The sequence below is a fragment of the Phyllostomus hastatus genome, unplaced genomic scaffold, assembly GCF_019186645.2.
Source record: "Phyllostomus hastatus isolate PE091 unplaced genomic scaffold, TTU_PhHast_1.1 phas_contig_41, whole genome shotgun sequence".
NCBI lineage: Eukaryota > Metazoa > Chordata > Mammalia > Chiroptera > Phyllostomidae > Phyllostomus > Phyllostomus hastatus.
The window spans coordinates 2128200-2416557 of NW_025333876.1; the positions used below are offsets into that span (position 1 = coordinate 2128200).

Sequence of the window (288358 nt, forward strand, 5' to 3'; positions counted from 1 at the left end):
CAATGACATTTAGCAATGGCAATTTGACAGGTCCTTCATATCTGTAAATTGCATATCTTTGATGATATTACAAAACCAGTTTTAACTTTCAAACAAAAAGAAACTTTCAAGACAGTTAGCTACGTCATTCTGGGGTCCAATACTGAGCATTGTGATTTTCCTTGAATGACAATTTTTCTCCTTAAGATCACCCTCACTGTTATTAAAGGGACTACTTTGAGTTTAGTTTTTTATTTTGACTGTTCGTTTGCATAAACACACCAAGAGCAGCCTGGATCACTTACGATCTTTAATTCCGCTTTGCTGGAACTCACACAGGGAACCTTTAGAATGACTTCTCAGTCCACCCCTCGGGGCACAGAAGCAGAGCCACACATCTGCCATCTGGCTTCGCCTGTACTAGTTGTTTCACTCAAATCCTTGAGGCTTCCATTGTGCCTACAGGTTCCTTTTTGGCCATCTTTCAGGGAAGCAAACTTCGTTCCTTCTCTGGAAAGACTGCCATGAACCACACAACCAACCAAAGTACCAGGCTTTTCTCATGGGCTTACACTAGCTTTGCAAGTCAACCCCAGTTCCTCAGGGCTTTCTGGTGACGACCAGAACCCATATGTGCCTCCTTCAGGCGTGACATTCCAGTCAAAGTCTTGGTTAACAAAACCACTATTAACAACTAGCATTATTGGTTTTATGCAAAGAAACCTTATGTCTTCACTCACTCCTTCAGAATGCTAAATTCTGGAGGGATCAGATAGGGAGAAAAATACAAAGTGTGAAGGAAAATCTTTTCCCTTCTGATATCTACCAGGCTTTTCAAAGCTTTTACTTCCACAGGCTTTCTGAAACATTCACAAACCTTCTATTTTTTCTTTCATAGAGCTTCTGATATCCACCAAGATTGCATCTCCATGCCTTATACCTTCTATTATTAACTAACACTATGTAATCCCTTCCTAAAACTTTTACTTTTCCATTTATTTTTGCAGTTTCTCACAGACCTTCTTCATTTATATATATATTATATTTTTATTTACTTTCCTACAGAATGTGAAGTTTCAACCTTCTCTGGAATCCTTAATTTCCTTTTTAGAACAGATACAGAGCAAAATCCAAAACACAGAGTTACAGAACAATACACAGGTAGGGGCATTCTCTTGCACCAATGCGTCCATCGGTGCCTCACAGAGACATGCTCCTTCAGAACCGGTCTTTTGGCAGAGACATGCCCCTTTGCCTCTGGCTGAAGCACTCATTAGCCCCAAATGACCCTTCCTGGGTCCCGAGTGGCAAAGGCATGCTCCCCAACCGGTTACAGGTGACCTTTCTTAGGTCTTACAGGTGACCTTAAACAGGTGTTCAAGTACAGAGGGTTTCTGATCAGAAACGACACCAATGTTAGAAATTTGCTCTTTTTCCACAAAACCAGAAAACAAATAGTTGAGGTTTCTTTTACTCCAGGTTTAAAACTACATTCTTTATACACAATTTTACTCATTCAGATTTAACCATCATTCTCTTTTAATCCTGGTTCCTTTCCCACTCTGGGAAGGACTATACTTAAACTCAGCATGTGGCAGCCAAAAGTCCCTGGCACTGCAGGTACCTTCCACTAAAATTCCCTAGATTTGCAGGGACATCCTGCAGTTTTCTGAAGCTCAGACCCTGCAAACACCCTATAGGTTAGATGTTCACCCTTGGACCTCAGTTCATGTCCTTCAGAACCAGAGCCATTCTTATCAGAACCAGTTACACAGAGAACCAGACTGATGCAGTGCCCACACAGCAGCAGCACACAGCCCATGATCTGAAGAGAACGCTTAGCCCACCACCTTGCCCAGTTCCAAGATGGTGGCAACCATGCCTGCTGGGTCATCCAAGATGGCGACATCCATACACGCTCAGTCCTCCATGGTGGGGCACTCACGTGGCTCATCCTCCATTTTACCCAAAATGGCGGTGTACCCACATGGCTTGCTGTCCAATCTCCAACATACATGCAATATAGTGCTGTGGCAGAAACCTCCCCCCGCCCCATGATGAATTCTCCCGATCGGTGCAGACAAGCAAAGGAAAAGGGGACCTTTTGCACGCCCACCTGGCCTGTGACCGACCCAGGAACCACAGGTGAGGGCCCAATCAGACTCCATAAGCCTGGCTGGCTCGTGGAGTCACAGATACATTCACACACACAGTCACACAGAGTTTACAACTTTTCCTCCCTCGAGTAGGAGTCCGATGGTTTGAGCCTTGGCTCAGACTCCTGAATTTTTCTGGTTGAGAGGTGATCAGCCTCTCTCTGGTCTCGGGGCTGGTCCCCAGGGCACTTACCAATTCTGATTTGGCGCCTCAGACAGTTCGTGGTTCATCTCTCCCCCTCTGCCCGGGTCTTAGAGCGGCCAGGTACGCAGCACGGGAGTCTCCGCCCCGGGAAGCCCGAAACCACCGGGGCATGTGCTCCTTCCCCTGTGGGAGGGCTCCCCCGCCGAGTCCCCGGTCGTCTTCACCTGAGGCAAAATGCCTGCTCGCGTGAGTCGTTTCCCAGTCAGGGAACCAAAATGATGCAGAAAAATAACTCACACTCAGGAGAGATGGTGGAGCATGATCCTTTATTACACGCGTGGGCTCAGAGGAGAAACCCCAAATTCTGAGCCCCGAACTCTGAACTCCCGGGGTTTAAATAGCCCCGGGCTTCCTACCTACGTGGCAAGCGAGGTTACAGAAGCTAAATGGTTGCAGAAGCTAAGTTAGGTCTAGCGACCTTATATGGGAAACAATGGCACAAAGCATGGGGCTTAACATGGAAGACAGGAACTCCACACGGCGGTTGCCCATTACACTAGCACTTAACAGAGTGCCTGGGTGTGTGACAGTACGCACCCAACAAATACACCTGTAATAAAATAATGAGTGTTAGAAGCGGCATAGGGATGGAAGCAGCCGACTCAGATTTGAACCTTAGCTCCAAGGACTTTGAGTGAGGCTCTGGGCTTTCCTGGGTTTTAGTTTCTTCACCTGCACCAGGGCCAATCGTATCAATCTTGCAGGCTTGTTGGGAGAAAGAGGAGACTCAAGCAGAGCATGGTGCTGAGGCAGGAGAGAGTCAGGAAGGAAACTCCAGAGGCCCCTCAGGGCTAAGATAAAAGACATCCATACATGACAAAGACCCCCTAAGACCGGTTGTTCCTGTTTTCTGGAATAACTGAATCACGATGGCTCAAAGAATGCACCTGCACACTACCCCTGATTCATTATAATAGCATTATAATGAATTAACATTGTGGGACTTTCTTCCCCAGTAGCCAATCAAGAAAATCATGGGAGACCACACATGTGCAGTAGCTTTGAAATGCAACTCCTTGAACATGCACAATAGAAGCCCACCAAAGACTAGCCAGGAAGCTTCTGCCCTATAAGAATAGAATCCCTCCAGCCCACAAGATCAATCTCTGCTCAGAGTTGGCTCGCTCCCATGTTCTGTGGAGTGTACTATTGCTTAATAAATCTTCCCTCTTTCTTTATGCTATAAACTGTGTGTTTGGTTCAATTCTTTGTCCTCGATCACTAAGAACCTGGTTATCTGTGCCCACCTATGACAGTTTTTGGCGAGTCAGCCTGGAGAAGACGCCGGAGTGGTAAGTCCCCTTTTGCTGCTCTGACACCCAGGATGCCCTTTTCCATTGCCACCTATTTCGGTGAGTCTGATGTTCCCTGATGGAAGGTCTGCTGCTAAATCCAGGGCATAGGTTGGGCAGTTAAAAGCCACAAGGGCGCCCGCCGCTTGAAGACTCCTGTGATAGGATAACTGGGGGGCAGAAAAGGGGTTAGCCTTAGTCCCCGCCAGGTACAAGAAAATGTCTACGCAATGGTCAGGCACACTGTGAAAAGCACAAAACACTGCCCCACCCTGTGGCCACTCCCCCAATAGGCATAGTTGGACCTTCCATGCAGGATATCAGTCACCACCTCACCTGCGCTGTGACTTCCTTTTGCAGTTTCCTCATAAGGCTCACAGATAGTCTTTTATGCTCGTCCTCCCCAACTGACTTTTGGCCTTTATTCTTTCACTCATACCCTACTTGCCTTTTGTGTACAAAGGGTTCCTACTGTCTTTGTACCCAGAATATTTACCTTGGGGTCACTAATAGTCCCATCACTAAGTACAGTTGCAGGAATGAGCCACTCCCATCTTTGGCATGTGTGTACTATCATTGTAAGCAACAACATTGCCCAGAAACACTTAACAGGCGCCTGTTGGTCATTTGTTACTAGAATGGTCGTGTGGAGCCACTCTTACCTAATTAGTTGAATTTGGAATTCTAAGGTGGTTTACTTGCCCTGTAATGGTATTTTAATTTCCCCTCTCAGTCCATTGTCCCTCTGTGAGATCCACCTCCAGTATGAAGGGTGGTGGTTTAGACATCTCTTGAGGTCCCTTCTGGGAAATTTCAGACGCAGGTACAATTTCTGAAAGCTCTGGAAAATTAGATAGAATATTTAAGGGTCTTCTTTGTGATCTGGAAAAGAGTCATTTTATAATAAGATCATCTTGGTGCTCCTTTTAATGGTTTACAGGGCCAGAAACTATTTTTCTAGTAAGACACTTCCTTTGCCCCAGATCTGAAAGCTTACAGGAAAATGAGAGTCTCCATAAATGGAGAATACAGAAATGGAAATGTACTTGGGCCACAAGGGTAGAGTCTGGGATTGTTAGGATTATAGGCAATTGCTCAAGAATGCTGGACTGGTTCCTTCCCAACAGTTCTTTGCAGCCTGGACACTCAGTATAGGACTATGAATCCTGCAAATGGTGTCCAGGGAACTCAAAATCTCTGAATTAAAGAGAAAGAAACAGAAGTAGACTGTGGTGATCCTCTCAAATCTTTTAGATTTCTATCAGCCGATACTCACTAGAATCTCTTTCTCCAGAGACGTCTGGTAGTTCGGTGGGATCCCAGGAGACACCCATGGCCCACTAGGAAACCTCCTGAAGCAAGCAAAAAGGGACGCCTCTATGCCTCTAATTTGCAAAGGAGTATCTTTGTGTTTCTTTTCCTTCTTTAGGATCACCGCAGTCGAGATGGGAACTACACCTTCCATCCCTTCCAAATTACCATTGGGTTGCATTCTTAGTAACTGGGATAAATTTGACTCAAAAAATTTTAAAAAGAAGAGATTAGTTTTCTTTTGTAACACTGTTTGGCCTCAATATAAATTAGAGGATGGAGAGATATAGCCTGAGAATGGGAGTGGGAATTATAATACTATACTACAGGTAGATCTATTCTGCCGGAGGGAAGGCAAATGGTCTGAAATTCCTTACTTGCAGGCATTTATGGCTCTGTATCAAGATTCCTCGTTTTGCTCCAGCCCCACCTTGACAAAACCTACAAGCCCAAGTGTTGATCAATTAGAAGATACCCTCCTTAGCGCCCCACCTGTCTCTCAAGGGAGATTAAGGGAACCCCAGAGTTCTGGAATCTCTGCCCCTGCCTTAGAGGGAGCGACCTCTCCACCACCTTATGCTATGGACAACCTAAAGCCACCAGCTAAGGAAAAACTCAGCCCCACAGGACATACTTAAATGGAAAGGTGAAAGTTTTGGAAAGAATTTATGTGGTGTTAGTAATGGAAAGTATAAGGCATAGAGGTGCATCTTGGTGGATATCAGAAGGAAAAGGGCTTTCCTTCACGCTTTGTATTTTTCTCCCTAACTGATCCCTCCAGAATTTGGCATTCTGAAGGAGTGAGTAATGATGTAGGGTTTCTTTGCATAAATCCAATAAGACCAGTCGTTAATAGTGGTTTTGTTAACCAAGACTTTGACTGGAATGTCACGTCTGAAGGAGGCATGTCTGGGTTCTGGTTGTCACTAGAAAACCCTGAGGAACTGGGATTGACTTGTGAAGCTAGCAAAAGCCCATGAGAAATGCCTGGTACTTTGGTTGGTTGTGTGGTTCGTGGCAGTCTTTCCAGGGAAGGAAGGAAGGTTGCTTTCCTGACAGATGGCCAAAAAGGAACCTGTAGGCACAATGGAAGCCTCAAGGATCTGAGTGAAACAACTGGTACAGGCAAAGCCAGATGGTGGATGTGTGGCTCTGCTTCTGTGCTCTGAGGGGTGGACTGAAAAGTTAATCTAAAGGTCCCCTGTGTGAGTTCCAACAAAGTAGACTCAAGGATCATAAGTGATCCAGGCTGCTCTAGGTGTGTTTATGCAAATGAACAGGCAAAATTAAAAGCTGGACTCAATGTAGTCCCTTCCATGACAATGAGGGTGATCTTAGGGAGAAAAATTGTGGTTCAAGGAAGATCACAATGCTCAGTATTGGATATCAGAATGGCATGGCTAACTGACTTGAAAGTTTGTTTTCATTTAGAAGTTGAAACTGGATTTGTAGTATCACCAAAGATGTTCAATTTACAGGCACTAGGGACCTGATGAATTGCCACTATTAGATGTCATTGCAGCAAAGGCCTTGCAACTGGATGTCTTCCCAAAGGACAGTCTCACAGGCACAGAGACTGGCTTTGGGATTGTTGTGTAAATTGACGTGTGTGTTCTTCCATCTGTTTTCATAGGGCATATGCCTATGACCTCATTACCTGAGTGATTGCTTGCAATATAAACCTCACTCAAGGAGCCCATCTTTATCATCGCCCCTTGAGACTCAACAGTTTGACCGAACTAAGTGGTTGGGTTGGTGAAAGTTTGGGGCAGTCTGTAGGCTTCACCTTGAACTGATTTTCCCTTTTCTGTCCTAATGGCTTGGACAGAAAGGGCCCAGAAATCTGAAAGGAGGGAAATCCTAAAATATTTCCCTCAGCCTGAGCTAAGTATAGTGGGCCACAAGGGGTTTGAATAGGTATAGCATGCCTTGTACACCTTCCTCCAGATAAGCCTTTTTTTTTAACCTAAGTCCCTGCCTTTGTCATTTAGTGGTCATGATTTAATTGTGCCCTCCAACTCTCTTGCCAAATCTGTCACCTTCAGAATACGATAAGGATGCCAACTGTCCAGCAATGCCAGCCTTTGGATATAGAGCCTGCAAGTTCCTGGTGACAGCCCAATGACCTGGATTCTGTAAGGTCCTTCCCCTCACAGGGACACCCTCTATGCTGCACCCCCCAACTTTTTCAGGGAACCCCTGACCCAAGAGTAGGTAGGACAACATCCATGTCCAGCTGAAAGTAGCTACAAAAAGATGAGACCTTCGCCCATTGTCCCTGGATACGATTATAAAGTTGTATATCTGAAAGAGGAGATTTGTAGGAGGGTGCAGCCAGGGAGCCCCTAAAAGAAGGATTTGTAATGGGGTCTAGAACTCAAGGTGTCCAGGAAATATTAAAAAGATATATGGGATGTCCTCACCCTGCACCACAGGTGTGAGTTGGGGGAAGGGACACATGGAGCAGGGCCATTGAGAGCTGTTTTGCATAGCAATAGCTTTGCAGCTAACCTCTGGCCTGGTCATTTAGCATATCTATAACCTTTAACTGGTTGCATAGATATGTTAAAAAGCTGTGGCCATGCTCTGAGCCAGGGGGATGGAAGGAACTTCCCCCCAAGATGTAACTGGGAGGCAACTCCCCCTAGTTACAGCACCTGCGTGGGAGCTTGGAGATGACTGGCTCCACAACATGGGGCCACCCCTGTGCAGACTCATGGATGGCAGCCCAGTAAAGCTGGAAGGATATTTAAACCCAGACTCGGCAGCCATTGAAAAGGGAGCCACACGGCTGTAGCCATGTAAGGAAGGGAATATGCAGCTGTGGCAGTGAGGTGAACCATGTGGCTTTGGCCAGAGTGGGGGGACGGACACCCCCCCTCCGCCGCAGCCATGAGAAGAATCACCATGTGGCTTTAGCAGAGAACCACCATGCAGTTTTAGCTGGAGATCCCGGCAACACAGCTGATGGTGCCGGGAACCGAGGAAGGCCTACCAGCCGAGACGGATTACTGGGAAGAACAGGGAGCTGCCTGAGCCACGGACTTCTATTTCTTTCCCTGAGATATGGTACCCCAGACTGGGCAAAGGGGGGAAGGAAGGACTGTGTGTGTTTGTGGGTGTTTTAAGGGACTTTGGGATTTTGACAAAGACATTAAGTCATTACTTTTAGTCTGTATAACTTGAATAAGTAATTCCTTCCCTTTTTACCAATCTCTAACATGGAGAGCTATAATTCTCTGGCGATGGGCAAGGCGAACTTAGTATAGGGGGACTCCAGGAGAAACGGGGGTCAATTCAGTAGCATTGTGGGACCCTCTTCCCTGGTTGTCAATCAGGGAAAATCATGGGAGACCACATGTGCAGTAGCTTTAAAGTAATACAACTACTTGTACATGCACAGTAAAAGCCCACCAAAACTAGCCAGGAAGGATCCGCCCTATAAGAATAAAGTCCCTCCAGCCCATGAGGTCAATCTCTGCTTGGAGTTGGCCTGCTCCCATGTTCTCTGCTATGAACTCTGGGTGTTCGGTTCAATTCTTTGTCCCAATCACCAAGAACCTGGTTACCTGTGCCCATCTGTGACGGAGCCTCCCACATAATTGGAGCTCAGCAATGGCACTGCCCTTCTCTCTTAGCACCGATCCAGCCTGATGAGGGCTAAGGCTATGAATGTGTTTGTTCCTATAAATGCTCCGAATTGCACTACTCACATGTGAGGGGGCATGCTCCCTGGAGAGAAGGAAGATTGGATAGGTTATGAGGCTCTGGGAACCTCACGAGGCCCAGAGACCCTCTTTGCAAGTCCTGAACCTCCTACCTTGTCTCCGTCAGCAATTCTACTGCCTGACCTTATTCTGAGCCATAGACACTGATGTCAGTGGGGATAGGGCAAAGGTGCAGAGGGTGGAGGGGTAGCTGGAAATCCTTTCCAGAATTCAGTAACTTGGCCACTGAAGTCTCCCATCAGGAGGAAGACTCAGTATGATTGTGTAAAATAACCAGTGGTTGGGGACATGTTTTTCTTTTGTCCCTGTGCTGTTCTCAGCAGGCTGAGCTGGGGCCTGTAGCATTAGCCTGCTCAGAGAGCATTCCCCTGGGGTGGTCCTGGGCATCACTAGAGAAAACATTAGTGCCAACACACAGTTGATGGCAGAGTGATCGCTCCCACTGGAAACGCTGGAATGGAGCCCAGCAAGCATTGGCCAGGTGAGAGGAAAACTATAAACTTGTTTTTCTAGATTCAGACACTCCTTTTCAGATTCAGCACTGAAAATGGCCCTTCCATTATGTGGGACATCTCCCCCAGGATTTCCTCTTCAAATATCAGCTGGGTCAGGTTCCATCTATGCAAATCATTTTCAGCATTTATTCTGCTTTTCATTAACATAATGTCTCATGGGCCTTCACCCTAGCCTCTCTCTGAAACATTTCACAGGCAAGAGAAAGAAGCTCAATGGGGGATGGGGAATGCCTGCCTCTTTGTGAAAGAGGAAGAGTTTCATTCTCCTCTCCTCTGGCCACGCTATCACTGTATGCACTAGCCACATCTCAGAAGCTTTATTTTTCAATTAAGAACAAGGTAAAGCTGAGATTAACTACTCCTGGATTGAGAAGCCCCAGAATTTCAAGGGAGTTCTGAATTCCCCCTGTAGCACCCTCTCCACAGTGCTATTGCTGTTATCTAGGAAAAGGCCCCCAAACGCCACTTTTTCAGTTTGTCACTCGATTTGCGTACACACATGGATCACCCTTGGATTCTGCGTGGGGTACTCTCAGCTAGCCTGTCTCCCAATCCACCCTTTCTTTGTATCACCACCATCCCAGCACTTGGTAGTGTGAACCCTGAGAGAAAAAAAAAGACATCTACTAACAATGGCTCTTGGTGACTAACTGGACTCAAATTTAAAAACAACAACAACAAAAAACAGAGGCCACCAAACAAACAAACAAACCAAACCAAACCAGAGGTTACCAGCCATTTCTGCACAGGGGCCTCTCACTCAAACCACACTTCACCGAGAAGCCAGCACTCAGCTACAGGCCTCTGCACGGTGTTCCTGCTAGCTGAGCAAGTCCTTATAAAGCAGTTCCTGGAATTCTATTACAACCAATAGGACTGAAACTTTCCCCATCCAATCATAGCTGTGCAGTGCTACCCAATCAAAGCGGCTCTATTCAGACCAGTCAGGACAGTGTCTTTTGGACCAATCAAATGGCAAAAATTTGGAGTCCTCATTTGCATGAGGATGAACCAATCGGGGACCAGGAGTGGGGACTCCTGTCCATATAAGCCAGCTCCCCTCTGGCTCCAGAGCACACTTTTCTTTATGTTGAAGATGGAGGACTTTCCCCTTGGCTGGGCTGAAACACTTAGGATGTTTCAGGGAAGCAGAGGAGAACTGTGTAGCTGCAGAGGGGCTTAATGCCAGGGTCTCCTGGCCAAAGAGCTGTGGCACAGCCATGCTGGTTTTCACAGCTGTGCTGTTCCACAACTGAGTTGTTTTGCCCTGGATAAAGTTTCCTTCTTCACTGAACTTCAAATTGGAGATTCCTGTTGGCTTTGAATGGACGCCAAACACCTTTGGAGCACACAGGGAACACTCAACCAACACTTGGGAAGTTGAATTAATGTCATGTTGTGGGTGGGAGGTGGGATCCTGGCTTTGAGGTGCATTTGTGTCTGAAGTGGTAAAAGCAAGTGTATAGAACCACGTAATGGAATATAATCTCAAGACCATACACACATGCAAGAGAAAAAAGAAAAGACTGTATACTCTCACCATAGCGTCCAAAGAGGTTATTTCTGGATAGTGGGATTTATAATTGGTTTTCAGTTTTTATGTTTTTTCAAAACATCTATAGGAGCCTATATTACTTTTTTAATTAGAAAAAATAAGCATTTTATTTTCTTATAAAAGTACCCTTGAAACTGGTTAATTCTTCAGTACTCATCGGGCAACAATTTCAGAGGAATTAATGAATAGCTAGCTCAGAGCAAGGCCTTGGAGAGATGAGCTCGATGTCCACATCTGTGAAGAAGAAAGGGCCGTGGTGCCTCAGGACAGCATCCCCGACATCACAGCTCTCCTGCTGACGGTTTTCTGAGCCTTTCATGCGCAGTCTTCTGCTACGGCCAAGGTCTGACACTGAGAACTCTGGGCAGCCCAGCAGCTGGAAAAGCTCCATTCCTAAGCTTTAAGGTGACAATCAAACCTGTGTTATCAGTCAAGATTCAGTCAGGAAAAGGGAAACATCTCCAAGGATTGAAAGCGCAGGAAACTGGTTTCACTGGCGTGAGGCCAGTAGGGGACTGTGACGCTGCAGAGAGAGTAGCCCCTGCAGGAAGCCGCCAGCACCTCTAGGCAGGCAGCAGGGACAAAGGGAGTGGACAGTGGGTGACCCCGTGGGGGCTGGGCCTTCCTGGTGAGCCCAGAACTGTGGAGGAGTGTGGAGGACAGGGGAGGAACAGTCAGGCTTCTTCCTTCCTCCCTGTGTTCCATCTAGTCTCCCACCAGCACTTCCTGTGCCAAACCTTGCTGGAAACCCTTGGTGACTGGAGGGCACACAGGCTGCAGGACAGCACACCTCCCTCCCTTGGGCCAAAGGAGCTGTGCTGCCAGCCCATTCACTTCCCTCCCTCTTCTCTTCCCCTCGTGCTAGCAGGACGTACTTGAAGCATCCAGATAGTTTTTTTCTAGTCTACAAACCTGCCTAATTGCAAAATGGAAACATTAGGTTAGTTTAATTGGGACTCCTGGGTATGTTCATACATGAGGGCACTGTGGTTTCAGGATGGGAGTCACTCACGGCCCTGATCCCAAGCTCCACCCCATGGAAAACGGCGGCCGTGGGGCCCAGGATCAGAGGATGAGCTTAGTGACAGTGGAGCTGGCTTGAAAATCAGTCCTCACCTGGACAAAATGCGAGCTTTCTCCTCCCTTTCCCCAGATCCCAAACTCAGCGTCCTGACTGAGCAGCAGGCGAAGAAGCAGGGGGACGGCAGGCCTCCAGCTCAGACAGGGGTGCGTGAGGGCAGAAAACCAAGACAAAGAGGACACCTCTCCCTCACTCCAGGCAAACATGCGAGAGAGGAAGACTGGGGCCTGGTTTTGTTCAGCGGCACAGGGACTTTACCCCCCCTGCCGATAAGGGTCTCACCAATCTGATTTTTACTTGTTCTTTATGGGAGGGAAGACAAGGGTGGTACATAGATCTTACCTTATGAGCCAGGGCAGGAATTAAAGAAAAGAAAGAGAAGGGAGGTCTCCTGCACCTCCATCCCAAATCGTGCAGCCCCAGCCTTGGAGTTGAAGCCACAGGTGAAAAGAAAGCTAAGGTATCTATTGTCTTGAGTACACTGAGTGGGAGAACATAAAATCACCCACATCTCTGCAACTGAGATATAACCTCTAATTAACTTTTTGTTTACATTTATTTCCAGTTCCTCATATGGTCTTATTTTTGATAAATATAATAAAATGATCATGCATATGTACAGTTTTATATTATTTTATTAAACTAACACTGTATCATAAACATTTTTATTCTTTTTAAAAAAGATTTTACTTATTTATTTTTAGAGAGAGTGGAAGGGAGGGAGAAAAAGAGAGAGGAGAAAGATTGATGTGAGAGAGAAACATCAATCAGTTGCCTCTTGTATGCGCACCAACCAGGGACCTCGTTCACAACCTAGTCAGGTACCCTGACCTGGAATCAAACCATCAACTTTTTGCTTTGCAAGATGATGCCCAACCAACTAAGCCACACTGGTCAGGGCAATATTTTTACTTTTTAAGTGTTCCTTTAAAACCTTATATTAATAGATTCATAGCAGTTCATTTAATGGTTGTTCAAAAATGTAGATGAAATTGTGTTTCTCTACACTGTAAAAATAGTCACATGTCTTCTATTTTTTTTTTACTAACTGACAAAGCACCATAGTCCCTTCGAGCAGAAAGTCCATTTTGTCCCTTCAAGATTCCCTGCCTGCCCACCTTTCACTCAAGTTCTCCAAGGACACACAATCCTTTTTTATCCCAAAAGAACTCTATATACCAAGCCAACAAAACTGGAGACGCAGCTGCACGGCACTGCAGTTTCCTCGGATGGCCACAAGGTGTCACTGTTGAAGAGTAGTCCTGTTCACTCCACCAGGCAGTAACTGTCCATCTATGCTGGGAGGTCCTTGCTGGTCCAGCCCCTTGTAGCTCACCTTTCCACTCCCAGGCACTGCTCTCTAAAGACATAGCCACTGGCAAAGACTTGTGGTGTCTTGAGGCACCTCTAAGGTCAGCCACGCACTGTTCCAAAATCGATTCCACTACCAGTTAGGCCCCTGCTGTGAGCTTGCAACATGAACCCTGACTCTCCTTTCCTCAGGATAACTGTATTTCAGGCTCTTGCTTATTTCCTTGCCACTAGATTTGAGCTCCCCTTGTGTGCCTGATACACCTTTCTAAATTCAAATTTGGGGTGGGGCAGTGGATGGACCGTCAACCCTGGGTTTCTTAGGCAAACCAGTCTAGTTCCTCTCCAGTGAACAACCCTGCAAATCAAGAGCTATGTTAGCTTTTGCTAAACCATTCAGGAGAACAACATGATTTGTGTCTTCTTTTCTTTGGGAAAGTAGGTGCCTCCCTGCCCTGTGTGTGTAGGAAACCACTGACACTTTTTTCCCCAGGCTGATGATCTGCTTCAGTATGATCTATACTTGTCTTGAAATCTTACTAAGTTCAAGTCTCACCTCCAAGCTACTCTGTGACCTAATCGTCACCCTATTGCTGGACTTTAGGTTGTTGACATCTTTTAAATACTGTAATAAGTAATGTTGACTTGGGTTAAAAGATGGAAAATTGTCATTGTTTATCTCCACTCTCTCCAGATGTGTTATTGGAAAAAAAAAAGAAAGAAAAGAAAACAATAAGGAAAAACGTAGATACTGGGGAAATGTACCATCCACAGAGAAGAAATGTTGAGACATTCTGCCATGATGATAATAATAGCAATGTGGCTTTCCTATGTGCCCAGCATGGTGCAATGCTTCCCCACGCAGCATGACATGCAATATGGCGCACATAGTAACCCTGTGAGTGGGCCAGGGAAGCTGTGAAATGGAGGGAACTGGATGATGGGAAAGTCGAGCTGCACTTAGCTTCCTGTTTCACACAAGGGGAGAGGAGGAGGCTCTGCTAATAAATCACTGGATGCAATTCCCCAACCGAGTCTAAGCTCAGGCTGGTGACTGGACAGTGGTGAGGGTGAGGTGAGGGGTTGAAGGGCACCACTTCCAGGCAAGGCAGCCTTCTGCTGTGGGTGATGCACTCAGAGGCAGAGTCAGGGAGCTGTGGAGGCCCCCACTGAAACTGACTTCAGTTCCTCAAACCCTGAGGGTTCAGCATCTCCAGAGCTCCTTCTGGAGGGAGCTGAGGGGAGAAGGGGATGCAGACCCTGCCCCATCCAGCCCCGACTGCAGCAGGGCAGGGGCTGGACAAGGGAGCTGGTGGGGAAGAGCGAGCATTGCTGTGTTGTTTGCCGGGGTTCTCCCTTGGGGTGACTCTCAGAGCCCACTCCACCCTCCAGAGGCACCGGGACCTATTGCCACACCATTTTCCTTGCCCATGTCAGGGGAACCCCTCTGGAGTGGGTTTCTCTTTTTTCCCTATGAGTATTACTGGGGTGAAAAATTTCAGGATTCCCTAGACCAGTCTAAGGATCTTCATGATTTTTGTTTTTATTGATTCTTTATCTTCAGTCCAGAGCAATATTACCCACAGCTGGCCATACCCGTGCTGGCTCAGCCATCTGCTGGAGACAGAGCGCCCTTTACACAAGATTCTGGTAGCCCGCCTGCTAGAGCTGGCCCCAAAGAGTAGCTGGCAACTAAATGACCTCCTCAAAGTGGGCAGTGGTGAGGTCTGGCCATTGCTCTAGTGCCCAGTTGGGGCAGCTCTTGTGGACAAATGCCTTTTTGTTCTTTAGAAGGGTCCTTATGCAGTTGGCTGGTGATACTTTTAATCAGAAACTTTATAATCATCACGTGCAATTTATCTGCTTGAAAGAGGCATACATAAACCTTGGCATAATATATTTGTTAGTTATTGTTATTTAGTTTTATCTCCATGCAAAGAAGAGGGAAAATTCTTAGTTTGATGATGGGTAGAGGGATTTCAGGCTTACAAATAGGAGCTTCCTGAGCACAATGAATGGTACATACCAGGCAAAACCAGCCCTCTGCCACCTGCAGCCACACACAACCCAGTTGTTGGGGGACGGTGTCCAAGATGTTTGCCAAATGTAAGCTCACAAAAACAACAAACCATTACTGAGTATTTGTGGAGAATTAACACCTTGAAGAAAGGAAAGCATCCCAAGCAATCAAAGCAGACGCCTGCCTCCATCTAGAACGGAACAAAGACAGCTAGTGCTTCTTCTGTCTTTGAACACCTGCCCATAGGAAGTGCTCAGTAAAGAGAATCGTGCCGCTGTTATGTACTAAATTATTTCACATGCTTGGGTCTGTCTTTAGGCTTTCTAGTCTCTTATTCTTTTATCATACCGCTTTGATGTAGTTAATTTTATACTTTATGAAAAAAATCAGTGTCAGTTTTTAAAAATAACTTTGCTATAAATGCTGAACAGTGGCTCATTTGAATAATGTTGTAAATAGCATCATCTTTGCTTTAGTATTTGTCAAGGTAGAAAATCTGGTTCATGTGGAAGCCACCCCACCTTCCTTTTGTGCTCCAAACACATACCAACAATAGACAAAACACCTTTTTAAAACAGTTGAAATGCATAACTATCTCAAAGTCAAGGTAAACATGTTCTCAAACTGGAATCAGATACAAACATAAAGATATTATCATATGAAACCACAGGTCTCCGGGGCTCTGGGTCTAGAAACTGGCAAAATTGGCCACGGGACTGCCCAGTAGCACCACTGTGGTCAGTCACATTGTGGTCTGTGTACGTGGCCCCCCTGGGGGAGTGCTCCCACGGGGCCAGGAGGCCATTGCCTGCAGAAGGAGGTGGGATCTGGAGCAGTGGACAGAAACAGAAACAGAGAGAATGCTGCTCTGCACTGTGGTCAGCATTAAGCTGCCTGTGTGCTGGACTAAGCATTTGTCATTTGTGGCTGCTTAATATTTTGACTATCTTCCTCACAGGGTGACAATTGTGTTGCTTTTCGAAAGTGGAAGCCAGAAAATCTGCTTTCCTGGGATTCCTGGAGGTCAGACTCCAAGCACGCATCCTCGTTTCTGCTGGGTGGATGAACTCCCTGAGGGCTTGCACGTGATAGTGAGCAAGGGGCTGTGACCCCAACGGCCAAAATCTGTAGGGTGGAACCCTGACCCCTAATGTGACCTGTTGGGAAACAGGGACTTCAGACAGGAAATTAAGGTTAAATGAGGTCATAAGGTGAGATCTTAATCCAATAGGACTGATGTCCTTACAAGGAGAAGAAAGGCCATCTGCGGGTCACGGGGCAGGCCCCAGGAGGAACCGGCTCTGCTGACACCCTGACCTTAGATGCCCAGAGCCAGAACTGTGAGAAACACGTTTCTGTTGAGTCGGGCCTTGGTCTGGGTTGGTAGTTTGGATGACAGCCTGCGCAGACACATACCCAAGGTGAGGCAGTGTCCCCCGTGCTGGCAGAGGCATCTGTTTCTTTGGGAGGTGGCAGTGGTCATGAGGGAAGCACTGGAGGTGGCGGCGTGGTGGGACCCAACCAGGGACCACAGGGCCGGGTTCCTGCTTGTCTGGTGCTGGAGCTGCAGCCCAGCCCTGCAGAACTCAGGGGATAACCAGCACCGTAAATAAATATCTCTTCTGTTTCAACACCTTATTTGCCACTGATAACCCAAACCAATATAGTGGTTTTTCTAGAGAAGACCGTATTGAAGAAAACCAGACGACAGGGACTCAAACGGGGGGAACATTTGTCAGGCACCAGGTGGTGGGAGACGGGTGGCCGAAGGCCCGACCTGGGACAAACGCGGCCGAAGGGCCCAGCCGGGAGAAGTGCAGCTGGGTGCACGTGTGTGGACTGTGTGCATGGGTGTGCATGGGTGCATTTCGGTGGCCTGTGCATGGGTGCATCTGTGGACTGTGTGTGCAGGTGCATGTGTGTGCGTGGACCGGGCACCAGCTCGAATGTAGTTTGGAAACATTCAGATACTGTCAGGTTTGAAATCCTTCCCAGGCCACTACATGTACGGATAGGCCGTGATGGGCCTCATGAAACGCAGGTAGCAGGTGTCTCAGAAACGCCTCCCTGCAGCCAGCACTGTGACTCGGGAATGGGAGGAATGGAGGTATGGACGTGGCACGTGGTTCAGGTACAGCTGGAATGCTCAGTCCAGTTGGGAAGGTGTGAAAATTGCTTTCTCGGGCCAGCCAAGCCGGCACGTTAACATGCTGGCTGGGGCTGAGCCGGCCTGGTAGGGAGAGTTTTATCTTCCAATGATGCAGGGATGGGCTGAGGAAGGACATGGTCTTAAGCTTGTCCTTGGAGGAAGACACACAGCATCACACAGGAAGAGGGAGGAAACCTGTGGAATGTGTGTGTGGGTGCACATGTGGACTGTGTGTGGGTATGTGTGTGGACTGTGTGTATGGGTGCATGCATGTGCGTGGGTGCACATGTGTGGACTGTATGTGGGTGCTTGTGTATGGACTGTGCATGGGTGCATGTGTGTGGGTGCTTGTGTGTGCGTGGGTGCACGCATGTGGACTGTGCGTGGGCGCGTGTGGACTGTGTGCGTGGGTGCATGTTTGTGCGTGGGTGAACATGTGTTGACTGTGTGTGGGTATGTGTGGACTGTGTGTGGGTGGTTGAGTGGGTGAGTGGCTGAGTGAGGGGGTGAATGGGAGAGTGGACAAGTGGGTGGGTGGGTGAGCGATTCAGTGAGAAGGTGGATAGGTGACCCACTCACCCACTCACCCTCTCATTCATGTACCCATTCAGTCTCCCACTCACCCACCTACTCACCCACTCAACCACTCACTTATCCCCTCAGTCACTCACCCACTCACCCACTCACTCACCCACTCAGTCAGCAACTCACTCATCCACTCCATGTCTTAGGGAGACTTGACGTTTCTGCTGAAAGAATTCATCGGGGGCATCCATACTCTAGAAATTCATTGTCACTCAAAGATTCCATTGTATTATGCTACCGTTCACTCTCATGCTGACAGAAAATCCTTTCACTAGCTCCTCGCTGTCAAACACGCCACGGAATTCTTATTTCAGAGACGTACTTCAACAGAAGGCTGAAAACAGCTTGTACTGACACTCCACTCACTTCATTTTCAACGGCAGTGACTACAGTGATGACGTGTTCCCCAGTGAACATGGCTCTGGTGGAAAACTGGCCTTGACAACTCTCTCGTTCCCATGGTATTTAGAGGAGTGCCAGCCCTTCACCAGTGCATTGTCAGAGTGGAATTTACGTGGAGCACCGAAAGTGTGCATTTAGCGTGATATTCACTTGGAGCTTCACAAACGTGTGTAGCGTACAAGTTACCCCCTCCTGTCTGTATACACGTCTTAAGTTACACTTGTCTTGTAGAGAAAATACGTTGGAGAGAACTGTGATATAGGAACTAACGATATTTCACAGATGATACACTCCTAGGTTCTCTCTCATTCACATATGTGATGTTGGAAAATAGATTTTGGAAGCCCTTGTGCTGACTTTGCAGGAAAGCAAAATTTCACAGGTACTTCAAGAGAGGTGTGAAAAACGGTACACATGACCGCAGGCAGCATGCATTTCATCGAGTCGTTGAATGAGTGCTTTGAGTTGGGGTTATGAACACTGCAGAAGGTGTTTTCTTGAAACACGCATCACGTGAGCCTTTGTCCTTCCCCGGGGATGTGCAAGAACTCAAACCATTGGGTACTGTGTTTTCCCGAGAGAAATGCCGGTGGTGAGCAAAGGGAACAGTGAGTTTGTATTCATTTCTACATTCACAAAACTGTGTTGTTCACCTCACATAGTCGGCTTTACTGGCACGTCTTAGGGAGGAGACTAGACGTTTCTGCTGAAAAAGTTCATCGGGGACATCTATACTCTAGTAATTCATTGTCACTCAAGGATTCCAGCGCGATATGCTACTGTCCACTCTCCTGCTGATGGAAAATCCTGAGAAAGGCGGCCAGAGGCCCAGGCCAGTAGAATCATGGCCGGAGGGCCGAGGTGGGAGAAGGGCGGCCCGAGGGCCAGCTCCGGAGAACCAGGCCTGAGATCTGGGCCCCAGAGCCGAGCAGGGACAAGAGCAGCCGGATTGCCTCGCCTGGAGAACCGCGGCCGGAGGCCCGAGCCCGGAGAAGGGCAGTCAGAGGCCCGAGCCGGGAGAACCGCGGCAGTAGGGCTGAGGCGGGAGCAGGGAGGCCGGAGGGACAGACGGCCGAGCTGGGAGAAGGGAGGAGAGAGGGCCGAGGCAGCAGAAGGGCACCGGCGTCTTGTGGACAGCCGGCCCTGCTCTGCTCCCCTGAGTGTGTGCCTTTGTTCTCGATGCCATCGGGCGCCTTCCTCTTCTTCCCTGTCAGGGGCCAGCAGACTTTTCCTGGCGGGCCAGAGAGCGGCGCGCGGGCCCTGCGGCTGGTCCCCGCTGCGGACGGCCACCTCTGCAGACACAGAAGCAGACACACGCGCTCGTGAACACACGGGCACACCTGTGCTCCAGGAAAACCTCACTTACAGACCTTGGCAGCAGGTGTCTCCTGTTCTCCCATGCCCTGTTCTACTCACGCACTTCAGAAAGGAGGAAGAAGGGCAAGATCTCGCACCGGATGAGGTGAGCTTTTGGCCTATCCGCCATAGCTGGGCAATGGGACTGCCCCTAGCCTCAGAGGCAGGTGGATGATGGGGCATTTTTAGCATTACAGCCTTCAGAGCATGGCTTACCAAACCTTTTTATGATACCATCTGTGTAGCATACAGGGGCACACGATGCTCCTTACTGTGCAACAATGGGCCCAGGGGCAGCATTAGCCCCAAGGCCCCCCTGGCTGCCTCAGGGCTGGCTGGAGCAACCTCTCAGGCACCCCGGTAGCCCATCAGCATACCATGGTTGTAACACTCTGGAGAAATGTGGGCAGGAACGCTGCAGGACCCAGCAGATGCCACCATGTGCACAGAGACTCCGGGGCTGTATCTACAATGATTTGCAAGATGAAACTGCCAACTAGAATAGGAAAGCTGGTTTTGAGCAAATTCATATTTTAAATTTCGATCACAAATATCTTCACAAATAGGACAACCTTAAAACGTTTCATGGCATGGTGCGATGCTTATTCTGGTGCTTAGCAGGAAGCAGAACTGACACTAAATTGCAGTTTATTCACCAGAAATAAGGACTTCTTTTGCATCCCATGAGTGGCTGTGACATGGTGACAAAACACCCCAGCACTGGCCAAAACCACAAAGCTCCATATTTTTGGACCAGTGTGGATATTTTCAAAATAACTCCAAACCTTAAAAGTCTTCCCTCTGCCCACGCCCAGCTCCAGTTTTCTGTGGTCCCTTCAGGTCCTCTTCGCCCTCTTGTACTCAGGCCCGTGGCTCTGTTTGTCCTCGGCTTCCTCCTTGTAAGTGAGACACAGCATGGTGTGTCCAGAGCCGCCTTTGCTGTGACTAGAGCACAGGTGGCAAACACAAGGTCGACGGGATGAATCCGGCCGTCCACCTTGTTTTGTCCAGCCTGGCACCTTGTTTCTACCCGATGATAGCACCGAGCTCTCAACTTAAGTGTTAAGAAGTAGTTACATTTGTACAGTCCTAAAATTACATTCGGCTCTTTGAAGGCATCTGGGAGGCCTATGCGGCCCCCGGTGAAAAGAAGTTTGACACCCCTGCACTAGAGGGATGCTTCCTAATGCACCTGTGAACAATTCCACACACCTGGCTCGTATTTGTGGTTGGCTGCAGATGATAGAGTGTTGGCTAAATGGTTCTTAAACCAGAAAGATAAGCTCTGTTTAGTTAACAAGAAGTCGGGAGGTGGGCAGCATGGGGGTTGGTTTGGCAACACAAGGATGTCACCGAGGACCAGACTCTTTTCCGCCATCCTCAGCGGGACAGACGTGTTTTTCTGTGTGGACACGGCATTGGCTTCTCATTACAACATCCAAAGCGTGGAGGAGGAGGGGTCAGAGGTTTTTTCTCCCTCCCACTGTGTTTTCCCATCGCACAGACAGCCTTGGGCCATGTGCACAACCTTGGATTAAACAATGCGGGGAGGAGAGTGGTTCTTAGACGGATCACAACTCACCCCCAGGACTGAGCATGCCATCAACCAGACAGAGTGGAGTTCCGTGAGCGAGAAAAAGAGGGACAGTTCATGGTCAGGTAACCAACAGTGTCTGTCCTCTCCCCTTCGGCACCCTGAGTTGCCTTCCTAATGCCTTTTCTGTGCAGGTGGACTGCGCTTCCTGGTGGCAGTGGAGGTCCTGCCTCCTGTGTCCTTATGGTCCCCTCCCAGAGGCCACTAGAGGGGCCTGTCCAAAGGGAGACTAAGTAGAAGTTTTTAAAAATGTGTGTTCAGCCCTGGCTGGTGTGACTCAGTAGATTGACCGCTGGCCTATGAACTGAAGGGTTGTAGGTTCGGTTCCCAGTCAGGGCACATGCCTGGGTTGTGGGCCAGGTCCCCAGCTGGGGATGTGTGAGGGGAAACTGATTGATGTGTCTCTCACACATCCATGTTTCTCTCCCTCATTCTCTCTAAAAAATAAATTAAGAAAACCTTTAAAAACAAATAAATAAAATAAAAATGTGTGTTCATTTTGGAACACTATCTAGCAATATAAAAGTTACAGATATTGTAACAACATGAATGAATGCCACAGATAATCAGATAATGTTACATTGAGTGAAAGAACCCAGGCACCAAAGGTACACCCTGCATTATCCCACTTACAGGAAGATCCAGAACCAGGGAAGAAATTTGATGGTGAAAAAGGTCAGAACAGTGATTACCACTGAGGAGTGTGGGGATACCTGAGAGGGGTGAAGGGAAATGTCCTATTCTGTGGTAAGTTGTGGACTGTAAGAGCACATCATTTGTCCAAAGTGTACTAGAAGCTGGGCTCACTCCAGCAAGTGCACGTTTGACCTGAGTAACTGCATAGGGGCAGCTGGGGACAGAGATGACACGGGACAGCAGAATGCTGCTCATTGTGGGAGCTGGGTGACGGGAACATGAGGTTCACTATCTTTATTCTGTCTGTTTTACATGCTGGGTTTTTAAAAATTAAAAATGTTCAGTATTTTCTCCTATCTCCTTCATTCGAACTTGACCTTTAGTTTGCATCTCCTCTCTCTGAGCCTTTTCTCCAGAAGGGGCCTGGTCAGCAGCCCCTCGCTGCCTCTGGCATCAGGGAAGGAGCCTGTGGCTCTAACTGAGCAGATCGAGTGGCTGGGCAGAGGCCCAGGGACAGGCTCTGCCTCCACCATTTCACGGACCCTGTCTTTGCAACGTGTGTGCTTTGGGCTCCTCACAGTGAAGACGGTCACTGGCCGGTGTGCCCAGCCCCTAGAACAAAGCCCTGCTGAGAGTGGGTGCTCGCCAAAGGTTTCATGAGTGAACAAATTAACAGGAGAGCTAACCCAGTAAATTGTTGTCACAATAGGCTGTGAACTGTTTAAATAAGTGTACTGTAGGCAGAACTCAGTGTATAGATGGACTCTACTCCAGAGATTCGTTAACTGGACTTTTTTTTTCTTGAGGTGTAATTGACATGAAACATTCTATTAGTTTCAGGTGTACAAGGTAATGATTTGATATCTGTATACACCACAGTAAGTGTAGTTACCACCTGCCACCATGCAAAGTTACCGACTTTTTGGCAGTTCTCGATGAACTTTTCCTGAGTGGTGAAGTTTTCAGACCAGCCACAAAGATGGTGGCCTACTTCCAATCATAACGCACAACACTGTTACCATGTAAAATGCTTCTTGGGTGCCCTGTACTTCTCAACACTAAGGGTGGTTCCAGAACGTCTATTCAGAAGAAGGCTTGAAGGTCTTAGTTAGAAGCAGTGTTAGTTTTTACTGAGATTGCAAGGTAAGTAGTTCGTGTTGGGTGTCGAATGAGCACACCGATGTCTGGGAGCAAGGCAGCCGAGCGTGGTGCGTATGCGGGTCTGCAGGTGCTTCTAGACCCAGCAGGACACCCCTGGCCATGGCCGGCTGGGCTGGACACTGTGCAGGAGCAAGGGAGGCTTGTCCCAAGGGTAGTAAAAGAAAGTTCTCACAAACTGGAAGCAGGGCCTATTGCTAGCTGAATGCTCACCACGTGCTTGCTCTGTCCCAGAGGCTTGATGTACAGTACATCATCTCATTTTACTCTCACAAATTTTGCAAGTGAGAATGACAAAAGTATTTCCTTTTACAGAGGGGGAGACAGAGGCTTGCAGTGTGGTTTTGCTCGGAGATATACAGTGTACTCACTCCCTGAAGATACCTAATACCCAGTGGCTCAGGCCCTCAGCACCGCTGGCCTAGCAGAGTCCCTCCTGTGCCCAAGCCCAGCCACTGCCACACTGCAGTTTCTGCTGCAGGTGCTGAAACCCCACCCCACAGCCCAGCTCTGAGAGTGCCTTCCACACATGTGAGGGGCCGGGCATGGCTCTGTCACTGTCCTCTTGTGGAGGGAGGCCCAGTGGATTCATGGCCTATGGCTGCTGTGACAAATTAACACAAACCAAGTGTTTTAAAACAACACATTTTCTTCTGTGACAATTCTAGAGGCCAGAATCCATAAATCTGTGTCCTTGGGCTAAAATCAAGGTGCTGGGCTACATTCTTTCTGGAGGCTCCAGGGGGGCATCCATTTCCTTGCCTTTCAAGCTCCTGGGGGGTCGCTTCCCCCCCATCATCCTACCCCCTCTCTGTTGTAGCATCTCTCACTGCCGATCGTGACCTTCCTGCCTCCCTTGTAGGACACTTGTGATTACATGTAGGGCCCGGTCGGATCATTCAGGGTGGCCTTCTTATCTCGAGATCTTCACCTCAGTCCCATCTGCAAAGCCGCTTTTGCTAATGTAAGGTGACTATTGCAGGTTTCAGGGATTAGGCAGCAGACACCTCCAGGGGCCATCATCCAGCCGACCCCACCCAGGATCCACCCAAGGATCCAGGGCCCAGGGTCAGCGTCAATAGGCCAGGTAGATAATTCACGTGGAAATGTAAACTTCAAATATCATTTTAACACTACGGAAGAGACAAACCATCTATCTCTCTGCCACTTCAACAAATCAACCTTTGCCCTGGCTGGTGTGGCTCAGTGGATTGAGCCCTGACCTGTGAACCAAAGGGTCACGGTTCAATTCCCAGTCAGGGCACATGCCTGGGTTGCAAGTCAGGTCCCCAGCAAGGGGCACTTGAGAGGCAACAACGCACTGATGTTTCCCCCACTCTCTTTCTCCTTCCCTTCCCCTCTCTCTAAAAATAAATAAATAAAATCTTAAAAAAAAAAAACAACAAATCAACCTTTGATTTTTTACTGTTTTCCCTCCTGTTCTTGGCCCATTGAAGACATGGTTTTATGTAATTGCAGTATTGGATGAATATCATCATTAAAGGTGATAAACTATTTGTAACCATAACTGAGAATCTATTTTAAATTATTTTTAATGTAAGGAGTGTATGAGACTTCTTTAAAACACCAAGGACCACTGAGATCAACAGGGTGCAGTAAGAGTGCACCCCAGTGTTCTGATAGGATCTCTACTACCATTTCTCCTCCAAAGTCAACAGTAGGACCCCAGCCCCAGCCCCCAACACCCTGCCCCCAGGACAGTGTAAGATGCTTTAAATAGAAAGCTTTAGAAGTATGCCTAATTTTTCTAAAGAGGACATAGTGATGGCCAATAGACATATGAAAAGATGCTCAATGTCACTAGTCATCAGAGAAATGCAAATTGAAACCACAATGAGATACCACCTCATACTTGTCAGAATGGCCATCATCAGTAAATCAACAAACAACAGGTGCTGGCAAGGATGTGGGAAAGGAGAACTTTTTACACTGTTGGTGGGAATGCAGACTGGTGCAGCCACTATGGAAAACAGTATGCAGTTTCCTCAAAAAATTAAAAATGAATATATCTTTTGACCCAGCAATCCCACTTCTGGGAATTTATCCAAAGAAACCTGAAACTAATTCAAAAGAATATATGAGCCCCTATGTTCATTGAAGCATTGTTTACAATAGCCAAGATATGGAAGCAGCCCAAGTGTCCATCAGTAGATGAGTGAGTAAAACAACTATGGGATATTTACACAGTGGAATACTACTCAGCTGTTAAAAAGAAAAAAAAATTTACCATTGCAACAGTGTGGATGGACTTGGAGAACATTACACTAAGTGAAATAAGCCAGTCAGAGAAGGACAAATCCCATATGATTTCACTTACGTGTGGAATCTAAAAGACAAAATAAATGAGCAAAGAAATCAGAAAGAAGCACATGGATACAGAGAACAAACTGAAGCTTCCCAGGTCGGAGGAGGGGGTTTGGGGGTGTGGGAGGACAAGGTGAAAGGGATTGAGAAGTACAAGCTGCCAGTCATAAAAGCGAATGCAAAGTGCAGCACAGGGAATGCAGTCGACAACATTGTAACATCTCCATATGGTGCCAGGTGTGTACTAGACTTATTGGGGGTCACACCATAAGTTATATAAATATCCAATCACTATGCTGTACACCAAAACTAATATAACATTGCATACCAACTGTCATTGAAAATAAAATTTTAACGAAGAAATGTGTCTAACCCTTTCATGTCGTTGGTAATGCTTTTGCCTTCTGCTGGATGAAAGGATATGTAGGAGCCACATGCCTGGTGGGGGAGAGAAGAGGAAGTCACTGCAGTAGAGGAAGCACTGAGCAGACACTAGCCTGTGTGAGTCAATGTATTTCCAAGCTCATTCTGGCCCAGCAGCTGAGCCTGGAGAAGGCTACAGTGCTGGCCTGCTCTCTGGGCCTCTCATACTTGAAGTATTTCTTGCTGAAACAGCAGCTGCATGTGCCTCCCACTGAGAAGGAAAGTGCTGGCTTGAAAAGTGCCTTGAGAGTTTACTCAGTTCTTGCAACCAAAGGTTATTCTGAAGCTGCCATTTTCTCATTTTAAATCCTATACAGGTAAAGCAGGAGCAAATTTTACTGCAATAGGGGAAAAAAAAAACACAAACAACCCAAACCTTGGGCCTGTGGTTTCAGTAATTAGCTCAATGTGCTAATGAGAGTCTTCAGGGAGAACAGCAATAATTAATGGGTGAATTTCACTTTAATAAATGTATAAGCAATTTTCTAAATGCAGGTGGTCGAGTCCGCCCTGATGGTTCCACCTAGAGCCACTCAATATGGTAAGTGTCTGAGGAAAGTGGTTAATTTGTAAAATGCTCTATGATCCTGATTAGAAGGGAAATAATGCTTATGTTTGCTTTCCAATGTATTATTCATCTCACAGCCTGAGAACTCCATCCCCACCCCCATAGTGTCCCAAGGCTTTTTGTTGCTCTATTGTCCTAAATGGGAAGATACCACTCTCCCTCCTGGGAGGGGTGTTGGGCTCCCCCACCTGTAGTAATCTTTCTTTCGAGGTTTCTAATCCCAAGGCCAGGGCCAGCCCAAGGTCTTTATCACTGTTTTCTGAAACCCTAAGGGGCCAGAATGTACTCCCAGCGAGATCACAGATCACGGGCACTGTGTCAGAGAAGGTGTGTCCAGGAAACAGGTCACTGCACGGTCATGCTTTCTTTAAGAAATAACTTGCTAACAGTGAGTTATAGATGTTTAAATACACCAGTGATGCCAGGGAGCCAAGAGAAGTGAATTCCTATCATCTTTTGACCAACCTGTGGGTTATGTGTGTTTTCCCAGTTCCAGGTGAGCCTGGGCTCTGAGGGAGTCGAGGTTTCTGGCCTTCAGAGCTGCTCTCTGGTGGACCGAGGACCTTCCTGCACACACCCGGTGGGAAGTCACAGCTACAGAGCAATTGAACGGGTGGGACCAATGAACCTGAAAAATTACAAGAAGTCATAATCCACAATAACCCTTACCTCGACGCTAAAATCTCCATTTAACAAATCTCCTATTAGCTGAACTAAAACTAACCACGAAGTCCAGTTAAATGGAAATGCCTTGTCCGGGATTTGCCATTTTAAGAATTAAAGTGGGAGCCCTGACCTGTGGGGCGCAGTTGGCTGGAGCATCCTTCAGCAACAAAAGCGTTGCGGGTGGAATTCCCCGACAGGGCATGAGCCTGGGTTGCAGGTTCCATGCTCCGCTGGGGCGCATACGATCCCCGGACGAGGACAGGAGGTGACTGACTGATGTTTCTCTCTCTTCCTTCTTCCCTGTTCCTCTCCCACTTCCACTGTCTCTAAAGAAGCAATGAAAAAAATACACACAGGTGAGGATTAAAAAACAAAGAATCAAAACAGGAAAGTGCTCCTGCTTGTTGCCATCGCTTAGAAAAAAGAGGTGAACCACAAGACTGTCTGTACCTGGAGCAAACTCCTCCCTCACTGGGCGGTTCCCACACCCACCGGAGCCCAGGGGCCCACGCCCCCTGCGCTGATCTTCAGGGGAGGATTGGGAGACTGCAAGTGCCCCGAATGGCCCCACCTCACGTGTCTTCGTGTCTTCGTCTGACTCTCCTGGAGGGGAGGCAAAGTGTCACCTTCTAGGGACACTTTTATGTACGTGAGATGGGTATTTTTCCCCCTCAATACATAATGAGTAGCAAACTAAGTGAATTAGATGTTATGATCCGATAAATAGATTCTGAATCCAGCCCACATATCGAGTACAGCTGCAGAATCTGTGCGGCCATAGAGTCACAGGGCTAAGCTAAGACCAGAGTGGAATGTGGACCATCGAGTCTTTATAACCCAGATGAGAGGGGCTCAGGGGACTGGCTCAGAGCGCCTGGATGAAACAGAGCCAGCTGCCCACCTGCAGACAGTGCACTGCATGGCCCAGGGAAAGCCGAGATCCGCTGCTGGCTTTGCCTTGCCCACCTCCAGTGTGCAGCCCCTGGAACTGGGCTGTCGTCGCTGTGGGCTTGGCTGCATTCCTGTCTGGGGAGTAAACAGGCTGTTAAAAGTGGACAAGTGCATCAGATGTAGTGAAGTGAGGTGGCCAGTGTGGCCATGTCAGCACACACAGCAGCTCTACTTAGATGTGACTTTTAGGTCCACTGGAGCGGCCCTCCTGATGCATGGATCCTGGGAAGGAGAAGGGAGAAGCGATCCATGTCTTACTGTATAAGTGAGCAAAGAAGAGAAATTCAGGCCTGATTCTCTCCCATGACATTAATTATTGGGGATCAGGTAATTTAAAAAGCTCTTAGAAAATTCCTGCTAAGAGTTAGAAGAAAGAGTGTGTAATGGGCCAGGAGCACACCCACCACCACCCCCACCCCCGCCCTGGTCAGATTTCCTACTGGAGCCAGCTGAGCCCATCTTCTGTTCCGAGAAAGTGAGGGCCACTGACAGTCGGCCTCCACCGACGGGACTGTGTCAGGTGCGTCACGGTCTAGTCCGAGAAGCCCTCGGGCCCATGTGCCGTTGAGACAGAGACCACTTACTAAGCTTCTTCTGGGGCAGTGTTCAAAGACACTAGGGGAATCTCGTAGGCTCTGCACACCCTCCACTGGGTGTGCCCAATTGGAGGTGTTCATCTCTTCAGTGATTCAATCATTTATTCAGCAAATGTTTAATTGCCCACCTCCTTTCTGCCAGGCAGTGGTGTTGGGAGTCAAACAGTGAGAAGAGGGGATTCAGGTCCTGTCCGCGTGGAGGGCACAGAGGGGTGGTGGAGAGCAGGCGACACAGGAATTGACTGACACAGTAAATCAGAGGAGTCACTGAGGTCTCTGAGGTCCAGCCGAGGCCAGGACCAGTGAGGTACAGGGTCTGGACGGCAGAGAGACCTAACAGAGTCAGAACGCCCAGAGTACTGTCCTGTCCCAGTCACTCTCCAGCTGTGTGACTTCAGGCGAGTACACAGAGCATGCTTGCACCTGTCTCCTCAGCTGCAGAATCGGTTATAAATCTGCCTCGTGGGGCTGCTGTGGGCCTGCAGTGAGTGTGCAGCGTGCAGTGCCCATGGTAGCTGTCGGCTGGCCAAGAGTTCTTGGCCAGGAATTCATTTGTCGAGGGCAATTCAGTTTATTTGATGAACAATAACACCCATCTAAGCTGCAAAGAGGGTTTGGGTGTCTGTCATGGACATTTGGTAGCAGAGTTCAAAAGTAAGGCTGCTCTCAGGCAGGAAGGTCCTACAGGTCAGTGGGTGGTGGTCCCTGCTCCCAGGCCTGACCCCAAAGCTCTGTTTTCATTTCCTGAGACAGCGAGCGAGGTGGGGACTTCCTGGGGTATCAAGAGAGACAGTCCTGTGCTGAAAGCTATTATAAGTTCTGAAATCAGAAAGCTTTCCTAACTTTTCCTTCTCTTTCACCTCTATGCAGAATGAGCTCAATCCAGGTCACATTCACGTCTGTTTCTGAGCCCTACTATTCAGAGGAACACAGGGCCATACACATTTTTCTTCTATGTTAATTCTCACTGGAAGCATAAGAAGTGAGGACGCCTATCCTGTGCATGTCTGTAAGAGAGTTTAAGTTCATAGTTTAGGTTTTAAAAGTGCAATCTGAGCCCATTAGAGAGAGATTGGGCTCCTGACATACACAGGAAAACAGTGCATTAGCCTATTTCCTTCCCGTAAAGACCTGTAAAAGCCAGTGTGATTTGTGCGGAATGAGGTGGTGCAGCCAGCCATCGGCTCAGGGAGCCCCAGCCACCCTGAAATAACCAGATGGGATCAAAGGGCTGGGGGTGGGCAGGTGGGGGAGTGAGACCCTGTGCCTGGTATGGAATGTGAACTATTTTATTTTACTATTCAGTCATCAGATAGGGTTGCCATGATCCCCATTTTATGGATGAGGAAGCTGAGGCTCGGGCCAATTACAGAGCCAGAGGAGAAGGTGGTGGAGCCCCATTTCTGCTGACTCCCACTATGAGTGGGGCAGCCTCAGAGGGGAAAAGTCCTGGCGAGAGCACAAGGCCTCTCCAGCAGACGCACCTGGCTGCGAATCCTGCCTCTGCACCCACTAGTAGTCTGGGGCACAGTTCTGGAACATTGTTCTCCACTCGTGTGACCTGTTTTCTCATGTAGGTAACTTTGCTTCACAGGGCTGTGGGGAAAATGAAAACAGAAAATGCAATAACATGCTCACCCCAGTGCTTGTGTCGTGGCCTCACTAAAGGAAAGGAGAAAACAAACAAACAAACAAACAAACAAGCAAACACAAGGGCCCCAGAGCCTTCCCCAGCTGCCCTGACGGCCTCTGTGGGGAAGCTTCAGTCTGCTCAGCACAGGTCCAGGCAGGCGGGTGGGAAAACTCATGAAGCAGCAGCTTCCTGCTCATTCCCTGGACTTTTGCCTTTGGATCCCGGCCTTCCTCATCTGGGAACAGAAGTTGTGAAGTGGCCCACCCTTTAGAGTGCTCTGAACTCTCAGGGTTAGGGCTGATCATGATGATCGGCATCGTTGGGACCCGGGGTATAATGAACTCACCATGTATTTTGCCCAGGAACCATGCCTTTGAAAACCACTATTTGTAATTTTACAAATTGGTTGGCCCCAGTTGGTCAGCAGCCAGCTAGGAGACTTTCAAAGGAAGGCCAGGAGGGCCCTGGACCATGAAGACTCTGAGCACCCCAAAAGTGGAGTGGGGACAAACCACCTCCTTGAGGGTCCTTTGCTTCTGAGTCAGTGAATGTCATAGGAATACAGACTCCGGGATTGAAATAGCTCTTCCTAAGCTGTTGAGAGCTGGTTGGTAACTGCCTTCTCTCTTTCTCATCCAGTTCCATGACCCCACTACATGTTACCTCTTCCCACCCCACTGAAGTCAGAAAGCTCGCCTGGATGCTCTTTGAAAGAACATTTATTTATCAAATGCTAACTCTGTTCTAGGTGCTGTGGAAGACAGAAAAGAGGTTATACCTTCTCTGCTGACCAGAGAGTCGAAGACGGCTGTTTGCTCAGGAGAAAGAAGCAGGCCATTTGAGCTGGGAGGTGGGAGAACAGGAGGGAGGGAAGAAGAGAGGGGAACTGTGCTGACTATGGCATGGATTTGAGGAGGCTGCTGAGGACCTCCTGCCTTCTTTCAGGGGCTCAGTGGCCCCAGGAGGCAGGAGGCATGAATTTTTGTAAAGGAGCTCCAGTTTTGTAGTCCCAGTGCCCAACTGGTCTACCAGTAACTGGTTTGCAGCTGGTGGATGTAGGAGAGCAGGGATGCCCACAGGGAAAGGAGTGGGGGCCACCTGTGCATGCACACACACCGTGTGGTTGCCTGCACTGGTGCATGGGGGCAAAGCAGTCCACAGGTGAGGGGCCTAAGACACCAGCAATGGGTTCTCACCTCTGCCATTGGCCTCTACTCCTCTGCTGGCCATAGGAAGGTCCCTTCTGGCTGATTCTGTATTCTGCGTACCTTGCAGATATCACATGATGAACCTGGTGCAAATTGAGAGTCATTGTCATGTGGATCAGAAGATGCCTGCAGTGTTGCTATGCATCCTGCATCTGTTCCCATTCAAGTCCTCTTTTTGGCCTCTTTTTAGTAGTTTCATTGTTGCCTGAACTTCTTACAGGCTCTGTGTTCTTTAGAGATCCAACAGATGTGCTGGTGTCTCCTAACTGCAGAGAGTCCGGGGCCTTCCTGAGGTAGAACTGAAGCCAGCACCTAGAGGGGAAAGGGTAGGACTGGCCGACAGGCAGTCTCTGAGTGGTGTCCACAGAGCGGTCTGCTCACAGGCCCTGTGTTGGACTGCAGCATGGCCTTGGAGCCCCGTGGGCTACCTCATGAGGCCTCACGAAGCACCCACCTGATTGTTCACTCAACACACACAGCTTCCCACTGGGCTGCTGCTTGAGGTGAAGTTTTCAACTTACCTCCTGTCATGAGGAAGCTCTAGGGAGCACAGTGTGGGACTCTTTTTTCTTAAAGAGTCACTCGCTGCGTTGTGAGGGACGATTATGTCATCAATACCTGATTTGGGAGAAGTAGAAGACCTCTGCTATGGACAGTCTCTGTGTAATCTGGTCCTCAAACAGTGGCCCAGGAGCAAACACGAGCAAACCCCTGTGAGGGAGGTGGCGTTTCCACGAGGTGGCTTTGAGTAACACAGAACTCATGGACCCACGTGGTGGACGAATTTTCAGGTTCAGACCCGGAAGGTAATCTGAGCACCTCTCGAGGGCGCTTCTCGAAGCCCAGTGGTGCTGAAGAAGATTCCCCTAGCGTGGTGCCCCCGGGGGGAACCAGCACACTCCAGCGCTGTCCAGTTGGTGATCGTCCAGCAAATTCGAGGCTATTCTCTGCAGAAGCTTTTCACCTGTGGGGCTTATTATCCTGTTTGGAGCTCCTTTAAATTAAGACAATCCATGCCAGCATCGTACTCTCATTGTTGCCTCTGGTCTGTTTACTCCCAGCTCTCTTTAGGGAGGAAAACGCCGTAAACTGCATCCTGATGGCCCAATTAGTCCTAATGCTGCGTAGTGTTGACTGTTTAGTTACCACCGTATTGTGTACAGAACTAATTGTGGTGAAAGCAAATGAATGGTCAGGAAACAAACAGGCTACTAGAAAATAATTACTTGGAGTGTCTCTCTTTAGTACCTGTGCAGCGGATTTCATTATAGTCAACAGCCTCTAAGCTACTCGAAATAGTGGTATTTGTCATTTTCATAGAAACTTGATAATGACATTAATTTATCTTAATGGCCTGTTCTATTGTTATAAATAGTAAAATTAGCTTAAATTGTCTTGCTTTTGCTGGTTTTGGATGGCTGCGGAGGGCCTGCAGCAGCAGATGAGTAGATAATTTGGTGTGCTTGACAGATTTCCAATAATTTGTTATGTGGAGCATGAGTAATGCTAGTACCATTAATGTTCATTTTCCTCTAAATTCATTACTGCCCTTTTCCCTTTTATCTTTTTTAATGTCTGGGCCATTTTTCTATATTTCAAGTGGAGCCACAGAACCTATTCATATTCAGCTGGCTATTAACATTCTGCACATAGCAAACCTCCCACAGAAACGACTCCTCAGGAAATGATGAGCCCGGTCGCGGTTTCGGACAGAAAAACAGGAAAAATGGGGGCCTTCCTGGTCTCAGGGCCTGGATATAATTAAGTCAAACATAATTTTAAAGAAATCTAAATGTTTTTCATTTTGCGGCAAAGGTAAAACATACTCAAGGCAGAGTCAAAGAAGGCGCGGATGCATTAGTAACACGCAGGCCGCCCTGCCAGTCGCTCCGGCTCCGCACCACGTGGCACTTCATCAAAGGTGAGCCGGCAGCATTTCCTGTCCATCAGACTCTAATTAATCCCTGAGAAGTGTTACGACTAGTTTCATTTGTCTAAGCAGGTATGTTGACAGATTACCTGGAACAAATGTGAAGACTGTTTGTCACCAGAGAAACTGCTAGAATGGAGTGTATTCACTCTCAGTTCCAAGTCTTTGTCTGCATAGGTTGGAAAAGACCACGGAATGAGTTGCTTCCATCTCTCAGCATTTTTCCAAAAGTCTTCATTTTTTTTCATGTCATGATATGAAGGCTACCGAGTGCTGAATAGGCTGATTAGAACTTTTTGTCATTTCAGTAGTGTGCAGGTTTGGCCGACAAATGTGAAAAACAGCATGTGCACCCCCTGGACAAGGGAAAGGCCCCTGGGGCTCAAAGCCATTTTTCCCCCAACTTGGGCAGAAAGGATGTGAACGGTCAGTGCTTATAGATGCGAATTCTTAGCCTGACAGCCACAAGCCACCTCTACCCCTGGTTAAAATGCCTCTCGAGGGGCACAGTGAAAATATAAGCATGATTAGCGAGAAACAGGCTTTTATAATATAAACTGTGTCTTTTTGAAAAGTAAATGTAACAAAAAAGAAAGATTGACTTTCTTATGGTATTTTGTTCTCAAGATGAGGGTGATGCTCCTTTCTGCAACTGTGTAGAACTTGTCCCCCTGGCCCCAGTGGAGTGGCGGGGGCCGGGGGGAGGGGTGCTAAGGAAGGAAGGGGCGTTGAGTTTTTTTAAATGAGTCCCTGGACATTTCTGTCAGACCAAAAACCCCCAGATGCCGACTTTCACACTGAAATAGCAAATAATCATTTAAATAACTTTTTCTGTTCATGAGACAAAATGATTTCTTTTTTCCACAGATACAAACAGATTTTAAAAGCAGCCTGTTCAATCAGATCACCCAAATGCACTCTCAAGTGCATGCCCAGGCCCTTCAAACCTTGGGGAGAAATGAAAGATAATGTACCAATAATGTGATGTATCAGAGGGGCAATTCATAAAATATTTACCCTAAAGCAGAAAATGTGGCTGTCTGCCTTGTTCATTTATAAAATAATAGTTTAGGGGAATTAGGTACCAGCTAAACCCCTTAGTCCATGGGGTTGGCTTCACCGAGAGTCCATTAGACTGGGTTATGCATCTGCTGGGAAGACGCAGCCTGTCAGAGGCACATAATGCATCATGGAAGATGAATGGAATTAGGCAATTGAATAATTAGAGTAGTGCCCACCAGCACGGCTCTCAGTAAAGGGTGCAGGAACTTCCATTAGAAACCTCCATTTCAATGGTTAGAAATCCAATGGGGAAAATTTGGCTGGTGTTGGAAGTTAGTGCCCATTGGGGAACTAAGAGGAAAGAATCTCTCCGGGGGTATCCTGCTACCCAAAACCAATGTTGGGTGGTTTAGGAGCCATGACACTAGAAGGACTTGAGCTCTACTCCCCTACGCTCACCGAAGTCAGTCTCCCAGCACCAGATTTGATGGAACCAAACGTTTCCCCGGAGAGGAGGCAGTCTGATCGCCTGCTCTGCCCTCAGGCTTCGGGCACTTGGAAGTACCTCAGGCAAAGGCTGTGCTGGAGTGCTGTGGCCAGGGACTGTGCCATGTGCAGCCTGCACCCTGCACGGGTGTGCTCAGCTGCCCCTGACCGCCACAGCTCCAGCACTTAGCACAGTGCCTGGCACACGGGGCTGCTCAACAGTATCCGATCGGCGAACAAAGGAATGACTACGATGTTCACTGAATTCAACGGGAAACAAGAAAATGCAAATTGCAAACAAAGTGGCCTGCCACTTCTGACAACGTTAGACAAGACAACCTGACAGCCTTCGACAGGACAAGGTTAGAAGAGCAGCCGCAGCTTTCTACACATCCATTTTGAGAAGAAAGTAAAGTTTCTGCGGCTGCATTCTTTACTCAAAAAGTATTTTTTTGAGTAGCTACGATGTGCCAGGCTGTGCTAATGATAGGAATACAAAGATGAGCCACAAGAGCCTGTCTGGAGGAGCTTCGTGTGTGCTGGGCGCACTGTGCTGGGCTAGAGGGCTGTCCTCACAGAAAGTACTGGGAGCAGTGCCCTCAGGGTGTCTGGGTGCCCGCTGAGTCTAAGGCATTTGTATGTGGTAAAATTTGCATAAACATTCAACTGTCTGTTTTAATTCAACAGCATCTCATTCTATTCTGAAAACTATTACTGGGGAAAAAAAAGGTTGTTATTACAGATATGCATACATAGCCCTGGCTGGTGTGGCTCAGTGGATTGAGTGCTAGCATGCCAACCAAAAGGTCACTGCTGGATTCTCAGTCAGGGCACAGGCCCAGGTTGCCAGCCAGGTCCCCAGTAGTGAGTACATGAGAGGCAACCATACACTGATGTTTCTTTCCCTTTCTTTCTCCCTTCCTTTCTTTAAAAATAAATAAATACCATTTTTTTAAAGATATGCCTATGTAGAGAGGAAAATGCAAAATTACTTGACCCTGGGCTTAGGCAAATCAGAATTCCTGGAGCTGACACCTCACAGAGAACACCTCACGGGGTTCCAGGGATTAAGTGAGAGGCGGGAACTCCTGCCTGTGCTGTGAACTGTAAATGTACACATTCTAGATGGGGCTCTCACTCTGTACTGGAAGTTCAAACAAGCCCGTGCAACTTTCATTCATGAAACACACATGTATATATCTTATTGTACACCACACACATTTGAATTAGGTCATATTGGCCTATTTCATAGAGGAGAGTGAGACTTCATTTAAGAAGACTCAGGTATTGTATTTGCTCTAATTCAATGGCTGTAACTAATGACACGGCAGGGCTCAAAGTCAGGTCCGCCCTGCACAGAGGCCCTTGGGCAGCAGGCTCTGTGTGGCCCACACAGAGGGAGGCCCTGCACAACAGGGAGTGTGCTGGCTGTGTGTGTGCAGACAGACCCCACGTGCAAATCCCTGTAGAGGTGCACTGAGGGACAAATGCCTCAGAGGAGATGCTGCTGGGGCCACTGTGTGACAAACTGTCTTCAGAGGGCAAGCCCTGCTCTCAGTTCCCTAGGAGGTCCAGATGGCCCCATTGCTGGGTATTTGCTTTATTGATAACTTTGCCCAGTCTCTCCCAAATAGTTCAATAGCCCTTAAGGTCCTGTTCAGTATAGAGACATGCTGACATCTCAAGTTACCTTCACCTTTGGTTTCCTTGCCCCCTCCCTGCTTCTTCTCTGAGCCTTCCTGACCAGGTGCCTGGGCTCACTCTGTCCTGCCACCTTCAGATCCTTGTACCATCACCATTTCTGACTTCTCTATTGCCAACCATCTCATATGCAGCTCCTTCAAGTCAGCTCACAGACATGTTCAGTCTACTCAACCCCAAAAATAAATTCCTCAAAAAACAATCTGTCAATCATTCTGTTATGTTCCCATGTACTGCCTTAACTTTCTTACCTCTCAACTCCATTGCCTTTCCTGAGAGAATCCACTATTGTTCTTCCACCCTAGACATACCCACCACTAGGCAGCACCCACTTCTGCTGGAGTCACTGACTACCTGCTCCCTCAGGTTCACTGTCTGCCCCCACCTTCGCAGTGGTGGATGTTGTTGCTCTGGTCCTCCCTTAATGCTTTCTTCTCCCTCAGCCTCCCCACCCTGCTCTCTTGGTTCTCCTGCAGGAGACTGTCTATATCTACACTGATTCCTACTCCAGCCCTTGATGACGTGGTATCCCCAGGACTTTGTCCTGTGGCCGCAACACTATATGCTCATCATGGGCCATATTGTCCACTCCAGCTGTCATCTGTCTGCTGATGGCCTCCAGATCTATGAATGGATCCCATTTCTCTCAGTCTCTCCCTTCTAGCATTTTCTTCCTTCCCTTCTTCCAACATTTTCCAGTGTCTGTCATGTGTCCAGTCCTGTGCTTGGCCCTGGACACAACGAAGGACGAAAGGAGAGGCCATTCTAGTTCCAGACCTGAGTGTTCCTTGCTGTCTGCTGTCACCTCCTTGCGATGTCCCTCCCATAAGTGCCTCAAAAGCAGTACATCACCCAGGCAACGCAGCCTGAAACTTTGGAAAGCTCACTTTCTACCTCTCTCTCATACTCCACATCACCCAGCCCCATTCAACCTCACTTCATACACGTGCATTCTCCCCACCGTCTTCTTCCTCCCACTGTCGACGCCTGCTCCACGCCCTCACATTCCCATGGGCGGGGCTCCTGCAGGAGTCCGCCTCCCACCCGACTTCTCGGCTCCAGCCCACCCTCTTCTCCACATTGTTTTCCAAACATTCTTGCCTACTGCAAAAAAAGATGCTGCACGTCTTACTGATGTCTTTTGGGGATATATGTACTTATTTCTTCTGTGTATAGGCCTTACAGTTGAATTGCTGGGTCACATTGTCCGTGTATGTACAGCTTTAGTAAGTAGTGCCAAACAGTTTCTCAACGTGGTTGAATAAATTTTCACTCTTATCAAACAATTCCTATTCTCACCAACACTTGATATTGTCAGGCTTTCGATTTCAATTATTCTATTGACTGAGCACAGCTTTTTCATGATATTTTATGTAGTTTCAAAATTTTTGTAGCAAAAATTTCATTTGTATACTGATACTTTGAAAGTTATTCATCATGGTAATTTCTTCTATGTATTAAATGTCAACATATGTAGCCCCTTGTATATTTGAGATAGTTAAACACTTTTTTAAAGTTGCTTTTAGCAGGGCTTTAAAAGCACAACTATTTAAGCATTGGGGTTGAGGCTCTGCCCTCTATGTGTCCTGAGGGGAAAAGCAGCAGGGGGCCTTGGGTGGGGCCTTGGGTGGGGCCTGGCCAGCCTGGGGGCCAGGCGAGGGTACATCCTGCTGTGCCACTGAAGCTGCTGTGCAGCTGGGGGCAAGTTTACCAAGGCTCTTTGTAACTCAGTTTCCTCAACCATAAAATTGGGATAACAGTAGAACAGCCCTCATTAAGTTGTTGGTAGGATTAAATAAGTTATTGTACATAGAGTAATCCCTGACATAGTTAATACTCATTCAATATTAGGTACTATTGTCACTGAATTCTTCAATGTATTTAAAGTTGCTTCCTTTCCATTGTTTTCCTATTCCAGGTTCTTCCTAGTAATAGCTCTGATAAGGTTAAGTACATATCTGGAATCCATGCTTTATTTTATTGCTTATTTTTTTCTGTTCTTAAGCCAAACATGCAGCCTTATTGATTGTCATTTGATAATACATTTTATAATAATCTGGGAAGTGAATCTCCTGATTCTGCTTTTACTGCCTTTCCCCAGTGCAATACTCTTGCCTACTTATTTTTCCAGATGAATTTTTAGTGTAATTCCTGTGGAAACTTTAATTAGTTTTTTAACTCTATCTATAATTAGCTGCAGAAGTTTTTTGATCTTCGCAGTTTCAAATCTTCCTAGCCTGAAACAGGACCCCACACCCAACTTTTCAAAACTCCCTTTATTTCTCCCACAAGAATTTTATAATTTTCTTTAAACAGACCTTGAAATGATCATACTAGGTTAATTGCCCAGTGTATTCTTTAAAACTTTTGTGAATGGTATTTCCTCATTCACTGTTTTCTGTTTATCCCACGTACATTAGAAAATGATTGGCTTTTGCAGATTTGTTACAGCACATCGCTTTTGGGAAGCCACTGATGATCCCCAGTAGCTTCCTGGTTGGTGAGAGAGGTAGAAAATCACAGAGAGAAGGACACGTCTTTGGAGCAGATGGGTCAGCCCATAAACACACCTTCCCCTCTCAGGACCTGTGAGACTTAGGGGAAGTTTCCATTCTCTCTAAGCTGCAGGGTCTTCAGGAGTGATGAAGGTAGTAATGCCTGGGGAGGACTTGTGCTGGAACTCCAGACCTTCTTTCTTTCTTACAGACTGTGTAAGTCACTGGGTATGTGCCCAAAGGAATGGAAAGAAGAATCTCAAATACGTATTTGTACACCAGCATTCATAACATCATTATTCACAATAATCAAGAGGTGGAAGCAATTCAGGTGTCCACGAATGAATGGCTAAACGAAGTGTGGTTTATACATACAATGGAATGTTATTCAGCCTTAAAAAGGAAGGACATTTGGACAGGGGCTACAGCATGGATAAACCTTAAAGACATTATGCTAAATGAAATAAGTCAGTCACAAAAACACAGATGCTGTGTGATTCCACTTACATGAGGTACGTAAAGTAGTCAGCTTCCTAGAGACATAAAGTAGAAGAATCATGATGGCCAGAGGCTTGGGGAAGAGGAATGGGGAGTTGTTTTATGGGGTCAGAGTTTCTGATTTACAAAATGAAAATCATTCTGGAGATGGATGGTGATACTTAATGCCATGGCACTGCATACGTAAAAATGATCAAGATGGTAAATTTTGTTATGTGTATTTTACTACAATTAAAATAATAATAACTTTAAAAAAATCACACAAGCTGGAGTTGGCATTCTGGAAGTACATCCTTAACAGACAGGAGCTCTCGGTAGAACAAAACATACGCTATGCATCACAAAATGTAGTGCACAAAGCCATGAACAATTTTTTTTAATTATACACATTTTGTAGCTTTTGATGTGCAGGGAATCATATTTTCTTAATTTAGCAAGTTGGAGAAAACATCAATTTTTCCACAATCTATAGTGGGGTGGGGGTGAGCGAAAGGAGGGCACAACACTACAAGTGCACTATAATCTTCTTTATAACAGTAACAACAAAATCAACAGGTGGTATTTATTGAGTTTGTGTGCTGAAAATTTTGTAATCATTATTTTACTTAATATTAATAGCAACCACTGAGGTAAGAATTATAGCGAAAAACCTGAGGTTTAGGGAGGGGGTCAGTGAGAGAGAGAGAGGGAGATGCACCAGTATATTTTATAGTTTCTGAAAATAGGCTTCTTCACTCTGCAGGGTACCTGGGGTGGTACTCTTTCTTAGTGAATCTTCACAGTTTTCCAATTGAAGAGGAGAGAATGGGTTATTCTCTCCCACATTCAGTTCGACAGATCCCATCAAAGAAGACTGATGGGCCTGGCTTGAGTCACGTGCCCTTTCCAGAAGCCATCACTATAGTCAAGGGAGGTGGAATAATATAACTGGCCCAGAGAGAGATGGGCCCTTAAATCAAACAAACACCCTTGTCTAGTACCTCATTTTAAGGGAGATGCATCTGACCTATCACCATTAAAATGCACCAGTGACAAAAGGAAAATAGATAAATTGAACTTTATCACAGTTTAAAAGCTTTGGAGCTTCATTACAAAGAAAATAAAAAGACAACCCACAGAAAAGTGGAGACAAATATTTGTTCATAAGACATCTGACAAGAGACTTTATCCAGGAAATATGAAGAACTCTTACAACTTAACAAGCAAAAGTTAACCCAAAGGATTCAAATACACATTTCTCTGAAAGATACAGATAGCCAAAAACATGAGAAAAGATGATTGACTTCATTAGTCATTGAAGTAATGCAAGTCAGAACCACAATGAGATCCACATCACACCCACTATGATGGCTATAATAAAAGACAGACAATAATAAATGTTGACAAGGACATGGAAAAATTGAACTCTTATATATTGCTAGTGGGAATATAAAAGGGTGTAGCTGTTTTGGAGAACAATTTGACAGTTCCTCCAAAAGTTAAACATGGAGTTACACAGGACCCAGCAATTCCACTCTTAGGTGTATACCCAATAGAATTGAAAACATAAATTCACACAAAAATTTGTATGTGAAGGTTCATAGCAGCATTATCATAACAACCAAAAAATGGAAACAACCCGAATGCTCATCAACTGATGAATCAACAAAATGTGGGATATACACACAATGGAATATTGTTCAGCCATAAAAAAGGGACGATGTGCTGATGATACATGCCACAGCATAGGTGAAGCTTAAAAATATAATGCTAAGTGCAAGAAGCCAGTCACAGGAGACTACGTAGTGTATAACTATATAATGCACAGAAACGTTTAATTTTTCTTTTTAGCAGTTTTTCATGAGTTATATATAAGATTACTTTATTCCCTCATTTTCTCAACTGTTTCTCCTTAAATTTTCCCTCTTTATTTTCTCTTGACAAGATTTGGGTTTGTGTTCCAGGACCTTTTTGCAGTCTTTGTCCAGTATAATTTAGTGGTTCCTGCCTTGCTAGAGTGAGTGCCACCTGGACACTTGTGTCGCTAGCCTTCCTCTCCTCATTCATTGTAAATGACATGTTTCTTCCTGTAAACATGGGCTACTTTGTCAGTGTGCTGACCTTTGTAATGTCCTTGCACAACCTGAACTTCATCATCCTTTTGGGTAGGTATGGCTAGAACCCTGTACTGCTGTCTGAGCTCTTTGGAAAGAGGAGAAGGCATGATCTTCCCGCGATTTTGGCAAAGGGCACTGAACTGACTTTCGTGGCTCTCGCTGTGGTCAGAAGTCACAAAGGGACTGATCCATTTTGGCTGCTGATGCATCAGTGATGACTACAAAAGAGAAGACCTGACACATACAAAAAAAAAAAACCACCCTAAAATGTTCACTAAAGTTCATGGATAGAAAATGCTGGTATTGTAAGTATGTCAGTCCTCTCTGAATGATCTCAATGCAATTCCAGCCAAAATGCCAAAAGCTTTTTCAAGAAGCTTAGCAAACTGAATCTAATATTACGTAAAAGTAAAGGACCAAGAGCTGACAAGTAATTCCTGAAGGAGGAAAAAGCAAAGGGACTCTTATATTAAATATAAAGTCTTATTATACAGCTGTTATTATTGGGGGAAAATGAAATTGAATCTGTGTGAGACACCATGCACAAAGACCAATTTTGATGGAAGAAATATTTAAATGTGAAAGGCAAAACCTAAATATAGGAGAGTACCATAATGACATAGGCATAAGGAAGAATTTCTTTTTTTAAAATTAAATTTATCAGGGTGACGTTGGTTAATGAGATTATATAGGTTTCGATTGTATATAATCTGTATGTTGCATTGTGTACTCAACACTCCAAGTCAAATCTTCTTCCATCAATGTGCATTTCATCCCCTTTACCCTTTACTCCCCTGCCCCCTTCTCTCTGGTAACCACCTCACTGTTGTCTGTGTCTGTGAGTTTTTGTTTGTCTTCTGGTTTGTTCATTTGCTGCTCTCAGTTTTATATCTCACATATGATTGAAATCATATGGTTCTTAATTTTTTCTATCTGATTTACTTCTCTTAGCATGATGTTCTCAAGGTCCATCCATGTTGTCACAAATGGCAGTGTTCCAACTTTTCTTATGGCTGAGTAGTATTCCATTGTATATATGGATCACATCCTCATCTAAGCAACTAGTGAAGGACACTTTGGTTGTCTCCATGTCTTGGACACCATGAATAATGCTGCAATGAACAGAAGGGTGCATATATCTTGTTTTAAATACACACCAGAGGATATGTTTATTGATTTTAAAGAAAAAGGAAGGAAGGAGCAGAGAGAGAGAAAGAAAGAGAGAAAAATATCAGTGTCACAGAGAAATATCAATGAGAGAGAGAAATATTGATTGGTTGCCTCCCATACGCACCCTGATCAGGGATGGAAATTGCAACCCAGGGATGTGCCCTGACCAGGAATCGGACCCACAACCTTTTGGTGTATGTGATGATGCTCCAACCAACTGAGCCACCTGGCCAGGGAAGGGGTGCATATATCTTTGTGAATAAACGTTTTCAAATTTGGGGGTAGATATCCAGAGAAGGGGTTTCTGGGTCATACAGTAACTCTACTCCTAATTTTTTTAGGAGCCTCCATACTGTTTTGCATAGTGGCTGTACCAGTCTACATTCCTACCAGCAGTGAATGAGGGTTCCTTTTTCTGCACAACCCCTCTAACACTTGTTATTACTTATCTTGTTGATAGTAGCCATTCTAACAGATGTGCAGTGGCATCTCACTATAGTTTTGACTTGCATATCTCTAATAGATAATGAAGTTGAACATTTTTTGGTATATTTGTTGGCCATTTATATGTCTTCTTGGGAACAGTGTCTGTTCAGGTCCTCTGCCCATTTTTAAAATGAGTTGTTGGTTTGGTGTTGAGTTGTATTAGTTTTTAATATATTTTGGATATTAACCCCTTGTTGGAGCTTTTGGTTGCAGATATCATCTCCCATTTGATTGGTTGCCTTTTTCTTTTGTTGGCAATTTTTTGTTTTGTTTTGGTTTTAGTCTGCAGAAGATTTTTAGTTTGTAATAGTCCCAATTCATTTATTTTTGCTTTTACTTCCCTTGCCTTCGGGGTCAAATTCATAAAAGTTTATCTAAGATCAAGGCCCATAAGTTTAGACCTATATTTTCTTCAATGTAATTTATTGTTTCAGGTCTTATATATAGATCTTTGATCCATTTGGAGTTAATTTTTGTGTTTGAGAGGAAGCAGTAGTCTCATTTCATTCTTTTGCATGTAGTTTTCCAATTTTCCCAGCACCATTTATTGAAGAGGCTTTCTTTTCTCCATTTTATGTTTTTGGCTTCTTTATCAAAAATTATTTGCCAGTATAGATGTGGGTTTATTTCTGGCCTCTCCGTTGTGTTCTATTGGTCTGTGTGTCTGTTTTTTTTTCTACTAATACCATGCTGTTTTGATGATTGTCACTTTGTAGTATAATTTGAAGCCAGGGAGTGTGATACTTCTGGTTTTATTCTTTTTTCTCAGGACTGTTTTGGCTATTTGGGGTCTTTTGTGGTTCCATACAAATCTGATGATTTTTTTTGTTCTGTTTCTTTAAAAAATGTCATTGGAAGTTTGATAGGAATTGCATTAAATCTGTATTTTGCTTTGGGTAATACGGACATTTTAACTATGTTGATTCTTTCAATCCATGAACACAGAAGATTTTTCCATTTCACTGTGTCTTTTTGTTTTTTAAACTTTTAAAATTTTTGTTTATTCTATTACAGTTGTCCCAATTTCCACCCCCCCCTTGCTCTCCTCTGTCCTGCCCCACCCCCCACTCCCACGGTCCAACCCCACACCGTTGTTCATGTCCATGGGTCATTCATACATGTTCTTTGACTACTCCCTTCTCTTCTTTCCACCATTCCCTCCTCCCCCCACTTTCCTCTGGCAGCTGTCAGTCTGTTCAATGTTTCCACATCTCTGGTTCCGTTTTGCTCATTAGTTTATTTTGCTCATTAGATTCCTCTTATAAGTGAGATCATATGGTATTTGTCTTTATCTGACTGGTTTATTTCACTTAGCATAGTAGCCTCCAGTTCTGTCCATGATGTCACAAAGCGTAGGAATTCCTTTCACTATGTTTTTTTCAATCTTTTAATAATGCTTTGTAGTTTTCAGTATATGGGTCCTTCACATCCTTTGTTAAGTTTATTACTAGGTATTTTATTCTTTTTGTTGTAATTGCAAAAGGAATTGTTTTTTCCATTTCTTTTTCTGAAATGTTTTTGTTGGTATATAGGAATGCAGTAGACTTTTGTACATTGGTTTTATATCTTGCCACTGTACTAGATTGGCTTATTGTTTCTGATAGTTTTTTGGTGGAGTCTTCAGCATTTTCTATTTAAAAAATCATGTCACCTGCAAAAAGTGACAGTTTTACTTCTTGATTCCCAGTTTGGTTGCTTATTTTTCCCTTCTCTTCCCTAATTGCTCTGGCTAGGACTTCCAGTACTATATTGAATAAGAGTGGTGAGAGTGTGTGTCTTTGTCTTTAATTTTTCACCATTGAGTGTGATATTAGATGAGGGTTTGTCATATATGGCTTCTATTATGTTAACTACTTTCTTTCCATACTCATAAAAGGATGTTTTACCTTATCAAATGCTTTCTTTGCATCTATTGATATAATCATATTATTTTTATCCTTTAATTTGCTAATGTGGTGCATTACATCGATCATTCCTAGTCCACCCTAGTGAATTTCTTGCTATTTGAATTTCTTGCCTCTACTTACCTCTCTGTCTGTTTCTGTGTCTCCGCCCCTCCTACCAGTCTGGATTAATGTGGATTCTCTAAGCACTTTTTTTGTTGGAATTCCATGCAGTTTGATTTTCTGACAGTTCTGGGTGTTGTTTTGAGGTTTAGTTGTAACTCTCTCTGTGGTTGTGCAAGGAGGTGAAGCGTGTCTACTACACCTCCATCTTGACCAGAAGTCCTCTGTCTCTATATATGTTTTGATCTCACCATTTATTTCTTCTTGACCCATTCATTTTAAATAGAATTTTATTAAATCTTCACATATTTGTTTGTAGGGTGTTTACTTCTTTTTTGCTGTTGATTTCTGAATTCAAGGCATTGTGATCAGAGAATATACTTGGTGTGATTTCAATAAGGAAGAATTTTTTAATTTCTTCATAGTACTAGTTATAAATAAAAAGATAGGCATATGCAAAACTACATTAAAATTGAGAACTCCATTCATCAAAGATGATATAAAGAGAATTAAAAGGCAATTCCCATGAAATGCACAGTGTTATCCCAAGTTTGCTCTTAAAACAGCAAAAGGACATTGCTGGAAACACAGATGAAATTCATATGAAGTCTGGAGTTTAGTTAATAGTCACATACCTATACCAATATTGGTTTATTTGTTATGGCAGATGCACCTTGGTAATGTAAGATGTGAACATTAGAGGAAATTGAGTGAGAAGTAGATAGAAGTTTCTTTACTGCCTTTACAACATCTGTAAATCTAAAATTATTCCAAAATTTTAAAAACTATTTTATAATTTGGGAATCAATTTTTATCATGTATGTAATCAATAAAGGATTACTTTTAAAGAACTACACAATAGCAAAAAGAAAAAGTCATATTACCCCCAAAAATGGGCCAAAGTAATGAACAGACATTTTTCAGAAGAGAAGTAAACAGCAAATAAACTTAAGGCAAGATGACAATCTTATCTTAATAAGCAGACAACTGTAAATTAATGCAGCAGAGCCATCTCATCCCAATCAACCCTCTTTTGAATTGCTGATAGGAACATAAAGTGTTTCATCCACCCAGGAAAAAATATGGAGGCCAAACAATTCCTTTTCTAGGTACATGCCCTAGAGTCGCTGTTACTCTTGCACCTGGGTGCCAAGAAGCATCTATAAAAATGTTCACAGCAGCACTGCTCTTTATAGACAAAAACTGGAAGTGACTGAAATGTCCATCAATAGGAGAATGGATAAGGACATCATGGCATGATCATACGATGGAATATTATACAGCAGTAAAAAGGGGGTGGCTATCAGCAATATGCAAAATAAGGGTGAATCTTGGGAACAATATTGAATAAAAAAATTTCGGAAGAGCCAACATATAGCATAATATTTTATGAAGTTCAAAATCAAGCAAAATTCAACTTGATATTATAAAATTGTAACTAAAAAAAAGAAAAGGAGTTCAGAAACAGAAAATTTAGGATAGTGGTTGCCCCAGGGTTCAGGATGAGGCAGAGGGATGGGTGCAAGGAGGGAAACTCAACTGCTTTTAATGACGTTGGGGACTTCGTAGTTTTCAGGTCAGGTGGTGGGTTCATGTTTCTTTTTTTGTTTTAATTATGCCTTATCTTTTTAAAAAAATATTTTATTGATAATGCTATTATGGCTGTCCCATTTTTTTCTCCCCTTTATCCCCCTCTTTCCTGTACCCCCCACCATCATTCCCCACCCCCCTTAGTTCATGCCCATGGGTCATACATACAAGTTCTTTGGCTTCTCCATTTCCCATACTATTCTTAACCTCCCCCTGTCTATTTTTGCCTACCATCTATGCTTCTTATTCCCTGTACCTTTCTCCTCATTCTCTTTCCCCTTCCACACTGATAACCTTCCATGTGATCTCTGTTTCTGTGAATCTGTTCCTGTTCTAGTTGTTTGCTTAGTTGGTTTTGTTTTTTTAGGTTCATTTGTTGATAGGTGTGAGTTTGTTTTCATTTTACTGTTCATATTTTTTATCTTCTTTTTCTTAGATAAGTCCCTTTAACATTTCATATAATAAAGTGTTGGTGATGAAAGTGCTTCCCAGATAAGGTAAAGTTAATTATGCCTTATCATATGAATTATTTTGTATCTATTAAATGTTACAAAATTAAAAAATTTTAAACATAGGTTTGAAAAGACAAGCAATGGACAGTGCACGTTTCCAAAATTTATGATGACAGGGTTTTCGTTTGTTAGTTTGTTCTTTTAAACTCCAGCATTTCTAGAGGAAAATGGAAACCATTCAAGTCTTCAAGAGAACATGGAAGCATCCACATGCCTTCTCAGCTGGAATTTATGTCCAGAATGTAGAAGAGACTGATGATCTCAGTCACTTTATGAAGAGGGAATGGTGGGTGGGGTATGCAAGTGCCATTCGGCTCTCACCAAACCTTAACCACGAATGGTGAATGCTCCCACTACTGGTGCTCTGGGGAACACTGAGATGGGTGGGAAATGGCTTTGTCCGCAGGGGTCTGCACATGCAACCTTCTGGAGGCCCCGCTGCACACTGAAATGCCTGGGATTGTCAAGAAGTGCCTCCACACTCTGAGCTCTGACCTGCGTCCCTACAACTTCCAACTCAGCCCTCGCTCAGCCCCATGTGGAGCTGTCTGCCTCTTCCACACAGCTGCTTTGCAAACTGATGAGGACCGCAGGTGTGTGCCTTGGGCGATCCCAGGATAAACATGCTATTTCCTAACGCATGTGACAAAGACTCTAGAGCTCCTTTCTGGACACAATCCAGATTCCCATGTCAACCTTTAGGAGCACCCACAGGAAGTGGATGTCACATGCTCACAGAAAAGGACAATGGGGCCACCCCCTCCCTTCCTGTACATGTTCCACTGAAATGTGTTAATATAATTGAAATCTGCACTAGCAACCAGGTTCACACTGAATTTGGGGCTGCCAAGAATTTCTAACTTTTCCCTCATCTTGTACTTATGCAACTATTTATTTGAACTTAAATGAGACACTCTGCCTTTTAAAAGCTCATTATTTTAGTTTCACCTTACTAAGATTTTTTTGAATCCTGATATTTGGCCATATAACCTTTTAGCTCTCCTGCCTAGCTTTGTGCTTTTTTGAGGTAAAAAGTCACCTAAGAGGACCCTAAGGACAGAACTGTGATCTGTGACATTAGTCTCTTCTCAGTTGCCTCGACTCAAAGTGCAACCATGTTGTTGCAAATGACAAGATTTCACTCTTTTTTATGGCTGAATGTATTCAGTATTCCTGTGTGTGTGTGTGTGTGTGTGTGTGTGTGTGTGTGTTTTCTTTATCCATTCATCCTCAGATGGACACTTAGGTTGTTTCCATATCTTAGCTATTGTACATAATGCTGCAGTGAACATGGAAGTACAGAGACCTTTTCAAGTTAGTATTTTCAAGGAGCCTCCATGTTCTTTTCCTTCTCAGCAGCAACAATTTGCATTCCCACCAACCATGCACAAAAGCTACCGCATCCTCCTCGCCAGCACTTGTTATCACTTGTCTTTTTGGTGACAGCTATTCTGACAGATGTGAGGTGATATCTCATTGTGATTTTAATCTGCATTTCCCTCCCTGATGACCAGTGATATTGAGCATCTTTTCAGGTACCTGTTGGCCATCTGTCAAGAGTGTTATTCTTACTAAAGTGTCTGCACTGAGCCAAATGCCCACTACAGTCTAACCTTGGGAAGTCCATAACAGCTTCTCACTGATTTCCCTGGAATCTTCTACTATGTTCCAGGTGCAATATTTCTATGTCACTCACCCTCTTCCTGATGTGCATGGGAGAGTGAAATAAGGAGTGAATGTATGTGAAAAGATGTAGCCTCAAATGACACCAGGAACGTGCCTGACACAATTGAGTTTCCAAATGAGGAGAGGCTGGGCAACTTTTCTCCTCTTATGCTGCCATCTTAACATTATCTTAAAACTCTTTTAATCTCTACCCCTCTTAGGTTCTTTTCACCACCAGCACCTATCTAGACTACTTTTAAAATTTCTCCCTGATATCCAGATCCTATAAAGGTAAAGTTTCCCAAAAGCAGGTGATTTGGATTTGGGGGGGAAAGAGTGAAAATGGCATGTCCTGAGCCAAAGTATTCCTAAAGTCCCCTCCCAGCAAGGGGATAGGACACAGGACTTGGGAGTGGCACTGAGAGGTGCCAACTGATGCAGAAAGAGTGGAGACCCCCCCAATATGAGTCAGTAATTCCCACTCCAGGTGTCTCTTACCAGGAGAGGCCAAGGAGATGCACTGTGCAAGTTACTTTACTTAATTTGTACACTGATAAAGTGAAAATGATAATGCTTACTTTGTAGGGTTTGCTTTGCTCTGGGTCAGTAGACAGGATTCTGCTTTTATCTCTGTCCCTTGCCAGACTTAGTGTCTGTAGCAAATGCTCCACCTCTCTGAACTTGAATTTCTTCATTGGCAGTAAGGAGGTCCATCTATACCTCCTCTAAGGACCCTTGCAGGGCTGAATACCAGGAGTTGGGTAACTTACCAAAGTTCAGTTTTTTATCTGAGTAACATGCAGAGGGAGGTATGGCTAACTGTTTGTTAAATAGCTGAGTTTTTATTTTGAAGAAACACCTACTGCACATTGTGTGTAGGAGGCAGGTTTGCATTGTAAGAATTATTTTCCCATTTGAAACCCAGAATCTTGCTCAAATGGCTTTCCAACCCACATTGTACTGAAGTGCCTTGTTTGTTCCATTAACTATTCACAGAGTCAACTGGGGAACCGTTGTTATTAATTTCAATGGAAAGCTAAAATGCAGTTCATTTTCTATAATTGCAGGCCCACAGTCTAAAGAGCCAGCAAAAGCTTTTAATCTGAGGCATTTTTAGAGGAGTATGATCAGAATTACATTGAACATCTTTTGAAGGTACATAATTATGAAAACCTCAATAACAGTGACACTTGAAGAGCTCTACACCATAGATGCTATAAAGTCACATGCAGTGAACAAGCCAAATTGCTGTCTTAGTTACTCAGGATGGAGAAATACCCACGTGAAGGTGGGCAATGTTTGCACACCCAGCTTTTCTACTTTATACCAATGATGTGAGCTCTTCATACGTGGGAGGGCATCCATCCACTCCCTTCATACATGTAGGATTTGTGTAGCCTCAGAGAGCCTGCACTCCTGCTTGGGCCTGCCTCCCTTGCACCTGCTTCCCGGGACAGGGGGCTAACCCTGGGGAGCACGAGAGGGTGGGCACATCCTTCGGCCACCAGAGGGCGCGAGAATGCGTCCAGCTCTCACTTCCCCCACCCCACCTCACAAGCACTCGCGGGAGGTGCCCAGCTTCTGGATTTCTGATGCCCTGGCCACTGCAGTGGCCCAGAAAAAAACGACTGCTACCTTCCAGGCTACTCCTGAGCAGCAAGCATGTAGCTCAGGGCTGGCATTCGTGGTCACAGTTGGATGGGACGGAGTCCCAAAGGGGGAAGGGCAGGAACAGAGGGAAGGGGAGTGATAACGGGGGACCTCAGGGAGCGACCTGGCCCCCCAGGCACAGTTAACGTCGTCGTCAGCTCCAGGACTCCAAAAGAAGGCTCGGAGATGGTGAGAAACCATGTGCAGGAGAGAACATGCCTATTTTAATTAAACAATGCAAGCCATTTCAAAAACACACCCAGCAGACAGCTGCTCAGCAAGGGGAATGCAGAGACAGCAAGGCATCAGCCTTACCCCAATTCAGCATCAACACCTGGACACCTGGATCCCGGATGGAGGGATGATTGGCGTGCTGTGGGGCAGAGATGAGGGAGTCATTCATTCTGAAGGGGACAGTCGGAAAAGGCTGCAGGGAGGCAGTGAGCAGGGAACCGGCTTTGGCAGATAGAGGTCTAGGGTGGAGGGCACTGAGGCGTGGGGAGGGGTTGAGAGCAGCAGCAGCAGCAGCAGCAGATGCAGAGGAACAGGGACAAATCCTCGGCGGAGCTTGGAGGGTAGTGTGAGGCCCCCAAGGCAGGTTGGGCCAGTGAGTGATGGGTCCCCTGTAGATATAAATCCTACAAAAGAATCTGAACTTTATTCTGCGGCCATAATGAGCCAGCAGTGGTTTTAGAGGTCAGATGTGCAATTTACCTGGTCCACCCTGGGCCTTTGTGGTATCCATAGCCAGATGGGTAGGAGAAGGAAGTTTTACCTCATTGGGGCTGGGAGACGGTGAAGCAAATACACACCCCACCTGTGCTCCCTACTCCCAGGTGGTTCCTGGGGGGCAGAGGGCGGTGGGGGGGGGAGGTGCATCCTTCTTAGTGTCTTTGGGTGGCAGAAAGAAAGTATTAGAATTCTATTTATTTTTCCCCAAAACTGAAAAAATTAAACTTTACAAATAGTTAAAATACAGATTGATGCTGGCATCCACACTCACTCTGAATGTCAAAGTTACACATCATGCAGTATACCAGATGGACCATTAAAAAGAGACATGGTCCTCAAAGGGGTATCAGGGGGACCCTTATAGCTCCATTCATTTTCAACATGTGACTTAGTGCATTTGTATGCATCCAGTGAAGTGGATTTTAGTATTTTATTATTTAGTGTTAACTAAATTGAACTTTGAAAATGGATGGGGGCATCCCTAAAAAAATGATGACTGCAAAGAAATGGCGGATGGGCAGTGGTGGTGATGAAGGCACATGTGAGCACAGAGGAAAGGACTGAGCCGAGACCTCGGCCCCTCCCGGGAAGAACCCTTCATCAGCCTCACTGCACCAAAGAACAGGGAGGGTCTAATTGGACCTGACGGTCTTAGGCCACCAGCACTTATCTTGGGAAAGCCAACAAGCCCATAGTTGAAGGAAAAGATGCTTTAACAATAAGTGAGAATGTAGTTGTGTGTGTGTGTGTGTGTGTGTGTGTGTTTTTCCAGAGGAAATGTGTGCTATTGGGAAAGCATTTTGAAAAAGGAAAGTTTGGGGAAATACATCTGCACCCAAAGACAAAACACAATTTTCTAATTATATGGAATTCTACTAAATTTCCTTACAGTGTTTTGAAACCATTTGTCCAAAATGTAAAATTGCAAGACCTTTGGAATAGCATGCAAAAATGGACAGATATCAGAAAAGATGAAAACTTGCTAACAATAAGCTTTGTGCAATTGGTGGTTGGACACAGAAGGGAGTGCGTATGCCTTGCCAATGAAGTCCTTCTTCCACAGGAATCAACCAGTCTCAGAGAGGTGGCTTCTTAGTCTGTGGCAGCCAAGTGCCAATGTAAACTAAGTCCTAGAACCAGTCCTTCCAGATTCTGTATCACAAAATGCAAAATTCAGGTTTAAAAAAGAAAGAATGATGTGTATCTAATCAGATTGCTTCAACTAAAAGTTATTAATGGAGAGAAAATTTTTTTACACTTTTAATAAAACCATTAGAAACATTATTTCATCTTTTACTTTTCTTATTTTCATATTTTATTTTATAATGAGCCTATTATTTATTAATAGAATCATATATACTTAATAATTAATATTCATATGTTTTAGGGCAGGAGTGGGTGAGTGCTCTTAATTCTTTACTGAGGAGGGAGTACACAATCTTAAAAGTCTGAAGAAACCTGCTTGGACGAACATAGTTCGTGCCATTCTGAGCTCCCCTCGGGGCACTCCTGCCTGGCCCCCAGTGCCACTCTGCCCAGGCAGCAGGAACCCTTCATGGAACAGCTGATTGAGGTTCAGGGGTGGGTCCCTGGGGCACTGTCTCCATCTTCCCCTTGTTTCCTGGCCACATCAGATGGGGACAGTAGTATTGTGACCACAGGGAGGCAAATGTCAGACAGGAAGACAAAGGCAAAGGCAGGTAGATTTCTGAGCCTCGGTCAGGGCTCATAAGCAAAGTCAAAGGGATGGAGCCCTTATCTGGTGTGGAATCTTGCCTGGCCCTGGCAGGAATGTGGGACAGAATGTAGCATAGTGAGTTTACAGCCCCAGAAGCTAACCTCTGTGTGCCTCAGTGTCCTCTCCTTGCAGAATTGGCATAATTGCAGTATTTAGCCTGGGGGCTTTTGAGGAGCAAGTGGATAAATGCATGTGAACACTGCCCAGCACTTAGTCAACTTCCAATAGCTGTTAATAGTTGTAATTTCTCTTAACCACAGAAACCAAATAATTTGTTTTCAGGTTGAGATGTGGCATTTTTGGAGTTCTTCAAATCTTTTACTGAATTTCAATGTCAAGTTCTTAACCCATGCAGTGTCTGAATCCCAAAGTGTCCTTGAGAATTTCTGCAAAGATATGTAACGGCAGTGTCAAGAGCAGGAATTGACAAGACCTCCCGCAAAGTTCCCCTGTTTAGGAATTAAAGTGGAAAATTGGAAAGTAAATAGCTCAGGTAGAAAGGATGAGCTGAAATAAGCTAGTTTGACATGATGAACCAAGAGTGCCAATCTTTTTCAGTCAAGGATAAGAGTCAATCAGAACATAGATTTCTCTGTTTGTAACCTAGAAAAATTCCTACTCAGTAAAACTTTAACTTCTGACCTCTCCAAAGGTCTGGCAGAATAATACATATTATTTATTCTCCATCTGACTTGGCTACTTGCACTGTAAATGTCCCAGATGGCAGGGCCGTGCTACTTGTGTTCATGTTTGTTGCATGAGCGCTGGCTGTGCTGGCCGAGGGAGGGCGGGCATGAGAAGAGTTGGAAAGCATTTCTCTCCTGCGTTTCCAGGGTGTGCGGTGTGGCCAGGTGGCTGAAGTGCAGCGAGGTGGAGGCTTGCTATGGGCAGCGGGGTTGGAAGAATAGGTGGGCGTTCTGGTTCCTGGTACGTTTTCTATTTGCCAGTTATGTGCAATAAGTTGCTTACACTCAGTTTTCTTCATTTATCAAATGTGACTACTTATGCCAAACACACATCATATTGTAAGAAACCAGTGAAAAGTTTGTGATGAATGCAAAAAGTGTGACAGCACCTGTTGACTATACTGCTGTAGGCGAATGCAGGGGTCATTGTGTCAGACAGCTGCCAGTTGTGCTTCTTGAACATGCAGAGCAGATAAACGCTAGCAAATTTCCCTCAAAATGAAGCCAAAATAGGTCAACAAAACTAAATAAATGACTTTCTTGTGTTTCATTGTACTAATTTCAAACTACAGAGGTTTGGCTAACAATGGCCATTTTTCTCACTTGCAAGCTTTTTTGAGGGTTTACTGCTATTGTGCTATTTCTATGATGGAAATTTTCAAACACTCCCTTACTCCCTCTATTCCCTTATCTCTTTTTTCTTCTTGGTTTGCTGGAGTGTTCAAAAGCAGATACTAAACACATGTTTTTTCATCAACAAACACTTGCACATTCTGCCCAACTTCTTGCAACAGCAGCCTGCAAATGCCTCAGCTGCCTCGGCCTCCACTCCTTAACCCTTCACCATGGGTCTTCCTCGCTCAACTTTTCTGTGCAATCTGTTCCCTTAAAAGTCACCAAGGGTGTAATACAGAGACTGTTTCTCAATTTTCATCCTCAGCTTCTCTGAAGCCTCTACTGAATTTAAATCAGCAACACTGCACGAACACCCTGTGCTGAGTCTGGGTGGCTATGTACCCAGACCTTGGAGGAGCTCTGGGCCACTGAGGGTAGCCACACAGGCTGCTGCCAGTGCCGGGGTACAGGATGCATGCACAGAGGAGGGGCTGTGGGGGAGCGGGTGAAGGATTTGGAGGAGTGGTGCTGGGACCCTGGTTGCAACTGGCATTTGAGCTGGGCTTGGAAGGATCAGAAGGGCTTGACAGGCTGCATGAGATGTTCCTGGGGGTGTGGGTGGAACAGCATGAATAAATTAGGACCGTGTCTGGGGAAGGGTGACTCACTTCTGTGATTAAAGTGCATGGGACAACCTGCTGATTAGCGTGTGCTGTTGAGCACAATGTTTACACAATATTGGAGTAAACAAAAGTTCAGAGTTCAGAGAAACTGTAAAGGTAGATAACTCACTTTTAGCATGATTCTTGATAATTTCCAGGGATGAGTAGGTGTAGCCCAGGCCTTTTAGGCTAGGAAGTGGCAGTCCAGGCCTAGGCCTGCCTGTCCCTATGCACTGTGCCACACAGCTGGCCTCCATCTAAATCAGTATCACGGGACCCTGGCCAGGTGGCTCGGTTAGCTGGAGCATGGCCCCAAGCACCAAAATGTTGTAGATTCTAGTCCAAGTCAGAGTACATACCTAGGTTGCTGGTTCAGTCTCTGGTTGGGGTGCTTACAGGCACAACCCCTCCACATTTCTCTCCCACATCAATGTTTCTCTCTCTCTCTAAAATGAACATAGACTTGGGTGAGGAGTAAAAAAGTAAGTAAAATAAAACAGTATCATGTGAGTAGCAGCATCCATCAGTGCTTTTGCTACAGAGCAGAAGGGAAAGAGCTGGTGTGCTGTTACCAAGAGCTCACTGCCGACACGCATAAAACCAATGCTATCACACTGGCTTTGGAGAAAAAAGCTTTCTTGAGAAATCAACTGTCAAGGAGACAAGGCTCAAATCTGTCTCCCCAATCCAGGGTTTCAGCACCGGGTCCTCCAGAGGAACAGACCCTTGGCTTCTGAGTGGGTGCTGGCACTCAGGCTCTGGTCATGACCCAGCCCTCTGGTTCTGTCAGTGTGAGGGACTTTGGCCCTGGTGTATTTTGCAACATTTTTCCTTCTGCCAATGCCCTGACTGCTTGACTGGCAGTTTTGTTCTCTTGGCTCTGAAAAACACTCAGTATCTTGTAAGAAACAAGACAGGGCCAGTCTGAGCTGGTTGGCAATTACAGTGCCGTGAGCCCAGCGCCCATCGTGTTGGCATGGCCGCCCTGGAGTGATGGGCTCCGGATGGGAGAGAAGCTTCCGATAACCACTCAGCAATCATGATTTTCAGCCCCACGTGCCACTGACCTTGTGGTGCCTCCTCAGAGAGGCCACACCTGAGCACCTCTTGCACAGGTTCTCCGCCCAACCTCTGTTCACTTTCTCTGTAGGGTCATTTAAAATTATATCACGTGTTGCTTGTTATTCTCCTCTTCAGACTGCCAGGTCAGGGGCCGCCAGTAACTTGGGCTTGTTAACTGATGGATTCTGGGTGCCTAGAACAGGACTTGGTACGTAGTAAATGCTAAATATTTATGGGGTGAATGGAAAAGGTTAATCAGTGTTTTGTGCTTGCCTAATATTCATTTAAATATTAAAACAAACAAGAGATAGTTTTGCTCTTTTCACAGCTGGAAAGAGGGACACATACGAACTCTTTCTAAAAAAGCAATGACATACAATTAGACTCGCCCCAGAGTGAAAAAAACTGAAATGAAGTAGTGAGGCCCCAGTCATTGAAGCATTCAAGCAGAAGCTAGGGGGCCATGTTATAGAAGTGATTCTTATACTAGAAACATAGATAAGGACCTTCCAATTCTAAGGGTCTATGATCTCAGGTCAATGAGGAAAAGACTGTGGGGACTAGGAGCACATGAGGATATCATCTCCTTTGGAATGACTTCTGAATAAGAGGAGACAAGAACTCATTTTCTTTAAACCAGCGGTGTCAAACTCATTTTCACCAGGGGCCACATGAGCCTCGCAGTTGCCTTCAAAGGGCTGAATGTAATTTTAGGGCTGTACAAATGTAACTACTTAACTAGGGGCAAGGAGCTTGGCGTTGCCTTTGGGTACAAACAAGGTGCCAGGCCGGATAAAACATGGTGGAGGGCTGAATTTGGCCCACGGGCCTGGTATTTGCCACCTGTGCTTTAAACATTTACTAATTATCCACAGAATAAGCTTTGCTACCATGAGTACCCACCAGTCTCCACAGGTGCCCACCTAACCCTGCACAGGCTGGGACCCTGGGAGCAGGAGTCTAGCCCACACTGCCAAGAGGCCAGGTGAGGAGCAGGATTCTGACCCCAAAGGCCTGCGGCACTGAGACAGGAAACAGGCAGAGAAGGGGCAACTACACAACTGAGGTGTCACTTCCCCGGGAGGAGAGTGGGCGTGGCAGGTTCGCAGGTGTGGGTGTGCTCAACACCTCCTGGGACCTACGGCATTCTTAGATTGGTTCTAGAGTTAGTGGGTGAGAGAAGACTTTTTGATAAAATCTAGACAAAGTAAAGAAAAACTTTATTTTTAACAGCTGCCTTTGCCTTCAGAACCTTGATACTGGACACTTGCTGCTTCTTATCCATCAGATCCTCACGACAGCTCTTTCTAGCCTCACCTCTCTTGAGGTCACGTCTGCAGGCAATCCAAGCAGGAGCTGTGGTTGGGTTCACCTGAAACTGAACACTGCTCAGGAAACAAGGCGAGTACTCACAGAGGCTGGTCAAAGAGCCCGACTTCAAAGCGGTACTTGCAGGTGAGTGAACAGAGCACAGATGGAAATCTCTAAGTGCCTGGCACGCAGCCGCTGGGCGCCGCCGCCTTCTCCTGTGGGAGGCAGGCACACTGCCCTGCACAGGGTGCCAGGGTGCCGACAGGTTTCCAAGGCCGGTCTGCTCCTGTGTGGGGTTACATTCAGCCTCTTCTACTTCAGGCCCATCGCAACCAGCACGCACTGTGCTGACTTGTACAGCTTTACTTCTAAAGAGCTTCTGTGTTGCCATAGCAATGAACTGGTAGCTTAGCTAAAGGAATAGATTTGCACTGTGAAATGGCAAAAGAGCTTTCGATAAGAACCCTGAGGAGCTGAGGCCCTTCCTTCAGAAGCAGAGGAGATTGAAGGGGGAAAGCTCGATCGTGAATTCCTAACCAGGGACCAGGCTGGTGTAATCTCTACGGCTTATTGCCAAATGTGGACAAATGGAAGAAAGTCTAAATTACGGAGGATAAAGTTCAGTGTTTTAAAGAAGTGGTCCAGAGCCCATTGATGCACTGTGCACATAGTGTGCATACAGTAGGTGCTGATTAAATTCTTGTTTAAATGACTACGTGGGAAAGAAACATATCAATCAGTTGAACATGTGTGGGTATTCTTCAAGTCCTTAAGGCAACCTGAAGATGGTACACTTCTACATGTAGTGTAAATATCCCACCCTCTACTCATTGATTCTTCTTTTTAAAAAAAAATCTTCACCCAAAGATATAGTTATTGGTTTTAGAGAGAGAGGGAGGGGGGAAGTGGGGAGAGAGAGAGAGATGTAAGAAATAAATATTGATCGTTTGCTTCCCACTGTGACTGGGAATCAAACCTACAGCTTAGATCTGTGCCCTGGTGGGGATCGAACCTGTAACATTTTGGTGCACAGAATGATGCCCTGACCAACTGAGCCACCCAGCCAGGGTGTCAATTCTTACATAACATGCCAAGTTAACCTCCACTCTGTCTAAGCCCTCAAGTTCCCATTGAGTTAAGTCTGAATCAATGGGGCTCTGCTATACTGTAACATGGCAACTTCAGGCATGATGAACTGGGTGACATACCCTTTACAGCTGAAATGCAGGTTTGTTCATTTCAAATGTAATTTTAACCATCCATTTACCTGACTAAAGCTTCAAGTATCGGAGGAACCACAAAGCAATGGTCCACTTTAATACACAAAAGGATGGATATCAAGTCTGGAAGTTGTAGCAATGGGGTTTGCAGCTCCATGGTCTTTCCGTGAGGAGAGTGTAGCAGCTCGGAGGGAGCACACGGACCCTCGCTATCTGAAAGCTGCGAGTTCTGTGCTGTATGTATCTTGAGAAAATGAACCCTCTAAGTCTCCCTTCCAGCTTTTCCTATCAACATGTCTTTGGATTTGTGACACAAGTTGCATTTGCTCTAGAAAACCCGTGACAGTAATCTTTCTTGGGCTGCCTTTTCCCTCCACCCTCCAGCCCCTCAAACGAGAAATTGCTTTAGCGGCCCAGCTTGGAAATAGGCAACATGATGGTGATGATGTTGCTGCATCCCAGGCTTTTATGAAATCTCCCCTTACATTTGTACTTCAACTTGATTGTGCAGGTCAACATGTTGCCATGAATCCCCTCTGGGCTTGTGCCTGCATGTTCTTTGTGGGATGTTACTGTAATGTTATGAACTATCACAAACTGCTTATTTCAGTGTTTCTGTATTTTACATAGTTCAAAAACTAAACAAATCTTGACTATTTAAAAAATGAAAATGACTAGTTGCGGGGGAAAAGACAAGGAGGAAGGCCCTAGCCAGTGTGGCTCAGTGGGTTGGTCATCAACTTGCAAAGCTAAAAGTCACTGGATCAATTCCTGGTCAGGGCGCATACCTGGGTTGCAGGTTTGGTTCCTATCAGGGTGTGTGAGAGAAGCAACCAATTGATATTTCTCTCCCTCTCTTTCTTCCCCTCTGTCAATAAATAAATATTAAAAAACATGTTAAGACTGTAGGGTACCTGGAGACTAAGTCCCCTGCATGGCACAGGGGGAGGACAAAGCTATTGACCAACTCAAGACTTCATGTTAGGTATGCACAAAGAAAAACTGGGGGTAACCACTAAACAAACAGAAGCAGATTTATAATTCAGTGGAAGGAAACAAAGCACAGAGAGTAAAGTACGGTGAAGGAAAAAATAAAACATAGGCAGACAAAAGAAAAAACTGGCAGGAGAAATTTCAAAATCAGATAAAAAAGAATTTATGTATATATTTGCCTACATTATAATGATAAACTTCAGTAAATTACATCGTTACAAAATTGAAAAGAAGAGTCACAAATCACAAGAAGATATTTGCACCACAGATTATCCACTCAGTATTAATATCCTGAGTAAAAAAAATTCTAAATAAATAAGAAAAATGCAAACAGCCTGTTAGAAAATGGTCAAACAGGACTTCTGGCCAAGATGGAGGCGTAGGTAAACACACTGTGCCTCCTTGCATAACCAAAAGAAGGACAACAAATTTTAAAACAAAAAACCAGAACTGACAGAAAATCGAATTGTATGGAAGTCCAACAGCCAAGGAATTAAGAGAAACATTCATCTAGACTGGTAGGAGGGGTGGAGACAGGCAGCTGCGGGGAGAGGACTTGAGACAAGGCGACAGCTGGCAGACCTGGTGAGGTGGCAGATTGTGGACCAGGTGGTCCCACATTCGCATGCAGATAAACAGGGAGAAACAACTGGAGAGTGAGACAGACTGCTCAACACAGACTTTCAGGGCAGGGGAACGGAGCCTAAACCTCTGAATGAAAACACCTGTGGGGTTTGAGGTGGTGGGAAAAACTCCCCGCCTCATAGGAGAGTTTGTTGCAGAGACCCACAGGGTCCTAGAAAGTACAAACCCACCCACCTGGGAATCAGCACCAGAAGGGCTCAATTTGATTGTGGGTAGTGGGGGAAGTGACTGAAAACCAGCAGAAAGTGGAACAAGCAGCATTGTTCCCTCAGACCCTCCCCCACAGACAGCATCACAAAGCAGCCATGTGGGTTGTCAGGCCCTGGTGAACACCTAAGGCTCTGCCCCTTACTATGTAACAGGAGGGCCCATACCAAAAAATAAAAGGCCCAAATGAAAGAACAGTTCAAAGCTCTAGAAAAAGTACAACTAAGCAACAAAGAGATAGCCAACCTGTCTGATACACAGTTCAAAACACTGGTTATCAGGATGCTCCAAGAACTTACTGGGTACTTCAACAGCATAAAAAAGACCCAGGCAGCAATGAAGGTTGCATTGTGTGAAATAAAGAAAAATCTTCAGGGAAGCAACAATGATGGGAAGGAAACTGGGACTCAAATCAATGGTTTGGACCAGAAGGAAGAAAGAAACATTCAAACAAAACAGAATAAAGAAACAAGAATTCAAAGAAATGAGGAGAGTCTTAGGAACCTCCAGGTCATCTTTAAATGTTCCAACATCCAGATCATAGGGGTGCCAGAAGGGGAAGAGGAAGAGCAACAAGTGGAAAAGTTATTTGAACAAATAATAAAGGAGAACTTCCCCAATCTGGCAAAGGAAATAGACTTCCAGGAAGTCCAGGAAGCTCAGAGAGTCCCAAAGAAGTTAGATCCAAGGAGGAACACACCAAGGCACATCATAATTATATTAGCCAAGATTAAAATGAAGGAGAGAATCCTAGAAGCAGTAAGAGATAAAGAGACAGTTACCTACAAAGGAGTTCTCATCAGACTGTCAGCTGATTGCTCAAAAGAGACCTTACAGGCAAGAAGGGGCTGGAAAGAAGTATTCCAAGTCATGAAAGGCAAGGACCTACATCCAAGATTGTTTTATCCAGCAAAGCTTTCATTTAGAATAGAAGGGCAGACAAAGTGCTTCTCAGATAAGGTCAAGTTAAAGGAGTTCATCATCACCAAGCCCTTATTTTATGAAATGTTAAATGGACTTATCTAAGAAAAGAAGATAAAAAAACATGTATAGTAAAAGGACAGCAAACTTATAATTATTAACCACCACACCTAAAGCAAAAACAAAAACAAACTAAGCAAACAACTAGAACAGGAACAGAATCACACAAATGGAGATCACATGGAGTGTTATCAGTGTGGGAGGGGGAGAGAGGGGGGAAGGTACAGAGAATAAGTAGCATAAATGGTAGAAAATAGACAGGGGGAGGGTAAGAATAGTATGGGAAATGTAAAAGCCAAAGAACTTATATATATGACCCATGGACATGAACTAAAGGGGGGAAAATGGGACAACTGTAATAGCATAATTGGTAAAATATATATAAAAAATAAAACAACCAAAAAAGAAAATCTGAAACTAGTTATTCACCAAAGAGGACAGTGGAATGGCTGCTAAACATGTGAGAAGATACTGGATTTCACCAGTAATCAGGAAAATGACTTTTGGTTGGCCAAAATGAGTTGCATTTCAGCTCCATCATTCTGATGGGTTCTTCTGTGGAGCTAGTACTGCCAGGGAGTAACTCTCCCAGGGGCACACGGAGGCTTATTTCTGAGTGGTCACAGCAACACTGTCAGCGATGGCAAAAAAAAGTAAATGAAATAAATGTCCATCAACTAAAGAATAAGTATAAAATTGTCACTCGTTGAATATAAAGCCATGAAAATGAACTACATATGACAAACATGAATGAATCCTACTGAGGCAAAAGCAGTTAGCTGCCAAACAGCATATAAGCATGGTGTCACTTCTATAAAAGCAGGCACAAAGAAACTGCATTTGAAGGCTACACAGGTCGTCTGAGTATGAAGAGACACATGGGGAATCAGAAAGAAAGGAGTCCGAATGGGAAAGGGGCTTTAACAGCAGTGTCTGTTTTCCTTCGCTATGTGGTAGGTACACAAGTGTTCATTGTGATTTTCACAACTTTTTGTGTTGGAAAAAGTGTTATAAATTTTAAAATAAAGAGTGAAAAAAAACAGAAAATGGAGACATCTATTCCAAGAATTTTACTATGAAATAGCAGAGTCGAGGGAGGGTTTTAGGAAAGAAATAAGCTCCTGATATTATTAGCCAAGGGTTCCGCTTCCTCACCGGTGCTCCCCCACTTTCCTGACAGTTCAAAAATGAAAGGGGGGGAGCAGAACTCCCCATTCCTTGAATCCTTGAATGTGGGCTGTACATAGTGACTTCTATCCAAAGAGTACAGTACTGGGGGGAGGGGGAGAGGGAAGAGTGACTCTACTGTGGAGAATCCTGACAGGCACAACTTAGGGCGGGACCAAGGTCAACACTGAATCCACAGTCACAGATTCTGTCGGGTACACACACTTGATACAACACAAGGAAAATGGCATTTCACTGCGATCTTCCTTCCCCAAACCAGTAAACACAGTCCAAGCATGAGAAAAACCAGCAAATTCCAGCAGAGGGCCTTCTACAACATCCCCGACCGGTGCCGCCTCCGAGATCTTCACCCGTCGGGGAAGTCTGACAAAATGGCACAGCCGCGGGACCCCAGGGAGCCAGGACAACCAGATGTAATGTGGGGTCCTGGGCGGGATCCTAGTATGGGAAACGGATGCTGGCCTAGATTCTTCCTCTGAAATACCTCGGGCTCCTCAGAAGGTATAGAATCTCTGATATTTCATGTCTTAAAAACTGCTACTGACAGTGGCCATCAAGCACCCACCTGATAAGTTTGTTTTCTTCCTCCTAGTGCACACCCATGAGTAAAAACATACTTTAACAAAATCTTTTAAGACAAAAAAAAATGCTCGCCCTAAGAAGTTGGTAGAGATTTCGACTTGCCTGAGCCAAGTAGGCCCCTGTGGACACAGGAGGGCAGGGGTGTGAGGGGCATGGGTGGTGGTTTGGATCTGAGACAAGGAGGGTGGAAGGTACAGGTAAAGAACAGGCAGGGGTCACACCAGGAGCCTTCTATGCCATGCCAAGCCCTTTGACCTCCTCCTGCACAGTGGAGAACCTCAGACAAATTGTAAACAGTGCAAGGATATCATGAAAGTGATGCTCAAGGATAGTGTTTAGAAAAGTTACTCTATAAGAGTTTAGATTGAAAGACGGGAGAGAAAGTTGGCCAGTGTTTGAGGATCCAGTGTTAGTTTGGGGAAGTAGGATGAGGTACCTTAAAGCAATAGGATATTCAGACTACAAACTACGGGAGCTACAGACTTAGGGCTTCAGTGGTTTCCAAAATTGCTAATACAGTGACAGTAATTAGGTAGGTGTCAGAGCCACAATACATATGAAGGGAGACCCCCTAAAATGAAATTTATTTGTAAAAAGTTGTGTACTTATTCTTACACATTTAAACTTCAGTCACCTTCAAAATATTCTCCATCTGATGCAATGCACCTATAGAGATGTTTTTTCCACTGCTCAAAGCAGTTTTTGAACTTGTCAATTTTGATGTCTTTTAGTGCTTTGGATGTTTTTTATTTCACCTCTTCCATATAGCAAAACATTTCCCTTGAGAACTTTTTTTCATCTGGGGAATCAACAAAAAAAAGTTGCTCAGGGTAAGATTGGGTGAATAGGGACAGTGGGGCATGGGGGTCATGCTGCTTTTGGTCAAAAACTGCTGAACACTCACTCAGTGCTCAGAAATCACCCATCATGAAATGGGCAAATGTGTTAAAAGAAAAAAAAAATCACTGAAGTCAAACGCAGCCTCTCACAATGCCAGCTGGTGCACTGATACAAATGGGCTCCTAGGACACTCACCTAGCAAGGATAGCCCGTACTACAAGGGGCCTGCCCTCCAGAAGATAGTCCTGGTTTCTTGCACAACTATGAAGGCTGGCTGAGGTCCCATCACAAGGAGGATAATTCTCTTGAAAGTGGAAGTGGAGGTAAGAGCGAGCTACGACGGGGCTGTGTTCAGGCTACAGCTCTAAATGCGGGCCCCTGTGAGAGGCACAGAGGGAGGGCACTGCGGGAAGTGGCAGAGGGAACTCTGTAAGAGCGTGTATGGGGGCAGCATGCGGGCGTGGGCTGGGGTACCGGGGGTTAAATGAGACTGCAGAGTTGTCTGGAAAACCAGATTAGGAGTCAGACACAGTGGTCTTGCTTTGAACGTAATTTACTAAAAAGCCAGGGACAACTTTCTTTCTTTTAATGAAATAATTTTTTAATGCAGGGAATGATCAAAGCTCCAGAAGAGGAGGAGCCATGTCAGGACTGCCTGGTTGGTAGTGCTGTGCCGGTGAAAGGGCGAGGGTGAGAGAAATGCTGGGCAAGCCGCACGTGTCCCTCACAGTCTTCTGGTAACCACGTTTTAAAAAGTAAAAATAGATGGGTGAAATTAACTTTAATAATATACGTTGTATAATTCAATATATCCAAGGTATTTTCATTTCAACATAAGTACTAGTCACATTTCAGGTTGGTACTCGGCAGGCACACGCCTAGAGGTTCTGCACAGGCGAAAGGAGCAGGAGTCAGCAGGGTCACGTGTGTGCTGCCTATGGGAACGACGACTAGAAGATGGCCTTGCGACCCCGAGATTTCAAGCTGGGGGTTTGTAATGATGATGGTGGTGCCACAAACGAAAACAAGCATCACACACTGAATCAACATCTGCTGTTCCAGAAAAGATACAGTGTTGCTATTATGGAAACGATGACTTTTATTTCCATCAAGAAAGATTATCACACCATTATTTAAACTTATCTGAAAAAAATCCTGAAATAATTTAAACTGAAGGCACAGAACAAATTGAAATATTTAACTACTTAAGCTTTAAGTGAAAAAATTCAAATTCAAATGTTTCAACAGTAACAATAAATTATGGAAACATTTCCATCACCAAATATCATTCTGACCAAAAGCTATAGTCTTTTGTAATAAAACCAAATTAGCTTAAGTTGATTTCAAGATTTCCATGATAAAAATACTGAATAATATTGAAAAAATTTCTTTCAAAATACTTATTATATCATTGGGTTCAATAAAAGTATTTTATATATAACAAAGTAGCAGTCTGGATATTTGGTGATGGATGACCACTCCCCAAGAAATAACACATTCTTACAAAATGTTTAAAAACATAGCAAAGTGGGTTACAAAATTCTACTTGGAGATCAGGAAAAAAACTTGTTCTGTGTCAATTAGGATATCAAAGCACTTCAATATCAAATTGCCTCCAAAGTCAATCACGATGCGACAGTAATGTACTGCATGGGGCCTTCCACTGCGCCTCCGTCATCTGCAGGCTGCAGTGTGGCTAAGGGGTCGAACAAGTTGGCAACGATTATTGCCAACAACATCTTAGGTATTCAAAAGAGATATATTTTTAAAAATCATTATAAAACTAATGGGAATAATCAGTGACATGCTAGAATACAATGAGCCCCAGCAACGCAGCTGCTAGGTTTGACACGAAGTGGCCACGCTGCACCACACACTGCGGTGCTCACACACACGCTCTCTGACCATCGACGCCACGTGAGACAGAGGTCACTTGTAAATTAGCTCAGATTCTGAACTCGGTTTCTAATGAAACTTTTTTCAAGTATGCATAATATTAATATGGTAGGAATATTTTCCTCTTAATTTACTCCTTTATGTGTTCAAAGGACAACCATACTGAATAAAGGACAAACAAAATGGGCTGGTCACAGTTTTCAAAAACATCTCAAAAACTATGAAATAGCCTAGTGACCAAAAACTGATCGAAAGATATTCACATCTAAAACCTACTATTTCAGATTAAAAAAGAGAGCTTTTTACTTTTTCTTAAAAATAATTAAGTTCATAAGTAAAGAAATAATGGGGAAAAATAAGAGCTTCTAAAACACTCAGGAATCTAACCAGAATAAGATAAAAAAGGTCTAGCTTCTCCTACTTAGCTGTGATACATATGTACTGAATAGCAATATGGTTTTAGCTTTATCATCTAATCTAACTGCATAAATCACTGAAATGTTTCCAGCTAAGTTTGCTGATAGAAGGATAATACAAACTCTAGAAAATTATTCTTAGCAAAAACTGCTTCAAAATTTTCCTATATAAAACATTCCTTTGGAAGGGAATCTTTAATGCTTTTGGACTGTTCAAGTAAACACAGCTTTTAACCATCTCCAGCAGTAAACTATAATTATCGCCCAAATTCCCGTCTCTGAGTAAAGTTATCTTTCATTCTCTACTATTCTAATAATGGTATGTTATTTTTTTATAAATCTCTTTTGTGGTGTTAAACTTATATTTTCAACATCTATGAACACTGAGAGACTGAAGAAGAAATAAGCCAGAAAAATCACTTTATAAGCAGCCCGAAGTTGTGAAATGTTGGCACCTACGGACAATGGGAGACAGTTACCATCGGCATTTAGGATGTACCCATTCATGGCACTGGCATACCAGCAAGAGCAAATGCTACTCCTAGTCTCTTCACCGACACCGGTCTTGGGCATGAGTAGCTCCTTTTGTGACTCAGTCAGTGAAAATAAAGAGCCACCAAAAGTCTTCTAATCTAGCCAGCCGGGTCACGGTTTGGGCAGACTTCATTATTATTGGTCACATTTTGAAAATATGAACTCACAGGATTAGTGGAAGACTGTTTTCAAGCTCAAAGAAATGTGGCTCACTTGAGGAAAACCACTTAAATAACAACAGAAGGACAACGTTAGTGGTTTTGGGCCCTGTAAATACCAGCTGTGTCAGTGGCTCTGAACAACTAGAAACACAATAAAACTAAAGGGTTTTCTTTCCAAAACCTAGGAAAAGAAAGATGTTTAACACAGAATTAATTTCAAAATCTACACCAGGCTGCCAGGCCAGCAAATCACGGTCAGAGTGACTTTGTTCCTCTGCTCCTTCAGCATGGGGACCAGCGCAGAATGGCTCATGCCCACAGTTGACAGGCCATTCACGGCCACAATCATATCTCCGCATCTAGAAACAGACAGACACAGACAGAAACAGAAACAGAAACAGGCTGTCATGATTTCCGTAGTATTAAAACCATTACTCTGAGATTTGTTTAGCATGAAAATCCCAGTTTCACTTAACGATTAACCGTCAACAACTAAGGTATGTTATCTACTCTGAGAAATGTCTGGCGTGATCTTTTAAGCCCATGTTAGTTTTCCATGGCCAACCAAGGACGCCCCTGCGCCAGCCTCTGCTGTAACTGGTGGGTGATTTCAAGGGCAAGAAGGCAACTTTCATATAAGCATAAACAAAATATAACTCGTTGAATAAATCTTTTATGATGTTTTATCTTTAGTTTGAAATGTGAATATGCTATTTTACTGTTAGCTGTTGGGAACCGCCCTGACTGGTATCAGAAGCTGAAACCCCCGCCTAGGCTAAGGCTAAGGCTAAGGCTAAGGGAACACCCTTGGAACTGTAAGCCAGCAAGGAGACAAAAGCTTATCTTCCTGGCAGGAATGCTGCTTCTGCTGCTTTATTCATGACTGAACCCCAAAAAGCTTGGTCGGTTAGCCAAAGACGGGTAAGATTCCCCAAGGGGGGAACGACCTAAGACAGGCACGATCACTTTGGGAGGCCCCCCAAAAGAAGGACTTGGGGGGCTGCAGCAAAAGGGGGTGATGGACCCTCACTCCTTGGCTTTGACATAGCCTGAGTTCTCAGCGTCTGGGATAAAACCTCCTTGTCTCCCAGTTGCCTTAGTTCCCTTGCTCCACCTAAGCCTGAAACAATGACAGGGTGGTGCAGCTCTGTCCTGAGAAGTGCCGATTCCCCGGGGTGATCAGGCCTAAGAAAGAACATGTAAATTACTGTGAAACCTTCTTTGTTTAGAATGCTCTCAGTTGAATGAGAAGGGTCTTAGGAGGAAGTTATTTTGTTCCTCAGTCTTACAGCTCTTTGACCCCCAACTCAATAGACCGGCAGAGTTCCTTGTTTTCTATGGTTCCTTACTTCCCCCTAATCAGTACTGTACTTTACCTGAATTATTATGCAAAATGAGCCTAATAAAAGCAGGTATGGACGGTAAATCGGCGCGCTCCCCACTAGGGGGGGTGGCCATTTCGTCCCTACTTCCCCACAGAAACTAGTTTGTCTCTGTGCATGTGTTGTTTTTTCTCGCGTGTTTATTGTCGAGCCATCCACAGCGTTTCATGGTCACTGCTGGCCGGTGACCCACGCGCAACAGTTAGCTATCTCAATTTCCTTTTGGAAGTAGGTGGAATGCAAATTACGAACTAATTAACCAAAACCCAAACTGGTTAATTTAACTAAGACAGTGGTTAATTCATTTTCTCCTACGCTTTCCTCATAAAATAATGCTTTTTCCATTTTATAAAATAATCTGATAAAGGATTGATCTGGGGCACATCAACTCTGATCGACTTTTCACAACATTATTTTGATGTCACTTGCTGTTTGCAAACACTGTAAATTCTCCAGTTGTACAGCATTTGATGTCACCATTTACTTTTGACAACTGGTTTCTTCACCAAAAACTAGGCACTAAGAACTTACAACCACCCACCTCCTCTCTTGACGCAACACCTCATTCTTCTCCCAGCACCTGAGCTTTGAAAAAAGAAAAGCGGCTGCATGTGGACCAGCACGTCCTTTCTGTCCAGTGGTGACAACTGGCAGAGGGGTTAACGGGAAGGGCTCTGGAGCCAGGCAGTCCTGGGTTTGAACCGCCATCAAACATGTTCAGCCATTTGACTGTGGGCAAGTTTCTTAACCCTTCTAAGCCTTAGTTATGTATTTATAAACCAGGACTAAACAACACTGCTTACAAACACCTCAGAGGGTTATTAAGGGGTTGCAGTAATACGTACAATCTATCACAAGCATGGGACTGTGCCTGGCACATTGCCAACTATCAAACATTTGTTCATCAAATATTTATTGAGTCCTGGCCGGGTGGCTCCGTTGGTTGGAGCTTCATCCCGTGCACCAAAAGGCTGTGAGTTCAAATACCAGTCAGGGGGTGCACGAGAGGCAACTGATTGGTGTTTGTCACATCGATGTTTCTCTGTTTCTCTCTCTCTCTCCCTCTCTCAAATCAATGAAGCATATCCTCAGGTGAGGATTTTAAAAAACAATAAATATTTCATGTGACCTTAGTATGTATGTAAGGCACTATTCTAGGTGCCAGGGACGTAACAATAAATGTAATAAAATCCCTTCCCCTTCGCTGAGGGGAGCTTGCATAAATACATCCTTAGGCAGACCCAAGCACTGTGGAGAAAAACAAAGCAAAGCCATCTAGCGACAGGACCGGACCTGAGTGGGCTGCGGGGCAAGGCTGCTCCGCACTAGTCAGTCCCACCACAGTGTGTGTGGGGCGGTGACTCAGGTGCAGCCATGCCACGAGATGAGCGGAAGGAGCTATGAGTGGCCAGACGGTGCAGGCAGTGCTTCACCCTGCATCTGAGCTGGAAGATTTTTTCTGCCGAGGGCCAGGCGGCAAACACACGTTTTAGCCTTTGCAATCACATGGTCTCTGTCACAGCGGACTCAGCTCTGCCACTGCAGCTCAGGAGCAGTGGCAGACAACATGTAATGAGTGAACGTGGCCACGTTCCAGTAAAACTCGAAGTGCAAGAACAGACAGCTGCCTTTGGAGCTGGCCCCTGGTCTGGACTGTGTCTATCATGTCAGCAATACAACAAGACTCACTTCAGTCTTCCATCATAATAAGCAGGCGTTCCCAAGACAATGGTTTTAATGAAGAAAGGCTGATTGGTGTGGTTCTCTTCGTATCCACCAACAATGCTGAAGCCCCAACTTCCCAAGTAGCTCCGTCGTAAAACTACATCATGGCAGCTGTGAAGGGAACTGCAACCAAACACAAACACCAGGAAACAATTCATCTTTGTTAGAGCTCTGCACCGGCTCATACTCCCACCAACAGAAAAGGGAAAGGGCTGCTTCATTTCCTTCTGAAGGCATCGTTTTGACCACCCATTTTCCAACACAGATGCTGTCCTAGGTAGACTGAAATTTCTTTCACTTTTTTCAGTCTTTTCTTTCCAAGTGAACACACACACACACACACACACACACACACACACACACACACAGAGGGTTTAAATAAACTGGGTCATGAGTTACACCTCAGAAATTTGTGTGAGATGGTTCTGAGCCTGTGTTTGCTCCCTGCACTGCCAACAGGTATTCCGACCTGATGCCCATCTGTATCTTCAAAATCTGCCTCTACTGGAAGGCGGTGTGCAGGGTCCAGCCCCGCTGACCTCAGCGCTCGGATGAAAGAAATGAGCAGCGAAGCAAATTCCCCCCAAATGTAAGATCCCTATTTTTAATCTACACAAGGAATTAAAAGTTGTGGCTTTTTTCCTCCGTCACCTAAAATGCTTTCATTTTAAGAGTGACTCTAACTGATAAAATAGGAAAATCAATCTGGGAAATAGTAACAAAAAATCTATTTTGGTTTTGCTGCACAGAATAAACAGATATGAAGTAGTTAAAACATCTTTGTCATAGAAAAATCCCCACAAGGTCCACATGCAAGGTCCCTACAAGTCCCTGAGACATGAATTCTACTACAATTTTAGGCCTCTTTGTTTTTTTTTAACCAAGAAGACAAGTCAGCAAGTTAGATTATGAACAAATAATTTAATAATCCAAATGGATAATCCAATACTATGGAATAATCCAATAATATCTTTGCTTCTTTGTTGTTCTTTCTGTGAAACTGCTTTATAAACCTCAGAGCACTATACAAATTCTAGTTATTACAAATTTATTCCAAATAAAGCTAGGTAGCCCAGAAATTGGCACATTTTTATTCTTTATTTTTATTTTAAATGAGTAATTTTCATACTTTGTTAAGAGTCAAAATGTTTCATCATCACTCAGGTTCAGGATTCTTTTATATGCTAAGAATCTAAACCTATTTGAAAACAAAGAGGGTGACATGCAGTCTCCCTGTCTCAATAGCAAACTACGCAACAAGCACCTGGAGGCTCCAGGTGCTTTGGTGACCAGACACTGCTCCCAGTGCCTTGGCTGGTCAGTCGCAAAGTAGTGAATTCTTCACAACTGTGGTCAGCAGCAGCTACTCTCGATCGCCAATGACTGGGCTTAAGATTATGTCCAATAAAAACTGAGTTTACACCCTGCTATTTTAGGAGAGTTAAAAGCATTAGGAACATAGGGCTTTTAGAAAGACTTCTGGGATGGGACAAGGCCCCGCGCTCCGACCCCGTGCTCTGACCCCATGCACAGGAGGGCCGGGAGTGGGTCAGAGCGAACACCAACACGGACCGCGCTCCTGAGCAGGAGACGGAGTGTCTATCTCATGGCTGCCCACTTGCCAGCCTTAACAGAAACTGGACAGATGGCTTTATTCATTTTTAAAAATAGTTATGTCTTTTAGCTTAGTTCTTATTATTTAATTTATCTTTTAAATATAAGCACCTAGGAAAAATTACCATTCTCTTTTGTAACTTGATGTGACGTTGGTACTTTTATCTAACTGAAGCCTTTTCCACCCCCTAAGTGAGTGAATTTACTGGGTTCCATACTAATAAAGGTTGTCATTATGGTTATTTCATAAAACAACAGAAAAGCTGCCAGTACCTTGGAAGCCCAAGCCACATGACCCAGGATGGGGACCAGCTGGCGTCATACTCGTTTTCACTGAATGTGCTTGGTGGCTCGTCCACGGCCTGCGTGGCCTCCTCGACAACTTGCACCTCAAGCGCTTTCAGGGCAACAGTGGGGGATGCAGCACTGGCTTTCAGCATAGCAACAGCCTCACTGTGACTTAAATTGGTCAAATCAATTCCATTGATATTCAATAATATATCACCTATTGAAAGGATGAGACAAAAAAAATGCACTGAGCTACCACGTGATTATTTTCCTGCAAATTCTACTGGTAAACTAATCAACAAAAGCTGGTTTCAATGTCTCAGATGAGATAAGGTAAAGGACCATTTTTTACTTTATGATTTTTATAATACTGAAAAAAAATCCAATTCATGAAAAACACTCCACAACAATTTAAAAACTTAAAATAATTTCATAGCATATAGGAAGGAGTGTGGCTCAAGGCACTGAGACTCACCCAGAAGTCCACACCCTGAGCCCTGGCACGTCACTGGGTTAGCTGGGCACAGCCCTGGCCCGTGCATTTCTCTTCTCTGAGATTCTATGATTTCTGCTGTTCTTCCCAACTCAAAAATTACTTGATACTTTGCATTTAGAAATGAATATTTATATTCTCTTTTAGGTTATATTTATACAGCCTTATACACAAAGACAGCCCTACATAGTTCACTCAGTGCAAACATATCACACTATGTAAAGAGGATATCCTTGGGCCTACATGAAGAAACAAAACTTGTGGTGTGCACATCTTGTCTTGCTTGAGAAAGAAAAAAAGTGTTTGTTCCTCTGTCATGGTATATAAGAAAAAGGGCAGTGAGGATTAAATAAAAGGTTGGGGAGGGAAGGACTCCTCCTCTGGGAAGCACGCTTTGTACCAAGAGAGACTCAGAAAACCCTCCTCTCCTGAAACATCATTTATTTTTCAGATTATTAAAGTAAAGCATTCTCATTGTAGAAAATTTAGAAAACACAGTAAATAACAAGAAGGAAATAAAACTGCTCCCAATTCCATTACTAGACAAATAACTTTAAAAAAATAGCAGCCTTATTAAGATATTATTCAATTCATTCATTTAAAGTTACAGCTTTATGGTTTTTAGTATAGTCACAGAGTTGTACAACCACCACACGTCATTTTAAGATGAACCCCAGAAAACAGGTACAACTCAGCAGTCACTTCCCTTCTACCAGCCCTAAGTAATCACTACTCTAGTTCTCTCTATAGACCCGCCCATTCTGGGCAGGTCACATAAATGGAGCCAACACATGGTCTTTTGTGACTGACTGGCTTTTTTCCGTAGGCATAATGTTTTCCTGTATTGTAGCCTGTGTCAATACTTCATTCCTTTGTACAGCCAAATAATATCCCATCGTATTACCATGCTGTATTAATCCATTTACTAGCTAGACATGTGGGTTGTTTCCACTTTTTGGCTATTATGGGAAACACTGCTATGAAAGTTCACAAACAAGTTTATGTGCCGCCACATTTTCATTTCTTTGGGAACAGAACTGTTAGATCATACAGTATCACTATGTTTCACTTTTTGAGGAACTACTGAACTGTTTTCCAAAACAAGTGTACCATTTTACATTCCTGCTGGCAATTGTATGAAGGTTCCAATTTTTCTGCATCCTTGCTGATGTTTGTTACTGCCTGCCTTTTTTATTATATTTACCCTTGTGGGTGTGAAGTGTTTTTGATATGCATTTCCCTAATAACCAATGATACTAGGATTATTGGCCATTTGAGAAACGCCTATTCAGATCCTTTGCCCAGTTTTCAACTGGGCTATTTGCCTTTATATTTATTGAGCTGTAAGAGTTCTTCATGTTCTGCTAAAACACCAATACAAAAGAACCTTTGCACCCCGATGTTCATAACAGCACAATTTACAATAGCTAGGTGCTGGAAGCAACCTAGATGCCCATCAGTAAATGAATGGATCAAAAAACTATGGTACATTTACACAATGGAATTCTATGCAGCAGAAAGAAAGAAGGAGCTCCTACCCTTTGCAACAGCGTGGATGGAGCTGGAAAGCATTATGCTAAGCGAGACAAGCCAGGCAGTGAAAGACAAATACCATATGATCTCACCTTTAACAGGAACCTAAACAACAAAACAAAGAAACAAGCAAAATATGACCAAAGACACTGAAATAGGGGACAGACTGACAGTGACCAGAGGGGAGAGAAGAGGGAATTTCAGGGGAGAATGGGAAGGGTTTACAGGAACAAATTTAAAGGACACATGGACAAAAGCTGGGGGGGGAGTGGTAATGGGAGGGAAGTGGGGAGGGATGGGTGGTTGGGCTGGAATGGGAGTAAAAGGGAGAAAACTGTACTTGAACAATGATTAAAATAAAGTTAAAAAAAAAGAGTTCTTCATGTTCTCTAGATACAAGTCCTTCATCAGACACATGATTAACAAATATTTTCTCCCATTGCTTTTACTTTCTTGGTGGTGTGTGTCTTTCATCAAATTTGTAATTCTGATGAAGTCCAGTTTATCTGTTCTGTTGCTGCTTGCATCTTTAGTGTTATGTCTAAGAAAACCATTCCCTAACTCAAGGTCATGAATATTTACACTTATGGTTTTCAATACTTATCTGAAGATCTTATATTTAGGTCTGAGACCCATAGTCAGTTAATTCTCACGTGTGTTGTGAGGCAGGAATCCAACCTCGCTCTTCGAAAAATAGCTTTTAAGACTGCCTTTCTACATGAACAAACCAAGTGTATGAGGAATGCTGTCTTTACCACTCCCACCCCCACTATACAAATTATATAGTATTGATGCACAGTGTGAACTTGTAAATGCACTGCTAATACCTAAACCCACTACCTTTTATTGTTTTTTTTAATTTTATTTTTATTTTTTAAAGATTCGATTTATTTATTTTTAGAGAGAGGGGAATGGAAGGAGAAAGAAAGGGAGAGAAACATCAATGTGTGGTTGCCTCTTGTGTGCCCCCACTAGGGAGCCAGCCCGCAACACAAACACCTGCCCGGAAGGGAATCAAACCAGTAACCCTTTGGTTCACAGGCCGGCACTCAATCCACTGAGGCACAGCAGCCAGGGCCCCACAACCTTTTAAAGTTTGTGTTCTGCCCCACCTCCTCTGTGAGCCCCTCCCAGTTTATTGTGAGTAACATTTGTATTTTGGACATGGTTGTAGGCTACCACAACATGGGCAACAGAAATTTCTTAAGAGTCTTTTCCAATGTAAAACAATCCAACACTTTGAATAACTGTTAGAAAACGCTAAGCTTCAACATTAGGCATTTTTCTAACCTTATAGAGGCTTTTTGTCTGCATATGCAAAGGACATTTTAAAGGGAAAAAAAGTCATGTCCATATGTACAAAGCTGAATTCAGGGAGAAGATGTGGTGAAATTGTTGAAGAGCCTATCTTACCTCTCTTGATTCTGCCATCACGCGCGAGGCAGCCATGAGGCGGCACGCTGGTCACGAAGATGGGCAGCTCACCACTCTTACTGCCTCTGCCCCCGGCCACGGTCATTCCCAGGGACTCATGCGGCTCCTTCTTTACAGTGATGTGTTTTTCTTGGCACGTAACACACTGGGTAAGATCCTAATTCATGAGAGAAAAAATTCATTGAATATATTCATTGGAATAAATAATACACAGCAAAGAGGACAGCTTAAACTAATGTAAAAACTTGTGTGGCAACTATGAGTCATTTTATTTATCACTTACTATAGAACTGAAAGTAATACACAATTCCTCGTAAGTATGAACACTACAACGATCACTGTTGATCACCATGTCAAACTTAGGACTAGCATATTTTCCTATGAGGATTTATGAAACTGAAGCAACTCAGGACTGTTGACATGTGGAGGTTAAAGTAAAATAGGCACATCGTTTGTATAGTTACCTTAAACTCCAATATATGGTCAATTCTATAAAAATAATGCATTTGAGTTTTAAGATTCTTAAGATGAGCCAATTAATTTTTCTTCCATCTTTCTCCCATATTCTTTGAAAGAAAAGTTGACAGATTAGTACAAAAGTAAAATGTTTTGCCAACTGCCAGAAACAAGCTACAGATTTATCTTGATTCTTACTGATGAGGATTATCAGAATAATCTGTCATGAAGTGGCTGCAAATCCACCTTCAAAACCTTCATGAAAAGCTAAAAGGATATGAAATAACTGAATTTTTAAAGAAGTTATTGACAGGGAAATAAATTCCCAACAAACTACATCCTTAAGGTAAAGCTATTTTTTGTGAAATTTGTTATTGCTACTTATCACTGTGACACCCCTGGAAGAAAAGACTAATACATCACTTTTATTTCTGAATTAGAATCCAATAGAAAACAAGGAATGCATATGCGATATTAATATTAAAATAACAATAGCTAGCTTTTACTGAGGGTTTACTCTGTGCAAAGCTAACGGCTCTACATGCATTATTTCACTTCCTTCTCCCACTGTCCCCCGTCCCCCTTTACAGACAGGGAAATAACCTTAGAAAGGTCATGGAAGTTGCCCCAAATCATACAGGTGACTGCACTGGAATTTGAACGGATGTGAGTTTTAAAAAATATATATTAGTACAGGGTTTGTATGTATTCATATAGTATGGTGCACTATGTATGTCTATTGTTTATAGACACCCACAGCACACAGGCACTATCCCACTAAATGTTAATAGTACAAGGTAAGGTCTCGAAAGGTTTCTAACAATTACCAACTATAAGAGAATGTTAGAGATGATGAAATAATTATATTAATGTTATTAACAATGTTAGCAATGGAAATATATGAATTTTATATTTACAGAACTGTAACATTTCCTTCAACGGCATAAAGTCAGAGTTGACAACCACAGATCTGTTAACCAGGTCCTGGAATTCTAGGCCAGTGCCCTTCTCTGGTCCTGAAATCCCTGCAGTCCTGAAATTTTATCAAGCGAACTGTCTGTGGTACAGCAGAGCATTCCTGGAGAATGTTATGACCTAGTAGAACACTTGTAAATGTCTTAAGTGGTGTCCTATATGGAAGTATCAAATCTGTTAGTATGCTCCGAAACCGGGCAAAACCATTTCATTATGAAGACAAGTCATGTGAACTCAGCCTTGAGTGCATTTACTGAAGCATTTCCCCTCTCAGGTGTGTCACCATTTAAGGGTGGCAGTTTTATTCCTGAGGGCTGACATGAATGCATTGTTTTCCTCAGAACCAAACCTAACTTCAGCGATCACACTCAGTGAGCTTCAAGGAAAGGTCTCAGGATTCAGCACTGTATGAATGTGTCCAAGCAGCTACTAAGAAGCTTAGTAGTAGACCGAGGTATACTTTATTTTTTAATGATTCTAGTCACATGAATAGGTTGTTTTGGTGAACTTTATGTTTGCTTCCCTAAGAGACTTTTATTTTTCCAAATCAGGAGTTCACATAACAAGTGCAAGAGTAAATATCTAAATTAACACTTAAAGTACATTTTACATGACTGTTCTACCTAACTAGGTTTGCAGAGTACCTAGACTAAGAATAAATTCAGCATTGCTATTTAAAACACCATCACATAAAATTAAAGAGAATAAGAATTAGCAGAGTTAAAAGAGAAAAATATATGTACCCCAAACAAAATGAAGTAAGCAGTTATCTATATGAATGTTAAAATGATTGAGTTTTTAAAATTGTCTTATGCCTTAAAACTATAATGTCAGACATCGATATCTCAAATTATTATAGAATTCAATGACAGAAAAGATCCAATAATCAACTTACGGCTTATACAATCACTCCTTGGAATATATATCTTGTAAAGCAAGGACAAGCTATCTGAAACTACTCCTATCAAAAATTTCTATTCAAAACACTAACTCCTTTATCATAGTCTCCATTATGAACGCAAAATTATAGGTTTCCTTCATACATTTTGGTTTTTCTTCAGAAATGAGAACAAAGTCTGTGGTTGTAATTTCACATAAGTATTAACTAAACCAAAGGCCAGTGAGTGACAAGTCTGCACTGAAGCTCAGAAAACCAGATAAACCTGATGGCTCAAAAATACCCCCATCTTTGAGCAATGCTTTCCTAGGGTGCCTGTGACATTCCAAATGTAATTACTTTCTCAAATACTGAACTTAACATTAAAAAGCCATCTTGGCACATAGGGAATTTCTATGGTTTTTAAGCAGACTAATGGATAACTTTTTGTTTGGTAACATAATTTAATTTTACTCAAGGAAAGTGACTTTCCTTGGAAGCTCACATTTAGCCTGTATGTTCAAATGGTTGGGTGAACATCATGGTTGAAGAAATCCCGGCCTACCAGAAACTGAGTTTAAGTGAAGGATCAAATAAAGAACATAATATCAAAAATGCAGTAGAGTACCACCCTTTTTTGATTTTTGCAACTAAAGTTAGAGTATCAAAATTCTCAGTACAGATAAACATGTCCTAGGAATATAATACCAGTGAAATATTAAAGAAGCTGTAAAAATGCTCAATATATGGGAATTTTAAATAATTCCCATATAAGGTAAAATATAAAAAGAAATGTGCTATACTAATACCTATCAAAATGTATGATTTATATGTTTAATAATCATATGTCTAATTCTGTTGTTGTAGGCAGCCTGCTCAATTGCTAAGTATAGACCTGTCCATCACTGTCTTCATTTTGTTTTTTCAATTTGATAACTGTTACATTAAATGAGCAACCCAAGACAAAGCCCACTTTCAAGCAGGACTAAACACATATAAAACTTTTTCTGGAAGATCAAATACTTCTTGTCAATCACCTGGCAGAGGGACCCTCTTCACTAAGAAATTGTCCCCACTGACTGAGGACCTGAAACAATACAGTTACTCTCCAAGGCAGCAAAACATCCACATCTCACATCCTCAACACTCATGCTCGCCTTCTCCAACAGAATAACAGCCCTCATTTAAATTTTACCAGCTTGTAACAATGATCCTTTGCGCGCGGATAAATTACAACACACACACACACAGAACACCTCACCTTATGTGAGCTGGGTCTGCTGTAATACAGCGCCTGTGCATGGTGCTGGCTGCTGCTCGGAGCTCCTGCTTCTCGGACAGCGTTACCCGGCTGGGCTTTCCCTGGTCTAGCAATCGTTAAATTCACCCTCTCTCCACTAGCCTGGAGAAAACACACAGACATTACCACCTGTCATTAGTGACACTTCTCATTGTAAAAATTATAGGCAGCATAATTTCCAATGCACTACCATTATAGCAGAGCCTCGGCTGGGTAGTGACTGCAAGTACCCAGTGGTGGGGAGGTCGGGGGTTTGTCTAATGGGTTAATATGTGAAAACTTCTGCAGTTGAGTATCACACACACACAGCTCTTAGACATGCCCTCCCCAACCCCACCTCCAAAATAACCAAGCAAAGCAGTAAAACTGCCTGTGTTCTCATCTCCCCTTGTTTTCTTGATTTAAAAAAAATACTTCCCTTTCAATATTGGCCTTGGCATTGAGAGGGGGATGACAAAGGAGAGAACACAGAAAGGAAGAACTAATTCAAAACTTGATTAAAATCCCTTGTGACTTTTGAAATCAATCTCATGGTGGCTACTTTGGAAGTAATAATCAGCAAAACAACACAAAGCTTTGTTTCTGCTTGTGATAGATCTGAATCAAAATAGGACATCAGTTTACACCAGGGGTGTCCAACTCATTTCCACCGGGGGCCACACCAGCCAGTTGCCTTCAACGGGCCCAATGTCATTTTAGGACTGTACAAATGTAACTACTCCTTGACTAGGGACTAGGAGCTTGGCACGGCCGCTGGTAAAAACAAGGTGGAGGGCCGGATTTCAGCCCCAGGGCCTTGTGTTTGCCACCTGTGGCTTAAACAGTCCTGAAAAGGATTATAGAGATCCTGTATGACAAGGTATGTATGTCTTATCACACATATACACACTGTATTGCATATGACACACCCATACACATGTCCTCAAGTATTACTGTACATTACTTTAGAGGTTCATGACTATTATTTTAAATTTAGAGGTCTATTATCTATATATTTACATTTTAAACATAGATTCATATCTAGTATATTTTTAAAATGTTACTTAATATTTATTTAAAATTATGTTATCTTTGCATTTAATGTACAGGCCTAATTTATTTAATGCTGATTCTTGATCATAACCGCAATTCCCAATTTTATTATTATTATTCCTATGGGAAAATATAATAGCCTACCTTCAAGGAATTATGGCAGAAAGAGGGGAACTTCCCCATAACTACAGTCAATAAGGTTAAGAAATTACTCTATTTTTAGTTCTTAAATTGGAAAATCAGTGATAACTAACTTTAGGGCCTCAATGAAAATCACTTTCCTATCCAAGCATTTTATTAAACTAAACAGTTTCAGACAAAGTTCTTTAGAATAACTGAAAGTTAGCATAGCCAGACATCCAAAGCAGAGTGTAGGGACTTGATCTAGAGGATAAATAACAAAACAGAATACTTCCAATCCTGATATTTACAATTCAGATTATTTAGATCATACAGTGTGGAGTGGTGAGATGCTCCCCTTTGTGACTTCATTTCAATGAATAGGACTATTTTCATTCTGCTTAATACCTGATAACTACCAAATACTTTATAATCAGTATTTCAACTTCAGTGGAAAACTCCTGTTTACACAAACTTTAAACGAAAATAAATCACTGACCTTCCCAGACTGCTTAAAAGATAAAATTCTTTGCACATCATGGAAGTGGGCATTTATGCTTTAAATGCTGAACCAACATTTGCATTTAAACTAAATTTATTATTATTTTTAGTCCGTATTTTTTAATTGTTGTTCAAGTATAGTTGTCTCCAATTCCTGCTCCCATACTCCCCCCAACCCAGCCATCCCCACCTCACACCCTCGATTCTCCCCGTCTTTGGCTTTGTCCCTGTGTCCTTTATACATGTTCCTGAAAACCCTTCCTGCTTCCCTCCCCATTACCCCCTCCCAACCTCCCCTCTGGTTTCTGTCAGTTTGTTCTTACTTCTAATGTCTCTTGGTTATATTTTGCTTGCCTATTTGTTTTGTTGATTAGGTTCCACTTATAGGTGAGATGACCTAAGTGCCCATCAGTAAATGAGTGGATCAAAAAACTATGGTACATTTACACAATGGAATACTATGCAGCAGGAAGAAAGAGCTCTTACTCTTTGTAACAGCATGGATGGAACTGGAAAGCATTATGCTAAGTGAAATGAGTCAGGCGGTGAAAGATAAACTAAATTTAAATAGGCTGTACATCAAATACTCCAGGGTTTCAAACACAGCAAAAGAGATGGGTTGAAGACAAAATTTTTTTTTTAAATGCAGAATGCCTAAATGACAACTCCCATAATTCATAAATAGCATGCCTTGTTGTTGGGAGTATAAATTGGTATGATCTTTCTGAAGGGAAGTTAAGCAAAACATCTTAAACTTTAAAACAAAATGTAAGTTATAGAACACAACACACCAATTACACAGCTATTACAAATCATGATGTAAATCTATACTTATTGTCATGATTAGTCTACAACATACTGTTGACATAAAGAAAAAGTTAAAGCCCTGGCTGGTATAGCTCAGTGGACTGAGCACGGGCTGTGAACCAAAAGGTAGAGGTTCAATTCCCAGTCAGGGTACATGCCTGGGTTGTGGGCCAGGTCCCCAGTAGGGGGCTTTCCAGAGGCAGCCACACATTGATGTTTCTCTCTCTCTTTTTCCTTCCCTCCCCCCATCTCTAAAAATAAATAAATAAAACCTTAAAAGAAAAAGTTGAAACTCAGAATTTACAAGGTGGGTGCATGTGTTAAGTATTTGTGAAAACATGTACCTATTTATCTGTGGACATATACACAAAAAGTGTTCGTAACGATGTTCTCCAAAACATTGATGCTGACATCTTGCGGTGTTACATTGAATGTGATTTTAACTTCCTTCTCTATTTTCCGTATTTTGTCTTTATGATTCTCTTTTTGAGACATCGAGTACATATTTTTATAGTCCCCAAAACATTAAGACATTTTTTTTTCCCATGAAGAAACTGAAATGGAGCAAATTCAGTTTTCTACAGTTTGGGAGACATGATACAACTATTTAACTATTTGGATTATAAACATACAAATATACAACATGTTATCATGAAAATTTTTAATGTATTTTCTACCTGTGCATCTATATTTTTCATGTTTTAGTTAGAAATGAATGAGGACCATCTATTTAGGAATTAGAGTATTTTAACACTGCCTGAAATATATAAAGTCAATCTATTTCTTTGTATCTTACTGATCTGACTTCTCACTTTATAAAGCCAACTCAGCGCTCCTGTTTCCTTTAATAAGTCCCATAACTGGATTAACTTTCTTCTTTTTTCCCAACCCTGATCCTTCCATGATGGAATTGTCTTCACTGGACAGCAGCTGGCGGGTATCCAGATGAAGGTCCAAATGCCACCTCTGATTTCAAGAAATTTCAAGGCATGCAATTTCTTAAAATCTCAAGTCTATCAACTAAGACCAATAACTGAATCTCCTCTCAATGCAATAAGCTGTGTGTGTGTTTCTGTTACGACTGCATCGAACCAAAAAGTTAAAAAAAAGAGCAAGTTAAAGAGGATTGAGACTTGGGTTTTCTGTACAGTCTTAAATTTTCATTGTTATTTAATTCTATGTCGTATGCACATTTTTAGTGACTATCAACCTACTTAATTCCTGATGCTCAAATACATTAATGCTTGATTTCCTTTGTAGTGTTTTGTTATGCTTTAAAAAAAAGACATTTTTTGTTCCACCTTGATCTCTGTAGGCGGTACCCACATCGGGCTGAATTCCATAGCAGGTTACAGAATGTAAAATCTTCTCTGGATGGTTTCTAATTTATCTATTTCAATGTTCTTATGACAATATGGTTTTTCTATAATAATAACTATCTTCACTTTCTCCACAGGGATACAATGAGGAGAAATGTTATAATGTGTTTGAAATGCTTTAAATTCCTTAAAATTATAAAAAGGCATTATAGACATGAGTTATTCTTAATAAAAAAAGACTTTCCCTCTATTTTTATGGATCCTGAAGTAAAGAAGGAAAATTAAGAGACAAGGTAAGTCAGAACCTTAGTGATCAAAGCTCCTTTGAGCCTGTCTTTTCTCACCTGTTAAATGTGGACAACACCATCTGTTATGTCCAGTACTAGATGGAGCCAAGGGAGCAAACAAGAAATGCATGTGAAACTTTAGAGACTTTATAAATATCCAGCCTGAAAGTTCAGGGAACACCGTATTTAGAAAACATTCTATCTATAGTGAAGTTATACTACTGTGGATTTTGAAGAATTTAGATACCCATGCTTGATTTGTCCAATGAAATATAAAATATGCCCTAGATTCTTATGTTATTGGCCAATGAAACAATAATTCACCAAGCCAGGTGCTTGGTGAAGGCCAAGCACCTGGCAAGCATGTCTCAAGTTTACCTGAATGATCTGGGCGGCCAGCTCAGGAGTCCCATGCTTCAGGTCGTGCCCGTTGATGGCAAGCACGCGATCATTGCTGCTGAGCCTCCCATCCTGTGCAGCAAGCCCCCCTTCCAATAGGTCAAGAATAAAAACTCCTGGCTCATCTGTCCTTCGTACGAGTTTGATGCCGAGCTGTTCACCAGAGTCCCGTTTATGAAGAACCACATGGAAAATCTCTTCTCGTGGAGAGTTCCCATCAGAATGGTTATATGCTCGGTTACCAAAGCGTCTCTCTCGAAGCACAGTGAGCTGCAGGGTGCTGCAGGGCTGTGAAAGGACAGCTCTGGCATAATTGTGGGACACATTGCTAATATCATAGTTGTTGACCTAAAAAAAAAGGAATTATGATCAAAATTTGGCAATCTTTTTTCCCCAATCTGCAGAAATAACATTTCCCAAAGAAACTAACATTGTGACATGTTATACAATCATTATTTACAAAGAAATCCACTCCAAAAACATCCTAAAATTAACTTACAATGATTAGCATTAAGTAGAGAATAACAGGATCACAGGGCTAATGACAGTCCAGAGTTAGCATCCTTGGTTCTGCCATGTAACTCGTTTGAGTGTGCTTCCCCATGTGTGCAATGTGTTACACAAGTGGGAGCGAGATTAGGTAGGAAGAAAAAACACACTCCTGTATATGGGGACACAGGAGACACGGCAAAATCCCAACCTGCTTTACATATAAAAACCACAAAACGTATCTTTATATAATTCAGGTTCCACAGTATCACAATGTTCTAAGTTTTAAATTTAGGAATATTCCCCAGCTGGTGTGGCTCAGTGGATTGAGTGCTGGCCTGTGACCCAAAGGGTCATCAGTTTGATCCCCAGCCAGGGCACATGCCTGGGCTGCAGGCCAGGTCCCCAGTAAGGGACACATGAAAGGAAACCACAACGTTGACATTTCTCTCCCTCTCTTTCTCTCTCCCTTCTCCTTTCTAAAAATAAACAAATAAGTAAATAAATACAATCTTTAAAATAAAAAAAGTATGTGAAAAAAATAACTTATGAGTAAGAACAAAAAGGTGCAAATTAACAGAATTAAAATTGGTACCTGAAGAATCTGGTCTCCAGCAAGGAGTCTTCCATCTCTGGCGATTATCCCATCCCGATAGACTTCCTGAATAACAATGTTAATCAGTGGTGTTTCATTGCCACCCACAATGCTAATCCCTAACTGAATATAAGGGTTAGAACGGTGAATTTCAATCGTGGTGATTTCGCCTTCTGGTAAACCAGGTGGCTGTTGTGTGGCTGCCAAGTTAAAAATGAGAGAGAAAAATAGATGGAAAGAAAATAAATGTTTTATATTTTGATGTTCTCCTGGTAAATAAGTTATCTTCTGTTAACAGATGATTAATAACTGATAATACCACTGGATAAGAAAAACAGAATGACAAAAATATCTATGTTAAGATCATTTAAACATTTCCTCTTCTGAAGGTGATCAATATATAACCAACAAATAGCTACTATGTATCAGATCACTAGGGAAGACACAATGATCTGATAAAAAATATTAAGAGAATGTCATCTTGTCCTAACTGATAAGAGAAAGTCTGAACCATGAAACAACTGGAAACCGTGCAAAGCAGTATAAAGAAAAGACTGACTCTGTGGTATGTAATCACCATGGATGTTGAGAGAGTCATCACGTCAGCTCTAAGAAGAGGTGGGTCTTGAGCCTTAGGAGATGGAAAAGAATTATAGCAGTGGCAGGGAAAATGGGATATGTTCAGTAAAATCTGGACTTTTATAAGAAACAATCAAATTTAAAACCCAGTTACCGAGATATGCCCAAGATCTAGGACCACGGGCTTTCTGCTCATTCCTGGTGGGCTGTGCAGTCAGACTAGTGGCTGCCACCAGGGGACTGTAGCAGTCACAGGCAAGGCCTCAAAGACGGACAGGTACCCAGCCATTTCTAAGCAGTATGAGCTTGACTAATTAATCTCTCAAGACTCAGTTTTCCCACCATTGAAAAACAAAGTTCATAATATTATTACAAGAATTTAATCACTAAATTTATGTAAAGTGCTTGGTACTGAGCCCAACACAGAGCAAGCACTTAATCTGAGGTATTATTTTTGTCACGTGTGATGTTATTGACTTCTTAGTCAAGAAGTGACAAACTTCTGAACACATGAGCTGACAAGAAGCATGTTAATGTCTACTGAATTCACGGACTACAACAGAAGAGGGGTGGGAAGGAGCACCTTCTTCCAGGGTAAGGTTCATGTTCTGTTTCTAAAATGCCAACTGTTAGTTAGACTTACAGACAGACTTAAAGGGTGATTTTTGTGGTATGTGAATTATATCTCAATAAAGTTATTCTTTAAAGAGGAAAAATGCACATTGAAAAAATCATAGGGAACAGAAGGAAAGAAGCGAATGTCTGATTTGAAAACATGAGAAACAAAAAGAAAGAGGTAAATGGCACGTACTGTCAGCAATGGCACTCTCCTCAAAGGCAGGGTTGTCCAGGCCAGGCTCCTCAGTCCACGCAGGAAGAGAGGCTGAGGTCAGGTTCCGCTCAACGGGCACTGCGCCTGTCCCTGAGCAGTCTGTTTCGGGTGATAGGGTACCTGGGAGATCTAGTATAGTGGTTCCATTCTCATTCTCAGTCTCTGTCTGAGTTTTACTCGTTTTTCTTCTCTCTAGGGCAACTCTCCAATGAGAAGCTCCTGGACATCTAGAAAGAGAGCATCAGATGGTTTCCACACACAAGCACCAAGAGGTCCCCACAGCAGTCCATAATGCCACTTGAACTAAGTTCTTACCACTCCACACAGCCAGCTTAAGACAAGGCATTGGCATAAACAGGGTTTGGCATATATCTCAAAGAACACTTCAATTAAAAAATTGTATTCAGGTATATGCTAGTACCAGAAACACAGAGTATACAGTATGGTTGACTCTATACTGCAGGACTTACTCTGAAAAATCTGATTACAACCCTTTTTTATAGGTTGAATGGCTTAACCACAGGAGTGGAAACCAGCAGTTTTCTTCCTTAACAAGCCCTTAAATGCTTAGACCTTAAGTGCCAATATACCTCTACACTCTCACAGCCAATGTTACACATCTACTCATTAGTGGATAGTAGTGCATGTGAAGCTTTACCACTTGCAAGAAAGCACAGCAAAGGCCCAAATAACTTTATTATAGACATGGAAGGAAGTAAAAAATTTATATATCTCCTAGTTTGTAAAATTAGAATTGCAATAGTAGAAGTCAGATATGCTATGTAGGTTAATAATACATTCCAAGTACTTAGGAAACTTACATAAGCACCAAGAAATAAGAACTGTTAACTTGCTTGTTTTTACTTATTTAAGCAAACAAAAGGGCAGATAGGTGCTTGCTTAAATATTTAAATAAAACTCTACACAGACTAGAAATGTCTTTTCCATTTGACCCTTTCACTGGACAACATGCTGCCGCCCAGTCTGAAGGGTGGGGGAAGGAGAGGGGATTAGTGAAGGGGAACCAGACACACATTCCCACAGCCCAACATGACTGACACCTCGTACTTCCATGTTGGGACAAGAAGCTACAGAAAGGCAACAGTTTTATGTCTAGGATTGTAGATCTTCATTCACTGACAATATTTTTAAAAATGTAAAATTTTGATAAAAATTGAGTATGGGATTAAATTCAATTAAAATGGAAAGCTATCCCTTAACTATAATAAGAATAAATTTTTCCTCATGAACCGAAGATTTAAGTTCTGGATTTCAAGTTCTTGAAAAGGATCATCATGAAGTTTCTTTATTCAACTTTCTCTCACGGCTTATCTTCTCTTCCCCATGTCAGGAAGGGGACGACTGACTTTGCTCACTGCACTGCAGTGCAGCACTCCAGGGGATGTTCCTACAAGGATGTGATGAATAATTTTGAAAGTTGTATCACCAAAAAAGTTATTTTTGTAAGTAGATTTAATTAGAAATGCCTTTTAAAAATATTTTATTCAATACACAATTTGAGGCAAAAACTGTATCATAAAAATATTTGTGACTAAACAAAGATTTAATTCCCCAAATATATGAGTATATCATACACAAATATATATATGGGAAATAGCTAGTCTTCAATGGGAAACATGAACTAGGAACAGGAAATACAAAAACAGAATCTAAACACCTGGGAATTAGCCTAGCTAATAAAAAAATCCTACAAACTAAATAACTACAAAACCTAACTTATAGTTGTTAAACATGCAAAAATAAATAAAAAAAAAAAACCCCTAAAGTTGTTAGATAAAGAAACAGGTATACTTAAATTCCCAATGAGACAGCAAATTGGAACTAAATAAATACACTTTAAAATGATATCATATGCCCTGGCTGGCATAGCTGAGTGGACTGCGCGTGGGCTGCCACCAAAGCATAGCAGGTTTGATTCCCAATCAGGGCATATGCCTGGGTTGCAGGCCACAGCCCCCAGCAACCGCACATTGATGTTTCTCTCTCTCTCTCTTTCTCCCTCCCTTCCCTCTCTAAAAATAAATAAAAATAAAATCTTTAAAAAAATGATATATAAAAATATGAAAGAATGATCTTGACCAGCATTGTAGGAAATTATAGAGAAAACCTTTGGGAATACCCATATTTCAGTAAGATGCCTCAGATCAGTAGACTGAGATAGAAGAACAAGACAAGAGGAGACTAATGGAGAAAGACTTCAAGGCAATCAAGGGAGAGAGGAGTGCCACCAAAGAAAAAGTGATTGATAACGCAAATGCCACACAAGGAGCAAATAAGAGAAGGACCAAAAAACATTACTTTGATTAAACAATGAAAAGGTCACAGACAAAACACTTAGAAAAAACACTTTCGGTGATGAGGACAAAAGCCCAAACTATGATACCAGCATTTCTGCTACCGCAATACAATCATCTACAAAAACTACACAGTAAGAATAACAGTGCTTAATGAATAAGAGGATTGGGAAAGACCATTCAAAACCTGTGCATCTGGGAGGGGAATGGCTGCTATCAGGGATGAGGTTTCTTTGGGGGATGTTGGAAATGTTCTAAAAATTAAAATTGTGATGACGGCTGCATACTCAGGTAGGGGCTGGCTGAGAAAACCCAGGGAAAGGCAGCAGACCCTGCCAATGGGGGTGGCTGAATGGGAAATTGAGACTCAGAGTTGACTGTGGGCTACGGTGGGGGTTGCCACAGTGGAAGAAACTCCTAGTATCACATGAGAGTTTGTTGGAAAGTAGGGCTAGAGATCAGCAAGCCAGCCGCATTGTTCCCTCTTTGACCCCTCCCCCACAGACAGAGCTACAATGCAGCAAAGAGGGTTGCCCTGCCCTGGTGAATACCTAAGGCTCCGCCCCCTTACAGCTTAACAGGTGCACCAAGATAAAGACATATGGCCCCAAATGAAAGAACAGAGCAAAACACCAAAAAAGACCTAAGCCATACGGAGATAGCCAATCTATCTGAAAGAGAGTTCAAAACCCTGGTAATCAAGATGCTCACAGAACTGATTGAACTCAGTTGCAAAATGAAGGAAGAAATGAACGCTATACAAAGTGAAATAAAGGAAAATGTAGAGGGAACCAACAGTGAAGGGAAGGAAACCGGAACTCAAATCAACAATTTGGAACAAAAGGGAAAAATAAACATCCAACTGAAACAGAATGAAGAAACAAGAATTCAAAAAAAATGAAGAAAGGCTTAGGAACCTCTGGAACAACTTTAAACATTCCAATATCTGAATTATAGGGATGCTGGAAGAAGAAGAACAAGAGCAAGAAATGGAAAACTTATTTGAACAAATAATGAAGGAAAACTTCCCCAATCTGGCAAAGGAAATAGACTTTTCTAGGAAGCCCAGGAAGCTCAGAGAGTCCCAAAGAAGTTGGACCCAAAGAGGAACACATCATCATTAAGTTACCCAAGATTAAAGACAAAGAGAGAATCTTAAAAGAAGCAAGAGGGAAGGAGAGAGTTACCTACAAAGGAGTGCCTATTAGACTATCAGCTGATTTCTCAAAAGAAATCTTGCAGGCAAGAAGGGGCTGGAAAGAAGTATTCCAAGTCATGAAATACAAGGACCTATATCCAAGATCACTCTATCCAGCAAAGCTCTCATTTAGAATGGAAGGGCAGATGAAGTGCTTCCCAGATAAGGTTTAGTTAAAGGAGTTCATCATCATCAAACCCTTATTAAATGAAGTGTTAAAGGGACTTATGTAATTGAAGAAGATCAAAAATTATAAACAGGAAAATGACAACAAACTCACAACTATCAACAACTGAACCTAAAAACCAAACAAACACACACCAAATACTAAGCAAATAGAACAGGAACAGAATCAGAGAAATAGACATCACATGGAGGGTTTTCAGTAGGGGAAGGGGAGGGGAAGGATGGCGGGGGAAAGGTACAGGGAATAAGAATCATAAGTGATAGTCATAAAATAGACAGGGGGAAGTTAAGAATACTATAGGAAACAGAGAAGTCAAAGAACTTACATGTACAGCCCATGGATATGAACTAAGGAGCAGGGGATGCTGAAGGGTTGGGGGGTAAAGGGTAGAAAGGGGATAAAGGGTGAAAAGTTGAGAAAACTGTAATAGCTTAATCAATAAAATATACATAAAAAACAAAATTACAAACAACTAAAACCCATGTAACTTATTAAATGGAATATTTAACAATAATAACACAAACTGCAATTGGCACTAGGGAATATAATTTGGATTATTCAAGCAGGTAACTCAGTGTAGCAGGAGGCTAGTGTACAGGATATTACCAATGAATAAAAACAATAGAGAAGAAATGCATGCAACATTTAATCAGATCAGGGTAGGCATGTGCTCACACATACAGATGGCAGTGGAGCTCTGGGGTGGTGGGCCACTGGAGGCAGTATGAACTGCCACAGGCTAGGCAGGCAGTGCACCTTCCTCGGGAGAGAGATCAATTGCAGGTGTGTTTTTAAATTTTCTTAAATAAAATCAAAAGGTTCTTGCAGCAACCTGAGCCAAACTGAGGGACTTTTCCTTTCCTGCTGAAGGCTATACTTCCATTCCCATTAGTCTCTCTCTCCTTATGGAGGAAAAATTACATAAAACTTATGATATAGTGGCATCATTCCCCGATACAACAACGATTCACATTAGGACACATACAGTGTAACAGAATGTACTATATTATGAGTGGCAGTATTGGTGGCAGTGGTGGGCTACAGTAGCATAAGTAAAATAAAATGATGCATGGTTAGAAGTAAAATAAAAAAAAATGCATAGTAAGTGCCAGCACAATGAGAAGTACTTAATGAAATTGAAAGAATATGAGCATCCTAAAAATAAGACAAATGGTAAAAAATAGTTATGGATTAAAATATGCAAAAATCAATTCAAGTGACATCAGTGAAAATGGTGGATTAAGGGTATCTGAAGACTCTCCTCCATAAAGCAATGTGAAAAAATTTTCAAACACAACTGTTTCTTAGCTTTTGAAATTAGCCAAAGTTCTATAGCAATCCAGAGCACATTTATTCAAGAAAAATGGCTGAATCTCAGTAAAAACAGTGAGCTTTATGGCATTTGAACTTGCCCTGTCTCCATCCCCCTCTCCCTACCTCCACAAAAGCCTGGAAAAAGCATTCACCCACAGTCACAGTGTGTCAGGGGTTTGGGAGCCATTGGAGGGGTCGATTGGCATGCCTTCAAAGCCTCATTCCTAGAGAACTGTCATTAACTGACCTTTTGGTTACATGAAGACCCCACTCACAAGGCTGTCTTTAACTAACTTGACTTGGAGCTCACCCAGTACAAACAGCCTTTCCACTGGGGGAACTTGTTGAAAAAAAAATTAGAGGCAATTGTTTAAGATTGTGGCTGTCTGAGGGGGTCAAAAAAAAAGGCTAATCAAAAAGCTTAAAACAAAAAAAGCTGGGGAAAGAAATGTCCACAGGGATGCTGGTATGTCCAGGCTGTGTGCAAGCATAGGAAACTGACAAGAAGGCACTAAGCTCTAACTTCTGGCTAGCGCTGGCACTCTATGAAAGCCAAACTGAAGGCTAAGGAGGAACTATTGCCTGAGTGTTGAAGGTGTGCCCACCATGAACACAGAATCCTGCATGAAGACTGGAAAATTTATTGGTTGCAGGCATTTAAGGAATCCTCTGTCCTACTTATTAGCTGAGCAGAAATTGTGCAATATTATTTTAAAAATGTTAGTGAACAAACAACAATATATAGCAAAACCAAATCCTGAAGAGAAAGAAGAATATGATTCCCAGAATTTCTACATTATATTATTTAAAATGCCCAGTGTTCAATAAAAATTTTAAAAACATGCAAAAAAACAATGAGTATAGCCCATACACAGGAAAAACAGCAGTCAACAGAAACTGTCCTTGAAGAAGCCCAGACATTGACCTTAGCACCAGACAATGACTTAAATAGAATATAAATGAGTTCAAAGAACAAAGGAACCATGTCTAAAGAACTACAGAAAAATATGAGAATGTATCACCAAATAAAAACATCAATAAATATAAAATAAATTATAAAAATTATTGTTTATAAAATAAATAATAAAAAATCAAATAGAAATTCTGGATTTAAAAAATACAATGAAATGAAGAACTCACAGCAGATATGCACAGGCAGAAGAAAGATCAATGAACTTGAATTAGGTCAATTGAGATTATCAGTCTGGGAACAGAAAGAAAAAATAATAATAATAAATGGATAGAGCCTCAAGAACCTGTGGGACACTATTAAGAATATTAGATAAATGTAATGGTAGTCCCAAAAGGAGTCAGAGAGAGAGGTAGAAAGGATTTTTGAATTCTTTAGTCACAAAATGACCATAATCTTCCCAATGTTGATGAATCTTGAAAACAGCAAGAGAGAAATATCTCATCACATAGCAATGACCCTAAATAAGACTGGCAGCTGATTGTTCTTCAGAAACCATGGAAGCCAGAAGACCATGGATGACCCATTCAAACTGAAAAAAAAAAAGACTCTCTACCAAGAAGTCTATATCCAGCAAAACTATCATTCATGATCACAACTGAAGATATTCCCAGATAAACAAAAACAAAGAGTTTGTTGCTAGCAGACCTAGTGTACAAGATATACTAAAGTCTTCCAGGCTGGTATGAAAGGACTTTAGACAGTAACTAAACCCATATGAAGAAATAAAGAGCACTAGTAAAAGCCACTATATAGATAAATATTTTAAAAAACAGCATAGAAGTATTTTTTGGTTTATAGATTTTCTTTTGCCCTATCTGATTTAAAAGACAACCACATAAAGTAATAATTATAATTCTGTTTTGACAGCTATATAATACATAAAGATGTAATTTCTATAACAGCACAAGGGAGGGAAGAAGGAATGGAACTATCTACAAGTTGTTTTTGTATACCAGTGAAATCAAACTAGTATTAATGTGAACTAGATTGTTAAAAATTACAATGTTAACTGTAATCCCCAACACAACCACTAAAAAATAATTTAAAAAATAACAAATAACAAAGGAATTAAGATGACATACTAAAAAATATCTGTTTAACACAAAAAAGGAAGAAATGGAGGAATAGATAAACAAATGAGATAAAGAAACAAATAGCAAAATGGCAGACATAAATCTTACCTGATCAGTAATTATATCAAATATAAATGAATTAAACAATCCAATCATAAGTCAGTGTTGGCAGAACAGATTAAAAAGGAAACACAATCAACTGTATGCTGTTTATAAGACATACACTTTTGATTCAAAGACACAAATAGGTTAAAATTAAAAGGAAAGAAAAGATATGCCATGCAAATAGTACCTTAAAGAGAGCCAGGTGAGTATATTAATTTTAGATACAATAGATTTAAAGACAAAAATGGTTTCTAGTGACGAGAACATTTTACAATGATGAAAATTTCAATTTATCAAGAAGTTATGATTTTACAAACATAAACACAGCAGACCCTCAAATACATGAAGGAAAAATTATAGAATTAAAGGGAAAAATAGACAATTCAATAACAGAAGTCTAAGACTGCAATACTCTACTTTCAATAACAGACACAAAAACTAGGCATACAAACAACAAAAAAGAGATTTTAACATCACTCTAAGTCAGGGGTGTCAAACTCATTTTCACCGGGGGCCACATCAGCTTTGCAGTTGCCTTCAAAAGGTCGAATGTAATTTTAGGACTGTATAAATGTGACTGCTCCTTAACAGTTAAGTGAGAGCTTGTCACTGCTGCTGGGTAGAAACAAGGTGCCAGGCTGGATAAAACAAGGTGGAGGGCCGGATTCCACCCGCAGGCCTTGTGTTTGCCACCTGTGCTCTAAATCAACAGATGTAGAAGGTACCTATAGCAGTGGTCCCCAACCTTTGGCACTGGAGTCCAGTTTGCTGGAAGACAATTTTTCCATGGACTGGTTGGGAGGGGTGGGGTAGGGGAACAGGAGGCAGAGCTCAGGTGTTAATGCCAGTGAAGCTTTGCTTGCTCCCCCGCCACTCACCTCCTGCTGTGTGGCCCAGTTCCTAACAGGCCATGGACCAAAACTGGTCCACAGCCTGGAGGTTGGGGACCCTTGACTAAGAGAACACTCCATCCATCAAGAGCAAAATACACATTCTTCTGAGTACACATGAAGCATTTTCCAGAATAGACTACATGTGCTAGGCTATAAAAATAAGCACCCCCCCAAATTGAAAAAACTGAGTCATACATAGTATGTTCTCCAATCACAATTAATTCAGAATGGATCAAAGACCCAAATGTAAGAGCTAAACCTATGAAAGTCTTAAAGAAAACATAGGTATGAATCTTTGAAACCTTGGAGTAGACAATGGTGGTTTTCTAAAAAAATTGATTTGAGAGAGAGAGAGAGAAACATCAATTTGTTGTTCTACTTATTTGTGCATTCATTGGTTGATTCTTGTATGTGCCCTGACCAGGAACTGAACCCACAACCTTGGCATGTTGAGATGACTTTCTAATCAACTGAGCTACCTGGCCAGGGCCAGCAATGGTTTCTTAGGTATGACACCAAAAGCATACACAAACAAAGGGAAAAAACAGATTAAACTGAGCTTCATACAAATTAAACTTGTTTGTCCTTGAAAGGACATAAGAAAGTGAAAATAAAACTGATAGAACAAGAGAAAATATTTGCAAATTGTATATTTAATATGGGTCTATAACCAGAATATACACAGAATGCTTACAACTTACAAAAACACAACAATCCATTATAAAAACGGACTAATAATTTTGAGCATCTGTTCATGTTCTTACTGGCCATTCAAATATCACCTTTGCAAAATATCTATTCAAATACTTTGCCCTCTTAAAATTGAATGGCTTCACTTTTTTCTTGTTTGTTTTTCAGGAGCTTTATTTATTTTTTATTTTAATTATTTTTGTTGTTCAAATACAGTGGTCTCCAATTTCCCCTCACCACCTCCCTCTGGCCCCACCCATCTCCACCTCCCACCGATCCCCCTTCGGCTTTGTCCATGGCTCCTTTATACATGCTCCTTGATGACCCTTCCCCTTCTTTCCCCCGTTATTCCTTTCCCCCCTCCCCTCTGTTTACTGTCAGTTTGTTCTTTATTTCAATTTTCTGGTTATGTTTTGCTTGCTTATTTGTTTTGTTGATTAGGTTCCACTTATGGGTGAGCTCATATGGCATTTAAGAATTCTGTACATATTCTGGATACTAAACTCTGATCGTGTGTGTGTATGTGTGTGTGTGTGTGTACTTTTCACATTATATATGAGAAAAGAATGTGGAAAGAATGTGCCAAATTCAAACTTTCCTCCAAGCTAAAATGTGAGTTTAAAAGGACAATCTTGCCTCAGACTACCCTGACCCATTAAGGCTTCATGACCATTTGATGATCTAGGAAAGATCTTAGCATGAAAAAAAACTGCTTTAAAGGTTTCCTCTATAGTGTACACACTTTTTTTAGCACACTGTTAAAATGTAGGTTTTTTCAGAGAAAAAAATGGTTCTGAACCCTGTCATAAACTGGAACACAATTCTTAATTTAAGAACAAAAAAAACCATTTAAAATTCCCATAAGCTGTAAATGCTAACTTGTCGAGGGTGAGGCAGGGATGGGGGGGGAGAAGGGCTGTTTTATGGTTGATGGTACTTGGCAGAATTTCACAAAGTAATTACAAAAATGTTACATGTTTAGTATACAATATACAGAATATTTCTTAAAAGCTTTAATTCTCTTTTCAAAGATGGGCACTTTCCCATATCTTTTAAAATTCCTCATGGTTTTACCAACATATAATCAGTTAATAACTAGTAATTTTATTTAAAGACACATTCATCTTTCATGAATAGTTTACTTTTAGCTGCAGCCAAAAATGTCAGCTGTTCTCAAAGTGAGGATTTCTTAAGGATAGAATTTCATTCAAACAGTAAAGGTAATTTTAAACACAAAATTACCAGATTTATGCAAACCACTTCTAATGCTATATATTTACTAATAATTAAGAGATTTCCAAATCATAAAAATTCAAGAAAAAAGACACATGATAGTAGTATAACTTTTATAGAAGAATCGTTGTTGGTACTGAAGTTTTATGCATTTCAACAAAAATTACCAATTCCTAAAAAATGAGTGAAATTGTGTACAGAGAGACACATTCATAATCATATTCTGTGCCTCATGACATCACTCTTTTTGCTAGTTCATGTTGGTTTTAAAACATGGCTGCAAATATTTTTATCTCCTCCCATCACAAATTGAAGCCTATGCCCCCTCTCCTTATACCTAGTGGACAGCTTCAAACAGAATAACAGCATAAGGGATGCTATGTGACATCAAGGCCAAATCATACAAGGCCATGCAGCTTCTGCTTATTCATTAGAACACTGATTGTCATGTAAGAACTTGAAATACCCTGAGGCCACCAAGCAGGAGAAGCTACCTATAGGCTCTCCAGCTGACAAGTCCTAGCTGAACCCATTCCTCTAGTTACCTCCATTGAGGTGCCAGACGTGTGAATCAAGAAGCCATCTTGGAAGTAGCTTTTCCAGTTCCAACTGTTGCAGTTCCCTGTCTTTTAGTTCTTCCCAACTGTGGCCCAGATATAAGGTAACAAAGGCAAGCAAGCCATGGCTGGTGTACCCTGTCTGCCTCCATGACTCACAGATGCATGAACAGAATCAAATGCTTGTTTCATGTCACTACATTTGGGGTGGTTAGGTTCTCAGCAATGGAGAACCAGAACACAGGTTAACAATGTAACTGAACAAACATTAAGTGAGTGTCAACTCTGGACAAGGGAATTCAAAGACTGGTAAAAACAAGGTCCTTGCCCTGCAGGAATTTACAACTCAGCAGTAGACTCTGACCTGCTATCTATCAGTTTACAGAGACTGCTTAACAACTAGAACAGTATCTGGCACATAGTACATAATAAGTATTTGCTGAATGGTCAAATGAAGTACATATTATTTAGTAGTAAGTGTTGGATAATAACCATTTGTATCTGAATTTCCACACTTTTAGCTGCGAAACTAGAGAAAGGTCAGGCCATTAAATATACATCTATTCAATGAGATATAAAAATTCTACTTTATAATTTACCTTTTTATTTGCAATAATCAATAGTTAGTCTTAGGTGTTTTATATCAATCAAGTCACCCATATTTTCAAATAATTCACATTTTTCAATGTATCTTTCACAATACAGGCCTAAGACACTTTGGAAATGGTTAAATTAGTGGCTCAAATATTAATAAGCAAACTTGGAAAATGGAACTTTCAACTAGGCATAATTGCTTAGCTTTTATCAGCCTATAACTGAAAGAACAGTTTGCAATTCCTGAATTTTTACATCACCAACATAGATAGCTTGATGGAGAATACTAATGATACCTCAACTACACACTGGCAGACCTCAGAAATACTATGGGCTTGGTTCCAGGCCACCACAATAAAGCAAGTCTCACAATAAAGCCAGCTACATCTTTCTGCTGGTGGAGTGTCTTGCCTTCATTTTGTAAAACAAAACAAAACAAAACAAAACAATAAAAAAAAACCCTCACAACATTTTTAAAGTACAATAAAGCAAAGCACAATAAAATGACGTATGTCTGTATTAAACTCTTGTATACATTTTAGTTAAGAGAATATTCCTAAAAATTTATGAAATTTTTATCGCTGTTATCAAAATAATTGGTAACTGAATTGAGACTCTGCTTCATTTCCTTTAACATCATATGAGTGATGTTCATGAAAGACTCACAAAAGAACCTACCCCAAAAAGAGAACTGTTCTTCTGAGAAAAATAAGAAAAGCCTAAAATACTCTTTAACCTCAGCTGCATTTAGGCCTGACCCAGATTAGCATATTCCAAAGTCTGGTGTCCATTTCTGGAAGGTCTGTAGATGGGATTCTCTGCCTGCTGGTGACTGACGATAAACAAAAAACTAAGCCTACATACATTTCAAACTTTTTCTTAGCTTATTTTAGAATATACAGCTTAGATTTAAGCTATGTCTGTACATCTTCCTGTTTCTGAAAAATTTTTTTTAAAGATTTTATTTATTTATTTTTAGAGAGGGAAGGAAGGGAGATATATAGAGAGAAACATCAATGTGCGGTTGCTGGGGGTCATGGCCTGCAACCTAGGCATGTGCCCTGACTGGGAATCGAACCTGCGACACTTTAGTTCGCAGCCCGCGCTCAATCCACTGAGCTATGCCAGCCAGTGAAATTTTTAATAACATCTCATTCTTTCTCACATTTCAATTCTTTTTAAAGAGTAAGTTCACTTTATAACACTGATATTTAGGAACAGAGTAAACGTGTATACTCCTGTGAGTATGAAACTTTTTACTACCATGTAGCAGTAGAAAACATGATTCAATCTGTGGAAAAGTCAGCATAGTGTATCAGAATGATAAAGAACATTGAAGTTTAAGTCTAATTACATCATTAACTAACTATCTCTAAAAGTCTTTGTGACTCAGTTTCCTGACTTGTAAATTGAGGGGATTACATTAGATAGTCTTCAATTCTGTGATATTATGTATGAGTATAATGACAAGTTATTCTATACCAAACTTACACTGTTATTTGTAAACTTAATATACAGGGTGAGGCAAAAGTAGGTTTACAGTTGTGAACACACAAGACACAGTTTATTCTTGTATTATTATTTATTAGTTATTGTATTATTTTCCATATGAACCATAAACCTATTTTTGCCCCACCCTATATAATACTACTATGCATTGTTTTCACAAAACTGAAAATAACCACAGTTTTACACTGTCAAGTGGCTTAACTTTGAAATTCATAAATCAATACATTTATTTCTGTCACGTCATGTGATTCTACCTACTTAAGACATGCAATGTATTTTAATCCTTCCTAGGGGTTTAAATAATTATCAAGAATTTTACCAAAGTTAAATTATAAAACTTACTCAATAATCGGCTAACTAAAGTACTTAACCTTTTAAAAAGTTTTTATTAGTAGAACAAAAATAATCATTAACTGTTTTAAAGTTTCTTGTTCAGACTAGTTCCTGAACACAAAATCTTTATAAGATCTTAGGTAAATAAAATATGTACCCATTTTTCATGTTACAACAAAATTATCATTTTTTTGCCTGCATAATATCCTATTAAGCCCTGGCTGTTATGGCTCAGTGGATTGAGTGCTGGCCTGAGAACCAAAAGGTCACAGGTTCAAATCCCAGTCAGGGGACATGCTGGGGTTGCAGGCCAGGTCCCCAGTTGGGAGTGTCCCATCAATGTATCTCTCATACATTGATGTTTATTTCCCCCTCTTTTTCCCTCCTTTCCCCCTCTCTAAAAATAAAAGTAATTAAAATCTTAAAGAAAATACCCCATTGAGTTGATGTAGTATCATACTTCTACCTCCTCCTCTTCTGTTAAGTAAGTCAGCTTCAATTTACTGAACTATGCACAATGTTGCAATGAACATCCTTAAATACAATTTTTCCTTCTTTTGCATTATTTTCTTAGAATAATAAGCTAGATAAAAGGATGATTATATTTATTCTAAAGAAATTGCTAAACTCTTATAAAAATGAGTATATCATTATATCCTGTTACCCATGTAAATATCAGTTTCATATTATACTAGCAAAAATATTAATAGGTATAAAATGGTACTTCCTCACTGTAGTTTTTATATTCATGTTTTTGATAAATACTAATGTTATATACAGTTCCATACAACTTATTTATTTATTCTATCTCTTATATTCTATTTGTCCATTTATTGATGCCTTGGCATTTTTTAATCAAGTTTTTGTTTGACCAACCTTTTAATAAAACCTAGAATTACTTCTCACTCTTGCTTATTTTTTCACTTACCTGTTTTTAAGATGTGCCTCCAGATCACAGCGTTGCATTACATCTTGGCACACGGAAGAAAATGGACATGACACTAATAATTTGTCCAGGAGTTTATGAACTAGAATACTAGACTTCTTACACAGCTTAAAGTGAAGTCTTTTGCGATCCAATGGGCAGAAATCTTTCTCTTGTAAGAAGTTTCTGAGGCACTTGCAGCAGAATGTGTGTCCACAGGGGGTATCTAGTGGCTGGAGTAGAGGCTGAAGGCAAATATGGCAGACGAGGTCATCATCCACTTCATTCTGGTAATTGTACAAGTGATTCTCTCTTGTCCAATGCTGCTGGCCACATTCAAAACACAGAGGATTGAAGGAGGAGGAGCAGGTGTGTTCCACAGACACCATCTCATCACTTGTTGTTCCCATTTTGAATCAACCAAAGTAGTTTCTGTGTCTTCATTTGTTAGATTTCCACTTCCACTTCAGGTATGGCTTCCTTTAACAGATGATATTTGACTAAAACCAAGGGTTCCTAAGTAAACAAAACAAACCAAAAAAAGTAATGAATATCTATTAGGATGGGCTAAAAGTATCAATAGAATATTACTAGTCAACTTCTGTTTCAGTAAAAAAATAAATAAAATTTAGGTCATGTTGGATTTACAGTAAAGATGATAAAGTAGAATATTAACTGTAATTGAAAAAAATTATAAAAGTTTTCAAAAATTAAAGCAAAAACCAAATCAATGAAATTTAGAACAGGTAATAAATTAGTCATAAAATGTAAAAATGAAATTAATTTACTAGTTGGCTAAGAATGACTTACACTGCCAAGTTCTCAGTGAAAACAAAATTGTGATTAAAAGCAAAGATGCCATATATTACATGATGTAACATAAGAAACAATTTGCTTTACTAACTGAAATCCCCAAATATATCACAGTTCAATAACTTTTTTACATTTTATTGATTATGCTATTACAGTTGTCCCATTTTTTCTTCCCTTTATTCCCCTCCTCCCTGAACCCCCCCCCCACATCATTCCCCTACCTTAGTTCATGTCCATGGGTCATACATGTAAGTTCTTTGGCTTCTCTATTTCCCATACTATTCTTAACCCCCCTGTCCATTTTGTACTCATTTATGCTCATTTCCTGTACCTTTTCCCCAATTCACCCCCTCCCTCTCCTCTCTGATAACCCTCCACGTGATTTCTATTTCTGTGAATCTGTTCCTGTTCTAGTTGTTTCCTTAGTTCATTTTTGTTTTTTTTAGGTTTGGTTGTTGATAGTTGTAAGTTTGTTGTCATTTTACTGTTCATATTTTTGATCTTCTCTTTCTTAAATAAGTCCCTTTAACATTTCATATAGTAAAGGCTTGGTGATGATGAATTCCTTTAACTTGGCTTTATCTGAGAAGCACTTTATCTGCCCTTCCATTCTAAATAGCTTTGCTGGATGAGTAATCTTGGATGTAGGTACTTGCCTTTCATGACTTGGAACATTTCTGTCCAGTCTCTTCTTGTCTGCAAGGTTTCTTTTGAGAAATCAGCTGATAGTCTTATGGGAACTCCTTGGTAGGTAACTGTCTCCTTTTCTCTTGCTGCTTTTAAGATTCTCTCCTTATCTTTAATCTTGGGTAATATAATCATGATGTGCATTGGTGTCTGTTTCCTTGAGTCCAACTTCTTTGGGACTCTCTGAGCTTCCTGGACTTCCTGAAAGTCTATTTCCTTTGCCAAATTAGGGAAGTTCTCCTTCATTATTTTTCCAAATAAGTTTTCAATTTCTTGATCTTTCTCTTCTCCTGGTACCTCTATGATTCGGATGTTGGGACATTTCAAGTTGTCCCAGAGGTTCCTAAGCCTCTCCTCATTTTTTTCAATTATTGTTTCTACATTCTGTTCTGGTTGAATGTTTATTTCTTCCTTCTGGTCCAAACTGCTGATTTGAGTCCTGGTTTCCTCCCCTTCACTGTTGGTTCCCTGTATATTCTCCTTCATTTCTCTTTTCATAGACTTCACTTTTTCCTCTATTTTTTGACCATACTCAACCATTTCTATGAGCATCCTGATTACCAGTCGTTTGAACTGTGCCTGTGATAGGCTGGTTGTCTCTTTGTTGCTTAGTTGTATTTTTTCTGTAGCTTTGCTTTGATCTCTCATTTGGGCCATTTTTTTTGGTCTTGGTGCGCCTGTTACATAGCAAGGGGAGGAGCCCTTGGTGTTCGTCAGGGCGGGGCAACCCACCTAGCTGTGCTGTGGCACTGTCTGTGGGGGAGGGGGCTGAGAGGGAACAGTGCCACTTGCTCTGTTCTCTTCACACTTTCAGTCACTTCCCCTGCTACCCACAAGCCCTTCTGGGCCCTTCTGGTGCTGATTCCCAAGTGGGTGGTTTTGCCTACTTCTAGGACTCTGCTAGTCTCTGCAACAAACTCTCCTGTGAGGCTGGGACTTTCTCCTGCCACCTCAATCTCCAAAGGCTTTTTCAGTCAGAGGTTTGAGGCTTTATTTCCCCACATGGGAACCCTGGGTCACACGGTTTATCTCACTCTCCAGTTGTTTCTTCCAGTTTATCCACAAGCAAATGTGCAACCTACCGGTGTGTGTGTGAGCTGCCATCTTGCCGTGAGTCCTCTCTGCCCCAGCTGCCCGTCTCCACCCCTCCTACCAGTCTGGGTGAATGTTTCCTCTTCAACTCCTTGGTTGTTGGACTTCTACACAGTTTAATTTTCTGTCTGTTCTGGTTATTTTTTGTTTTTAAATTTGTTATCCTTCTTTTGCTTGTGAGAGGAGGCAAAGTGTATCTGCCTATGCCTCCATCTTGGCTGGAAGTTTCTAGACCTCAATGATTGTCTTAAAGCCAATTAATCTACATAGTATGCTAATAATGTAATTTGAGGTATATAGCATGTAATACATTTGCACTGGCAATCCCAGTCATGGTTCTTTGCTTCTGACTGATTTTATGCATTTATAAGACTAAAGACTGTTCCTTCAAAATGTAGTCTCAAACACAATTCAGTGTATGTTAAAAAAAATGACCTTTGCTCTGCTCTGCACTATAAATGGGGATAAATGCATTTCAAAATATATATGATTTTAATATTCTCTCCATGTAAGATAGATTATAGAAAGATAAATCTGCATAGTGTATAAAAACAACATCTATGCAAACTTCATAAAACATGAGTATTTAATACCACTAAAAGAAAAACCTGCTGTAATCCAACAGATATGTTATAAATTTCATTTCTACCTCGTATTACTCCACATTTCCATTTGTTGAGGGTTACTAAGAGCAGCAGTATGTTGTGTGTTTGTGTGTGTGCACAAATGCACATGCATGTATGTGTCCCCTCTCCAACCCAGGACACTTACAACAGCCTACCCTAGTTTAATGCAGGCCTAGCTAGGAATGCTCTCCTCAGGTAAGGGTTTCTAGATTCCTGCTGCTGCAGCACCAGGGGTTAGAAGGTCAACTCTAAAGGCAGCAACTCTCTCTATTCATTCTTTTGTAAATATTTACAGTGTCTAGTATGTGCTAAACATTGAAAAAGGGCAGAGAAGTAGGGAGAAAATGGTTAAGGAAAACTGCTATTAAAATGAGATGTACTGTACTTTGCTGTGTATAATGTACTCCTATGTATAATGCACATCCACATTTTTGGCCCAAACTTTCAGGAAAAAAAACTTTTGTTTTAATTTTTAAATTCAATTTATTATTTATTTCTATTTAGAAACAAAACTGATTGTTATATTCCAAGGTATTATTTTGCATACAGGTATCATTATGGCTTTCTAGAGTTGCAGTTTTAATGCATAAATGTAAGTAAAAGAATTGAAAACATTTATACAGATATGGAATTACTACTACCCATGTATAATGCACATCCTTATTTTTCCCTCAAAGATTTAGGCAAAAAGTATGCATTATGCATGGCAAAATACAGTAATAAGAACTCTGAGGAAGTTATGCACAGGATGCTATGAGGATACAGAGAAAGATGGGGAGAACTGGCATCTAAGTTTGGCTTATGGCTGGAAAAACTTTCAAATGAGGAAAAAATATGAACTGCTGACTTGTGACAGGAATGGACCAGGGCATCTCAATGCTAAGTCACAGGAGCTTGAGAGTGCACATACATTCAGGGAATATGGAGCAAATCAAGACCTCTGAAGCAAAGAAAATGTACTTGGGCAGAGTAATTATAAAACTCAGTGTTCCTGTTTCAAGGACAACAAGGCTAGAACACCATGTTAACACCACTAGTATTTGTTTTAATAATAAAACTCTCCTCCAATCACATATATGTATTTGCTATTTTATTTATTTGGCATATTTATTGAAAAACAGCATAACATCTTAACAGATTAAACAAGAACTGTTATGAATTATGACAAGGTGAGAGAAGATTCAGATGGGATGGCTGACTTTGGATAAATTGTATGTTTTTAAAAACTACTTAGTATAATGACAATAAGAGCAGCCTGTGATCAAGACTCCTACCACTGCCAACAGTAAGAGAGCAGACACTCCTTGTATTTTGTAACTTATGGGGGTTCTTTACCCTCTGAGCATCATTAGCTTTTTAAACATCAGGGAAAGGTATGTGAAATTAAAGAAAGAAATATTATTTATCTCAGGTATTTAACACAGAATGTTTACAGACCCTTTTCTACTTGATTTGCAAGAAAATTTATATATCCTTTGGTCTTCTTTGTTTGTGAGAGTGGTTATTCTAATTATTCCTCTCCTCAAGAAAATGTACTGCAATTCTAGCCTCCCACATAATGACTAAGAAAGCATTTCTCTTTAGACTATTATGTTTTAGCTATTTTCTAAATCTCTAAATAACTTAGCTCTTTAATATATTCATTTTATCACAAAATCTTTTCAAGAGGATAAAGAACTTGCATGTTCCCACTTCAAATACCAAATAACAACTGCATGATCTCCAGCCTGAAATACCTCTATCACCTCAAAACAAACATTAAATGAAAAATTATCATGGGTAGACCACTAGCATGTGTATAGGAATATTGATTAAAGACCTGTGAGGCCATATAGCATAAGGATTAAGAGAATACCCTGGTGGCTCAGGCAATCTGTGAGGATTCAAATCCTCCCTCTGTCAATTACTAGTTTTGTGACCTTACTAAATGTTACTGTTTCATCTGTGAAATGGCAGTAATAATAAATATATGTGTGTGTGCGCCAGACACATAATAGTGCTATGTAAGTGTTGGCTATTATTACTATTATTAATGAGTTTAAATAGATTTTGATTTGCCACAAGCCTTATAATGTAAAACAATATACTAAGAGAAAACCAAAGGTAAATCCAGTCCTTTCTCGCTTCAAAATAACCCAATAGTAAATTAGATAATTACAGAAATGAGGTAAAGTATTTCATGAACACCTTATGTGAGTTTGTCAAGGACAAAAGTGGCCTGACCCTGGCTTTCCTTCCAACCCCCAATCCTACCCTCTATTCCCAATCCAGGCAGATGGTTTTATTTCTACCTTGTGTGCAAGTCCTCTGCAATACCCTACACTACTTCTCACACTGTAGCCCCCACTTTAGTCCCTCTTTAAGAGCTGGCATCCCATATGGGAGAAGCTTAATAAATGCAGAATGACCAAGTGGGTGACAATATGTTTGCTCACTCTTGGTAAGTTCAGGTGACCAGAAATACATCTGTGTAAATTGAAGGATATGCCCATGTTTATATAATTTTGATTTCAGATATTCTATGAGCACAATTAGAAATATTAAAATACAAGTAAATAATAGTCTTAAATATTTTCCAAAATGTAAAATGTAGCTTAGTGTGTATCTTTACAAAGTACATTATTTGTTTAGCTAATATTATAGGGATAGTAAAGACATGGAAATTATTAAGTTGGCTGGGAATATTACAACACATTTTAAATAATACCTTGAAATAGAGCCAGTACAATGAAAAGGGAGTTATAAAACATGGTTTACTACCTAATCTAGTTATGAGTAACATGCTTGCTCTTCCTGGATTATTGTATAAGAAGATCTGGGTACATCACAGACTCTAAGAAAGAAGTATGGTTTTCACTGTTAATTTGCCCACTCCAAATCTATATACCATTCAGATCATTTCTCTTAATGTTATTTTTGATTCAGAGTGAAAGAGTCATCACTGGCCCTAACCTGAGAGATCCAGGCCAGGATAAAAGACAATGAGTCAAGTATTACTACCAAAGTATAGTTAGATGGGAAACATCCTTTGATTTCCCCGATGCCAAGAGTCTAAGAATACCCTTGGCTCTGGTGCTCCTCCTGATAAACTTCTATTCACCTCCACCTGCTCTGTCCAACCTCCACCTGCTCTGTCCAATCCTATCTGCCTCCTTCCTACTCTTGGGTCCATCCCCCTTATCTCTGTAGTCTCCTGCTGTTTTTATACATACCTGCATGTCTGCAACCACTACATTTGTATGCTCCCTTACTGTCTTCTCACCTCTTTGAGGGTAAAGACAAAAGTGTCTATTTTATTTCTTCTGTTCCCAGTTCTTAGCACATGTTATAATGCTTAAGCATAAAAAAAAATTGTTCTCAGGCTCATACTTGAGCCTAAAATGTAGATTAGTTCTGAAATATACAACTATATGGGGGGGCAAAAATAGGCTTACAGTTGTGAGTATACGAAAGTTTATTCTTGTATTACTATCTATTAACTATTGTATTATTTTCCATACAGACAACTATAAACCTACTTTCGCCCCACCCTATATAAATATATAAGAGAACACATTTAGAAGCACATTTATTTGTGGCACTGCAAAACAGTCAACATATTGGACCCTGCCCTGTGATTACAAAGTATGACCTACCACTCCCTTTAATCTTCAAATATCTGAGAAAAAATACTTGATATTAACACAAGAAAATGTTATCATGTTATGTTCATGCCAGCTTTGATAGCTCCCTTTGCATAAAGCAGCGGTTGTCAAACTTTTAAACCTAAGGGTTCCTTTATTCACCCTAGACAAGCTCAACAGTTTCTTTTTGCTTTCTTTTTTAATTTTTAATACTTACCCAAGGACAGTTTTTCATGGCTTCTAAAGAGAGAGAAAGGAAAAGAGAGGCACATCGATGCTAAGGAGAAGCACCAATCAGTTGCCTCCCATACGTGCCCAGACCTGGGATGGAACCTGAAACCTAGGCGTATGCCCTGACTGGGAATTGAACTTACAACCTTTTAAGGTTACAGGACAATGCTTCAACCAACTGTGCCATACCAGTCAGGGTAAGCTTGGTAGTTTCTTAAAAAAACTAACATGCAACTATAACACAATTCAGCAACCAAGCTCCTGAATATTTATCCTACAGAAATGAAAATTTATATTCGCACAAAAACCTCTACAGCTATAGTTGTAATGTCAAAAACTAAAAACAATCCAGATGTCCTTCAACAGTTGATGTTTACAAAACTATGGTACATCCATATTATGAAATATTACTCAGCAATAAAAAGGAACAAACTGGATACTCATAAAAACCTGCATGAATGAATCTCCAGAAAATTATGTTGAGTGAAAAACCCAGTTCTAAAAGGTTGCATGCTATAATTTTTCCATTTATATAACATTCTTGAAATGACAATGCAATTAATTAAATTAAATATTTAAATATTCATTTGTTAATTAAACAATAAATCCATGTTCACATGTTTTATGAAAAATAACTTTTCAAAATAAACATAGTTAGGAGAGAGCTGTTGTTTTACATTTTTGCAAATCTGAAGTCTTAAATCTGTTTTTGTTTTCAGTCTGTTTTGAGATCACATGTCAGGTACCCTCTAAAAAACTCTACAGGATGAGAATGAGAGTGAAAAAGGCAGACAATGCCTTAGGAAAATAGTTTTGACCTTGCAGTTGGGAGACAGTTCTGACCTTGTGAACCCAATGAAAGAGAAGAGGGGGTCCTGGGACACACTTTGAGAACCTGTACAGAGCACTAAAAAGTAACAAAATAACCAACACTATTTTCAAAAAAGACAAAACAGAAAAAGGCAAAATATTGAGATGAGCCCATACTGGAGGAGTCTGTCCCTCTTGGAATAAAGTTCTCCTCCCGGAATCTTTTCCTGCTGGAAGAAGAGTATCTGGATATTTCACTGTGTAGAAATATTTATCATATTATATGAGAGCCTTACATAAATTCTATTCTTATATGAATCAAAACTATTTCCTACTGCCTGTCACTTGGAAAACTATCAAATATCAGTTTCCAAGGATTCCATATTTATAATCTATAGTTCTCTCATTTTCCACATAAAATTATAATTGAGCATACTTAGCTATTTATCTCCTACTCCATTTTAGCAAGTGAAAATATTTGAAAAACCATTTTAAAATTCTTAAGATGCTACTTGTGGTAAGATGTACCCTATTTAATAATCAAGGAAATTGTAAGTTAAGCAAAAAATGCTAGAAGCTATGAGACTTAGGCTGTAAGCTCTATGCCAATTGGACAACTGGGTCACTACAGCTCATTCTTTCACCACATGTTTATCCAATGTGTTCTATGCACTGGTATTTTATATATACATATATTATTTTCTGGTGCCTTAGCTACCTGTCTATACTCTACCAGCTATCCTTAAATAGTAACTGACCATACGCACACACACACAGTTTAAATCTAGCTCTACAATTCTTATAATTCTGTACCTTTTTGCATACAATAAAATACTTACTGCAGAATATTTACATTATTTTTTTCAGATTTTATTTATTTATTTTTAGAGAATGGAAGGGAGGGAGAAGGACAGGGAGAGAAACACCAATGTGTGGTTGCCTTTCACACACCCCCAAATGGGGGACCTGGCCTGCAACCCAGGCATGTGCCCTAACTGGGAATCAAACCAGTAACCTTTTGGTTCACAGGCCAGCACTCAATCCACTGAACCATACCAGCCAGGGCATGTATATTTACTTTCTAATCTCAACTTCTGTTAGGTATTGTTTTGGAGAACTTTTATAATCTCTTAAATATTCTATTAAAAAGGAGGTTAAGTTGTGGCTAGTAGAGACTTATAAATTTCAAGTGTCCTACCTTTAGTTCTTCTAATTTTGAACCATGAAATTATGGTGAAAAACTTTTTTAAAAAATATTTTATTTATTTATTTTTAGAGACTGGAAGGGAGGGAGAAAGAGAGAGAAACATCAATGTGTGGTTGCCTCTCATGTGGCCCTCACTGGGGACCTGGCCCGCAACCCAGGCATGTGCCCTGACTGGGAAGCGAACCTGGTTTGCAGCCCGCGCTCAATCCACTGAGCTACACCAGCTAGGGCAAAAAAACTTTTTTTTTATGCAAAAAGATAAAGGCAAAGACTAAACTGGATTTCCTGCCCAATTCCTGTAGGCTGAGATAGTTATACTAAAGTTATATATTTTTAATTATACTAAATTATGTTACTTAAGAATAATTTAAAAACAACTGATATAAAACTATTTCAAAAAGGAAATATACCATATGAAATACCAAACATTTCCATACAGCTGACTATTCAGCCATACCTCTGCCAATAAGGGAAGACCTCTGTGAAAAGAACTGTATTCCAGGAAAGACATTCCTATAGCAATGTGGGCTCTTCTCAGCAGCATTCCTCATCAGCCACCTGAGTTGGGGCAATTTCAATGTCTTAGAGAATGTCACATATCACATGTGTTTTACAATATGTAAAAGATACAATGTGAGTCATGAGGGAAACTAGTTTTTGCTGATTTGGTTTTGTTGCATGTGAAGTTTATCTGCTAGATTCAGATGCAAGGGTTCTGATTTTAATAAATTGAAGCAAAAAGGAGTCTATTTTCTTCTAAAAGATAAAATCTTTCAAACTTAAAAAACACTTGTTTTTTAAATTTCCACAGTAAATTTAGAAAACATGTTTTCCAGTGATTGATAAATGCTTATTTTCAAGGTCTTTTCACTCTCTAATTTCTACAACTGTGAGTCATAATTCCTCAATTAACTCTTAATTACCCAAGGGAGTAAAGGACCTCAAGAAAGCACTGATTGTGCAGTAAGAGACCTGAGTTCAAAATCTGCCTCTACCACTCACTCGCTAGCAATGTGACATCATAATGTGTCATAGCATGCAAATATTTATAAATCTCAACTTTCTCATGTATAAAAGAGAAAGGGTAGAATTACTGTGAAGCTAAAGATGTTACGCTGCCAGAAAAAACCTTTTATAAGCCACAAACCCTCACAACACAATTTAAGATTAGATTAATGATGGTAAGGGATGATACAGATAAGAATGAACAAACTGGATTGTTGGGCAGACCCCTCCCACTAGACTGGTTATTAGGAGTCCTGGATTAGATTCTGAGCTCTGCAACCAACAGCCAGGCCATGCAGCTCAGCACTCCACCTCTTTAGCCTTCCACTGTCTTAAACTATATATTAGTGGACAATACTAGATCAACTCGAAAGTTACTTACAGACCCCAAATTACATAATTCTTCCCCTCACCCCAAAATAAAACAAACATTGTTTTCCTTTATTGGTACCCAGCATTATGATTACTATAAAAATGACCTAAATGCAAAGCTTATCAGGAGGGGTTTTCTGTGAGCATTTCTCTTTCGCTCTCTCTTTTTTTTTTTTTTTTGTCTGTTTGATCTTCAAAGTACTGGACACTTTAAATATCCTGACCTGAAACTTTTTATTTTCACAGACAAGTGTATGTAGAAGAGAGTAGTGCTAGATAAATTGTTGAACATCTAATTTTTATTACAGTATTATGACATAAGATAACACAATGCTGTAAGACAAAAATAACTTTCTTTCCTGGTTCCCAGTAAGATGCTATTCAGGAGATGCTGCTGCCTTGTTCTAAGGGACTAATACGGCTGGTTGGTTTTCTTTTTCTTTTTTTTTAAGATGAGCACAATAATTGTTAGTAGTATAAATAGATGGTTTTAGATGGCAGATTTTGCTCCAGAGTCAATCTTATATTTTTCCATAAAAACCCTATAGCTACAGAAAAGTAACAAACTTTTCAGCCATATTTCTGTCAATAAATGCAAAGATATCAGCAAGACATTGCTATTCTGTGATCAAACCTACACAGTAAAATAAATGAAATGGAACCCAGAGTCAGGATAGGCTTTATGATGGTGGTATCACTAATAATTAAGATTCAAGGACTTCATTATCTTAACTATGGGAAAGATATAGGAAATTTAAATGCTGCAGTTTTCCAAGCTAATCAGTGACAACACAAATACCTAAAACATGTATTAAGATGCTAAGTTTGTTCCAGTTATAACAATATATATGTATATTATCAGATCAAAAATTACTTTGGGCCAGACTTCAAAAGATCATCACTGAGTGGACCCAATCTCTGCTTTCTCAAGATTAACCTAAGCAGACACTGGCATCATGGGAAGGAACCAAAGCCTTGGTAGCCTCGGTATTTATCCAGAATGATTCTCTTGTGTTGCCAGAGGTCCTTCTAATTTATTAAAATGACTTTTCTGAGTTATGTGCATTGTAGGTCTAATACTGAGGAAAATTAAAAGAAAATCCTTACTATACTGTTACTCATCACCCAGATTCAGATATAACACAAATAAAATAGCCCTTCAAAAATATAAATACCTAATGTTACACAACTAGAAAAAAAATTTGTATTGTAAAGCAAGAAATATAAAGAGGCTGTATTACATTAAATCACTAGGATGATTAACAATGCACTGCAAATTATATTACTTTCCCATGTTTTACAAACTGATTCAAACAAAATCTCAGGTTTTACATGTTATGTAGTTATTAGCTGCCTTTTTGACCTATCCATTAGGAAACTTTTACAAACAAAATATATTCAAAATTAAGCTAACTATTCTGCTTCCTAACCTTCATACCTGAACTCCAATTCATCCATCCATCCATCCATCCATGCATGTGTCTGCTGTCCATATGCTTCTCCATCCACCCTCCCCCTTCTTCCTATCCATTCATCCAACCATCCATTCACTCAGGTTGTTAAGAATCTCCTATGTGCCAGGCACTGTTCTAGAGCTGGGAGTTCAGCACTGAGCAAGGACAAAAATCCTGGCCTTCATGAAGCTTACATTTTGAGTGGGGGTGGGAGTCTCTAGAGGATAAATAACACACAAGAAAATGAAATGAAATAGGTAGTATTTTATGTGGTGAAATGTGCTACAAAGAAAAAGAAAGCAAGAAAGGGAAGACAGCAGTGGGAGAAGGATAGCTTTTCAAATAGGATGATCAGGGAAAAACTAACCTAGAAGGTGGCACTTGAGTTAAAACAAAAAAGAAGAAAGTAGAAAGCCACACAGGTATCTGGTGTAAAAATGTCTGTTACAGACAAATGAAATAAGTGTAAAGGCCCTGAGGTGAAAATATGGCTGGTGTGTTCAACAAACAGTAAGGAAGCCAGTGTGGATGAAATCAACAAAGCAGAGAGAACAGGTCAGAATGGTACCTGGGCCTTACTAAATCTTGCAGGGCTCCAAAGAACTTTGGCTTCTACTCTGCAAATCTTAACAGGGTTTCTCTGGCTGCTATGTTGACATTAATCTGAAGGGGCTAAAAGTAGAAGCATTTAGAAGCCTACTGAAATATTCCAAGCAGATGGTGATGATGGTAGATTGAACCAGGGTGGACAGAGTTGAGATACTGACAAGTGAGTCAATTCTGGGACAATAAGATATCTATATTTCTTTCTCTCTCTATCTCTAGATCTATATCTATATGACAGACCAATATGATTTGTTGATGAATAAGTGGTATGCATGGTTTGATGGTGGGGAGAGAAGTCAGGTATGGCTCCAAGGTGTTTGGTCTGATTAGAAAGATAGAATTAACATAATTGAGATGTGTGAGTCTGTAAGAGAGTAGGCTGAGTGAGCATGCTCAAATCTGAACATACTAAATTTGGAATGCCTATTAGACCTCCATGTAGAGACACTGAGTAGGCATAAATATGCAGGTGCATGTCAAGGGAAAGGACTGGCTGATGATATGAATTTAGGAAGCACTGGTGTACAGACAGTATGGAAAACCACTAGCTCATCAAAGCCATTAGTATAGAGTGGATGAGTGTAAGTGGAAAAGAGAAGGGGTCTGAGGATGGAGCCTTAGGACATTACAACATTCTGAGCCCGGGGTATGGGGAGGAACCAAGCTAAGGAGAAGGAGTCATTGTGGCTAGGAGGAAAATTAGGAGAGTATGTTGCAGAGAAACCAAATAAAATGTTTTAAGCAGGGGGAGTAATTGTGTCAATCCTGTAGGCAAGGAAAATAAGATTAGGCCTGAGAATTAAACATTGGATTTAGTAACATGGAATTCACCAGTGACCTTACCACAGAGTTTTGGTGAAATGGAAGAACCAAACCTTCCTGGAAAGAGTTTAAGACAGAACTGGAAGAGAGGAATTAAAGCAAAGACAATTTTTGTGAAATTATGCTGTATGGGAAGAGAGAAATTTGTATTCTAAGAGGAATTGAGACTATCAGAGGTGACAGTCCCCCTCACACATTTAACAAAACAAAATACTTTTCACCTCCATCAGTAAGTATAAGTTAACTATTTGTATCTATACACATTCTTAATTTCTTTCTTCTTCCATCAGACCTCTCCCTCTCCTGTCTGAAGGCTAATTTCTCTTCCACCTGGACTCAATATCCAATGCCACTTACCTGATCTTTCTTCAACTTTCTCCAACTTTCCCCCTTCACATAAAAAAGTTCACATTTCAACAATTTTAAAAATGAAAACAAAATATCCTTCTACATTTATTACCATTTGCCCCACTTTCATTTCACCTCCAATAGTTTTAAAATACAAGACAATGCTTGCAGTCTCCAATTTCTGAAGGTTAGAAACCTCCATCAGCCACTGAGACTGGTTCTATTGTGGTCATAAATGTCTAGCTGCCCAATCGAATAGTCACTTCTCAGTTCCAAATTCTGTTTTACCTCTCTGTAATATCACTGACCGCTCTCCTTGAAACTCTGATCCCTCAGCTTACACTATACCACTCTCCTCTAGTTCTCACCCTACTTACCATGCTGTCCAATTACTTCCTTTTGGCAAATACTAAAAAAGTTAAATTGTTGGACCAAAGTGAGAGGAAGGCTTTTGATTTTACTACTTTACTAAACTGCCCTCCGAAATGGTGAATAAAATTGTGACACCTACCAGTAATGGATAAGTACGCCCACACCCCCAAAGTTGTTCTAATCCTGGTTAATTTTATTCTTTTTGTTACTTATAAGTCTGACAGTTCACAATACAAAAGTAACACATCACCTTTCTTTCAATTTTTGATTCTAAGTTAAATATATAATTATTATCCTTATTTCTCTTATGAAGTGCTTCTATAACCCGGCCCCATTTTTTCTATTGAATTATAGTTTTTTTTTAATTGACATGAGTTTAATATATTAAGAAAGGAACCCTTTATCACATTAGTATAATTACTTTTCCCAAGTCTCCTGTTTGTCTATTAGTTGTTTACTGGCATAAAGAAGTTGTCAATTTTCATATCATTGAAGGCATTCATGTTTCCCTGTAAAAATTCTACAGTTCAATGGTGGGAGCATGACATGGGTACAGAATAAAGATCTTCATGATCTCTTGGCATGAATATTTCCCTCATATGCCAGATAGAAAGTATCTATATTAAACTGATAGATTTCAGTAACATAGCCTGTGAAATGTTACAAGGGGATTTATTAGACCAAGAAGATTCCAGAGGAGGGAATCAAAGAAAACAGGAACTTTCTATTATAGGAAATTCCCTATCTCCAAAAATGATTTGTCCAGAAGTCACATACTCAGAGAACACCACCCCAATATAGCAAGAATGTGAATCTGACTAGACCTTATCCCTCCATACCTTCCCAGGAAAAATAGCTGTGGGGGTCTAGAATTAGGCCAAACACCTAAGATGACTGCAAAAAGAGTTCATTCGATTGTATCTAATCTTGTTACATGAAAGGGACTCACAAGCCTGTGGACTTCCACCTGTGAAGAAGTCCCCAAGACTGAAGGGTCCTATTTTGACCCTACTCATCCTAACAAAGACCCTAATAGTCAAGAGAACTTCTCTGATCAACTCAAAATGGTTGAAAACAGAGTGTTCTCAGAAGAGATGAAGCACCATATATGAGTGCAGGCATAGGGTGGATGAACAGAGAGAGGGTCTTAGGAATGGACTGACTGTATGGTATAGACAGGAGGCTAGAGGGATTGGCTAAGCCACTAGAGTTCTTTGTTCTTTTAAAAATATATTTCATTGGTTGTACTATTACAGTTATCCCAATTTTTCCTCTTTTGCCCCCCTCTGCCCAGTACCCCCATTCCCTCCAGCAATCTGCCCCCCCCCACCTTAGTTCATGTCCATCGGTCTTGCATGTAAGTTCTATGACTTCTCAATTTCCTATACTGTTCATAACATACCCCTGTCTATTTTGTATCTGCCTATTATGCTTCTTAATCCCTGTACCTTTTTAGTCATCTCCCGACTCCCTCTCCCAGCTATTTAGAGTTCTGAGTGAAGGGTATGGCAATAATGAAGAAAGGCAAAACAGGAAGTCATTGCAGTGGTCAAGATGAATGGCAATGAGAACTTTAAGGTGATGACTAGGAAAAGTCAAAGGAGGGGTAGGTTTGAGCAACATTTTAGGATGCAGAAGCTTTCTAAAAAGAGAAACAAGAGGATAACAGAAGGGGTTAGCATACCAAAACAGGCATGGACATAGCAGAGAAACAAAAATTGTAAGTGAACTTTCCTCATATTTCCCATCAAAATGCACCTACATTCCCTGTAATTCAAGATTAGTTTCTCCATTATAAATATAAGAATTTCCTGATATCTCCCAAGCCAAAGTTTAATAGTTCATTTAATACTTTACTCTGTGAATTATACTCTGTTGAGAAATAAAGTGTCTTTCGAGACTTACAAAAAATGTTCACCATCTTTGGACTTGCAGTCTCAGGCCCCAACTTTCCACTTTGAACAACTAGGGCACTGGGCTAACTGAGCTAGAGAATCTGTAAAGCTTCTTCCAGCTGAAACATTCCAGCACAATGGGGTGGAGGGAAGTCTCACCATGGTTTAAAATAAAAAGACAATGTCCAATAACATAAATACACAGTATAACCGGGAAAAGACTGAGAGGTAGACAATGAAAATGAGAGCAAATGAAACAAGAAGCACCTGGGACAAGGACAAAAACATGAGGGTTTTTGTTGTCAGACAAAAGGGGATAGGACTGATGTCAAAAAGAAATGTTAGTCTAAACTAAACAGGGATGTACTCCTGAGGGCAATTTTGACATCTAAAGGGAATGGATTAGAGGAGATAATTGTAATAGCTAATATTTATTTACTGAGTTCTTACTATATGTCAGGCAAAGTATTAACTGAGATGGGGAATTAACAGATTTAGTCCTCACAATAGCCCTGAGTTTGATATTATCATCATCAGCATCATCCCCATTTTTCAGATGAGGAAATTGAAGGAAATTACACTAAGTAACTTGTCCAAGATCCCAAAGCTAGTAATTCATGGAACCATTATTCAAATTAGGCAGTCTGATTGTAGAGCTATACTTTTTAAAATACATATTTTACTTAAATACATAAAGTAAATATGTAGAGGTTACACAGAGTCAAAATATGTACATACCCACATACATATATATGTTCACATAAATAAATGGACAGACACAGGGGAATTATTTATTCTGTTTTTAGCATCAGGGAGGCTAACGTCCAGAAGAAAACACATACTGCTATTTATATATGGGCCAAAATGCTAGATGGACCTCATTTCTTAGTCTAACAGAACTTCCATAATTTGTATTTCATTTTTTACTTTTAGTGTGATAAAAAGAAGCCTTCAAAATTGACACTCCTAATCACATCCACAAAATTCAAATAACTTTGCACTCCTCCACTCAGATACCAAAATCTATTTGAATGGACATAAAACTGTAGAGCATCTCAATTTTTGAGCTATCCATCATGCTCTCTAAAAGCTTCTTGGAAAACATTCACTTATGTTTGCCATAGGACACAAAATTTTTACAAAGCTGCGAATGCAATCTTCATATATAAACGTGTATATGTATAAAGAAATGTTTAACCATGTGTAAGGCTTTCTTCCTAAGCTTTTAAGGTGCAACAAAACACCACCATCATTTAAGGTCATCTGCTACTTCTCTGTAAAGTAAGGTCTTGAGAACTAAGGTCTTGAAATCCCACCTGTTTTTTTCTTGTCAATAGCTCTGGGTTATAAAAATCATTTTCGGTATAATTGCCTCTATCCATCTAGCATCCTCAGTGCAATTTGAATTTGTGATTCCTAGTAAGAGAAGTTCACTTATATTACAGACAATTATGTTTTAACAATGTGAATGTCAATTAGTAACATTTATTCACAAAGCACTCATGAGGAAAGAAAATAAATGACAGACAATACAAATGAAAACAAACAACAAAAGTATCTAGTAGAAAGAGAACAGCACGCTTGCTTTAGCAACTCTTTTGCTCTCCAACAAATTATTTCAGTGGAAAGAAAGAACTTACAAAGTGTACTGGAAACAAGTGAATATTTAACAAGTTTTCCTCAAATTAAACTTTCACACTTTGGATTTCAAACTCAAGAAACATGTATCTAAACATCTACATCTCTGGGTCTTGGTTAACAATGGAGTAAATATCACCCAGCAAGCATTACTGTAATGGTGACAATCTTTTGGTTGCTGTGTCCATGGAAACAGTCTAAATAAGCACACCTTACAGTAAAACAACATGTTTAAAAAAAATTTTATCATTTCTCCAGTCAGTCAACCAACGCACCAGAAAATTCAGGATTCATTCAAAACATTTGTATCGATCATATACAGTACTGTATAACAGGCACTGTGCTAGGGGGCAGGGTTACTGTGGAGAGCTGAACAGTAAGAGCTTAGTCCATGCCCTCAAAAAGCTTAGTCTGTGCAGACATATTAGTCAATGACACAAATATACCTAAAACAGCAAGAGTACATAGTACATTATTAGAATAGCATAACAAGGAGGTTCAAAGTAAGCTTTCCTGAGAATGTGATATTTTAGCTGAGATTTGAGGAAGGTCAGGGAAACAAAGACAGTTCACCAGAGAACATGAGAAAATGCTGGGAAGTCTACAGAGATAGATTAATTCACAATCACATTTAAAATGGCAACAAAAAGAAATAAGGTACCTAGGAATAAATTTAACCAAGGAAGTAAAAGATCCATACTTGAAAAATTATAAGATACCAAAGAAAGAAATTGAGAAATGTACAAAGTAGAAACATATACTGTGTTCATGAATAGGAAAAATTAACATCATTAAACTAACCATAATACCCAAAACAATCTATAGACTCAATGCAATTCTTATTAAAATACTAATGGCATCTCTCACAGGTCTAAAACAAATATTCCAAAAAGTTATGTGGAAACACAAAAGACCCCAAATAGCATCAACAACCTTGAGAAAGAAAAACAAAGTTGGAGGTATCACACTACCTGATATCAAACTATACTACAAAGCCACAGTAATCAAAACAGCATGGTACTGGCATAAGAGCAGGCATATAGATCAATGAAACAGAATAGAGAATACAGAAACAAACCCAAGCTGATATAGTCAATATTTGACAAAGGAGGCAAGAACATGCAATGGGGTAAAGACAGTCTCTTCAATAAATGGTGTTGGGAAAAGTGGATAGATATGTGCAAAAAAAAAAATCAAAATAGACCACCAACTTACACCATACAGAAGAATAAGCTCGAAATGTATTAAACACTTAAATGTAAGTCATGAAACCATAAAAATTCAAGAGGAAAACACAGGCAGTAAAATTTCATATATTTCTTGTGGCAATATTTTTGCAGATATATCTCCTCAGGCAAGGGAAACAAAGAAAAAATAAACAAATGGGACTACATCTAACTAAAAAACTTTTGCACAGCAAAGGAAACTATCAACAAAATGAAAAGAGAATCCACTGAATAGGAGGACATATTTGCCAATGATACATCTGGCAAGGGGTTATTTCCAAAATATATAAAGAACTTAAAACTACTCAACACCAAGAAGACAAAACAATTAAAAAATGTACCAAGGGCCCTGGCTGGCGTAGCTTAGTGGATTGAGCGCGGGCTGCAAACCAAAGCATCGCAGGTTCGATTCCCAGTCAGGGCACATGCCTGGGTTGCAGGCCATGGCCCCCAGCAACCGCACATTGATGTTTCTCTCTCTTTCTCCCTCCCTTCCCTCTCTAAAAATAAATAAATAAAATCTTAAAAAAAATACCAAGGACCCAAATAGACACTCCTCCAAAGAGGACATAGAGATGGCAAATAGACAGATGAAAAGATGCTTAACATCACTGATCATCAGAGAGATGCAAATTAAAACCTGTCAAGAATGGCTATCATCAATAAATCCACAAAAAAGTGCTGGCGAAGATGTGGAGAAAAGCAACTCTAGTGCACTGTTAGTGGGAATGCAGACTGGTGCAGCCATTGTGGAAAACAGTATGGAGTTATCTCAAAAACTAAAAAATAGATCTGCCTTTTGGAGCAGGGATTCCACTTCTGGGAATATATTCAAAGAAACTCAAAATGCTTATTCAAAAGAATATATGCACTCCTATGTTCACTGCATTGTTGTTTATAATTCCCCAAATCTGGAAACAATCCAAGGGCCCATTAGTAGATGAGTAGATAAAAAAGCTGTGGAATACTATTTGGCCATAAAACAGAAAAATAAAATCTTACCTTTTGCAACAGCATGGATGGACCTGGAGATATTTTGGCAAGTGAAATAAGCCAGTCAGAGAAAGACAAATACCGTATGAGCCCACATATATGTGTAATCTAATGAACAACATAAACTGATGAACAAAAGAGAAGAAGGCATGAATACACAGAACAGACTGACGGCTGTCAGAGGAGAAGGAGGTCAGGGGCTGGATGAAAGAAGGTGAAAGGATTATGCAAAAAAAGATATAAATGCATAAAATACACAGATGCAGACAATACTGTGGTGATAGCCAGAGGGAAAGTGGGTAGGTGGAGGTGGGCAAAGGGAGAGAAAACAGGGACAGAAAGAAACTTTGCTCAGAGCAATGGACCCACAATGCAGTGTGCAGATGGTGTTTTGTTGAGTTGTACACTTAAAACCTGTATGACTTTGTGAACTAATGTAACCTCAATAAATTCAATTAAAAAAAAAAGGTTAATTCACAAAGTGCCATGGGCAATTGTAAGGATTTGGGTCTTTCTTCTATAAACAAACAAAAAATTCCTATAGGAGGATTTAAAGGAGAATGACAAGATGAGATCTGTATTTCAAAACTTTTCTGGATATAATGTAAAAGAAGAATTAAGAGAAGTTTGAAGGAATTGGGGGAAGTCCAGTTAAAAAGCTATTAGAGTGGTCCAAAGCAAAACTAACTCAAACTAGGACAGTAGCAGTGTGCAGAGAAGGAGTTGAGTGAGATTTCAAAGGTTAGGTAGATGAATTAGATATTGGGTAAGTGAGGGTGGCACAGAAAGGCTCCTCAGGCACTTGGCTTATAAAATAGTCAATAGTGCCCTTCACTAGGGATTGGTGACACAGAGATCAAGAGTTGGACTTTGGACACATTGAATGTGATGTGCCTGTCAGAGATGTTTATCTAAATAGCGATATCCAAATCTGGTGATGCAAGGACAGGTCTGAACTAGGGATATGCGTCTGGGAGTTAGTAATATAAGAAGGCAATTGAGGATATGAAAAGTAGGTATGAGGTCATCTAGGAAAATACTACAGAGTGAGAAAAGGGATAAAGACCAGCAAATGTTAATACTTATCCATTTCGGCTTCTGAATTGTATTTTTGTAACAATAAAGATTCAATGTGGATTTTCAGATATAACAAGATTAACATATAATACAATTTATCTTGATCTTAAACTTGTCAACCTAAATCTTTTCCCAAAGAAGCAGGATCAGAATGATTATTAGGCAGATAAGGACCAAAGAGGTTCCTAAATTATAGTAACAAGATTGAGGTAATATGAAAGTCCCACAAATGTAAAACTATTTGTGGGGAGGGGGTCTTCCTTCAAAGCTTGATAAAGCAAAACATACATCTCATTGTTTCAAAGATACCATTAACACTTCCAAAATCAAAGCCAAGATCATTGCCACCCAAACATGGTCCTCCTTCAGTGAATGGAATCACTAGCACACGCCACAGAGGCACGAAGCCAGGAACTCAGAAGCAATCTTTGATACTGCCTTCCCGACCACCTTCTAATCCATGAAGTAGTCTTACCAATTTTACTCTGCATCATTTTGTTCTGACTTAACTCTTTAACTTTTATTTCTTACCACCATCCTCATGATTTTACTTCTCTTCTCCACAGATTTTCTATTGGTTCCTTGAAAGAGCCATGCTCTGTTTTGATTCAAGACCTTTGCAAATATTCCATCTTCCTGGAATACCTTTCTCACTATCCTCTCCCAGGCAACTCTTTCTCATCTTTCCAATCCCGGTTTCTTCAAAAAATGAAACAAAACAAAAACCTTTGACAATAGCACCCAAGACTAGGACTGGTCCCCTCTTATATGGTCTTATGGCACTCTATGTGTTTCATTCTTAGTACTTATCACAATAATTACTTACATGATTATTTAATATCTGTCTCCCCCAATAGACTGGAATCTCTGTAAGCGCTGGGCCTGCACTCTACTCAGCATTATAATCTTAGCACCAAGCACACTGCCTAGCATGTATGGGATGGCAGATAATAGTTTAAAGTAAATCCTTAATTCTAAATTACTAACAAAGTACTCAGCATACCTAAAGGAGAGAAAGAACTTAGGCCAGGTCTCTGACTTTAAGCACTGAGTTCACAAGCCCTATGTCACAGAGACTGCCTCTTTAGGGGGAGACAGGAAGGGCCTGGTTGACAAGACAGAAAAAAAGAAGGGATAGAGGGTGCAATGGAACTATAATGTGCAGGATCTAGAAACCACATTAAGAAAAAAGAAACAGGTAATATTAATTTTACATTACTAATATAAGATTAGTAATATATTTTATTTAATCAAATATTCCAAAATTATTATATCACCATGTAATTAATATTTTAAAAGTTATGAATGGGGTATCTCACATTCTGATTTAAGTCTTTGAAACCAGTATTTTATACTTGCAGAACACCTCAGCTGGGATGAGCCACATGCCAAATGCTCAAAACCACATAAGGCCAGTGGCTACTATAATGGACAACACATATATCAGTATCTATATTTATGAGGAGGAAAAGTATATTTAACAGGAGTAAGATAGCCCCTCCCCTCAAAGAATTTACAATCTAACCAGCAGATATAATGACTATTATATAAGCGAAGTATACATGACACAGAGACATACCAACCCAACCTTAGAATCACCCAGGAAGTAAAAAAGTACTCAAACAATGCTACTCATAGATGCATACGGGTGAGCACCTTTGTGTAGGATCCCTCTTGCAAATGATAGGAAGTCTGACTAAAACTGGTTTAAGTGAAAAACTTAGGATAGGTGTGACTGGACTCAGGGCTTTTTCACCGAGCTCTGCTTCCTCTGGATTGGGCTCATACTCAGGCTATACGTGGCAGCCAGTTCCCAGCAGTTTTAGGGTCACACAGTCATAGGCCTTAGCCAGCATCCACATTATACCAACAAGAGCCCCAGAATTACAACTTGCTATCTCTCATGGTTTGATTTTGGTCAGGTATGCATCGTTAACCAATCGCTGTAACCAGGGACACAAGATGCCTTAATGGGCCAGACCTGGGTTAGTTGAGTCGACTGCCCCAGAAGCACACAGACTGAAGTAGAGAAAAAGTAGATCCCCAGAAAGGGAAATGAGAAGCTGGAAGTAAGCCAAGAATGGATGTTATATGCCTCCCCTGCCCCAAAAGTCTACTACTTTAACTTCTCCTGCCCAAACACCACTCTAAACATTAAACCATTTTCACATTGGTCATTTTATAGCAGCTGATGGATCCAATATCTTTAGTAAGGAATCCACAGATGTCCCTGGTCCTAAAAGTTCATTCAGAGTCAATCATACTTGTGGATTATTTTCATCTCAGCATATCACCTTACTGCTTTACCTCTTCCTCAAATAAACTGGAAGAGTCGTAGAGTTCATTTCCAAGCATTTAACTATTCTCTCCTAGTTCTGTTTATCCACTGTTACTATATGCCAGACATCGCATTTACTGTTTTACTTAATGTCAAAGGTTAAGCATTATTTCATTTAACCTTTGCATGAAACCCTATGAACTAGTTAAAAATCGCAATTTTATAGATGAGGAAAATGAGGCTCACAGGGTTTTAAAACAAGTAGGCTATTAGTAACCAAGATGGGAGTCAAACGCTGGGCTACCTACTCTCAAAATCCACGTTTCATGGTACCCGAAATTGGGAAATTTCTAACATTCTCTCCCCTTCCCCATCAATAAAGAAAAACAATAACAACAACAAAACACATTATAAGCAACATGCAACACAATCCCAGACAAACCAAACGATTTTTAATAATATTTCTGAAGGCATTACCATTCAGTCCTACTCTTTGTTTAAGAAAAACAAGTGAAGGACTCCTGGCCAAGATGGAGAAATAGGTGGACACACTGTGCCTCCTCCCACAACCAAAATAAGGACAACAACAATGTAGAAATAAAATAACAAGCAAACTGACAGAAAATTGAACTGTATGGAAGTCCGACAACCAAGGAGTTAAAGAAGACACATTCATTCAGACCGGTAGGAAAGGCAGACTCAGGCAGCTGGGCAGAGAGGACTTGTAACAAGGCAGTGGCTGGCGGACCTGGCAGCCCCACATTCCAGCACAGATAAACCAGGAGAAACAACTGGGGAGCAGGATGGACTGCACAATGCAGGGTACCAGTTCTGGGAAATAAAGCCTCAAACCTCTGACTGAAAACACTTGTGGGGGTTGAGGCGGCAGCAGAAGAAACTCCCGGCCTCACAGGAGAGTTCACTGGAGAGACCCACAGGGTCCTAGAACATACACAAGCCCACCCACCTGGGAATCAGCACCAAAAGGACCCCATTTGATTGTGGGTAGTGGAGAAAGTGAATGAAAACCAGCAGAGAAAGAAGCAAGCGCCATTGTTCCCTCTCAGACCCCTCCCCCACATCCAGTGAGACTGCCAGCCTTGTGGGTTGCCCCACCCTAGTGAACGCGTAAAGCTCCTCCCCTCACTACTTAACAGGTGCATAAAGACAAAAAAAAAGGTCCAAATTAAAGAACATATAGAACATATCAAAGCTCCAGAAAAAATACAACTAAGCGACAAAAAGATAGCCAACCTATCAGGTGCACAGTTCAGAACACTGGTAATCAGGATGCTCACAGAATTGGTTGAATTTGGTCACAAATTAGATGAAAAAATGAAGGATACACTAAATGAAAGACAGGAAAATGTACAGGAAATCAATAGCGATGGGAAAGAAACTGGGACTCAATTCAACAGTGTGGACAAAAACGAAGAAAGAAACATTCAACCAGAAAAGAATGAAGCAACAAGGATTCAAAAAAATGAGGAGAGGCTTAGGAACCTCCAGGAAATCTTTAAACATTCCAACATCCAAATTATAGGGGTACCAGAAGGAGAAGAAGAGCAACAAGTGGAAAAGTTATTTGAACAAATAATAAAGGAGAACTTCCCCAATCTGGCAAAGGAAATAGACTTCCAGGAAGTCCAGGAAACTCAGAGTCCCAAAGAACTTGGACCCAAGGAGGAACGCACCAAGGCACATCATAATTACATTAGCTAAAATTAAAATGAAGGAGAGAATCCTAGGAGCAGCAAGAGATAAAGAGACAGTGACCTACAAAGGAGTTCTCATCAAACTGTTTCAGCTGATTGCTCAAAAGAGACTTGCAGGCAAGAAGGGGCTGGAAAGAAGTATTCCAAGTCATGAAAGGCAAGGACCTATACATCCAAGATTGTTCTATCCAGCAAAGCTTTCATTTAGAATGGAACGGCAGATAATGTGCTTTTCAGACAAAGCCAAGTTAAAGGAGTTCATCATCACCAAGCCCTTATTTTATGAAATGTTTAAAGGATTTATCTAAGAAAAAGAAGATAAAAATATGTACAGTAAAATCACAGGAAACTCACAATTATTAATAACCACACCTAAAACAAAAACAAACTAAGCAAACAACAAGAACAGGAACAGAACCACAGAAATGGAGATCACATGGAGGGTTATCAACAGGGGAGTGGGAGGGGGAGAGAGGGGGCAAAGGTACAGAAAATAAGTAGCATAGATGGTAGGGAGAAAATAGACAGGGGGAGGGTAAGGATAGTATAGGAAAAGTAGAATCCAAAGAACTGATATGTATGACACATGAACATGAATTAAAGGAGGGGAATGTTTGGGAGGGGGTGTGCAGGGTGGAGAGGAATAAAGGGGGGGAAATAAGACAACTGTAATAGCATAATCAATAAAATATATTTTTAAAATAAACAAGCATCTGCATGGCTATAGAAAACAGCATTAAAATGAAAAGAGAGCCAACTGTATGGGAAAACATATTTGCCAATGACACCTGGGACAATGACTGGATCTCCAAAATATATAAAAAACTCACATGAGTCCACTCCAGGAAGACAAGCAACCCAATTAAAAAATGAGCAAAAGATCTGAACAGACACTTCTCCAAGGAGGACATACAGAGGGCCCAGAGACACATGAAAAGATGCTCAGGATCACTAAACATCAGAGAGATGCAAATTAAAACCACAATGAGATATCACTTCACACCAGTCAGAATGGCCAACATAAACAAATCAACAAACAAATGTTGGAGAGGATGCAGAGAAAAGGGAACCCTAGTGCACTGTTGGTGGGAATGCAGGCTGGTGCAGCCACTGTGGAAAACAATACGGAATTTCCTCAAAAACAAAAAATGGAGCTGCCTTTTGACCCAGCAATTCCACTGCTGGGATTATACCCTAAGAGCCCTGAAACACCAATTCAAAAGAACCTATGCACCCCAATGTTCATAGCAGCACAATTACAAAAGCCAAGTGCTGGGAGCAACCTAAGTGCCCATCAACAAATGAGTGGATCAAAAAACTATGGTACATTTACACAATGGAATTCTACGCAGCAGAAAGAAGGAGCTTATACCCTTTGCAACAGCATGGATGGCAATGGAGAGCATTATAATAAATGAAATAAGCCAGGCAGTGAGGGACAAATACTATATGATCTCACCTTTAACTGGAACATAATTAACAAAGATAAAAGCAAACAAAATATAACCAGAGACATTGAAATTAAGGACAATCTAACAATAGCCAGAGGGGAGGGGGAGGGGACAGTGGGGAGAAGGGTTTTCAGGAACTAGTATAAAGGACACAAGGACAAAACCAAGGGGGAGGGTGGAAGCAGGGGAGGGAGATGGGTTTGGAAGGGATGGGGGGAGGGGGAGGGAGAAAATAAAGACAACTGTAATTGAACAACAATAAATTTAAAAAAGAAATAAAAAGGAAGAAAGAAAAAAAGATTCTCTTTGTCTTTAATTTTGGGTAATTTAATGATGATGTGCCTTGGTGTGTCCCTCTTTGAGTTCAACTTCTTTTAGACTCTCGAGGCTTCCCGGACTTCCTGGAAGTCTATTTCCTTCCCCAGATTGGGGAAGTTTTCCTTCATTATTTATTAAAATAAGTTTTCAATTTCTTGCTGTTGTTCTTCTCCTTCTGGCACCCCTATAATGTGGATATTGAAATATTTCAGGTTGTCCCAGAGGTTCCAAAGCTTCTCTTTATTCTTTGGAATTCTTGTTTCTTTATTCTGTTCCAGTTGTTTATTTTTTCCTTTTGTTGCAAATTGTTGCTCTGAGTCCTGGTTTCCATCCTGTCATTGTTGGTTCCCTGAATATTTTGCTTTATTTCATTTTGGATATCTTTCATTTGTTTTTTCATTTTTTTGACCAAGCTCAATCAGATCTGTGACCATTTTGATTATCAGGGCTTTAAACTGTCCATCAGATAGGTTGGCTATCTCCGCATCTCTTAGCTCTCTTTCTGAAGTTTTGCTCTGTTCTTTCATTTTGGCCCTATTTCTTTGTTTGGGTCACCTGTTAAGTTGTAAAAGGGTGGGGCCTTCAGTATTCACCAGGGCAGGGCAACCCTCCATGCTGTGCTACAGCACTGCTTGTGAGGGAGGGGCCAGAGAGGGAACAATGCAGCTCACCTGCTGGTCTCTAGCCCACATTCCAATAAACTCTCATGTGAGGCTGGGAGTTTCTCCCACTGCAGCAACTGCTGTAGTCCACAGCCAGCTCCTAGTATGTTTTCCCTTAAGTCAGCACCGCCCACGCAGCCCACAGCCTTGCCACAACCAGCCCCGCACACATGGTCTTCCACCTAGCTGCCATTTCTCAGCCAGTCCTGCCTGAACAGACCACTGCCTTACCACGGGTTCTCTCCATCTGTGGCCTTACCGGTCTGGTTGTTCTGCTTGACTGTTTAATTCCGTGGTTGTCAGGGTTCCATGCAGTTTGATTTTCTGGCACTTCTGGTTTATTGATTTTAGATTGGTTGTTATCCTCTTTTTGGTTGTGTGAAGAAGCAAAGGGTTTCTACCTGTGCCTCCATCTTGGCTGGAAGTGTCATTAACATTTTATATACTTGCTTTATCATATATTTACCCATCTTTCCCTCCATTTTGTCTTTTCATACACTTCAAAGTATACTGCACAGGTCAGTACACTTCTTTTTAAATATTATAGTATGCATATCATTAACTGAATTCAATGTTTATTTACATTTCTCTTTGATGTAAAATCCAAATACAAAAAACTTAACAAATTTTACGTGTATATGTGTTGAGTTTCTGACAAATGCATACACACCCATTTAACACAAATCTCTATTAAAATACAGAACATAATCATCACTCCAGAAAGTTCCCTCCTATCCCCTCTAACCACTATTCTGATTTTTTTCCATCATAGATTAGTTTCGCCTATTCTCGAATATCATACAAATGGAAGCAAAGAGTATGTTACTCTTGGATAAGGCTTCTTTTATTTAGTATGTTTTGAGATTCACCCATGCTATGGTATATACTAGCAGTTTGTTTCAACTGCACTGCAGTATCTCACTGTATCATGCTACTTACTGATGGACAACTGGGCTGTTTTCAGCTTTTGGGGATTATGAATAAAAGTTTATATAGATATTCTTGTACAAGCCTTTCAATAAACATGTTTTCATTTCTCTTAAGTAAATACCTAAAAGTGGAAAGGTTGGGCCACAGATCAGGTATATGCTTAATTGGTTTGGTAAAAAACTACCAGACCTTTCCCAAAGCAGTTGTATCACTTTATGTTCCCACAAAGAATATGTGAGTTCTGGGTGCTCTACATTCTTGCAAACATTTAATGTTGTCAGCCTTTTAAATTTTAGCCAATATGTTATACGTAATCAATGAACATTTTAATTATTTGTGAATTACAACTATTTATAAGAAGATTATTATAGCACAAGAATAACTGAGCTATAGAAAATATAGGGCCTTAAGAAAAAATACATTATAAGTAAATTTTACATATAATTTTTAAATAAATTTTTTCTACTTTCTAGAAGTCACATGATTGATACTATACTTTCATTTAATGTCTTATGAAATAATTATGCTGTCAAATTATTAGCATAGTTACTTGGAAAATTGGTGTCAAAGTACTAACTTCTTTCTAGTCATTTCTTACTACTTGATAACATCAATAATTTATGGCTTACTTAACCATATATAATTTAAGATCAATAATATGAACTGAAAGATATTTGTTTAACAGAATATTATCAAATCTCCCTTTAAAATATAATTTCTGTTTTCTACACTAAAAGAGTTTCATCGCCTTTCCCTACATTAACTACAATGCTACCCTTACATTTTGGAATTGTAGTTAAGGTCTTTCAGTTAAGTTCTGGGGGAACAAGAACAGCCAATGATGCCACCACTTAAAATTAAAAAACAAAAACAAAAAACAAAAAACCACACATCTTCGTACAATTGCAACATTTGAATTAGCTTGTAAAAGCAGCATAACCATCCTAGAAATCACTGCTTGAATATATTATGACCATTTCCAATAGGGTATGCCTATTACAGTTGACAGTCAATATGTTTTTTACATTCTTAAAACTTTTATTGTATTTTTCCCATTGCCATCAATATTATTTTACATTAGTTTCAGGCACACAGCATAGTGTTTAGACATGTACATAATTTCTGAAGTGATCCCCCAGATAAATCTAGCACCCACCTGGCACGACACACAGTTATTACAATATTATTGCCTATATTCCCTAAGTGCTACTTTAAATCTTCATGACTATTTTTTAACTACCAGTTGTACTTCTTATACTCTTCACATTTTTTTTTTACCCAGCTCCTATGCCCTCCCATCTGCAACCATTAGTTTGTCCTCTATCTATCTATCTGTCTGTTTCTGGTTGCTTTGGTTTTTTTTTTTGTTGTTGTTCATTTATATTGTTGTTTAGATTCCATATAAAAGGAAAATCATATGGTACTTGTCTTTCTGTCTGACTTATTTTACTTAGCATAATACCCTCCAGGTCCATCCATGTTGTTGTAAATGATAAGATTTCATTCTTTCTAAGGCCCAGTAACATTCCATTATGTATATGTACTTTTTCTTTATCCAGTTGTCTATTGGTGAGAACTTAGGTTGCTTCCATATCTTGTCTACTGTAAATAATGCTATAATGAACAGGGATGCACATATCTTTTCCAATTAGTATTTTAGATTTCTTCAGATAAATACCCAGGTAGTTCTATTTTTAATTTTTTGAGGCACCTCCATAATATTTTCCATAGTAGCTGCATCAATCTGCAATCCTACCAACAGTGCACAAGGCTTCCCTTTTCTCCACATTCTTGCCAAAACTTGGTGTGAATTTATGCAGGATACCCATTCTGACAGGTGTGAGATGACAGCTCATTGTGGCTTTAATTTGTATCACTCTGAAGATTAGTGACACTGAGCATCTTTTCATACACCCATTGCCCATCTGTATATTAGGTCCTCTGGCATAATTTGTTTTGGTGTTGCCTTAAATGCATTGTTGCCAAAATTTGAATATTAACCCCTTACTGGATGTGTGATTGGTGACTATCTTCCCCCAAGTGATTGGTTGTCTTTTCATTTTGTTGATGATTTCCTTTGCTGTGCAAAAACTTTTCAATTTGATGTAGCCCTATTTATCTTTTATTCCCCTCACCCAAGGAGATAAATGAACAAAAATATTACTAAGAGTAATGTCAAAGAGTTTACTGCCTATGTTTTCTTCTAGGAGTTTCATACTTTCAAGCCTTACACATAAGTCTTTAATCCATTTTGAGTTTATACTTACACTGTATATGTGCAAGGAAAGTGGTCTAGTTTCATTTCTTGCATTATCTGTCCAGTTTTCCCAACACCATTTTTTGGATAGACATCTTTACCCTTTGTACAGGGTGGGCAAAAGTAGGCTTATAGTTGTTTGGGAAAAGACTTGCAGGTTACAATTATTCCAATAGCTTTAATAACTCAAAAGAATGGCACAGTGTACTTAGGTACAATCTCGTAAGTACTCAAATTGCTTGCCTTCACTACTGACACATTCTTGTAATCTACTTGCTATAGTTAAGAACACTTTGATAGAGTTCTTACCTACTTTACCCAACAGGGTATGTTCTGGCCTCCTAGGTCATAAATTAGTTGACCATATAAGTGTAGGTTTATTTCTGGGCGCTCTATTTTGTTCCATTGATCTGCATGTGTTTTCATGACATTTTAAATACTATACACTCAAAGAATAGTTTGATATCAGGTAATGTGATACCTCCAATTTTGTTCTTCTTGCTAAAGATTGACTGCTTTGGCTATTCTGGGTCTTTTATGGTTCCATAAAAATTTTAGGATTATTTGTTCTAGTTTTGTGAAAAATGCCATCAGTATTTTATAGGGATTGCATTGAGTCTATAGATTACTTTGGGTAGTACAAACATTAAACAATTTTCATTCTTATCCATAGACAGGGCATATGATTCCATTTATTTGTATCTTAATTTCTTTAATATCTTATAATTTTCCAAGCATAGGTCTTGTATCAACTTGATTAAATTTATTTCTGGATATTTTTTGATCAATTGTTTATGGGATTATTTTCTTAATTTCTCTTTCTGCTAGTACATTAGTAGTATGTAAAAATGCAACCAATTTGTATATATTAGTTTTATGTTCTGCTATTTTACTGATTCATTTATCAGTCCTAGTACTTTTTAGAGGAAACTTTAGGATTCTCTCTATGTAGTATCATGTCATTGGCAAATTAGTTTTACTTCTTCCTTCTCAATTTGAATGCTATTATCTTTTTCTTGTCTGATTGCTATGGCTAAAACTTCCAACACTATGCTGAATAAAAGTGGTGTAAACAGATATCCTTGTCTTGTTTCTTAATGAAAATTCTTTTAGCTTTTCCTTATTGAGTATGAGGTTAGCTGTGGGTTTGTCATAAGTGGCCTTTAGAGTCAAACCTTGGTTCTTGAACGTCTTCCAACTTGAACAACTTGGTTCTCCACCAAAGTTTTCATGGAAAAATGTCTTGGTCGTTGATCAAAACTTAGGTTCCTGACCTGACAACCCTCAATCAAACATCTCTCAGGTGACAAAGGAGAGTACCACTAAACCTCCTGTTAACATCTCAAGAAATTGTGCTATAAATATTTTTGTGTTTTTCTGCTTTTGTTGCTGCTTATTATTAAATATGTACAGTAAGTTACTATGGATCCTACGAAAGTTAGTGATAGCAGCAAAGTGAAAAGGAAAGTTGTGAGACCAATGATAGAGCTTTAAAAAGAAACAATTACAAAGCATGACACAGGTGTTTGCCTGTCTGATCTGGCTACCAAGTATGAAAAGGCAAAATTAATGATTGGCACCATTTTAAAACATAAAGAGGCCATCAAGAATGCTGATGTTGTTAAGGATGTGAAAGTGCTCACGAAACAACAGTCACAAGCAATTGAAAGACAGAATAATTGTTGTTGTTCTGAATAAACAAAATGCAGTTAGTTGGTGATAGCACTTTTGAAGCAATGATATGTGAAAAAGTGAAGATGCTTCATGCTGACCTCCTAAAAGACACCCCTGGAATGAGTGCTGAAAGTGATTCATTTAAGGCTAGTAGGGGGTGGTTTGATAAATATAAGAAAAGTGGCACTCACAGTATAGTGAAGCATGGGGAGGCTGCCAGTTCTAACAAAGTAGCTGCTAATAATTTTGTGACAAAATTTCAAGAATACATGAAGGCCGAGGGATCTGTTCCTCAGGAAGTGTTCAATTAAAATGAGATAGGTCTCTTCTGGAAGAAAATGCCAAAGAGGACCTACATCACACAGGAGGAGAAATCACTGCCAGGACACAAGCCAGTGAAGGATAGACTGATGTTATCGTTGTGTGGGAATGTGAGTGGGGGCTTTAAATTGAAACTTCTACTCATCTACCATTCTGAAAATCCACGAGTTTCCAAGAAAAATAAAGTCATGAAAAACAAGATGAATGTGATGTGGAGGGCTAATAGCAAAGCTTGGGTAACCAATTTTTTTTTATTCAGTGGATTCATGAAGTGTTTGCCCCAAGTGTGAAGAAATACCTCCAGGAAAAACAACTGCCACTCAGGACACTTCTTGTAATGTACAACGCTACTGCTCACCCTCCAGGCTTGGAGGCCAAGTTGGTGGACTAGTACAGCTTCATCACTGTTAGGTTCTGCCATCTAACACAACTCCTCTTGGCCAGCCCATGGACCAATAGGCCATTTCTAATTTTAAGAAACTCTACACAAAGGCACTGTTTCAGGTGTTTTAAGGTGACCCCTGAAACTAATTTAACCCTTAGGGAGCTCTGGAAGGAACATTTTAATATCCTCACTTACTTGAGGCTCATAGACATAGCATGGGGGGAAGTACCTTCCAGGACCATGCAATCAGCGTGGAAGAAATTGTGGCCTGAGTCTGCTGCTGAAAGAGACTTTGAGGATGAGCCTATGTCTATGGTGGAGGATACTGTCTCTGGGCAAGTCCATGGGCTTGGAGGTGGACGATGATGATGTGGAGAGGTTGGTGGAGGAACTCCCAGACCTTCAGAGGGAACAGCAACAGATGGCAGCTGAGGAGCTTTCTTCAGAGGAGGGAAGGGAGGATGTTCCTATTTCACTAATCAAGAAAAAGCTTAAGAAATGGGGGGAAATGCTAAGTTTTATTGAAAAATATCACCCTGACAACTAAATAGCAAACTGTGTAATAAGCTTGTTCATTGACAATGCAGTACTTCATTTGAGGCAACAGTTAAAACCCAGGCAAAAACAAACATCATTGGATAGGCTTTAAGTGAGACAGAGGCTTAGTGAGCCTGAAGCAAGTTCTAATGGAACAGAGACAAAAGAAAGAACCCAGAACAGCTACCTGATGTTTTTTTATGGAAGGGGAGATCCCTTCCAAACTACAATATCCCTCCATCTCTCTTTTCCATATTCACTTATCAACAGCTCTCAACATTAAAGGTAAGTTCTGGTGTGTATATAAATTTTCCCATTTTTACCATACATTTCCTTTTTGTTAAATTTTCATTTACATTTTATCTCCTTTTTGTTTTAGAAGTGTTTATTTATAGGTTAAACAGTACATTAGACGTGCACTGTATGTAAGAAAGGTTAAAAAGGAATCATTTGGGGATCTGGAATAGATTAATTAAACTTACATTATTTCTAATGGGAATAATAATTCAGATTTTGAACAAATCATTTCTGGAACAGCCTTCTAGAATGAATTAAGTTAAAAAACCAAGGTTTCACTGTACTGTTGAGGTACGTTCCCTCTATTATACTTTGCTGAGAGTCTTTATCATAAATGGGTGTTGGATTTTTTCCAAATGCTTTTTCTGCATCTATTTATATGATAACATGATTTTCATCTTATTTTGTTTATGTGGTACATCACTTTAACTAGTTTGTAGATATTGAACCAACTTTGCATCACAAGAATAAATCTCACTTGATCATGGTGTATGATCTTTTTAATTTATTGCTGAATTTGGTTTGCTAATATTTCATTGAGGATATTTGCATCTATGTTCATTAGGGATACTGGCCCATAATTTTATTTTTCTGTAATGTCTTTGTCTGATTTCAGAATCAGGATACTCTTCCACAGGAAGCTTACATGCTGCCGCCACCATGTCTCAAGTGATTCCTGAGAAGTCGGAGCACATTTTGTGAGTACTCAACAGCAATGTCAACAGCCAGTGGAAAACAGCATTTACCATTCCTGCAATTAAAGGTATGGGGCAAAGATATGCTCAAGTGGTGTTGAAAAAGGCAGACACCAATGTCACCAAGAGGACAGGAGAGCTCACAGAGGATGAAGTGGAACATGTGATCACCATTATGAAAAATCCATGACAATACAAAATTCCAAACTGGTTCTTGAACAGACAGAAGGATATAAAGGATAAAAATACAGCCTGGTCCTGGCCAAAGGTTTGGATAACAAGCTTCATGAAGACCTGGAGCAGCTGAAGAAAATGTGGATCCACAGAAGACTGTGCCACTTCTGAGGTCTTCAAGTTCAAGGTCAGCACACCAAGACCACCGGCCACTAAGGCTGCACCAGAGTTGTGTCCAAGAGAAAATAAACCCGTAGGCTTTTTATGTTAATAAACAGTTTATGTATCTAAAAAAAAAAAGATTAGGGTAATAGTGTCCTCATAAAATGACTTTGGGAACTTCCCTCCTCATGAATTTTTACATAGTTTGAGATACACAGGTATTAATTCTTCATAGAATGTTTGGTAAAATTCATCTGTAAAGCCATCTGGTCCAGAACTTCTGTTTGCTGGGAGTTTTTGATTACTGATACAATATCATTAGTAATTATTGTTCTATTCAGATTTTCTGTTTCTTCTTGATTCAGTCTTAGAAGATTGTACAATATGTTTCTAAGAATTTATCCATTTCTTCCAGAGTGTTCAATTTGTTGGCAAACAGTTGTTCATAGTATTTTTTTATGATCCTTTGTATTTGTGATGTCAGTAGTCATGTCTCCTCTTTCATTTCTGATCTCATTTGAGTCCTCTCTCTCTTTTTTTCTCAATGAGTCTGAATAAAGGTTAATTTTGTTTAATCTTTACAAAGACCAGTTCTTAGTTTCATTGATCTTCTGTATTTTTTTAGATTCTGTTTTGCTTATTCCCACTGATATTTATTATTTCCTTCCTTCTACTCACTTTCGGCTTTATTTGTTATTCTTTTGCTAGTTTGTTCAGGTATAAAGTTGGATTGTTTGAGATTTATTTTTGTTTCTTGAGGTAGGCCTGTAATGCTATGAATTTTGCTCTTCATAGAACTGTTTTCACTTGTGTCCCATAGATTTTGGGTCATGTTTTCATTTTTATTTCTCTCAAGGTATCTTTTGATTTCTTCCTTGATTTCACTGTTAATCCACTCATTATTTAGCAGCATGTTATTTAGCGGCTAAGTACCTATGTGTTTTTCAGTTTTCTTCTTGTAATTAATTTCTAGTTTCATACTGTTGTGCTTAGAGAAGATTCTGATATGACTTCAATTGTCTTAAATTTATGGACACTTGTTTTGTTGTCTATCCTCAAAAATGTTCCATATATACTTAAAATGAATGCATATTCTGCTGCTTTGGGAAGAAATGCTCTAAAAATATCAATTAAGTAAATCTGGTCCAATGTCATTTAAGGCTGCTGTTTCCTTGTTGATTTCTGTCTAAATGCTCTAACCATTGATGTCAATGGGGTGTTAAAGTCCCCAACAATTACCATATTACTGTCAATATATTTCTTTATATCCATCAATATTTGCTTTATGAATTTAGGTGCTCCTAGGTTGGGTACATAAATGTTTATAAGGGTTATATCCTCTTGTTGGGTTCATCCCTTTACCATCACATAGTACTGTCTCTTGTTATAGCCTTTGTTTTAAAGTCTATTTTGCCTGAGATAAGTATTGCTACACTACCTTTTTTTGTTTCACTTGCATGAAATATCTTTTTCCTTTACTTTCAGTCTGTGTCTTCGGATTTGGAATGGGTCTCTTGTAGACAGCATATGTATGGATCTTGTTTTCTTATCCATTCAATCACTCTGTCTTTTGATTGGAACATTTAACCCATTACATTTAAAGTGATTATTGATAGGTTATGTAGTTATTGTCATTATATTAAGTCATATTTATATATTTTCTTCTTAAAAAATTCTCTTTAACATTTTTTTGTAATACTGTTTTGGTGCTGATGAACTCCTTTGGCTTTTATTTGTCTGGGAAGCACTTTATCTCATCTTCAGTTTTAAATCCTTGCTGAGTAGAGTAATCTTGGTTGTTGGTCCTTGATTTTCATCACTTTGAGTACTTCATGTCAATCCCTTCTGGCCTGCAAAGTTTCTGTTGAGAAATCAGCTGACAGTCTTACAGGAACTCCCTTGTAGGTAACTAACTGCTTCTCTCTTGCTGCTTTTAAGATTCTCCCTTTGTCTTAATCTTTGGCATTTTCATTATGATGTGGCTTGATGTGGGCCTCTTTGGGTTTATCTTATTTGGAATTCTGTGCTTCCTGGGATGTATTTTCTTATACATTCCATGTGTCTAATTCCTTTACCAGGTTAGGGGAGTTTTCAGTCATTATTTCATTAAATAGATTTCAATCCCTTACCATCTCTCCTCTCCTTCTTCTACTCAAATGTTGACATGCTTGATGTTATCCCAGAGGCCCCTTAAACTACTTTCATTTTTTTAAATTCATTTTTCTACTACCTTGCCTTCCAAATCACTGATTCAATCCTTTGCTTTATTGATTCTACTGTTGATTCTTTCTAGTATATTCATTTCTGATTGGTTCTTTTTGATGGTTTCTATGTCCTTATGCTTACTATCTCTTTGCTGAAGTTCTTTCTCTACATTCTTTGAGCATCCTTATAACCAGTGTTTTAAACTCCGTATCTAGTAGATTGCTTGCCTCTATTTTGTTTAATTTTTTCTGGAGTTTCCTCCTGTTCCTTCATTTGTTACATGGTTCTTTGTCTCCTCATTTTGGCTGCTCCTCTGTGTGTGTTTGTTTGTATGTATTGTATTAGGTAGATCTGCTATGTCTCCCAGTCTTGGTAAGATGGCCTTATGTAGTAGACGTCCTGTTGGACCCAATGGTACAGTCTTTCTAGTCACCTGAACTGGGTGCTCCAGAAGTGTCCCTTGTATGGATTATGTATGCCTTCCTATTACAGTTGAGCCTTGATAGCTATTTTCTCATCATGGGTGGAGTTGACCCTCAGGCTAACTGGCTGTGAAGACTGGCCGCAACCATAGCATGAGGTAACCCCACAGAGTGGGATTCACCCCAGAGGGTCTCTGGTGCCTGCCAAGACCACTCTTTGGGTGTGCTGTTTGTGGAGATAATCAGGCTCTATTATAATCTGAGACTGGACACCAGTATGTTGGTTTTGGGGCCTCTTAGGAGGGAACCTGGTGCAGGCTGAGGTCATTTGCTGCCTGTACTTGGCCCAGCACCACCTGGTAAAAACTACAAAGTGATCCACTGTTGGTAGCTGCCTGTGCTGGGTCCAGAAGTGCATGGAAGAAGCCAAACGGCAACCAAAGGCTGGCCACTACCTGCACCCAACTTGGGGCCACTCAGCAAAAGGCACAGGGCACACTGAGACAAGCTGCACCTGCCCAGGAGTTGTAGACCTTGGTGAGCTTATAAGAAAGCCTGCAGTACAGTCCAAGGCTGTCTGTGAGGCACAGCCTCTGCAAAGAGGCAAGGGCAGTGTGTGAGTTGGACAGAGTGGTGTCTCAGGGAGTTACTTGGGTGGGATGAGTGGTGTTCAACAGGTTAATACAGATTCAGATATGGCACCTACCACCCCTATAGGCTTTCTTGAGGAAAGGCTCAACATAGGGACAATGGTGGCCTTCACCCTGAAGCCACACAATTCAGTTTCTCTCTGTATGTCTCTGGTGTCTTTTAAGCTGCTTTCCTTTTGCTGGATCCCAAGGTGAATTCCTGTGAGTTAGTCTGTGAATGGGCCCTTTAATAGGAAACCTGGGATTCCAGTAGTCCTGTCTCAATGGGACAGAATCCCCACAGATTTTCACATTCAGCTGTCAGCACTGGAGCCCCGTGATAGGGAGCCTGGTGTGGAGCTGCAAACCCTTGCTCCTCAGAGGAGAACCTCTGTAGCCAAGATATCCCTCCTGATTCCCAACTGCTACTCATCAGTATGGGACCAGCCTATTTCACATCTCCACCCTTCTACCAGTCTCAAAGTGGCCTCTGCTTTACATCCTTAGGTATAGGAATTCTGGTTAGCTAGTCTTCAGGTGGTTCTCCAGACTGAGTGCTCTATAATTCAGTTGTATTTTTGATGTAGTTATGGGAGAAGGCAAGCACAGCACTTACCTACTCCACCATGTTGACAGGAACCCCAAGAAACAATTTACTCTTAAACCCCTTTACCCTTTTAAACATTGCACCACTTAAGCTCTAAGACCACTAGCCAAAATTAAACAAGAAAGAAGTTGAAGCATTGTATTAAAAATACAACTATTCTTCAGGTTTAACAGGGAGACAGATAGTAGACGGTCATATGATAGGCAGACAGGAAGAAAGACAGATACGGAAAGCAATCAGCTTTCCCCTTTAGACTTTATGATTTAAAACCACAATTTCTATAGGAAACAGTAAGGTGGTACCTCATAAAAATAAGAATAGAGTTATCATGTGACCTAGTAACCCCTGTTCTTGGCATCTACCTAAAAAAATCAAAAACATTTATTCAAAGATATATGCACCCCTATGTCATTGTAGCACTATGTACAGAGGCTAAGACATAGAAACAATCAAAGTATGCCTCGACAGAGGACTGGATAAAGAAGATGTGGTACATATATACAATGGAATAGTACTCAGACATAAAAAATTATGAAATACTGCCATTTGTGACAACACAGATGGATCTTGAGAATATTATACTATGCACAATAAGTTAATTAGGAAAAGGTAGGAACCATATGAATTCACTCATATGTGGGATATAAGACTGAAACTCATAGACATAGACAGACAGCATGGTGGTTAGCAGAGGGAAGAGGGTAAGGGGGTGGAAAAGGGTAAAGGGGGCCAAATATATAATGACAGAACATGATTTGACTGTGGCTGGTGGGCACACAATGCAATATACAGATCATATATCATAGAAATGAACACCTGAAACCTATATGACCCCATGAACCAATGTCACCCCAAAAAATTTAATTTAAAAAGGGAATGTCTTAGGGCAGAAAGAGAAAAAAAGAGCAAAAAAAAATCATGGATAGTTATGATAAATGTAGCAGTCTTAAATGAGTCTCTAAAAACAAACATGATTCATACACAGCAATGTCCCTACAGAAATGTATGCCCTAAATTAATCCTGAAAGGTGTAAGGAGACCAGGCTAAATGAAAAATCAGAATAAAATTAATAAAACCATCAGTTCTATAAAATCATTCAACTGCGTTATCACAAAATAATCCCACTGACTTTTTGTTTGTTTGTTTTGAAAACCCATCTTACTGTGAGTCCTAGAAAAGAACTGCCTTTACTTGAGGAACCTGCCTCTTTGTTGGTCAACTCTACAGTTTAAACTAAAATGACCTTTAAAGTCCTTTTCAGGAAGAAGGAAAACAATTAAGACACTATCAGAACTTTATCTTTTCAGAGAAACCACTCTAAAGAGTAATGACTTTTAGATCAAATAGGTCTGACTTTTTATCATAGGTGGCTACTGTACCTTGTCCAAATTGTTTATTCCTGAAATGTAAAATACTGACCTTGTAGAATTACTGTGACAATATACGGCTGAATGAAACCTACAGCTACTACCAGAGTGAAGCCACAGAGAAATCACTCAAATGGCAGTTACTACAGTGATTAATATTAGTAGTTCTGTAATTCTGCCATCTACATTTCACAACCAAAAGGAAGGCAGTGTATAACAGTGAAAATATGAAATCCTTCTAAGGTGATACTCATAAATTACTGAAAACAATTTACCTTTTTTCCCTCTCCACATCTAACATCATATTCTCAATGGATTCAAGGAAAAAAACTGCCTTTCCCCTGCTCCCTTTTGGAATAAAAGGTATGTGCTCAAAATTTCTCAAAATGAAAGGTATTCTAAAAGTGCCCAGTGCAAACAATACTGAACGGGTACAATCTGCAGAATTTATGAATACTGTAAAATGTACCAAGACACTTTCAGTTAGCAAGCAGACTTGTTAATCAAGTAATTTTTAATTCAGCATAATTTGTAACATAATATTTCCTAATAACCAAGCCTTTTAGCAAAATTTAAAATTTCCAAACAGATATTTTCCCATGGCTGTACTATATTTGCTAGATCCAAGAAACCTAGTAAATGTTCCATTTTCTCTTATCATAAAAATGACTAAATTAATTTTTGTCATGTTTAACATTCCCTTTGGAAAGAAGACACATTAGGGTCATGATTCATAGGGTTGTTTTTTTTTTTTTTTATTCATTTTTTTATTTTTAGAGAGGGAAGGGAGGGAGAAAGAGAGAGAGACATCAATGTGTGGTTGCTGGGGGTCATGACCTGCAACCCAGGCATGTACCCTGAATGGGAATTGAACCTGCGACACTTTGGTTCACAGCCCGCGCTCAATCCACTGAGCTATGCCAGCCAGGGCTTGATTTATAGGTTTAAAAAAAGTTCAAATAATATAATCATGGTCTTCAGAGAAAACCTCCACAAAGTATGTTCATGAGTTCTTTAAGGGATAAATATTTTTTAAGGTAATGTAGTTCAGTGAGATCAGCAAACAAATGAAAGGTGACTAAGTCAAATTTCAAAAAGACTAACAAATTAAATAAATTTTAAGCTAATTTAAGTCAAGGTACAGAACAGTATGTGTTTCAAAATATCTGTCGAAATGAATACATATGAGCTCATATGCACAAAATATGCCCAGAAGGAAATATAAAAACTCCTAAGAGCAGTTGACTCTGGAGGCATTGAATGGCTAAGGGTAAAGGAGTGGGAGTGAGACTTATTTTTCATTAGGTATCTATCCATTTGTACAGACTGACTTGTGTGTGTATGAGATTATACCATGGCGGGATCATGGACAAAAGGAAATAAAGTAAGAAGTAGAAAGCAGCCAAGCTTAGTTCCTATATAAGTAATTAGAAGCAAAGCAAATAAACAAGAAGTCCACATCAAAAACAAAAACAATTTTATGAAGCACTAAAAATCACGTAGTATGCCCAAAACAATACTTTTCTTCATTGCTTCATCTTTGTTTCAAAACTAAATAAATCACAAGTCTAAATATTTTATTTATCTACAAAGTGACTTCATACCATAAAAAATGGGAGAAATGCTGCACAATTAGTATCTTTTTGCAAGAAATACACAGTTTATACCTATTCTATTCAAATGCATTGGAATGTCCAATGTTGTAACACATTTCCAAGAATCAATTTAACATACAGCTTTAATAACATCAGGACAGAAAAAAATTTGTGTTTTCTTGTATTTGTTTACACTACTCCTGTGTAAGGGCAATCTGCTATCACGTTTTTTGTTTCTAAAAGTGTACCACAACATCAGCTGATGAGTCATGGGTCACGGGTCACACTCCAAATTCTTATCTACTGAAGAAAGCAGGGCACAAGTCTTATACATCAGTTGTAAAGCCTGGTGAATCAGCTAAGCTACAAATCAGGATTCTTTTTTTTAAAGTATATTTTATTGATTATGCTATGACAGTTTTCCAAAATTTTTCCTCTCCTTTATTCTCCCTTTACCCTCACCCCCCAGAATCTCCAGCCTTCCCCCAACCTTAGTTCATGTCTTTATAAGTTGACAGATGGTATTTTTTTGAAGACATGTGAGAAACTTCCCAAAACCCTGCAAATTCCATAAGGATTGATAAAATTGTTTCCCCTTGGTCCCTCTCCTAATATCTGATAGGGTTTTATTTTTCTTAATTCAGAACATATGAACAGTACGTACTTTTGGGATACTGACAGATATAAACTCAACCAACTCCCAGCTTCATGAAAAGCCAAAAGGATTTTCCATATGCTTTACTTCTCTTGATCCCTGCCTACTTTGCTATTTAGCTGTTTCACTGAGTAAGAAATCTCCAGGAGACAGTACAAAAGGGCAAGAAACAAAAAGGACAGTGGGTGTTTCTTTTTGGCAGTATTAGTTAAAAGGTACCCTAGTGAAGAAGACAAATGGCTGAAAGGAACTCTGGTGTTGACCAGCTGTAGATTTAATCCCCAGTACTGCAGACTTGAGATCTGCCTGTATTTGTCCTATTTTCTTTCAGGCATTGGTCATCAGACTCTTCATTAATTTGCTTACATGTTTATTGTTTATCGCTCCTCCTGACCCCTAGCATGCAAACTTCCTGAGAACAGAGATCCCTCTCATCTAATTCACTGGTTCATTTTCAGCATCGAAACAGTATGTGGTACATTATAGAAAATCAATAAATATCCAATGGGGAAAAAAGATACATAATCATGCACCTATCTGCCTCAGGACCTGCACAATTGCGAAAGTGCTGAAATTTGTTTTTACTTGAGACTATTCTTTACCTATAATTTACAGTAATAAGCTTTTGCCTTGCTGCAAGACTCTCCATGCTTGAGTTCTATCATTTAAATATCATATTTGTATTGAAATATAGCAATTGTAATGAAACTGGAATCTCACTAGTCTCAATTTCTGAAACCAAGAATTTCTATAAGTCACTTTCATATCCCAAATATCTAGAATGATATACAGTACAGAGTAGTCAAATATTTGTTGAATATATTATTTTAAAAGAATTTTAATTGGTGGAATTATTTGTAATTTTTATTTTCTTTACATAGTTTAGGATTTACTAAATTTCTATATTTAGCATGTATTAACTTCCATAATTTTAAAAAAAACAATGTTATAAAAAAATCATATGTACCCTTATGCCCTTGTGTACTTGATAATGTACGGAACAAAGAAAATCAAATAGTTCTGTTACTTGCTGCCCAGGAATTATAAAACAGAAAAATATTATTTAAACTAGAGATTTAATTATTTTAAAAACATTAAGTTTTGTCCTCCAGAAATATATCCTTCCATAAATCCTAGTACACAGAGAATAATTCTTTGTTTTTTAATAACAGAACAATTTTCTTTCAAAAGGTTCAAGTAACCAAAAAAAGGATAATTCTTTACAGCAAAGATATAAAGAATACTGCATTGTGAATAAGCATTTGAAGAACTACTTTTAATAGTCCATTTTGCTTTCTTCCAGTACCAGGTTTGATTTACTGCTTCTGAAGAGCCTATAAATAACAAAAATTCGGTCACATCATCACATTTAGACTAAAATCATACTGAGCAACTTTATAACATATAAACTTTTCAATAAGAAAAAGTGTTAATACAATATATATTAGTTGAAAGTCGACTTGTTTGAGCCAACTTGATGTTTAAGAATATAGACTTTATCATCTGTATCCTGCAAAATGGATTTATTAAAACATTTTTTTAGCCCTTTCTGTAAATAGCTACAATAAAAAAAAATCCAGACTCAGAGAACAAATCCTGAAAAGTGTCTCAATATTATCGATTATATACCATCAAAGGTAGAAAAATTCAAATGTGCTGATAAATGTCCTCTATGTACCTGGAAAAGAATAGGTCAGAGAACCAGAAAAATTACATCTATTTTTAACAAACTCTGAAAATAGTCTACTGACGTATCAATTATCTCATCAATAATGAAAGCATAAAACCTAAAATAAGGGAAATTAATGAGGTTAATAAATATTTCATGTGAGCTCTAATTGCTATGGATACTTTGAAAATCTTATTAAATGTCGCTGGCAGAATGGTCTTCAAAGAGATGCCCAGCAACTATTGACCACGTGCATTATATATTTAGTAGCAGAGGCAGGGGATGCAATTGCATGCACATCACATATACCTGGCTTCTTCCCAATCATTTTACTTTTTAGTTCCAGCTAGCCCTAGACTATTGATTGCTTCCATATTGGTGTCTCATGACTACAAGAAACAAAAAAGGACACAGAAATTTACACTAGAATAAACTATTAAGCACCATTTGAGAACTATTTCCTAGCCTAATCACTACCCTCAATCCTTACAAATTAAAACTGTTCTACATATTTCAGATCTTTCTGTCTTATTTCCACAAGCAAGATGTCAGAAGTATGTTCAAAATATTTTGTTTGCCCTGGCTGGTGTGGCTCATTTGGATGGAGTGTTGTCTCGTATACCAGAAGGTTGCTGGTTTGATTCCGTTAAGGTACATGCCTAAGTTGTAGGTTCAATCCCTGGCCAGGGTGCATGCAGGATGCAACTGGTCAATGTTTCTCTCACACATCAAAGTTTCTTTCTCTCTGTCTCCATTTCCCTCTCTTTTGAATGAGAATGAAAAATAAACCTTTAAAAAAGATATACTTGGTTAGTTCCTACTTTATACCATATTAAAAAACTGACCCAAAATGGATTAAAGACCTCAACACAAGACATGAAACTACAAAACTCCTAGAAGAAAAGATGGGGGAAAGCTTTATGACATTGAATTTAGCAAGGTTATTACACTAAAAGCACAAGTAACAAAAGCAAAAATAGATAATTGGACTGTATCAAACTTAAACTTCACATCCAAGGACACAATCAACAAAGTGCAAAGGGGACCTACAGAATGGGAAAAAACATTTGTAAATAACAAATCTGATAAGGGATTCATATCTAGAATATATAAAGAACTTCTACAAATCAACAACAAAAATCAAATAACCTAATTTCAAAGTAGACCAACAACTTAAACAGACATTCTCCAAAGATGACAGACAAATGGCTCACAAGCATGATGAGAAGGTGCTTAGTGCAAATTAAAACTATGTAAATTAAATGCACATGCAAATTAAATGATATTACCTCATACCTATTAAGATGGCTACTGTAAAAAAAACAACAGAAGAAAATTACAAGGTTTTGTAAGAATGCAGAGAAATTGGAACTCTTATGCACTGTTAGTGAGACTATAAAATAGTGCAGCTGCTGTGGACAACAGTAGAGAGGTTCTCAAGAAATTAAAGAAAAAACTACCATGTGATCCAGCAATCCCACTTCCTGATATATAATGGAAAGAATTTAAAGCAGGGTCTCAAAGAAATTTCCACACCCATGTTCATAGCAGCACTATTCACAACAGCCATGAGGTGAAAGCAACCCAAATGTTCATGGAGGGGTAAATGGATAAGCAAAATGTATATTCCAATATATAAATACAATGGAACATTATGCAGCCTTGAAAAGGAAAAAATCCTGCCACAACATGGATAAACCTTGAGACTATCATACTAAATGAAATACGCCAGACATAAAAAAAGACAAATACTATATGATTTCACTTATATGTCTAAAGTAATCAAATCCACAGAAATAGAAAATGGAAGGGCAATTACCAGGGTTAAGTGGAGGGGAAATGAGGAGTTGTGTTTAATGGGTACAGTTTTGCAAGATGAAAACATTGTGAAGATTTGTTGCACAACAATGTGAATACATTTAACACTACTGAACAATACACTTAAAAATGGTTAAGATGGTACATTTTGTTACATGTTTTTTACCACCACTACCACAAAAAAACTGAAGCACGTAAAATATTTTTGTTAAATTATTTTGATAAGATTCCTTCTACTTTATCCACTGAAAATTTAGCATCTGCACTGAGATATGCTGTAAGTATAAAAATAAACAGATTTCAAATACTTAATATAAAGACATCAAATATCTTATTAATAATTTTATAATGACTACATTGAATACATTTTGAATACATTGCTTTAAATAAAATGTTTTGTTATGCTTCAAGAACAGTAGCTTGAGAGGAATGTGAGGTTGATGGAGCTTTGTTTTATAAGGTTTGAGACTAGAGCATATTTATAGGCTGGAGTGAAAAGGCCAGCAGGGAGAAAAAGGTTAAATACAGAAGGGAGTTCATTAATAAAGTCTTTCCTTCCAAAGCCCAAGAGACTTTGAAGGATCAGATCAAGGTCACATGTGGAAACTTAGCCTTCAACAGATCGGAGGCTGATAAAGTTGAGGAGGGGAGGGAGAGAAATCTGAAACATCAAACCAGATCATCATGAAGTGACCAGATTATCTGCAGACTGTAGAAGTGGGGGTTGGGTAAAGGGTCTGTAAATAATGAAAGTTTGGAATAATACATGAGTGATGAAAAACATCCTTATTAGAGCCAAGAAGGCCCATATGATCCGGCCCTGTCTACCTCTCGACCTCATCCCTGGCCAATCTCTCCAAGCTCTCTCACCAGTTTCTCACTCCCCCTCAAAGCGCCATCCATCTCTGACTGCCTCCTCGGAGGAGGGCCTGCCTGTTCAACACCTACTCAGCCAGATACATCTGTTCAAAGACAATCTTCTCAGGGAAGGCTTCAGTGACACCCTGCTCCTCAGACAGCACCCTATGCCAGCACTGTCCAAGAGAAATAGAATGTGAGCCCCATGTCATTTTAAATGTTCTAGTAGCCATATTTTTAAAATAAAACTACTGAATGAGTTTCAATATTTTATTTAACCTAATATATTATCATTTCATATACAAACATATTGAGTGTTTTACCTTTGGGGGGTATCATGTCTTCAAAATCTCATGTGTATTTTTGACTTACAGCACATGGCAGTTAGGACGAGCCACATTTCAGCAGCCACATGGGCTAGTGAGTTGTACTGGACAATATGACCCCACACTATTTCCTCAAAGCACTTACCATATTAATTTGTAACTATAATCTATACTAATATTTGATGAGCGTCCATCTCCTCTAGATCGTAAGCTCTACAAGGATGCTCCCATCACTCTTAGTTGACTGAGGGGAATGGAGGAAGGGTTGTCTGAGAATTACTTGCACTGAAAAGGGTCCCACCTTTTAATGGCGCTACCAAAGCAACTCAGGGAGAAAAGCAGTTAACCAGAGAAGTTTTCCGGCAGGCACAGCACAAAAACAAGCTCAAGACAGGCAAAGGTACCAGTGAAAGTGCTTAGCAAAGTGCTTTCCAAACTGGACAGGGAAGACCTCAAGGCCATTAAATGTCAATATGTAACATTAACAGGACAGGTAACAGGAAGTGAGATGGAACAAAGGACTGGCAAAATGTCTCTATCAACTGGAAGGGTGCTGTTATATAAAGGGTGCGTATGAGAGATCTGGAAGGATAGGAGGCTGTGGTCAGAGAACAAGATATATCATTAGGATATATAATTAAAGATTTCTATTGTGGAAATTTGAGGGAATGTTAAAATACAGTAGAAGTGAAAGTCACTAGAGTTGAGGAGATAAGATATTAAAAGTCAATTGTATTAGTCACCCTACGGCAAATGCTTAACTCTTTGACTGAATGTCTTTTAAGATTTTAAGTTTCACAGGGGCAAAGACAGTCTTTTGTGTTCCAAACAGCCCAGTGCTGATGGCATTGTGGTTGCTTAGGTATTCCTTGAATATAATTACATTGGAAGTCAAAGCTCAAACATTAAAATCATGTTTATTGTGGCCATGGTCACAATAAAATAATGGAATAAGTAAGATATATGTGAAGGACTCCAACTGATTTGTTCAATAATTATTTATGCACTTTAATGGAACAGTAGTAAGAATTCTGATAAAGGATTAATTTTTCAGATTGGTGACTAAATCTCAATACTTCCTAGGCTGACTTTACTTTTATCTATAAATAAAGTAATGGCCAACAGAGACTTTGAAAGCTTTGTTATAGCCAAGCATACCTTGTTTTACATAAGATATAGGTCCTCATAAATTGGTTGTAAAAATTCTTTACAGTGACCCTTTTACATACTTTAGGTAATTTGTTATTTAAAAGAACTCTAAGATTGTGCTTTTAATAAAGAAAAAATATTGTGCTCCCAGCTAACATGCAGCTGTAGGTAGAAACCCTTCGCTTCCTCAAACAACCAAAAGGAGGATACCAACCAATGTAAAATCGATAAACAACCAAAAGTGCCAGAAAATCAGACTGCATAGAACTCTAACAACCAAGGAATTAAATAAACAGCTGAGCCCAAACAGACCAGTAAGGAAGCAGAATGTGTGGGCCAGCTCAGAAAAACCAAGGCGGATGGCAGACCAGGCTAGCGAGGCTGGCTGCAGGGAGGCAGCAGGCTGTGTGGGGTGGGCAGCCCAGGGCAGGCTGCGCAGGCGAGGCTGACTTAAGGGGAAACTGAGACTTAGAGCTGACTGTGGATTATGGAGGTTGCCAGTAGGAGAAACTTCCAGTTTCACATGAGAGTCCACTGGAAAGTGGGTAAAGCCAAGCAGGGGAGCTGCACTGTCCCCTCTCTGGCCCCTCTCCCACAGGCAGTGCCCCAGTGCAGCAAGAAGGGTTGCCCTGACCTGGTGAATACCTAAGGCCCTGCACCCCCCCACAACTTATCAGGTGCGCCAAGACAAAGAAATTTGGCCCAAATGAAAGAACAGAGCAAAACCTCACAAAGAGACCTAAGCGGTGAGATAGCCAATCTATCTGATGGAGAGTTTAAAGCCCTGGTAGTCAAAATGCTGACAGAACGGACTGAGCTTGGTTGAAAAATGAAAAAACAAATGAAGGATACCTAAAATGAAATAAAGCAAAATATTCAGGGAACCAATACTGCCAGGCAGGAAACTAGGACTCAAAGCAACAATTTGGAACAAAAGAAAAAATAAACATCCAACCGGAACAAAATGAAGAAACAAGAATTCAAAAAAGTTAAGAGGGTCTTACAAACCTCTGGGACAACCCGAAACATTCCAATATCCACATTATAGGGGTGCCAGAAGGAGAAGAACAGCAGCAAGAAATTGAAAATTTATGTGCAAAAATAATGAAGGAGAACTTCCCCAATCTGGCAAAGGAAAAAGACTTCCAGGAAGCCCAGAGAGTCCCAAAAAAGTTGGACCCAAAAGGAACACACTGAGGCACATAATCATTAAGTTACTCAAATTTAAATATAAAGAGAGAATCCTAAAACAAGCAAGAGAAAAGGAGAGAGCTACCTACAAAGGAATCCCCATAGGGCTATCAGCTGATTTCTCAAAAGAAATCTTACAGGCAAGAAGGGGCTGGAAAGAAGTATTCCAAGTCATGAAAGGCAAGGACCTACATCCAAGATTATTCTATCCAGCAAAGCTTTCACTTAGAATGGAAGGGAAGATAAAGTGCTTCCCAGAGAAGGTCAAGTTAAAGGAGTTTATCATCACCAAGCCATTACTATGTGAAATGTTAAAGGAACTTATGTAAGAAAAAGAAGATAAAAATATGAACAGTAAAATGACAACAAACTCACAACTATCAACAAATGATCCTAAAAGACAAACAAAGCAAACAAAAACTAAGTAAACAACTAGAACAGGAACAGAATCAGAGAAATGGACATCACATGGAGGAATTTCATTGGGGAGAGGGAAGGGAGGACTAGGGGGGAAAAGGTACAGGGAAAAAGAAGCATAATTAGTAGGCATAAAATAGACAGGGAGAGATAAAAATGGTATAGGAAACAGAGGATCAGAGAACTTATATGTATAACTCATGGACATGAACTAAGGGAGGGGAAATGCTGGAGGATTGGAGGGGATAAAGGGGGAAAAAATTGGGAAACTAATAGCATAATCTATAAAAAATACTTAAAAATAAAAAAATCTCAAAAAAAGGAAAAAAGAAAACTTCATTTGTTTTACATATGACAGTGGTTATGTTTTCAGGTGGACACCCCTGTTTACAGTACACTTATATACATATATAAGGACATATGTATACTACATATTACACTTGTATATGTAGTGTATATAGTTATACTTTCACTTGTCTGTTACCTATGTTCTGCATTTGTTTCTATTTCTCATATCTCTTACCCAGTCCAATTTTGAGTGAAAAATCATTTTCCACCACATAATTTCTCCACTGATGGATTGTAACTGTCAGAAATAATAGTCCTAAATCTTGAGCCTGGAAAGATAAAGGTGTGAGATATGCTTAAGCCTCTCTGCCACAATACTTCTGCTCCTTTCTTTTCAGCTTTTCTTAGCAAGACTTCAGAGAATCCACTCTGGAGTATTGCTAATACCCAAGAGAGGACAAAGGTTTGATGCAGGTATTGTCAGTTCCACTTTGCAGGAAGCAATGTCCCTATACAAATCTGTTCCTCCTTACCACCCCATGATATACATATATAGTTGTACATGTAAACATATATACATACATGTTACACACACACACACACACTTCTTTTTTCAATCAACACTGCTTCCTAAGTAGAGTGGAACCTATGAAATAAGACCTATGATTCTTCTAGAAACCTTATTGGATTTCAATATAGAAAGATGGGGCTGGAGTGAACTTTCACCCCATATGCAGGGAAAAGTTACCATAAATGGCTCTGCATAATAAAATTTAAAAAATGATCTGGATGGGGAGGGGCACGCAAAATGGAGAGAAGGAGGAAAGGGGGAAAGGCACAGAAGCAATGAGATTATATGAGCCTGGAGTTCCCTGTGATGGTGACAAAAATGCATTTAAAGATAGAGATGCCTAATATTCAACATCAACACTCCTGGCACTGCTATAGCATAAACCTCACCTCTGCCTCCTCTTACCCCAAAACCTCCATAAAATTTACCACATTCACAAATACTTGTAAACTATTTAATAGTTCACCTAGGTTTAGGTGAACTATTTTTTTTTCTTTCCATTCTTTCCTAGTTCCTGTTGCACATATCTATCCAACAACTTCATCACAGACATCTCAATCATCCATTAGCATCTTACTGGGTAGGTCCAAAGCTAGTTTATCTTCCCTTCCTGGCTCCTACCATCAACTGTTTTTAACTACTCCTTTTCATATCTTCTAACATTCCATTAGCTCACTAATGTCATCACTAAAGGAACAACTAATATTTATTGAGCACTCGTCATGTGCTGGGTACTCTGCCAAAAGCATTACATGCATAATTTCACTTGATCCTCAAACCCTACTAGACAGGTTCTATGCTTACTTCCTAAACATTAGGAAACAAAATCTCAGTCAGGATAGTAATTCTAAGGGTAAGTGACAGAAGTTAACCCCTGTTCTGATTCCACAGAAAGCTTAACCAGTACACTCTAATACCTCTAGTCATATCGAGTAACTTATCTAGCCCAACCAATTATACCTCCTAAATGCCCCATCATTTGTACTTCTACTGCCTTCACACAGGATAACAACTTGTATCTATCAGTTCCTTACCATGTGCCAAGTGTTATTCTATGTATACATGTTTTTCCAAGTTTCATCCCCCAAACCCTCTGAAATGAAGAACCTAAGGAAAAAAGAGGTTACACAGGGAGTGAGAGGGCCAGATTCAAACCCAGACATTGTGCACTGAAAATCCCTGAGCACATACCACCTATAGCTAACAGTGCCTACTTTAGTCTCCGCACCTCCCACCTGGACGCCACCATCCTCCAGACTGCTGTAGAAACGTTTTTGGAACACAGATGACATCATAACATTCTCCTGATTAAAATAAAGTCCAATTTTCTTAATTTGGCAGACAAAATCCTTCATGTTTCTGTTCAAGTCACTTCAACAAATATTTAAGTGCCTACTATAAGCAAGATAAAGTGCTAAGTGCTCTGAAATGAGTGATACTCCAGCCCCCAACAACTACTCCAACCCCGGACACTGTGTGCTTTAGCCGGAGTAAACATATGCAGATCTCAATGCAATACCCTACCATGTTAGTCCCTCTGCTCCAAATGCACCTGGCAAAACCCCACCCCAATATGAAGAGTCAGTGCCTATGTGAAGCCTTCCCTAACAAACTCCAGGCAGAAATGCTCCCTCTCTTAAGTTCCCACAGCACTTGGCTCAAATTACTTTCAGAGAGCCAGTGGAATAGAAGTTATGGATCAGCTTCCAAATGAGACTATAACAACTTAGGTAAAAGCTACTCCTGCCATCAATGTCTGGCATGCAGCAGGCACTCTACCATTTGCTGAATGAATAAATAATGAAAAATACCTAACTTGATGAGGAAAGGAGAGAAACAAGATACAGAATTAGGAATGTTAATGCACAAGTGGGTCAAATTAAAAGTAGTGTTTTTCTACTTTAGTTCTGATTTGGCCTACATTTTACCCCTAGGGAAAAACTCACATATGTGACTTGGACAAACTAAAAAGGCAAAACTTTGTTATTCATTGCCTAACAAAGCTTTGACAGACCAAAAAGGATATTGGATCAAAGTCCATTTTCAAAAGGAATATGGAGATGAGAATCAAAACTATCAAAATAAATAAAATTAAATGACTGAGGTCCAAGTTCACTAGTGCTGCATCACCGTACATGCCAAGAAAAATATCATCTGCCTTGAGACAAAGGCCAATTTACAAATAAGTACTACTGTTCCAAGAATGAGAAATTTTTAAAGTGCAGGCAGTTCCCATACACTGGAGTTCACCATTGCTTTTCACTCAACTTCGTTTCTGGTTTCTGTGATTTAAACAGAAACATCTATACAGTTTAGCCCAGCCCGTGCATGAGTGTACAGTAGTTCCTGGCCAATACGGATGTATTGATTCATAGCCTTAGATGTAAACTTAAATGTAAGAAGAAACACTACATATAAGTCAAAAGTCCTTCACCTAAAACATGGCATAAAGCTTTCTTTGCAAAGCGAGAGATGTATTTCCTAAACGGTGCTTTGTTTGCGACTGCTTTCAAATCAATGCACTTATTTTGATATCTCCCTCTCCCCGCACCCCCCCCCCGCCAAGATGTCAAATCTCTCTCCCACCCTCTCTAGTCTAAAGGGTAAGGTGAGATTTATGGGCAAGAGGCTGGGTTGGAGGGTATGGTCTCTCCCCATTCCTTTCCAGGGGAACAAGACCCGACGTAAGGCAGCTAGTACCACACTCACTCAGGACAACATACACGCAGGAAATAAGAACTCAGTCCCACCTCTCCCCTCCCTAAAAAAGCAAAAACTCAGATCAGCAACACCGTCGCCAGAATCAAATGGTAACCAGTCGGGGGCCGCCTGACTGTCCCCGGCGCCTGCGGGGCGGCAGACACTGGGAGCAGGGCAGCGAGTCTCTTCCATTCCCGGACCAGGGCAGCCAGCCCACAACTGGTCCGCGTCCCCCTGCAGCCGGGACCAGGGAGGAGAACAGCCGCAGAGAACTGCCGTGGCGCCCCTTCGGCTGCCTCCTGGGTACAGCGCTACCCCGCACCCCACCGACGCCCGCACCTGAGGCGGCTGCAGGGGACCGGGCGGGAGGGAGCGAAGCTAGGCGGGCCAAAGTTACTCACTGGGAAAAGCGCGGCTGTCCGGGGCACGCAGCCGCTCCCGGAGCCGCAGCCCAGCGCCAGCTCCGCTCTCATCGGCCCGCAGAGGGAGCCGGGAGCTAGGCGGCCTCCGCTAAGTCGGGAATCGGGGCTGCTTGCGCGGCGTCTGCTGTTGCGTTCGCCGCCGCCGCCGCCGCCGCCGCCGCCGCTGCAGATTTCCTGGCAAGAAGCAAAGTCCAGCCAAGATTTCACTTCTCAACCGCCCCTGCTGTCTTCCCGGGGGCAAGCGCCGGGGCCCAGCCACCCAATCCGACACGCACCTGGACCAACCGGTGGCAGAAAAGGCCGGAGGAGGGGGCGGGACAGAACAGACCCACCAATCCTAGGGCTTAGGGGGCGGGTCAGCCGGGGCCGTCACTCCCGGGTTAGAGTGAGCCCACTACACCCCAAGCCGCCTGCCCTCCCCCCACCCGCTTTCCGCAGGGTTCTTCGGCTTACCTCGCAGAAGACAGGCTCAAGTGTCTCTACCCTCCCGGTCTTCGGCCGCGAGGTGCATGAACAGCGGGGGAAAGCAGGGAATCTCTAAGGGGCTCGGGGAAGAACAGGTGGCACAGGAAAGTAGAAGTGTGGGTGTGCTGGGCGACAGGACAGCTGGGGTAGGGTGGTAGGGGCAGGGGTTGGCCAGGAGGAGAAAGACGAGGATAGCAGAAGAACGAGGAAGGGAATACTTAGGGAAGAATACCTGAGAGAGGAGAGGTACGCCGGAAGAAGGGGACTGAGAGCGAGTCTGTGTGGAAAGGTTGCCGAGGCGGGGCAGGGCACCTGAGAACAAAGGTGAGGGAAGTTCCGCAGGTGAGGAGGTTGAAGAAGCCAAAAGAGTAAAGGGAAAAGGAAGTCCGAAGAGGGGAAGGACGTACCACAAGGGTAGAAAAGATCCTAGGAGAAAAAGGATGGGAGGGAAAAGTTTCCTTCCAAACTCTCACTGTTCCCTCAAATGACCAAGACTTAAAAATCGTCTTAAACCCATTCTATTCTATTGTGAAATTCATCAAGGTGTATTTATTAACTATAGATTAAGCCTATAGTCCCATGAAAGCCCCTCCCCCCCAAAAAGCTGGGGTCCTGTGTGGGAGTAACACCTTCCCCCGCAAGTCTAGCAGCAGTAAGTCAAAAAGGAGCCGGATTTGGGCCCTAAGAAGGTTATTTGGGAGAGCCAGGTAGTTCCCACCCACTTCGCCTACACCTGGAGAAAGGTGCCCAGGACTGAGCTCAGGCGCCCACAGGCTCGTCTCTGCCTTGGGGCTGGGGCCGGAGCCCAGTTCCACCTCTCCCCGCTAGCTCCCGAGGCGGACCTACTCCAGAAGCGCCAGGTGTAGCCGCTCTGGCCTGGTTACCGCCCTCTTCCCCCTGGGGGCGGGGCCTCAGGGAGGAGCCTCCGAGTCTGGCCCAGTGGATGGGCCCTGTGGCGCCGCTGCGACTCCTCCTCCCTCCTTCCGTCCTCCGCCCCTTCCGTCAGCGGTTCCTTCCTTCCTCTTTGGCTCGCATGCTTCGCGTGATGGGGCTGAGCCTTCCGTCCGTCAGCACCACCTGAGGATTCCGGAAGCCGCCCCCGCGATGGAAGAGGACCAGGAGTTGGAGAGGTAACGTCTGTCCGAGGAGGCGGGCGGGAGGAACGGGTCGCGCCCTGCACTGGCGCTAGCGGCCGAGGAGGGGTACGCGGCCGGCCGGGGCCTCAGCCTCTGCCGCGTCCCAGCCTGACTGGGAGTGCAGGGGACTAGAGAGAAATGGGCATCTGGCCGGGAGAGGGGCCTCCGCTTGGGAAAAGAGGGTAGGAAACAGGGATGTGTTTGAATAGAGACGCTCTGGGAAGAAGATAAGTTGTTGAGAAACCCCCAAACTGCCAATCCCCAATTAGAACAAGAGTAAATCTAGCAAACGTGTAAAATCACTCCCCAGGCCACTGTCCCCAAGTGATAGTATTTGTGTATTCAGTCAGGCCTAAGGCACTGTAACTGTGGCCCAAGTCCCTCCTCTGCTCTGAGTTATCTTTTCTCCCTCCTGCTGACTCGACTCTTCTGGATCGAACTAGTTTCCTTATCTCCTTCAAAAGGGCCTACACGTTGATCCTGTGTAGTCTGCAATCTTACAATAATCTGTTTATGCCTTCCAACTCCCTTTTCTTCCTTTAGCGGGGCCACCCTACTCTGATCCTATCCTTTCTTGTGATTTTATCAAAAGAATATTTTAGCAAACATTTAAGTTTGTGTTTTAAAGAGACTCCCCTGAGGGCATGTGGATGGTCAGATGGAGTAGGGAGAAACTGGAGGTTAGTTAGGGGTTTATTGGTAGAATATGTGGAGGCAGGAAAATAAGGGGCTAATGCTAATAATTCTGTGTGATTGGAGTGCATTAGAGTATTAATGTGTAACAATTGTGATATAGTAAATGAAAAAAGCTAGTAATAAAATATTCAGTATAATCTCATTTTTATAAAAAATATGTGTGTAGAAAAATGTCTGGATTGAAGACCTCAATGGCTGAAGGCGAGAGGAAGACAGCCCTGGAAATGGTCCAGGCAGCTGGAACAGATAGACACTGTGTGACATTTGTTTTGCACGAGGAGGACCATACTCTAGGAAATTCTCTTCGGTACATGATCATGAAGAACCCGGAAGTGGAATTTTGTGGTTACACTACAACCCATCCTTCAGAGAGTAAAATTAATTTACGCATTCAGACTCGAGGAGGTCTTCCAGCTGTTGAGCCATTTCAGAGAGGCCTGAATGAGCTCATGAATGTCTGCCAACATGTGCTTGAGAAGTTTGAGGCCAGCATAAAGGAATATAAGGACCAGAAAGCAAGCAGAAGTGAATCCACATTCTAGTCCCTTGTGCATCATACAGGGAGGAACATCCTCTAACATATTTGCTTCGTGATCTTGCAAAACCCAGAAGGAAGTAGAAGTTTGATTGCAACATGATCTGCCCTTCAGAAAGGTGTGATACTATCTTATCACCATCACAGTTGTTAGATTCCCTGCCATAACCTTTGTATCCTTCTAATAAATTCCCTCTTTAAACTAATTTGAGTGGTTTCTGTTCCTTGGTCCTCGTGGTTGACTAGGGGTATTAGCATTTTTTTAAACTTGAATTGAGCCAACATTGAAAGGGAGGAAACTATGAGAAAAGCAGGGGACTAGACCAGGGCTTTTATTAAGGGAATTAAAAAGAAATATGCATTCATGGCTGTGACTGGGGAAGAGGAAGACGTGCAATAGAGCATGAGTACAGATACTATGGGTGTTTTTTTAGGGGGAAATAGGAAAGAAAGATGGGAGCTGGGGGGAAAGACTTGTCCTCTTGCTACATGTTTTTTATCCTTTGCTGTGATTGGTCATTGGGCAAGGGTAGGGATTAATTTGAAAGAATTGTGAGAATTCTGGTTTCACATGAGAATTTTAGGTAATATCAGGCTCCATCTTTTTGATAATTATAGGATAGCTATCAGTTTACTGCTTTAATTTCAGGACACTAATAAAATATTTAGTTAGAAATGACCTAAGTAGGTCAAGAGAATTTAATTATATTAGAGAAGAAGATTACTGGGATGGCCAGATTACCTTTTCAGTCCTTAGGTAGATCTCTAAGTATAGTCAAGAGTTACATAAAAGAAGCAGTATTTGAAAGAAAGTAAGGACAGGGAGAAAGAAAATTCAATGTGGGGAAAATGATTTTTGTTTGAAAACTTAAGATAGTGAATCACGTGTAAGAGCTGTCCTACTTACCTCTTAAATGTTGTCTCATATCTGTCCTACTCCAGCTTGAGTCTTAATTCACCTTAAATATCTGTCAACCTGTGGACTGAGCACTCCACAATCCAGTACTCATGCTTTGGGGTTTTATTTATGTTAGTCCCTCTTTCTGGAGGACTCTTAACCTCTGCCATACTGTGGTGTAGGTAAGAACTTAACATGTTAGACTCTTCATACTATTTTGGGTACTTACCTGTGCTTTCATTATAGTCTGTTTCCTCATCTTGGATTTACTACGTGATTGTTAGTACTTACATTGTCTATCATTTTACTTAGTTGCAGCACAGTGCCTGATATGTAGTGAACTCATATCAGACCTCTTCTACCGTCCTGCCATGGAGCTTGCATTTCCTACATGCAGTCAATTTCTTCAGGTAACTACAGTTCTGCATTTATTGAGCAGCTGGCATATAACAGGCCCCGAGATAGATTTGCTAGTGGACGAGACACAGGTTTTGTTCTCATGGAGCATATGTGATAAAAGGAGTGGAATTTTTAAAAGTTTTATCAGTGTGGGACTAAATATATGGTAGATAACGTGAGAGGAGAATGTGCTCTAGATATGGAAGTCAGGGAATATCTTCCAGACATAGAAGAGAAGAAGCTAGTTCTGCAAAAAGGAGAGAAAAGTTTTCGGGGGGAATAGTATGTGCAAAGGTCCTGAAGCAGAAAATGGGTGGTTTGGGGAATTAAATGTATTGAAAGAAGATTTGTATATCTGTAGCATGGATTCAATGGGAAGAAGAGCTGGAGTGGCACGGAGCTGGGTTTTATGTATAATGGTAATGGCATCTGAATACTTTGATTATAGTGTGGGGAAATTAATTTGTAGAGAGGCCAGAGTAAAAGCAGAAACTCAAGAGGTGGTACAGCCTGGAAGGGCAGTAAGCTAGTAATGGAGAAAAGAGGGTGGATTTGGGATGTATTTTTAAACCAAATTTGTACAGAATTGGTAGACCTCAGGAATTTGATGTGGAAGGTGAGGAAACAGAACGATGACTTCTACCTAGGTTTGAGGCCAAATTACTGCAATGGGAAGCTTAAGAGGGAAAATAGGTTGGAAGATGGAGAAGGTGACTGAACTCAAAAGTTCCATCCTGAACATGGTAGATAGTAGATAGGTGAGTTGGAAGCCATGAAAGAGATCTAACGAAGCTAGAGATTAACTTAGTTCTTATGTAAAGGTGATGTAAATCCATAAAAGTTCAAGTGTGGGAAATAAGTGGGTCCAACACCAAGCCTTATTCATGCCTAGTGTTTAAAGTTTGGGTTAAAAAAGGAGCAACCAGTCAAATAGGAAGTCCTGTAGAAAGTAGAGTTGTGGAAGCCAGGGCTCTCAGAGGAGAGTGATGTTGAATGAGTTGAACATAAGGATTGAAAAATATTAATTGGATTTAGCAAGAATGTTGTTAGGCAGTAGGCAGCATTAATTTAGTGCCTATAGTTAGACATTAACAGTCACTTTACAGAAGAATGACTTTATTTGGGTTTTTCACTAAAGAAGATATACTGTGGGACATTGGAGAGCTAAATTTAAATGACAGCAGGGATGAGGAAAGATCAAAGTCATGGGGCAAGCATAGAGAGCATTTTCCTAGAGTGATAGAAAAGATTCTGGAAAACCAGTGAAGATGTAGGAAAGTCCTTAAGGGGTAAGTGGGAAATGATAAAAAAATTCTTTGCCTTTTCTAAAATTTTGCTTATGAGTAGTCCTGTGGGGATGATAAATAGAATTATGTTGAATTTTAATGCTTCTGAATGAAGACTTGTCAGGAGATGAAAGCAAAGTTCAATTAGTAGACGTAGAACTATAGAATGATGATAGTAGGCTGAAGTGATCAATGACAGTGCCCAGTGCTGACCACTGGCTGCATCTCATGACTTCATTGCTCCTAAAAGGATTTATTGTCATTGATCATGTGACATACTGGCTTAAAACTGTTTAGGGTTGTCATAAAATCACAGGTTCATATAAGACACCTGAAGGCAAATAGGTGCAAAGAAAAAGGAAAACTGAGGGTAAGGCAGGAAGAATAACAGAGTCATGTATATGTGGGGAGAATCTGCATAAAATCGGCAAGGACCTGAGAGAAGGCTGAATTTGTCTATGAAAGGATGGAGATATGAATAATATCAGTCTAAACTGAAAATAGCTTGATCAGTATCTCTAATTTGCTCTCTAATAGCATTTTACTCTAAATAAACTAATATTAATGATTCAAGATCAGAAATTCTGTTTAGCTATAAAGTACTATGCCTTTTAAGGAACCAGTTATTAAATTAAATGATTACCTACCATAGGCTTTTTATATATAATCATTTGAGAGCTCATCTAGCATTTTCCATTTTCAAAGCATTTTATGAACTATTTATAAACTGCATATAGTTTTAACATCTAAATGCTCTAGTTAATTGGTATAACACACAGGTGCCTACAAAATCTCTGTAGAGATAAAAAGGTATATATATGAAAAGTCCATTCAGTACATTCTGACCCAGAGGATCTTACATTTCAGGAAATAGGAGAGCATATCAAGTTCTATGGCCCACAATTCCCCAGCCTTCTTTTTGTTTCCCTTAAACATGTTATTAAAATTGTAGCTAGTCTCCAGATCACTGGACAAAAGTCATCATTTGTGGTTAGTTAGCATAATTTTAGAGTCAAAGACAATCTTTGTAAAATCCTTCCAACAGGACTCCTACGAAGTTTACCTGAGTCCACTAGTCTGCTTTCAAATACTTATAAAGATCCCAAATTTAGCCCTTTGAGCTCATTTTAATGTTGGTTTTTCTTTTGCTATTTTGAAACTTTATACTGTGCCAGTAGGGTTAATGTGTTGTCTACATTTTTTTCCATAATGAAATTTCTTCCAAACCTACATTATTAGATCCCTATACAACAAATAGGTTCATAGTAGTGGCACAGTCCTGAGAAATGGTAGAGAAAAGAATATAAAATTGGTCTGTCCTAAAAAGTCTTATGTGGTTTTGGAGAGAGAAGACAGATTATACACATGAAAAAAAAAAATTGCATTTATGATGAACTGCTGTAATGTTCAGTGTAGAATATTATGTGCTAAACACAGAATAGTGTCTCACTGAGAGACACTATTGAAGCAAAGATTGATTCATGACTAGCCCTCTGCCACCACTGTGCTAGGCACTGGAAATAGCAAACAAAACAGGCATAGTCTGCCTTCTAGTAATTCATGGTGTGTTGAAGTTGGCAGACTTGTAAAATAGTGTTCCAAGATAAATGGTTTCCTCTTTCCCAGTGTAAAGGAGCCATTTAAGATTCTTGAGCTGCAAAATTGCATAAAGATTTTGGCGGGGGGGGCGGGGGGGTTGTCCCATGCCTGTGCAGAATGGATGAGTGCAAGGAAGCACTGGGAGACAGCAGTGAATTAGGGGGCGTTTGTAATAGTCCAAGAGTAATGTCACGAGGCAGAGTTGCAGAAATGGAGGTAAAAGGATGAATACCAAAAAAAAAAAAAAGGACTAAAAAAGAATTAAAATGACTTTGAGACAGATTCTGTATAGGGGTAAAGGTAATGAAATGGTTGAAAATGGCCCAATACAAATGTCTTTGACCTCTGTTTCCCTACCATCCCCTCACAACCAAAACCAGAATAGCAGGATTTACTATCTCCACCCCAACCTCTCCTTGCTAATGGGAGCCAGAGGGTGCAACCACCTTTCCTTAACTCATTTCCCCACCCATGTCAGAAGAATTCACATATTAGTTAATGACATGAATCCAGGGCTTCAGATGTGAAAGTTAGAGATGGGAAGAGGCAGTCAGGGCAGTAAGCTGACTGACTTTTATGACTATCTGCCTTCACCAACTTGCTCTCCTCATTCATTCATTCATTCCATAAATAATGTTGAGCACATACCATATTGAGACACATTTAGAGATACAACAGAACAAGTTGCCCACATGCAGTTTGTTTTCTAGTGGCAGAGATAAAAAAGAAATGTATAAATATATAATGTAATTTAAGGTAATGATATAAATAGGAAGTAAAAGAATGATGGGGGTGAGAAGGTATTGAGACATTGAGTAGTTAAGAAAGGCCTTTCTGAAAAGGTGGCATTTGAACAGAGGAATAACAGACCAAGAATAAAGGAGCACCTGCCCAGAATTTTCTAAAACATAAACCTGGATTATTTAGCATAGAAAAAACAAAATTACTAAACTTTTTAAAGGAATAAACTTTCAGCATTGTGTATGGGTGGTTTTTATTAGTACCTAGATTTCTATCACTTTTTAACCTTATGTTTTCACCTAATAATTATAAAAAAGAATATTGAGTTCCTGTGTGAGACACTAGGATACTGTAGGAGTTTTGGATTGGCTAATATACACGTGTATTAGGGTAGTTGAGTTTATTTTAACTGGCGCTTTTTTGTGTGTATTTTTGAGAAAAGTATTATCTTTCTTAGAAGCAGAAGTTGATGTGCTTGGGATCCTGCACATCTTTTCAGGCTAAATAACTGCTCCTGTAGTATAGGAGCTAAGAGGTTGCACTATTAAAATCACATTGCTTGGGTTTTGGCCCTAGACTTTTTAGCTCTATGTCCTTGGACATGCTGTTTGACCTCTTTGTGTCTCAGTCTCTTCATCTGTAAGATTGAGATAATAATACCACATAGGGAAGCTATGACTATTAATTTAGAAAATATATTCAAAGTGCTTAGGCTATTATCTTTCCCATGTGCTCTCAATCAGTGTAGCTATTGTTATTATATCATTAACTGTCAGACAAGCTGGTTTTGTTTATTTTCTTCTAGGTGAAAACTTGAAAACAAAAAAATTTTAGTAACCTTTATTATTTTTGTTATCTCTAGCCGAAGCAGCAGAATATAAATTTGTGGACCCCAGTATGGAATGTTATCAGTATGCCAAGGCCATTGCTTTTAAGATAGTTTAAAATAGCATTCCTATTAATAGGATCTAGATAAAAATCAAAGGTAAATGGAGTGGGTTTCTCATCTTCACAAAAATTAATATTCTGATGGAACATTTATATTCTTGAGCTTTAAGGCAAAGGGTAAGCAGGAAGGAAAAGCAAGTTCCATAGCAAATGGATACCTGGTTTGGTGCCAAAATATCTGAATATTGCTTTGATTGGTGTGGCTCAGTTGGTTGGGTGTTGTCCTGAAAAGCGATTCCCCATCAGGGCACATACCTGGGTTGCTGGTTCAGTCCCCAGTTGGGGTGTGTACCAGAGGGAACTAATGGATGTTTTTCTCTAATAGTGATGTTTCTCTCCCTCTCTTTCTCCCTCCCTTCCCCCCTCTCTCTAAAACTAAGTAAATAAATAAAAACAAAATATCTGAATATTGGTAGGAAGCCAGGACTTATGCTAGGTCAGCTAAGCATAAAATTGCATAAAATATATTTGTTGATAATTTTATCTAATCATACTAATATATTTGTTATACAAGGCACTTAAAATATGTCCAAAAGAAAAGCTACCTGTTTTCTAAATTTACCATGCTAACCTGGATCAGACCTCAGAAAAATTGTATGTAATGCCTCAAACAATGCTATTAAATGGGTTCCAAGAGAAAATCAAACTGCTGGGACCATCTAATCAGACAGACTGAACCACCAGGTGGCTTAAACAACAGTTTGAGTGTTGTTTGTTTTCTTTTTCAAGGGTGAAAGAGGCTTTCTGTTTAAGGGCTTCTCAAGACAATACTGTGTGGAGGTGAAGGGTAAGGACTCAAGTCAGAGGGCCTGTCTCCCACATTCCTAACTTGTGAGCGTGGGAGAGTGACTTAACCTTTATAAGCCTCAGTTTCCTTATCTGTAAAATTGGACTAGTAGAAACACCTACTTTGTAGGGTTGTTGTGAAGACTAAGTGAAATAAAGCACTTAGGACAATGCCTAGTATTGTATATTTAAATGCACAAATATTAGCTGTTGCTATTATTGCTGTTACAATATATTGATTACTATTTAAGCCAATTAATGGTGGTTGGAATTGTAGCCTTTATAGTACTGGTTATGCCTCATTATCCACAGCAGCCCTCAAGGCTGGCTGGCTCCAACTGGTCTCTGTCCACATCACCACCTGTGACTGTCTGCCATACTTGCCTTCTCACTTCTTTCATATTGATATATGCCTAACTTGTTTCTGTTTCAGAGCCTTGGTCTTTGCTTTTTACCTACATCTGTACATGGCCTGTGCCTTTTCAACATTATTTATTCAGAAAGACCATCCTTGATCACTGTATGAGCTATCCATTGCTGTATAACAAATTGTCCTAAAATTTAGTGGCTGAAAAAAAAATTCTTACAGTTTCTGTGGGTCAGGAATCTGGTTGGACTGTAGCTAGATGATTGTGACTCAGTATCTCACAAGACTACAATCAGTGTCATCTGGGCTGCAATCATCTCAAGACTTGACTGTGGGATATTTCATGTCTAAGTTCATTCACATGGGGTTGCCTCATGCCATAGCATCTGGTTTCCCCCAGATCAAGTGATCCAGGAAAGAGAAAGAGAACTCAGAAGGAAGCCACGGTCTTTTTTATATCCTAGTCTCAGAAGGGCATCTCATCACGTCTGCTGTATTCTGTTTGTTAGAAGTCAGTAGGTCCAAGTCGACTACACTGTGGATGGATTTTACAAGGGTATAAATACCAGGAGATCCTTAGGAGCATCTTGGAGGCTGCTGAACACAATTGCCTTCCTCAAATGGCGGGTGCACCTACATTCAAACCACCATTTTCTGTGCCTGACCTTGCTTCACACCTTTATGGTACTCACCATTAACTGACATTATGTTATGTATTATAGGTTTGTTGTCTGATTCCACTTAAATATAGACTCCCTGAGGGCAAGGGTTTCATCCTTTTTTGTCTGTGTATCCATAGCACTTAAAACCCTACTAGGCACAGAGCAGGGCTTCATTAGTATTTATTCAATGAAAGAATGAATGACTGATTGTCAGTGTCGGTATGACTGATGCAATAGGGAGGACAGACTGAAGAGGACTAATTTATAATGACATTAGTTTGTGTGCTCATCAGATGACATTTGCATGCTCACTCACCACATTAATAAGCTTTGAGAAGAAAAAAAAATTTTGTGAGGCAATGAAGCACACCTTTCCTGTGGTTTCCATGGGAGAGTAAGCCATATTATAGAACCTTGATAAAGGTGGTTATACTTTGGAATCTATTTCATTAATGTCTTCTCTCTCTCTAAGGCTATCTTATGTCTTCTTTCTTAGGCTCTCTATCTCCAAGAGCCTTTATACTGCCATCCCTACCACCTTTATCCCATGCTACATTTGTTACCTTTGCTCCTGTTAGTCTAAAATGAAAGGTAGCATATTGCTCACTTGAAGTTGAAAAAAAAAGACATTTTTGTTTTGCAGCAGCAGCAATATGAAACGATGCAATGACACTGATTATCCTAGGCATCTGGTCTGCACAGAATTCCAGTAGGGGAAAAGTTGTAGGGTTATTGTTTTGGGTACCATGAGGTAGAATTCAAAGGATTTGACTCAAAAGGTTTGCTGTTTTGCCAATGCCAAATAATACATTCATTTCCAGACCCACTGTCCGATAAGTTGATGCCATTTATTACAAAAGTAGCATTGCTGTGGAAAAATATGGAATATGTGCATTTTTTCAGCAGCTCTTTTGAAGTCCTGCTGTGTCCCAGATACTAGGCATGCAAAGATGCATTTCATTTGGTTCCTGCCTTCATAGTTTGCAATCAGGTTGGGCCAAAGAACTGTGAACACAGGCGTCATTTTTTCTAGCTCTTCCACCTTGTTTAACATTATAGCCCCTCCCCCAACACCTTCATCTTGCAATGTATACAGCCCCTAGAACAGTGCCTGACTCAACAGTTCAGATGCTCAAAAAATACTTATGAGTGAATAAATAGTTGTTTTTTCAATTGATATCCTAAGAGCTGAATTTGAATTTGAAAGGCAGAAATAACTATTCTATAAGCTTTGGAGTTGAAAACCACAAATTTGTGATGGCAGGTCTTTAGCTCCATAGTCTGTCACATATAAATGACAACAGTCTGGGACTTTCAGGGAGGAGACAGACTTAGGAATTTGTTTAGCTAAAAGTGGTCATGACTGGAGCTGGCAAAGATCCAGTGCCAAAGGAGCAGCCTGCACAGTGGGAACTTAGTGAACCTTACAGATGGATCTGTTAGGGGTCTGTGAGTACAGAGAGGTAACCTGAGTTAAGAAGAGGTGGCTGAGCTAACTAACCTGAGCCAAGTTTGGCTATCAGTATATCTGTACTCTACTTTGTACTTATTGTATACCCTGCTATGCTTTGTACTTATTATATAGTTTCAGATTTGGGGAGTTCATGGGTCAATAATATTTCAAAAAATAAAATCTAATAGGGTGAACTGTGTATGCTTACTTAGGTTTTATTTTGCCCTTAAAAATGCACTTTACCTTGTTTTGGAAGAAAATTGTCAGAAATCCCATCTTTATATGGCCTGATAGTAGGTAAAGGCCTCTAGTGTGTTTTCTACCACAACCAGGCAAGCAGTTCTGACAGTGTCTGCCTGGAGATAACACAGATCTTACAGGTTATAGGCTTAGTCCTATAAGACCTCATACCACCCCCCACACACCCCCTAGACCCTTCAGAGGCAAATCTTTGAAGTCCAGGTTGTTGCCTGTGCTTGTGGGAAATTGGCTATAACTTGGAGATTCCCATGACCCCCTCTTCCAGATCAATTAATTTGCTAGAGCAGCTCAGGGAACTTAGAGAAATATCTACTTAGGTTTATTAGTATATAATAAAGGATACAGATGACCAGCCAGATGAAGAGGTACATAGGGCAAAGTATGTGGGATAGGGTGTAGAGTTTTTTTTATGCTCTCTCTTCCCAATTCTCCCCATGTTCACCAACCGTGAAGCTTTCAGCACCCCATCCTTTGGGGTTTTTAAGGAGGCTTCATTAAGTCAATGGTCATTGACCATTGGTGACTGAACTCAATTCTCAGCTCCTCCCCTCTCTGCTGCAGATCAGGGGATGGGACTGAAAGTTCCATCCCTTCGATCACCTGGTTGGTTCCCTGACAACCAGTCCATAGTTAGGTTACCAAGGGGCTTTCCTAAAGTCACTAGTAACATAACAAAAAAAACAACTTTATCACTCTGATCAGTTTCTTTGAATTTTCTCCTGAGCATTTCATCCATAACTCTCAATTTCTCACTGCCGTGTTTGGTAAATTACATGGGATCTCAGGATGAATTTTAGTTGGAACTCAGAGTATTACATATCACTGAGATTCTTCACCTAAAAATTATTTCAGACCCTGGTTTGCTTGCTAACTCTGTCCTGCCTACTTAAATGTAAATCCTGGTGTTTGGAATACTTTACAGGGTTTTTATTCAAAAGTGATTAAAATTGGGGATGTAAGCATCTATTATCATCTCTTTCCCTGAAGTTGAAAAATAAAGAGTACAATCATCATGTTCTATGTCAAAGTAAATGAGTTGGATTATGTTCTGCATCAGACTTATAATCTAAACTTTCCAGATTTGGTTCTAGAGGTTTTTTTGTGCTTTTTGTTTATTTGTTTACATGGCAAAGATTACATGTTTTCCTTAAGTGGATGGGAAAATTGGGGATTCTAGGGCCTTACGATTAGATACTATTCTGCTGAAAATGTCTGTCTTTCAAAGTGTCAGCCTACAGGTGTGTCTCTGCCTGCTGCCCAGACTTGTAGCAAGCAAGCCAAGAGTTCCCTTTCTATTTTCTTGTTGTAGGATGTTGGTCCCCATCAGAAAGCACTGCTTCAGAACAAGCCAGGACATGAGGAAGCCAACTGGGCTTATTCTTAGTCAAAAGCAGACAGCTTAACAGATATGTAACTGTGACTATTACAGTAAGAAGACTGATTCCCCTAGTGAAGTGGGAAAAAACCAGTTCAATCCTGCTTCAAGGTAGATAGTTGTTTTTTTGTTTTTTGTTTTTTTTTTTTGGTTGTTTTTTTTGTTTTTTTTTCGCATTTATAGAAAAGGAAATGGGTAGGTTTGCAAAAGTTAAGAAACCAGCTTAAGGTTATACAGCTTCTTAGTAGACATGAACCCAAGCATGCCTGACTTTTTAATAGGCTTAGCTTTTAATGTCCACAATATTGCCTATGTTACCTCCCTCAGGTACATATGAAGATATGAAAGCTTTGCCAGGCATATTCTCCAAAGAGTTCAATTTGAATTGACCGATACGTCTTGTTTATGGCTAAGTTCAGGTTGAAACATGTTGGAAATGGGGCTGCTTTTTATACATCTTAACCATGAAAAGAGTCAATGAGTTAGTATCTGGTTAAGAACCCAGATATGGGTTTACTAGTACTTCATTCATAAAAATATCATTTTCCATACTAGTAAACTCCATTCTTTCCTTGCATATCATAGTAAAAAGAGTCTTGTAAATACTTGGACTTGGGACCTCTCTGGAACACTGATTGTGTAGGAATTCATGTAGAAGTTTGGTATATGGCACAATTTCTATCAGGTAAATGCTAAGGGAGAATTGTGAACTTAGGGATTGACTACTCCAAGTCAGTTGTGAAAGTATGGTCCCAAACATTTGTATTAACACAGTGCCCTTTTTGTAAGTATTAGACTGTTAGACCTTGAGGCAGGCCCAGTTATGCTGTTTGGGTAATAAGGATGATCTGTCGCTTCAAATTTCCCCCACTTTCTCAGTTGGGTGTCCGTTCCATGTATAACACAGTCTAAATTCTTCATTAGCATTGCTCCAGCTAGTCCAATTGCATCTGCAAGCATGGGTTGTGTGTCAGTGGTAAACAAGATGGTTCTAACATGTGTAGCAACCTAAAGCATAGCAATAATACAGGGACAGAAGATTGTGTTTAAGGTTTTTGGCATGTTGTAAAATGAATCATGAAACATTTGCTTCAGAACATGCTTTCATATTTCCTTTCTTGGTTATATCATAACATGTCAGTAATTGAACACCTGAATAGTAAAGTCTGCTTCAGAGTATGCTGGTTCTTGACTGTGTTGCATCTGGCTTCTGATGCCCAAGTCACCAATTGTATTACTCTCTGTGGTTACTTTCTTTTGGCAATTGATATGTTGATGTGATATACACTTAAAGGTTGGATTGATCAGTAATGGAATTTTTCATGCTTTGGACTTTTCTCCTGTAGTGGTTAGTTAGTCTGATGTGCTGGCTCTTTCCCTTCAGTTATCTCTGCAGCCTTTCTAGTGGTCCCTTCAGTGCTGCTGAATTTAGCATCTATAAGAATATGTTTGCATTGCATCAGAGCTCTATTGTTACCAAACCAAAAAAGGGGGATTGTCTACCTGCCACAGAAAAAGCCAAACCCATGAGGCAGGTACTGATGTAAAAGAAAAGAGGTTTTTATTCAGGTTCTGCGCTATTTGGGAGAGTGGTGGACTCCCTGTCTCGAAGCTGATCTCCTCCACAAAACCAAGACAAAGTCCAGTCATCCTCAGCAAGACCAAAACATAAGCCAGTTGCCCAGAGTTCCTGCTTCATTTTAAAGTACCGTCTTTTGGAGTCCACAGGCAGCTGCTAAGCAGTCATCCAGGTAGCTTAGCTTGTTCCCAGCTACTTCCTGTTTCAGGCTCCCTGGAAGCCATGGGCCATGAGGCTGTTGGAGCCACAAGGTCGCGTGTTCCTGGGAGAGAGTACACAAACGCAACTGGCAAATGCATGATCAAGTGGGCAAAAGAGTAAGAGAGGCTCCCTCCTGAAGGCCCATGGAGAGAACAGGCTAGGCCACCAACCAAGTGCAGATCATGAGCAAAGAGCCATAGCAAGAGAGCCTTCTTTGTTCCCCTGTGGTTTTCTCAAAATAACCAATCAACTAACCAAACTTTTGGGAGCTTCAGGTGGGTCCACCTCCCATCCACCAAGCTAGATTGGCAGGCCTTTTTGGTCCAGCATCTCCCCCTGTGCTGTTTTGATTTCTATGATGCATGTGTCTGCCTTCCCCTGGCCCCACACTCCATCTGGTATGGTGGGGCTTTTCATACACTCAGTGTAAGAATCCCTGCATCTTGGCTAGTTGGGGATACTCCCTTGACTCTGTAGGTCTTGGGGCTGCCCAGCTTCCTCCTGCCTTAGGGCCTCTAGCCACAATACTGGGGCTCCGTCTCAGGGCAAACGCTCCACTGCAGCTGAGCCCAACCACTGCTCCCACTGGGGGAGGAGGCGGGGGCCCTGCCAGTCTTGACACAAATGAAAAAATAGCTTCAGTGGGCTGATGAGACTTTCTGCTGAGTAGGCCATTCTTGGGGCTGAGAGCCAAATACTCTGAAGCATTGTTTAGGACAGTCTGCAGAGAACTGCACCTCATTTGTACGAAATAAAGCTCTTTTTAGATTGAGAGTATAGTTTACAGTCCATGCTTTTGGTGAGGTGGTTTTCTGGTTTGTGGTATGTTTATCAAAGGATAGAATGTCAAACTTCAGCCCTGATTAAAGGAAGCCATAGAGGCCAACTTTAGAGGCTTCATATTGCAATATTTCCTTTTATACAATTATTATGTTTTTTATCCTTTTTTTGAATTAGAATTAGAGTCAGAATTTTATTTGACATTTCTGTCATATTCTTGTCCTTTACTAAATTCAAGTAGCCACCATGTTAGCTTTTCTCTGTTGTGATATTGGCTCCTTTCTTCACCCATCTTCCTAGACTTTAAACATTTTTTTTTGCAGTTTTCTTTACATCAGTTTTGTTCTTCAAAGTATCTGTCCTTTTCAGGATATCACAAAATACTTTCATTAAGTTAAAGAGCTCAATAGTTATTTTGACTTTATACTCTTTGGTTTTTATTTCTCCCAACTGACATTTCATGTAGACATGAATCAATTGACCTATCAAACAGATATACTGTTGCTGGCATGGTGTTATTCATGGGCTTTTCTAGTTAGAGTTTACTATTTCTGAGTTAGTTCTCTGTCATCCGCATTTCACCTCCACAAAATTTTTTTTAGTAATAGATGCTTTTCTGCGTAACTTACATAAAATTTACCATGGCACATTTAATGAGAGGTCTTATAATATGAACTGAAATGAATCACTGTATTTTCTGGGTGGCTCCTTAATCAGGATTTAAGAATGATTATTTGTAAAAATACTACTTTGAACATGAGGCCATTTCATTATGAGGTCTTTCCTGTGGTGAGATGTGTTATGAACTGAGAAACAAGGTTTTCTTCTAAGAGCTAAACTAGTATGAATCAGCCCACATATTAACTGTTACCTGAAGAAGTTATCTCTCTGTAAAAATGGCCCACCTTCAGAGGTTACCTAGAAAAGGGTAGCTGTGGACATGTGAGAATGGGTGAAGGGATCTTGTCATAAATACAAATAAGTACAGTAAAATATTGCTGCCATTAACATACATATAAACACATATATATGCAACTATGTATGTATTTGTTCAGTTTACCTTCAATAAGGGTGAGAATTGTGGTTTCAAACAATTCCTACATATAAAGCATCTTTAAATTAGTTTCCTTTAAACTGAACTGAGATCCCCATTCATTCTCTGTAAGAACTGGGCCATTCTTACAGAGAGATAACTTCTTCAGGTAACAGTTAATATGTGGGCTGATTGATACTAGTTTAGCTCTTAGAAGAAAACCTTATTTCTCAGTTCATAACACATCTCACCATAGGAAAGACCTCACAATGAAATGGCCTCATGTTCAAAGTAGTATTTTTACAAATAATTATTCTTAAATATATCTTTGCCTGCCTCGCTCACTAGACTGGGCATCTTTAAGGGTTGGGGTCATCCCTTTTAATACAGCTACAGGGTTAACTAAGTGTAAGGGTTAGTTAAGGTCCTGGGTTCACATCACAGCCCATCACTTACTGGCTATTGTGGCCTTGGTAAGTTTCTTAACTTTCTCTTATTTTCTTCTTATCTCTTTGTCTGTAAAATAACAGTTACATAGAGGAATTGTAAGAAGTAAGTACATAGGCACGGTTGCCATTATTTTTCATAATATCTCTAGTGGTGCATATTAAGTGCTTATTATATTGATAGTCAAAGGAGAATTTTCTTAAATCTGGGCAAGAAAAGCAGCCCCCTATGTATACAAATATGAATAGGTTCCTCTGTCACTGGGGATCCGGTGCTCAGTGCAATTCACAACCCAAGAAACACCCTCCTCATGTTTTGACCTGCATCCTTGAATAAAAGTTTGGATATGTGGAGACTGGTGGGTTTACCACTGTTGACTTGGAGCTGATACTGCTTTAGAATACAGGAAGGATTTGAGCCACAGAAGTGGTTTAGAAGAGAAAAGACACATTAACTTGTCAAAACTGTTTCGGCACGAATACAATAGATTATACTATAAGAAAATACTGTTTCCTGGTAGTGCTAAGCTTCCATTTTCTTGCTTGTCTTAGGATTTCAGTTCATGGCTCTGGAGGTTCTCATGACTTAGTACAGTATTAGGAATAGTTATATTTGGAGGTTAATATTTGTAATGTTAAGTCATATTACTCATATATGTGTACATGTATAGGTTTACATAGATACAACAAGAACTTTGATACTGATTCATTAACCATCTTATTATTTTACAGGGAAATTTTAAAACATGAAATTTAGATTTTCAGTTTTTTATATTTAAGGTAATTTACAATTTGACAAATGTATTCAAATTTTGTCCACATTGAATGTAGTTACATTTTCCTTTTTAATATTTTAGATTATTATAATCCATAGAACATAATTTATGTAAGAATCTTGATTATAACAATATAATCGGTGATTTTGCTGAAATCAAGTAAAGAACATATATCTGTGGAATATATATGTGTCTTTTTTCCCCATTCTTAATTAATTAATTTTATTTTTTTAATTATGGTTTACTTTCAGTATTATTTTATGTTGGTTTCAGGTATATAGCACAGTAGATAGACAATTGCGTAGTTTACAAAGTGTTCCCCCTCAATATTTCGAGTACCTACTTGGCACCATACATAGTTATCACAACATTATTGGCTATAGTCCCTATGCTGTACTTTACATCCCTGGAACTATTTTGTAACTACCAATGTGTACTTCCCAATCCCTTTACCTCTTTACCTAGCCCCCCAAATCCCCTCCCCTCTGGGAATCACCAGTCCAGTCTGAATTATATGTCTCATTTTATCTGTATTTACCCAAATATTACCAACTCATTAACAGAATAACCAATGTGTGCAATTAGTTAATTCTATCATCTTTGATATTTTGCTGACTTTCAATCTTTTAAATAATCATAGCTTTACATATGTTTTTATTTTTGTTGTATATTTGTCATGGTAGCAGAGAGGAGTATATTTCATTTAATATTTTTTAGTTTATGTTATAACTTTTTAATACTTAGAACTATGGTGTGTGGGGCTTTATTTGCCCTTTGCTGGGCCTGAGAGAAAGGAGCAGTTGCATCCATTGATGGGGAGCACACAGGGAAACAATAAAGGCTTGTAGAGCAGTGAGCATCTGATCCCTGTCCAGTGATAATAATGTGGCTGAGTGGAGAACTATTCGGACAGAGAGTGTAGCCTAAGCAAAGTTCTGCATGCAATGGCAGCTGTGGGTCTGCAGTCGGGCTGAGTGTCCTAGCCAAATTGGGCTTCCAGAGTAGCCAAGCTAAGGCCATGGAATGTGGTAATCCCACAGGGCCTACAGTGTCTGGCTGAGGCCTTGCAGAGACAAGCCAATAGCCCTCACTCTGACGTCTCCAGGTTTCTGTATTAGCATCCTTGGACTCCAACACTAACACTTTCATTTTAAAGAACAATGAACATCTTCACTAAGAGATGGAGTTTAGAGAATGTTAACATATGTGAATGAAGTGGGCTTTTAACTATTTGCATAATGAAGCAAAAGAATGGTATTTCAAAGCTAAACAAAGGCAGTTCATCTCTGATTGGTAATGTACTGAGGGAAAAGTATTTTCTAGATATGAAATCTTGCTGAGATTTTCCAGGAGCCCTAGAGGATTAAAGATCTCAGCCCTGACAGGAAAAATCCTAGCTTTGCCTCATTTGACAGCTGTTTCAGTGTCTTCAGCTGGTGCTCGTACTGTCCCACTATGACATTATTTTTGATGTGGGATTGTTATGTCCTGCTCATATTTGGCCACGCGTGGAGATTGCACAAGGAACCAATGGCCACCAATTCCTTTGTCACATTTCTTTGCCCAGTGACATGTTCTTTCTTTTTGTCTCCTGTCTTCTTCTTTGTCTTGCCTCTTCCATCTGGCTATAGATACAATATTTTTATTTTTAAATCCTTGCATTTTTGTCATGTTCCACTCACACCCTGAACCTGTTCATTTCCTCAGATCTTTATTTAATACCTACCATATAACAGGCATAGGGAAAACTAAGATGAAAAAAAAACAAGTTCCCTGAACTCTAGTTCAATCAAGTGAAAAATATCTATCGCATTTCTTGTGCTTCTGATAAAATTTAGAACATCTGGATCTAAGTAAATACCTTATTTTATCTTTGTAGCAATCCTGTGAGCTTATTATCATCATAGTAAAAAAAAAAAAAGAAGAAGAAGAAAGAAAAAGTAAGCCACATCTTTGACTGCTTTTTCCAGCCTTGCTTAAAATATTACTTTTCTTTTTTTTCCCCTTCGGTCCATGTTAGCATGAAGTCAAAAACTCTTGTTAATCCTCCATTCAAATTCATGTTCCTCTGTCATCCTCCAGTGTGTTATCGCAGTAAGTTGTTTTTAAAAAATTAAGCAACGTTTTTTACAACTCCCCCCATTTGTTATATAATAAGTATTGGAACTTCTTGTGTTCCCCTAGGTAAACCAATTATTTGTTTCTAAAGCACATTTATTAAAGACATACACAGTCACCAGTAGTAAACCCCTTCAGGGAAGGGCCTCGCTCACAGTATAAACTGTCATACCTTACAAAACAAGTGCTTGATAGAAGTTGGCTAAATTTAACATAACTCACAGAATTAACTTCTACCTCCATCTTTTACCTATGAATAATTCTCTTCATTTCCCAAATGACCTCGTTGTCCCTAGAGGGTTTTACTTGTCTTCATAAACCCTTTCCACAACTTGAATTTTCTTACCTTTCTTCATAGGTGATAGGTGACCCCAGACAGTTTGATATTTTCTGAAATTAAATAAGGATGTCCTGAATTTCTTCATCTATATCTACACCTGAAGTACTAAGCAATACAGTACCCAGACTTTGTCCTATGGGTTCTGATGATCCACATGATCATAACCACTAATGCTGCCAACTGGTCAGAAGCCTATAGGCAGCTGTTTGCGGATACCGACAGGTATCCAAACCATCTGTCCATATTTTTTAGTCAGAATGTCTTGTGGTCTGATAGCAAATCCTTACTGAAGATCAGGTGAATTGTTCAATTTCTCCAAGCCTTAGCACTCCATTATAGGAGGAAATTTAGATCATTATAATGAAGTTCCTCTTAAATTCTGCCCCATGCTTTGATGGCTAGTGCACATGGACAACGTGGATGTAAGCTGGTTACCTGTAGCATTGGTGATGTGCTGGGCCTGTCAGATGCCTCCCAGTCACAAGCAGCCAGTGGTGCTGCACTCAGTTCTCCTGGTTTTCTAAGTCTGTGTGCTTGTTACCCAGTCACGTTTGTTTGAACACATCAAGACCTTCAGAGTAGTCTTAGGTGGCTTAGTGTCATATTTGAACATCTTTTTCCACCTATCTTGTGAAAAGCTAGTTCAAAGGTGACTTTTTTAAAGACTAAGGGAGTCACGATGTAGAAAGCATCTAATGTTCGGTCTTATGTTCCTAACTATCTTAGTCTATCCAGGCTGCTCGAACAGGTTCTACAGACTGGGTGGTTTATTTTTGACAGTTTTGGAGGCTAGAAGTCTGAGACCAATGGGTGGGCAGATTCAATGTGTGGTGACAGCCTGTTGTCCGGTTCTTGGACAGCCATCTTCTCACTGTGTACTCACATAGCAGGGAGTACTCAATAGCCAGGGAGTTCTTAGGGGGTCTCACATAAGAATACATCTCCAGTCATCAGGGCTCCACCCTCATGATCTAATAATCTCCCAAAGGCTCTAATACTATCACATTGGGGTTAGGATTTCAATATATAAATTTTGGGAGTGACACAGACATTCAATCCATACTTCCATTCATTTCTCAAGAAAGTGTATGTAGCCCTGGCTGGTGTGGCTGAGTGGATTGAGTTGTTGGCCTGCGAACCAAAGGATTGTGGTTTGATTCCCCGTCAGGGCACATGCCTGGCTTGCAGACCAGGTCCCCAGTAGGGGGCATGTGAGAGGCAACCACATATTGATGTTTCTCTCCCTTTTTTCCTCCCTCCCTTCCCCCACCTCTGAAAAATAAAAAAATAAAATCTCTTTTTTAAAAAAGTGTATGTAGATCCCTCTCTTTGTCTCTTTGAGTAGTTATTTGATATTTACCTTTTCTGATTTTATTTGTTTAAAAATCTCTCTATTCTTACTATATTTACCTTGAGATTTTTGTTGTATCACTTTAGTAGCCTTAAATTTCTTGCTTCCTTTCTACATCCTGATATAGTTGACTTTCAGTTGATTTGTATGAAACACAGACCCAGATAACTCAAAACTAATTTATTAGACTTGGATTTAAGATGATTTTGTACCAGATTTGCATTCCAACTTGGGTTTTATTTAAGCTGCTATTATGATTAGTTTACATTCCTTAAGCATGTACCAGCTGGCTAATGGAATAAATAGGCAGGTCTGAAGAAGCTGAGCTAGGGTGTATCATTGAGAATTGATTGTAGTTTGTTCCTGTGCCCAGAAAAATGTCTGCTTAATGACCTAGCTTTTTTGGACTTCTTGTTTGTGTTGAACTTGATATTCTAATGAAATGAATTTGTTTTACAAAGAAACCCTGAAGATATTTAAAGGTTATAAGTATAAAAATTACTATAACTAAAACTAAATTTGTCTTATGTTGTAATTATTCACGTTCAGTTCTTATATATTTTTGTACTGATTGCTTTTCCTGTATTTTAATTTTAGTTTACACCCTGTTTCATCATCTCATTGAAAACTATTTTGTTTCATGATATTGATGTTTCATAAGCTTTGATAATTTAAGTATTTATCCTCTGTGAAAATGTGCAGTAGAAACTGGACTTGCTATTTCTTTACTCAGGAATTCATTAGCAAAAGTTCCAGGCTGCAGTAGTGAGGAAAACTACCTTCTATGACTTTCTGTGTTTCCTCAATTTTGAAGGTTATGTCATTATTTCAGTGAGAGAATACGTGATTGCTAGGAATTGTTGTTTACCTTCTTGGAAGTAAAGCTTTGCAGAGGGAGCTTGTACAGGAGAATTTGGGGTGGGGAGGTGGTGAAGCTCAGATGTTTAGGACAAAGCGTTGAGCAGTCCTTCATTCCTTCTGCCCCTCTAGGATCAGCACGTCACTCAGTTCTTGAATGAGTGCAGAAACAGTGGCGACCCTGTTGGGCCTCTTTTTTTATTTTCATGTATTTTAGTTTTTGCCTCTTTTATTAATAAAGAGAAAATGCCTTCTCCAGGACTTGCTGTGCAAATGTTTGTGGAAGAGACCAAAAGTATAATAGAAAGATCAAGAAATTCATAGCCATAAACACATGAAACCTTTTGATTTGTTCCTCCTCTTCTGTGATCATTAGCAATATTACCTTTGGTAAGTTAGTCAAACCAATTACAAATCCATAACTTGGGTCTACCCCAACCATGGATATGGGGTACTGCTTCCCATGTTTGTTGTGGGCTTCACCCATGAGAAGACTAGCTGACTGAAAGCCGTCTCTACCCAATCTGAGCCCCACCTTTTACCATCTTTCAACACAATTGAATTCATTTCACCCCAGGCAGTCTTTCTTACATACCTTCTTTTCCCTTTAATTATAATTGTAAATCAGAAGGTTTCCTTAATCATGGCAGATAGTAACAGTGCTGGAGATAGTTTTAAATAAATCAAAACTGCAGAAGAATCGCTGTCAAACTTCATAGCTCTTGACTGTGCCTAGAATAGGCCTTCAGGGTTCTTACAAGGTTCCTGACTTAGTATTGTTTCCTGCAGGCATGCAGCATTTCAGCTGTGTTGTTGCAAGGCAAAGTGGCTTTTGTGGGCTGGTTCAGAAAGCTAGCCAAAAATTTTAGCAGAGTTTTTATGAGAAAATGCATTCTAGTTTATTTGTAATGGATACATAGTTTGTTTATATTGGGGACTGTCCAAACAAGTTTTTCCCTAATGATTTTTTAACTGCTTTTGTTGTCAGGAAAAGAGAGAGCACATGGGGGAAACCAACCATGATTGATTGCCTGTTTTTATTTGGAAAACTACTGCACTAATTGATGGGAATAGAGTATTTGGAATATTTTTACCCTTTGATATTTTGTACTCAAATCTATAAGGGTGAAAAGGGATCTCTGTTTTGGAGCTGAATAGGATAAATTTTTCATGAAATACTGTATAAGATGAAGCCTTCAGATCACAATAGTAGGTTGTATTATTATTATTTTAAAGAGGTAGAAGGAAAAGCGTGTGGTAATCAGATGCATTTATCTACTCATGATACCAGCAGGCTGGCCTGTGAAACATAATCCCAATTGAGTGAGTCCAGGGTAAGAAGTAGCCCTCAGTTGGTCAGTGTTTCAGTTCCTCACCGACTCTGTCAGTGGGCCCTCCCAGGGTGGATTAGGAAGTATAATGCTGCTGCCTTGACCAGTGTGGCTCAGTTGGTTGAATGTTGTCCCACAAAACAAAAGGTGGCTGGTACAATTCCTGGTCAGGGCACATGCCTTGGTTGTGGGTTCAGTCACCAGTCAGGGCACATACTAGGAACAACTGATCAATGTTTGCCTTTCACATTAATGTTTCTCTCCCTGTCTTTCTCCCTCCCTTCCCCTCTTTCTAAAAATAAGTAAAAAATTTGTAAGTGTCATGCTGCCAAGTTAGAGGAAAAGACATTATATAAAGATCTCATTATTATTAAAAGTTTTTTTTAAATGTTACAGAAAAATAGCCACATGTATATATTGAAGATTAAGAGGGTATTGAAATAGTTTGAAAGCATACTGTTAGAAATGTGGAAGTCGATACCAAAAGAAACAGATAAAAAATAGTTGAAATTGTTTGGGGTGGGTAGATAAGAAAGGGTAACACAGAAGACTATGTACTGTATTTTATTATAAGTCTTTAAATAATATTTTTCTTTTTAAGCTATGCACATGCTTAAAATAAAAATCAATATAAGATAAAACAGTTTATAACTAACAAGATGTTAATATCATTTGAGAATTATATAAACAATATAGTAATACTGTAACAGTGTATATGTTTTTATACAGAATCAATATATAGTTACCAATTTCAAAACATTCTGATTAGATTCATACTTTGGATTACATTTGTTTGTACCTTTATACCTCTTTTTTTCTTAACTTTATTATTTATGTGTCAGAAGTAATAAAATCAGGGATGATCATCTTCATATTTTACTACTTATAGCACCTTGCATAGTATCTCAGACATAGTAAAGTCCCAGAATATGGTTAGTAAATAAGTTTTCAGATTTTTTAAATCTGTTTATAAAAATTACACAGATAATATTCATTCTAGAAAAAACAGAACATTTAGAGAAGCAAACAAAAAAATAGAAAGCACCCCAAGACTCACCTTACATATAACATCTCTCCAAATGTTTTTCTATGCAATATATGCATGTAAATAAAATAAAATTACATACAGGGATGGCAAAAGTAGGTTTACAGTTGTTCATAATCAATAATAATACAAGAATAAATTTTCTTGTACTCACAGCTGTAAACCTAATTTTGCTAACCCCTGTACATTGTTTTGTGTGTTTTGTTCCCAGCTTTATTTACTAAATATCTAATGAATGTCTTTGTGTGCCACGTATTCATTTGTCTTCATTTTTAACGACTGCCTAATCTTCTATCTGGATATGCCATTATTTTTTAGCTGTCTTTCTTAGTAAACATTCAAGGTTTTTGTTATTTTTCTTTAGTTGTTAACAAGTTGTTTAATGAGTATCCCTGTGCCTATGGTTTTGCATACTTATTTGAATATTTCATAGGATAAGTGGAATTTTTAGGTGTACAGGTATGCATTATTTCTAAGGCCCTTTATCAGGTTGTCAAATTGTCCTCCAGAAATCTTACATCAGCTTTGGTCCCAGATGATAGAGAAAAGAATATTTATTTTGCTACTCCCTTACTAACAGGTGAGCAAAAACCAGATTCATCATTGCTGGGTTAATTTGTATTTCTTAGAATAATAATTCATTTGGACATTTTTAACATGGATGTAGTTTGTTATTTTGTCTTTAGTTTTCTTTTCCGTGTTTTTCCCCTTCCCATAAAAAGTGCATTTTTAAATTTTTGTGTATTCAAAACTATCAACCATTTTTAAAAATTTCTTCCCCAATTTTGAAATTTTGTGTTTCAGAGCTGTTTCTTTCCCTAGGTCACATAAGTGGAATAAATTTATTTCAGAATTTAGTGGGGTGACTACCTCTCAAATTTCTTCCTTTTTCCCATCAGGAAAGCAATAGAAGAACTGCTTAAAGAGGCAAAACGTGGGAAAACAAGGGCAGAAACAATGGGACCCATGGGCTGGTAAGTGCTTGAGTAATACTCCTTAAAACTTAAAATAAATATTAAAGAGAAAAGTCTTAATTAGCAAATAAAGGGAACATAAAACCATGGATTTGGAGGAAATCACCTGAGGCAAGTAGAAGAGAATACCACTGAGGCTGATGCTGAGGAACTCTAAGAACATGAATAAATGGGCAGAGGGATGTGTATAAGAATCCCTGCCATGGTTTTATCCCTTTGGTTCCCAAATCCCTGAGAGACATATAGGTAGATACTACTGTGCCTAAAGGCACCTATGTGAGAGTAATGTTATATCAGTGTTCATTATTTAAGAATTCAGTTTTAATTATAGTCATTAGTAAATTAAATTTTACTTAAAATAATTCTAATTGTAAGTATTTTGATTATGTGACAATTCAGCCATTTAGAATTAAAGTTTACCTTTGCAGTTTCTATACAAAATAGAGCTGGTTAAAACTTAGTAATATAAACAAAGGAAAATTTAGTTCTAAGAATCAAGTCCCCTCTTTTAAGCATTACTTTAGCAATCACATTCAATAAATATGCTGATTTTAGATTTCTTACCTAGAATTTAAAATTTACTACAGTGGAGTATACTGTGAACCATTAAAAAGTAAAATATAAAAATAGAATTAGCGTCAAGATGAAAGATTAGGTAAAGGCTGTGCTCGCCTCCTCACATGTACATCAAAATTACAACTAAACTACAGAACAACCATCATTGAGAACCACCTGAAGACTAACTAGCTAAATAGAAGTCTTAAAACTAAGGATATAGTTCTGGCCAGTGTGGCTTAGTTGGTTGGAGCATCATCCAGTAACTGAAAGGTTGTAGATTTGATTCCTGGTCAGGCCACATATCCAGGTTGCGGGTTTGATCCCTAGTTGGGGTGCATATGAGAAGGCAGCCAGTTGATGTTTCTCTCACATCAATGTTTCTCTCTCTCCCTCCCTCTCTCACAAAGCAAGGGAACAAAAGAAAAACTAAAGCTATTCAGAAGAAGCCACGTGGACACTGGTAGGAGGGGCAGACATTCAGAACAGGCAGGCCCCACAGCCATGGTGTGGCCATTAAGAAAAACGGATATCTTTGTTATGGAGGTCCCCCCTGAGGATTGAGGAGTTCCAGCCTCATATCAGGTCCTTCAGCCCTGAGCTCCAGTGCCAGGAAGAGAAATCCCTGTAACTTCTAGTTGTGAAAACCAGCAGGGATTGTGGCTAAGTGAGATGGATGGCTTCTGGAATCCCAGGTGTTCCTCTAAAGACATGGACTGACTCACTTACTGAGGCAGTAACTCATACATGCACAATGATTGACTCACTTAGTCTAAGCTCCAGTACTGGGGCAGCAGCTTGAAAAGCATTGCAGACATATAAGGAGGAACTGACTTATCTGGCCTTGGGGCGAGGGCTGGAGGGGCACCTGTCTCCCAGACAGAAGTGCTAGCAGCTGCATTATCCTTTGTTAAGGCCTCCCCTCACAGAGCCTGCAGGTGCAGGCAGGCTCCAAGTCTGAGATTCTATCAACCTAGCTAACACGTTCATCCTGCCCTGATGATTCCCTGAGACCCCACACCATCCAACTTGCAGGTTCTCCAAAGCCGCTTCTAGTGGCTTTTCCATACAAATGACTACTTGGGGTCATTTAGTAGGAACTCTAAATGGGGACTCACTCTGGGAACTTTCCTAAAATGTCTTAAAGGTTCATAAACCCCAAACAAGCAGCAGCTGGCCTCAGCCATAAGTGGCCCTGAAATCAGCAATAGTGGCAGCTGGCCTTGGTTCCCAGCTTAGCCTCTCCCAGGCACCTCTAAGCCCAGCACAAGCGACAGCCTTCTGCAGATCACTTTGTACCTCATATAAAGTGACCCCAGGCCAGTCATAGGCAGCAGCTGACCTTGGCCTGCACCAGATCCTGTCCCAAGAGGACCCAGAACTAACACACCTGGTAGTCGACTTCAAGCACTATCCAACCACCTCCACAAATGATACACCCAGAGGGCAGACTCAGCAGGCACCAGAGCCCTGCTAAAGTGACTCCTGCTCTGTGGGGTCAGTCCCTGCCCAGTAGTACCTCTGCTATAATCATGGTCATTCCTCACAACCAAGAAGCCTAAACGTCAGTCCTTCTCATTGATGTGCCAAAAGTAGTCAAGTCTCAACTACAGCTGGAGGTGACACATAACCCACACAAAGGACACACCTAGAGCGCCCCACTCAGGTGACCAGGAAGACTGTGTCACTAGGTCCCATAGGGCGCCTCCTATGTAAGGCCACTTTACCAAGACCTGGAGACATAGCAGATCTACTGAATACATAGAAGCAAACAGGGAGGCTGCCAACTTGAGGAGACAAAGAGACATGTCCTAAATGAAAGAACAGAACAAAACTCCAGAAAAGAACTAAACAAAATGGAGACACGCAATCTATCAGATGCAGAGTTCAAAACACTGATTATTATAAGGATGCTCATTGGGGAAGATTAGATGAATTCATTGAGAACTTTAATAAAGACATAAAAATTAGATAGAAAACATAAAAAAGGGCCAGACAGAAATTAAGAATACGCTAACAGAAATGAAGACTACATTAAAGGAAACTAGATGAAGTAGAGAATCAAATTAGTGATTTGGAAGATAAGGAAACAGAAAATACCCAATCAGAACAGCCAAAAGATAAAAGAATTTTAAAAAATGAGGATAGTTTAAGGGGCTTCTGGGACAACATCAAGCATGCCAACATCCATGTCACAGAAATACCAGAAGGAGAAGAGAGAGCACAAGGAATTAAAAACCTCTTTGAAGAAATAATGACAGAAAACTTCCCTAACCTGGTGAAGGAAGTAGACATACAAGTTAAGTAAGCACAGACAGTCCCAAGTAAGACAAACCCAGAGAGGCTCATACCAAAATAAATCATAATTAAAATGTTAAAGGTTAAATAGAAAGAGAGAATCTTAAAAGTAACAAGAGATAAGTACTTAGTATAAGAGAGCTCCTATAAGGCTGTCAGCTGACTTCTCAACAGAAACTTTGCAGACCAGAAGAGATTAACATAAAATTTTCAAAGTGATGAAAAGCAAGGACCTACAACCAAGATTATCCTACCCAGCAAGTATATCATTTAGAATCAAAGGAGGGATAAAGAGCTTCTCAGACAAGAAAAGGCTAAAGGAGTTCATCTCCACCAAACCAACGTTACAGGATATGTTAAAGAGATATCTTCAAGAAAAAGAAGAAAAAGTAAGATAAAAAATATGATAATAAAACGATAACTACATAATGTAATTCTTAACTCAAGAGGCAATCTCATTTAAAATAGACAAAACATTTGAGTAAACACTTCATCAAAAATGATACAAGATTGGCCAATAAGCATATGAAAAGGTGCTCAAATCATTAGTTATCAGGAAAAAGCAAGTTAAAAATGATAGCTGCCATAGCATATCCACTAGAATCACTAAAATAAAAAAATTTAAAAACTTCCAGTACCAAATAAATGTAAAGATATGGAACAACTAGTTGGTGAAAATGTGAAATTGTACAGCCACTTTGAAATACAGTTAACTATTTCTTACATACATACAGAATTCTAACCAATTACCAGAGAATTGAAAACTTAATGTCACACAAAAATCTACAATAATGTTCATAGCAATTTTATTCATGATAGCTCAAAATTGGAAATAACCCAGATGTCCATTGATTGATGAATAGATAAAGAAATTGTGGTTATATCCATACATTCACTACTACTCAGTAATAAAAAGGGAAAGAACTACTGATGCTCCCTGCAGTAGCTGCTGCATCAGTAGCTGCTGCATCAGTAGTGATGGGAGCAGTTACTGATGCTCCCAGAAGCATTGTGCTGAGTGAAAGAAGCTAGACACCAGACGTGCAGATTTCATTTATATCACATTTTAGAAGGACCAGAATGGATCATGGTTTGCCAGGAAGTGGGGGTGGAAGGAAGGGATTTACTGCAGAACTTTTATGGATGATGGAACCATTCTATATTTTGATTTTTCTGGTAATTTCATGACTTCATATATTTGTCAAAACTCATACTACTATTTAAAAGGATAAATTTTATTCTGTATGAATTATACCTCAGTAACCCTGGTTTAAAAAAAAAATGTCAGCCCTGGCTGGTGTAGCTCAGTGGATTGAGTGCTGATCTGTAAACCAAAGGGTCACCGGTTCGATTTTCAGTCAGGGCACATGCCTGGGTTGTGGGCCAGGTCCCCAGTAGGGGGCATGTGAGAGGCAACCACACATTGATATTTCTCTCCCTCTCTTTCTCCTTCCCTTCCTCTCTCTAGAAATAAATAAATAAAATCTTTAAAAAAAAAAGAATGTCATCATTTTACCATCCCTAATGATAGATTAAATCTAGGTAAAGGTCACCAGTGACTGTTAAATCTATCAGATGAAAAATTGATGGGGAACTTCCTGGTGACTGGGTCAACCTGACAACACCTGAATTCATTGATCAGCCTTTGCACCACAGTGAGAAAGGCATACCACCACTTAACACATCCTCGTCAAAAAATTGAACTCAAATCTGGTCAATTCTTCAGTAGAACTACTAGTTTGCAGGAAATACAGAGGGTAGAGCAATCTGTCAAACGACACTAGAGGAATAAAATCATGAAAATCCAAAATGTGGTGACCTTCTATGAAAAAAACAACCTAGTTTAACAACTGAATTGCAAGGAGAAATGGAGGAGGAGGAGGAAGAGTATCCTATGAATTAGTAGATTTCAGACACATCTAGTAAAATGTGTAGCATATTAGAATTATTACTCTAAAAGATGGAGGTATTTGATGCTATTAAGGAATCAATATTTATTTTTATATTTAAAAATGACTGCTGTTATTTTAAATAAGGCATTTTTTAGAAATTCATTCTGATATATTTATGGATGAAGTGATATAATAAAATGAAATAATCCAGTGTGAATCAGTCTGTAGGTAACACAGATTCAAAACAAATACCTACTTCCTGGAAGGATGGTTGTAACACTTTGGTAAGATAATATGTCTGAAAACACTTAGCAAGGGTCCTGGCATGGAGCAGTGAATGTTATCAGTAGTTAAATCTACTTTTATTTTCTTTCTAGTCCTCTGTCCTTTACTGAGATAAGTTGCCTGTGCTAATGGGAATCACATTAGTACAAACTTTGTTAGGGGCAGGCTGCTTTGGTTTTTGGTGTAAGGCAGGACCTTCATCAGGTTGACATTAGTCATTGGTCCAATCTGAAGAATTAGCATAGAGTGAAATCATAAATTTTGATGATTTGACAAGTGAATAAGAAAATACCAGTCAGAATTCTTGCTACGTGAGTAGTGTTCAAGACTAGGTGGTTGTTTCTAGACAGCTAGAAGTCATTCATTCTGACCACCTTCATGCCACTTTGCTTAGTAGAACTTTCTGGTAGTGAAATAACTAGTATGTCAATATCAGCTCTTTGCCCCCCATGGGAGAGTACCATATGCACAAGCCATCTTGAGATTTATGGAAGTATGGGTGTACTCTTCTGGTGTCATGTCAGTTAGATTGGCAGTTCCATAAAGTTATTGAGGATCCAGGTTCCTTCCATTTTCCAAATATCCCAACCATAGGTTGTCATTCTTTTCCACATGGTCTAATATTGTAGCACCGTTAACTCCACTAATTTCAGTTAGCAGAAAGTAAGAAGAGAAGGAAAGCATGCTCCTTCCCTTTAATAAAGAACACCTTCTAGAAGTCATGTACACCATTTCTACATATACTCCATTGGCCAGAATTTAATTTCATGTCTACACCTAGCTGCAAGGCCAAGAATGTAGTCTTTTTTTCCCTAGGCAGGCATGTGCCAGATAAATATCTGACGTGCTTTTACTATAGAAGAATGAAAGAAATTATACTAGGGGGCAACTAGCAGCCTCGTCCCATGAAGGAGGGAGAAGCATGTTGAAAAGAGAGTAAAAGATGGGGGGCAAAGTAAGACATTCCAGAGTTATAAGGTAGGTCTAAGGACACAAAATGTAAAACTTACATTTTCTCATTAGTTTACAAAACAAGAGTTCTTACTGACATTGTTAGTTTTTTCCAGTTGTCTTATAACAGTGGTCCTCAAACTTTTTGAACTTTACATTCTTAAAATTTATTAGGGATCCCAAAGAACATTTTTTTGTGGATTATATCAATCTGTATTTGCTGTGTTAATTATATTAAAATGGAGGAATTGTTACAGTGTTTATTGATTCATTTTTAAGTACCAATAATAAACTCATACATATTAAAGTAGTATGTTTTTATAAAATAACTATATTTGCAAAAAATGTATATATTGAATAGAATGGCATTGTTTCATGTTCTTGCAGACCTTTTTAATGTCTGGCTTATAAAAGACCTGGAATTTCAATCTGCCTCTGTAGTCAATCTATTGTAATAGCTTACTTTGGTTGAAGTAGATGAAGAATATCGACACATTTGGAAATACCACCACTAAACTCATTAGAAAACTCAAGTATTGGGAGACTGTCAAGTTCACAGTTTTCCAGAAGTATAATGTTTTTTCACTAGAAAACTCCAGTTTTATCATTGGAAATGAATACAGAGTTCTTTCAGTCCAGCACACACACCCTAGTAGGGGTGTCCAACCTTTGGGCATCTCTGGGCCACACTGGAAGAAGTAGAGTTGTCTTGGGCCACACATTAAGTACACAAACACTAACAAAAACTGATGAGCAAAAAAAGGGTTTTAAGTAAATTTACGATTTTGTGTTGGACTACATTCGTAGCCATCCTGGGTCACATGCGGCCCATAGGCCATGGGTTGGACTCCCCTGAAACAATGTGGACTTTGAAGGGTCTAGCCCAAGGACAACCATGACTCACTTCTGCTCCCTATTGCTGGGACAAAGAACATCTTCCCCATTGTGCTCATCCTGCAAGAACTCCTGGGTGCGTGTGTGTAAATACAAACTTTTAATCACTAATCCATTGGTTGCCCAACTTATTTGCACATTTGAAATCAACTGGAAACTTCCAAAAATACATGTCTGTGTGCCACCATCAAAGACTATTAGTTTGGGGTACGGCCTGGGTTTTGGACTTTTAAAAAGATAACCAGGTGATTCTAAAATGCACACAAATTTATAAAACACTATACTAATCCCTATTTATTAAAAAGAATGATACCAACCAGCTCTTGCAGCATTCAGAATGTCCCCACACCTTTCCTGGGCAAACAGCCTGACTATAACTTGGGTAGCCAGGTGTAAGTCCTGGTATCCCCAGATCCATGTCTGTCCAGCGGACCTCCTTGGAAAGATCCGCAAGGAGTAGACAGTTTGCTGTTTACTAGTGGGTCTCTTTTTCTAAGCATCTAGAACACAGGTGGCAAACACAAGGCCCGCAGGCCAAATACAGCCCTCTACCTTGTTTACCGACCTGGCACCTTGTTTCTACCTGGCAGCAACGCCAAGCTCTCGCTTAACTGTTAAGGAGTAGTTACATTTATACAGTCCTAAATTACATTTGGCCCTTTGAAGGCAACCATGAGGCTGATGTGGCCCCCCAGTAAAATGAGTTTGACACCCTTGATCTAGAAGACCTTTATTTGTGCTTTAAATTTTAAAATAAAACTAGAACAACACTACTTTTTCCTCTTTGATATTCCATAAAATGATCTTGGTGAGGTAGTTGAATCATTGCCAGAAAGAAATGGCTGAACTAAAGGGAAGGCAAGTGTAAGACCATTTTTATTTTATATAAAAAAAAGACCATTTGCTGCTCTGTACTTGAAAGTGTTCATCAAAAGAATCTCTTTAGAGGTGTTCTTGACAAAGGCCTCAGAGAAGCTGAAATATTGGCCCATGTGACTTCTTTTGAGTTGACATTAAGGAATTTATAAGCATAAATTTTAGAAGTATGCTCACCTTCATTGGCTACAAAGCTGTTTTTATTCTGGTCACATTCTTGAGTCTAGTGCCTGTAGAACTTTAGCCTTATATTTGGAAAGGCTTATCTTTTGGTACAAAAAGTTCCAAGGGTCTAACCTGACAGAAGATGATTCTTCATTTTTTTAACCTAGTTGTTTTTAAAGGGAATGACATTTTGGGGTGCTTTCTGTTTGTCATGGGATCAATCTGATAATAAGGGAGACCATCACTTACATCATTCTTCTACTTTATGTCATCAGCTTTTAATTATCTAGGCATTGCATTTATATTCATTTGAATATTCACAGAGCACCAACAGGTATGGTAAGAGGCCAAACATAGGCAGCAGTAAAGAAGGTGCTCTCCTGGCCTTAAAGTTGTTAATCCACTTGTGGAAACTGACAAGTGAGCAGGTGAGCCCAGTGCAGCAGCTAGAAGGAGAAAGTGCTTGAATTTCAGAATGAGGCTCAGCATGGCTGTGGCTCTTGGCAGTATTTCAGGGCTGCAAAGATCCAAAGCTTTCTCTTTACAGTTTAAGAACACGGGGCCCAAAGAGGTTTCCCAGGCCTTGGCTAGCCAACTGCTGATGGGACTAGAAGTTCTCTTTCTTGTCTTTAGTTATGTACTACCTCTCTTCTGTGGATTATTGTTTGTTAACATCAAAACATCACCGATGCTTCCTGCCCCTGCTTCCCACATTCCTTTCCTATCCAGTTCTAAAAGTGCATCAGAGAGCCCAGAAAGTTTCCATTAGATCATATAGCTGTGTAAATGTTTTTTGTTGCTCAGGGAGCAGGAGGCCAAAGACATAGCCTATTGTCTACCCCATTTCACCACTATGTACATATCTGCTTCTGAATTTCGTCTTCCCAGAGCTTCTTTCCTCTCAGTAGTCCCCCAAAGAGCAGAAATACAGGCACAGAATCTGGTATTTGTCTTTGCTTCAGGACCTAGTATAATGCCTTACATATGAAATATGAAATATTTGTAAAAATAAATATAGCTATGTGCATCTGTGTCAACTATTTTTCATTACTTTGAGGTGTGGTATGACATACAAAGTGCACTGAAAAACCTACTGTGGGCCTCAGGACTATTTTATGCAGCAGAACTAAGGATGAACAGTTTAGTAATGGGGATCAAAATTTCTCATGTGGCCACTGCTGAGGCATTTGATTGCCAGATTATAAACTTAGCTGCATGGGGGGTTATGGTAGTTGTGGCAGCATTAAACAACAAAATGAGTTGTAATCAAGACTTTAAAATAGTGTCCTTGTTTCATGGCGTGTTGCAAGCATAGTTGTACCTGTTTCTGAGAGTGCACAGATATGTAGAGAATGGAAGATAAAATGCTATCTGCTGGTGTGGGGATGGGTTTGGCTGTGGAATGAAGGAATGAATTGGGTGGGATGCATTGGCTGGAACCTTGCTTCCATGATCACAAGGACTCATTTTCCCTAACCCTAAAAGTTAGAACCATAATTTTCCACTACATTCCCAAAAAGCAAAGTCAATTCAAGTGTGTTTGGGAATTTCTCTACCTTTGTCCTTATTTTGGGCTTGTGAGTAGACAGCTATTCTTAGATGACTTGTTGCTGCGGACAGATCTGCTTTCCAGGGCCTGTCTTAGACAGAGAAGCCTTGGTTACATGTGTGCTGAGGGGCTTTTCACCTACGGTTTCTTTCCCTAACTGCTCTCAAAATTGGCCATCTGATTACACTGCAGCGCACCTTTCTTCAGGTGCTTCATCTGAAATAGTGTGGGGAGGGTAGGCTCTAGAGTCAGACTCCCTGGTTCCAATCCCAGCTCCGTGTCCTGTGGTTGGAGAAATGAAATGAGCACAGGGTGATTGTTTCATAAGTGTTAGCATCAATAGTGCTATTATTATTGGCTGGTGATCATGTGTTACTGCTGGATGGGTCATATTCATGACACTGTTTTATAAACCCAAAGTGGCAAGTCTAAATCTGTACAGTACTATCTCCATGCTTTAGCAGCAGAAAGGCAAATGAATCAAAATCTGAAAAAAAAATTACATTTGTCTTCCCCTTCTTGTTCTCTAGGTTTGTTTTACAGTTTACTGTTTTTCCTAAGTTTAATATGATAACTACAGGAAGAAAGCACCTTATTTTTGCAATTATGTTCTACAGTATGCCTATTCAAAAAAATAAATAAATAAAGATGAAAGGCTTAGCCTCTCTGATGGCAGATTCTCTGGAAGTCTGTCCTTCCTGTGGTGTGCAGAAACCATCAGCACAGCTTCTGGGCTGACAGCTTTGAAAGTGAAGTCAGTGGCTTCACTTTTCAAGTTTAACATAGATAGAATGCTGGATCTTCAGTCTGCTGGTGCTATCAGACCTATTTTCCAGAGTAGTTTTAACTAGTCTCATTATATTTAGAGTTTTATATCAATTTATGTTGTTAGCACCTTAAATCTTGCTCTTCACACATAAGCTAGTATAACTTTATAAAACCAAAAATAAAGGTAACTAGCCGGGGTGAGAAAGTCAATGTTGTGTGGGTCAGAGCTACAGACAGGAATGCAGCTGCGCTGTCCTGTGGCCCCCTTTGGTCCCCTACCCCAGCACCCCTTTGGGCATAGACAGTGACATAGAGCAGACACATGGAGCAGCCATGACGTGAGCCCTTACTGCAGAGCTCAGGGTTTTACCTCAGCTGGCTGAAAAAGGCAATACAACAGTTGAGTTAGATATTCATCTAATGCTGGCTTGTCGTGTCATCTCAAATACAGAAAAAAAAATGGCACTAAGAGAAACAAAAAGACAGAGATCAATGAAATGAAGTAATATTCTGACATGATAGATGAGAGCAGAGTAATTTTTTGAGGGGTAAACATAAAGAACATGAGTAGAGAATTTTAAATCTGCAAGTGGCCATGGAGACCAGCTGCCTACTTCAACCTTAAGTTTTATATCTTAGGACCATCTATGAACAGAGTTTCCAAAATATTAGGAAATGCAAGTTATAAGTTCAGAGGTAACACCCAGTTCCCATTGACCTTGGTGTCCATGGAGAACTGAGATAGCCTGGGAAGTGAAACATTTCAGATATAAAAGTCTAATCTTTCTAAATACTGAAACTTTTTTACTTTAACTGTTTTTATGAAAATTTCTATAGAATATCTCATTAATTTTTTCTTGATAGCTTATATATGTATATACATACATACACACACACACACACACACACACACACACACACACACACATACACTAGTATATATAATTGAGAAACATCAGATATTCTGTTCTTAACTTATCATCCCAGGTGATTTGAAACTGGGATGTTCTCTTGAGTTGCCACCGTGGAAAATTTCCCTGGTAAATTAAATTATTTGAGTGCTATATATATTCTTTTCATGAAAAGACAATGAATAATAATAACAGGTTATTTTCTGTTTTTTTCTGCAAGGAATTTATAATTTCTTGTTTAAACCCTTGGGTCCAGATTACCTTATAAATTTAGGTATATATTTCACACTTTAGAAAGGAATTGTAGCACATATGGTGTGCACCACAAGTATCCCCAAAGGTTCTTGCTCAAAATGTTATCATTTCCTTAGCAAAACATGAGTGCCTACCCTAAATGGAACAAAGACTAGACATGAATACCCAAGTGTGAGCTTAGGTCACATTTTACTGCCAAATGAGTTGTGGTATCATAAAAAGAAGTTTTTATATGTTTTTAAATTTTGGAGTTGTGAATAAGAAATTATAGGCCCTTAGGTAACATGTATTGAAGATTTACTGTATGTGAGGCACTGTGCTAAATGCTTTATGCATTATCTCATTAAATCCTCACAATAGTTCTATAAGATAAGTATTTCTGACTCCCACTTACAAATGGGGAAAACTGATTTACAGATGAGTTATGTAACTTGCCCACTGTCAGACAGCTAATTAAGTAGTAGAAGTAGGATATGCACCAAAGCTAACACTTACTGTCATTAATCAGGTATTAGTCTCAGCACTTGACATGTTCTCATTTGATCCACATGCAGCCCTTTAAGATAGTCACTATTATTATCCCCATTTAACTGATAAGAGGTAACAGGCAGATGATATAATGTGTCTCACATTCAGTCTTTTTTTAATATATTTTATTGATTATGCTATTACAGTTGTCCCATTTTCCCCCCTTTATTCCCCTCCACCCTGCAAATTCCCTCCCACCCACATTCTCCTCCTTTAGTTCATGTCCATGGCTCATACATATAAGTTCCTTGGCTTCTACATTTCCTATACTATTCTTAACTTCCCCCTGTCTATTTTCTACCTACCATTTATGCTACCTATTCTCTGTACCTTCCCCGCCCCCATCCAGCTCCCCCACTAATAACCTTCCATGTGATCTCCATTTCTGTGATTCTGTTCCTGTTCTAGTGGTTTGCGTAGTTTGTTTTTGTTTTTGTTTTCCTTGAGTCCAGCTTCTTTGGGACTCTCAGAGCTTCCTGGACTTCCTGAAAGTCTATTTCCTTTGCCAGATTGGGCAAGTTCTCCTTCATTATTTTTGCAAATAAGTTTTCAATTTCTTGCTCTTCCTCTTCTCCTTTTGGCACCCCTATGATCCAGATGTTGGAATGTTTAAAGATGTCCTGGAGGTTCCTAAGTCTCTCCATTTTTTAAAAATTCTTTCTTTATTCTGTTCTGATTGTTTCTTTCTTCCTTCTGGTCCAAACTGTTGATTTGAGTCCTGGTTTCCTTCCCATCACTGTTTGTTCCCTGTAGATTTTTCTTTATTTCACACAATGCAACCTTCATTGCTGCCTGGGTCTTTTTTATGCTGTTGAAGTACCCAGTGAGTTCCTGGAGCATCCTGATAACCAGTGTTTTGAACTATGTATCAGATAGGTTGGCTATCTCTTCATCGCTTAGTTGTATTTTTTCTGGAACTTTGAACTGTTCTTTCATTTGGGCCTCTGTGTGTGTGTGTGTGTGTGTATGTGTGTGTGTGTGTGTGCCTCTGTGTGTGTGTGTGTGTGTGTGTGTGTGTGAGAGAGAGAGAGAGAGAGAGAGAGCGAGAGAGAGCGAGCAGGCCTGTTATGTAGTAAGGGGCAGAATCTCAGGTGTTTACCAGGATGGGGCAACCCACATAGCTCCATTGTGATGCTGTATGTGGAAGAGGGGTCCACTGCTGCTGGTCCGCTGTCTGCTGGTTTTCAGTCACTCCCCTGGCTATCCACAATCAAATTGGCCCCTTCTGATGCTGATTCCCAGGTGGGTGAATTTGTTGTTGTCCTTCTTTTGGTTGTACTTCTAGGACCCTGTGGGTCTCTCCAGTGGCCTCTCCTGTGAGGCCCGGAGTTTCTCCTGCTGCCATCTCAACCCCCACAGGAGTTTACAGTCAGAGGTTTTGAGGCTTTATTTCCCCACTAGAACCCTGGGTTGTGTAGTCCATCTTGCTCCCCAGTTGTTCTTCCCAGTTTATTTGCATGTGAATGTGAGACCACCCCATCTGCAAGACGCCACCTTGCGCAGCTTCACCATCTTGCTGCAAGTCCTCTCCACCCGGTTGCTTGTCTCCACCTCTCCTACTGGTCTGGATGAATGTTTCTTATTTAATTCCTTGGTTATCAGACTTCCACACAGTTCGATTTTCTGTCAGTTCTGGTTGTTTTGTTTTTAAATTTGTTATTATCCTTCTTTTGGTTGTATGACAAGGCACAGTGTGTCTACCTATGCCTCCGTCTTGGCCAAAGTCTCAGATCGTTTTTCAGTCTTATAGATAGTATGATTCCAAGACATGTGTGCTCAACTAGTATACTGTGTTGGATGAGTTCTTAGCAATAAAACAGCTGTCTGTGAGATTCAGCAAAATTCATGACCACATTAAGGCCACAATAGCTCTTTCCCAATGGATTTCTTCAAACATCAGCATTGATGTTGCTCTTACTTATATTTTAACATATTTAGTGCAGATTTTTTCATTATGTGGAATCATTTACTACATGTACCTTCACATCTGCTTGTAACTACCCCCTTATCTCAATGCTGCGCCTTATTTGTTAATAGAGGTTGAATGAGTACTTGTCATCATCTCTGAAATGTGTCTTGGCATGTTTGGGAGAAGGCACTTTTGAAGCCTCCCTCCTGTTGCCCTGAAGTAAATCAGTTCTCTCTAAGCCATTCGTGACATTTCACCTGGAGTAGAATGCTAGGCATAACCAACATTAAGAATGCCATCTTTGATGTTAAAAAGAGATGTAAATGCCAGCTTTCTTACAGATACTCAAAAAAACTATCTCATTCTTTAAGTAGCTCTTTTGGTCACTTGCTGAGCCTGGGAAGCAGGTCCTGTGACAGCCCTCACTCCATGGACTCCGCCACTCTCTAACAGAGCAAGTTTTGGTCATCACAGCCAAGCAAGAGGTGTTAAAGACAGTCTCACATGGGAGATAGCGAAATAGAGTGGAACTCACTGGGAGTTACAAAGTCTGTGTTTAAGATCATTGTCCCATTTGGCAATAATCATATTGCCACATTTGTTTAATCCAGAGAAGGAGTGACTAGTTATGCCAACACTGAAATAGCCTGCTCCAATGAAAATACCCCAGAATTCTTCTGTACCTTGGTATTATTCACCACTGTTCATAGCCTTCTACATCCAAGTGGTGTATGTGGCCCATTTATTCATAAAAATGGGACACAGTTGGCAAAACAAGGTAGTAGCGTTTTGTATTCTGCATTAAAGGATAGTGTTTCCTGCAGGCTAGCACTGTTGTGCTGCTTTGTGATACCAGTGTGTCATACAATTCTGGATCTTTGCTGAGCTGGCAACTGCAGTGGTTTAAGTTTCTTCACCAAAGCAGTAGCTGGACTCAGTGATGCCCTATTCAGCCACTGAAGTAAGGGCTTGGCCTGCCCTTTTGTCACATGCTCTTACTGCACAGAGGGCCCAGTGCTAAGGTACCTTCAGGAGATATAAATGGCTTTGCCTTCTTGTGACTGAGGCAGCGTGGTGCTGTGCTTTTTCTGGAAGCTTGTTGAAAGCCCTGCAGGGCCAAGGAGAGCTAATAGTTTTCCCCCGGTACTTGTAAAACTTTTTCTTTGCTCTTCATTATCACCTTTCCTCTTTGCTCCTCATCTCATTCACCATTGCTCTAATACTCCAGTGGTAAAAGAAAATAAACCCTCTCAAGAAAAAAACCAGTGCCATCACTACCTCTGAATGTTCCCTCTGACTCTACTGCACTCCATTGTCCTCTTCTCTACATTTTCTTCTAGCTCTTTCTGTTCCAGTTCATTCTCCAGCCACTTTTCCTGGTCTGGGCAGGAACCAGTCCTGGCACACTAAATGTATATACCATCTCTGATTCTTCTCAGAAGTTTTTCCTGTCCTTGCAGGCTCAAGAGCTGCTTATTTGCAGCAAGACTTTTTTTGTCTCCTCCTTTTACTTCCAGATTCAGTGCCATTCTGGTTGCTTGAGGTGGTCTAACCTCCCTATAGGTGACACCGGGTTGATAATGGTTTATACTTCACTTACACAGTAATAACCTACAAAATTACCACAGTGTGGTGCTGGTGGAGTAATTTGGAAGTATTGTGTGGGATTTTCTTTGAATCAAAGTTTGATATAGAGGTGGAGATTATAGAATCCTACATTCATTTTAATACTAGCCAGCCTGATATTGGGGATCAGCATCCACCTAAATTAGCTCATCAGCAGACGGCTCAAGGCCAAAAGAAATATGTAGGTTTTCATTTGTATGGGGTTTTCTTTTCCAAAATGATAGTTTGGCTACACCTGAAAATAAATATTGTAGTATATAAGTATAACTTAGCATATTAATTGACAGTTTAATTAAATAACATCCTCCCTCCTGGGCACCCTTGAATCATGAAGCTACACAAACACACACAGGACAGAAATGCACCTGGAAGGCAGGTGCATGTACAGTGCTCCCCAGCAGAGCACAGCCGCAGTCCCAAACTGCAAAGTGCAAGAGGTTTTTAAAAGATAAAAGGTGATTGTTGTCTTTTTATAGATTATCTTTTTATTGAATTTATTGGGGTGATATTGGTTGTTTTTATGGATTCTTTAGACAATTTTTTCTAGTTTAAATCATCTAGCTCCAGTATTTAAGATATAGCAGGGTATACTTTTTTGTTCCTTGGAGAGGGACTTGTTTTTACTCTTTGGTAATTAAAAGCAAGCCAAAATATATTTCACGCAAAACACAAATTGTAGTCAAATCAGGTATTTATTGTTTAAGGAGAAAATATGAAATGATTCAGTTATTTGGTACTGCAGTCAATACCTGTACGTACAAAGCAGTAGAAAAGTTAGTCCCAATGAGAAAGAAAGAGGTCCAGATGAGGTCTAGCCAGTCAGCCTCAGGAATTCCAAGTGTCTTGCTTTTCCCCCTTGTACTCAGAGTTTACACTAGGTGGCATACAAGGAAAGCAGAACAGGTTCAGAAACTTGGTTCTGTGCGTGTGGAATTCTTGGGCACCAGCCATGCTCTTGGGCTTGGCTTTGGAGTCAGCTATTTGATTTGTGATTGTTTGCTTTTCCTCTCACCCCCAGGATGAAGTGTCCTCTTGCTGGCACCAATAAAAGATTTCTCATTAACACAATTAAGAACACACTCCCTTCCCATAAAGAGCAAGACCATGAACAAAAAGAGGGCGATGAGGAACCTGCGAAGAGCCAGAACCAGAAAGAAGACAGCCGGAAGAAGCACAGAGCCCACCCGTACAAGCACAGCTTCCAAGCTCGAAGCACTGTCAGTCATTCTCCACCGAGGAAGCGGAGCAGCCAGGACAAGTACGAAAAGCGGTCAAACAGGCGATGAGGCAGGGACAGAGCAGGACCAGCCATAAGTGCTGTTACATGTGGTAGACTGGGGTGTTCAGAGAAGGTTGTTGAGGACATGTCCTGAGCTGGCAGAGCAACACCTCAGAGCAGTTTTTACAGAAGGTCCTTTGTGCTGTGACAAGCAGAGAATGACCTAGAAACTCTTCGAGGAAATTAGTACAAAGCAACTTGCTCTGAAGATGTCTTGGCAAGTTTAAGTTACTTTAGCAATGTAGTGTACATATGCATTGTTTCTATGTTATCTTGTTTAGAAATTGGTTTCAAAATAAATCTAGAACAAAGGTTTTCAGAGATTATTAAACTAGTTCCAGTTTTTTGGATGGGCTGCAATTGTGGTCATTTCTAAAATTTCTCCAAAAAATGAAATACTTGTAAATCTGACACTTTACCTTTTGGGATGACAGATTTAAAATTTAGAAATCATATTTAAGGAAAGTTGTAGCCTTCCAAGGGCTAGAAATTTACCAAGAAACTCTTTGATAACTCTGCATTTGTTTTCCTTTAAGTGAGCAATGTAGAAGCTCTTAAAATGGCTTTGAGTCATGTGCTCCCTGTCAGTAAGCAGAGGTTAAAGATTGGTCTGTTGTCCCTTGTGCATTCCCAAATTCATTCCAGAGTCAGAAGAGCTTTTCTATATTTAATTTTTAATATGTAAGCTTTAAGTGGTGCTTTAAAAAGAACTCTCAAAAGTTAAAGTGTACTCAATTATTTTAATGTTATGTCTTATTTAGTTAAAGATCTATGAAAACCACTCTTAGCATAGTTGTTTCAAAAGTTTTAATTTTAAATAAAAGTGTTTACAATGCCTTTCTTTTTGTTGTTGTTTTTTTCAGTATCAGTATGACTTTAACGTACAATTACAAACCTTCAAACCTATATTCTTCCTTTTATACTAAGGAAAATGTCACCAGGCACCCCCTTCCCCAGTCCACAAAAGGAAGAAGAATCTGTCTCTCTGTTCCCCCTCCCAGTTTCCACAGTGGCTGAGCTTATGCCTGGCTGCTCCCAGATAATCACTCTGTCGCAGTCCCGCTCCCTGCTTCCTGGCAGCCAAGAAAAGCCCTTTCTAAAAGCTAGAAAGGAGCACATCCGAAAATTTCGCTTTGGTGTATTTATAGAGAAACCAGAATAGATGTATTGCTCCCTCCACCATGCTGCTGTACCACACCCTCAGTCTGCTCTGAGCTGAAAGCCCAGAAGTAACAAACCCAGAGCATTCTTGCTCCATACACCCCTTCTCCCACCCAAGACCCTGGAACTCATTCCATCACTTTCAGGCACACAAAAGGAATAATTTGGTTCATATGACTTTATCCCAATCTAGTTATCATTAGCCTATATTATTTGTGCTAGGTTTGAAATGTTTTGTATTTAAATATTTATCAGAGTTGTGAAGGTTTTTAAAATTCCTGTTAAGTAAAACAATGTTGAATCCTTTGCCTATCACTCTGTATTTAGAGCAAACTGGCAAGTTCATTTTCCTTTAAAAGGGGATGATTTTAATGAGCATATTCTTATACTCAAGAGTAAAGGAAGCTCATAACTAATCATGCTTACCTTTCCTATATAACTGTTAAAGGGTGAGTGTTCTACAAAATCATTTTCCCTTTAAAAAAGCTCTGTTCAATTTATGAAAATTTTATTAGAATCTTTAAAAACCTTCATCAAGGGTAGCCACGGTTTCCTGTATATAAATGTTAAGAGCAAATTATCTTTTCTTACTCCATATCTATACAGTAAATGTTAAGGAAGGATTGATCCTAAGAGATACACACCAGCTACCTCCTACTTCTATGGTTAACATACTGGGCCAACCGAGCTTTTGTTCAGCATTACTATTTGCTCCACAATATAACCATATTTAGAGATCACACAGCCCAGGATAGAAGTTAGACAAGTTAAACCTTAATCGTGCCTCTGCTATCCGCTACCTGTGGCCCCTTATCTGGGTCACTTCTCCGGTCGTCTTCCTCATCCATAACTAAGATGTTTGGACTGAGTGTGTAATTTTTAAATAAGACAAAAGTGAAAGATGTTTAGCCCTAAATTTTAGGAACTGCTTTTCATGCTTTCATTAGAAACCAGATGCCTGGCTGGCGTAGCTCAGTGGATTGAGTGCGGGCTGCGAACCAAAGCATCGCAGGTTCGATTCCCAGTCAGGGCACATGCCTGGGTTGCAGGCCATGGCCCCCAGCAACTGCACATTGATGTTTCTCTCTCTTTCTCCCTCTCTAAAAATAAATAAATAAAATCTTTAAAAAAAAAAGAAAGCAAACAAGACTTACAAATGTGACTTAGCAGAATTTATTTTATCTCATTTTGTAAAATATACTGTCTAAAAAGAACATACTGTCTAAGAAATATGAATGAAAAGCTGTGGTCTCTGCCACAGCCAGTCGCCTGTTAGTAGCTGGTCTTTCCGAACAGCTCACACATGATGGGGGAGGGTCCTGGGGTGGGTAGTTTTACTTAGAGTAGGTTGAGTCCGAAAAGGCATTTCCTCAGTGCAATTCTGGAAGATGGCCCTGGAGTTTTGAATTTCCCTGTGATTACTATTACTATTTTTCAACTGGGTTGTGATGGGGAGCAATAGATCTGCCTCAACTCCACTAGGTAGAATTTATCATTCGTTCATTGATTTTTGATGTGACTTAGTATGACACTTACATTTTTATATTATAATTAAAATACCTATCACTCCTGGAGGTCATGCCATTGTCTTTGGGTCATAAGGAGTATCTGGTAGGTGATCAGCACTTGTTTGGTAGGTATTACATGAGGTGAATTCCCAATAAAGAGAAGCCTCACCACCTTCCTACGGATTGTTAACCCCACAAGTAGTCTTACCACAAGGTAGGCCGTACTGAACCTTGTGGACAACAACATTTATTGTCTACCACTTCTGGACCAAAAATTTTTAATCCCTTTTCCCCCCAGCTTTATTGAGGTATATTTGTCATACAACATTGTGTTAAATTAAAGGACAGTGTGATGATTTGACATGTTATATTGCAAAATGATTACCACAATAAGGTAAGTTAAGACATATACTACCTCACATTTACCATTGTGTGGGCAGGGGTGGGGGCGATGAGGACATTTATGATAACCCTTTAACCTGTGTCCACATACTCAACTCACAGTCCCATGAAGAATGTGTGATTGCTCTCATTTTACAAATGAGGAAACAGGATAGGTTAAAAAGTTTGCCCTAGGTCACGGAGCTTGGAAGTAGCAGAAATGCTATCAGAAGCCAGGACTGTCTGAATCTAAAACCTACATTCTTCCCTGTTCCATTGGCCATTGATCCAAAACTCAGCTTCCTCGGAACACAATTGGCATATCTCAATGGCCCAAGGAGTCCCAGTTTAAGAGCCTAATAAGGAACTTTTATAACCAATGCATTTATATTGGTTGAAATTTACTCCTGGAAACCTGAATGTAGAGCCCTGTCCAAGGGACATTTGCTGTGGGGCAGTGCTTTTCTGTGGTCCAGTTTAGACAGCCATTTAAATCCAAGAGAAAAACTCACCATTCTGTTGTTAAGTTGTGAAATGGCAGCTGATGGAATATATCGAGGAGAAACTAAACTCATGTGAAGCAAATATTTTAGGTTCTTTTATATGTAACCTCTCCTTTTTCCATCCACGAGAACAGCAAGGTTTGGGAGTTAAGGAGTCTTAGAATCGAGGCCTCTTTGGTACTATGAATGATATCCTATGATCCAAGGAAAGTATATCACCCCTCTTCCTTCCCCACCTGGAGAAGGTGTGCGAATACCTCATAGACAGCCCTGCCCGATGGCCCATCTGAGTCTAGACGATGAGAAGACTACTTTGCCAAATGGAAACTCGTTCTCAATTTGGAAAAGACTGTCAAGAAGCATGCTCTCAGACACACAGAAACACATAAAGAGGTAAGTGAATCTACATTAAACTGGCAGGAAACATTGTAAACATAATTTAAAAGAATTTTATAAATAATTTTGATTTGGATAACCATGCTATAGACCTCAGCAGAAGGCCGTGGGCAGTATCACTAAAAGGCCAACAGTAAACATAGATTTGAGCATACCATTAATTGTCTAGATGAGTGATTTCTCCCATCTGTCTAGCCATATAATTTTCACCTTTGGTTTTTATAACATAAAAATTTTCTACATGAGATGAACTCCAGATATAACATATCCTAAAAAAGTAATCTGTCTTTCATAAATTATTTTTTCTCATTAATTCCTTCAGTGTTCAAGATGAACTAGTATGTATTGTCCAATTATAAGACTTCATTTATTCCAAATTTCAGATCTATTAGCCTGATGGATAGTCTTTCAAAGCTCAGTGCTAATTTACAAAGGAAAAACTGCAAGACTGGCTTTTAATCCTATGCCCTACATGAAAAGCAAACCATTCATTCACTCACTCACTCATTCAGTAAATACTTAGAGAACCAAGCACGTATGACAAGAACATTCTGGGTCCAGACCTGAACAATTCTGCTCCTGTCCTCAGTATCTTCTAGGCCATGTTGTGCCTTCTAAATTTAAAGCTGCAGAGTATTCATACAGCACAATATTTGCTTCTCAGAATGTTTTTGGCCCTGCCTAGGATTGTCCAATCTTCCACACTTGGGAAGCAGTTGGTTGTTGGTCTGGGGCATGAAAACACACAGATGCTATCATCCTCGTTTTTTAAGTCAAAGTTTTTATTTTTGTGAGTTCTAAAAATAGGTATCTAATGAATCTTAAAATATGTATGTGGATATCAAAAATAACCAACACAGAAGGCAACTTATAACATATAACCAGCTCATGTAAAACTGTTAGAAACACACTAAGAGCACAATAAAAAACTGGCAAAAGATGAACTATTCACAGAAAATACTAATGTTCAATGGTCATATGAAAAAACATTCATCTCACCAGTTAACAAAAAATGCAAATTAAAATGGTTTTTTACCTTTGAAAATTAGAGGGTTTTTATAATTTGGGTGACAACAATGTAGTGATGCAAATTCTCTTGAAAAACTATTAGTAACAGGGTTAAATGTCTCAATATTTCTAGGAATCTTTAAAATGTTCTCTTTTGTTAACAAAGAAATCCTGCTTCTAAGAGTTTCACAGGTTTTGTGTTAAATTTAGTATTGATATATATCCTTATCTAGATATTTGCTTAAGCTATTTTCTTCTAAATTATGTCACTTTTCTTGCCCTTGTTTTAATGGTTCTGAGTGAACAAATGTAGCAACAATATCAATGTAAAAATGTGACTAAATCACAGACCTCTTTTCTTACATGTTAATTACATTCATTTCCCCATGTTCTTTATAGTTCTGGTCATACATTATAAGGTTGGGATGGTCTTTTATAGGTTGTGGTATCTGCTCTGAATTAGTGACCAGTAAGTGATTCTTTTTCTCCCAAAGCCAGAACACACTAGGTCTGGAAAGAAGGAGGATGTGACAAATCTCATCCTCATTTTTAAAAACACATGCTCCCTATCCCTAAATCTCCAAGCTCTGTGGTCAGTTTTAGTGTCCTGTGGAGAAAGACCACTACCTGAGGTAGTGAGACCAGTGAATTGAAAGTTAAGACTACCCCATGGCTGTTCCAGTCACCTCTTAGCTCACCCTGCTAAACTGAGAGTTTGACCATAAATATTAAAAGAAAATTGCTACTACATCTTGGGAACTGAAGGAAGCTTAAGAGGAATTCTGCACCTGCATGAGTGATCATACTCAGGGGTAAAGGTTAGTGAAAGATTACCACAGCTTCAAACAGCCATGACCACATAGGCCAGAGTCATGCCAAAGTTCACACAATGCCTTTACATGAATGAGAGCAAGCTGTTCACTTTCAACTGCTGAAGTCTGTGGCTTTATGTGTTGGCTCCCTGAGTGCAAGCTGGATTTTGCCTTCATTTGCACCCTTTATTGGCTGTTCTATAGAACAACACCCTAACTTCACAAGGTGTCACCTCCCAGCCAGTATCATACTTGAGTCTTCAATAGGCCATTCCATCATTCTATAGGACCAGCTGCTTTTAGCTGATGGGTTTGTGATAATAATAGTGATTCCCTTGGGCATGTTGTCTCACTTCTATTGCTATAAAATAAACTTTTGTCAGAAGCAAAATTGTAAGGAAAACATGATGGTATATAAGACACTCAGTCAATCCAGGGATGAAGATACTCAAAGCATGGTAGACAGGAAAGAGAAATCTATAACCAGAATAAGTGTCTGCTCTAATAAGGTCAAATGATGGTCATTTTGGAAGGAATCCCATGCAATTAATCAGCCACAGGAGGTTGGCTAGTCCCTTCAGGCATCTATTTAAAGGGGGTACATATTGATCTCTGAGTTTAGCAGGTTGGACACTTTAGTAGGTTGGACACTCAGCAGTGGCAGTGAAATCAGCCTTGTTGGCAAGATCCATGTTGTGGAGCTCATGCATAATCTCTTCCCCTGCCACCATGTTTATCTGGTACACCATCCCACTGGGAGGCAGAGGAGAGGTGCTTACTGAGATTTACACAATGAATCATCTCTGCCAGGCTATTGAGAGCCTCTTCTGCTATGGACTCCCTCTGGTGAACATTCACACAGGAAACTGATTTCTTACACATATGCATTTTAAGACATTCATCCAGATACCTCTTGCCCAAACCTCCTTATCTCTAATTCTCTGATCTAATTCCTAACATGTCTCTGACCATCTGACCAACCTTTTAGCTATTGCCTGTGTCAGTGTAGATATGCACCTCTTATTTTCTCCCATTTAAGTTAGACAACCAAATGCCCAGCCAGAAGTTCTACCCACTAGGAAGTGTCCTCTCCTCGGTATTCTTTAGGGCCACCCATGAGTGGAACTAATAGCACTGTAGTTGTCCCTATGACAAACAGGGGCAACTTGTAAAGAGGCCAGAGGGGTAACTTGAAGGAGGAGAGCGGAAGGGCAGCAGACATATGTGCATCAGAAGTCTAAGCCATTTGTTTACAAATCTTACCTATGCCTTCAGTACCTGCTTAAGCCTGACCTCTATTAACATTTCATTTGAAATTGAAGGGCTGATTCACGTGTATGACTTTTGGATGACATCCAGTTCATAATGGGCAGTTCTGGCCATATTGTCACTTTGTGTCCCATGACCAGGTGTTTAGTCTCTATCCAGACCCAGTAGCAATACTGAAGCCTTTTCTCAATAGGAGATTTGGTATTTTCCCAGGAAGTGACTCTTCTAGGCACCATGACCTAAACTATAATTCTCCCATATGAGTTTGCCTAAGCTCTACAGAGTATCTCCATCTGCTACAGACATGCTGAGTGAGTGTCATTGGGTCTGCAGATCATGAGGCCTGGGGATGACAGCCAATTTGCAACCTGAACTAGTTCGAAAGCCTTTGCTTGTTCTTGGTACCACTCCTATCTGCCAGCTTCACAGATTCCCCAGTATATGGATAGAAATGAACACTCAAATATGGTAGGGCAGGGTACTACTTGATTTATTGTTCAAGCTTAGCCACTTTTAAATAAACAAGATGCTATTTAAAATTACATCAGGAGAACACGCATAAGCTTGGACTGTTCCAGGCAAATGAGTCACTCTAAATACATGTTGCGTCCACAATTCAAAGAAGCCCAACAAGCATTTCAATGTTTTCTTAGTGACAGGGGGTACAAACTATTATGTTATATAGTCGATGGGCTATGTCCAGGTTTTAGATGTAGTTGGCCTATTCTTTTTGGCTCAAGTGCTCTCCTGTAGGAAGGCAAATGCATACTTAGTGCGCAAAGAGTAATGGGTGTTCACTAGTGACATCTATGACAAAGTCAAGACGACAATTAAGTTTTGGAGAACTGCATGGAGATTCAGGACCCAAAATATCAGGACTGCTTGTATGAACTGAAAGTCACTTAGCTAATAGGAACTATATGGTACATAAGTCTTTTTCTTACAGTTGAAGTTTATTGTTGCTCTGTAAGAAGATCCCCCTTCCACATGTGTACATATACATGACGAGGTCTATCCAGAAAATGTCCAACCGTTGTTCATATAACAAAAATGGTTTGTGGACATCCATGTAAACTGGCAGCCAAGACAAGTGGACTAGAATGCTCATAAGTGAACAATGATGACTTCATTGTTCTAGTCACTGGGGGCAATAGATGATGTTGAGTAAGCATGTGTACTGTGTGGCTATCACATCCAAAATGACTGAGCAAGTAGAGCAAGAAATCTGCATCCAGTTCTGCATTAAGCTTGACCATTCCTCCATGGAAATTATTCACATGATTTCAGAAGGCTGAGGCTATGGGAAACTGGTGACTGACAGCTTCATCACCACAGCATGCCCACTCTTGCATCATGTGTTGTGCGGAGTTTGGTGAAATATCAAATCACCCAGGTGACTTAGACCCCCTATAGCTCAGATTGGATGCCCTGTGACTTCTGGCTTTTCCCAAAACTAAAATCACCTTTGAAAGGGAAGAGATTTCACGCTGTCAAGGAGATTCAGGAAAATTTGACAGGGCAGCTGATGGCAACTGGGAGAACTGTGTGAGGTCCCAAGGTACCTATTTTGAAGGGGACTGAGGCATCATTGTCCTGTGTGCACTGTTTCTTGTATCTTGTATCTTCTTTAAGAAATGTCCCTATTTTTCATAGTACATAGCTGGACAGGTATGGTATATATAAAATAGTGTGGATTTTTTTCATACTAAATATATACTTTTATTTTTATTTTTAATTATATTTTATTGATTATACTATTATAGTTGTCCTGATTTTTCCCCTTTAGCCCCCATCCACTCAGCACCCCTCACTCCTTTAGGCAATCACCCCAACATTGGTCATGTCCATGGGTCATGTGTCTAAGTTCTTTGAGTACTCCATTTCCTATACTGTACTTTACATCCCCATGGCTATTCTGTAACTACCTATTTGTACTTCTTAATCCCTTCACCTCGTGTCCCATTCTCCCCCTTCCTTTCCTACCTGTCAACCTTCTTAGAAAAGAAACTAACTTCTTTTTTCTTGCTTTGAAGAGTGTCTCTTTACCTTTAACCTTTGGCCTTTTAATAATGATGTGTCTTGGAGTGGGCCTCTTTGCATCCATCATAACTGGGATTCTCTGCATTTCCTGGACTTTCATGTCTATTTCCTCCACCAAATTAAGGAAGTTTTCTTTCATTATTTTTTCAGATGGATTTCCAATTTCTTATTCTTTCTCTTCTCCTTCTGGCACCCCTGTGAGATGAATGTTGGCCCTCTTAAAGTTGTCCCAGAGGCTGTTTATACTATCCTCATTTTTCTGGATTCTTTTTTTCTTCCTGTTGTTTTGCATGATTATTTTTTTGCTTTCTTATATTCCAAATAATTGATTTGATTCTCAGCTTCATCCACTCTACTGTTTTCTTGTAAATTGTTCTTTATTTCAATTAGTGTATCTTTCATTTCTGACTAGATCTTTCTTATTCTGTTGAGATACCCACTGAGTTCTTTGAGCATCCTTATAACCAATGTTTTGAATTCTGCATCTGATAGATTGCTTATCTCCATTTCATTTACCTCTATTTTTGAAGTTTTGATCTGTCCTTTCATTTTCTTTGTTTCTTTGTCTCCTCACTTTGGAAGCCTCCCTGTGTTTGTTTCTGTGTATTAGGTAGAGCTGCTTTGACTCTGTGTCTTGTTAGTGTGGCCTAATGTAATACGTGTCCTGTAGGGTCCAGTGCACAGCCTCCCCTATCACCACAGCTGGATACTTGAGATGCACCTTTTGTGTGGGCTGAGTATACCCTCCTCTTGTAGTTGAGCCTTGGTTGTGGCCAGTTAGCTGCAAGACTGTCTGTGACCACTTATAATGAATTTCTATGGTCCGTGGAGGATCAGCTGTGCAAGGACAGGGTTGTGGTGCTCTGATGTGGTCTGTAACTGTCTACTGAATGTGCTGGCCCTGGGGTTTCCTGGGTGGTGCAGGCCAAGGTCAGTCACCACCTGTGTTTTGCCCAGGGCACCCTGCCTGAACTATAAAGAAATCTGAGATGGCTGCTACTTATGCTGGGCTTGGAGATTCCCAGGTGAAGTCAAGCTGTGACTCTAATTTGGCTGCCACCAGGGCTCTGAAGCCAGCTACTGCTTATTTAATAGGATTTTAGGAACCAAGACCAGCCATTCATATGGAAAAGCAATTTGGGTGGGCCTGTAACTTGGCTATGGTAGAGCCTCTGTGGATCTCCAAGGTGGGTCACACAGTGTTAGACAGGTTGATGGAGTCACGCATATGGCACCAGCCTACTGGCCCTGTGGGGGAGAGGGCTCAGCAAAAGCACAATGACCTCTCCTTGCCCTGATGCCAGACACTTCAGTTTTTCCCTGTATACCACTGGTGCCCTTCAAGCTGCCACCCTGGTGTTGGAGCTCAGAGGGAATGAGTCTGAGTAGGTGAGTCCATGTGTGGGTTCTCCAAGAGGAACTCCAGTAGCCTCCTTTACCAACTCAATCCCCACTGGTTTTTGCAGCCAGAAGTTATGGAGACTTATCTTCCTGGCATAGGAATCCTGGGCTGGTGGATCTGGTATGGGTCTGGGACTCCTTGCTCCTGAGATATCCCTCCTGAATTTTTATCCACACAGGTGTGGTGCCAGCCTATTCCTCATCCATGCCCCTTCGACAAGCCTGGATGAATGTGGTTTCTTCAATTCCATACATTCAACTCTATGTCTGACATTCCCAACTGATGATTGTTCTATATTTGAATTGTAATTTCAATGTGGGTGTGCGAAGAGGCAAGCCATGTCTGCCTATGTTGCCATCTTGACTGGAAGCCCAAAGTAGTGTGGATTTACATATCTGTGGATAGGGGAAGAATGATGAGAAAAACTTTTATGTCAAACATTCTAAAAAAACTAAAAACTCTGAAACAATATTGTCATTCCCTTTCTCTGCAAGTGTACGTTTTATCTGGTTTATGATCATTCTCCCTGTTTTCAAAAGCACACACTTGAATTGCTTTTCAAACTCATACTATAAGTTTATTTACATGTGAGTTGACTTACCTTCAGAAAGATGGGGTGTAAACCTTAGGTTGCACTCATGTAAAATAGAACATCTAGAATTAATATATAAAGAACTGAGGTGAATCTCTGCTTCTGGTCAAGATGGAGTAACAGGGACCACATTTATCTTCTGACATGAAATAACTAAAGAAAAGATATGAAAGAACTGTTTTCAACATATTGGATAGCAGGCAACAAAGGACAATGATTTATAAGAGAAAGCAAATAAATAAGATGAATGACTTATTCATCTTATTTATGACTATGACTTCCCCTGAATGGACAAATTTTCTAGGCTGCTAAGCAGGGAGGGGGAGATCCAGACAGAGCCATGAGATTCTATATTTAGAGACTATAGAAGTACAATTGACTTTTATATATTGATCTTGTATCCTGCCACCTTACTAAAATAAACTCATGTGTTCTTGTTGATTTGTTGTTGTTTGTATATTCCATAGGATTTTCTATATACATGTTCACATGATCTGCAAAATTACATACAGTCTTAATTTTTTCTTTCCAATCTAAATCTTTTTCATTTCTTATTCTTGCCCTATTGCATAGGCTAGAACCTCTAGTGTAATGTTGATTAAAAGGAATGAGATCTGACTTACTTTTCTTGTTCCTAAACTTAAAAAAGCATTAATCATTTCACTAGAAAGTATGATGTCAGCTATACATTTTGAGGAGTTTTTTTGTAGATGCCTTAGTTCCCGTCTATTTATAGTTTGCTGAGAGTTTTTTAAAATCTAGAATGGATATTAGATTTTTTCAAATGCTTTTTATGCATTTATTGAGGTGATTTTATGGCTTTTATTTTTGATTTGTTAATATGAAGAACAAAATAAATTGATTGTTGCATGTTAAACAGACCATGTACAATCTGGGATAAACTTCACTTGATCTTGACACTTTATCTTTGTTATACATAGCTGGATTTGATTTGCTAGAATTTTGTTTAGGTATCTATGTTTGTGAAGGATATTGGTCTATAGGGTTTTTTTCCTATTATAATACTTTTGTCTGGTTTTGGTAATAGCATAATGCTAGCGTCATAGAATGAATAGGAAAATTGTCCCTGTTTTTAAATTTTCTGGAAGAATTTGTATAGAACTTGGCATTGTTCTTCTCTTAAGGAGTGCATTAATGAAGGCATTTCGACCTGGAGTTTCCTTTGTTGGAATTTTTTTTAACTAAGAGTTTGATTTATTTAGTAGATATGGAGACACTCAAGTTATTTTGTCTTGAGTGAGCTTTGCAATTTCTTGAATTAATTGTTAGTTCTTCACAATATTCCTTAGTTATGCTATTAATTGCCATAATAATGTCACTTCTCTCGTTCCTGATATTGGCAAACATATGTCTCTTCTCTTTTTTCCTGAGCAATTTGGGCTAGAACTTTATCAATTTTCTTGGTTTTCTAAAAAAAAAAAAGCATATCACTCCAATCCCTGTTTCCAACATCAATTTACCTTCTCCTATTCTGTAGTCAACTCTCCTGCCTTCCTCTTATAAGGACTCTTGTCCTTATACTTAGGGCTCCTCTGGATAATCCAGGATAACTTCTCCTTCTCGAGATCTTTAATCAATTATGCAAAGTTTGGCAGGCAAAATTTACAATGCCCAAGGATTATGACCTGGATATCTTTAAAGGCCATTATTTACCCAGCATGGCCCTTTTACATAGTTGCAGTGGCATTCCATATAGAATTGTATATCTTGATTTTTTTCATTTACCATAATTTATTAGCAATAATTTACTCATCATGAATGGGCTCCAAAGTTATAAAAAAAAGGTTTATTCTGTTTTTTAAAAAAAAGAACTCCCAGTGTTCTCAGTGCAAGGTAAAGGTAGACATTCTTGGGATGATCTGTGAAAACATAGCCATCCTATGAAAGGAAGCCACACACTCACGATGGAGATAATCTTTGCCTGACCTAATAGGGTCCACCATGAAAATAAAGTATAAAGCAAGAACGGTAAGTTACAACAATTAATTAATTATTGTACTAAGCAAACACTTGTCGAGCATCTACTATGCACAGAGCATCTGTCAGATGTAGAGGTAAGAGTGAGTAGAGAGGAGGGGAGAGGGAAACTAACATGGATAAGATAAGGTCCAGCTCTCAGAGACCTGCATTTGGGGAGACAAGTTCAGAAATGACATTACTGAAGGCAAAATTAGCTAAGTGCTGGGAATGTGGTTTCTATGTATAGAAGAGGGAGGGACATGGTCAGCAGGGTACAGGAAAAGTTTCATAAAAGGAAATGATATTTGGTCTAGGGTTTGAATTTAAGCTTTTTTGACTGTTTACAATGGAAGCACAAACTTAAAGTTAACTATGTATCCTTCCAACTGAGGAGTACTAAAACTTGGGGCCGTCCTGATAATGTTATCATAAGAAGATGTCAAAATGATTTCCTCAGTTGTACCAACTTTGAGCTTCCTATTGACAGCCCAACAAAGAAGCAACATTAGGACCTCCTCAGGGAAAAAGGAGAAGAAGGCCAATGGGGCATTGGCAAGATTGGAGGAAAATTGCTGGGGAGGTTTCCTACTGGATCAACTTAGCAAAACTGAAGCTGTGTTTCCCAGAATTCCTTTTCTATACAATTCCAGGTAAAGAGTGGCCACAGGGACTTACTCGAAAGGTGAAAGTAAAGCAGCATCCATTAACCTCAACATTGTCACAAGGTGTGGGTACCACTGCAGCTCATGCACATGGCTGCTGATGTGCCCGCCTCCTTGTTGGTGTGGGGCAGGAGCTGGGTGGCAACTCTTCCAGCTCACACCAGATCTTCTCTTTCAGCTAATTTGAGTTTCAGGCCAGGCACAGGTGTAGCTACATAAGGAGAGTGCCAGCTTCTTCTGTAGGATGCCCGTGCCGTCCAAGTTAGAGGTGGTGGGAGACAGGTACAGTTTCCAGTTTGTCCTGTGGTTCTGGTTTGTCTTGCTCTATTGTGTTTCATATCTGGGTTTTTTTCTTTATTGCCAGCCCTGCTGGCCTACAGCAACAGTATGCCCACTGCCAGACTATAGAGACAAGGGCTTCCTATAGACATCTTTACCAGTTCACAACTGGTAAAAGCCAAATGCCCAGAGAGTCCCTTAATGCATATCACTTGGCATGGTTCTTCTTCCCAGACTGAATCCTGAGTGACAGAATGTGGCCTGCTGCAATGACCCTGTCTGATTATAAGGCATGGGTGGGGGGCAGTGGGAGGAATGCTTTATTTTTTTATTACTTTGGGAAAATCCAGGACATTGCTTACTTTAAAAATTTACAGAGCAGGGACTTCCAGCCAAGATGGAGGCATAGGTAGATACACTGTGCTTCTTTGCACAACCAAAAGAAGGACAACAATAAATTTAAAAACAAAAAACAACCAAAACTTACAGAAAATCAAACTGCATGGAAATCTGACAACCAGGGAATTAAAGAAGAAACATTCATCCAGACCAGTAGGAGGGGTGGAGATGATGGGCAGAAGGGTAGAGAGGACTCAAGGCAAGGCAGTGGCAGGTGGACCAGGTGAGGCAGCAGCCAGCAGACCGGGCAGTCCCACATTCATGTTCAGATAAACTGGGAGGAACAACTAGGGAGCAAGACAGACCACACAACCCAGGGTTTTAGTAGGGAAATAAAGCCTCAAAACCTCTGACTATAAACTCCTGTGGGGGTTGAGATGGCAGCAGGAGAAACTCCGGGCCTCACAGGAGAGGCCACTGGAGAGACCCACAGACAGGGTCCTGGAAGTACAACCAAAAGAAGGACAACAACAAATTCACCCACCTGGAAATCAGTGCCAAAAGGGGCCAATTAGACTGTGGATAGCCAGGGGAGTGATTGAAAACCAGCAGAGAGTGGAGCAAGCAGCACTGTTCCCTCTCAGATCCCTTCCCCATATACAGCATCACAATGGAGCTATGTGGGTTGCTCCACCCTGGTAAACACCTGAGACTCCACCCCTTACTACATAACAGTCCTGCTCTCACACACACAAACACACACACACACACAGGCCCAAATGAAAGAACAGTTCAAAGTTCCAGAAAAAATACAACTAAGCGATGAAGAGATAGCTAACCTATTAGATACACAGTTCAAAACACTGGTTATCAGGATGCTCCAGGAACTCACTGGGTACTTCAACAGCATAAAAAAGACCCAGGCAGCAATGAAGGTTGCATTGTGTGAAATAAAGAAAAATCTACAGGAAACCAACAGTGATGGGAAGGAAACCAGGACTCAGATCAACAGTTTGGACAAGAAGGAAGAAAGAAACAATCACCAGAACAGAATGAAGAAACAAGAATTCAAAAAAATGGAGAGACTTAGGAACCTCCAGGACATCTTTAAACATTCCAACATCTGGATCATAGGGGTGTCAGAAGGAGAAGGGGAAGAGCAAGAAATTGAAAGCTTATTTGCAAAAATAATGAAGGAGGACTTGCCCAATCTGGCAAAGGAAATAGACTTTCAGGAAGTCCAGGAAGCTCAGAGAGTCCCAAAGAAGTTGGGCCCAAGGAGGAACACACCAACGCACATCATAATTACATTAGCCAAGATTAAAGAGAAGGAGAGAATCTTAAAAGCAGCAAGAGAAAAGGAGAGAGTTACCTACAAAGGAGTTCCCATCAGACTGCCAGCTGATTTCTCCAAAGAAATCTTGCAGGCAAGAAGGGGCTGGAAAGAAGTATTCCAAGTCATGAAAGGCAAGGACCTACATCCAAGATGACTCTATCCAGCAAAGCTATGATTTTGAATGGAAGGGCAGATAAAGTGCTTTCCCAGATAAGATCAAGTTAAAGGAGTTCATCATTATCAAGCCCTTATTATATGAAATGTTAAAGGGACTTATCTAAGAAAAAGAAGACGATCAAAAATATGAACAGTAAAATGACACCAAACTCACAGCTATTAACCACTGAACCTAAAAAAAAAGTACTAAACAACTAGAACAGGAACAGAACACAGAAATGGAGATCACATGGAACGTTATCAGTGGGGGAGTGAGGGGGAGGGGGGGAAAAGGTACAGAGAACAAGTAGCATGAATGGTAGTTAGAAAATAGACAGGGGAGGTTAAGAATGGTATAGGAAATATAGAACCCAAAGAACTTATCTGTATGACCCATGGACATGAACTAAAGGGGGGAATGCGGGTGGCAGGGGGTGTGCAAGGTGGAAGGGAATAAAGGGGGGAAATAGGACAACTGTAATAGCATAATCAGTAAAATATACTTTAAAAATAAAAAATAAATAAAAATAAAAATTTACAGAGCTATCAACAAATAAATGGGTCTTTTTTTATTGTTGGGACTTTCTCCCACAAAGTGTTATAAACCACAAACTGTGAAATCTAACAAGTATATCTTGATAAACATAGCTGCTGAATTTTCTTTTAATATTTTTCAAACATTCTAGACTTTTAAGTAAATGAAAGAAGTCAATCCACAATCATAGTATAATATTGGTGTTAATCTCAAAATATTTTTACTTAGTTAAATCCTTTTTCCTGCTCTTTGGAAAGCCTCTTGAGAAATCCCATTTGACAAGGGATATTATTACAGTTTGTAATGGCCAACATCAGGGCAAGACTTTTTTTTTCTCTTTTGTAAAATCAATTTGAGTTATTTACAATGAACTTAAAAACCATGAACTTTAATGAAAAAGCTTGACAGATTTGATGTATGATAGACTAAAGTTTAAAAAAAAAGCTAGAAAAAGATTTTTTCTTTTTGGCTGTGGAATAAAAACATGGTCTAGCCACTCAGAGTTGATTCTAAGAGAACAGTGAAATAGAGTTCCCCAGTGATTATAAAATATCTACAGAAAACTAGTTAACAAAGGAGATGTAAATGTTTTTCCATCAATGGAATAATGTAGCAGGAGGGGGTTGCGTTTCTCCCAACAAACAGAATCGGTTTTGTTGTGTGCAAGCTAGTTACTGATTACATTGCTTATTTTATTCAATTAGAGTAGCTTATAATAACTATTTTTCAGGAGAACCACAAAATAGATAAGATGTGTGACATCCTTGTGGAAGAGTCTAGATTCTGGTCATTTATGGCCTGATGTTCAGGGTGGACATTTTTCAACACATTCCTTCATGCCTGCCAGTGTCTTTGCACCCCAGCTCCTTGCTTTGTTAATGCCTTCGAAGTAGTTGTAAGCAGTTTCTCAAACATAATCTTCAACCACGTGTTTACTTTGACTACTGACTGTTGATTTAAAAGGAGCTCCTTTTCAAAGGAAGTTCATCCACTTTTCCTGTGTCTACAGGCAAGAGAGAATAATTGTGTCATGGCACCCAGCCCCATGTGTTTAGAGCTTTGAAATGATCACAAAATTACTTTTCCCCTTTCATTTATTTTCTTCTTAAATCCTGTTTTACAGTAATCATTCAAATGACTTCACTACATGGTCAGCTAAATAATGGCTTTAGGAGGCTGGCTATTTTAAATAGTGGAGACTAAATAGCCACTTCTCAACCTTTTAAGAAGTGTTTTTTAACGAACAAGAAAGGCCTGGAATACGAATGAAAATGTGTCGGAAATACAAAGCATTTTTTCTAAAACATTTTTATGCAAGAAAATGTAGATTTTATTCCTTGTTTGTAACTTTCTTCAAGACTGTATTTGCAATGATCTCTGTATGAAATAAATAGGAAAAGAACAGAATAAAAACTAGAAAAGAAAACATAATTTTAAAATTATTAATGACATCTACCTAATGACTTACTAAGTAATATTAAATCAATGACTTTGCAATATAAATATCAAATAAGTTATTGAGTTGGGAGAAACTTTACAGCAAGTTCTATCTATTTCATCAATTCCTTGACTTTACTAAGTTTATTCTTTGTGATGAGTTCATTATTTGGCTAAATTTAATACTAAACTACAGAAAGATTAAAACTTGACTTAGTCTAAATTAGGCTTGACCTTCCTTTAATTTGGTAGTTTCTGTTCAACAACCTCCCACACCAAACAATGACAATATCAAGCAGCAATGGGGATACTAATTGAGAAGGTACTTCCTACTTGGGCTCAGGAACAGGAGCCATTCGTTAATTGCTGAATTGATTCACAAGCACTATGGTGTCTAATGAACTGATAGAGTTTTAAGAGAATTGGTGAACTTTGTCATTTAAAAATTGGGTTAAAAAATTTTCTTAATGCTGCTTTGGAAAATGTCAGGATGTAGAGAGAATGATGGAATTAGAAAATCACCATTTGCCGATAATTGTTTCAGTTCAGATTCATCCATTGATGCTAAAATTCATGGGCAAAAATAATAACATTAAAAAAAGAATATTTGTGTGACTTCAAAATATATCTCCATAACACACTTGTTAATTACAAAAGGGGAAATAGTTAAATTTATAGTCGAGAAACCTGGCTTCCACCTTAACCAAAGCTCAAAGTTAACAACAAAACAATACAGTGACTCAAGCACACACCAAGGACACAAAATTTCTGTCTTATCATAGTGTGTGACCTGAATCTTGTCATGAAGAAACCAGAAAATTCCAAACTGGGGGACATCAGAAAAAATAGATGGCCTGTGCTCTTCAAGAGTGTCATAAAGGACAAAGATCAGCTGAAATAGGTCCCATTAAATGGACACCAAGTTGACATGACAACTAAAGGCAATTATGGAAATTATCATCTGCATTGTATAAAGGGAAACAAAGTCAGAGTGTTTCAGAGCCTTGCCCACAACACCAGCTAATGATGACACAGTCATCCAATCCACTGAAATCAAACAAAAGACTACAGGTCAAAAAGGGCAGAACAAAAATGATTTTTATCAGAGGTAACTCTGTGTCGTGAAAACCTATGAATTTCATGAAACAAAAGTCATAAAATACTGAACAAGAGATTCTCCAATACACAGGCTGACCAGGGGAGTAAAAAAGAAAAGATGCACACAGGTGGGGAGAGACACCAGAAGAATTTTCCAAAGAGCCATCCTATCACCCCTCCACTTGCCCTGTGGCTGCTGTGATGGTCAACCTGGGATCGAGCGAGGTTTCCACAGCAAACATTGTCCCGTAAATAAATGATGTTACATGTATCTTTTAGGGTTTCTGGTTTTTTTTTTTTGTTTTCTCTCTGCATCAAACTCTTTCAGTAGGCATTTTAAAGGAAGTAAGGGTGCCTTGCAAATTCAGGTTTTTGGTATTTTGGAAAATAGATACGCAACATATATTGTTGACATTTATGACACTGAAAATGTAAAGTTTGCACAATTATTTTAATTTTAAGACATCCCCAAATTATTTTAAATGATGCAAGACAGCTAATAGTTCTCCAAGTAATGTATTAACATAAGATTTCAAAAAATATATAAAAGATTTTAAGATGCAAGTGCCTTTCCCTGATTTCCACACTCTTTTCCATGTATGCTCTGGTCATCTTCTTCCAGAAGGCGGAGGTCCAGCTGGATTACTTCTCTGCCAACTTCACTCGTATGAGACATGAGGTCGGGGTGCAGGGGGGAACCATCAATAGCAGCAGAACAATGGTCTTGTTTACCACTGGGCCCCCTACCTGCTCTACCTGGAACTGCTCTGTGCCCTTTGTTTTGGAAGTGAGCTTTTCCCCAGGGCCCATTTTCTGCCCTGATAAGGTGCACTTGCCATGTAGCCCTCTCAGTCTAGCTGACATTTTCTGTCTGTTCCTTATACTGCTGGAATTGGTGGTGGGTGACAAGGCTGAACAACATCCCTGTCTCAGCCTAACACTTCGGGCCATTCCTTCTCTCCATGTCCTCAACCTGGTTCATCTCCTGGGCTCCCTTGAAAAGTCCCTGGCTGTGGGAGTCCTGTTTCATACCCTTCATTCTTCTTGGAAGGAGGTATGTGCCTTTCTCCATGATCTGGGTGGCTGAGATCTTATGCTTTGGCTTGCTCTTACTCTATGGGGGGTTCTTGGGCATGCCCACCCCAGGTCAGGATAAGCCCTACTTTGGAGACATCTTTACTCGTCTCTGGTGGACTGTCATAACTCTCACCACTATTGGCTATGGAGGTGTCTACCCCCTCTCTGCTCTGGGCCAGCTCACTGCTGCTGTCACAGCCACTGTGGGCGTGCACACTGGTGTCTTGCTGGTGCACATGCTCCTGGTCCATTTGCCGCACTATTACGCTGTGGCCCTGGCCTGCCAGAAATAGACCTAGTGGGATCCTATGATGGGCCCATTGGTCAAAAGGGGTGGATTCTACCTTCCTTTCCTTCCTCTTGGCAGTTTTTGGTTACAGATAAGGATTTCTGGCCTTATATTTGGCATAGAATCCTTGGAGAGTAATCCCAGGCCATGGCAATCTCTGCTAGTCAGTATTAGCTAGCCATGGACTGAAGGGTAGACTCCTACCAACCCCCACCATTATCAGGGGTGAGGAGAACCTGAAGTAAGAGGCTTAGGGGCAATGCCAGCTAGGCCTCAGCTTCCCACTGCCCCACCCTAGCTTTTCTCTTAATCCTGAAGTGACCAGGAATGATAGAGTATAGTTCCTCCTGAATTCCTGGATTGGTGCTAAGTCCCCCTCTCAACCAATTGTCCCCTCCCATCCCCTCATCCCTGTCCTCCATACCTCCAACTAGACCATAGTTAGCTGGGGGACTTTTAGTGATGGTTGCAGTGAGATATTAACATGATTCACCCGTGGATATCAATGATGATTGGCTGTGGGTATAAATAGCAACTGTCTGTGGATATATGACAGCAATTGGTTATGAGTATTGATGGTATTCAGTACCAGAGGTGTCCAGGTATAGCCAGACTGTAGCATTGATCCCCATACTGGCCCTGGGACACATGCTCCTTGGAGTCATATGGAGGCTTTTGCAGATTCTCAGAGACTCTAAACAGAGGCAGGTCAGCCAGATCTGAACCCAGGAAAGCACTCTAACTCTACAACATCCTCTTCATCCCATTGTATTTTTCCCTACTCCTTCCCTCTTTTCCCATCTCTGTGACTTTTTAAAATAATATTTTAGATATATTATTAATCATCATTAACCACAATATATTAGTCAATATTAACCACATTATTTCGGCCACAATAACACCATATAGTCACTAATAGACACGAAATGTTATTGCTATACATTGCATAAATGGGATTGAGGAAATTGGATTTGTTGGCAAGACTAGGCAAATGATTTCCTCTTCCAGGTTTTTTTACATATTTTTGGGTACACTCATTTACAATTCTTTTTAATTTTTTCCAAACACTTTTCAGTATCCACAACAGGTACACCTCCAATCCTTGCTGCTATTGAATATTCCAACTTTTCCATGTCCTCTTCTCCCCACCTTCCTCATTTTTCTACTGTCAGCATGCTCTTCCCTTCTGGCATTTCCTGTGGTGCCAACAACCATATACATCTCCTGGAACTGGATTCCAGGAGGGGAAGAAGGGACCTTCCTCAGATCTGATTTCAAATGAAGCCACTGGGATGTGTGAAGAAGTGCTCCAGGCAACTGGGCTGAGCAGGGAAGTAGAACAGAACTCTCACTGTTGCTGAAGTTGTGAATATAATTCTGTTTACAAAACTTTTAAATAAAGTATCTTTTGAACTCTCAAAAAATAATTAACCAACTAATTAAAACAGGCTATGCATAAATAATAATGAGAGTATCCTGAGCTTTTGGACTATGACTAGTTTAATTCTGTGTTTCTGAGGTCCAATGTAAAAATAACACATGAAATATATGTCTTCAATCAGTACTCTTTTACCCTAAACATTTAGCAGTTAAGTTAAAAAGAAAAAAGTTTTTTTTTGAAATTTTGCAAGATAAGGAATTATAGCTCTAGGAATTTGCATGTACAAATATACACAAAACCTTACAGATGGTGGATAAATACATGAAAATTCATTAGCCTGATATAAAAATTGCATTTCATCTATTTCATCTGCTTATAATGCCCAATGATGAATTTTAAAATGGGTATTATTTTTATTCATTCACTCAACAGCTATTTATGGAGTGCCTACTATGTGACAAACCTATTCTCATAGAATAGAGAATAGACCATTGATTTGGGCAACGTGGAGGTCATTGGTAACCTTGATGAGAGCAGCATCAAGGGAAAGGTGAAGATGAGCCCTCGTCAGAGAAGTTTCAAGAAGAGGAGGGCAAAGGGATAAAAATTGGGACAGCTATAATAAAATAACAATAAAAAGGAAGGGGAGAAATAGGAGATAGCAAAGTCAGGGCAGTGAGTCTAGGAAACTTGAGATCATTTACAAAGGAAAACCAATATTGAGTTATAGTTGGAAGAAGCATGGAGTCAAGTAATTTTTTTAAGTTGAAGATATTACAGCTTATTTGTAGGTTAAAGGGAGTAGACCAGTAGAGAAAAAGGAATTGATGATGCAAGAGAGAAAGAGGGACATTTCAGAGCCAAGTCCCTAAAAAGGTGAGAGGGAGTAGAATTCTCGTATAAGTGGAGGTGTTGGCTTTAGGAGTAGAGGAAAGGCAGCCTTTGGAGATACATACAGGGGTCTGCTGAACAATTTGGTAATGGGAAGATGAGGTATTCTTTTAATCTACTACTCCTTTTCGGTGAAATGAAGTATGGAATAAGGTCAATATCTGGGTTGATATATGTATAGGATTGCAGGAGAATGGGTGAAACAGCAGAAATCTATTTTTTAAAAAGATTTTATTTATTTATTTTTAGAGAGGGAAGGGAGATAGATTGAGAGAGAGAAACATCAATGTGCAGTTGCTGGGGGTCATGGCCTGCAACCCAGATACGTACCCTGGCTGGGAATTGAACCTGCAACACTTTGGTTCGCAGCCCATGCTCAATCCACTGAGCTATGCCAGCCAGGGCTGCAGAAATCTATTGATAATTTGATAAAGGCATGGAGTGAGTTGGCTGGACAGTGCCATTTGTGGTAGTAAATTTAAAGTGAAAACTTCATGGTGTGTACTTTCTTAAAGTCATATTCAGCTGCTAAGATAGTAGTCCAAAGGAGGCATAAATCCACGGCTAACTGCAGTTTGCTTCCCAAGCCCCTGCCCCAATTATATATGCAATTATAAGGGTCTATATAGAGAAGAAATCCAAGGGTCCATACTTCAGAACCTGCCATGGAGGAAAACATTCAGGGTTACCTGACAGGGAAGCACTATAGAGTTAAGATCCTGCAGGGTCGAAAATGTCAGTGTGGGCGTTATTAGAGCTGGAGGGGAGGAAAGAAGTGAGTGGAAACAGGAGTTAGCAAGCAGTACAGCACTTGGTAAGGACAGGAGAGATCATGGGATGTGAAGGAATTGAGAGGTAAAAGCATTGAATGGACCATTTACTTGGATGTTGAAACAACTCAGAATGATGCAGGAGTTCTTTTGAAAAGAAAAACAGTGTCCTGGGAGCCAAATCTTTAATAAATGAGTGGAAGACATGGGGAGATTGGTGGCTAACAATAATAATAATGAGAGATGGCTGATGACAAAGACTTCTGGAAGGCAAGTCAAAGGAGCTGGGAGGTTGAAATGAAGACGGAAGAAAGAGCTTGGCAGCGTCACGAGGACTGTGTGGTACATGGTGAGCAGTAGAGAAGTCACCAAGAGAAATGGATGAAAACAATGTCCTTAGAAGAAAGCCAGGTGTCAGGTATAGCAAAGAGGGAACTTAGCAGATTATGAATCAATTTAGTGTGACATGATTGAGCTTTAAAAAATTAATAGTATATATAATATAATAGAAAATGTAAGACCATATCTGAAACTTTTGATGAACATTGTTTTGCGATTTTTTTTTGTTTTTGTAGGTGAGTGCATGTATGTATGTGTATAAGATACAGACAAAAAAGTCATCCTTTACTGTAAGTTGGAGTGGAAAAGGTTTAAAAGCCATGGCATTAGATGATTATAAAACCCTTTGGAAATAAGAATCTTTATGGTGATGGATGTCCTGCATGGCTTGGAAATTAGAAGAGAAGTGAGGCACAATGAAACTAATGTTATTGACCTGTAAGCAAAACTGAGTCTGAAGTACCAGGCTCTGATGGCCTGGCCAGGACCTGTTTTTCACCTAGACCCAAGTTCATGTGTGACATCTTCAGTAATCAATTGAGTAGCACCATCAAAAGGTGATATATAGGCTCCTGGCACCTAATCTCTTGTGCAGAATGGAGGGTGCCTCTTCAGCCCAGGCAGCTGTGTTGGGGGCATGAGGCACACCCAGACCTTAAAGGTTTTATGATCAGGTGCAGGAAGGCTGGTGTAGATTAGCTTAGTCCAAGAACTCTTTATGGAGAGGTGATTTCAAGAACTGCAAGTGAAATACTCTGTGGTCTTGGCAATACAGAATCCTCAAGGAATGCTTGGCTCAATTTCACTATAATTAATCAAAGAGATAAATATACAGGAATACCAGCAATGTAGATATGAGTTCATTCATTTTCCCAATTATTAAAGTCAAGATATACAAGAGTTCATGCTAATTTTTGATGAACTAGTTGGGTTTTTTAGTTCTGTTGATTAGGACAATTAATTCAATATCTACAAACATGAGATTTTTTTAAAGTGACACAACTGTTTGGCTTGACCTGAAACTCTTCTTTCAGCCACAATTATCTCAGCTCACATTCGGTCATGGTCACAAAGAGACACACCAGGACTTATAAATGATTCAGGGCAAATTCATTCCCAATAATTAAGTTAAAAAAAAGATTAACATCACCTTTGAACATGAAAGTCAGAACATTATGGAATTTCCTTCTCCTTTTTAAGAGAAGATAATAACCTGACTAGTGATCAGTTTACCCATAAAAATTCTGTAAGAGACAGAAAGTCTAATGACAAGACTAGCTTCTTTCTATTCAGTTGGACGCCTTTATCACCATAAATAATAACTCACATTTAGGTAGTCTTCTCTGTGCTCTGTATGAGGTGTTCACATGTATCATTTCTTTATGTTTTTATGACTACACTCAGTGATAAGCTTCACCAATGACTAAAGTAAGGCTCATAAAGGTTCTTTCATCATTCAGTCAGTCTATATGACTGTTCTGTGCCATGTGCCACGTGTACGTGTCACATGTCATATGCTAGATGCTGTTCTGTAGCTAACAGAAAGAAGTTGCTGCTGACTTTTTCCCAGCACTCTGCAGAGTGAGCACTTGCCATAACCTCCCCATGAGAACTTGCTGGCTCTGGTTCCAGTGTTCCTCCTCCTGTTACAGAATAGAAAAATCCATCCACCTGGCACTAGCAGAGCCAAACACTCAACACCAAGAACTGCAGTGGGGAAAGACTGTCTATTTTATTGATGAATGGAGCCATCCAGGAAAACAGGAAGATGATGCTCAAGAGCCCACATTCCCTGATGACCTGTATGTAGGTTTCAGTTTATACACAAAATCACAAGACAACCTGTGGGTTAGGGGCTCAGGATCTCACTGGGAGCTGATTGGTTGGAGGTGAGGTAAAGGCAATGAATCATTTCCTTAGGTCTTGAGAACAGCTCTGAGTTTTGTTCCTGTGTCCCTCTGTCCAAATTCATGGAAAAATCTATTTCCTTTGCCAGATTAGGGAAGTTCTCCTTCATTATCTTTCCAAATAAGTTTTCAATTTCTTGCTCTTCCTCTTCTCCTTCTGGCATCCCTGTGATTCAGATGTTGAAATGTTTAAAGTGGTCCCGGAGGTTCCTAAGCTGCTCCTCATTTTTCTGAATTCCTGTTTCTTCATTCTGTTGCAGTTAAATGTGTATTTTTTCCTTCTGCTCCAATCTGTTGATCTGAGTCCCATCCTTCCTTCCCTTTGCTGTTTATTCCTTGTATATTTTTCTTTATTTCACTTCACATAGCCTTCACTTTTTCTTTTATTTTGCAAATGATACTCAACCATTTCTGTGAGCATCCTGATTACCAGTGTTTTGAACTTTACATCTGATAGGTTGGCTATCTCTTTGTTGCTAGTTGTTTTTCTGGAGATTTGATCTGTTCTTTCATTAGGGACATATTTCTTTGTCTCAGTATTCCTGTTACGTTGTAAGGGGTGGAGCCTTAGGTATTCACCAGGGCAGAGCAACCTACATTGCTGCCATGTGATGCTGTATGTGGGGGTGGGGTCAGAGAGGGAATAATGCCTCTTGCTCAGCTCTTGGCTGGCTTTCAGTCACTTCTTCTGACACCCACAAGCTTTTGGGCCCTTCTGGTGCTGATTCCCAGGTGGATGGGTTTCTATATGTTCTAGGACCCTATGGGTCTCTCCAGCAAACTCTTCTGTGAGGCTGGGAGTTAGTACCACCACCACAACCCCACAGATTTTTTTACAGCCCGAGGTTTTGAAGCTTTCTTTTCCTGTACTGGCACCCTGAGTTTCGTGGTCTGTCTCACTCCCCATTTTTTCCTCTTGGTTTATCCACATGCAAGTGTGGGACCGTGGGTTCATCAGCCTCCACCTTGCTGCATGTTTTCTTCACCCCAGCTGCCTGTCTCTGCCCCTCCTACCCGTCTGAATGTATATTTATTCTTTAACTCCTTGGTTGTTGGACTTCTATACAGTTCAATTTTCTGGCAGTTGTGGTTATTTTTTGTTTTTAAATTTGTTGTTGCCCTTCTTCTGGTTGTGCAAGGAGGCAGGCCAGAAGTTCTAAACATTTTTTTTTAATATTATCTTTAGCCTACCTATGCCTCCATCTTGGCCAGAAGTTCTAAACATTTTTTTAAATATTATGTTTAACCACGTGATAGTCAGGTACTGGCTACTGTTTTCTGCTGCCTCTGGAGTTGCTGATTATTGAGGGGTAAGCTAGGTCTCTGAGGGGATGAAAAAGAGAGAAAGAAAGAGAAAAAATTTCTAGAGCTAGAGCTTTAAATTTAATCAAAGTCACAAGGACCCTAGGTTTCACTATCTCCTCATCTTTCTTGGGAAAACAAAAAATCCTATGATTTTCCTTTGGCTTGCATGGTGTCTTTTTCCCACTATGAAGATGTAAGAGAAAAAATGACTTTTTCTTTCCCACAAACCTCCAAAATGAGCATACACATTAAAATTCTCATTTTGCCAAATTTAGAAATCAGTTTTCTGTGTCAAGAAAATAGGTAAAATTGGGACTTGAATGCTTTTTTGCTTTGGGATTACTATTTTAATCAATTAAATTTTTACTGAATTTGACTATATTGTGATATTTCTTTGCATTAGAGCACTTTAATTCCTCTGTTTCTCTGTGGCCTCCACCCAAGACACTTCCAAGCCATCAGTGTTGCATTTCTAATGGGAAAATGTGCACATAGAGGTCTAAGTCCACACAGAGGCCACGGCAGAGATGCAGGGGTACTAGAGTCAGAGAAAGACAGAGGACTCCAACCTGTGGTCAGACTTTGCTGTAATGCCCAAAAGCAAAAATATTTCAAGTGATGGCATTACATAGTGGCTGTTGAACAAGTTTTTGGGAGCCCAAATGTCCTCCAAGCTGGAGGACAGTGACTTGCAGTTTTGCATCCATGCTGGGCAGGGACCAGAAAAGGTTGTTAGACACATGCTGATTTGGTTCCATTTTAGCCACTTTCTTCATTTGTGCCTAATTAGTACAAAGTTCCCCAAAGGAGCTAAGGTTCACTGTGGCTTTTCATTCACAGCAAAGGGAGTAGGAGGCGAGAAGCTGGCGAAGGGAAGCCTGACAGCGAATTGTTCCAACTATATCTCTGTTCACTGTGTCAAATACATTCTTGAGGCAGGTGCTTGAATTCACAGGCTCTTTAGAGAGAATTTAGCAGCCCCAGGAATATATTGGTTAAGAAGAAGAAAGGAGGGGTGGTGGGGGGAGCTCACAGCATCAGCTGCTACAAGGGAAAAAGCTGATCGTAGAAACTTCTCTGCCAGAGAGAGAGAGGTGCAGCTGTCAAAGCAATAAGGTAAATGAGTCTCATACTAAAATGGATTTTGTAGGGGAACTGTGTTCTCTGATAAATAGGGGAGATTGAACTCCAGCACCATCCCGCTATTCCTTGGTAATGCCCCATTTGGGCGCTGACTGGGTGGTCTTAAGCCCACTGCCACCCTGGCTTCACCGGCCACACCAATCAAGGCCCCGCAGCTGAGACCCTGGGTGACCTGCCTCAGGAGCCTTTTACAAACTCTGATTCACTCATTTGTGTGGGATGCTTTTTTTGCTACTTTATTTATGGGATTACATAAATGAGCCATTAAAAATGTAAATCTTCAGAACAGTGGAATAATACAGATTTAAACAATAACCCCGGGCGGTACAGTACAGAAACGGGCTATCGCCCCATCGTGACTATGGCAACAATAGGGGGTTAAGGGAAGGACAGAAGGGAGAGAAATAAAGCATCCCGCACTGTGGTAGTCATTGGCACCAGAGAAAGATTAGGGTGTTTTTTTATAAAGGAGTATTAGAACAATAATGAAGATGAGTCATTATAACCAACAAAGGAGCTGGGGCATCTCTCACACAGTGCAAGCCTGGGGACAATCAGGCCACCACAGATTGGAGAAGTTGATCCCACCTCATGGCAAAGTATTTAACCCTTTTGTGGCTTTTTGCAGGAGCAAAGAACCAAAATAAAAGAAAGGGGGAAGTGTTGAGGACAGAATCACTGTCATTTCCTTATCTAGTTGTGATGATTTTAGGGTTATTTTGTTTTTAACTCTGTCTCTTCTTGTGAATGGGGTCCTCCCATCCACAAGACAGGCCAGAAAAGATGCTGCTGTCTTTTTGTACTGAGCAAGCAGGACATCCTAAAGGGGAACAGTGGGCCCTTACGACACACATGGTAGCCAGTCACCTGGTTACTTGGGAGCAAAGCACAGAAGGAGGCACCACTGAGCCTAGCCTAGGAGATGCCAGGAGAGGAGATTTACCCAAGGTCCTCTCTCTGTGCCCATGACACTGAGAGAGGAAGCACACGGTGCACCACAAGCAAACTAACAGAAAAGACCCAGCAGGGTGAGGAATAGGGGTACAGGCAGTTGTAGAAATCTACATAAATAGTGAGCATACATGCACCCATGTTCACAGCAGCACTCTTCACAGTCACCAAAAGTAAAAGTAGCTCAGTGTCTTTTGAGAGATGCACGGATAAATGGAATGTGGTCTACCCAAACAATGGAATATTATTCAGCCTTAAAAAGGAAGGACATTCTGATACATGCTACAACATGGACGAACCTTGAAGACATTATGCTAAGTGAAATAAACTAGTCACAAACGGGCAAGTACTGTATGATTCTACTTATATGAGGTTTGTAGAGTGGTCAAATTCACAGATACAGAAGTTAGAATTTAAGAAGTTGAGGAGCTTTTCTCAAAAGCTATAATAAGCTTGTGTGATTAAGTGGAGTGGACCCCTTAGGATTTCATACTTGTGCTTAGCAGAGGAAGCCTTCGTAAATGTGAGACCTAACACAGACCCTGACAGATGAGATCATGGAAGTTGAGATGCTCTGAATTATCAGACACTGGGGATCTCCCCACTCAGCTTTTCCTTAGCATTGGCTACCCAGAACTGTAGTGAGCCCGAGGCCCCTCTGCAAAGTTGAACATCATTGCCCTCTGCTAAGGTCCTCATTCTCACCTTTGCCATGACCACACTGCAGCTCTGACACCTAAAGGGTCAGCATACTGGTGAGAGCTCCATGGTGGATACACCTGCATGGTGGGGAGACATGGGTATTCCTGAGAGAACAGGTGCCCCAGAAAGAATAGACTTGCTTCTGAGCCCAGGTGAGACTCTCCCACCCTTCATGCCCAGACACCTCAGTCAGCAGATAGAAACAGTTAACCTTTCCCACCATTTCCTGTTACAATGACCTCATTAGTACCCACAGCCTGCAGAATCCAGGTAAGATAGGTTCAGTTAAGTATAGCTGCCTCAGGTCAACAAGATCAAACAGGTCAAGGTTTGAGCCTGGTGTCCTGTGCAGCCGTTCTCTGAGAGCTGCTTATCTTGTTGCCTCTTTGGCTTCTTCCCTACCCTCCCAAATTTACCCTCCACATCCACCTTCCTCAGTGGCTCCTTCCCTCACCACTTTCCTGGAAACCTCCAGCTGCTATCCCAAAGAAGTGGCTTTAAGCTTTTGTAAGGTGTAATCATTTGCTTCCCAAAGCAATCCAGGTCAGAGAGAAAATGCCCAATTCATGGCTATTTGAGGAGGCCATGGGGAGGGAAAGTACAGACTGGATGGCCCTTTGCATCCCAACTCACTGAGGGCTTCTGATCACAGAATCTGTAAAACTCCAAATCCAATAAGAAGAGTTTATTATAACCCTCCAGATGAGAGATTGTTAACCTTTGCTACATGTTGGAATCATTTAGAGGACATTAAAAAATATTTAGTCCTGGATATGGCCTCCAAAGATCCTGATTTGACTGGCCTAGGGTGCAACCTGTGTGTCCAGAGTTGGCTTAAGCTCTCTCCTAGGTGATATTAATGTGCTTCTGGGGCTGACAATGCTGGTCTAGAGATACTGCAGATGGGTAAGAATTGTCAGAATCTATACAATGCTTTTATCTTAGATGTCACTGGACTATCACAATTTAGGGCAGCTGGGAACAGAATTGCAGAGGGATATGCAAAGTATGCAGAATGGGAAAACCCATTTACTTTCTGAGTCAGCTAGGAAATGAGGATGGATGTTGCCTTTATAGCAGGCACTGTGGGTGGACCAAGCAAGACCTGGGTGAGCAACTGTTATGTCTGGAGATAATATCAATGGGGATAAGAAGCAGCCGCATAGCTGCTGGAAGGATCCCAGAGAGTCTGAAACATCAGTGTTTCTGGATGGATTCACTGTCTTATTGGTACTTTGCTCAGTCCTGGAGATATAGCAGAAAACAGAAACCTTACCTCATGGAGCTTAAATTCTAGCAAGGGACACAGATGATACAAGCAATGATCCAAATTATTACTTAAATTGCAATTTCTGTAAGTGCTCTGCAGGGTGTTGTAAAGGTATGACACAGGGTTGTGTCTGCACCTCTCTGAGTCCCCTGTCCAGCCCTCCATCCCATGACCTGGACTCATCCTAAGCACAGAGTAAGATGTATTACATGACACTATAGTCATATGTCAAGTTGTCAGCTGACATGAATTTACAGATTGAGAATTAGGCTCACATAAGTTGATTTCTTTGTTTTGGGAGGGAAATTCTTTATCCTTTATTTTTTATTGAGGTATAATTGAAATATTTTAGTTTCAGGTGTACAACATAATGATTCGATATTTGTGTATATTAAAAAATGATTATCACATTAAGTCTAGTTAAACATTCATTACCTCATTTTGTGTTTTTTTCCACCACTCCCACCCACCCCAGCCATCCCCACCTCCTGCCCTCGATCCTACCCCCCTTTGGCTTTGTCTATGGGTCCTTCATACATGTTCTTTGATGACCTTTCTCCCTTTCCCCCCATTATCTTATCATTTCTCCAATTCACAAATTGGGAAAGCTTTTGGTAATATGATGTTAAAAGTGTAAGGAACTGATGCCTTCTCTTCTGACTGGTGTGTCTCAGTGGGTTGGGCATTGTTCTGCAAACCTAAAGGTTGCTGGTTCAATTCCCAGTCAGGGCACATGCCTGGGTTGCAGGCTAGGTCGCTGGTAAGGAGCATGTGAAAGTCAGCCAATCAGTGTTTCTCTCATACCTCAATGTTTCTCTCCCTCTCTTTCTCCCTCCCTTCCCCTCTCTCAGAGCCCTGCAGAGTAACACTGATCTAGCTGGGCTAACTATGTGAATTTGAACTAACAAAAGCAATTACAAAACAACACACCAACAAATTGGGAATAATACTGCTTATCCTAAGTACTTGAAAAGTAAAGAGGCTTTGTTTGAGAATGAGGGGTGTGTGTGTGTGTTGGGGTGGGGAGCAGGGAGGACAGGACATGAGAAGTGCAGACAGAGAGAGAATTAACTGGAGAGGGAAGGCTGGAGTTGGTTTCCCAAGCTCCCCACTGCTCTTGCTGTTTTTCACCTTGGGCCTGGGCCTGGGCCTGGGCTGCACACCTACCCATGTTCTGTCTCACCACTGTCCTGGAGGCTTCCCCGGACCCACAGAAATGCAGTCTTGCCTAAGGCTTGGCCATAAAGCCCCATCCAGGAGATGTCTCTGTGTTCACAGGTGATCTTGTGTTACATGGCTCAGAGGGAACCCAGGGAACATGACACATTTTCAAATTGCAGGTAGCAAAAGATTGGCCTACTTTAGGAGTGATCATAGTTAATCTTCAAGCTTTTAAGTGAGGGCAGGAAAGCCAGGTTTAAGAAAATCCAAAGACAGTTTCCTCTTAGTTTCAGAATGTATATTTTTACCTTGTTAGACTTAAAATGTTAGATTGGGAGTCTTTTTGAGGGCAGAGACTGTGATTAATTTTTTATTCTATTAATAAAGTAACCTGTTTATAATAATATGAATGCAATAAATATTTGCTGTGTTATAAAATATATGATTTATTTTGAAAATTTGTGGAGAGGGGAAACTAAGGAATACTTCAACTATCCTGACTTTTTTCCCCCAACATACAGAATCTTTTTAATAACAAGGTAGGATCTGGGGTTAGTTTGTGAAGCCTTGGCTGGCCCATGGGCCTCTTGTGCTCTGGAACTTCTGGCCCTTGGGGCTGTACATAGGGTTTGGTGTGACCCTGAAGGGTTTCCAGGGCCTGGCAGAAATGCCTGTGCATCTCCTGGCCCTTTTGGGGATCAGAAAGAAAAGCAAAGCCACAGGTCTTGGGGGAGTCCAGGGCCTGCTGGTCGAAGGTGAGGATCTTGCCGTGGCCTTGAGGATGTGGCTTCAGGCAGGGCTGCTCACAGAAAGTACACACACCTTCAGTTTGGACAACTTCTGCCTATGCATGTCACTGGTTATAGTCCCTACAAACAACAGCAAATTTGCCCTCTCAACCAGGAAGCTTCATCCTGTGGATCAATCCATCCAGAAAAGGGACAGAGGTGGCCAGTTGGTGAGTTTCATGGACAACCTCTTCCACACCACTTAGATGAAGGAGGAATTGGTTTGTCTGGCCAGAAACCTGTATAGCTTGACCAACAACCTTAGGTACATGTCCATGCTCTTGGGATCCTTGTGCCAAACCTTTCAGTCTTTGTTCAGCACATGTGACAACAGACTCCCGTGAGGGCAGAAAGAGCCTGAATGGTTTATCTACAGGCAGCCTCCCATCCTCTCATACCTTCCTGCTTTTGTACATTTGGGTTAATCCTCCTACAATTCTTTATCATTCCTAGTCTCTCTTCCTCCCCAACAATCCAAATTCCAAAGCATAGTCATCCTCTGGTTTTAACTGAGCGTTGTCCTCCCTTCTTCATAGCCAGGCATTTTCCTTATACCTTGAATGCACTCCACTCATCGGTGCCACGCTGCTGTGAAATGTGGTCTTGTTTAGCTGTCTACTGCCTATCTGTTCAGTGAATCTCAGGGCTACTTTTATCTTCTAGCCTCAGTGCCTAGCACTGTGCTTACTATATGCTAATATATATAATATATACAGAGAGGAATGCTTAAGTCTATAAAGTTTCAGCACAAATGAATGAGTGGATAAAGAAATGTCTATTCATTAATGTATGCACAGTTACAAATTAATTTAAGAATCCCATTGGTTCTTAAGTAAATAAGTTATTGGAGAGTTTACATTTTACAAGTGTTGTCCATCTCATGTTAGTGTCAAGTGAATTTTGAATAAGTGAATGAACAGAAGTACTAGAACAATAAAAATCACTAGCACATTGTAGTATTTACTGTGTGCCAGACTCATCACTTAAGCACTTAAGATATGGAATGTTTTCTATTTCAGACTTTACACATGACTGTAATCTGGATACACTGTATGCTTGCTTACACCCTCACACATCTGCTGATGAGTGGAAACTTGTTTGTGTATTGTTGCTTAAATATATTAATATACCTAATCAATTTTTACTAAAGTCAAAACCACCATGTAAGTTTAGGTTTTACAGCCTAAATTTATACCTTGCCTGATATAATATCTTTTTCTGTAAAATAGATAACTGCAAAAGAGTTGGAAAATGTGCTGTTGGTCTCAAAGAAAGATAGTTTCCTTTGAAATTCACCCTATTCTGCTTTTCATTTTTTAAATTTAAATAATTTTTATTTTTCAATTATAGTTGACATACAGTATTATATCAGTTTCAAGTGTACATGGCAGTGATTAGACACTATATAACTTACCAAGTGATCACTCCAATAAATCTGATACCCATTTGACACCATACAAGGTTATTACAATATTATTGACTATATTCCCTATGCTATACTTTACAAACCCATGACTATTCTGTAACTACCAATTTGTACTTCTTTATCTCTTCACCTTTTTCACCTGTCCCCCCATCACCTCCCATCTGAAAACCATCAAAATGTTCTCTGTATCTATTAGTCTGTTTCTGTTCTGCGTGTTCACTTATTTTGCCCTTTTAGATTCATATGTATTTCTTGTCACTTTATTGTTCCTATTTTTATCTTTCTTTTCTTCTTCTTTTTATTTTTTTAAAGACTTTATTTTTAGAGAGAGGGGAAATAAAGGAGAAAGAGAGGGAGAGAGCTATCAATGTGTGCTTGCCTTTCATGTGCCCCCTACTGGGGACCTGGCCTGCAACCCAAGGATGTGCCCTGACTGGGAATTGAACCAGCGACTCTTTGGTTCACAGGCTGGCACTCAATCTATTAAGCCACACCAGCCAGGGCTCTTCTTTTTAAAGAAAACCTTTTAACATTTCATATAATACTAGTTTGGTAGTGATGAATTCCTTTATCTTTTTCTTGTCAGGGATCCTCCTTATATGTCCTTCTAGTCTGAATGATGGCTTTGCTGGGTAGAGTAATTTTGGTTATAGATCCTGTCACTTTATCACTTTGAATATTTTTTGCCAATCCCTTCTGGCCTGCAAAGTTTCTGCTGAGAAATCATCTGACAGTCTTACAAAAGCTCCCTTATAGGTAACTGCTTTTCTTTTGCTGCTTTAAAGATTCTCTTTGTTTTAACTTTTGACATTTTGATTATGAAATGTCTTTGTGTGGGCCTCTTGGGATTCATCTTATTTGAAACTCTCTGCATTTCCTAGACTTGTATGTCTGCTTCCTTCACCAAGTTAGGTGCTTGATGCTTCCTTCACTATTTTTTCAAATAGGTTTTCAACTTCTTGCTTTCCCTCTTCTCCTTCTGGCACCCTATTGATGTGAATATTGATATGCTTGACGTTGTCCCAGAGGCTCCTTACATTATTCTCATTTTTTTCGATTCTCTTTTCTTTTTGCTATATGATTGGGTGTTTTTTGCTTCCTTATATTACAAATTGCTGATCTGAATTCTTTGCTTCATCTACTGTACTGTTGATTTCCTGTAAATTATTCTTCATTTTAGTTAGTCTACCCTTCATTTCTAACTGGTTCTTTTTTATGGTTTCCACATTTTTTGAACGCTGTTGAAGTTCTTACTAAGTTCATTGCTCATCCTTATAACCAGTGTTTTGAACTCTGTATCTAGTAGATCGTTTGTCTCCATTTTGTTTCGTTCTTCTTCTGGAGTTTTTATGTTCTTTCACTTGGGACATCTTTCTTGCCTCCTTATTTTGGCAGCCTCCCTGTGTTTGTTTCTATGTGTTAGGTACAGCTGGTGCATCTCCTAGGCTTAGTAGAGAGGCCTACTGCAGTAGGTATTCTGGAGGGTCCAGTGGCACAGCCTCCCCTATCACCCAAGCTGGGCACTCCAGGTGCAACCCTCCTCCCCTGTGTGGGTTGTGTATACCTTCCTGTTGTAGCTGAGCCTTGATTACTGTTGACATGTCAATGACAGAAATTTAATCCCAGCCCTATCAGCTGCAAGAACTGGCTGTGACCACAAACCATGTACCATCATGAAGGATCAACTGTGCAGTAGCCCATCCCACAGAGCTGGACTTACTTCATCAGGACTCTGGTGCCCATTGAGTCTGTCCCTCGATTGTGTCACTTGTGAAGGTGGTTGGGTGGTGCTCCAATGTGGTCTGAAGCTCTCCACTGGGTGCACTTGGCTCTGGGACTTCCCAGGAGGTGCAGTCCAAGGTTAGCCTCTGCCTGTGTTCTTCCCGGGACCACCCAGCAAAAGCTATAAAATGATTTGCAGATGGCTGCTATTTGTGCTGGGCTTAGAGGTGCCCAGGTATGGCTAAGCTGTGAACCAAGGTCAGCTGCTGCTAATGCCAGGGTTTGGGCCACTTAGGGAGAGTTATGGGGCTTGCTACTGTTAGATACTTCTTGTCTGAGAGATTTTAGGAAGGTCTAAAGTATGAACCAAGACAGGCCATTCATATGGAAAAGCCACTGGAAACAGCTTGGGTGGGCCTGCAGATTTAGTGAGGAGGGGGTCTCAGGAAATCACCTGGGTAGAGCAAACACTGTTAGCCAGGTTGATGGAGACTTAGACATGACTCTTGCCTGTCCACTCTTTATGGGAGGCTCCTCAGAAAAGGAACAATGGCTTCTGCAGCATTTTGTCTGGCAGAAAGCTGCACTGCACACACGCACCACCACCAAGCTCTCACCCTGATGCCAGACAATTCCATTTTTTCCAGTGTGTCCCTGATGTTTTTCAAACTGCCCCAGTGCTGGAACTCAGAGGGAGTGAGTCAGAGTAAATCGTTGTGTGGGATCTATAAGAGGAACTGCCTAGGACTCCAGAAGCCTTTCATCTCACTCAGCCACAATCCATGCTGGGTTTTATGGTCAGAAGTTATGGAGAGTTCCCTTTCTGACACTGGAACCCTGGGCTGGGGAGCCTGGTGTGGGGCTGGAACCCCTCACTCCTCTGGTGGAACATCCACAGCCAATATACCACTCTCAGTTTTCAATCTGCCACACATGTATTGGGACTAGCCTTTTCTGAGTCTCAGCCCCTACTACCAGTCTCAGTGTGGCTTCTTTAAATCTCTAGTTCTAGGGCTTCCATTCAGCTGATTTCAGGTGGTTTCAAATGATGGTTTTCCTGTGGTTCAGTTGTAATTTTGATATGGTATTGGAGGATGTAAATACCACATTTACCTATGCCACCATCTTAACTAGAAATCATCATTCTCATTTTCTACCAATTGGGGTAAAAGAAGGAAAATGGAATAACTTGTCCAAACTTCATGACTAGAGACAGATATTTTGTCTAAATGTTTTTTACATGTTGAGAGAAATTGAAACTTCTAGATTATAAAAATTACCCTTTCGGACTCTTTTTATTTTTCAATTAGAGGGGCATTTTAAGTGACATTGAATTAACAGGGTCAAATTCTTGTTGTTAGCTGAATGATTTACAAATTGGCAATTAGGCTCAAACAGGTGGATTTTTTTATTGCTTCTCCAGTCTCAAGTTGAGATAGAAAACTTTTGGTGACATGATATGGAAAAGTGGTATCTTCTGCCAGAGTTTAGTGAACCGGAGAAGGATGAGTATGATGGTGAGGACAATGGTGATGATGGTGATGGTGATAGTGATGATGGTGATGATAATGATGACAAAGAAGAAGAAAGAGGTGGAGGAGAAAGAGAAGAGCTACCAATCTAGCTGTTGTTCACACACCACCAGCATTTACTGGTTAACATTGTGATAACACTGATCATTTTTCTTAACACTAACAACATTGTGAAACTGCAGAGTAGTCTGGAAGCATTGCCATTTGGTCTTTTGAGCTGAATCAGGCATTTTCACCTGCATAATGCCTTGCAGTTTTGTTCGTTTTTCTGGGCCCTGAGCACTTGGCAAGCAGCACAACAACTCAGAGCTGTAGTTTTTCAATGACTTCAGACAGAAGGCTCTGCCCAAGACTCTCTGCCCCTTCCCCACTGAGAAACTTGGATTCATGTTTTTAGTTGTTTATCCAAAATGAATAAACAAAACCTGGTGACAACATTGCCTCTTCTTTCATTTTGTTTGCTATTTTGAGGCAATCAACATTTTTAAAGTTACCATCAATTCATCTTCTATATTTTGCCTTCTTAAAAAAAAACAACTAAAGCCCACTAACTAGTTTAAAAGAGATGATACGAACAAAGCAGGCTTTTTCCTCCTCATGAACTGTGTATATAATTACTTGAATCATGTTGAATTTCACCCATATGCTGGGGAAGGGTAAAAAAAACAGCAAAAATAACTACTGTGAATTCAAACTGCAAATGAATGGAACCGGCCTCATTCATAAATGTCATACGAAGCTTTGGTTAAAAAGGCAAGTCTGTCATTCCAGGGACAGCAGCTGTTGTTATGTTGAACAAAATGGATACAAATGGGTATTATTTTAAAGTGAAATGCTTAATCTCAGGCCTAACAAGCACACTGTCCTCTGTGGAACCCTGTGTCACACGAGCCACGATCTCCAGTAGAGGGCTTGATTGCACAGGAAATCAAGCTCACAGGCTGCGGCCGGGGGGACCAGCAAACACACTGGCAATGTTTGAGTTACTATGGCAATCACAAAATAGGAAGGCCTTTTCTTCTTTTCCCCATCTCTGCATGCAGCCACAGCCTGCTCCTGAATAGGCCACATCTGCAAAAAGTTTTAACACGGTACTCAGATAAAGAAAAGGATCCCAAAAATGGGCACTGACCCGTCTCAAAAAATGTTGCAAATTTTACATACAAGAATTGGGGAGCTGGGCCACTTTGCACAGGTTATGTCATAATGCAAACACAAAGGGATAAAAGCGCATGAAGGCTTTGGCTGTCAGATATTGAGAGGAGGGAACAGCAGAAGTAAATGACAGCTTAAATGCAGATGTAAGGAGAAAAGTCAAAGATGGGTGACAGAAAGTTACTGGTCAATGAATAAGGGAGAAATTTCAAACACACACAAAAAAAACAGACAAAAGGGTAAAATACAATAAAATCCATCTATAGAGATTTACTGAGAAAACCCCCCAAAGCATATTTAGCAAATCTTAGAACTATGAGACCCTGTGAAACCAACACATGGCTCTTTAGACGGGGTCTTTGTAGACTTTTCGCATCCTACCACTGTTTCCATGCAACTTACCAACAGGCTGAGGATGTTTTCAGACAATGGTGGAGGCCCTTGGGAACTGATATTTAGATATAACTTCAAAAAATGTATATTTCCTGATTTAAAAAATACACACACACACAGGGAGGGAGACAGGTATAGATAAATGATCCTTGGTAACAACCCTTCCTTGGAATCAGGGGGTGCTGGCTCACACTAATTCCTAAGGCATTGGTTTAGATAAAGAAGGCTTTCTCCCTACCCCTTACTTCCCTACACATGTTTTTAAAATTTGATATTTAGTCAGATTTTATTTGAGTCTCCTCATCTCTCCCAGGTTTAAAAGTGATCGGCAATTTTCTGGAATGGGTCTACCTGCCCATACCCTTGGCATGAAGGCGACCATCATTAGGCTTTAGAAGAATGTGGTTCATTCCCCCGCATGGCAAGTTTAATCTACCACCCCTCTACTGAGCCAAAGGGTGAGCAAAGATGCATTCCCTCTTGAAAACTCCAAGTGTCAAAAAGAAGCAAAAATAGTGAAATTACTCATTACTTCTTTTAACTTAAAGAGCTATTCATGGCATGAAAGCAGTTGGAATAGACTTGGGTGGGTAGTGAACTAAGAAGTCACCATTTGCAAGAGTTGAAACTCAGAGAGAAGAATGCTTTTAAATAGCATGAACTCACCACAAAAAGTCCACAGGGCTGAAAGGCATCCAGAATCCAGTAAAACTGACACTACATTTCACATTCATTGACTCTTGTTCCTTTGGGGGAGTTTTCATATGAAGAGAAAGAGACAATGGAAGACAATAGTGCTACCTTATCAAAGTTCATTCATGCAGCTATTTCAAATACTTTAAACTGCTTGTCAATAGGTCTTGCAAGTCTCTAAGATTCTAAACGTTCTGTCACATTTGTGTACTAACCACTTAAAGTTCTGCTAAAGCTTTGTGACCTGGACTGCCTCCCCTTTCTGTGGGTCAAAATGCAAGGCGAAGCCATTGTGTTAAACGGCCTTCATTAAATTCATTGATTTGACCTGTATTTTAAAGACCAAAAGTCAAATGGAATGGGAAGTTAAAGTTCCCATACAAAGTCCTCTCCTGGGCAGATCTGGCTCCCTCGAACTATCCAGTATGCAGGCAGAGGGGTTTTAGGACTGTTTGAAGTCTGTCTTGCAGCTAGGCAAGCTTTTGGGGAAAAAGTTGGGGTTTGTTTTTAATGTTATGCAAAGATGAAACAAATGCTAAGGCTGAAGGAAGTGGTTGTCTTGAACTTGATTTTCTTCCTGAAGAGGTAACTTTGTCCCCTTCTACAAGCAGCCTCACAAGGCTGCAGCTGAGGCTGCCTCGCCATTCCACCAGGGGTGCCTGCTTCTGCTCAGAGCTCTCTGAGGGTGAATTGTCACCCTTAGGCATTTTTTGACTTGAATTTCCTTTTGGGACATATTGAGAAATGTTGGCATTTCTTAAAGCCCTATCTTTTGGGGGCTGAGGGTTTTATGGCAAAAAATGGCCACAAACAGTACTCATTTTTGTGTGCGGAGGCAAGGGAAGAAGAGGAATTGTCTAATAAAAAGCCAGAAAAGTGCCCTTCAGCTATTAGTCCACTACCCTGCTATTTCTTTCTTTCTCTTTTTCATTTTGAGCCTTAATCATTCTCCTATGTTTTCCATTTGAAAGAAGTAGAAAAACCATCCATTCATTTCTTTGTAGAAAAACAGCACAAATCAAACTACTGATACCACTTACTACGAGATATTATTTCCCCACTAATTCTGTCAACACAATTGAGCTAGGAGAGAGGATACCAATGGGATGTGGCTAAGGGGGCAGAACCTCAAGGAGATGAGGTACTCTGAGGAATGCAGCATTGAGTGAACCCCAGAAGGTTCTATGTCTAACTGAGAAAATACAAAAAGCCCAGGAGTTGAACATACTTACAGAAATCTCAAAACTGCTGGGACAGAGCTCTCAAAAGTCATGGACAACTATCTTTGCTCCCAGAAAGCTCCTTCTTAATTGTTGGTAGGTACTATGACAGCATCATTGTTGTGGGAGCTATTGTTATCCTCACTTTATAAATAAGGAGATTGAGAGTCAAAGGTCAAGTAATTTTCCAAGGTCACATAGCAAAAAGATGGCAAAATAGAATCTAGATCTATGTGATCATAAAGCCCACACTTGGAGCAAAACTTTGTGTGAATTCCTTCCAATGACTGGTTGCTATGAGTCTGTGAAACTAGCAGAGAGGTGTGAAAGAATACATTAAATGAAGTGTTGGTGAACACTGATAGGGGTTATTGTTGTAAGGTAAGAGGTATTTTCCTGATGTAAAATTACATCTCTCAGGAAAGGTGTAAATAGTAGAAGTCATGAGGCTAGGCCAAGAAAGTGAACTGTTAACTCTATGCTCACCCTCATAGAAATCACACCCAGGTAAGCATGCCCCTTCTGCATGCTGTCCCCAGAGTATGTTCCCTAAGCCTGAGACAAGGGATAGAAAGATGAATCAGGAAGGGCATGATCACACCCACCATCCCATGCCTCCTACTCTGTCTATTCAGCTATGCTTAACTGAGGATTGTGGTCTCTTGGGACAAAACCTGTATTAATATTTAATGTCTCTGGAAAGTTACTACCTTTCATTATATTTTTTCTGCAGATCATATTTTTTCCTGGAACAGAATTTTGAGTTCAATATCTGTCTCTTAGAGGTGAGGACATTAGAGCTTAGAGACCTTTGAGTCTTAGTTTATTGTCTTCTATGGTAAGCATATGACCTTGTGTTAAAAGGCAATTTTTTCCCTGCCTGCAGCTGAACTTTTAACATAAAGAAGGAATCTTTGCATTTTTACCATCCTTTTTATTATTATTATTAATTATTAATTCAAGAAACCCAGGGCCCAAGCTATCTCCCCCTCAGTTCCAGAGGGGTCAGCTGTCACTCTAGTGGGCACAACAGCAAGACTACCCCAATAGGGCTGAAGGACAAAGCATGGGACATTTGAGGAGAAGTTCTACCCCAAGACCCACACTGGGCATTTGCCCTCCCCAATCACAAAAGAAGACTGGAGGTTTGTTTTCTGAAGAGTACCTGTGGACAAAAAGACTTGAGACTGTGCCCTTCAAGGAACAGAAAGATTAGGCAATCATGGGCTTAATGCATGCCCAGTCCTGAAACAGCCCCTGTTCCTGTCCCCACCCCAGCCTTACCAGCAACATTTTCCATCTGGATCCCAGAACCAGAGCAGCCAGACTCTTATCCTCCATGAACAAAACTGGGAAATCTTTCAGCCCAAAAGACAAAAAAAAAAAAAAGATACTGACATTGGAGATTCTTCAACAGTAAACCCACCAAGACCACTGTGTAGTGAAGCTCAAAGTCAACCAGCTCACTCATTACAGCCAGAGTTTCCAAACAGCTCTATAGACCCAACTCTAAAATACTAGCAGACATCAAGGATTAACCGACATCTGACAACCACAAAAATAAGAAGGCTTTTGGAATAAAACAGAGATCAAGAATAGAGAGGAATTCCACAAATTTATCTGAGGATAAATAACAACAAACTGACAAGACCCTTGCCCTCATGGAGTATACATGTTAAACTCCTATTGAAATAATCCAGGAGGGATTATTGGTGGGCTGGTCAAGGTGAAGGCAGGGAACATAGGGAAAGAAGGTCAGATTTTGGCCATAATTTTAGGGTGGGGCTAATAGAATTTGCTGACAAGTTACATGTAGAATATGAAAGAGAGGAATTAATGAGTTATGGGTGACTCCATGAGAAGAAAGAAGATTAGAAAATGGTTTGATACCTAAGGAATTTGACATGCTTATTACACATTCAGGCAGAAATGTCATTAAGCAAATGGATGTATGAGTCTGGAGTAAGGGAGAAGTCCAGGCTAGAGAAAATTGAGGAATCATTCTTTCTTCTCTATTTTTCCATGCCCTGCTGTCTGAATCTGCTAAGGACATTGATCTACCCTATGGTGAACTTGGAAGTAGAAAATAGCAGGGACAGAGCACCCAATCATTATGATGATGTCCTGCTGAGTACCCAGTGCCTGGTCCATACTAGGGGCCTGCCAGGTACCTTGTAGGAAACCGTGGCCTTCTGTAAATTCACAGGGAGAATGACACCACTCCCTTCTCCTTGGAAACTTCATCTAACAGTGACAATATTGCCCTTTCCTTACACAAATAATTTTGTGCTTGCACCTTAGTTTTCAAAGCTAAACCAATATATAGTTTGGAATACATACATAGACATTGAAACATCCGAAAAGCAAGGACATGATTAACCTAAAAGTCAGGATATGAATAACTTTGGAAGGAGAGAGAAGCAGGCAATTGGGAAAGAGCACAAGGTACTGGCCATTTCCTGGTCCTTAATCTGGGTGAAAGGCATCTTGGCAAATAAGTTCAACACATGACTTCAGGGCAGACACAAATTTTCAGCCTACATTATCTCATCATTTGCTCATGTTATCCTTTATATCTCTCAATAAAATTGGTAGTTTATTATTTTTCATATAAATCCTAAGATTATACAGAGGTAGTGGATGTGTGTGTGTTGGGGGAACGTTTATTTCTAACATAAAGGTATGTTTTCTTCTCATTATATGCTCTAATTGATTATTTTTGATATAAAACATTCCCCCCACCCCCAGGCTGGTGTGGCTCAATGTATTGAGCACTGGTCTGTGAACTGGAAGTTCACAGGTCCAATTCCCAGTCAGGGCACATGCTTGTGTTGTGGATCAGATCCCCAATTGAGGGTATGTGAGAGGCAACTGATCGAAGTTTCTCTCCCACATGTTTCTCTCTCGCTCTTTCTCCTTCCCATCCCTCTCTCTAAAATTAAATAAAATCTTTAAAACACTATTTGTTTTTTATATTTATCTTATATCATGTCACCTACCTGAATTATTTTGATTGTTTTTCTATTTTTGAATTTTCTAAGTGAAAATTACCTTATCTACATAGTGAACATTTTTCTTCTCTTTTCTACTAATTCTATTTTTGTTTCCAGGGCTGCCATGAATAGACACACAGGCATAATCACACAATTCCAAAAGCATCATTCTCATAGATTTATATGAATATATTTCTTGTAGTTGTGCAATATAGTGTGTTGGCAATTTCCAACTTTCCAATTGTGTTGGCCAGAAATTTTAGAATAGTGTTAAATAATAACATACCTTTGCTTATTATTCTTTATTTTGATTCCTTTAGTGTTTCACCATTGGGAATATTTTGATGGGAGTTTGAGCAAGTATGTAATCATTGGTTAACATTAATCTAGGGCTTTTCCACATGTTATGACCTATGCCTTTTATAGCTTAACCAGTCATTCATGTCATTATCTCCCTTCAGCCTTGGGTCATGCCCTAGTATTTTAGGTCCACCACTGTATCCCCATCCAAGATCTTGACTAGAATTGTTGAATAGGTTATGGCATTATTTGTTACCAGAAACTACCTTCTATTCCTTTCAAGTAGATTTTGTTGTTTTTACCTACCTGGCATTTGTTTTTCCTTCCTTTCTAACAATATTATACAATATACTGATAAGATCATACAACATACTACACATGAGAAAAATTAAGGCCTGGACAGAAAAGTTTAGAAATATATCTAGGATTAGTGCCAGTGGGCACTGACATGCCCATGCCAGTGCAAAAGCCTTCAGCTGACCGATATAAATAAAGAGGACTGATGATCCCCATTGATGACCTGCATGAGAGGCCTGCCTTAGTCCATTCAGGCAGCTATAACAAAAACAACACAAACCAAGTGGCTTATAGTCAACAGACATTTATTTTCAACAATTCTGGAGACTGGAAGTCCAAGATGAGGGTGCCGGTTCTGGAGAGGGCTCTCTCCCAGGTTGCAGGGAGCTGACCGTTTTTTGTCCTCATGTGTCAGAGAGCAGAAAAAGGAAGCAAGCTCTCTGTGAGCCCCGTTCATGATTCCACCCTCCTGAGTTCGTGTAATCCTAGTTAGCCCACCTCCTAAGACCATCACATTAGGAATTTGAGCTTAAACATATGAATTTTGGGGGAGGGGGGACACAAACATTCAGTCCATAGGCCCCAAATAAACAGATCAGTTTTATTTGTTAAATAGTATAGGAAAAATTCATAAGGATTGGTAACAGAAAAAAATCTCTGTTGTAAGGGGAATGATAGATATAACACGCATTAGAATGCTAAAAGAAAATTTGAGTAATTAAAAATGTATCTATTATTCTCTTTTTAAGATATGTGATTATTCTCTCCTAAGATCCTTAACAATGTATGTTCTCTGTGGAATGGAGCAGCCCAGGGCCTCAGCATCACCTGACACAAGCTCCATCCAGGAGATTTAGCACTTGAACCAAAACTGCTGCTTATCTAGTGTCTTGGCAAAGGTACACAAGACTCTAGTGTACCTGTAGTGCACCCTGGACTCTAAATACACTTTGAAATGCACCCACCTCCTGGGATAACTGGGGAATCCTTCTCAGCTTCAAATCAAAGCAAACAGACTTCATATTTCTCTTTATCCCTATCACCTATTGCTACCAGATAAGATGCAGTAGATTTAACACCCTGAAACACTGACCCTTGTAAGTAAATAACCCAGAATAAGTGGCTCCTATGAGTGTGTCCTGCTCAGTCTTAGTCCAGCTAAGTGTAAAATCTATGCACATTTGGGTCTTTCTGGATTTTTTTCTCTAAATGTGATAATTGGAGAAGCCTGAGGACAAAGAGACTTGATGATGCCATCAACAAATACTACACCCCCCTTGTGTAAAGACAACACAAAACACAAACACTGCTCCCATGGCCACTGACTTCTCCTTTGAACTGTCTTCTGCTTGTTAGGCACTGAGGATCCTGTCAATAAAAGCTATTAGGGCTCAGACCGTGGAGTTTCCTAGAATAAAGCATTGAAGGGAGAAGTAGGCTGGAATTTGCTTGCTTTTTCCCTTTCTGGACCTGTCATATGAAGATCCTGGTGAACTGTCTAGTTGTAGCCAGCCTCCTACCAGCAAGAAAAAGGAAGAAGAAGCTAGGCTCAGTCTTTGCGAGGGCCATCACCTCTATCGTTTCTGCTAGATCAGAAACTGTTTCATCTGTCACTCACACAGTCTTCTCAGGACATTCCCTGCATAGGGCAGAACCATGGGAGATCCCCATGCTCTAGAGTTTGGCCTCTCCAGGTCCTGAATTTACTAGTAGAAGAAGGGGTGACCATAGAAAAACTTGATTTCATTTTAGTAACCTGAATCTTATCTCTTAGAACCACAAAGCATGTCCATCCTTCTACATGAATCTCCACTGTGGTGTGGTGCCATTGCTGCTCCTGGGGAAGAGAGATTTCCCTTCTAAGCGGAATCAATTCCTTTAAAGACAGGGTGGCTTGTGCTAAAGTCCAAGGGTCATTTCCCAGCTTCCCTTGTGCCAGTTTTTGATTTTTCAAGACAAACATGCTCTGTGGGACCCTGCAACTTTGGCTGAGAGACACACAGTTTGGGAAATGGGGCTTGGCAACTCCCAAACTCTTAAGGCCAGCAGATTTGCCTCAGTGTGGTGACATCTGCCACCAAAGCCAATACAAGGATCCAATTGCTAACTTACATTTTTCTACAGGCTTGTAGAACTGTGTCCTTATTGTCCCCCTTCTCCAGAATTGGCTTTGTTAACTGCAAAAATTCAAGAGGTCTCCCTGTGCTCCATGTGTTTGAAACCCCACAACAGCCTTTTGCTTTAAATGCCACCTGCTGTCACTTGCTCCATCTGGGCCTATTTTTCCAGGTTCACTTCCTTAAGCACTCTCTTCCACTGACTTCAGCAGCCTCTTAACACCAGCATACTTGCCACAGTTTGCTTTTTCTTCCTGAAGGATTTGGAAGTAGTTTCATAGTTACAACATGAAAGTCTCTGCCTCTCTTCACACTGCCATAGACCTAGTTGCAATTGTAGGTCACTGGTGAGTTTGAACCACAGATGACTTGGGACTTCATGTTCACTGGCAAAGGTATGTTTTAGCCACAGTTCAAATCCTTTTCTTTGTTGACAAGCCTTGAACTTCTGGAAAAAGAGCCCCACACTTTGATCCTCTGTGGCTTCCACCAAGAGCTGGGGACCACTGATAAGTAGTTGGTCCTTCCCCCACCCCACTGCCATTCCAAAAGCATCTTCCAGAGCTGTAGGAGCTAGGGTGCTGGAGCAAGCAAATGTTATCAGCCTGAGTAGACCCTCTTTTCTTGTTTGAATAAAAATCCCACTTTCTTTGGACACTTGATATATGAAAGTGCTTCCAAAGTTTTATGGAGTCCCTTTCAAAATTTCTAACACCTTCTTTGGGATATTTCTATAATCTACCACTTGAAAAACTTGTGCCACACTAGTTTGCACATGCTGGCCTTTATGTCTGATGCAGCGAGGACTGAAAAATGGGTTCTGTTAGTGCTTCTAAAGCATTTCCAACATTCCTTCCTACACTGAGGTGGTGCTCCAGCCACATCACCTGCAGCCTGGCTAGGAAGTGTCTTGACCCTCCTTAAGACACCATCCAGGTGATTCACTAAGTAAGTGTAGGGCTAATGGAAGGTGAATTGCTGAGGAGCTTCAAAAAGGCAATTCAAATTTCCTTGGGAAAAGAGAAACTCACAGGAGATTTTAAAGTGTTATCAATACTTTTTTCTTACTCCTGGACTGATATCAGGATAAGCTGCTACCTAACTAGGACACTTTCACTGACTAACTTTCATGTCTAACCCAGCAGTGACTCTGGTCCTTCTGAGCAGTGGCTGAGTCCTCTTGCCACCCTTTCATTTCTTGTTTTGCAAGCCACCCAGGAAAAGAACGTCTCAAGCATCTCTTCCTCAAACGTTAGCTTGCTTTACCCCTATACTCAGTTTCTGCTCCCACCACCTGGCATTGCTTTCTGAAGGGTAAACTTGCTTCAGGTTTTAGTGGATGTAGAGGTGCCCTGTGATGAATGCTCTACCATGCATTATGTCCTTTACTATTTACAATAGGCCTGTGAGGTAGTAATAGGATCACTCCCCTTTTGTAGAAAAGAAAACTGATGCTCAGACAGGTTAAATAATTTCCCAAGGTCACCAACTATCAATTAATGACGGTGGGATACAAATCCTGGGCAACTGCCTATGAAGTCTGTACACTTAACAACATGGCTATGGGATGTTTCTCTGCCTTCAAAAGTGAACCCCTGTCCCTTTGGGCCAACCCCTTAGCCAATGTCAACTCTACCATCTTTGTCAGCATCTTTTGCCAACACTGCCACCCACTCACCCCTACAACCAGTGCCAACGACTCTTTCAATAGCAAGGAAGACTTTCCTACACCAGGGTTTCCTTATACTTGCACTATTAACATCAGGGATTGAGTAAGTCTTTACTGTGGGTGCCTATCCTGTGCCCTGTAGGAAATTTGGTAGCATTCCCGGCCTCTATCCAGCAGCATCCCTTATCCCGCCAAATATTCCCACACATCATCACATGCTGCTGGGAGGAGTGGTGTGGGGAGGCTGGCAAAATCACTTCTGGTTTAGAACCTCTGCCCTGGGGTACTCATTCTGCCAGTTCTCTCCCTGCTTTTGAGCTAAAGTTCCTGAGAAACTAAGGTCTCTGCTGCAAAGCCTGTCCCCACTATGGTGCTCTAAAACACTCTCTCATGGACAAGTGCCTGAACAGGCTTCCTCTCCCCATCACTGTCCTGCGTGCTCCATGATGTACAGCTCCTTCCTGGGGAACTCAGATGGCCCCAGTGGAATTAGTTCAACCATTGGCCAGGCTCCATTTCAAGTCAGTGTGCACCTGAATTCCCCGCTGCACTCCCCCTTTCTCCTTCCTCCCTCACCACAGCCTTCCAAGAGCGAAATTCCTCCCCCCTTGGTACAACTTGGTACAACTGATAGATTCAGAATCCTCCAGCTCACCCTGCCCTGCCCTCTAGAAAGCTGGCTTACTTGTCCTCAGCAGGCTGTGAAGAATTATCCGAGATCTTTCCTCCGTTTTCATTTTTCCTTTGGCACACAGTGGAGAGCAATTCCTGTCTTGGCACCAGTGCCCACTGACTATCTCAAGGGAAGCTAGCTCCAGGTCTCTGGGGTCTGCCTGCTCTTTCTCTACTCAATTCTTGAGGAATCTAAAAGTAAAGAGTGAGGAGCATCAACATTTTCTTCTCTCTCTTCCTTAAAATCAATTGAACCTTTCTTTTTAATTATTTATAATGCTCATTATATAAAGGGTGCTTTACAAATGTTAACTTATTAACTCTGGCAGCCACTTTTACCCCTAAATGATGAGGTAGGTGCTTGCTCCAAATGAGACACTTGAAAGTCCCTTCCCTCACCCTGGTTGGAGTGGCTCACTTGGTTGGAGTGTCCTCCTGCAACTGAAAGTTCTCGAGTTGGGTTCCTGGTCAGAGCACATGCCCAGGTTCAGTCTTAGGTTGGGGCACATATGAGAGGCAACCAATTGATGTTGCACTCTCACACTGATGTTTCTCTCCCTTTCTCTCTCCCTCATTTCCCCTCTCTCTCCTTCCACCCTCTCTCAATAAACATGTCCTCAGGTGAAGATTTAAAAAAAGAAGTCCCTTCCCTTGGGTTTGGGATTAGAATCATCAAGTGTTTGGGTCTTCTCTCCGCGTGCCTGGACCTCTAACATACCAATATGGCAGCCTTCGGACGCTATGTGTTCCACTCCGCACACCGTGGCAACAGAGGAAGCCAGTGCGCTCTTTCCCAGCACGTTCCCAAGGCCAGGGTGCATCCTTGCTTCTGGGACCCCTGACCCCCTCCTGGATCTTTATAATAATCTCTCGTGCTTTGCCTAATACAGTTTAAGTTTTTTTTTATATTTGGAAAAGAGGGGGATAATGCTTGTTACTGCAAGCCAATGTACAGACATTCTAGTGAAGAGAAACTTTTATTGGCACTCATGTGGAATAAATGTTCACACTGCCACTGTCTAGAGACCCTTACAGTTACATGTAAAATAAACACTTAGACATAAATCAGGATGTATTTCATGAGAGCTGATTCCTGGTGCTCTCCCTTTCTCTTTTAGGTGGGAGTAGAGAAGAAGTTAGAACTGAAACTCTGGGGTGGGGAGCTGGCTAGTAAGCCAGGCTCACCCTGTTGGGGAGACCAGGCCTGGGGCCTCACTCCAGGCCTGGTGGTAGCGGGGAGGTGATCAGTGAGGTCAGGAAAAGGTGAACCTCATGGCAAAGGCCATGTGGCTATCGGTGCCCAGGGATCAGCACCCAGGGCAGGGAAGCGTCCAAAGTACAGAGTCAATAAACAAGAACCAGCCCCAGTCATTGGAAACACTACTTCAGTACAAGGCATTCAACATTCTCAGACACGAAATGGTTTTTACGTATTCTATCCTACTTGCTTTCAGGTAGGAAAATCAGAGCAGATCACGAGTAATCCTGAGTTGATCCATTAGAGCCAACAGCTGGCAGCAGTTGTTTGGAAAAGAGAACTCCTATGATCAGAAAGGAGTTCTGATATGGGCTGGGCCAAGGAGATGCCTGACCAAGCTCGTGGGTGGACTCTGAGGGCTTGGCTCCATGAAAAACCCTTGTCTCATTCCCCTTCCATATTGTCCAGTCCAATCATGTGCTTATTCTTTGACACTTGGTGTTTTATGCATTTATTCATCCAACGCTTATTGGATGTCAACTATGTGCCAGGTATCTGTGGGCATCAAAATAAGATGGAAGAACACCGGTTATTTTTATATCAACCCATTTTCATTGAACTGGGAGGTATTTATTCTTAAATATTGAAAGAGGATGTTCATTTAACAACGATAACAATAGCTGCCATTTATTTGGCCCTCCTTATGTTTCTGGCCCTGTGCTAAGCCCTTTCTGTGCCTTATCACATTGCAGATGCACAAGGACCCTGAGGAAAAGTACTGTTATTATCTCCATCTTACATCCAAGGACATTAAGGTACAGAGGAAGGCTAATTTACCCAAGGTCACACAGCTAGTGATGGATTTGAATGCAGACAGCCTGACCCCACAGCCTGTGCCATACCTTATCATTCCAAAGGTCATGATAAGGTATGAGTGTCACTTGGATCAGAACGAGCCCTCCATTGAAAGGGACTAGGTGGGGACAAACCCTGGACTCCCCTAGAGGGCCCAACCTTCAAGATTTGGGCAAAAACCAATGGAAATGCCAAGCTGGGCACCTCGGTGGCTGATTGTTTGGGCTCTCTTTAGAGGAGATAGAGTGCGTGGGCAATCAATCCATCATGGGCTGAATGTGGCGCCGGCTGCTGGCTCTCCCTGCCTATGCTTGTCTCCATCAACATCATCCAGTTTTTAAACTTTTCCTAATTAAGAAAGGTTCCCACCAGCAACAGCAAAAATCCTCACCACCTCTTTCATTATCTCAGCTTTTCTTCCCCTTAATTACTATTGAGTTCCTGGTTGATTAAATTAGTTTGCTGAGGTCCTTTCTGAAATCTTGGGGAAATTATCTAAAAATCATGAAATCAATTCCCTTACGCTGTTTTAATCTTTTATGCCCCAGGCTCAAAGAAGGATGGGCAGACAAGTGCAGGCCCTCTGAGAAGTGTGCAGCCCTACACTGCTTGCCAGCCTTCTAGGGCCTTTGTGGACCATCTGGGTCAATTTCCTTCCAAGTAAATGAAATGCAAATAAAAATTCCAGCAGTTTTTCAGCTGCCGGCTGCCCAGCTGATTAGCATGACAGAGCCTGGGAGATGAGGCCTGACCCGGTGCACTTCCCCTCATCTCATTAAGTTGTAACTCCACCGCCGCTGTATTCATGGTGTTTATTGACGCTGAAAGGCGTCTTTATCCAAAACTAGCTAAATTCACATTCAGAGTTTTTACTTGGAAGTCTTGCCTACTGCAGCATCCACATGAAAGTGAACCTATTGTGGCGGGTCCATGTGTCCTGCTGATTCTGAAACAAGCTGGAGGTTTCCCAAAAATGTTGATTTCACAAGTTTGTCTCCTTCCACCCTCCTCCCCCAGCCGCCAAGTGCACAGGGGTGCTCAGGGCAGGAAGAGGTAGGTGAGCGTGGGAGGAATTCCTAACTTCAAGTTCGGCGGCTGCTGGAAAGTGAGGTCCATAAGGGGCTTTGGGTCTAGATGAGTCCCCCACCTGCAGGTACTAAAAGCCGCCACAGCTCACAGCATTTGTGAAAAGCTTATTTACTGGGGACTAGCTTCGCAGAGACCTCTGGCCGGCCACACCGTTCACCAGATCACATCTACGGGACCTCTGCCTTTGACAAAGCATTGGAAGGGCAGTGTCTCTCTACCTGTGCCCTTTAACCACGTTATGAACATGTGGTTAATGACAGCAGCCTGGATTTCCTGTGCAGTCCTCACAGTCTGATGACTTGGACATTTGCACACTATGGACCATTATTCGCTTACTACCAAGGCTGGGAGGTCAGGTCTCAGGACCTGGTGACCTTTTGCCTGTTTTGTCTGACAGAATGCCTGCAGAAGGCATACCCTGCTTCACTGAAGACAAGGGATGTTTATCTTTGGAAAATGAGAATGAGGTTCAAGTAGGGGAGAAAGTTATCATTATTTGCAATTCTCTAGTTGTTTGCCCAAATAAAAAAATAAAGTCAAACCTTATTTCTCTGACCTTGTTGGAATGATAGCCAGGGAGAGAGCTTTGAAAATGAGTTGAATGATCTGGGTGATGAGTGACTTTTTTTACATGAAAGCAAAGCCTGAAGCTTTCTATAGATTCTAATTAGCATTTAGCAAACTGGGTATACATGGATTTCTTTAGGCAGATGGGCTGGTGTCCTTCAACACATGCCGGAGACCACCAGCAATCCAGAAAACGTTATTTTAGCAAGTAAACAACACTGGACCTGTTTCAGGGCTTCACCACTCTACAAAGCTATCTTAATCTTTTGTTCACAGGATCTGTGCTATGTGTTATAATACTTAACCATCTCCATTAAAATTTTTCCTACATTCTGTTTTCTTTTAGGTCCTGTTTAATAACTCAGCAAGTTGGTCACTTTGTAGGTTGGCTTGGATTTCCCTGACTGTTGATGAAAATATTTTGTTTTCTCTTCTGCTGGCCAAGAGGAGAGGGTGAGTGAAGCAAGGACTGAGGGTGAGTGACCATCCAGAGGGACTGTGTGGAAGGCTCTCAGATTTGCTCAGCTACAGATCCCAGCTAATCCCATCAGGTTTGTCTCTGGACAGGAGCGAGGGAGAGTCCCAGGGTGAGACTTCGGTAGGAGATAAGGAATGGCCGAGGCCAGGCCACTCCAGTGAGGGCTGCACTGCCATGGAACCTCAGGACTCAGAGTCAAGATAACATCTGCCGAACGAGTGCAGAAATTATATTGAGGGACCGTACGGGAGTGAGATTGCCTGCCTGACCAAGAGGAAGCTGCTGCCTACCAGAAACTAGCCAAACCCATAATGTTAAAGGCACCATTTTATAAAGGTGCCATTTGATGACACACTGTCTCCTTCATTCCAAACAGTGACCCTGCAAGTTATGTGTTGCAGCCCCATTTCACAAAGCAGAGAACTGAGGCTCAGAGAGCTGTGTGTTGCCTACAACCACACAGGTAATCACTGCTTTGGGAGCTGAGGTTGGAAGCAGCTGCTCACTAACCCCAGAGTCCCTATTCTTTCCAATGCACTTTCCTGTCTCTTCCACACCATATACGCCATACATTTTCCATTTCTGATTCAAATGGGGAGCAATTATATTTCTCAAAGAAATACAACCACGAACCATGGGTGCTACACACAGACATTTAGCAGCCCTGTGGGAATCTCTTTGATGCTGCCTGTCACAGGCTGTCAGGGCTGCCTGACACATTGTCTGCCCAGCCATTTCCACTGAGTGTTGCAGCACCCACAGTGGGGATGTGGGGCTGGCCCAATGTCTCAGGGCTACAGTCTGGGCTTTGGCTTTTCCCATCTGCCCTGCAATCCAGGCTATACTGGGACCCAGCCGGCCAGGCCACAGCTCTACTGCCCTCAGTCACCTGATCCCCTCTCACTTCCAGGCCCGTGGGAGGTGGCCATGGAGTGCTGTAGGCTGACTGCTCTCCCCACAGTGGATCTGTGAGAGTCATCACCTGTTATGTCCTTGAAGGCCAGAATCAACTTTGCCCCAGTTTTGATTGTACAAAACAATAGAGTATCAAGGATAAGTTTTCCAGGTTATCCCTACACAGATAATAAGGTAGTAACAGTGAGAGGCTGACTAGATACCAGGCACCATATGAAATATGGTACAACCATCTCCTGCTTTAAATAAGTCAAAGTTATCACTCCTGGGTCCATCACCAATGGATACATGGTCTCCCTTGCTCCATAAAGTATGGTCCACAAACCAACAGCATCTGGTCCTCTAGATGTTTGTTAGAAAAGTAGATTCTTGGACCCCTCCCCAGTTCTACCAAATTTAAATCTGCATTCCAAGTTGCTTGGACGTCCCAGTTGCTTGGACACCCAGATGTCCAGGTGATTCCTATGTGCCTTAGAACGTGAGAAGCACTGGTAGAGGGGTCTTTTTAAGACCATGATAAGGAAAGGAGTATGGATTTTTCTCCTTAGGGTTTATTCAAATGAAGTTATATGGAAATTTTTGGTATCAAAATAAGTAACCACAAAAAATGAATGTACTATAATCAAATAAGGATCTCCACAAAAGATGTTTTCCTTTAGGGAAATGGCAAGACAGCAAAGGCATTTGATATAGACCCTGCTAAAATTCTACCAAGCAATTAAGAAGTATACTATTTTCAAACTAACTTGTTAAAATATAATTTGATGGGGAGATGAGAAAAGTCTGCTTCCTGACATTTGCCAGGCCATGAACATTGCATCCAAGGGGATGACAATCAGGGACTTAAAGACCTGGTTTCACTGTTTGGCTTAAATTCCAGGTTAGAAAGTTCCCCATATCTCTCTATGTTCCCTTCTCCCTATGGCCTACTATCCACCCCATGCCAACCTCCCCTCCAGGGTCCCAATACCAACCCAGAAAACCTCCAGTCCTCCTCCCACTAAGTGCTCCAGGGCACAAAATATATTCTCCCTTCTACTTCTACTCCCATCCAAACTCCTGCTTGGCAGCAATGCAAATCTCAATTAAGTATTGAGGAAATATCAGGCTAACTAAACTAATTCACTCTAAGGTGTGAATGATTGATAGTCCCATAAACATCCCATAGCTATTTGCATTTTAAAAGATCTTCTTTGACCTACTGAATTTCTATTTTCATGCATTTCAAGCTAGAAAAATAGAGATTTATTTTTAAAACCACATAAGTAACTTGGAACCCATCATATCAAAGGTCAGATCTTCTCATTTGTAATCACTCCATTGGCTTAGTTAAAACCATTGAACCTGCCTCATTCTCACTGCCTCATGCCTAGTACTATGCTGGGTCCTGCCTTGGCCAAAACAACCTGATGAGATCAGCAAGTTCTCTGCACTTGATCCCTGAAAGTCTAGAACTAGACTAACAGGGTTCTGTGTCCATCTTGCTTCACTCTGTCCTTGCCTGAACTAGACAGAAAGTTCCTCAGCAAGCAGTTGGTCTGCACGGAAGCCACTTCTTTGCTGGAATTTAGCAAGATGAGAAATGAGACGATCTCTGGCTCTTATAAGTCTTCCTGCTGCATACCCTCCACCTCCCCGGAGATTCTGCTAAGGTCCCTTAACCCTCTGAACTGTGGGTTGAGTTCCATCCACTGCCAGAAGTCTGGGCTCTGGGTTAGGGAATGAAAGAACACCAAATATGTGACACTCTGAAGAACAGCACTCCACGGAGTGTTTCATCATCACTATCATTCCCGTTACTGAGTGTTTCCTGACTGACAAGCATTACATTAAGGACTTAATCTTTACATCAAACCTACCTCGGAAATATTTTCCCTGTTTTACAGGTGACAAAAGTGAAATTCAGAGAAGTTGTAACTCACCCAAGGTACCACAGCTAGTAAGTGTAGAGCCACAGATCAAATCTAGATCTAACTCCCAAATCCCAGCTCTTCGCTGTAATATACGTTATAGTGTGTGCAGTAAAAGGAACGTCATAATCTCGAATCCCTTCGTAATCAGGCCAACTTCTCCATCAGGCACAGCATGCACAGCATCTGGGCCCACAGTGCTTTCAGGGGTCCACGAAAATGTCTCAGTCACTTTTAAAGTAAAAAAAAATAACTTTTAGCTTGAAAAAGGTTTTAATAAACAGGGTGGGGCAAAAATAGGTTTACAGTTGTGAGTACACAAAACAGTTTATGCTTGTATTATTATTTATTTACTATTGTATTATTTTTCATATGAACAATTATAAACCTACTTTTGCCCCATCCTGTGAATTAGAATATTCACCTTCATATCATAGAGTAGAATTTCAACGGTTTTTATGGAAGAAGAGACCCATGAAGGCAAAAGTGTCATACAGCCCATGAAAGTCCTAATGCAGCCCTGCTCTGAGGTGACTTCCTCCAGCAATTTCTGCTGCTGTGCCACCTGCATCACTGTCAACTTTAGGAGCAACCTCACAAGAGGGATTGATATTATTATCATTAGTATCGAACACAGAAGCTGAGCAATTCTCTGAGTCCTGAGGTCAGAGGCTGCCTGACTGGCCTGACCATGACCTGGCAGACTGATGGAGCAGCAGTCAATGGCTCTCAAGTCAGTCTGCACATTACGTCTCCGGGGTGGAGACAAATGGTGTGCTCCCCTTCCCCGACTCCCCATAAGTTTTGCCCTATGCTGTGATCCCCAGGCTAAGTCTCACAATCATCAAATTACAGATGATATAGGATGAGGTAAATGGCTCTTCGCCAGCAGAGCTGACCCAGTAGCAGATCAGAAATGCTTTCTGCCTTTTCAAGATACTGGCACAGGTAAACATTGGCCATCCAAGCCAGGTGAAGCCCCACCACAGGGGCCCCATGGAATTCCCTGTGCTTCGGCTTTCTTCTGGGATAATTTCTTTGATGGCGCCAGCGGCCTGGCAGTTGCCTTTGAGAACGCTTGGCCAACATGAAGGGATTTTCGTGCAAACAATAAACTCTGTCCTGGAGAGCCAACTTTAGCCCAAACCATTCATCTTGTATTCCTTTCTCTCTCCCCTTCTTTAACTTAAAAGGTACTGCTGAAAGTTAAAAATGGCAGTGTCAGTGGTATATAATAAGAAATGCTGAAATAAGGGTTATGTGGCCACACTGGCTCACTAACACAAACAGTCACATAAAATATGCACACACTATGTCCCACTTTACATGCCATCAAGTAATTGTAAGTCAGGATTTTGCAAATTGAATAATATGTTTAGTTTACCAGTGGGTTGGCTTTTTACCAGAATTCAAAGGTGATTCCTTTTACAAGTTAAAGACTTTTTGTAGTATTCATAACCTTGGCTATATTAATGTATTTAATAAGCTTGGATTTTAGTATATCAGGTTTTCTCTAAGTAGAACACAGATTATTTGTTAGTTTCTGAAGTTCAAATCTGGACTCTAACCATAACAGCAATATAAAGTAATATAAACTCCATGAATGGAGTTCAAATCTGGACTCTAACCATAACAGCAATATAAAGTAATATAAACTCCATGAATGGAGTTCATGGAAAATTTTTCCAAACCCACAAAACAGCCCTGACGTGTGGCTCAGGTCGTTGGAGCATTGTCCTGTAAACCTAAAGGTCACAGGTTCCACTCCTGGGCAGGGCACATACCTAGGTTGCAGGTTCTGTCCCTTCTCAGAGCATGTATGAAAGGCAACCAGTCAATGTTTCTCTCTTACATCTCTCTCTCCTTCTCTCTCTCTCTCTCTCTACCCACTTTTCCCTCTCTCTAAAATCAATAAACATGTCCTGAGGTAAGGGTTTTTTAAAAAACCCACAAAACTATCTCAGGGATACAAACTAAGAGCTTCAAGGAAATGTATTAAGAATTGTTAAGTAACAACTACAAACAGCCAAGGCCAGCATCCTGTACTTGGAAAGGATAATAACATTCCTGACATGTTTCCTGAAAGTTATGTTGCTTTTAAGTTGTTTTTCCACAGATCTAGCACCTGGGCCCATCCTCTCCATTTTGAAAACAGCATCACATTTCTTCAGGTGTTGAGAGCAGCCTATGCTACAGTGATAAAGACAGGTTTTTTTTAAAAGAATATAATCCCCTGTCAGATTACCTGAGTTCATTGATTCGTCTGACAAATTTTACTGGTCACCAACAAATTATCAAGTGCTCTGAAAGACAGACTAGTCCATGCCCTTCTGTAGATTACATTCTAGAGGGGGACTGAGTATCTATAACCAGACTGGCCATTAAGACAGTTTCATAGACTTGAGATTCATTGACCTTTAGCTAGAGAGTGATATAAAAAGCCATTCGCGAGAGTTTGGGGCTGGTGAGAAAGATGGTAGACCCTTCTGGAGACAGGCAAAGAGAGTTTGTTCTCTAGTTGGTAATTTTTGCTTCCTGATACATAATATGTGCTTTTATTATTAACAACTCTTTGAAGCATCCATCCTCTGCATTTTATAAAACACTAAACTGAAATTTGATATTAAATTTTGTCATAAAAGTCTCACAGTTGTGGAGCCAAGATTCAAACTCAGGGCTGACTGACCTTAAAGGCTAATTGCCTTTAAATTGTTTTCCCTACTAGCTTTTAATTTTTTTAATTTTTATCATAGTTATATATAGATATAGTTTAATGAATAAACATATTTCTACAAGGCTAAAGACATACCCTGTGCCCTTCCTCCTCATTTCCCCTTCCTTAAATGGAACCATTTTATTCTTTTTTTAAAAGATTTTATTTATTTATTTTTAAAGAGAGGGGAAGGGAGAGAAAAAGAGGAAGAGAAACATTGATGTGATAGAAAAACATCAATTGGTTGCCTCTCACATGCTCCCAACAGGAGACCTGGCCTGCAACTCAGGCATGTGCCCTGACCAAGAATTGAACCAGCAACCTTTCAGTCTGTGAGAAAATGTCCAACCTACTGAGCTATACCAGTCAGGACCCACTGTAATTCCTTTAGGTGATTTATTTTATATGGATATTCCTATCATGAAATATCATGATCATATATTGCTACTTGATTTTTCACTTTTAGGCATTTTCAACTGACTTCCCACTTAGAAATATAGATTTAGCTCTGTTTCTTTCTATTCTCCCAATATAGTGCTTTTAAACACTTCAGCTACAAAATTTGTTTACTTGTTATGACAAGGCAGAAAGGTCAAGTGAGGAGTTTGGCAAATCCTCTTCTCAAACACAATGACATAACTAGCAAAAATGGTCAAAAAGAACCATCTCAGGATGTTGGAAATCAATCCAAGGCATGAAAATTTGAGAAATAGTTATTCAAGAAAGAAACTTGAATAAAAACAATGGGACTCTGGTATTTTAGCCTGAGTTGATCCCATCCATCTACTACCTACTCCTCCTCCCCTTCTACCCCAGCTCCCACTTGGTAATTCTATCAGGACAGGGCAGGCCATACAAACCAGCAGCTTCACCAGCATAAGGAGCTGAAACCCTCACGTCCTGGGTATTGTCAGAAATACCAGTGATGGGAAAAGGCAACTTGCAACTAGCCTGAGGTTGGGGCAAAAAACAGTCTGTCAGACTAGCCAGACCCATGGAAGCTACAATTGCCTCAATAATCTCTCACATATTTGGCAGTCTGGAAAAGCTGCTGCACACATTCACAAAGAGAAACCACAGAGCGCCCTAGCTAGCCACACATCCTGGCTGGACACCAGGACTTGCACACACACAGAGGAGACACACAGGGAGCTGGTAAAAAGCAAAATTCAGAGGAGATTTGAAAATGACCTGAATTTTTAGGGTATTCCCCTCCAACCCCTCTATAGTTCTATCAGCAAAGAATGGAATTCTTGCTGCTTTAAAATATTTGAGCACAATCTCTGATTAATTGTTGGAAGACTACTAAGTGACAATGACACAGAAATGATCCTAGGAGGCCAGGATTAAAAATAAAAACAAGAATATAGTAAAACTGACAAGAGACATCAGCAGCTGCACACAACGAGGGGAAAAGACTCCTTAAAATTAGTCTAGGTGAGTCGCTAAACCAACAAACAAAAACACAGTAATAAAGGCTCGCTGGAACTTTAAGAAAACATAATCAGTCAGGAGGGTCTGTGGAAGGAGCTAGGGCTTATGGAAGTTCTCATATGCCTTATGGAAGTTGCTATGTAATTGCAAGAACCTTACACATAAGAAACTTACAGGAAGAACTCTGTTTGTAGTAAAGCTCTATGATTTTAACTTCCCTTCCCCTTAACTTCCTTTTCCCTTATATAAATACTTCTTCATCTTGGTATGCAAGCCAAAGTATGCATGTAGCTTGCCATGTCTTCATGCAATGAGTTACAACCCCTTCTTTTTCCAAAATAAATATTTCATGGTGACGAAACACTTAGTCAATATTCTTTTTCAATTGACAGCAGTAATGAAAACAACTTTTGAAGGAGGTTTGGAATAGAATCTGAATCTAGAATTGCTATAATATATAATCTGAAATACCTAATTTTCAACAAACTATTAAGACTTTTTTGGGTGGTAAGAAATTAGTCAATAGAAACTCTCTGAGGAGTTTCAGATGTTAAATTCATAAGCAAAGATTTCAAAGCAGTTACTATAAATATGGTCAAATAACTAACAGAAATCACATTTAAAGAATTAAAGGAAAGTATGATGGCAATGACTTATCAACAAGAGAACACCAACTTAGAGCTAGAACTTAGAGGAAAAGAAACAAATGGAAAAATCTGGATTAAACAGAGAAATAACTGTACCTGGAAAATGAAAGCTTCAACAGAAAACCTAAAATGACAGAAGAAAGAATCAGTGAAGATAAGTCAATCGAAATTATCCAATCTGAAAAGCATAAAAAAATAGAGGAAAATGAACAGAGCCTCAAAGACCTGTGGAACACCATTGAACATAACAATACTTGCAGTTACAGAAAGAGAGAAGGGGTGGGGCAAAGGTTTTTGAAGAAGTGATGGCTAAAAAATTTCTAAATTTGATGGAAAACATTAACTATCCATCCAAGAAGCTTAATGAACATTACTATCACATAGAAGCTCTACGTAGAGCTAAGCCATGCAGTAAATTATAATTCCGTTTTATTTCTGCACAACTTTTAGGTTTCCTGGTGTTACTAATTTTTTTCATTTGCCTAGAATATTTTTTGTTCTTATTATGAATTCAACCCCCAACTCCCTACCCCTTGTTAAATCTCTTCTCAAGATATTCAGTTGCCTAAATGGTTTACACATTTCGTCTTTCTGGGAAACCCTTTTCTACAGCCTCTGCCTTGCTCCAATAAGGTAGTGCTGTTCTCCAGGACTTGTATATAGCTGTCTTCTTAGGGTCTCTTTTTGTCACTTCCCTAAGGAGTCCCTTCTCTTTTTTCTTCTGTTGGATCTCCTGCTCCTGTAGCTCCTTATGTTCCTCTTACTTGATTTACTCTCTAGTTTTGGTAGAACACATTCTCCTGTAGTTGTCCAAGAAAGGTTGCATAAGACGTAAAATTCTTGAGACTTGGCATATCTGAAAATGTATTTATTCTGCACTGCACAAATTGAGAACTTGGTTGATACAGAATCTAGATTGGAAATATTTTTCCTTCAGAATTTAAAGTCATCATCTCATCGATCTTCTAGTTTCCAGTGTTGCTATGAAAAGTTCAAAGCCATGCTGATTCTAAAATTTCTTACTGATGTTCCCTGGTATGGGTCTTATTTATTTATTTATTTATTTATTTATTTATTTATTTATTTATTTTGCATTGACACTTAGTATGCCCTTTCATTATATAATCTCATCTTTCTGTTCATGACTTCATGTCATCCCATTTCTCTGTTCTCTCTTTGAGTAATATCTGTTGCCTGGATATGGAATCTCCTGGGCAGGGCCTCCAATTGCCCAATATTTTATTTTCTCTTTTTCGTACTTGATTTTTTGTTCTATTTTCTTAGAGGTTTTCTCAAATATATCTCCAAATCCTTTTATCTAGTTTTTCACTATACTATCTTATCTTTTATTTCTAAGAATTTTGCTGTTGTTCTCAGTTCTGTTTTCAATAGCAATCTGGTCTTTTTTAAAAAAGAAAGATTTTATTTACTTTTAGGGAGAGGAAAAGGGAATGAGAAAGAGGAGAGAAACATGTCAGAGATACATCAATCAGTTGCCTCTCACATGCCCACACCTAGGGACCTGGCCCACAACCCCGGCATGTGCCCTGACTGGGAATCGAACCAGTGACCTTTCGGTTTGCAGGCTGGCACTCCCTCCACTGAGCCACACCAGCCAGGGTGCAATCTGGTCTTGTTTCATGCCTATGGTGCTTCCAATATTCTTTCTGATGATACTAATTGCATTTTGGAAGTTTTTAACTCCCTACATAGTTCCTATACATCCAAGTTATGTTGATATTCTTTTTTTCCATCTGTGGTTTTGGCCTCTGTCTTTCATGTTAGAGTCCTCTTCTCAGCATTCTGATTATTTCTTGTTTATATATAAGAGTAGAAACTGAAAAGCTGATTAGAACCTCTCAGCATAAGGTTGAAGGTGTAAAATCTCAGCCTCCTATGTTGGACTATTTTGTTTGTGAGGCCACTAGTGTCAATTTCTTTGTTTTTAGTGCTGGCCAGAGTCCCTAGAAAAGGTTCTTCAAATATCCTGTTAGAGGGTCAATTCTTGTCTACAAGTATTTTTGCATTTCATCTCTTTGTCTACAGTAGAGTACTCTTGACTTTGTGTGGACCTGCTGCCTCCAGTCTGGACATGCTCTGAATAATCAGCCTCCAGCTGCACTTTCCAATATTTTTCATTGCTTTAGGTAAACTCATATTAACCAGGTATCATTTTCCTTCTGCTTACAGGACTTCTTTTAACATTCTTGTAGTATGGCCTACTAGTGATGAATTCTGTCAGCTTTTGTATCTCTAAAAAAAGCCTTTATTTCAGCTTTGTTTTTGAAAGATATTTTTTACCACGTATAGATTTAGAGACTAAAATATTTTTTTCTTTCAATATTTTAAATATGTTGTCTACCATATTCTCACTTGCATTATTTTCTGTGAGAAAATCTCTGTCATCCTTATTTTATCTGTCTGACTATGACTTCTTTCTCTGGTTTTATCTTTATCATTGGTTTTGAGCCATTTGATTATGAAGTGCTTTGGTGTCATTTGTTTTGTGTTTGTTTTTTGAACATTAAAAGTTTAAAACCTTTAATTTGATAAAACCTATGACCAAAATCATTTGATATGATTAAACTTATGCTGACTCTTCAATAGGAGAAATAGGTCCTTCATCATCCAAGTATTTGTATCAAGGACTATCAAGGTCTTCTTTTTCTAAATCTTCACCAACATTCATCTGTTTAATGGGCTCCTTGAGCTAGTAGTCATACTTCAGTTTTTTAAGGCAAATGAAAAATCCTCTTGCCACTGCTTGCTCAAAGGTTAAAATTTTTCTCCAAGGTAACGGCTTTCTTTCAACCTCTAATTTTAAAAGTGGGAGCCGAGGTCTTTTAGCTTTAAATTGTCTATTTATTTGTGACCTAGTGTTTTTCCTTCCTTTTGATCTTCCCCTTGGTCTTCCTATTGGCTTATATTTTCTCTATTTAAGTGTCTTTCTTTAAAAAAATCTTTCAAAATAGCTTTTAAAGTCAATGGTCTTGGTTCTAAAAATGAGTCACTGGGTGAATCTCTTGACTGAACACTTTCAGGTGAATAAATTTTCTAATAGGATTTCTTTGCCTCCATTTAGGTGAGTAAGGAACATACTGAGTTTTAAATAAGCTGTTACCAGAGGCAGAGTTCTCACCTTGATTTTCAGTTTCCATAGTTGAATCAGATACTGTTATGTAATCCAGAGAATTCATTCGTGACATGTATTCTCCAAGTCTCTCTAAAAATGGTTACTCATAACTTGTTCTTTGCTTTCACCAAATTTCCTTTCAGGTTAGCTGACAGCTTGCAACAAGTTCCAGCTCAGTATGGACCTCAGATGCGTACTGTCTGCCTGCAGCCAGAGGTCTGCATCTAACAACCTCCCAGTGTCAGCATTCAGGGCAGGCGACAACTGCTTTCCTCTGCAACTGCGCGAAAGGAAAGATGGGGGCAGCCGCTCCACCAAGCTACCAGTGGTCAAAATCTTGCGATAACAACTTAGCTCCCAAAAGACAGTCAGAGGTGGGAGCATGGGGCACCTGGTGTGAAGGTGGAGAGTAGGGGGCAGGGAGTGCCATTTTGATCTCCAGGGAGGGGGGCCGTATTTCATGTTTCTTGTACTTGGGTTTCATTAGATTTTATGGACATATGGGTTAATTGTATTAAACAAATTTGGGGGATTTTTAGCATTGTTTCTTCAAGTATTTCTTAAGAAATTCCAATTACATGTATATTAGACCACTTAAATTTTTCCTTCAACTCACTGAATCTCTGTTCAGCTTTTTAATTTTTTTATCTTTCTCTGTTTCCTTTTAGTTTCCACTGCTCTCTCTTCTAGTTTACTAATCTTTTCTCTAAACCAACTAATTTGCCATTAATCCTATCCAGTGTATTTTCCTTTTGGACATTGACATTTTGATTTGGGGTTTCTTTTGTTTGTTTTGTTTTATCTCTTTCATGTCTCTACTTAACTTTTTGAGTTATGGAACACAATTATAATAACCATTTTAATATGCTTTTCTATTAATTTTAATATTTGCATCCAACTACAACTTAGTGTAATTTCTTTTATTACATGCCTGGAGAATAGTGGGATTTTCCAACCTGGCTTGTTCCCTGGTGGGAACAAGTACTATTCCCAACCCTGTGTAGGCACTGGGCACTGTGACCTCTTATCTTTTGGATAGTTCTTTTCCCATCATTATGTAGTTTCCTTACATGCATAGTTGATCATTATTTACCCAAATAGTTCAGGGGGATTCTCTGCAGATTTTCAGATCCTTTCCCTATGCCATTTTACCCGCTCCATTACTCACTTCTGTGAACTCCTGCTCCTTTGGTCTCCCCAGACTTTCATCTCTGTCTTCTCAATTCAGGAGTCCATAGAGCTCCACCTGGGTACTCTTTGCCTGCCCTGTGGCCTCAATACTCTCTCATGGTAGTAATTTGGGACAATCATCAGGCTCACCTCATTTTTTAATAATATTTTTTATTTTAGAGAAAGGAAGGGCACAAGAGAGAAAAACATTAATATGAGAGGGAAGCATTGATTGGTTGCCTCCCATACACTCCCTGACCAGGGATCCAACCTGCAACCTAGGCATATGGCCCTGACCAAGAATCAAACCCCCAACTTTTTAGTATACAGGATAATGCTTAAACTGAGCCACATTGGTCAGGTCTCACCTCATTTTTTTTTTTTTGTGATTGGTTTGTTTCTCTCAGGGATCACTGTCCTTCATTACCAAATGTCCAGTAGGTACATGATGCCTATTCTTTGAAAAGGAGGGTAAGAAGAATAGAGAATGCAAGGGGTAGAGAGAAAGAAGGTGTCCTGTTCCCCTTGGAGCAGCATTTCCATGAAAGGTAACTGAGGGGAAAGGGAGATCTTAGTGATGGAAATTCTCTGGTTCTCAATTTTCTTATCTGTGAAATAAGAAGAACGATGCTAACTGTAGGACAGTTGTGAGGACTGCAGGAGCTCACACATTGTGGACACTCACTAAGTGCTGTGGTTCCTGTTGGAATTGATGATGACATAAGTCTTGAGGGGAGTTTAACGTTGATTGGCACAGATGTCAGGAAGAGAGTGATGGCTCTTTCCAACCTCCTTTTCAAGGCCAGGTCTGAGAAATGTGGTTTCTTGGGAAACAATGAATGACTCTACTGACAAAGCAATTGAAAAAAATAATTATGATTGGATCACTTTCAGGGTCTCGCCCTTGTAGAGGTAACCAGAGACACTGTTTGCTGGACATTTCAAAGTAATTGTGATCTCAGGATCTGCCTGGTGTCCTGCTTGATGACGAGTTGACCCTTTCAAAGAGTTTTTTCAAAACTATTTGCAGTCACACTCCTAACTCCATTGGGTCAGAGGCTGGGTGTGGAGGTAAGGCAGAAAACCCCCTGCCTGGCTTCTTCTTCAATGACACCTGCCAGCTCCTTTGGACAGCTGATGTCAAATGTGGGTTTTGAAAATTTCTAGTCTGAAACACTATATACAGGTTGCCTTCCAACAGGAAATCATCTCTAAATTCTCCTCATTGTGTAAAGGAGAGGGTGTAAGGCCAGCAAGCTCTGAACTTACTGTGGACTTACACCAGGACAGGAACAAAGAAGCCTTCAGGGACCCATTTCTTCTAGATGGCAGTCATTGCCCTGGCCTTGTGGCTCCCCTTAGAGGAATTCTAACCAGGCAGAGGAGGCTGGCATGGCAGAGGGCTAGGATGTGAGATGAAGAGAAAGACATGAGCTCTTTCTCTCCATCTCACAGGTGCTGCAAACCCCAAAGCTGCATTTGTCTCAGCTCTGCTGGTTCTCAAGACAAAGACCATTTGAGGATGTAGTGGGAACTTGAGTCACATGAAGGCAAGGCTGAGACCCCTAGGCTGGAGTGGGGGTGGGATCTGTATAGACTTAACCCTAAAGCAATCAACAGCCTTCCATTTTATTTTAGGAACTTCTCTGTGGGCTCTATGCATGTCAGTTCCCAGAAGAGATGAGACCTCAGGGGGACATGAAATGATTGTTTGACAGAAGCTCCCAGGGCTGTCTGAGCAACACTGAGAAAAGGAATTGCGCTTCCACCCTGTGAGCCACAGAAAGAACAATGTAGGCTCCTTTTCTTCTCTGTGAGGGATCAAATGCAGGTGCCAGCCAGTAGCTGCCAAACTTCGGGGGAGAAATGAGTCAGGGGCATGTGCCCCTCATGGACCTTCATGCCCATCCAAAGGGGGTATGGGTTCCTGACCAGGAACACTTTAAATAAACCATCCAAATTTTAAATTTCTAGTTGTATAAGCACATTTTATGCCACAGCCACATGTTCAGGGCTATAAGATGTTGCCCTCTCCTCTTGATGGCTGTGTGTACAGGCTCAGATGACCCATGTGGCTGGGTCCTGAGCTCTGCAGACCTGCAAATGATAATGATAATAGCACTTTTTCATATTGAACATTTACTACACATCAATCACTGCCTGAGGATCTTACAAGCATCATCTGATTTCATCAATCAACAGATATTGGTTGAGAGTTTGGTCATGCCAGGCACTAGCATTTAATCTTCACAACAAACCAATGAGGTAAAAAATTATTTCTCCCATTTTACCAGCAATGAAACTGAGTTTCAAGAGATGCTGACTGATTTGTACAATGTCCCACAGCCAGCAGGTGGCAGAGCTGGGATTTAGACTGTCCTCAGAAGCCAGTGCTTGTAACCACTTACCCTCTCACAGAACCGTTGACACACACTGCAGATAAAAGTGACACATGGTGGTTCATGGACTGGGAAAAGATGTCATTGGCCTGTCCTCAAACAGAGCTTTAGGGGTGTGCCTACAGGTCTGATCTCACTTTGACCTGGCAAATAGCTTTCCAAAACATGCTAAAACATTTTTATTTGGCTCACACATGTCAATAGCATTTGCTGTCCAACTTTTTCTGCTAGTTTTGGTGCTACCTGGTTGAGGGTATCAGGCCCTTGTAGGCCTCAGGTCCACCCATGTGCAAGGGCCACCTGTCCTTGTACATGAACCAATCCAAACTAGTCCCCACCAGCATGTGGCATCTGGCATTGGCTTTTTTTGCTTAAAGCTGGTGAGCCCTGGGGGCAAATGAAAGGAAGCAAGACCCCATTATCTATACCCCCTTCTCTCATCCCCTGCTTCGGCCTGCCCAGTCTTTAGGACCGGGGTTCTGTCTTGCTCTACTGGGTAAAGTCAAGTGGCTGCTCTGGTACTGGACCCCTGACCCATCTGGTTGCCTGGCTGCCCACCTCAATTAATTAGCTTTGTCAGGGGATAAGTCCTGTACCCATTGTCCCCAGATGTTCCTCGGCATCTTCGTCCAAGTCTGACAGAGCTCCTGCAATCATCATGCCCCACCCAGGCTAGTCTCCACTTGCCTCTCTTTCCAAAGTGTTTGGGAATAAGGAATAATATGACCTTACAGAGATAAACTGTATAATCCATAGGTTGGAGACAAAGAGAGATATGGAAACTCAATGGATCCCAGGCCTGCAGGACCCCACAGCAACCTGATCAATCAAATGTGAACCTTAGCTAAAAAGAGGAGACAGGTGGGTCTACAATGGAAGGTTAGAACAAGAAAAGTCCTGTGATCAATGTTAGTAGTGCCATCGAATCTCTCTGGAAATAGGGCAGTTTAACCAAGAACTTGATTCTGCCTTGTCCCCATGGCAGAGTTACGTTCCAGGCAAAATGATATATCTGTCTTACTATTATTGACCCCATCTAAGCAACTTTCTGTGCTCTAATTCCAAACCCACCAAATAATCTCTTAATGTTAATATTGATAATTGTGACAATTCTACTTTTTGCATAGCTCATGTAATATGAAGTCATGTGTTGATTTGGTCCCCTAGGCCACTATGTTTTTACCATAATTAGTAAGTGGGTGTTCTAGCTTGATGTATCAACCTGTTATGAGCTTTGAGAAGGTGAGTTAGAACTCCCAGGTCTGAAAGAAAACTAAAGCTCTTCTTTGCATAAGGCAAAGGATCAGCCCTTGGTCCATGGTAGGTTTGCCTTGGGTGATTGTCACTTTGTGGGAGTTTATCAGCTTTCCCACATGTACCTGGCACCACTTCCACTCACCAGTCCCAGCCCTTCGGAGACCTCCAGCAGCAGGTCCAGTTCAAGTTCTCCAGAACCCTTGGCCGATGAGACTTGGATTTGCCTGGATGTCTCAGGAGGCTTGGACTTATGCTGGGGGCATCATCCAGGGCCAAGTGTGTCAGCTGAGCCCAGACACAGTGCTTTCTGGTCAGTAGAAGCCCCTGCCAGGACCCAGCCCTCAGAAGACCCTCTCACAATAATCTCAGGTTTCCTCATCATGGGTCCTACTGTGCATTTTGAATAGTCCCTCATGGAACAGATAATAACAGTACCACGTTGATCCAGAGATTCTGTTCAGTAAGCCTTTTCACATTGTCTCTTTTGAGTTTTGCACCTCTCTCACATGGAAAAGCAGGTAAGCATTTTCAGTTTTGCTTTGCAGCAGTGGTGAACACTTGGTCTTCAAGAAGGTAAATGCTTTGCTCAAGGTCACACTGTTTGTAAGTGCTGGAACCTGCACCTTACCCAGATCTGAAGAACTGCAAGCCCCAGGCTCCTTCACTGCCTCTTTGAGTTGCTGCTCAGGCCAGACAGGCTCACAGCAGGGTGTCGGCCCCCAGGTTACTGACTCTCAGGACAGACTGCAGACATGGGTGCCCACAGGATGAAATAGGACCCAGCTTCTGCCAGGGCTCAGCCCACAGCCCCCACTGGTGCAGAAGATGGCACTTGCTTCTTTCCCACACCCACGGGCATATTCCTGTATGCAGATCATCTCTGAGACTGTCTCCAGACAGAATTTTGTATTCAGGAAGGCTTCCTTCAGGCTCTCATTTACCTGTAGTGTCTGGGGCACCATATGGCACTGAGAGCTGACTGTAACAATGCTTCCAACAAGCACGGTAATGATCACTGATTCCACCCAACCAAGGGGAGAACAAAGGGAGATGGCCTTGCACGTTCCAAAGCAGCTTCCCACCATCCTTAACACACTGACACCCATAAATGCACAAGCGGCCAACCCACTGCATTATATTGCTTTGAATCCCTCTTTCTCTCCCTCAGACCTGCAGCCCCTCCATCTTTTTCTAAATCCCCACCCCTCAGTCACCCCAACCCTGCTGAGACAAGACAGTGCCACCCCCTGGATGTCCTGGCAGGACAGGACTAACAGGAGAGATTTTCTCTGGCGATATACAATAAACAAAGAGTTTTCACCAGCCTGACTTTGTCAAGGTCTCAGTAGCTCTAGAGAAGGCAGCTGTGATTACTTTACTTTCAGAGAGGAAAAACTGAGGCTGGTTTAGTTGAGAGATAGGGACAGAGGGTCTGGGTTCTGGAAGCAAGGAGAAAGGCCAGAGAATCTGAATACTCCAAAAAGGAAGGAAAGGGAAGGGGAGGGAAGGGAAGAGAAGGGAAGGGGAAGGGAGGGGAGGGGAGAGGAGGGGAGGGGAGGGGAGGGGAGGGGAGGGGGCACGCTCCCACTTACAGAGCATCTGCCAACACATGCATAGTGCCTTCCACTGATTCCATTGATCACTGATTTTGTTATCTCCCAGCCATTATGTCATGACTAATGGTGAAGGGGCACGGGTGTTGCCAGACACAGCAGGCCTGGATGGGTCTGGAGTGGGAGCCTTGGCCTCCTGAGGTAGTGGCAAGAGAGCAAGTGCCCGCTGAGTGCTGCTCATTGGCAGGGCTCTGTTCCAGGCTATTGGCCTATCCTGTCCCATGTGTTCCTCAAAACAGCTGCATTGGCTAAACTATGATCTCTGTTTTGAGATAAGGAAACCAAGGCTTGGAGAAATCACTCAGGGCCGTGTATACATAACTTAGAAATATAGCTGTACCTGCCCTGAAATTCTGGAATCTTCCCTGTGCCCTGGGTGAGGTGCCCGTGTACTGGAACCTCCTGCCTGCCCAACACTGGCTCCCACCTCAGAGCCCTTGACCAGCAGCCCAGGGGCTCGAGCGCTCCCCTGTATGTTACTTTGCCACAGGAGAGGGCAGCAGAGCCAAGGCTCTGCCTTTAGGGCTGGTCTCATAGCAAGTCATGTGGGGGTTCCTGGCACTGCAGGCCTGACACCCCCTTGAGGTCTGCACTTCTTTCCAGATGGTAACATTGGCATGACAACACTGAGACCAGAGAGACCTTTGCCTGGACTGGGGGGAGGAGGAGGTCTAGAGCAGCTTTAAAGGGTCATCTGCATAGAAAACCAAAAAACACACAATGTGGTTAAATTACTCCATTTTTATGGGAAATTTTGCTTTCTAATCCTGCTATGCAGTGCATTTCCCAAGAAAGATGTGCACCTACCCCTCCCTCTCTTTCTCATGCATGCACGTTATACACAGGTGCACACACTATCCCATTGTAGGGCATTCCCTTCTGCCTGGTCTATTGTAACACTGCCCCAGTTGGTTTTTCATGCCACTTCAACTAAAGAGCTTTCTAGAGCACACAACTGACCGAGGCACATTTTTCTTTGCAACTCTTCAGTAATCCTCTCTTTGCTCTCATGATAACATCCAGTCCCCAGCCTGCCTGACAGGCATGCACTGTCCAGTATGGGCCCCAAGTGTGGCTATGGAGCATGACCAAGGCAGGGTAAGTGCAAAATATCCACCAGATTTTGATAAATTAGAAAAATAGCCCTGGCTGGTGTAGCTCAATGGATTGAGTGCTGGCCTGTGAACCAAAAGATCGCTGGTTCAATTCCCAGTCAGGGCACATGCCCGGGATGCCAGCTGGTCCCTGGGAGGTACACTGGGGGCAACCACACATTGCTGTTTCTCTCCCTCTCTTTCTCCCTCCCCTCTCTCTAAAAATAAATAAATAAAATCTTTTAAAAAAATCATACCCAATAAAAATCTTAAAAAAAAAGAAAAAGAATATAAAATATATCATTAATAATTTTTACACTTGATTATATGTTGAAATATTTTAAAATTTAAAATATATATTATTAAAATTAATTTCATTTGCTTTTTAGAAAATTCTTTAAATATGACTACCATAAAATTTAAAATTATATATGTGACCTGCATAATATTTCAGCTGGGCAGCACTGGTCAAAATCACATTTCTCTCTGGCTTCACCCTTGTCTTCCACTTCTACAGAACTCCCCGCATCTCCCCAGAGTGCAGGCTGCCTCTGCTCTGTGCCTGCACTCACACATCCCTCCTCCCAAGATGCCTTCCCCCAGTGTCCACCAAACAACCCCTTCTCATTTCTCTGACCTCAACTCAAGTATCGCCTCTCCTGACAAGCTCCCCATGTCCTCCTTGGGTCCCCACTGTACTGTGTGGTGACTTTCTGCCTTTCTTTCATGGATACACAGACCTGTGTCAGCAAAGATGATGACTTAATCATCTCTATGTGACCTCAGCTTCCAGAACAGTGCCTGTGACTGGCTGTTAAATAAGTGAATGAATGAGAAGGCAGTGGCATGTGAATCTGACCCTTCTAGTCCTGGATGCCATCCTGGTTCCCCAATTTTCCCTAGCCCCCTCTCTTTCCCATGAGTCCCAAGCACCTACACCCTCAGTCCCTTTAGAGAAGCACCTGCCTCTTTATGGGTCCTGGGGCTGAGGGACACCTCCCCCATGCTACCCCAGGTTACTATAGTGTTGGATGATGCAATCTGCTGTGACTTAGCCTAAAGGTGAGTAACTTTTTAATTCGCCCCCCAAAGGACATCCTCATGCTTTCAACTTCACATTCTCTCTTTGGAGGGGTTTAGCTGAAGCTAGAGCTGGACTGGAAGACATGGAAGTGACAGCATTTGGGGTTGTATTTCTAACTGCCCAAGATGAGTTCTGAGCTACCTTGGAGGAACCTCCAAAAAGGGAAGAAGCTTTATGTCCCCCTTGCATTCAGGAACTTTACCAAATCCCTGGTAGCCTGATTCAGAACATCCTCGGATTGCCTGGCCCTCACCCATGCTCAAACGTGGTGGCTTGCACTCACCCAACACACTTTGTCAATGGCAGCTCCCAGTTCTGCTTGTCATAGGAACAGCATGGTGTTTTACGGCAAACCGTAAATGACTGTTGAGAAAACTCAGTCCCTGGCAGCCACTGTTTTGTTCATGGCAGCTAAGACCTTCCAACAGGAACTCCATCCATCACTGCCTCCTGCCACGTGATAGTCCAAAACCTGAGCTCCAGGCCTGGCATGTCCCGGAGTTGCATGGACAGCAATCAGCAAGTGCTTTTGTCCTTGGGCTTTCGCAGCAAATGTGCCTCATTCTAACATTCATTCTCAAACAGGAGTCTAGATTAGGGGCAAAAAGTCCAGATCTCTATTGATTGACCTAATGGAAGGAGGTTAATTAGTCATCTTTACCTTTAGCTGTTACTACAAAAAATAAAAGTGATTCATTTTCGCATTGTTATGGGTGGCAAAAAATACTTCAGCCTCTTTTTCCCTTAAAGTCTGTTAAAATAAATGAGACTAATTAGTGCTCACTTATGTATTTAATTCATATTAGAAAACATTGGCCTGAAAACCTTTATAAGAAAAGAAAAACCCTGGCTGGTGTAGCTCAGTGGATTGAGCTTGGGCTGCGAACCAAAGCATCGCAGGTTCGATTCCCAGTCAGGGCATGTGCCTGGGTTGCGGGCCACGGCCCCCAGCAACCGCACATTTTTGTTTCTCTCTCTCTCTTTCTCTCTCTCTCGCTCTCTCTCTCTCTCTCTCTCCCCCTCCCTCCCTCCCTCCCTTCCCTCTCTAAAAATAAACAAATAAAATCTTTTAAAAAAGAGCAGGCATAAAAAAGAAAAGAAAAAATAATCTTAAGGTGGAAAAGAAGTTGAAAGGAAAACACCATGGTTGCAAAGGGCCTGTTTTATGATGCTTTAGGAGAATAAAGGAAGGAGGACAACGGAGTGTGAAGGAACTTTCGGTGGGAAGCATAGAAGGGGTTTTGTGGAAGCAGGCTGCAGGAACTTTCAGAAATCTCGGGAATGCATTGGATTTCCCATACTTCCTGAGATGGGATGGGGAGACAGGCTATTTCAATTAAATAGTTTTTTTTTTAAGGATGAATCTGGCAAACTGCAAGATTTTAGGATCCTCAGGTGTCAAACTTTGAGTCAACTTCACTTAAATACCTATCTGTAGGATAAGTGAAGGCAGTCTGGCTTCCTCACCCAGGTGTCTGGGTAACCAAGGGAAGCAGTATTCCCATAGGCTGGGCGAGGCCTGGTAACCAGTGTTCTCATAGCCTTGAGACTGGGTCCGATAAACTGTTCCCATAACATTAAGTGGGCTTGCATGCGCAGAATTGTGTTATGTTACATAATGTTCTGGCAGTTTTCCAGCTTTCTTCCCCTCTAGTACTAGGCAGGGACTTCCTGCTGGGGGTGATGATGATGAGAGACACGAAAGTAGACAGGTGACACGAAAGGTACCACACTGGGGAGCAAGAGTCATGACATGTGCCTCACAGAGACATGCAGGGAGAAGTGCAGTTTGCAGAGTGTGTAGCTCACCCACCCATGAATAAAAACACACCAGACATCCCAATAGCTCCGTGAATATTATTCCATCTGCGCAAATACCATGGACCTGTCTTGTCCGGCCTTGAATGGTCACAACACACTACCCTAGGATTCCTATCACCCCTCTATGGACTGAATGTTCGCATCCCCCCAAAATCCATATGTTAAAACCCTAATTTCAAACGTGATAGTATTAGGAGGTAGGCTTTGGGAGGGGATTAGGTCATAAAAATGGAGCCCTCCCAGTAGGATTAGTGCCCTTCCTGAAAGTGACACCAGAAGGTTTGCTATCTTTCTATGCTAAAGTGAGAAACATGCTGTGTGGGGACATACTGAGACAATAGCTGTCTGCAAACCTGGAAGAGAACCCTCACCAAAAACTGGTCCCTGATGGCACCCAGACCTCGGACTCCCAGCCTTCAGAACCATGAGTAAATAAATACATATTGTTTAAGTCACCCAGTTTGTGGTGTTTGTCATAGCAGCCTAAGCTGACTGAGACACACGCCCAATCACAGTTTTCCATCCCAAAGGTGTTCTTTATTCTCTTTAGTGCTGTCATTGCTGTCAGTACCTGTGGTAGACTTCCTCTGCTGGCTGGCCCATTTGCACCTCCAATCCCCTTCTACTGTCCCCTACCTGGACCAGGTGAGGTGTAGCATGCAGCAGCCTTCTGCCCACCATCATGGGCCCACATGAAGACAAAGACAACAGACTATAAAGATGCCGGAGAGAAAAGATAAGGAGGACGTTGTTCCCCTCACAGTGCTGCTACATAGCTGCACTGCACATTGCTTTTAGGGGAAAAATAATTTGCTATGTCTTTAAACCATTGTTAGTCAAATTTTCTGGCTTTTGCAGCTGAGAGAAATCCTAATATATACAGTGCCACCCTATAGAGCACTGGAGAACATTCCTTCATTTATTATTTCTTTGACTCTTTCAGGGTGCAAAGCCAAAAGCAAGGCTGCCTCACTCCTACAGTCCTATAAGAACAGATGGGACCTGGCATGGACCATGAATTGTGCTTTGGTGCCCTGGTGTACATTTCAAAACATAGAGTCTTGGGAACTTTTTGAGTGACTCCAATATTTTACTGTAAAATACATGAGACAATTTATGGTGTCTGAGTCTCTGGGAATGATAATGATGAGATCAGCTACAATTGTCTTATTGTAGAGTCCCAAAACCAGACTTCTCTTGCCCTCGACAGTCTAGCGACTGATAGAGATACACCTTGTCTCCCCAGTGGGTTTATACGTGGGAGTACCTTTTGTGCCATCATACCGTGGTGTGGGCAGAAATTGCACAATAGTCACACAAACAGGACTCCCTCCCTTCAGACACACACTTCCCCAGGGCTCAGCTGAGTGGACACAGGAAAATGCCAGGTAGACTGCAGGAGCCTGTTGGGGGTTTGGCTTCACAGGCAAGAGAAGGGGGTGGTGGGAGCAATGGTGGATAATTCGCTCTGACAAATCAAACCCTGCCTTGTTATCTGGGAAGAAGAGAATGGATGGGGGCCTGAAGGAATGAGCTTCCTGCCTCTGGGGGCCACAATAGTCAGTCTTCTGTGGCCACATTCATGCTTTCTCCATTGGAAAATTCAGACCCAGTGCAAATATTAGTAAGTGCAAATTTAAGTCTATTTTTTGAGAACTGGTTTCTAATAGGTAATTTTTAAACTGTTTCAGACTGGGGAAGAAAATGCTAGTATTTAGTCTCTAATACTATTTACAGAATTTTAGGCAGAGTGATTATGTGCCCATCCACTTTACAAAGAATAAGTATCACTACCACCACCACCCCCTGCAGGCCCCTGTAAATCTACAGCACATTGTCAATCTATGCATGGATGACTAGGACGAATATATTTCCTGCCATATTTCCTGCATAGTTATATCTCTAGCCCTTATTTTTAACCCAGCACCATTTCAGAATCAGTTTCTATGGAGAGAATACCTGGACATTTAAATCCATCAAAAAGGAGTAAATGAGCATTTCACATACATCTATCAAGAAGAAATGCCCCCTTCTCCCCATCATTGTGGGGCTTTGTCAGTCGCCTGTCAGATGAATGTCCACGTAAGTGTTTATTAATCACTCTCGCACTCACTGATGGGCCTGAACACTTTGCTCCTCTGCGTCTCTGACAAGCACCAAGTATGCGTGGGTTTCTTCCATCGTCTCTTGAACGCAGTTGCTTACTTTGTTAAAGTTAATTTCCACTCATTTCTGGCTTTGATGGGAAGATTCCTTTATCAATTCAATTCATGTGTGTTGTCTGCAATCAAAGCAATATTGTCTGCTAATGTGAGCTACATTCCGGGCTCTTCCTCCACTTTATGCTAACGCCGTCCTGGTCTTGAACTGGAAAATTTGGGGAAGAGGCTGTCTCCCTGGCCTTCAGAGACAGGCTGTGGTGGGTGGCAGCCATTTTTCCCTACTGGAATTCCCTGGCTTAGAGAAACGGTGAGCTTTTCTTTCTTGCCAGGGATTGTTTTGGTTGAAAAACAAGTCAGTGGGGGAAGAAAGGTAATGGGAGGCACATAGTGGCAATTTGGTATTCCTGCCACTATCTGTGGGATCAGGTCTTATTCTGGAATGCAAAACTCTTTACATGCCAGGCCCTTACAACAAACTCTCCTTTCTACACTACTCCTCTATCCCCACAAAGTTTATTATATTCTCGATGCATACTTTTGTGCATCTTATCACACTGCCCTTTCCAGCTTCTCTTTCTTCCCCATGTCATCCAACCATTTGCACACCATTCATCTAAGTCCTACACTTCCTGCAGGCACATCAAGCCTTCCCTCCTCAGGGGCATTTTCTCCCTACCCCAGGGCACTGAGAGTTCTTCTCAGAATGCTTCCAAAAATAAAATTCTCACCAAGACTGTGGCACACACTACCTTGTGCTAGGCTGCAACAGCAGCCTTGAGAGGTGGACAGAGGCAGGCCCAAGTCAGAATATGACTCAGAAACTTGAAACTGGATGGCCCTAGGAAGTCACTGGATCTTTGTGGAAGTTTCTTCATAAGGAAAACGAGTAAAATAATACCTATCTCATAGGGCTGTTGTCAGCATTCCCAGTAATTTATTTAACTTACCTATTGCAATTTCCAGATGATTTGGGGGCCTGCTGTGGTCACCATTGTTATGAGTCCCAAAGAGATGACACATCCCTAAAGGGAAGTATGATGAATATGGTGATTTTCTGTACTGCAGAGTATGGGAAGTTAAACTTAAATGTCTCAGGCTCTCTTGCAGCTAAGGTTCAGGTTCTTTATAAAGGTCCAACAATTAGATATACTTGTCCAATATTTGGAAGTATAGGTGCTGGTAGAAGACATGAGACTCCTAGATCAGAGACCAAGGACTTAATTATTCCCAAGGACAATAATTACCAATTATTCTGGCCAGAATATTGGCTTTTTCTTGTGCTGGTTCCTCAAGCTCCAAATCCCACTAGGCAACATGAAGAGGGCCAGATGACACCTGCACACCGTGGGTTAGGGTAAAGGAAGGGACCCTGAGTTTAAAGAACCCAAGTTTTTATAATGGATAATAGGCATGCCTGCTCTTTGCTCTGAAGGGAGATCTTATCTCCACCTCCAAGGCAATTTTCTATGCAAACATCCTTGAAAAGACAGTCTAGAACAAAGCAGTCAGTAAACCTGCTAGTTGGGTAAACAAAAGAGACCCATGGAAAGTTGTATCCCAACAAGGTCATGTTCCTGGTGTCAGCTGTTGCTTCTGGCAAGAATGGTTGTGGAGGTTTGGAGTTTTCTAGAGCAGCATTCAAGTGCCCAGTCACTAACTTCATAGTGTCAAAAGGAAACTGTAGAAACAGCTAATCTCTAATCCTAGGTCACAACTATGACTGATTTTTGAGCTAAGCTCTGCCTGTGGCAGCCTCCTGAATTTCCTCTTTCTTAATTGTGGCAGGATAGTTAGGTGTTGTTGAACCTCCTAAAGGCTCAGCCTATAGTCTGCTTCTCCATCACTTCCAAGAGTTCTGTGAACTCCAAATTTCCTGTATGTATTAAACTCTTCCTTCACTGTTTAAAGTAGTTAGGATGGTTTCTGTTTCCTTTAGTGACTAATATAAGTAGAGACCAAGCCTCATCATTCTCCAAAGTTTGAGTGTCTTCTACTAGTAAGTTCTGATGATGGTAAAGTTGGTGATGATGACAATTAGCAAAAGAAAAAAGGAGAGTGAAGAAAAGGTGGAGTAAAGCAGGAAAAAGAGAAGCAGGAAGGGAGGAATCATTATTTTTCTCCTCTTTTCCCCAACAAAATATCACATATTCTGCAAAGAGAAAGGTTTCGTGACTCTCTATGTACTGCAGTTATTTTTTATTTTTTAATATTAATTTTTATTTATTATTATTTTTAGTTTTTTAAGATTTTATTTATTTTTACAGACAGGAAGGGAGGGAGAGAAACATCAGTGTGTGGTTGCCTCTTGCATGCCCCTCACTGGGGACCTGGCCTGCAACCCAGGCATGTGCCCTGACTGGGAATCAAACTCATTTAGCAGGCCGGCACTCAGTCCACTGAGCCACATCAGCCACATTTAATTCAACCAAATACTTATTCTATAAGTCTCTCTCAGGAAAGAATTGAGAAACTCACAAAAATCTCCACCCTTCAGACTCTCTACTTTTTATTTTGGAGAGATGGAAAGAGAGGGAGAGAAACATAGATGTGAGAGAGAAACATTGATATGCGTTTTGATGGAAGGATCACTGCCTTCCATACGTGCCCTGACCTGAGACCGAACCCACAACCCAAGCATGTGTCCTGACTGGGCAACATTTTGGTTTGTGGGACGACACCCAACCAACTGAGCCATATCAGCTAGAGCCATGTTCTGCAGTTACTAAAAGGAGAAGTGTACATCCCCACTTCTAGAAACCCAATATTACCAATCAGAGCCCTTGTTCTGTTTTGTTTCATTTACTTTTTTCCTCTAATTTTTCTGTGACACAAGAGTTTCTCAGCTTTTCTCACCATGGCTAGATCAAGGAGAAGCCTAATTTCAGTGGGATGTCCCCAGTCAGAAATCTGTTCTCATACCTGCCACAGCATCTCACATGGAATGGAGAGTAAAGGAAACAATGATGCCTTTAGTCTACATCATGGTCTAGGGGTTCTTCCAGGAATGGAGGTTCTGGCTGACTGAGTCACTCCCAATAGAGTGTCTGGAACCCTCTGCCCTCTTCTGCTCCCTAATAGTGACCAAAATGTTCATCCTCTTGTTTTGAGAAGTAACTTCTGGAAGTGCTTCTCTCAGAACTGCCTTCTGACTGGTCAACCTCTCTGTGCTACACTATGCTGTTCTGGAGTTCTCCTCAGGATCTGGCATGGAAATTTACCCTTCCTATGAAATGCAGATGGGTGAACTCTAAGACTTGCTTGAAATTGCCCATATGATATGTGCATTCAATAATAGCTAACATTTACTGAGTAATTACTATGTGATAGACACAGTACTAACTGTTCTATAATTCTTCTAAGACATTTCATTTCTGGGGTTTTTTTGTGAAGATTTTATTTATTTTTAGAGAGAGGGTAAGGGAGGGAGAAAAAGAGGGAGAGAAACATCAATGTGTGGTTTCCTCTCATGTGCCCCCTACTGGGGACCTGGCTTGCAACCCAAGCATGTGCCCTGACTGGGAAGTGAACCGGCAACCCTTTGGTTTGCAGGACATTTCATTTCGAAGAAGCAGGCGTTATTATGCTTTATACCTCACAGATATGACAACAGAGGCTTAAAGAATTAAGCAACTTGCCCAAGATCATAGCCAGGGTATGTTCAGAGGCCCTTCTGTTAACAACTATATTATTCTACTCAAGTGAATATTCACTCCGTGGATTAGGACAGAAGGGCAGATATTGCTAATTTTCCCATTATCCGCTCTCCCCTTCATCATAGTAATTAATAACTACCACTATTATCCAAGATTTTAGCTGAGATTCTTCCTTGGCTAGTTACTTCTCTATGCCTCAGTTTTCACATCTGTGAAATAGAAATAAGAATAGTACCTATTTCAAATGTTTCTCAAGTATATGAACTTCCAGTTGAGCATATTACTAACCAAAATCTGTCCCCAAAAATAATATCTGACCAATAAAATACATATTTTTAATTCATAACTTTTAGCTCATTTTATTGAGAGAATTAAATAAGTTGATACATCTGCCTGGCACATAATAAGTATTAAATTCTGGCCAACTGATTTAATTAAACCAAATACTTATTCTATAAGTCTCTTTCAGGAAAGAATTGGGGAACTTCACAAAAATCTCCACCCTTCAGAATCTCTGTCATAAAACAGAATAACAATATATTTTAGCAATAAAATGAACTACCAGTTAAGAATGTAAATTTGTATTTCATTAGTCAAATGTTACAGTTTGAGATAGTTTTGATTAGTAATCTACTTCACTTGATTTTTAAATATTTTAGAAATCATCTTCTCATAAACCAATTTTCACCTGAAGAAATATTCACAGGGAAAGCATGTTTCCATCGTTGTCTTCCTGAAGCACTTGTGTAGAAAAAAATCAACAGGCCAGCCCCTCCCTCTGAAGGAAGCCAGCCTGATGAAGCTATTTGCCACAGAATTTAGGCCTACTAGTGGTAAGTGTGGTAAAAAAAAATTGCACCTACAACAGAATCAAGAAAATGACACTGGACAGTTGGGATGTATAATCTTAGAACCTGCCCCATTAATGATGTTTGAGTTTGGCATGGGGACAAGTGGGCAGTGACTACATCCTAAATAGGGGCCACTTGCATTATGAATTAGCATCACTGTCAGAGTGTGGTCCCAGGAGTGAATTTCCTGCAGAGTCAGGAGACTTATCAAGAGGTCCTAAGATAAAACAGGAAATTGGAGAGACTTATCAGGTGGTTCCCAATTTGTGCTTTAATCTTTAATGAGTAATGAAAGTTTAGAAAAAGTATTTGCATCGGCTGTACAAACTAGACAAGATAAGGTTATATGATAAGACTGATGTGTCCAGGATAGAGCCAGTCAAGCTTAGCTTTCAGCCTTTAGCTGATATGAACTGCCCTGTGTTATTAGCCTTTATTTTGTAGCTGGAGAAGGAAAAGAAAATAACTCTTCTTAGGGATTCAGTTTATTCACTGACTTTGCATTGTTAATGGAAACAGAACTTCTCTTAGAGTCATAGGACCTCCTCAGAGAAGATCCACTAACAAAACTATACTCTGTGGATTCTAATCATCCAATTTTATTTATTTTCTACAAGGGTCCACTGTCTTGGAGGCACTAGCCTAATACTCCAAAATGCCACAGAGATCTGTGCAGTTACAATTACTCAAGTAATGACGGCAGATGCAATGTACTTTGTAGGAATTAAGACCAAGGTTCTTGAGGATTAGGAGCACTAGCCTAGTGGTGAGGATATTACCCTTTGAAATCATACATGACTACAAGATAATATGGCCCCAGAAGAATCTGCTGGTGTTTCATTGGCTTCTCTATGGCAACTAGGGTAGAAATACTCAGTTCCTTACCAAGGTTAAGGGAATCATTAAGAAAATCCCAGAGCAGCTCCTGCAAGAACCAAGGTTTCTTGGAAGTAGCCTTCCCTGAGAACCCCTCCCTTCCTCTAGCCTCTTATCCTCCTCTGAAAAGTGATGAGGATACAGCCATTGTTAATCACCTGTTCATTGTGGATCCAAGAAACTGCTAACCCAAGTACTTTGTTGAACAAAACTGGAGCCTGGCTGTATTAGTTGGGGGGTTGGGTGGGGGCGATGGTCACAGAATCCCCATGGCTTTTTAAACCAATATGTTCTGCTCTACTCTGTATGACACACCACAGAATTTCAGCCTTAACCCAGACCTCTGCTCTTTCTCTTACAGCAGCTTATCTTTGTTCTTTTCGATCTTTTTGAGTTGAAGGCTTTCAGAGAATGGGAGGTTGGGGGACAGGATGTGTCCTGGGTCTGCTCTGGTAAAAATGGGGGAAAAGAAGAGTGTGTGGAGAGGACTAAACAGTCAAAGAGGCCTCACTGTCCATAGGTTTATTGCTTTATGCTGCCACCTGGCTGATCTTCCAGCTGCGGACTCCTACTGAGAAAGAAAGGCCAGACACAGAGCATTTACAATGGGAGGTCTCCAAACCAAGATTTCTGATGGGAATCTCACCTTAGGCCACAGGCATTGAAGTTCAGCCTCATGACTCAAGAGCCACCGTCGTCCATAAGGTGGGAAACACGAACGTGTTCAATGGTAAGTTACTTGAGGTGAGACTGATTGTTTCAAGCCCACCATGTTTCCTTCTTTATAAACACTTCCTACTGAAATCCTTAGTATATGTTCCACACTTATTTTCAAGGTGTCTGAATAGGAGAACACCTTCATCCCTGCAGAAATCACCTTTGCTTCCAGTAATATCAAGGTGGAAGAGAAAAGGAAAAGGTTTGGTGTTAATTACTTGGACTGGACAATCCATGCCAAGAGAGGGCCTAACCAATATCCTTGCATCCTGTCACCCAGAAAGGAAAGCACAGCTCACATTTACTGAGGACACACTATTTTGGATGGTGTGCTTAGGCCTTTACAAATGCACAAGGAATAAACAGTGGGCCTGGAGTGAGCTGTGGAAGGAGGCAGTAGATCTACCCCAGGCTGAGCACATGGATAAGGAGAAAACTCTCTGGAGAGGAAGCACATGGTGGGTACCAGCTAACAGAATGGCCTGTAGGCACTTGTAAAGCAGACCATGAAGAAATTCCAGGAAACCATGGGAAAGGGAGGCATTTTACAAGTGAGGCCAGAGATTCTGCAAAGTTCAAATAGAAGCTCTAGATTGTTCATATCAATTGCCTTCGCCTGCATGCACTGACCAGAAAACCTGGTGACCTTCAGGTTAAAGGTATACCATCTTTAATCTTTAGGGCAGCTGAGATATTATTCCAGTTTGATTCTAAAAAAAGCTGGAGTAAACCCAGCACAAGTAGTAGCCATCTGCATATCACTTTATAGCTCATCTCAGGTGGCCCCGGTCAGGTTACAAGTGGCAGATGACCTTGGCTGGCACCTCCAAGGAGGCTCCAGAGCCAGCACACCTGGTAGACAGCTTCAGACCATGATGAAGCACCACTCAACCACCTCCACAAGCAACATACTCAAAGGGCAGACTCAGCAGCACCAGAGCCCCATTGAAGTGAGACCTGCTCTGTGCGTTCAACCACTGCACAGCATATATTCCACAGTGATCCAGGCCAGTTTTCATAGCCAACTGGCCTAGGAGTAAATCCCTTTCCCATTGATGTGCCAACAACAGTCAAGACTCAACTACAACAGAAGGGTGCACACAACCCACATAGAGGGTATACTTGGGGTGGCCAGCTCAGGTTACTGGCGAAGCTGAGCTATTGGATCCTGCAGGACACCTACTACATAAGGCCCCTCTACAAAGCCCAAAAGATATAGCAGCTCTGTGTAGAAACAAACACAGGGAGGCTGCCAAAATTAGGAAACAAACAAACATGTCCCAAATGAAAGGACAGAACAAAACTCCAGAAAAAGAATGAAATAAAATGGAAACAAGTAATCTACAAGGTATATAGTTCAAAACCCTGGTTATAAGGATGCTCAGTGAACTTAGGGAAGAGTAGAGGAACAAAAATATAGGAAACATTAAAAAACACTCAGAAATTAAAGACACACTAACTGAAATAAAGAATACATTATAGGACATGGTGAGTATCTCCTGTATACACCTGCAGCCATGCCATCCAAGGGTCCTCTGCAGTCCATGAAGGCCTTCCATTGCAAGAAGATGGCCACAGCCATGGCGCACTGGGAATGGGGCAACAGCCTCATCAAGGTGAATGGGAAGCCCCTGGAGATGATAAATTCACATACACTGCAATACAAGCTACTGGAACTTGTTCTGCTCCTGGGGAAGGAGCAATTGCCATAGTGAACATCCAAATTCATGTAAAAGGTGGTGGTCATGTGGCCCAGACTGGTCATGTCAGTCCATTTCCAAAGCCCTGGTGGCCTATTACCAGAAATATGTGGACAGGGCTTCCAAGAAGGAGATCAAAGACAACCTCATCCAGAGTGACCAGATCCTGCTGGTAGCTGATCCTCATCACTGCTAACCACCAGAAATCCTACTGATAAGCCCATCAGGGTACACCTTTATAATAAATAATGGTCTTGGGATAAAAAAAAAGAATACATTACAGGAAATCCACAGTAGAGTAGATGAAGCAGAGGATCAAATCAGTGATTTGGAAGATAGGGAAGCCAAAAACACTCAGTTAGAACAGCAAAAAGAATAAAGAACTTTTTAAAATGAGGAATAGTGTAAGGAACCCTCTGGCACAACTTCGAGTGTACCAACATTCTCATCAAAGCATTGCTAAAAGGAGAAGAGAGAGAGTAAGAAACTGAAAATCTAAAATTAATGACAGCCCTGACTGGTGTGGCTCTGTTGGTTGGGCATCATCTCACAGGGTGAGGGGTCACTGGGTCAATTGCCATTCAGGGCATATGCCTGGGTTATGGTTAGGTCCTTGGTCAGGGTACATGCCAGAGGCAGCCGATCAATGTTTCCCTCTTGCATGGATGCTTCTCTCCATCTCTCCCATTTCCTTATCTCCAAAAATAAATAAATAAAATATTTTTAAAATTAATTAATTAGTTAATTAATTAAGTTAGTGGCAGAAAACTTCCCTAACCTGGTGAAGGAAATACATACACAAGTCCAGGAAGCACAGAGAGTCCCAAACAAGATGAATCCAAAGAGGCCCACACCAAGACACACTATAACTAAAATGCCAAATGTTAAAGACAAAGAATCTTAAAAGCAGCAACAGAGAAACAAGGAAGCTTGCATAAGACTATCAGCTGGTTTCTCAACAGAAACATTGCAGACCAGAAAGGATTAGCATGAAATATTCAACATGATGAAAAGAAAGGACCTGCAATCAAGATTAGTCTACCAGGCAATGCTATCATTTAGAATCAAAGAGGAGATAAAAAGCTTCCCAGATAGGAAAAATCTAAAGAAGTTCATCACCACCAAACCAGTAACACAAGATATGTTAAAGAGATTTCTTTAAGAAGAAGGAAAAAGATAAAAAATATGAATAATAAAATAGCAATAAAAACATACTTTAAATGCAAAGAAGTTAAATGCTCTAATCAAAAGACATGCAGTGGCTTAATGGATAACAAAACAAGACTCTTATATATGCTGTCTACACTTCAGATTGAAAGACACACACAGACTGAAAGTAAAGGGATGGAAAATGATATTTCATGAAAATGGGAACAGAAAAAAAAAGCTGGGGTAGCAACTTATACCAGGCAAAATGGCCTTTAAAACAAAGGCTATAACAATAGACAAGGAAGGATCCAGCAATTCCACATCTGGATATTTATCTGAAATCCCAAAACACAAATTGAAAAAACATATATCCGTGTGTTGATTGCAACATTATTTACAATACTGAAGTATGAAAGCAACCCAAGTGTCCATCAATAGATGAGTGGATGAAGAAGTGGTGCATACATACAGCAGAATATGACTCAGCTGTAAAAGAAAACGAAGTCTTGCCATCTGCACCAACATGGATGGGCTTAAAGGGTATTGTACATAGTGAAATAATTCAGACAGAGAAATACAAATGCCAGATAATTTCACTTATAGGTGGAATCTAAAAAACAATATAAATGAATAAGCAGAACAGAAACAGACTCATAGATATAGAGAACATTTTGACCATTGCCAAATGGGAGGAGTGTTGGAAGATGGGTGAAAAAGGTAAAGGGATTAAAAAGTACAAATTGGTAGTTACAGAATAGTCATGGGGATGTAAAATACAGCATAGGGAATATAGTCACTAATATTATAATAACTATGTGTGGTGTCAGGTGAGTACTAGATTTACTGGGGTGATCACTTTCACTTACTAAGTTATATAATGTCTAATCACTACGTTATACACCTAAAACTGATATAATATTGTACATCAACTGTAATTGAAAAATAAAAAAATACTTAAAAGAAAAAGAAAGCTGGAGTGCAGAGAACTTATGAAATCTGGAGATACTCATCAAGATGCAGCTGTGATGCGTTGAATAGGTGCGACCGAAGGATAGCTCCTTTACTGCCATTAGTGCTAAGATTAAACATTTACTAACTACATGTGCCAAGCATTGTGAGAAAAGTTGGTGATACCAATAGAAATAAGTCTTTATCTCTGACTCTAAGGGCTTGTCATCTAGTTGGGAATGAACAAGAGGCTATCCCAGCAACTATAACTTAATTACCACTGATTCCATCATCTGACGTGATTCTTATTATCTGGAAGGATCAGGGTTTGGGGACCATATTAGTTATGATTAAATACAGCTGTGTGTAATGGAATATCTAAATAATAATACTAAGATAAACATTTATCTTCCATTCACATAAAATAGGTAGGTGGCTCCTTGATCTCAGGGCCACTGGTTTTCCCCTCTTTCTGCTCCACTCTTCCCAGTATGAAGCTTCTATCTTAAATATTTTCTAATGCTCCAAGACAGATGCTAAAAACTCTTTTCTAACTTGTAAGGAGCACTTCCTCCACTCATCTCTTTTAGTATGAATGTTACTAAGGATCTATAATCCTGTTTTTTCTCTACACTCTCCCATCCCTGTCCCCCAAGTTCATCCATCTTAATGCTAAAGCTACCATTTTTGTACACATACATTCCAAATCTCTCCATCTCTAAACTCCACTTTAGAATCACATTTTCATCATGGGACATTAACAGAAGGCTCTAAGGTTAAGGGTCAAAAAGTGGCATGTCCAAATATAACATAATATTGCACCTCTACAAGCAGAAGTTGTCCCTGCTCTTGAGTCCTTTGTCTCTGCCTTCAGTATCACCACCCAACAATTTCCTCAAACAACCAGTGTGTTTTGCTCATTCTCTTTCATGCCCCCTAACACACATGTACACACGTACACACCCCTAATTGGTCATAACCATTCACCCTTCAGATTCTCTCAAATACTTTCTTCTTCTGAGCCTCCTGCCCCCACCCCAGCTTAGGGGGTCATTATACATCATTTGAATTAATACCATCTTCTCCTTGCTTGTTTCCTTGTCTTTGTTCATTCAGTAGTTCAATAAACATTCATTTGCAAGCTGACTGCGTTGGGCCCTACTCTGGCCTCTCTCTGTCCTAGCAGTAGAACCTCCTACTGCTTCCAGTTATATTTCTTGAGTTCAGATCTGACTCTGTTACTGTCCTTGTTTTAAAATCTCTGGATAGGATCAAGTACAAACCTGTTAGAATGGCTCTTTATGGTTGGACTTTCACTCCCTGCTCACACCCCTGTCTAGGGGTATGGTGAAAAGCCCACGGATTGTGCATCTCTCTTATACCCCACTGCAGGTACCCTCCACTCCCAGATCTTGTATTGAGGTCTTTAGAGCAGGAGATAAGCACACACACAGAGAACTCTGCCACACTTTGTGGCAAAATCTATGGGCTTTTTACCACATTTCTTTCCTATGATTGAATTAAGTAATAGGAAATATTTTATTTTTTTATTTTATTTTTTATTTTATTTTAGAACCCTTAGATAAACACTTAAAAGGAAATAACACCTTTTAACATGCAGCTCTTAATGATCCACTTTTTAAGGAGTAGCTCCCAGACACAGTCCTCATCCTCTGGCAGATCAGGTGCTCTCCTACTTGTCTACTCAATTTAATAGGCTGCTCTCCTGGGGCGGGGGGGTGTGGAATGGGGCATGGGGTGTTGTCTGAGTCACCATTGGCCTGGCCTCCATTGAGAGCTTCTGCTTGTGGCGGTGCAACATTATGTCATATTTGGACATGTCACTTTTTAACCCTTAACCTTAGAGCCTTCTGCTGATGTCCCATGATGAAATGTGATTTTAAAGTGGGAGAGAGATTAAGAATTTATGTGTACATAATTTCCACTCCATTTCTTTAAGCCAGAAAGAGCAGAAATGGTCACCAATAATTCCAGGACATATGTACACCATGAAAAGGCCTAGATGACAATCCCTAGCCTTGAGCTACCAGTGGGTTCATCCAACTCCTGCAGAGGGCAACATTGGAATTGCCTTGAATGAGATGGTCTTGCCTCTGTGAGGGAACAGGAGAAACTCTTCAGGAGGTTTGTGTACCTACAGATCTGCCATTCACTCAGCACACTCATTGAGCTCCTGTGACGATTCAGTCACTGGGAAGGCTATATTGGCTTGAAGAGTCCCTGCAGGTCAGTTACCTGGCACCAAGCTCCTAAGTGGCTAGGAGTATTAAACAGGCAAACTAGGGAAGTCCTCTTAACTCCCGAGTCAAGAATCTTCCATTTGTTTGTTTGTTTGTTTGTTTGTTTATCCAGCAAAGATATACTGAACTACTATGTGCCAGGAACTGTTCTGAGTTGGGGTACAGTGATGCACAAGATAAACAAATATGCTGGTCCACGGTGGAGCATATATTTCAGTAGGTATAGGGGTGTGTGTGGTGAGAGTGAGAAAACATAAAAATAAACGAGTAAAAGACACAGAATATTGGAAGGTATTTATAAAGCAAGGAAGCAGACTGGGTTGTGTGAGGGAAGAGGAGTGATATTTTTAAAGGGGGCTGTTGGCCTCCCTGAGAAAGCATTTGAAGAAATATGAGCAGGTCAGGGAACAAAGACACTCTCCCTCCTTATTTGCTCAATTTTTGCAGCAAATATCTCAGAGCTACATTTCCAGGAGAAAAACGGTGTGTTTTCTCTACCAACAGGAAAGAAGGCAGTATGAAAAAGAAGAAAAGACCGGGACAAGAGAAATTATTCCATGTCGAACACTCCCTGATGGACACTTGAAAACCAGCTCCCAGGGCACAGCAGTGCCCACCAGGCCGAGCGGCTCCCCGGGGCCCCTCTCTCAGGCTGACAGGCTAATCCTGCCGCCCACTCCTACCCCGACCCGCCCTCGGGGACGTTTGCTCGGGAGAGTCAAGTTCACTCCGCCGACACCTGCCGGGGAGGAGCTTTGAACGCGACTGCACTGCAGCCGCCCTAGGGTCCCGGGGAAGCCGACCCCAGGCTCGGAGGGCAGCGGCCGAACACCAGGACCTGAGCGGCGGCCACGAGCTTGGGCTGCGGAGACAGGGCGCTGGACACCTGGCCCGGCTCTCGCCCCTCGCCCGACGGCGCCCTATCCCATGTCCTGCGGAGCCGGCCTTCTCGGCAGGCAGAGAACTTTCTCTCCTGAAATCACCAAACCCGCCCCCCCCCCCGGTTCGCACCCCGCGTCCGGAACCGCCGAGCAGGGAGCCCCTCCGGCCGCAGCCCGTGGGGCCGGGAGACGCCGCCTCAGCGGGCGCCCTTCCCAGGCCTCCGGGCAACCCTCGCAGAGACCGCGCTGGCCGGCCCCGGGTCTCTCCCGCGCCGAGTTGCCCAACAAACCATTTAAACATTTCGGCACAAAACCGGATTCATTGTGGGCCGCACATTAAAAAGTGTTATTCGCTTTGAAGTTTTTGTCTAATGGCTCTAAACTGAAAGAAAATGTTTTCCTATTACTTAATTCAATCATAGCGAAGAAACTTGGTAAAAAGCCCACGGATTTTGCCCCAAAGTGTGACAGAGTTCTCTTTGTGTGCGCTTATCCTCCGCTGTCACACACTTTAATTCGCCTCTCTTTATCTGGCATTCAAAACTTTCTTCAATGACATTCAATAAGGTCCAGAAGCTGGAGGAGGAAAAAAAAACTGGCTACCCCCCCCCCGCCCGCCCCCCAGATATTCTTTCCCAGTAGCTTTGGCTTTGCTCGCATTCAGGGGCCCTTAACCCTTTCCCTCCCCAGGCGAGGGCAGCGGCTCCCGGCTCCAGACGCTGCGGTCGCCCCTTTCGCCCCTCGGGCTCCGCCCGTACCCCAACGCCTCTCGCGCCCGCCTCTGCCCCTCGGGGAGGCCCTCCCCTGGCCGCGGTTCACGGCCTCGGTTCAGTACCAGCGGTCCCGGGCAGCCCGAATTTCCCCGAGAGCCGTTACAACCAGCGTGAGGCTTCACCAATACAGGCGGCGTGGTTTGCTACCAACCACCCTGGCGCGAGGAGCCTTGGGGGGCACGTAACGGCGATGCAGGCAGCAGTGACCCCCACCCCGCCCCGCGCCGAACAATCAAGGAAGCTTTGGTCCCTTACTGGACCTGCTAGATAACAGGGTGTTTCCCCCACCGCCCCTCTCCCGTTTCTAGAACCGGCTACGTTCTGGCAAACGCAGTCTCTTTGCTTTTTAATCGGTTATAATTTGTTACTGGGGTTATTGCTAAGATTTCGTCCGTGATGAAAACCCATGAGCACGGCTTGGTTTGGGGCAGTCTTCCTGCGGTGCACCGACTCCCTCTCCATTTCTCACAGTTCTATTCAGAGAACGCCGACCGCAGTGACTTGGTTCCAATAAAAGCGAAAGTAAACGACTTCCGTGGAAAGTCCCGGGTTGTAAACTCGAAATATTTATGCTAATTTCCCATTGTATGGAAAAGGCTCCTGCGTAAAGCTTTGAGCCCGCTGATGATTTAAAAAGCTGTAGCTGTGGACACAGCTCCAAGTGTTTGAAGTTGTTTAACCATTGTGTGGCCAGAAAGAAGAGTGACGCGGCAGGAGAAGGTCTGGCGGAGAGGGGAGCTCGTTGGGGGTGGGCCATGGCAGCAGAGCTGAGCATACAAACGCCCTTCGCGCCGCTCCCGAGAGGCGCACTTCGGGAGAGCCGTGGTTTCCCAGCGCACCCGCCAGTCTACGGGGTGCGCACGAGTGGAAAAGACGCTGCAGAGAGCTTTTACACTCGCCAGTCCGCGGGTGGAGGGGACGGGGCTGCGAGATCTCCATCCTCGAGGTCTAGGCTCTCATTTCCCATCCCTTGTCTCTAGCCCTGACTCTCAGCGGCTGATTTGCTCTTTACATCCACGGCCCTGACGGGTGAAA

General features: G+C 41.1%; 3 protein-coding genes and 4 pseudogenes across 4 annotated transcripts; 4 read left to right on the forward strand and 3 right to left on the reverse strand.

Moving 5' to 3' along the window:
- Positions 1-64731: 64731 nt before the first annotated feature.
- LNX2 (ligand of numb-protein X 2) lies at positions 64732-155043 on the reverse strand. 2 transcript variants are annotated; one of them, XM_045844755.1, is made up of 12 exons: positions 154611-154629; positions 154192-154515; positions 153718-153912; positions 100099-100611; positions 86176-86423; positions 84786-84985; positions 83681-84049; positions 79198-79338; positions 75608-75785; positions 72154-72385; positions 70231-70389; positions 64732-67518 (listed from the first exon to the last, which is right to left on the reverse strand). In XM_045844755.1, exons 4-12 carry the CDS (start codon positions 100503-100505, stop codon positions 67383-67385), a joined length of 2070 nt encoding a protein of 689 aa, XP_045700711.1. In that variant the 5' UTR covers positions 100506-100611; positions 153718-153912; positions 154192-154515; positions 154611-154629; the 3' UTR covers positions 64732-67382. The 2 variants fall into 2 exon arrangements, with proteins under 2 accessions (XP_045700711.1, XP_045700710.1); XM_045844754.1 differs by having other exon boundaries at positions 154192-155043.
- On the forward strand, positions 134478-134935 carry LOC123822659 (annotated as a pseudogene).
- Positions 155044-155205: 162 nt separating the features above from the next.
- On the forward strand, positions 155206-156776 carry LOC123822660 (DNA-directed RNA polymerases I and III subunit RPAC2). The gene is made up of 2 exons (XM_045844757.1): positions 155206-155333; positions 156202-156776. The coding sequence occupies exons 1-2, from the start codon at positions 155308-155310 to the stop codon at positions 156575-156577; spliced, it is 402 nt and encodes a 133-aa protein (XP_045700713.1). The 5' UTR covers positions 155206-155307; the 3' UTR covers positions 156578-156776.
- On the forward strand, positions 155211-197755 carry LOC123822661 (protein POLR1D). The gene is made up of 3 exons (XM_045844758.1): positions 155211-155333; positions 180103-180177; positions 196658-197755. The coding sequence occupies exons 1-3, from the start codon at positions 155308-155310 to the stop codon at positions 196923-196925; spliced, it is 369 nt and encodes a 122-aa protein (XP_045700714.1). The 5' UTR covers positions 155211-155307; the 3' UTR covers positions 196926-197755.
- Positions 197756-229550: 31795 nt separating this feature from the next.
- On the reverse strand, positions 229551-236748 carry LOC123822680 (annotated as a pseudogene).
- Positions 236749-260368: 23620 nt separating this feature from the next.
- LOC123822642 lies at positions 260369-260978 on the reverse strand (annotated as a pseudogene).
- A 20150-nt stretch (positions 260979-281128) lies between these two features.
- Positions 281129-281507, forward strand: LOC123822681 (annotated as a pseudogene).
- Positions 281508-288358: the final 6851 nt, after the last annotated feature.

Bases quoted from the DNA above. Each gene is read 5' to 3' on its own strand.
- LOC123822661 (XM_045844758.1), top strand. From the start codon at position 155,308: ATGGAAGAGGACCAGGAGTTGGAGAG. The intron at 155,334-180,102 runs GTAACGTCTGTC...TTTTCCCATCAG, and splicing joins GAGGACCAGGAGTTGGAGAG to GAAAGCAATAGAAGAACTGC. The intron at 180,178-196,657 runs GTAAGTGCTTGA...TCTCACCCCCAG, and splicing joins ACAATGGGACCCATGGGCTG to GATGAAGTGTCCTCTTGCTG.
- LNX2 (XM_045844754.1), bottom strand. From the start codon at position 100,505: ATGGGAACAACAAGTGATGAGATGGTGTCTGTGGAACACACCTGCTCC. The intron at 84,986-86,175 runs GTACGTGCCATT...TTAACTTGGCAG, and splicing joins GGAGAGTGCCATTGCTGACA to CCACACAACAGCCACCTGGT. The intron at 72,386-75,607 runs GTAAGATAGGCT...TCCTTTCAATAG, and splicing joins TGATGGCAGAATCAAGAGAG to GTGATATATTATTGAATATC.
- LOC123822660 (XM_045844757.1), top strand. From the start codon at position 155,308: ATGGAAGAGGACCAGGAGTTGGAGAG. The intron at 155,334-156,201 runs GTAACGTCTGTC...ATATGTGTGTAG, and splicing joins GAGGACCAGGAGTTGGAGAG to AAAAATGTCTGGATTGAAGA.